The sequence below is a fragment of the Salminus brasiliensis genome, chromosome 7, assembly GCF_030463535.1.
Source record: "Salminus brasiliensis chromosome 7, fSalBra1.hap2, whole genome shotgun sequence".
NCBI lineage: Eukaryota > Metazoa > Chordata > Actinopteri > Characiformes > Bryconidae > Salminus > Salminus brasiliensis.
The window spans coordinates 24,297,378-24,585,735 of NC_132884.1; the positions used below are offsets into that span (position 1 = coordinate 24,297,378).

Consider the following 288,358-nt stretch of genomic DNA (forward strand, 5'->3'; position numbering starts at 1 on the left):
AAGTCATCTGCCCTGCTCATGCGCCCCTCCTCACCATAATTACTTCACGCAAATTACAACTTTATCAACTTTCCAAGGAGAAGCCAGTGAGAATCCATTGCTAAAGGTTCATGTCATGACCCTGTTTCTGAGAGCATCTTGCCTTTTACATGGAAGCTTAGCACCTGGTTTAAGACTGAGATGTGGAATGTGTTGAAAATCTTTGTGAATTTATTGCAATTGTCTTTAAAATTTAAAAAGAACCATCCACTAAAAGGTTCTCTAGGGCAGTGATTTCCAAAGCAGTCCTAAGGGACCCCAACCAGACAGCCCAAAATTTTGCTCCATCTCTATATGTTGCAATGAAGTTGATGTTGGAGAGAAGTAAAAATCTGAACTGTTGGACGGTCTCTAAGGATGAGGTTGGAGTGTCCATTTTAATGCCCATGGTGTTGGGTGTTTGATGTTTTTGGTTGGGTGTCCACATACTTTAGCCAGGCATAGCCAGGCAAAGCATACAATTGAAACTTAATTCCATCTAATAGCTTAAAAATGATCAAAACGATGAGTGGCAAACAGCTGGATTTTGAGCAGGGAAGAGGAGATGTGTCAGACCAGACCTTTAGTAAGTAAGCTAGCAGCAGTGACAGGCTGATGAGTTGGTGTGTTTTGAAACAGTAGACTGTCAGGCCACTGTGTGAGGTGGCTGTCAAAGGACCCGTGATTACATACCTGACCCCTTCATCCCTGCCCGTGTGTCGCCACAAACACTTCTGTCACTGCGCCTGCCATTTTGCTTTCCGATGTGCCAGCCAGGGCAAGCGCGGCCACATTTTAGTGTTGTTTATTGATTTCTGACCCCACGCTTAATAGTTTTCCCAGGCCCCCCAAATGGCTTTTGTAAGCAATAGGGTTTGTACATCTCACCGATCAATACCTTTTATATTTACAATAAAATTGAAACGGCTTCTTGCAAGGGGGCTGCTGGCCCGGCATTTGTCATCCTTCTGCTAGGGAAAACTATGTCATTATCTGAATTAAAACATTTATTTCTGATTAAGAGAGTGTCCTATCTCATTAATTTTTCCCTTTCCAATACGAGGGGAATGGAATCCTATTGATTTCTGCACTTTTTACACGTCTCCACTACTGGCAAGATAATTGAGAAGTTAGCCAGAATAAATGAAGTTTCTAGTCTAGCAGAGGCAGCCAATACCTTGGAAATGCGAGGTGTTTTTGTGGAGCAAGGTTTTTAATTTTGCGGTAGGCGAAGACAAGAGGACTGAACAAATTGGATTAAGGTTTGGGACATGGGGCTGGGGAATAGGGCCTGATCCCACCAGGTGACAGGAGTAATAAGACAAGCTTCAGCTTGTCCCCTGCTCCAAAAACCACTGCCACCAGAGGAAGTCTAGATTAAAGAGCCAAAAGCCTATTAATGCTAAGTTGCTCTCAATCCATCCCTACCACAAAGCTTATTGTTGAGGTTGAATTGAGAGGTGGTAATCAATGACTGAACTAGACCTTTCGACGTTGTGTGGCTATTGATTAAGCTTTACTAAATGAATGAGATTAGATTAAAGTCCTCTTAGTCTTCATTTTAGGTGAGTGAGTTATATCCTTGCCACATTTCCACTAAGAAGGTGGTTCCTTACCAGTTTAAGACAAAGTTGGTCATCGTAATCAATGTGCTTGTTTGCACATTGGCCAAATAACATGTTTTTCTTAAAGGGGTTTGCCTTACTGGTTCAAACAATGGTTTAAGCTTATTTGACAAGACCACTTTTTGCACTAAATATGTTCAGGTCCATAAGTATTTGGGCAGTGACACAAATGTGTGCACCACCAGCACAGTGGATTAAATTGGAAATGATTGCAAATGTGATTAAAATGTAGACTTTCAGCTTTAATTCTAGATTTTTTACAAATAAAGCATGAACATTTTAAATATCCCCTCATTGTCACAATCTCAAAAGTAATTGGACAAGTGACTAATCAGCAGTTCCTGTTACCCCTCATTATTCATGATATGATAAACTGACATAATTATTAATGTAAGGAATGGTTTTCATACTTTAATGCAAATATGTTGTAGTCAACAACTGCTTGAGGTCTGGAACCCATTGACATCACCGAAATACTGTGTTTCCACCATTGAGATGCTTTGCTTGCTTGTTTGTGGGTCTTCAGTGTTGTATTCAGTGAGTGAAAAACATGCTCAATTAAATGACTGACTGTGTCATTTCATTTTTCTGTCTTAAAATGGCTCTTGGGTTGCTTTCATTGTATGCATCTATTAGTTTTGTAGAATTTGACTGATTGTATAGACTGTATAGAAAGATTTATACACTCTATACACTTCAGAATGCATCATGCTACTCCTGATTGCACTCACATAATCAATAAACACCAGTGACCCAGTTCCATTGGCAGCCATACATGCCCTACACAGTGCCTCCTTCATGTTTGACAGATGATGTGGAATTGCTTTGGATCATGAGCCCATTTACATTGACATTAACAAAGGTATCTGTTAATTACCAAGCTTTCTGAGAGAGAAAGGAAATTTCACAAATGAAAAAATAATTCTGCTTTGAGTTCTACCAGGCTTTTTGGTGTTACTAAGATCACCAGTGCATTCCATATTTTTTCAATTGTACCAAATTAGTGATTTGTCCACTCATAAAGTTTCAGCTATCTCTCTGATTAGTTTGATTTGGTTTGTTTTGTTTTGTTCAGCCTAATTATGGCTTATTTCACTTGACATCTTTTTGGACTGCATATGGAGAGTCCCCATTAACAGTTACCAAATGCAAATTCAGACATTTTATGTTTTTATTTGGTAAAGAAATATTGAGGGAACAGGCCACACCTGACCATGTTCCAAGTTCTTTAAATGTGAAGAATTCACACAATGTCTATACAGCAATTGTCAGTTTCCAGAGGTGTAAATTCAATTGCTAAGAGACAGTAAGCTAATATGTCATGAAAATACCATTTTTTCAAGATCAGTCATAAGCTCACCAGAAACTCACAGGAGCCCATGTAAGACTGAAAGGGCCAGGCCAGGCTGGCAAAAGCATGTAGCTGGCTATGGCTTTGGGAGTGAGAGAAAATGTTGTCTGACTTTGAATGAGCATCGTCCATCTTGACTTCTCCCAGGCTGTCAGTGAACAGACGAGTGCATGGATCAGTAGATTACCCCCCCTCCCCTACCATTTCTCTCCCATTTCCCCCCTTCCTGTCCACTGACCGGCTCACTGGCTAGCTGACCAGACACCTCTGCTCCGGCCGAGTAGTTGATCGGCCAAGTAGCAGGGAACCTGCCAGCCACAGTAGCTGCCTCCGAAACAAGCCTGACAGCACATTAATTCAACCTGCGGAAATCACTGCAAATAGGCAGGAGACACTGTGTCCACTGAGAGCGAGAGAAATGAAGAGAGAGAGAGAGCGAGAGAGAAAGAGAGAGAGAGAGAGAGAGAGAGAGAGAGAGGGGGAGAGATAGAGGCAGAGCATGAGAGGAGCCTTTTAATGAGCTGCTATAAGTTACTCTGTCCGACTTGACCATTAGAAGACTGTAATGTGCAATTGGTTGAGAAAATGTGTTGCAACTGTGATAGGCATCCATGCCAAAGGTGGTTTAAATCACAAGGGGCACGCTGAGTGTTCTGCAGAGGTGAATTACACTCGCAGGATGTTTTATTGCCATATTTGAAGTTCTGGTGAGAGTTAGACTGATTGATTTGGTACTTGAAAAGTGGATTTGCATCTTTTTATCAGTACCATAAAAATACTTAAAGTTCAGTCTGATGAAACACGTCTTTGTGAGTGATCTGGAGTTGCATGGAACTGGAAAGTTATGTGTTCACTAACCACACTGTCATGAGGCAGTACGGATTGAGATGATGAATTAAAGAATGCATATGATGGCCCATACAATGCTACTGCAAAAGATACTACTACAAATGACATTTGCATATTGCAATGTAGTTGCTGGGGTATTCCATTGATTTTGCAAAAAAATTGCTTAATTAAATGGTTAAGATATAAATAAAATTCAGAGGGGTTTGGTGTGAAATGATCTGTTCTCAAAAAACAATTGTTGGAATTGTACAATACTATGTTCTATTAAGAAACTTAAGAAACTTCCCAGAAGGTTATTATGTTAAATTGTTTTGTTTATATATATATATATATATATATATATATATATATATATATATATATATATATATATATATATTTATTTATTTATTTATTTTATGACCACTATTCTACTAAAATTCTACAAGGATCTTGTTTTTTCCCAGATCTTGGTCATTTTCTAGATCGACACATTTTACTGAATCTGATTTCATCTAAGTGACTGTATTTTGTAGAAATGTAAAAATGGTAAATTCCTTTTTATTCAAATTAAAACATTTAAGTTGCTACTCACATTTCTTACAAATGGGTTCCTTTTGTGGTGCTTTTAAATGTAGCATGTTTCTCTAAAAAAAAATCTGTTTAGAAGATGACATGGAGTATTATAACAGGTTATTTTCACTTAAGCTGTAAGATAAACTCATCTCATTTGTTCATTTGTAGAAAAACAGAGCCGGAAAGGAGTGGGTAAGAACAGCTTCATTTGCAGTTGCATTTCCATGCACAGGGCAGCGTGAGGAGAGATCCACAAAAGGCTGGGAACATTCATCACAAACAAACTCCAACATCCATGAAAAATTACAGGATTACCAATGACCTTCCAACCAATCAGCCTCTGTAATTACACTCGTTTATTACGGCTAGCTCCGACAGAGCAATCCGGAGATGACCCTAAAGCAAACCAAAATGTTTATAAATAGTCGCCCAAGAGAGAAATACTAATACAAAAGTCATTTTAGCTAGCAGCACTGACTGGAGGCATATTTTAGGTGCATTATGAAAAGGTGCACGTGGCTAATAAACATGCTGCAGCTGTTAGAGCACACTGTGTGCTTTGCAGCTTGCAAATGTGCAGGGTTGTATTTTTTTTCTGGGATTCTTCATGAGCGTTTTTTCTCCTATCATGTAAAGATAACTTCATCTGAATGCAGTTTGATAATCCCCGCTATGATATTGCCCCTCTCGTGCGATAACCTCTGGAATAAGATCAGGCGTGGTCCAAACATTGTTGCTGTCTGCTCGGGTGTATTTGTATTTGCAGTGTAAATGAGTTTCTCTCCATCGTATTGCTCGGCTTTGGTGAGAGAACACACATCAGTTCCATTCCCACAGGCAGCCTAAAGCTCCTGACATCTCGGTGGTCAGTAAATGGCTTTTCTGCGGGTGGGGGAATAGGCTGTTGCGGCTGCAGTGTATGTGCCTGTGTGTGTGTGTACGTGCGTGTGTGTCTACTGGAGCCCCCACCAATGCCTTGTTGTGTTCTACCTGTCCACCATCGGCTGTCATTATTCCATGTTCATCGACAGAGAAGTTATAGTTGGCAAGAAACCTATCAGGTGGGCTGGACAGCAGATAATTGAGGTGATGATCGGAGCTGTTCAAAGACAATTGATAGTGATGGAGTCAGCCTGGGAGGCTTTGCTAGTTTCCCGGCCAGCCCAGCCCCTACTCAGTGCGGAGAGAAGCCGACAGAATGTGGAATAACATATACAGGGCTAACGTGTGACCGCTAAAGTCACCAGTAGATCCCTGGCTCTTGTACAGCTCTGCCAGCCTAAGTCCTCTATCAAGCACAAGGCTTATTACAAGCCACAGATTACATGCTGAATGGATGCAGCAGGAAGAGAAATGACCCCGACTCCATATTTCTGCTTGATCCATCTGTTTGACAAGTTGCCAAACTTACCAAATCCCCCTAAGCCGGTAAGGCAAAGCAAGTTCAAGAGTGATATTTCATAAGCGTGGGCTAAGGTGAGGTGAGAAATGGTGGAGGTTATTACTTTTTCCCCCCTCGAGAAGCCTTTACCTGGATTGAATGTGTCAAAATGAGATGTCTTGATAGCTCCTGTACACAACTCTATTTCTTTTTTTTTTGTTTCATCCAACATCTACATTTTACAATTCTTTTCTCAGCCCCAATAGATGTAATGAAATACAATATATCCTTTATATCTTGGCCTGTACATAAGTCATGTTGCCTCTTTTCTATTCTTTTCTTTTTTCTGGTCCTCAGTATGCATGTACTGTAGTGTGAATTCTCTACTGGAATCGATAAAGCTCTTTGAAGTGCTCACACTTACTGTATCAATAACTCAATAGTCAGGGAGGCAGCTGCCATGCCCATACTGTCTGACAAGACCAGGCTGGCAACACAGGAGAAGAAATGGGGAGGGGGCACCTGACAGCCCATCAGATCCTTCCATACCTCAGCACCTTGTCATTATGTAGACGATGGCAGGTGAAAGGCCTGGGCGGCTGACCTGGGAGGGCTTCGAGTTGGCACAGTCAGCAAAGTCCCAAGCTCATTGTCGTCCCACAACGGAGCAACCCCTTCAGCAGAAAAAAACTGCCAACGTCTTAAGAACCAACCTTAATCCTCAGTGTCCTGCGTCCCGAGCCCTCCATTGAGGCCCCCTGAGCCTTGGCTGGCTCCCCTCTCTGGCCCCTGCTATTGACCCAAACTGTCATCCCAGCCTGCCGATGACCTCTGCGCTGGGGCCGATCTATGGTGGATCATGAGTTCAAATGATTTTCTTCCCCTCTCCCGCCCCTGTTTTCCTAGTGAGCTGATTGCTAATGACAACATTAGAAAGAGCATAATGGGGATTCCACAAACAATTTGCACCTTGAATTTGCAAACCTAATATCTGCATGGCTGGGCGACATAAGTTGCGTTCTCCTAATGTATCATGTAATGGTTGCTGTAGAGCAATTATAATGTTGTAAATGAATTAGAGAGATTGTACTGCATCTTAATTTTTACCTTTTTGCAGAATTCTGGAAACACTCTGTTGAGAGACTTAAATAACTAGGCTGTCCAAGTGTACTGTAGCTCTTCAGACAACAAGACAGACAACACTATCCTGGATTAAGGTTATGGGATATAGACCGTGCATCAAATTATAGATCTGTAGACTGGGAGACATACATTTGATATTTCGAATATCGCACCATCAGTATATTCATTTTTAATAAAGCCACAGAAAACCTCTTACTGGGATTTCACCACATACTTACTTAAATTTCTATGGTTAAAGGAATTGCTAAACTCTAATACACATGATATGAGAGTGTACTGAAAATCAATGGCCCTCATTCAGCTTTCTAAGAATTTTCTTAAATTTGTTCTTGAGAAAAATCCTAACAGAAAGTCTGTGTCAGATGTTACAAATTGCTGACAGCTCTGCTCTTATAATGATGGATCCCACTTTCCCTTTTTCATAAAAACTGTGTGAGTTTCTTCTTCAGAGCGGATTGGTGAATGAGGGCCAATGACTTCAGTTTTGAGTAACGGTTGGGACCTCTTCTAACTGATATCCAACTTTCTTTGACTTCTAAAACGCTGTATTTAGTACTGAAAAGGGTTCTCTGACTCTTAACAAAAGTAACCTCCTTTGAGGTTTTTTACAGAAGGATAATGATTCTAAACACACCTCAAAATCCAGAGACTATCTAAAAAGGTGTAGGCTGAAGGTTTTACCATGGTCCCAAAAGCCTCCTAAACCTATACATTACAGAAACTCTGTGGACAAATCTCAAAAGAGCAGTGCGTGCAGGACAGCTCAAGAATCTCACAGAACTAGAAGCCTTCGGCAAGGTAGGATGGGCAGAAAATTCCTCAGACAAGAGTTGAAAGACTATTAGCTGCTACAAAATGTGTTTACAAGCTGTGATTCTTGCCAAAGGCAGTTACTAAGCACTGACCATGCAGGGTGCTTTTTCTGCTTCAGGCCCTTTCCTTTTTTGTTATACAGAAACTGTAAAAAAGGATCTTGCTTAAAATCCTGCTCAATGTTGTATTTGTAACTTTATGCCTTCTGAAAATTAGTTCGTCTTTTACTAGTTTAGCTATTCACAGTAACAGACATTTCAAAAAATTTCAGAATTCAGATTACTCTTATGGTCGTAGTTTATATAGAACCCATTGCATTTAATAAATAATCCACATTTTTAAGAGTGTATACTACTCAATGGTAGCTCACATTTCCAAACAACAATGGAAATTCTTAAACTGTTCCGCTAGCATGACAGTTATTTAAAAAGATTGGTTAAGCGCTAGCTCCCATCCTAAACCAGCAATGATTATTATACCTTATTGACATTATTCATTTTGAACTGTCTACAGCCAGGACTAATCAAGCAGAGTCTGCTATACCGTACAGGTGGACACTAGAAATAACTGCAGTTCAGTTAAGCAGTGTTATGTTATCTGTTAAATGCCCAGGTTTTACAGGTGAGTCCAGTCTTCTAAGATAACCTTTAGCCTGTACATTAAGAAAACAAAAATCTGTGGTTTGTTACTTAATTGGTTTCAAAGTGAATAATGAAAATCCCACCAATCCCGATACCTCACAACTTCTAATGAGAACTATGAGAACAGCTACTGTACAGAGATTCAGCGATATATTTGTATGGAAGCACATATGATTGAACCACTGTAACAGCTATATCAGTCAGCAGTGTGGCTACATAGCACTGCTGATGATCATGGTGGTGATAATGAAGACTCGAGGCACTTGGTTATTCATTCGAGCCGACGCGTGCTACAAGCCGTACCTAGAAATTGGTTCAGCTCTGAGCATGCGTCTCGTGAGCCGAGGCTCGGCGGCCCATTCTCCTCCTGCATTTAAATGGAAATTTGGGGGTTAACCCCCAACTCTGCTGCTCGCCCGCCTCGTTCTCAATTTAGCCCACGGCAAATCTTCCATTTATCAAAAGTTACAAACAGACTTTGCACTGTCATAACTCTTTGCCATGGCTTTCCTGTTGATTGATTCCTATACACACATACTGTCTGATTACCATAATGTGTTCTTGTGGCGAAAATTCCAGTCGGAGGTTTGGTGGGGGGTGGATGGGGTTGTAAAGCGAGATGCCGGGGGAAGTAAATAACAAATGGTGGTGGCTCCTCCTCATTGGGAGTGATTTCAATCTAATGTTCCATCATGGCAAACGGGTGAAGAGAGTCTTTGTGGTTTGGGCTATCAATTATGAGCCTATGTGAGGAGGCAGACACAATCATTTCACTGATTGTCACCAGGATCAAGCAGTGACACTGCCAAGTGATCTATCAGTCCATGTCCTGTGACACCGGGAAAGATGATGAGGGGCCTGCCGACTCATGCCAAGAACACACCCCCCCCCCCCACCCCCCCAGCAACACACCCACACACGCACCCCCTTATATCCTTTGGCGACTCTTTTACATGCTCCAGGGAACACATTTTAATCCACACTCTTAACCTTTCCTGTTCTACCATTTTTCTCAACCCCTATTGATTTATTCATCCTGACTGCCCCTAAACAGGTGCTTGTGTTATTGATTAAACTTACTTTGTCCAAGAAGTGTTCGCCACCTCTATTTGTTTTTGGACCGCACAGGGAGAGACACTCTTTGCGGATGCAATCTGATGCTATTAGTGTATCGCAAGTTAGTTTTAACAGACACAAATTCAATGAATTAGTCACAGAAAAGCTAAGAGTAGTTCAGGTATTAGACTATTGTTTAAGGACACAATTTTGTAGCATTAAATTTATTAACGGATTTCAGTCTGAATAATTAGAAGTTCATTTACAAACATTTTTGTAAATATAAAATTACCAATATTTCTGGAAACGTGTTTCTGTTGACTCCTATTTTATTAAACCAGTATAGGTCAAGTTTCAAATACTGACAGGAGTTATGCTATATATGTTATAGTTAGACTGACTGACTGCCTGAACTGAAAGCCACCTACAAAAGTTCAGATGGTAATGACTCAAATCTGAAGTATGGAGTCAAGTGACCGGTTTTAAAAGAAAAGCTAACTTTTAACTAGCTAACTTTAACTAACTAACTTTAGCTAACTAAGCTAACCTTTGCTTAGGTAGCTTGGCAATAGATCCACTGAGCAATTCTGACTACTAGCGCTACGCTACGACTACTAAGAGAGAGCGAAATCAAGCAACTGGTGTTGGAGTGACAGAAAGTCATATTGCTACAGGACCTGTAGCCGGCTAGTTTGGCTAAGCTTAGATAAGTTAGCTAGCAGACCACACACCACAGTACAGGCCATGTTCTAGCGAACTGAGGGTCAAACCACATATGTTTAGAGGATAAAGCCTCATACCTAAGAACACACAAGTCAAGTGAACGTTCAAAGGAGTAACATAACATATGTTCTGGTTATTGCTGATCCATGGCCCGTAAGGTCTAAGCAAAACATAATGGGATTAGAGGGTGCCTAATTTTTAGATAGGACTGATTGTAAGATATGTTTCCGTCTCTGTCTACAGCTGTTTTCAGGCACATTTAGCAGACTGGTTCATCCAGGTTTGCTTGTTTTCCCTATTTAGAATGACTCAATTTAGCAAGCTTTTCCCCACCTCTTTTTAGCATGTGACATTACCGATCTGTGAGCTCCCACAGCGCTCCTACCCAGTGACCCTTCCTAAGTGCATATGGGGGAATGAGGATGTTTGGCTGTGTACTAGAAAGACAGAACAGAACTTACGTCATAATGTTTAAATACTGCATTATACCTTATTACCATCATACAGCCCAACCCAACCCTATACACAGGTAAAATCTCATGTGACTTATAGCCATAACAGGTCCATTTATGTTTAGGGGTCACTACTGATTCTGTTCTCTCTGGAACTTAAAGATAGATTTTTGCTCTTAATAAAGCACTGTGCCAACAATCAGGGCTCATATCTATATTAAAAATTACGATTAAAGATTTTTAATTACTAAAAAAGTATTAAGCTATGTTTCATTGTTTCATTGGTTGCCAGTTCATGAGGTATTCTATCTTCTGCCTGCACTCATTGACCATTTTATTCTGTACACCTATATAGTTGACCTTTTTAATTTTACAATTACTGACTGTAGCCCATCTGTTGCTGCACAATTTATCACCTCAGTGACATAGTAGTGCCATGTTAGTGTATGTAGCCCTGGACAAACACAGTGTATGGTAATGGAACAAAGTGTGAGTGCAGGGCAATGGAAAAACAGCTCCACAATCTACAAGTACCACTGTCGCTCCAGAGCTGCCCTAATCGGACTGCGTGGGCAGTATAATCTATCTGGCCCTCATTGTGTGTCTGACTGGCCGAGGGTTCATTACCATGATCGGTGCTGTAGCTTGCCCTAATATTATCCCACCTCATCTGTAAACAGCGTCATCCATCATACACATGCCCCCTGCTTATCCAAACAGATAAGGAGTGTGTTCTAATAATTTGCTCATCTCGAAGAAAGGAGGCGATGAAGATAATCTTGCTTTGATGTACAATGGTGCCCCCCCTCCTCCTCCTCCTCTCTGCTCCGCTCTCAGAGGAGACAGTCATAATGATCTTGGTGTTAGTTTATTAATGAAACAGGCTGACGTGACACCAGGCAGCAGGGTTATGGATTATAATGTGATCAGCTCATTCATCTGTTGAGTTACAATAAACTAGGCAGGGTAAATATTGTAATTCAGATCAGTGGTAAGAAGCATGATGCTGCCTTACCTTCAGCTGGCTGTAATCGAAATCCTACTATTATGCAGATTGAAAAAACCTGAAAGAGATGATGAGCCTGGAAGATGTGCTTTCATTGGAAGGAGTGTCTGTGGTTGGGGGGTCTGTGCTTGCCTGAGCATGTATGTGCATATGAATGTGTGCTTGTGTGTGTTTCTCTGTGTGTGTGTGCGCTCGTATTTATGGTCAGTTCCTTAAAAGCAATAAATGAGAAAAAAAACTCAGAACAGTACATTTTTGTAATATTTTTATGCAGATCAGTGAAAATCCACTTTAAAAACAATTTTCTCAGGCTGATATTTTAATATAGCCTCCATTCACTGGATCATTTTCATGGGTTTTGGTGTAAGGTATTTTCCTGCCCCCCTATTTCTATAATCTCACTGTCTATTAGTTACACATGTAATGCACATGATCTCCATACATTGTAGATGTAAATGGCACATTGACTTATTTTTAAAGAACCATGTACAAGAGGTAAAAGATGTAAAAGATCTCAGTGCTGTCTCGCAAGAAAAAGAAAAAAGAAAGAAAAAAAGAATACAGGTCTACCAGCAGTGAGGAAAGGCCCCACTAGAAATGTGGGCAAAAGAAACTGATGGACAGAGACTGCTATTAGCCAGTTAGTTGATTAAATAAATGTTATGGTATGCATACTGTACATTTAATTACAGTACCTATATAATATAATATATTATATAGTAAATATTATTATATTAAATATAATAAATATATTTAAATATAATATTATAATAAATAAATATATTTAAATATAATATTATAATAAATATAATAATAATAATATATATATATAATATTTATTACAACGATAACCACAGCACTGGAATGGCTATCAGATTTTTGTTAGATTACTTCAATTCAGGCATTACTGCAGTCATTTTAACATTATAAATTGAATGACAGTTATTTGTCACAAAGCATTTATTAAATATCAAAAATCATTTTTAAATATTGTTTTAAACACATAGGTACTAAATAAATTTTGTTATAGCTAGCAAAAGCATAACGAGTGACATGGTTTGCCAAATGGAGCTAGCTAGTGCATTAACACATGTAGCATGCAAGCTATACACATGGGAACCCACACAAACATGGATCCAGTAATGTTACTCTTACACCACACTGATGTTGCCAGATAACAAAATTGATCTAAATTTCATGTACAATTTGTTTATTGTGGTAATGCTATGCACACAGGTATACTAGCTCTCCCAGTCCAGTGTAGCTAGCATTAGGTAGCAATGCAGTACCATAGAATGGCGGCAAGGAGAGCCTAGTTCAAATTCCTTATTACTCTATACTTGTATGAAATAAAAGATATAAAGCTTTTAACACCTCTTTTCACGCTTGGTTTCAGTCGCCACAGACTGACTGTTTATCAATTGAAAGATACAAGCTGAAAAAGGCTCGGCTAGTGATATTTGCAAGCTGAGGTTACTGACCACTAGCACATGTGTGTTTATCTAAAAGACTGGTCGCCTTACTCTGTGCACATTTCAGCCACACATCGTCTAACGTACTGTAGCTTTCTGTGTTTATTAACAGTTATGGAGGAAATAAAGACGTCCTTCTGTCTGTGTGACAATAAAAACTAGTATCTGAGTTGGAAACAATTAAAAATGCACCATTAGCAAAGATGGGTTATTGATCGAACTGCTGAAAGCAAATCCTGCTCAAAATGACTGTATTGTGATTTACAAGATGAAATATGTGGTCTAGAATTCGCCCGCCACTGAAGTTTGACCATGGTCATGATCATGCTTTACAGATCTATAATAACATGCTGAATTATACAGTAATTTGTTAGTCAGTTAGAATCACTTACTACCAGGCTTTGTCCCGATATTAAGGTTCAGGTCAAGAGTTCTGATCTTTAGAGACACCTTAAGGGAACTGTGTGTAATAATAAATGCGTATCTACCTTTTTGACATTAGTTCTATATCACGTAGCAGTACTGAGTATTTTAATGCGACTACTAAAGGCCTGCAGAGGCCTGTGTATGGAAAGGCTATCATTGAGCACTGAGGATCTTCTTTTAAGCTCCTACATGGTATCGTCTTTGTCCAATGAAAACATGGATCTCCAAAATGGCAACGTTACATGAGGAGGAAAAAACCTTCTTAACTTACTATGGAAGTCAATGTAAAATTACTTTAGAATATTTCTATTGGTCCATTTATTCAGAGTTCTCATTCCACTTTACACAGGGTACAGATCAGCTACAGGGTTTAAAATATGGTTTAAATTAAAAACTGGACAAAAATGTAGATACATGTTTTTCATTAGACAGTGACAAAATGCACTTAACAATAGTTCATGATTTAAATGTGTCCAGTGGTTGCAGACAAACATAACGTGTTTTTAAGAATTCCTTATGCATCACTTTTTATTTATTTGTGGCCACTTTCAGTCACTTTCAGTGAAGCCAGTTTTTCAGTGAGAAAAAAAAATTTGCAAGATTTCAAATGATCTGGAAAGAGTTCAGTGTTCACAAACAGTGAAATGGTCAGTAAGAGGTGTGTCTTTATTCAGAGATCCAAAATCTAAAATGTTTTCTTATCAGTCTATCTGATCTATGTGACACAAAATAAATCAACATTAGTCTTTGGTGTTGTCTTTAGTAGAGAATTGATGTGATCTTTGTCTTCACAGTTCTCCACTTGTCTTCTCCAAATGGCAAACAGTCACATTTGCAATGTAAATGGCTGCTCTCTGGGTATTGAATTGTTTCTGTTTCCATTCCAGTCAAGACATTAAGGTAACAGATACTGAAAACACAAGAGGTGCCAAGACACTACTGCCTAAACAGAAGCATACACATGGTCAGGAACAGAATATACTTATACATAATGCATAATTGCTACTATCAACAACTGTCAACTCTCGGACTCTGCGTAATGTGGCTAGCTTTGGAAGCTATTGGTTGTTGTTTGGAAGTATATCAAGCTTTACTTGATTACTTGATAGCTGAGTGATTCTATAATTCCGTACAATTTATATAGTATATAGAATAGTATTAGCTAATAGAATTAGTACATAATTAGCAAATATCCAAATAAAGTCAACTAGCAATCTTTCACAATCCCTTTCATAACAATATGGGTAACAGGGTTGTACTGTCAAAGTGACTGTCAGTCACTGTCACAACATCATTGAAAATAGAATGGAAAATAATTAAATCAATTACTAGAAATTTCTCTTCTTGTGATCTTCAGGAAATTCAGATGCTGCAATAAGCAATAATCATTTTCTTCAAATTCTTCAAAGGGGTGAATGTGTTCATGTAACAGTGTTGAGTTAATGCTGTGCTACTGAAATGTACATTTTCCATTATGTATGGAAAACAGCTCCTGGAAAGTATGTCATAAGCATGAGATGTTTAATGAATTTACACAATATAATATAATTTTAAAATATTTTGTTTTCCAATTTTCTACCCACTGTATCCCCTCCCACTAGTTAGGACCCCTTGTGTCACACATTCGGGGCTAGCATGTGCTGCCACTGCATCTTTTTAAACTGCTAACACACTGCCATTAAACAGCTGAACATGCTTGAACAACACTGACAGCTAATTCTGTTACGTCAGCTAACAGATGCCCATCCTGGCAAGCACTGCTTTGAATGATGGAGGAGGGGGAAGGCCATCCTGCCAACCCAGGAAGAGTGGGCCAGTTGTGCTCTCTGGGACTCTTTGCCACGGATGGCTGTGGCATCACTGTAGTATCGAACCAGTAATCACGTCATAATAGGGCCAGCGCTTGCACGGCCATGCCTTAATGACTAGGGTTAGAATGAGTTGTAATGAAGTGCTGTGAAGTTCCTTATTGATGTTTTAGGTATTCATCCGAAACATGAACAGACATTGCCGTAAAGGAAATGGTATATATGTTACAATAGCCTTCTGCCTTTACACACATATGTATTTGTACATGTAATATCAGTATGAGGCAAAAACACCCTAATGTTGGAGCCATAGGCCAGAGAAGTAATTGTGTGCCCATGACAATCATCACTTAAAGTCATACTAATAAGTTTACTAAAGCTGTTTTTACATATGGTTAATTAATGTTAATTAATAATTCTCCAAAGAATGTGAGATTCTATGTTATTGGTCGATTTAACAGCAATATGGTGGATGTTTGGGTATATGGATAATTTGCCAATGTTAATCTTTGTCAAAAAGACTTATTATAGGCCTTGTTACTAAATGTAACTCATAGGCAATGCATGCACTGTGCATGTGTTATAGATTTATAATATCTTATAATCTCCATCTTTGAACTATACATAATGAGCTCCCTGAACTTTTTTAGTCTCTTACTTGGGCACAAAATGAACAAATGAGGATTTCCAGCCACCGTTCCTCGAAAGGAGACCGATAATATGTTAAGTAAGACTTAATTATGGCCTGAAACATATCCATATTAATGTGGTCCTGTTAGCATGAGGAACTAATGAAAATTTCTTTTATAAATATGTATGCACCCAAGTCACAACATTATAGAGGAGGGGTGAAAAACAGGAGCCACAATGCTGAGCGATGAAGACGAAGCCCTGAAGAAAAGAATGTTCCCCCGCAGAAAATTGGTTTAATTAATAGCACATTTTACATAATGATTACAGTGTAATTGCGCCGACTAGCAGAGTGTCATTAAATATATCCTTGCTCCTTTACAACACCCTCTGGCAAAAAATAATGAGTTACATTGGAAATCACTATGCAACAGGTTCATAAATAACATTTAAGCCCATACAAGGCAAGTACTTATAAATAATAAATATTTGCCTTTTGTAATTGAACAAAAAATGACTGCCTCTTCTTTTCCTGGGCATGCCGCTTTGTCCTGTTATGGCCGGGGAAAGGAGAATTTTCTCATTTTTTCTCCCCTTGTAAGTGGTGAATAATTTATTTCGCGGCTAATAGTCAACACTGTCAATGCGGGGTGTTTAAAATATACCTGTGTCCAGATAAATGTCATGACGGCGGGGGAAGTGATTATTCCCTGCTTCCAGATATTTTGTTGGATGCAGGCCCTGTATACACTGCAATAAATCACCTTCTTCCAATTACCTGCCTCCATAAAACAAGCCCGTATTCAAATCAGGCCTAAACCTGAGCCCAGAGACCAAGCTCCATGCAGTTAAATCTGTCAGGGGAGGGGGTTATGGAGAGTGTGCTGCCTGCAGGGCTGTCTCGTGTCAGGATGGAGGATAAGAGTGGAGGGCAGGGGGTTTCAGAGCTGGCATGAGTTTGGGTGGGCATGTGGTAGTGTCTGAGGCCTGGGGGTATTTGGGATACGGCTTTTTGGGGGTTTTTAAAAACAAGATTAAAACCATAATTTGGTGAAAAATACTATTTTACTCAGTTTGCTCTTATACTAAATGTAGGTGATTGGCATTCAATTAAATGTTGGTTGATCTTAGACACCTTAGACAAAAGCTAACATGCTTCAGTAGCTGACACTTGCTTGTTTAGTTTTGTACTGGAGCTACAAGGCTAATGTGGCTAACAAACAATTGCATGCCTAAATCACTACACATGTGAGTCTGTTTGAACTGGTTTAAGGCAAGTATTGGATCAATTTGCTGTGAAGTTTGTATGAAGCTTATTGCTGAGGTATAAACAGGGTGGAAATGTACATCTTTCTCTGATTGACAAAAGACAACTGGGCAACTAACAGCACTGCAGATCCTCTGCCACAGCTATAACATGTCCCAATAAACCTTTTTAATAAACAGTGCTTGTGTTGAAGGTTTGACCCTGTGGGGTCAACTGAGTTCCTCTCAGACAGCTAAATTTGGTGGCTCACAGTTTTAGAAGAATAACAGATTCTAGGCATGTAAGACAGCATTAAGCAATAGTGCAAATGTCATTTGCACTAGAATAGACACCTCATTTGACATCTCAACTAAACACACAGTTTTCTTCATTTTCGTCATTTTCAAATTCAAAATATATATTGTGTGCAAAGTTTGTCTATGTCTATAGATCAGTAGTGCTCATAGTTGGAAAATGCAGGAACATCACCCCAGTGAAAAAAAGGTGGGTAAAATGTCTGCTTATCCCTATAGTTCCAGCGACCAGGGGTATAAGCTTCCAGTTCTACTACTGGAGCTTTATCAGCCTAGTAACTCCAGTGTAAAACTATTTATATATAAAATTGACAGTTGCCTGTAAATGTATTTTACATTGAAATCATATATTTTATTGTAAAACTCCTATTCAGTATTTTACAGTATATTTTACAGTATATTTTCAAAGTGTCTTACTAAGCATACTGAAGGTGATCATCTACCTCTGTAGTCATCTAAATCGATTCCTTGTTTGAGAGTCAAATTCTGCAAAATAGCCACACCTATTTATTCAATATCAGTGTCAACTTGAATTATAGCATGTTTAATTCTCTATTATATTTTACATAGTCTAAAATATCTAACTGTTCTTTAGACCATATCAAGTTTTATTTTGATGAACAAACCACTAAAAATTGGACAAAATCTCATTACATTATCTTATCCTACATTTTAAATGTTTTACACTTCTCTTTTAAAGTTACTGTTTTGGAGATGCAAGGTTTTGTTTCAACAGTGAGGATTTGCTCTTCAGAACAGCTCCATGGGTTCAGGAATGAGTTTATGGTAATTTGTGCATTTTGTGCAATCTGGTGCCATTTCGCCGTAAGATGAGTTCAGAAAAGACAAGGTACGTCTCCTTCTGTGCCATCTTCTCCACACACTCCCTCACCCTGCGTGCAACGTTATTGATGGATGTCTGGCACCCAGGCATCATCGTCACATATGCAAATCTGCTTTTGATCAGCTCTGCTGTGCAGCACTGGATGAAACTCAATGTTCTCAATGTTCTCTTGCTCAGGTCTGCAGGAGGAGCATATTACAAACCATCCGGCAGCCCACACTCACACAGACACACACTGCCGTTGCCAGATTGCATTTATGCAGAGTGCATCAATAACTGCAGATACTAAAAGGCCTTCTCAGGGATCAGAGTTGTCACAGGCTCGGGCAAACCATTCCATGCGGCGACCCTAATCTGAGAATACATCAGCAGCTGACACGTGCATTTCACACACACCTCCGTACCCATCCTGGCGGGCCGTAATCACCATGTGGGCGCTCAAGCCTTGCCCAAAATGTATAAATAATTTTCATTCAAACATATTAACAGTCAAAATACGGGAATTCATCATGGCGGCGGGGTGCGGGGGTTTCTTACCAAGCAATCAGGGCCGCCCGGCCATGCGCTCTTTGTCTTTCTCGGCAGAGGGGAGAGGCGCAGATCACTTGCGCACTCCTCTTTTGCATAATGGCCTTCTCTCTCTCTCTCTCTCTCTCTCTCTCTCTCCTGCAGCACAAACGGACAACGCTTTTAAACCTTCCCTAGCAATCCATTACATTTACCCAGCCAGGGCTCCTTGTTCTTTAATCTCATGCTTCCCTGGAAAAAAGGATCTGGATGGGGGTTTAAAGACCTTTTTATGAAGGCAAGCATGCAGGGCTCCATCTATCTTTGCCAAGAGGCTCCGACACATTTATGTTCCATGGACAGGTTATGTCCCGCCATCTTAAAGAGCAAAAACTTGCCATTTTTACCTCATTGGCACAGAGGTGACTGGGAGAGAGGGGCCATCTGCCAAGGCCACACAGTAAACGCAAGGCTGACCAACCACATGACCAATCCTAACTGCCCATAACTTAAGTCACCTTTCTGAAATACAATTGTGCTGAGCTTTCATCAGCACGCATGCCGTGTCACATTACAGTATCTAAATTCCATTTAAAAACACTGATGTCAGTAGAACGATGAAGCGAACTGTCCAGTATTAATAGCAGCACCGTTTCCGAGATTCCAGTACTTTGAGTCATTAAACACTTTCTCTAGCTTTGCTGTAGCATTTAGCCTCATTTCGCATTAGCGCATTATAGCAATAGATAAATAAAAGGCATCTCCTAGTAATCCAGCAATCCTAAGGCCAAAGGTGAAAGGAATGTAAAAGCTATTTGTATGGTGTGAATTAAACCTTTCTCTCTCTCTCCCCCTTTCTCGCGCACACTCTCTCTCTCCCTCTCCCACACTCTCCCTGTCTCAGCTTGGAAGCTACCCAAGCTTGACAGGACATGGACTGCAGTTTTATGTCACCTCGTTTATCTGCAGTTTATATTTTCTATGACCGCATTGTCTCTTTCAAGAACCTTCGGAAATACGCCGGCAGTAAAAACAGCCACCTCTTGTCCGGCGCGTACCCCAAACATGCTAATGTTTTTCTAACTGCTTAGGTCATGAGCTGATGGATATACCTGTTTTGGCTGCAGGTGCAAATCCGCACGTTCTGTTTTAATCCAAGCTATTTTCACTACCCAGCGATGTGTAAGTCACCATCATTTAAAAAACGGCTGTGCTGTAAAATATGAGTGATGATGGAATGTTGAGGATGAGTGACAAAAATGTTGCCAAGGATGCCTGCAGAGAAAGCAATAAAGGATACTGAGGCAAAGCGAGCTCACACTTCATAACGTTTCTTATTACAATGGGACGCATTTTGCTTTGCATGTTTTGACGACTTCTGTGCTAAAAGCAAAACTTTCATATTAGGTTTGGTCATTTGTAGAATAATAATGGCTCTTACTCCGCCTTGAGTTCATTTTGTTAATAATGGCTTGGCTTTTTTTGTATTTATGTGTGAAGTGGCCAGGTTACACATAATGCAATATGTACAGCTCAAATTATGTCCAATGAGCTCACAAAATTCTGCATAATCTAAAAATACAGTAAAAAGTCATGTCAATTTAATTGCAATATATATATTCATTTAAGCAAAAACTGAAATGTAAGAAAATTACAACATATAAACTGCAAATTGGATTTTGAAATACATATTTGAGCAGAATTTAAGAATTTATCACATCCTGCATGATTTATTACATTACTCAGCTTTGCATTGTGTAGAAAATGTTCAGTCTCTATATAGTATTACTACCTTTTCCACTTATAATAAGTCATATTATTGTAAAGTCACACGTTTATACTCTAACAATTGTATAATGTGTTTTACGGTGGATTAGCACACCTTTGATTACGAACGACATAATACATACCAAACACACAGTGCAGAATATTAAACACAGTATTCATCACAGTCTTATAATGCATATTTAGCTAAAGGCTAAATGTTAGAGCAAATGCACATAGAGATGCATTGGGAAAAATGGCTGACTCTAGGCCAACTGTGTGCATGCTGTGAAAGTGTTTATTAAATTGCAAATCAGGGCGAGAGCAAATTGAAAAACCCATGCTCTTGTCATATCAGTTCAGTCCCTCTTGCACTCATCTTTTTTTCCCTGCTGCCTCTCTCTCTCTCCCTCTGCTGCCCTTCCAGTGTGTGAGGGCGACTAGGAATTATAGCTCACTGAAGTGCAGTGGCAAAACCTGCGAGATTCATAGACAGTGCGAATGATAAAGTCCGGTGTGGGAGAAGTGCTACCAGTGCAATAACAGCCTCAGAGGGTCACAATAAAGTTTAGTTTAATGACAAGAACAAATAACTCCAACATTTGGCTGGGGTGCTGAACCCTGCACAGGGGGAGATCACATCTGATATATCAGCGGGCAACTAGCCGTGACTACTGGCCGATTGTGCTGGCCTGCGTTCGCCGAGGCCCCCGGTGATACATGTGGCCGCCGTGGCAGGTGTCCATTTTATAGAGTTATTCAGTGGACAAGGCTGAATGCTCGCTCGGGTGGCCAAACCCTGGATTATTGTTCCAGTGCAGCTGACGCATCCCAGCCTCCCCCCCCCCAACGAGCCTGCCCTGGCCAGAACCTCTGACTCTGATACAACCGCTGTTAGCATCCCTGTCGCTAAGAGTCTGCGCTGCAGCAATAACAAACCTGTCCTGGGCTCAGGCCTGGACACAATTCCAGTGTGCTGGAGCGAATCTGTTTCTAATCTCTGGCTTTGGAGTGGCTTTCGGATCTGTTGCTGTTTAAATTGAGACTAAGTGAAAATATGTTAACAAATACTGTACCAAAAAAATTAAACAGGGCATTTTTAAAAATTGTTTGCTAAATTTTACACATAGAAAAAACACAGTAGGTTAATTGGCTACACTAGATTGCCCCACAGGTTTAAGTGCATCAGTGACTGGGTGTGTATGGTAGTCCATGATAAACTGGCACCTGTTCAGGTTGTTTCTGCTTTGCACTCAATGATTCCTGGAAAGTCTCCTGAACCATCGCAACCCTGACAGAAAAGATGATATTTGTATATGATATTTATTATACTTAATTTAATATTCAACAAAACATGTCATTTGACACAGGGTTAATAACCTGTTTATCTTCAAAATTGTAACTAGGAAAATGTTTTTCACCTCCAATGGAAGTCAGTGTAAAGTAAGGGTTTTTGTCATATTTGCATCTTCCAATTTCTATTGGACTTTCTATATGTGTCCCATTCTAGAATTGCATGTACATTTCAAGTATGGATAGTATGGGTCTTGTTTAAACCATTTAAACCATTAACAGGTGATGGTAAAGAGTTTACATTTTCCACCATTAGGTGCCTAAACTCCATGTGCAAACCTGAAACTACATACCTGTCATATCTAAAAATGTATTTCCCCCGATGGTTAAGCAGCTGGATTTTGAGGATTTTGAGTAGGTGGCGCTCTCTCCCCTCTCTTGAAGCGATGCTGGCTGGCACAGGTGTCTGTTAGCTGGTTTGGCTGGGCTGGGGACTGGTGCAGCTGGCACTTTACTCCGAGCATGTTGACTGCCCGGCTATGCCACCTTGGCAGCCATTCAAAAAGCGGCTGGCCTCACGTGTATCAGAGGAGACAGAGGAAGGCCTTACCCTCCCAGTGTCTGGAGCACTGTTGGTAAGAATGGGTTGGCTAATTGGTAGTACCAAATTGGAAGAAAAATGGGGAAAAAAGATGTATTTTATGGATTTTCAACATATAACAACTTTGTTTACAAATTTAATGAGAGATTCACTGCAAGATAATAACAAAAGATTAGACAAATCATCAAGATACTGTTGGTAATTTTGTACAAATGAATACAGGCCATGTTTTTCATTAGAACTGTTTTCTACTGGTTTCTATGTAGTTTTATAACAGATATAAGTTGATCAGAAGATTTGGACATATATAAAATAAATTATAGTGTTTTTAATGACTACATATTTCATATTATACAGAGACATCTGTCACAGAAAAATTAGCAACCAAACCTTTATTTTAACCTGTCCTCTTCCAACCAACCTACCAATCAATAACTCCACTGACCAACACATTCTTCTTCCTTTTTATGACATTCTTTCTGCAAAGATAAATGGTTTTAAACCATCTGCATGGCTTCCTATGACCTATAAGCACAGTTATACATATATGCATGCATATTTATCACTAATATGACAGCACCTAAGTCCATGGCCTGCTGCATAGCTGTCAGATAAAGCTAACTAGGGCAGCTGCCTAGGGACCAGGCTGTTCAGTTCTTTGTACGGACCAGCAGGAGTGTCCATTCAGTAAGATATTGGAGGAGTAACACCGGCTAATTCTCCCACACTTGAGCGATAAAACCAAATTTGCTATCGTACCCATCCCTTACCGACTGGAGAGATGCAGCTGTAAGTGTAGCTGTGTTATGTTAACACAGCCAGTTATGCTATGCTAACACAGAGAGGTAACAGTGAATTCATAAATTTTATACAGTATGTTAAATGTTTCTTTAGCTAGATACTACACAGTAGGAAAGCATTGACCCTTATAGCCTCCATTATTTGTCGCCACATTTTGGGTTTACATGGGCTTTGAAGATCTGTTTAGTCACTCTATTGTCCAATATGGCCTGCATGCAAATCCCTTTCAGGGCTCATTGTCTGAAGAGAATAGGGAACACAAAAGAAAGACAAGTGTTGACAAATGATCCTCCCCCAAAGAAGGGTGTAATACATTGAATCCACGAGCACAATATGACCGGCAAAGTGGGTCAGCTTCCCATTAAGAACGAACAAAGATCCAACATTATTTAGTGCTGTCAGGACATTGTTAGCACTCTAGAAACCATTAGCATATATGGTCCTGCTCATGTTTTTTAAATGCGGCCACATGAAAAATGACCCTGATCCAATTCCGTTGCAACTTTTGCAAACTTAATCGAGCACCTTGCATGCTTTTGTGTTTTTGCCAACCGATATGCCGTAAAATGGGAGCAGTGAGGGCAGTTGATAACCTTGGCATGTAAGTGCAGATAAAATGTTTAGCTAATTCTTGACAAGTTGGGCTAATGTGGTGCCTCGGGGGACTGCTCCTCAGAGTCTGATTAGCGATCAGTGTTATAATTAAGAGTCGCTTTGACGCTGGCGGTGTTCCAAAAACCCCACTCGACATCTCCCCTCCCTCTGCAAGTGTCCTAGCTCACCCTCTCCTCCTTCCCCCATCTCTCCTCTCTAAGACCCTCGAGACCACTTCAGGAGGCTGTTTATGGCACTACCCCATTTTTGTTCACAACAAAAGCCAGCAGGGCCACCCAAGCCCGAGCCAGCTGTGACGAGAGCCTTGCCGTGGAGATCCGCACTCGTCTCTCCAGCGACGATAAAAAGCAACTCGAGTTTAAACAAAAAAAGTTACACCATATTTGCTCAGACTAACTATGATGAAAGGCAATGAAGACAAGGGCTTCTCATGTAGGTATCAATATAAATATTACTGGAAGGTCAATTAATATGTAAATTAACTCCTCCATTTAATTAGCTATTTAACTATTTTCTGAGGCATGGACATATTAAATCATGCTTAAAGACCCCTCTAACTAGCCTCTTGACAATAGTGCTAGGGAGTCACAGGATCATAAAGCACCGGCTTGACCTATAAAGAGCCCCGAGTCTGCTAATTCCATCTCGGGCTAATTTTATTACTTGCATAAAATAACCATAGTGCTGCTTTGTGGCTGTAAAGAGGATATGGGTGATAAAACTAGCTGGGGGAAGCATCTGAAAATCTCCCCTTTACTAGTGTCCTCATTTATTATTCTATTATTCTTTGCCAGGTACCAAGCCCATGTGAAAGACAAATGACCTTATTATATTAAATAATTTGTGAGGATATTAACAGTTAATCACACATAAACATCATTTAAAAGGTATTGATTTTGCCGAACTCTCAACAGCTTGTAAAATTTATGCCCAATAACAAGATGATAGATAATCAGCGAGACTGGGCCAGTCATGTAGGGGACAAGGTGAGAGGTAATACCTGAAGTGACCTCTGTTCGTGACCTTAAGCTCACATCTAGCCAACTGTAAACAAGTTCATGCTCATTGTTTAGGCCATGTTTCTTCCTTTTCCTCTTCCATACATTTGCCATTTTGATGTTGTTGGTGATTTAAATTGTATATTAATTTTATTGTAGTTATTTTTATGGGTAAATCAGTAAGGCATGAATTATCATGCGTACATGTGTGTGCATTGCCTAATCGCTATCTATTTAACACAAGACTTCCAAGGTATGTTAATTAATGTCACTCCTCTACTGTGTTCTCTTCACTGGCTTGCTGTAGCTGCCTGCATCAGATTTAAAACCCTGATGCTGGCCTACAAAGCCCAGAATGGACCAGTTCCTCCATCCTTGATGGCAATGGTCAAAAGCCAATCAGTACCAAGAGCACTTTGAGCTTCAAGTACGTTCGGCTTGACCTGCCATCCCTAAAAATCCATGAAAGACAAGCGTCCAGGCTTTTTTCTGTCCTGGCACCGAAGTGGTGGAAGAAACTTCCAATGGGTGTCCGCACAGCCTGGGTGTCCATATCGCTCACTGTCTTCATACCCAGACTAAAGACCCACCTCTTCCGAGAGTTACTTGGGCGTAGAGTACTATAGTCTCCATATTGACTTGTTTAGTAGTGTCTAAACTTAGAGCTAAAACATAGGTCTAAAACTGGTGCATATGTTAAAACAGTCATTCATAATTCACACAGTAGGATGTGGAGGATCAGAGGATGTAAGATGGAAATGGTTTCACTCAGACTCCCTGATAAATAGAAGGAACAGTGTGTGACCAAAATATCACATCAAAACTCACTACAGAGAAACCTGAACTTCTACTGTGTTCTAAAGTGTTGTTTTCTTAATAAATACATAAACAAATACTAATTATATAACATATAAACATGCTAATATGTAATATTAAGTAAGCTAAGGTGTACTATACACCATATTACATGCAATTATGTTAAATATTATTCTTGAATATTATTTTTAAAATAATAAATAGGCCATCAGGTAGGTTATGGGCACATTAAGTGTTTATTACAATTTAGGCTGCTCTAACTGTGTTTTTCTCAATAATATTCAACAGAATTATGCATGAATATAAAAAAAGAATGTCTATCATACAGGGCTTGTGACGTTGGGCCCCTCATATTGCCAGAAACACACTGTCCCGTATGACTTGAAGATCAGACACTTTCAGTGTGGTTGGTCTAGAAATCGAGAACTTATTAGAAGATCAGCAATATGTTTACATAATGTCTTTATTTCTCCCTAATGATTCACAAACATGCTTAATTAGTTTAGTCAGCAATTTATCTGCATTATCATATGAAATATTATGCTAATTAACAATAGCCGTATAGACATATTTTACTTTTTATTCCCAAAGCTTTAATGTTTGAAAACAACAACAACTTTACTTTACCAGGTCAGGACAGAATTACATATGTAATTGTTATAAATTAATTATTAAATTAAAATATTGAAAATACTTTGCATTGCATTCACCCATGCATTCACCCATGCATGTTCGTAAGGACAGAAAAGCAAGGCAGGAATGTGATTGTGTTTTTTTTAACATAATAAAAAACACTGTATTTAATTTACAGTGTTCAACAATAAATACATTCAATAATAATATTCTGCTTTGTTTAAGTCTTATCTATCTCCCTTCTATATCTTCCTTCTGTTTATGTATTAGTACATATATGGGAGGCAGCTTTGCCCTTGTTTCACTGTACTTGTACTATGCTGCTGTAATACCTGACTTCACCTCTGGGATTGATGGAGTTATCTATCTGTCTACCTGTCTGTCTGTCACTGCTTATCCATAAATGTGTTATCACCATTGTTATAAAACCAAAGACTGACTCAGAACTGACTCAGTCATTATTTCAGTGATATCACTGCTGTCCATTGAAAAACATGAACCTCCATTTTTGTCTGTTTTAGTTTCCTCCATGGTTTGAACTCTGCAGCTGCTCTGTACCCTGTGTAAATAGTTCTGGATGAATAGACCAATAGAAATGCTCTTGAAAAAACTCTTATTTTACATTGACTTCTATTCAAAGTTGACATGTTTGCCTGTTCCTGTAAAGTCACCATTTTGGGCATGTTGGGCATGTTTTTCATTGGAGAGCAATGATATAGACTTTAAACTGCAAATATTATTTTAAAGTGTTCTTATAGAACTTGCATTTGCTTCACAGCACTTATGGGCCTCCTCTGCCATTCCATTGACACTGCAGTGAATTATGGGACTTTTTATGGGACGTTTTTTTTTTGTGTTCAGTCAGTTTAGGAAAACGTTAAACATTGTGAGAAACACATGGGCACTCTTGAGACCCCAGTGGGCAGAGTCAGGATTATCACTGGCTTAGAGGTGCTTCAGCCTGAAATTTGCTTGGAAGAGGTACTCAGGTCAGGACGTGGCCTATAGAGAACAGCACGTGTCTGCTGTTGGGAAGTTTTTTCTCCACAGCAATACATTTGTGGCAGGTAGAGATAGCTGCAGAGAACAATGCCAGACATGCAGATCTATCTTATGTCCCTTTGGGGCCAGGACTGAATGTTGAAAATGAGACTTCAGGTATTAATCTCAAATTGGAGAAATGCTGGAGACAGGGCATGTGCTTTATTACCATAGTGACTTGATTACACCTTATTCAGTGTCAGTACCTCTAATATTATTCTCAGAAATATACAAGAGTCGAATTTAGGGGGGGGGGGTGTTGGGGACTTCTTGCAATGGGTATGGACTACATTCAGCAATGCATTTTAATAGGTATATCTTTTGAAATCTATTATTGTAAATTATATATATCACTATAAAGACTTTTTTTTTTAGTTTCACAAATGTCCACATAATAGAAAGGTTCTATACCAATCGGAAATAAATGCTTTAAGCCATTAAGGAACCTGTATATTTAAGATTATGGTCAGAAGAAAGGGCACATGTTTGTGTTCAAGGATTTTCAAAATGCTGGCTGGCAAAATCCTATTAGCTAATGCATGACAAGGTTTTTCATTGTTCAGAAAATATTATTTCACCTTATTTCTCCATAAAATTGAAATATGGTATATACACTACATGGACAAAAATATTGAGACACCTGCTCATTTAATGTTTCTTCCAAAATTGAGGGCATAAACAAAGAGCTTATCCTTCCTTTGTAGTAGTAACTGTAACTGTCTCTACTGTACAAGAAGAGCTTTTTACAATGTTGGGTCATTGCTGTGAGGATTTGATTGCAATCAGCGACAAGAGCGTCAGGGAGGTCACAATGTCGGATGATAACCAACCTACCTCATCCCAATCTCCCCAACTCACCCCAAAGGTATTTACACCCCTCTAGTCCATGTCTGGCATTAAGGATGCTGCCAGTATTTTCATGTATTTATCTCCAGAGAGTCCTATTCTACTGACAATACTTCTATACAGGCACTGAACAAGCTGGGTGTGTGCATTTGCACATCTTTGTCAGCAATGGGTGCAACATAAAGTAGATGAATACATTCATTAGAAGGGGTGTCCACAAACATTTGGTAATCACAGTTTATCACATATGCAGAACCAATAGGTGCTGTATATGGTCATCTCCCTGCTAAAGAGAGAAGCCCTCACTGCACTGTGTTTATCACACAATGCAAGTATAATTACACTCAAATTAAATGTAGGCTGCTTACAACACTGTTCAAGCCTACCCGGTACAACACACTCCCTCTTTACACAGACTGAAATATATGTGCAGCCAGGCCTTTACCTGAGACAAATGTGTGTGTGTGAATAGACCCACGCTTTAAAGCTGACACTGGCTTGGCTGATTGATTATGACAGCACTATCTTTTATTAGCCCTGTGGCTCTTATTAAAATTCTATCTTACAGGAGAAAAAGTTGAAACTTTGGCTGGATTAATACAGCAGATTTATTATTTTAGCCCACATAGATCTGGGTAATCAAGGGAGGCACTGTGTTTTTGACAGTTATGTTGAATAAGGTGCGGCTTTCCATTTAACTGTGCTGCCACCCTTTTCAGTAGCTAACTGGAAAGAGGTAAACTACGTTAGTCAATCAGAATCAGAGGCAGAATGGACTATTTGCTGTATATGTATGCATGGATTAGAAAGCAACCAATAAGCTTAGAGGTACCACATCATGGAAAATTTGCTCTTATTTTTTTTAAATATGTAAATATTGTTACAGTTTCAAAAAGCATCATTCATCCCCCCTCTGAAGTTGTCCATACAAAATGTATATAGGGATAAAAATTAAATGGAATATTACTCATTAAAATGTCTATTTACATTCTATTTACACTGATATAATAAGAAGAGTTTCAGTCTGCCCTGTGTTTAAGTGAGGGTCAAAACAAAGCAGCCAATCAGAACAAAGGTCATTAGATAATAATTTTATTAAATTAAAATTATATTAAATTATTCGTTCTTCTTCTTATTTGCTTCTTGATCAGTGGGTCCAGAGCCTACCTGGAATCATTTTGGCCAGAATACGCCCTGGACGAAGCAGAGGATATCTCAGGGTATCCACACACACACAAATTAACATAGCCTTGTGTGTCTTTGGGACAAACTTACACACTACCTGCTGGACCACCGTGCCACCCTTATATATCAGAAATATTAGATTAGAGGTGATAGATGGAGGTGAACAACATGACAATATTTTATCAGGATATAAATGTTGGTTTATACATTTGGGATACATTTTGTTATAGTGATAAACAATATGCTTATACTACTACCAGTCAAAAGTTTTAGAACACTACCCAAAATTTCTTATTTTTCCATCTTAGCAATGACTCATTGCCTCTCCACCTGTCAAGCCTGCAGAGACTTGGTCCAGTATTATACTTTGCTACAATGTCTTGTCATGTGAGCCGCCTATCACACAAGCTGTTGACTCGCAGAAATTCGTCTTCTGATGCTGTGGTGGATTTGAGTCTGTCAGACAATGGTCTGTCTGTATTTGAATCATCTGTATTTCCTTGTTAAGTTTCTTTTTGTAGGCATTATGCTAGCAATCTGAATGTCCAATGTTGTGTAAATACTGTGGCCAAGAGAGCAGTAACACTGCTTTTATACAGACAAAGGGTTTGAAATTTGTAAATAGACTGCATAAATTTTCGAAGCTCAAATTTCTCAAATCAAAGTCCTGTTTAATTGAATGGAGTGCAGCGAGTGTATGATTAAAGCATTGTACTAAGTATTAGGAAAACATTTTTTTAGCTCTTCCCTTGGCTTGTTTTCTTGTTTCATTGTCATAATTTATATTATGAATAATTGCTGAGTTGTGCAAGTGACTATTCTCTAGATGCAGGACCACTCTTACCCAGACTGTGCACTCTTGACCGCCCTCAATGCAACCCTGCTAACATGTGTGCAAAAGTAAAAATCGAGATGTTCTTTAGCTCCATATAAACATGCAACAATCCGAATAAAAAAATGATTTGGGAGGTAAATAATTGGAAATAGTTTTGGGAGGACGTGCAATGATTCCTAAATAAAAAAATAAAAAGCTGTGTATTATGGGATCATCATCTTAACTGCTAGAGTGTTACTCTAACAGTAAGAGTACTCTGAAGTGATAGTCCATCATCCTACGCTTTGTGCTTAAGACACCAAGCCTGATATATCCGCCATGTGAGGTTTGCTCAGATATATATATATATATATATATATATATATATATATATATATATATATATATATATATATATATATATATATATTAGAGTAATGCCGTTGGCAGATGCTGAAAAAAACAGAACTACTCATGTTTGAAATTAGCATTTATAAACCTGTGCTGCATACTACGCTAATGTGCATCACACTGTAGCCAATATTAGATATTGGTTTGTGTTTTTAAGTGCTTGAAGGGGAAAAATAGAAGTGCCAAAACGTCTGCATGCAGCATAATTGCAAAAATGAAGAAGTAATATTTACTTTTAGTCATGAAAACCTGTGGAGTGAATTAATGGAGACCCAATGGAAAAAGCAATTAGATTCCCCCTCTCAGCGCTAGCGAGCCAGGCTTCCCTGCGCACTGAACAGAAACTGTGCTAAATGAATATGGAATTCATAGGCTTTATTACAAGATGGCCATAAAGCGTGTTCCTAATGAATTCATTCCAATCACTGTCTACAGCAGAAGAATACGGCCTGCTTTTATTGCAACCTTCACAATCTGCATATTTAAGAAAATATTAGTGAGTAATCAAGCAATTAAATTTTGTGCATGATTGTATCGATTTTACAGACATGTGTAATTAATATCATATTTCCCTAAGCAGTTTTCTGATGTTTTACAACCATCACACAAGATTAAAATGTAAGACTGTTGATTACATGACACTGGGCCTTGTTCATCAACTGTAAGAAGAAACTTCTTCTTAAAACCCACTTTTTTTCACACCTTTTCTGACATTCGCCAATGTTTTCTTATTTGGGATTTGTTCAGTTTATCAGGACAGTGGGATCCTTGGGCATCATTAGACCCAATGTACTGGGGCACGTCTAAAATGTTGCTGTAACCAATAAAATTACGGTGGTAAAAAGTCAATTTTATCTTGAATTGCTGAGCAGAACTATCTAGCTATCTGTTTTGGTTAAGGCCATTTAATATATATAAAGGCCAACAATATATATTGGATCACTGAAGCAAAGGCATTAATTAACAAGCAAAGGCATCAGTTTACTTATGCTAGCTAAGTATAGCTAAGTAGCTAAGTAAAGGGGCATTGATAACACAAGCTTGCAAAATGAGTGTCATGATATATCCAACAGAACTAGATACAATTCTAGATACAGTTCACATATAGTTTTATGCTGCAAAGGAAATATTCAATGTGTGTGTGATAGCACAATTAGTACTATTATAATTATTATTATTAATAAGAGTAATAACTAGTAATATTATTAGTCAAGCAGAGGGGTACAGATGTGCCCCTCTAAATTATCCCTAATACCAAAAGTAGTATAGAAACACCCCTGGTGGGATCCATCATATAAGAATATGGCTGTGAACAATTCCGCACATTGTGAATCCAACATTAGGACTTTTCCTAAATTTCCAAAAACAAATTCAGGAAGATATTCATGAATAAGGTCAGTTGACCCAACATACTACAGAACACATGTCTAGCGCAATCAGATTTCAATTCATTTTATTCACATTTGCATAGGCAAAGAAAATCCTCTCCATTGATCTGGAATCAGGCTCGTTTTCTACAAGTACTCGCCCAATCGGATTCCGCTCGCGCTGTTTTCTGATGTCAGGGTCAGCCAGGCTGCTAAAACTGTCGCTGGCAATTTGATGGCAGCTCGGGCGGCTGGGGAGACACACACAGGCTCTTTCTCTGACTATCACCAGGGCACAGGAATCAATTCCCTCTGTTTACAGACCATTTCACAGCCCTTTACCTGCAACATCACTTGTGTCAGGCCCATAAATACCCCAGGATATATAATGGTTGGATTAGCATAATGGTTGGAGCCGCAGCCTTTTGCCAGCACAAAAGGAAATGTCAACACGTCCCCCTCTCCACGAAAGCAATTAGGGAGCCATTACACGGCCTCACTGGAAACATCATCAAGGTTAAAGACAACCCCAACACCCCTCTGACCGCTTTTTTATTCCAGCCTCTAACAGATGAGCCATGGAGGCTGAAGTGTTAGTAAACAGTAGGCAGGAGTGCCCTCTTTAAGCTCATCCCTAATCAGCTCAAGCACTCAGTGCAGGAGAAAACGAGTGGCGTTTGGGCACGTTTCCCTTCCTTTCTATTCTTCTGAGAACCCACAGCAAAATGCAACGAAACGAAAACATGCAGCACGTTCGAGTGCATAGATATGTAGCATGAATTTTTAGGTCTGCTTATGGTTAATTATTTTATGTACAATTTGTTGCTTAATTAATTGTTAGGGACACGCCACATGGCAATTGTGGGCCGACACCAATATCTTTTCATGTACATAACTGCTGATGCTGGTGCCAATTCATGAACATTTAAAAAATGCAAAAATGGAGACTACCTGGATTAGCATAATGCAACAACTGAAATCACAGTCAACTAAACACTGTTCATCTGGATTTCAATAAATGCATTATCAAATATCAGTTATCATTTGTAATACCAGCATCGGTCAAACAGAAATATCGGTCAAATCCATCTATCTGAAACCATGCATTTTCAAGCAATTATCTGCAGATACCAATTCGATTCCAATATTGTTGTGCATGCATAATAATTTTAGTTAATAGCATGAGAATATGTATCAGCTGAAGGAAAAGGTATAGCAAGAATTATATATATATATATATATATATATATATATATATATATATATATATATATATATATATATATATGAACTGCACACCAAGTATAAAGTACTGTTCAACGCCTACTGTACAAAAGAATCTGCAAAAATGATACAATAATGTTATTTATCTGGATGCAAATAACCTTTTCTGCACCTCTCGCCAAGGAAGCCTAGTATTTACAGTTATTATCCAACATCTGTCCTTTATGAAAGTAGATGCTGGTGGAACTTAACAAATGCATACAATGGCTGAGTTCACTGAGATTCACCAACCAAACCTGTGTTCTTCTAAAACAACATATTGTGACCAATGACTTCTGTATGTATGTTTATTTGTGTTTATGAAAATGTTATATCACAAGAAAAACACACTTACTGTGGAGATACATGGTTAAACTGATTTTCATGGCATGAGACTTGGAGTACAGTCTGTTTTGGTCTGATACTGAGTGATTATTCTATCCACAAATATGTTACTAAATTAGTTAATAATGTAAATGTATGCATGTATACATGCATGCATCAAACAGGCAGCTGAAATGCATGCATGACTAAATACATTTCAACTGTACTGAGCTTGTATTTATACGTTTGCTCATTTTAATTCTGCTTAATTCATTTGGATTAAAAACATATTTTATAACTGCCATACACTCTTTAAAAGGGTTCAGGTGCTCTTTAGCAAAGCCAATGGCTCTATATAAAGTGGCATTTAAATGTTTGACCAATCCTGGTCAAAATGTCTGTTCGACTGTGCGGGTGTCGCTGCACAGTAGAATTGTGCACCACCACTCTCAAATCTGCTAAATATTCCTGAATGTCTTTTGCAGATAAACAGGGATTTTCATTTGCCTAGCTCGCTATCCTATAGGACATCCTTGGCAGCTCCCTACGGAAGCCCATGACTGCTGATTGCTGAGACAAGGTATGGGGAGTCAGAGTATTTATAGCTTTGTTTTAAACATTTAGTGCTAATGTGATAGTTTACATTATAAAATCTTATAGAATATATGCAGTATTATAAAATACATGGTGCAGTGTGTCGATAAATACCACGTTCAAGGTTGCAGCTTTCACCAGCACAAAGCAGAAGAGCAAGCAAATATGAAAGTAAGAGTGCTAACTTTTCTTCTTTTTTTTACAGAACAGTTTACACATCCCACCAACGGAGAGGTAAGAACCAAAAGGCCTTGTAAGTATTGCCACAAAACTGCAAAGGCAAGCAAGGCCGAGGAACAATAGTTCATGACCACCTATCATTCGCTGTGTGGTCAGCTTTGACCATTGGACTTAACATTAGCAACATAAGGGTCACGGCCTTGAGAGGAAAAAAACACACCCTGTTACAACGACCTCAGTTAAAGCGAGAAAAGCCTCATGTGCTGTAGTGCAGATTCCATTTTTATTTTTATCTTAAGTTGCCTTTACTTTCTTCAGTATTCTCAGTACTCAATGTGTGGCATATTTCATAACATAAATGCGTTCATATGAAATCTATGTATGCATGTATTTTATCTAGAGCTACACAACAGCCAATGTGATTATTAGCATGTCTGTCCATATTGATAGTTTTACAGGAAGGTGTCTATATATATCTCGGTTGATGGGGAGTGATCGTTTCAATAATAATTTTAATGCAAAGATGGCTGCAGGTTTTTACTACACACCTGAACACTACACACACACACACATATAATGATAAGTCACCAAGCTGTGCAGTATTGATTGGGGTCCTAGAGACTTATCTAAAGAGGAGGCGGGGGAGAGTGATTGTGTTTTACAGAGAACATTATCAGTCCCTCAGTGGCATTAGAGTCCTGTCCCCATTCTTATATACATACACACACACACACACATACACACAAACCAAGCCTAGGACACTTGCTGAAGTGCAGTAGCCAATCTCAAAGTTAACTCATTATCTGACATTAACATAAATGCTCAAAAAAAAAAAACAACCGCAGTAATCTTCTGCCAAGCAGCATAGCTCATTAACAGCAGCCTACAGTTACCAAGCAATTTAACAGCCAAAGATTTTGCTTGCCACATTAAAGGGTCCACATAAAGGGAAAACACCTTTTTATCCTAAATGAAAGCTTTTGATGTAGCATGTTAGGATTGTTAAAGTATCAGCCTGTTATGAATTCACTGTTTTTGTGATGTCAGATAAATTACATAAAGCAAGCTCCATAAATTAGCTCCGCCCGTTCATGATAAAGGTATAAGGAGTGTTTCAGCCTAAAAAAAAAAAGTTTTTTTTATGCACACCATTCTTAAAGCGCAGTAACAAAACCAGGCTGCTTAGTTCTAAGGAAAATGATAATTGTGTAAATATGAATATGATATGGGTTTATGTACAAAAATTGGATATTCATGAAGAAAAAATTAAATAGAAGAAAAATGCAGGACATGGGCCTAGCAGTGCATAATTTAAGTGATGTGTGTGGGTCATATGTGTGTGTACGGTGGCTTAGTCAGATTTTAGAGCTTGATCTTTTTTGTTTTATGGTACATATTCTCTGATCTCCACTGCAAGAACTCTGCCTTGCTTAGGTGCGCATGTGCGAGTGTGTGTTTTTAATCTTGGTCACCTGTTCTACGTTTTTATCTGCACAGATGAAATAGGGTGGGATGACTTTGTCAGAAAAGCGCTCAGATCCTCGACTGAGCACGGGCAGCCGAAAGCAGCAGGGTGGATAAATCTGTCCATTAGAAGAATTTAAATAACTTTTGCAGTTTTATCGGGGTCTATTTGTTAGGCTGGAGATTTATGCCCAGCCTGCGAGGGGGCTCATGTTTCGGATGTGTCCCGTCTGGAGATTAAATCTGGATCAGCCTGAGGAGAGAAGACCTGCTTGACTGCCATAATCCACAATTGCAGATGGTCTTATCTGTTAAAAAATCGCCTGGAGTCAACGGCCATTCCCCCCCTTCTCTCTTTCTTCATGGCTACTCTTCTTTCCTCATCTATTTCTCTCTCTCTTTCTCTCTCCCACCTCTTTATCCTACTCTCTTTTTCCACATGTACTCTGGTAAGGCTGTGTGCTGTATGTACAAGCCCTCTATATAATCAGTGCTGATATTCTGCGTGAGCCCCTCCTATCAACCAGGTGCAATCTGAGGCGAGCGCCGGCCTAACAAGGAATTAAGCATTTCTTCATGTGGCTGCCGCCACTTTAATTGATTGATGCTAAAAGTTTAGCAAATAAAAAAGCGAGCGGACGATCAGAGGCAGGTCGGGGTGGGCCCTTGGAGGGGAGCGGGCTGGATTGAAAGTGGCAGCTCGTATTTTCGGCTTCAGCCGCCTCTGTCATCTTGGGGGCTGTATGCGTGTGTGTGTGTGTGCTCTTGCCTCTCTGCACGCGAGCTGAGCTGAAAGACACATGTACTGCGAATCAGGGAATCAATAGAACACTTAATGAACAATTAAGGGAACAGCTGTAGACCTGTCAAAGACCCATCTGTACGTGGCTGAGAGCAGGGAGAGGGGAAAAGGGAGAGAGGGAGAGAGCGAGAGATAGGGGTGAAAGCGAGAAGAGATTTCTGTGGTGTGGATGGAGTGCTAAACACCAAGTCCATCATTTACACCCCTAGCACACAGAAACACACACACAATCCACAGCAATGGCCCTATTTTGGGCCAAACAGCACCTAAACACAAGTTAGGCCACGTCCGCAGTAGTCATGCAAATTCAGCCACATACATTAGGCCACTTTATAAGTCTCCCTGCCTTAATCTACATTTAATGGTTTCATGATAGAAATATGGAAATAGCCCTTGCCATCCATCAGGTCTCACGTCACTCGAATGCATCGATAAATTTGCCAAAACTATGGCGTTTAATTAAAACGGCCGGCCAGAGCGAGGCAGTTTGTTTTTGGCGTGCAGCTGTGGCCATCGCCACTTATGGCTCAAATGAATACATAAGTACGGACATTAGTCCTCAGGCCACTAAATCACCGTCACCTCCGAGAGGGGGGCCGGACCACCACACCGCACGCGCACACCCTTTCTGCCACCATATTAAATGAATATCTTTTCCCCATTCCGCAGCCGTGACTCCTAACGTATTCATGACACATAGAGAGATATTCTCCAAAGCTGACACACACTTCAAATGATGGGCCAGAAGTCATCCGTCCTGTCCACTTGTCATGGAAACGTCGACCTTACATGTCAATCACATGGAAAAATAGTCAACAGCAGTACACATACGCACACACCCACACACACTCTCGCTGTTAGAATGATACAACCTTCGGCTGCCTCGTCAGACATTTTTTTATTATTTTTACATATGGATTACTGGACTATGACTGACGGATATTATGGTTAACTAAGCACAAGTATCCGTGTCGGGCGGGCTGGAGGGGGTTGGGGGGTGGATAGGCAGAGGCTTATAATTGACCTTGGACACCCTGAGTCGTGCTTTATTAAAACTTCATTTAAAGAAGACCAAACCTTGGCGAGGTAGGGAGTCACAGCCATAATGGATTAGATGGGAATCCATTATGCATCGCACACAAGAAAAAGTAGGGCTGAGGACCTGCTTAAAAATATATTTTTAGTACAGAAAATTAATGCGCTCACCCAGGCCACTGAATCATTTTAAATGGCCTTTTTTAGTATATAGGTATACGCGTTAAGAAGCCCTATATTTCAGCAGCACATAGACTAATGGCTCATTAATGGAGAAATGCTTTTTGGACCCTGTGCTGTATGAGACGGTGTGGTGTGAGATGCTATTTTGGTCACATTTGTAATGGAGAGGCCACATCTTCTTGTACAGTTATTGTGATACCTCAGAAGGTTAACAGACAGAAGACTGTAACTGTGGTGCAGATCAGTGGAACACAAATTTGCCTTTGGAGTGTGCATCATTCTTACAGGGTTAATTTACAGTATTTTCTATAACACAAACACAAAAATGGCAGTGGCAGAAGAACCTGTCATTGGAATTACAAGAAACACACTTTATAGCCACTGAACAACAAAACTACAGATTTCTACCTCCACATCCTTCCAGCCATGGCAGTGAACACACACACACACACTCACACACTAGTGATTTGGGATAGTGAGAACACAAGCTACTTGCACACAGGAAGCAATGGGGGTTAGGTTGCTTGCTGAAGGTGTTGCGACCCCTGTTTGTGCCTACTGCTGATTGCAGTGCAATCCTGACTATGGCCACCAGGGGCTCCATTATTAAAAAAAAAAGAAAAAAAAGAAGACTAGGGACGATTCTTGAGAAACTTGCCAAGCCGTCAGTACTACCAAGTACACCAGTCCGAACTCGCCGTACTATGTATTGAAAATGCCCCTAGGGCTCCTCTCCTTTGACAACCTGGAAAACCATCCTGTTCAGACCAACCCGGCACTCTCTGCTTCTGCTCTGTTAGTTTGCTATTTTTTATATGCTTTACCTAACTCATGCTCTTCTTAGGGAAAAGTAGCAGGTGAGGGCCTGTTTGTTTTGTACCCTTTGCTATCTTTTCTAAACAGGGAGTTGGGTTGCTTACCCTACAATTCCTCATTTGATTAACAATAAATTCATACTAGTTCATACAACTCGACTGTGTCCAGTATTTGGTCTGGCAGAGAGTCTGAGAGAGAGAGTCCATTTTCACTTTCTGTTGACCTGACCTTAGACTGGATCATAACAAAGGACACCTCATCTATCTAAGTTGAGGCAGAAGCGCTGTTACTTCACTCCCCCTGCTCCCCTATTTCCTGCCGACCCAGGAAATTGAACAGACCGTAGCTGCCCCTTTAAATTATAGCTATTACTTGATGTGGTCCACAATTACTTGTCATTACATTAATGTGCATTAAAGTTACAAACTTTTTTTTTCCTTCTCCTGAGAAGTTACCATCTAGCCGATTAGAACAGTCCAGCCCCACTGAAAAAGGCCTAAAAGCCAAAGAATTAATAATGATGTGCATAATTTATCACTGACATTTCCATTGTATTAAAAGGGGCTGATTGTAACATCAGGTGGGCTGATGTAACAATCACTGTTAATTCACTGTTGCAATTACAGACAAATCCCTATTAATTAGCTGCAGATTTACTGTGGCCCTCTTCATTATAAAGTCTGCAGCGCTGGAGCACACTGAGGCTCAAAGGTTCTCTGAGTGTTTCCAGATGAAACAACACTTGGCTGACTTTTTTCTTTACCTTCACAACTGTCCTAACACCCACCAAACCGTGTAGGCGGCAGAAGCGCACCTCGGTTCAGTTTTTATGCGTGTAAGGCAACACTGGCTGACATCAGGAGTATTTCAGAGACAGATGTGCCGAGAGGTGTCTCCTCATATTGGAATGAGTGTCGGGGTATTTGGAGTGTATTTGCGATGCCCCACACATCCACGCGTACACACCCTCCCTGAGCCTCCATCTCAGCACTGGAGCACACATAGCTGACTCGACAGGCCCAACAGCAAGCAATATCCCCTGCCTTCAAGCCCACGCTGGCGGCAGCTCAGGATGGATTTGGTTAGTAAAACGTGACAGGGGGGCTCGGCCATGCCTGAGAGGAGAGGGGAATGAGGAAGCCGCCGTTTGTTCGGCATAGCCCGGGAGACACGAGAAATCGCCAGCGAGATGTGCTGTCACCAGGAAAGGAAATGGAAACGGGCACACACATCTGTTATCCAAATGTTAACTTCGGGGCCCGCCATGTTGTCACAGTGACAAGGCAGGTGGGGAGTGGGGGGGGCATCAATAGTCGGGGGGGTGGAGGGGGGGTGGTGGATTGTTTTACGTGTACAAAGGCTTTTGTCCAGACTCAAAATGGGGTGATACCTCAAACTTACCTCCTTAAACTATAGTTAGGCGGTATGAATTATTTGGTAACTATTTTAAAGATATAAAAACATTATTATTATTAATTATTAATAATTAATATTATTATTATTATTATTATTAATAGTATTATTATTATTAACTATTATTGGAGTCACTTTTAGTAAACTAAACTAAAGATACAAATATAAAAAATTACAAACTAAAGTGCACTTGCTCCAGTGTAACAGTGAAAGAAAGAAGAAAAATAAAACAGACAAATACACACATTTGAATGTATTTCAAGGCTTAAATCAGGGCCCAGTTAAATCCGAAAAGGGGTGGTTTGGCTGCAGGGTTTCATTGCAGCCAAGCTTAAGCACACATGATGAATTGGTTGAAGACTAATTACACAAGTGGAATCAGGTGTGCTTTGGCTTGTTTGGAATAAAAACTTCCAGCCACAGCGGCCGTTTGCACATAACCCTGGACAGTCCCGGGTAAAAGGGTTACCCTAGATACCTAGAGGCTGCAAATACACATATTACAGCAATATTATGTGAAGTGGTGTTTATTGCTCCTTGGCTCTCCCTGCAGTCAGGAAGTGCAAATTGTGTTTTGAGGCATCACTAAAGGACTCACTCTTCACATGCATTTCTAAAAAACTCTTCTTATTACAAGTCAGTGGAAAATTGAAGTGATTTTGAAGGGGTTATTTTAAGCTACAGAATGTTGCTTTAATATGACGACTGAACATTTTATGATCTACACTGCACTCTGAGTAACTGAACGATGACGACAATTCCAGTTATTTCGGCTCTGTATTACAGCACATTGGGTTTGGAATAATTAACAAGCAAAACTTTAGCCTAATTAGGAGACCGTATTTACTGTTCTTTCTGTACACAATCGAAAATCAACTTCACTTAAATAATCAACATCAATTATAAATGAAAATGATCCTACCACTGCTACCTGTCTGATGACCATGTTGAAACCTGGGTGGACTCTTGGCTGTCTGCCACTATTAACTATCATTACTCTGACCATCACTGCCTTGACTATATTAAGTTATACTACACCGTGATTATTATATTATGATTATGATCAGAGCAGTTCAACAGTATAGATGGTTTGGTGACTTTTAGCAATAATTTATAAATAGTTCTGACCAGAGGAGGATGGGTCCCCCTTGTGAGTCTTGGTTCCTCCCAGGGTTTCTTCCTCCAGCTTTGAGGGAGTTTTTCCCCTGCGACTGTCGCCGTTGGCTTGCTCACTGGGGGTCTTTGATCCTTCATGTCTTACGTTATTTCTTTTTTTTCTGTCTTTTACTAATAACTGATTATGTAAAGCTGCTTTGCGACAACAACAGTTGTAAAAAGCGCTATACAAATAAATTTGACGTGACTTGACTAAATCGGACTCACTGACATCATCAAATGCTGTGTTTCTTTGTCTGTGATGCTCTGCTTGGCCAGATTTTCATTCTTGGTTCTTATATACGTTTTTTATACGTAACTGAAGAGCTTGCAACACAACCGCAAAGCATGGTAGATATACCCCTACATTCCAGCAGGCCAGGTTCTCTTTTAACAAAATGGACTTCTAATTTGTGCTCCAAACATACCTTTGCGGATTGTGGCTTCATCAGTCACCACCACTTGTTTCCAAAACTCATCTGGCTTCACCGTTGTTTCTGTAGCATAGTTCAAATGTTGAGTTATGTGACAAGGTCACAGGTCTTACTACTCCCGTTAAAATGATGCTTATCCAAGCAACCCTGCACATTGGCACGAGACACTATTACTCTTGAATCTAGACTGAAGTCATATTTGGATTTGCCTTACTTACCAGCAGATCAGCAGTTCTCTCAGAGTTTTCTGGGTCTTCCAAAAGATCTTGACCTCCACAGTTCCTCTGAACTGCCATTTCTTAGTAACAGTCCAAACTGCATAAACTGCAAGTTGGAAATGCTTGGCTGTCTTCTTATAGCTGTGTATTTGAGCAAACCACTGATGTCCGGCTGTATCCAGATACTTTACTGAAACATCTTACTGGACTTTGTCTGATCTGGGAACCATGTGGTACATTAATGTTAGCTCTATCAGTATATTTGCTGAGGCCATAACATACAGATAAAGCAGAATCTTGGAAAGCAAATAAGAAAGCTTGCTGCGGTAAAGTCTTTAGACACAGTCACAGACACACAAGCAAGTTTAGGGTCATGTGTATAGTAGGTTTAAAACTAAGTCTTTGTATCTGTTTAGAATATTAAAAAGTCCACTACTGTCGCTGCCTAACCACCAGAGCCTTCTCGCTTTTAAAAAATGTACGAAACAGTTGGTACATTAAACGCTTTGGCTATGACTCTGATTAATTTTACAAATGCAAATGGTACATCTGGAATAATCTGTTAGCCAACAGCACACAGCTAGCCAAGAAACATCTGAGCAGCCAACTGCCCAGTTACTCCTATTTGGGTCCAAAAACTGGGAGCACTTTGTATAAAAACAGCTGTAATTTCCACTTTACACAATAGATGTAACCTCTTGAATTAATGCCGACATTGTACAATTTAATTGTATCATTATGTTTTCAATCCATTATTCTGAAAAAGACAAAAACAACTAAACGGTCAACGTCCAATTACATCTATATAGTATAAAAGGCAAATCTGTCTTGTCTCCAGTTTCCCAGACTTGCTCATGACCACACCACACATACATACAACCTTAGTATTTACATTCTGCAGAGTTGTAGCCCTATAGCTCCATCACAGCAAGACGAGATTTCAAAGACATGTACCTGTTTGCAAATTCCCAGAATTCCATACAAGCTGAAGCGGAATAAATCAAACCGCAGAACACTTGGTGGCAAAAAGTACCTGCCATCTGGGCGTGCAGCACACACCGCACTCTTGAAGCGCTCCATACAGACACACAGAGAATTAGAAGTGCACGTTAATGGCTCATAATGCAGTTATAAACACAGGCTACTGAAGAAGCAGCCAAAAGCATAAAGAGGAATCACATCCTTCAGACAAATTGGCAGACTTTAACCTGGATTCTAGCAGACAGTCCAGGTGCTTTGACACTGACAAAGACCAGTCCAGGTAATCTACAGCAGGCCAAATTTAATTCCAATGGATATGTCCTGGATCATCCATCATGGCTAGCCTTCTCTTTCTCTCTCGCTCTCTCCACTGCATAGACCTTCAGCCCTCCATAGGGCAGTGCTAAGCACGAGATGTCCACCACTAATTAAGAGGCACTCTGCATAATAAATGCACTGGTCTCGGCTCAAGCGGGGCAGTTTCTGCAATGGGTGATGCAACAGGGTAGTAGATGTGAATTAAGGCACACTGTACATAGAAGATTTTGTTCTTTTCTCTATTTGTAGCATTACGGCATTCCCACAGTAAGGTGATTTCTGGTGTTGCTGTTTTTCAAAAAGAAAAAGAAGAAGAAAAAAAACAACAACAGACAAACACATCTAGGGTGAGTGTCTTGATGAATGGATCATTGATGAATGAAGGGGAAAAAAAGGAATTTCTCCTAATATGTCTTCAGTCCAGCCCAACTGCACGCCTGGTCCTTCTCTTTCATAGCCTACAGCCAAGTCAGATGTCACATCCTATCTCCTCAAAACGAGACCCGGCAGAAGAGAGAAACTTTATGCAGTACAAATTGCCAGCAGAATGATGCCTCTCATAGAATTCCCGCTTCTTTCATGTGTGGAATTTGCCAGGCAGCACAGATTAGATTTTTTCAGGAATCCGCAGGAATCAATGCCTCTATTGGCAGCTGTGTTAAAACAAGAGTGCTGAGGCTTGGTGTTGTGCTGCTGCCGCTGCTGGGATACAGCGTTTACCCCCCGGAGAGCATGACTCATTAATCAAATATTCATACAGGCAGCATCGTAAATACAGACAGAACACAAAGTCCCCACAAAGCCCTCATGCCCTGCAGCACAAACGGCCTTTCATGTAACACTCACAGAATGGTCGGCATCTTGCTGCATTCTTCAGCCCATAGCGGTCCTTTCCTCTCGCCTCTGTGCACCCCATCCTAAAAACAGCCCAGAATGAATTTACTGATCACGGACACGAGCGCTGAAAAACACTGGGAATCGATGGCCTCATTGTCCTCGGCCACTGCCGTCTTCACGACATGCGGCCACATAAACAGACAGCTGATTCTTCTGCTTCGGCCTTCAGAAGGAGCAGCCTGTTCCCCCCCAAACTGGGGCCATCATCGAAGGCCATGCCCTTTTTAATACAAGAATTTGTATTTAACATGGAAATAGCACAAGCATTGCTCAAACAGAACAGAAACAGAAGAATTAACCATGGCAACATTGAGTCCAGCACAAGGAAATTTTCTTTTCCTCTGAAGAGTGTACAATCACCAGTTGTCTCTCTCCTTTTAGTTTTTCCCCCTTCCTCTGCCTCTATGAGAGTGTGGGTGGGGGTGAACAAGTGCAGTTACTTTCATCTGCAGTTTTGCTCAACTCTCGAGAAAAGGCCAAGAAATAAATACGAAGGCCAGTCTAAGCCAAGCGTACTGAGAGAATTAAGAAGAAACTGTGTGTGAAAATGTGTGTAATCCAGTTAAAATCTTTCATTTATTGTACACAATTTCAGAGCCCAACATTCACACAAAAACACAACATTAATGACTATTGTGAGAACTTTGATTTTTGGCAAAACAAGAACACATTTTTATCTATTGGTAGTCTGCAATACTAGAAGAATACTCCTTAGCCCTCATTAAAAATGACAGAATGAGTTACAAAAGTAGTACCAACACAGTTACATAAACAAGAACTAGTGTTACAGCTAGTGTGCCATCAAATACCTGGGTGTTCACAAGTGGTTCCCAATCCTGATCCTAAAGCAGGACGCTCTGCCATGCATATTGTAGCGGTTTCTTGCTCGAACACACTACCTGCAACTCAGAAACACACTAAAATGTGCAAGGCAGAAGGTTATCCAGAACCAGGGCTGGAAACCACGGGTTTACACCAACGGGCAAGACAACTGCTGCTTACCAAAACTGCTATACTCCTCCTTCACCACAACAAGAATTTCACTTCATATGCAGACCACGTTCTTGAAATGATATGAACCAAGAGTCCCTTCAAGGACTAAAGTATAACAAAAGTAGAGAACTTGAGACGGCTTAATTAAAAAAAATGCCTATAGGCAAGATGAAATGGCTGGGGAGACTTCACTTACGATTTTATCAATCTTTCTGAATTGGCACTGATCTGTTATGATTTGTGACCTGCATAAAGCGCTACCATAACAATAAATTTCTCCCCTCTGTCATGACTGTCATGGTTTTAGCAGCACTTGTACATCCAATGAAAACTCTTCTGTATGTATACTCCAACTGGACTCGACTTAAAGCAGAAAACAATTACAACACACTTATGTCGCTGTAAATCTATTAGAACACAACAGTCTTATAACGACTCCCCATTTAATGTATATGTGTGTGTGTGTACACATGTATAAAAGTGCTACTTTTTCAGTGTGTCTTTACAGTACATTTACATTTTGGAAGCACTCAGAGTCTGTAAGCATTTTGCATTAGCATCATGTCCTGTCTGCTTCCAGGAGGCACTAGTCCATGTTTTTTTTAAAGACTGATTTCTTTAAAACCCTATAAACTACACTGTTTTCTACGTCTCTGCATTCCAGCACATAGTGCTGCATGCTACAAGTCTGCATGTTGACAAGCTGATCATTCTCAGCCAAACTTTAAACTGGAGTGTGGTGCATCCTTTCTGGAAAAAACAAATAAGAAGAAGAACTGTGAAGAAAATAGTTAATAAAGTACCAGATTTCCTACTAATAATTACGTTATTCAGCAAATAAATCAATGTTTTATACCAAGTATACTGGACCTATGTAACATGTCATCATTGAAAAGCCTCCTTATAATACCCTGAAAGTTCCCTCTTGGATGAGACAGGAAATGTATGTTCAGTGTGAGCATCTGTGCAAGACAGAATATGTGTTTTAAGACAGTGTTAAGTTGAGATCAGGGCCCATATTCACAGAACATGTCAGCCTTGGAGTGCTGTTTATGGATGGTGCTGCATCCTAGCTTTCTGCGACACTGATTAGAATAGACAAAAAGAAACATGAACCCAGAATCAGCAATACTTCTCTGACATTGGTTCGGTACAGGCCCAATGTACACAGTGCGTCCAGTAATAAGTGTGTAGTATTGCAACAATCATGGTGTTAGCAAGAAATACCACATCCAAAACAGCATTCCTTCTCTGTTTGAAAATACAGGCCCTAGGTTAGGGCTCCAGGCTCCTGCTGGTCCTAACTTACAGCAGCACAAAGTCCCCTGCACTAGCTCCAGCCTTTCGTTTGTCTGTGATGAAGGGCCACTCTTTCTTCTTCACAGGGACCGACAGTTCATAATCTCGCCCGTGTCCTTTCATGAAAGTAAATGCTGGGTACTTCTCCTTCGTCGACGGCTGCAGCACCTGTTCCATGTGAACACAGGGAAGCGATGGCATAAAGACTTGGGAAAACATGTTTTTATTTTCAGCTTTTCATGTGTAGACAATGAGACAGAGTTGACAAAGTCTCTGTGCTCCCTGTAGAGAGGGCCCGTGCATCCCGCAGGCAGCACACTGACTCGAGTGCGGTTTGTTTTACACAGCTAAATGCTGCCACCTGCTGGCAGGTTCTAAACCCACTGCAGTGAGGGTCAGGTTGGCTGTTTTTAGATGCAGGCTGTGCATGTGATGCACCTACACAGTAGGTTTAAAACATGAGATGTGGCTTCTGGTGCTACCTATACCTTAATGTAATGTAATCTAAGGTAATGGTAAGAGAAGCAGGCTTGGTACTGGAAGGTTGCTGGTTTTATTCCCAGAACCAGAACCCATGGCTGAGGTGCCCTTGAGGAAGGCACCTTGCCCCTAACTGCTTCCTCCAGGCGCTGTGGTGGCTGCCCACTGTTCCAGGTGTCACTACCCTAATCACTAGGGTAAGTGTTTGTGTTTACTGCAAGGGGTTAAATGCACTGTTGTGAAATGGTGGGAAAACTGTGCTTAATCTGAACCAAATATTTTAAACCTGACCAGGGATAGATTTTTGCTTTCAAGAAATTATAAACAAATGCTAATTTCCTGCTTACCTTTGACAGTTCGTTGCTTATCCTTTCATAGTCTTGAACACTTTTTGAGTAGAACCCAATAGTACAGCTGGGGTCCATTTTATTGAAAGGCATCTTCTTTGGTGAAGGGCAATGATAGGACTAAAACAACACAGTAAATAAAATCTGTTAGAGATCTCAACATCAACATTCCTTCTTTAAGTATAAATGAACAGCATTTAATAGATGGTTATATGTAGTAGTTAATATGCAAGTCCATATAAAAGAATTCTTATATGTCCCCGAGAACCAAACAAACCAAATAAGAGCCCTGAATTCGGCCAACCTACACGCATTTTCACAAACTTTCTTGTTTCACAACAAATGCTCCTTCTAGCTATTACCAGCTGTGACAGACAGGCCAAAGGGATAGATCGGTATTTCTGTCTGTCACACAGACTACTGCATCCTGCATAGTGTAAAAATAAGTTATGATGCCGAAATAAAACTTATTTAAAAAAAAAAAAAAAAAAAAAAAAAAAAAGATGACTCTGATATACTGCAACTGGATGCTGTAGCTGATATATATAACAGTACATATTTTAAACCGTGCTTCCCTTTTTGTAGGAGATACGTCTTAGGTGTCATCAGACAGAGAGGGGTAAATCGACCCTCTTGTGTTCGGTAATTGAGTGCAGAGGGCTGATTTAAGATTCATACCCTTAAGTACTAACAGAAACTATTAAATTCACATCACTAGGCAGCGGTCAGCTTTTTGTAATTCCACATTACCTGCAGAGGAAAATCGCTTGTGCTGACATCCACAAAAGACTGACAGTAATGAGGGTCCATGTAAATCAAGCTGTCATCTGCAAGGACAAAACAAAAGACAAGTTATTCAAAAAAACACCCCGATTATTATAATGCATATCCTTCCTCAATTTCTATGCAGAGCAGTTCAAAGTCATCCACAGCCTCTGTTAGTCTCCTAACAATTGCGAGTGCAAGTGTGCAGAATTCCCCCCCCCCTTTTTTCCCCTTCTTTTTTTTCCTTTTTGCTTAGTCCTTCCCGAACTGGAATGGATTAAACCCTGCATAATCAAATCTGGTTGTACAAGCACATTCTTTACACCGCAAAAGGGGACTGTCATTTAATTTTGGTGCGGGGAAATTACTTTTACAAACATGCAATTATATTCCGTCATTTGCATATGATGAATGCAAGCGGCAGGTCGGACCTGGCAGGGAGAATGTATTGCTTGTCGTTTAGACATCATCGCCAGCTGTATTTCAAATTGCTAAAATGTAAATGGGTAAATATTGACTACTAGCATGTACAACTGAAGGTTCCTACTGGCTGCTGAAGGTGATGGAGAGTGGGCTGCTTTGTATAGCGTAGACGTTTATGCATGCTACTTATGGAAATCTATTATAACTCCTACCCGGGATGCTCATACGTGATGAATGGGGCACCGTTTTGATGGGTCAGAGAAAATAAAATAAGCAGTGTTTCACCGATGGGGCTCGTGTCTCTGCAGAATGCATTAACTTACTTGTTCTCTTTTTGAACCCCTCAGAAAATTATGCAAAATGAGCTCGGGCATAAGAGACTCACCTTGAAATCCAACAAAGTAGTAGGCCTGTTTAGGTTTCCCTCCGATGATGCCGATACAGTACTCCAGACTTAAGATGCCCTGGGGGGAGTGAATTACACGGAAATTTAATAAACTCAAAAACTTGTTTTTGTTATTGTCCCTTCAAGGATACTTCTGTGGAAAATTAGTGTGCTTGATGTCACAAGAAAAAGTGGACATATAACTGGAGAACCAAACCCTCATCAGTCTTTTATTCTGATAGATCTGAAAAATAACAAGTGATTCGTTTTAAATGTTCTCTTTATAAATGCCTTTAAATCAGTGGTTTTATATTAGTAGCAACTCTAGATGCAGCATGCACAAGTAAGTAAGCAAAAGGACAGCAGTAAAAAAAGGTGATGTGTAGGTACTAAATAGATATAAAATAACATAACATAAAAATACTGATTCAAAAGTCTGGAGTCACAACAGGCTGTGTAAAAGCAATTCGGCTTTAAATGAAAATAAAATAAAACAAGTGCATATGATAAAGTTATGTTCCCTGACAAAAGGTTGTCACTTCCAATAGAAAAAAAAAGAAAAACAAAGTTAAAGCGGAGTTTAAAACGCTATTTTGTAAAAATAAAAAAAACAAACTTTTTTTCTGTTTAAATTATTTATTTTATTATATTTAAAAATGTGTAAATTGTAAAACAATTTAAACTACATAGTGTCTGTGTCATTGTGATTTCATCCATTTGGTCACAAGAAAAAATACTTTTCAGGCTATATATCAGAGGTTGTACAATACCACTCTTTCTTCTTTTCTATTGACAATACTAATTCGCTATGTATACTTAGAACCTACTAATGCTCAAAATGTGCTATTTTTAATAGTGTGCTATGTCTCTATTTTTATCCACTCCCAATCAATTATAACAGACATAAGAGTGTATAAATAACTCCACTGACAGTTTAATCTTCTCCTCCAAGCATGTTCTGTTTTCTAATGATGTTGCGGCACATCAAAAAGATGTGGTTAGCTGGACTCTGTGGATGCGCTTACTGCACCTGGTAGCATTGTGTGATAGGGGGAGTAGATAGTTAGTGGGCAGTAACTGACAATAAACAGCTAAAAGTAGGCTTTTATGCCATTTCCCAAACATTCAAAACCATCTACTATTCCACAAGAATAAATACACAGCTGACATCACCACCCTGTGTGAGTGTGTGGTATTTCATATCAGGTTAGATTTAATATGCAGATGGTCATCTGCATGCCACCAAAAGGGCGTTGGAGTAAGTGGAGGTTTACATGCTGGGATGCTTTGCAATCAAAGCCCACAACATCCCCTAAAATATTAGCTAGCTTTATGCAGACTTTAGCTAAAGCAGTAAAATACTGTATGTATAGAGATGTGAAACCTTTGTGGAATTACAATAAACAGCAAATAAATAAATACATTTATTTAAGAAATAAAAAGCACTTCTAATCGGTGGGGTACTATATATATATATATATATATATATATATATATATATATATATATATATATTTTTTTTTTTTTTTTTTTTTACATACAGTACGTATGTAGCAGTATGCAGTTTGGGACGCAGACGGAGACTAATGTTAACTGATGTTTCAGAGTGACAACTTGAGCAGTCAATGTTAACGTTAGCTAACCCAAACATTTCTAGTATGCTACCATAACAAAATGTCATACACAATCCATTTTCACTGCTATAATTAGTCGGCATTGCTATTTGTTGTGCTCTCATTACTGACACTCAAGTTCAAAGGTGGTGAAAGCTAACTTCACAAAACAGATATTCTGACGAGGTGAAATCGGAGGCCAGTGAAGCTGGTGATTGGAGGATATTTTTGAACAGGCACCTCAATACAAGCCTTAACAAAGACTAAAAGAAGACCCAGCACCCCCCCACACACAAACATAGCATAGCATGCAATGTTGTTTACGTCTGATTTTTGCTGAGAGATTAACTTGCCTTCTGTGTGAAGTTTTTCCCCCTGCAGTATTATTTTTGTGTGGGACAAATGCAGTTGTTTCCAATATTTGGAATCCATTCCACGTGGTTCATACGCTACACACCACAATGAGCAACTGCACATAGTTAACTGGCCTAACCTTGACAAAGTTGAAGTAGTCTGGGTTAATCTTCTCTCCACCCAGTCTGATGGGGATGAGGATGATGACAGCTCTGCTGTCAGCAACAGGCCCCTCAGGGCCCCCACACGTGTCCATCCGAGCTGAGTGGCTCTCAATAACATCAGCACTGTACACTACAGTTAATCAATAACACAGAGGTCATGGTAGGGTCAGTTGCCTGTCACTTACAGTTATTGGCTGTAAACATATAGTGATGTCTGATTGCTTTTCTTTTAGTCTGCTCTGCATTCAGCTTAAAAAGGAGCACTAGCCCCTCAATTCCAAACCAGCTTATCTTACAAATAGAGAGTTAATACATAACTGATTTGGTTATAAACACTGTGGTTTATGAGCCAATAATGAATGCAAAACACAGAACTATCTATTACAGTTTAAAGCTTCATAGCAGACAATTTGTCAGCAGATGACTGGTTAAGATGAGGCTAAATTATTGCAAAATAATTGTAGCAAATTCTTCACATCTTGCATTTTAATTTTAAATCTAGATCTCATACTTGTTTGCCATACCTGTACAGTCCTGTGCCACATAAACGCTTATGCCTCGCAGTCCTGGATCTGTTGCCTCCTCTACAGCTTTTCTAAACTCCCCACAATGAGGAAACAGAAAGAAGGTTAATAATTATTATTCACAGTACTTCAGAGATTTCACACTCTCACAATCAGTATTTTTTCTTCTGAATACCCAATACAACAGCATGTGTGCAGCTAAGATACAAATGATGTGGGCTTTTTAAGCAATCCTCTTTTAAAGCAGCATTATGGAGAATTGGTAGTTTTTGCTTCTGGGCTTCCCCTACAGTCAGGAAGTGGAATTCACACTTTAAACCACCCTTACATGCATTTCCTGATGAACCAAGAGATACAGAATCATCACTGAACGTGAAAGAAGCATGTGGACTGAGGCAGTAGAGCAATATTACAGAATTTGACATAAATATGACTATGCATCATTGCACAGTTTTCGCAAATGTTTTCCTTCTCACTTCTCCGGAAATTACATAGTGCAGTTAGCAGCATGCCATGCCCAGAGTAGCCACAATATAGATGCTATTCTCCCTTTTACAAGTCCATGGAGCGTCACAGTGATTTTGAAGCTGATATTCTAAGATAAAATGCTACATAATGTTGCTTTAAAGTATCAAAAGCGCTATAAGCACTATATCTGCTTCAAAATTACAGAGACATGAACAAAACATACCAACCTTACTATGTGTGCCACCACTGCAGGACCATACCAATCCCCCGCTCTTTTGCCCGAGGTCATGCCCAGATGGACCAGCCTGTGGACTCCCAGCTGAGCAGAGGGAGAGTCTCCAAACCAGGTAATGATGGTGCGATGGTACACCTCTTTCAGATGGGAATCAGCCTCTTCTGCACCACCCTGGCAGAGGGGCTCTGGAACCCTTGGTCTGTCTCCTTGGAATGAAGCTTCTAATGAGGCTACCAGTCTTCGTGCTGCACTGCTGGTCCGTGTCTCCGTGTCCAGAGGCTCCAAGCTCAGTGCCTCAGGCCATGCCCAATCTGGAAACACAAAGACAGTCAAGAAATGATTGACTGAAATGAAAGTTTATTTTTCTGCCTATGCCGTGTACCCCACTTCAAACTGGACCTTGCAACCTTACTGGCACACACAGCTCTATTTACAGCAGCACTCTAATAAATACAGATCATATGACTGAGGTATCCAGACACCACCAGAAACACTGACTGCCTGACTGAATTTTCGATAGAAAAAGCACTGCCAATATGATGGAACACTCTGCAGCAGACACATATGAGCGTGAGGTGACCGTGCCCAATGCCGACCATTTGCTAGAAGAGCTTAAAGACTGTGGCTGTGAAGGGGTGGAACTGCATCCTCTGAAGTGATGTAGATTCACTAAATACCTTTGGAATTAGCTGGGGTGTGCATTTTTGATCTGGAACAATCAGTATCTGGCCTCACTAATGTTCTTGAATGTTCTTCATTGAATCCATCAAATTCTCACAGCAGTGATCCAGCAACTAGTGTAAAGCCTTCCCAGAATAAGTGAGGCTGTTACAGCAGCAAAGGGAAAACAACATTCTTATTAATATCTTTGATTTTAGAAGAAATGCAAGATGAGCAGACATCTACAGCATTTTGGAAATGCAGGGCCATAAACATAAAATTAAAAAGTAATGGTGCAGAATGATCTCCCATCAATCCTCATTCTTTATTATTATTTTTTTTTATTCATATGTGTTGAATAAAGTTATGTCATTGAAAATACTAAACTCTTAGCTCAGATCAAGAGTTTGTCTCAATGCCAGTTGTGATGTTCCAATCCGAACAGCTCGAATGAGTTTTTGAATATGCACGTTAATCAGTTAATCTAAACTTCACCTTGAACCAACCCTAAATCCTAACCTTTAATCCTAATCCTAACCTAAACCTTAAATCTAACCCTAAACAGGTACGGTTAGGGATTGGGTTTGTTTGGGTGAATAGTTACATTCAACACACAATCATTTACATTCAACTTAAGAGAGCATTAAATAGATATTTAGTTGAATGTTATGAATGTCATGTGAGCATCTATGACACACATACAATGGACCATCCAAGTTAAGTGTTTTTTTTTTTTTTTGATGAGGGTGTGGTTTATGAATCGCTAATAGCTTGTGCAAATGAGAGAAATAAGAAATACTGTCGAATTTCAAATGCACACAGTAAACCAGCAGCAAAACTAGCATCCTTGTTACTAATCTTCTCCACACATTTCCAAACGCATGCTCTTGCTATAACATCCTCTGAACCTCCTCACTCAATGATGACCAATATGATGTTTTGTTTAAACCCTGAGATGTGCATATTTAGATATTCTTCTCTTTTTGGATCTTCGGATAACTCTTATTTTTCCTATGCCTCTCCTGAATATTATTATTATTTTATAACATACAGTTAGGAAGACTAATTTCTTGTATGTGCCCCATACACATACATTAATGTACAGTAGCTGATTTTGAATATCAGCAGAACAATATCTTAGGCATACAAAGAACCTAAACTGTATGTGATGGACATATTTATGTAAAAGGTATTTTTCTTCTAGGTAAATTATAAAATAAAAAAAATAAAAAAAATAAAAAAAAAAGAACAGGATGAACAGAGAGATCTGTACAGTTCGGCATTCCCCACCAAAACCTTTTTTTATCATGTCTACATTTATTAGGCAATCTTTACTTAGTTAATTAGCCAATTAAAATAGCCAAAAATGTCCATATGGTATTGAGGAGCAGTGGAAATGTCTTTCAGAAGTCCTCAAATAAAGTTGCCTTAAATCACACAGAGCTATTTTACAGACACATTTAAGTTTGACTTTTAATGAGAAGGGCTAACACTTAAAGAATAGTCCAATTACAGGATTCAGTGTGGCCAGTATTTCACTTTTACAGCATTTTACCCTTACAAACATAGTGAGTAGCTAAGGTGGCAGTGGTAGGAGTGGCAAGGGTCATAAAGGGTGCCAGACTAGGTTCCGAAACATTAAAGTAATGACCTTGCTAAGTGTCAGATCATGTAATTGATCAATAAATATCATTTACTGGCCATCAGTTACTTTATAGAGAAAGATTTTTGTAGTGACATATTTCAAATCAGTCATTGTCGCCAACTGATGCTTAAACGTTGTTTTCCAAATGGAGGTGATAAACTGAAATTTGAGAACACTTCTTCATTTTATTAAAGGTAGCAATTCTCCTGTCAAAGGAGTCCTCACTTATCATATGAAATTCAGTCTCAATTCCAGCTTTTTGGGCTCCACATAAATGGCTGAATCCAGTATAGTTCCACTGAGGGATTGAGGAGTGAATATGTAGATGGAGGGTGCTCAAAGACTGAGATGTCAACAGTCAATTTACCCTGTAACTGCAGTAGTCATCTGATTCAGTACCAGCAAATTGGTACCTTCAACTCACCCCAAAAACAAGCCTATTTTGGCATTGTGACTTTCCTGTAAGCCATGATATACTTGATAAAGCAATGACAATTACGCAACAGTTAAAACTTTGGTTTCTAAAACGGTCTTTGAGGAACCTTAGACTTTCCTTATTCTGCTTTCCTAAGCCATTAAACAATGATTTCCCCCTTGATTTGCCCTTGCTGCCTAGCTTTTGTTTCTGCAAGCTTCAAGGCTACAATATTAGAAAGAAATCAACATATTTATAATCACAGCTTGACCACTTAAAAAAACACTGCTGTCATTAAAGGAAAGATTTTATCACATTTATCAATTCATTTCTACACCGCTCAGCATTGACAACCACAGCAAGAGGAGTGGCCTGCATCACCACAACAATAACATAACCACTTGGAACTGACCTCTCCCCAAAAAATGCAGCAGTAGTGCCTGAGCCAGCATCATCTGCCCTGCCCGGAGAGTACAGCCCCATCCACAGTCTGAAGTGACAGTTGAACCTGGGAGGGAAGCAAACTCTTCCCGATATGTCAGCCACACTCGAGAAGCAAAGTCCTTTCGAAAGGCATCAACATTGCCCATGACAGCATCATGACTGAATTCATCAGTGGCACTGTTTTCTGTAGGGCTTTCTTCATCTGTTAACAAAAAAAGAACCCACTGTAGGAGAGCAAGATGCAGTAAGTGATCCAACATATTAGTATAATGTTGAGAGTGGTGTGTGTGTTTAAGTGGGTGTGTGTTGTTTCTCGTACCCTCTGTCTTAAAGTGGTAACATTTTCCCAGCAGGAAAACTGGAGAATTGCGGCTGAAGGAAGTCTTTGTTTTCAGAGCCCAGCCTACAACAAAACAATGACATTGTACTTTGTATTTTGAGAAAAACCTCACTATCATTTCACTAAACACTGAAACTGCTACTGCGTTATTCGCCTTTAGAGTTGACTAGTGTATTTATCAATCAATAAGTCTAAATAAAGGATTTAGGGCCACCTGGTCAGCTAGTAATATAACATTTAATCCAACTTACTGTACTTCATACTGTTCCATGCTGACATGAACCTTGACTTTAGCTTCTCCACCTCGTCGGCCCCTTTAGTCTCCATTTTATCAGCCATGGAGGAGTAGAACCCATCACAGCACACACGCAGGGAAGTATTTTGGAATACTGTAAAATCACATAACAGATCAGACTGTTATTAAGAGTTTTAAAACACCTGGAAAATGACCTCCATCCACTGTTGGCCCGGAGCCCTCTTGAAATCATTGGGCACAAGGCTGGAATACACTCCGGACAGGTCCATCGGCGGGTACCGCACACACACACACACACACACACACACACACACACACACACACACATACCAGGGGTAATTTAGCATATCCAATTCACCTACAGTGTGTTCTTGTCTGGTAGATGGAAGGAAACAGGAGTACCAGAGGAAACCCATGAAGGAACCAATGGAGAACACATCAATCAACCCACAGCCCCAGTCCCCTAAAACCATGCAGCATGCGCACACACACACACACACACACACACACACACACACACACACACACTCTAAACCAAAGGTAGGCAGTTTCAACAATGTTATGTTATGTTTAGTTTAAAGATTTGCATTGGCTAGATAGTATGGCATGGCACCTACTGTCAGTGTTAGCACTTCCTAACTGAGCTCCGATACTGAAACTACTACTATTACTATTAACATCCATAAAACGTCTCAAGTTTCAAAAGTGCCCATTATTTACTTAGCTAATATATATATATATATATATATATATATATATATATATATATATATATATATATATGTATATATATTCACTAAAACGATATTCCCTAGCTACAATGATAATCCCTGCAGCAGATCCCTAGATCCCTAGAAGTTCTCTAAGCCCCAATTCACATCAGATAGAAGCTTGGGTTTCCTTTAGTTCTTCAGAGGGCGAGAAGCTGCATACAGTTGTTCACACACCAACATGGTGGTCCCCAGGAATCCTTACATTCGCCACATATATCCCAGATTAATACTGAGAACAATAAACATATTTCATGATCAACAACAACAACAACAACAACAACAACTTGAAGTGAACGAATGCTCATAGCACCTTCTCGAAAAATCACGGCGAAACATCACCATGTTAGGATTACCGTAGACTTCAAATATACAACGAAAGAGCTCACTATTCAAAAGCGATCCAAATTTGTGACCAAACGTCTCAGAAAACGAGGTTAGATGAGTTAAACTGGCACATCGTTAAACTACAGTAATAGTGATAGCTAGCTAGGTTTTATGCTAGCTAGCCAGCTGCTAGCTGAAAGAACAGACTTCAGAACAAAACACAGAAATAGAGCAAAAAAAGAGCAGATCATGGAAAAACCTTTCAGATCAGCTGTGAAGCATATTTACATATACGCTAGTCTCTGCAAACCCGCGACTGTACCTGATGAGACACTTAGCTAGCTAACATAAATGAACTCACTCTGCCAGCATGTCACTTTTGTTTACATTTTGAGGAAGTAGCTGCCAGCGGACGAGTTCTCGCGAGGTTTCGCCACACTATGTGTACGGTCTCTGGGGCCATATTGGTTTGGGATGTGTTTGGGAAACGCCCACGTGCTAAAATATCCTCATCCTTATCCTACACTGCTAAGCATTTCTGAAGTATTCTGCACGTATTTGCGACATATTTTCTTGCCTGGGCATGTCTGTTCACCCAGGACTAACCTTTCTCTTTGTTAGGTGTTTATTATCCCGTAGATGCACAACATGCAGAAGGATCTTCTCTTGGTGCAGGTGTCAACATAAATACAAATATTTTACACTGGGATGTTTTAAATAAGATACTTCACAGATACAGTGTAGATATGTAGATGCATTTCTAAAAGTGCCGGTCCTGTGCTCTGTCACAGGTTTGAATAATTTGTCAAAAGGCAGAGAACCTAAAAACAGAAACCTTAGATTCATTTATATATTTATATATAAATTATTTTTATAGATAATTTTTCAATGCCTGTGAAATATGAAATTCTGTAGTGAATAATAATGAAAGGTCAGTAAGAGGATGTTTTTTTTATTCAGCAGTGACAAAAAGTGACAAAAACACAAATGTGAGACAGACAGCAGTGTTATAATTATGTTTCATGCATTAAATCACTGATTTGTTTGATTAAACATTGGGCTCAAGGTTTGTTTTACAGTTTTTGCTTTTAATGGTTTACACAGATAACACCTACATTCAATATGTTCAACAGTCCTAGAGTAAAATGGAGAAGCGAGCCAGTGATTAATCAGCTAAAACCAGTATGTATGATTATATAATAAAATCAATGTCAAGACAAGCATTACATAACCTTACATTTTTATTATTTATTACATATATAAAATACATTTGTTGTAATTAACGGTTCTTTAAATTTAAGAAACAGAACTTAACCATAACCATGTTTTGTGAGTTGTTTTATGATTGCATGAAGGTGATATAAAAAAAAAAAATAATAATAATAATAATAATAATAATAATATCCTCTTTAGCATTATTTTAAAATAAAAATGGATTTGGGGAACGGATACACTTCACACATCATCCAGCTCTATTGGTTTCCTGCTCCATTGTTGTGTGTGTTGTGCACAGGATATGAATCATGCCCCTCTATCACCCTAAACGCGCCCCCTGTGTCTGCAGTGTGACTGAAACACCGGGTAAAGCAAAAGCAGATGTGATGAACTGAAATGCTTACATTTAGTTTGGAGAACGATGTTAGGCCGAGTATTTGTATGTGTAATGCTCTAACAGTGAGGCTGAGCGGGTCTCCCCGGTGAGTGCAGGATTCGTGGTGCGTAGCCTCCCTGTGTTGTACGGTAATCTGTGGGCGCTGCTGTGTTCTCCGCCGCGGGGAGACTGGAGAGCCTGGCCTGGGAACTGGAGCACTCAGCGGCCACAGCCATGGCGGAGCGCCGCGCCTTCGCCCAGAAAATAAGCAGGTAAGGCTGTTTATCCCCGGTTTCGACATGTAGAAGTCTACTCGGACTCATTTCGTGCTCACTCTCTTTGGTTCGGTTACGCGCCGTGGGTTGCTGGTTTGGATAACCCATTCCCAAAGAAGGCCTAGAGAGAGGCAGGGATCCAGCCAGACACTGTTAGCGAGCTAGCTTAGCACTGTTGTAAAGCTTGCAATCAAAGATGCCTGAGTGACCCACCCTGCTCTCCAAGCCGCACTGAATGATGGCTTTGTGCCGTCGCACACATTGTAGCGGTCCTCGAAGTCAAATTCGCCCTCATTTCATACCACACTGAGCCAGTGTGGAGGATTAAATCCGTGGGCGCTGGGATTTCAGTGGAAATTCTAGGAATCGGAAGGAGGCAGCGATTGCTTGACATACTGACACATCGAGTTGTCTTCAGTCTCGGATCATTAGCTGGTCAGATTCACTGTTTGGTGGTCAGTGTTGATGGAGAACTAGGTTAGCTGTAGCGGCATTAAGGGGAATCTAATAAGGGGCTGAGGCTCTGGAGAGACTGAACCGAGCTGCTTGCCATAACGCTGCTTTATGTTCACGTAGGCATTGAATTGGGTCACTGGAGACAATCCAATATAAGGAGTTGAAGAATTAGCCCACTCATATTGCCACTGGGTTCATATATAGTTATGGGTATGGATATGTTTAAGCAGTCTGCCGTTATGACCGAAGTTTTATCTGAGAGCTGCAGGTCTAGAGCTGCTGGAACGACCTATCTCATACCTCCTGTTATCTTTCAGCATGAAGCATGAGATTTTAGAGGAAACACATGTGCTCACTTTTTTAAATAGCTTTTTCCACAGAGACTGTTGGCCAGGCCTTAGTTGGCTTTGCTGCAGAGATTTTTCTATGATCATTCGGGGTTTTTTTTGCCAATAACTCTGTGTAGCTGAGATCATTCTTCATAATGGTTCGGCTGTTAGGCCCTGCGTTAATCACAGCAGTTCTTTTGCACTGATTTGGAGCATTAGATTAAACCCCTGCTTCATGTTATCAACCAGAGCAGAGTAATGTGGTGTGGCAGTGGTTATACTTGCAGTCCTGTTCCTCACAGTCCGGCTGAGCTGAAGGGAGAACTCATGAAAACATCAGCTTCCCACAGATGCAGGCAATCTGTGTAAAGACAAGCTGTATATTGACGCTGTCCAATGAAAAAACATGTATCTCCAAAATGGCAGATTTACAGGAGAAGAAAAAAACCCTTCTGAACTTTCAGTGGAAGACTTTGATGTTGATGATGGAGCATTTCTGGGGGTCTTTTCATCCAGAAGTAATCACACAGTGTACAGAGCAGCTATTCTCAAGACGGAAATTCTTCAAATGATGAGGGAAAACTAAATATGGATAAAAATGAACATTTTTCATTGCTTCTTTTTTGCACTTGAGCTATCGGGCTAATATAAATCGCTGTTACCAAAACCCACCCAATTCCTTTACGTGTTATCTACGTTAAAACAGTGTAGCTCAGTACAAAACATAAGATGAAAACAACAACTACGTCCAACACCAGGCATATCTTGGCTGCTTGCATATATTTGGGTAAAGTGGAAGAGGTGTTAGAGCCGTGTTGTTGAGTTTAGTTATTGTATGAAATCCTTTTGTTGTGTAAATGTTTTTAAAAAGTCAAATAATATATATATATATATATATATATATATATATATATATATATATATATATATATATATATTTATTTATTTATTTTTTAAAGAATCTTTTACCATTACAAGGTCAGTTTACAAAGGCAGTATCACAATCACATCACAGCATAGATTGTAGAAAAAAGAAACAATTAGGAAGAGCATGGAAAGCTTTTGTAGGACGATTTCTAATTGACTGCTGAACATGCTTAAACGGGCATGACCCATAGTGTTTCATAGCTCCAGCTAGTTGACCATTCTTGCCTTTGACCTTAGGTTATGTCCACAAATCTGAAATATCCCTGCAAAAGTCGCTCATACTTCCCACACACTTGGTTTGTTTACCAGATGCTCCAGCAGCCATCTGCCTTGTTGTCTTTTCACTGATGTGTGGTAAGGTCCTTAGCGTAAATGACCTAGCACGGACATAGCAACTTGCTTGTGTTTTAACTACGGTCGGCTTTTTCCAAACATACACATGAAGCATTTCTTTTAAAGGTGTCATAAGCAAGAATTGTGCCTGTGTGTAGGCCTGCATCTCAGAAAAGCCACAGAGACAGCTTACCATATCACACAACATAGAATATTGTCCTGTAGGAGTTCATTGTCCATAGCAGATATATATGTAAGAGAACGCAGATGGGGGGCTTTCTAGTGGACTTTTCCTGTTTAGACGAGTGGAAACAGTACATGGTTATTGTTTGAGCTGGTAGATGCATGGGGGGGGGGGGAAATAACTAAACATAACTAAAACTAAAGTTCTGTATTTTTGAAAGCAAGGCCTTTTCATTCATTTCTATTTTAGTTTGAACTGCCTTTGTGATCCAGTGCACGATTTCTCGCATAGCTGGCCAGACAATGAAGTATGTATTAAAAGTTAAAGTCAGCGTCTCTGTAAACAACAGACAAGTCAGCTAATCACCCCTATTACGGAATTCCCAGTCTAAATAAAGGGCTATCCAGAAGCAACAAGGGAGCCGGGACTGTGTTGTAGGGTCTGTATATGTTGGCCTCCTCCGGTTGGGGAAAAGACTGCCATCATGTCTTGAGTTTTTTCTTCTGATTGAAAATATAGAAACTTATGAAACATTTCAGCTGTCCGTTCCCCTGACTTATCCAAGCATCCCTATGTTATTATAGTTTTTGGGATCGTCCGAGGCTGCTGTTGTATCTGTATTGTTTTTTTGTTGTTTTTTTTTTCCTCCTCTCTCAAGGAGGTTTTTCGTATTGCTGACCCAGGTGTTTTGCTGTAAGGTTCTGAGACATCCCAGGGCCTGGTGGGTCTAAACTGTGCCTGTGTTGTTCGAAGGGGGGATGGGTGAATATTTTAGTTGTTAAGATTAAAGAGAAGGGGTAAATAATGGCCCCAAGGCCTCAAAATGCTAATGTAATGAAGGTTATCTCTGTCCCTTTCAGAAGCGTATTAGATGGCCTTTGATGGCTTCAAACTGGTGCAGGCTGATATTGGTGAAATGAAGTATTACTGTTTTTCCAAATCTCTCCCAGTCTCTTAGTATCCGATGATATTCGAGTTTTGTTAACATTAAAGGAACCAATGAAAACTGCTACCCATTAAAGCAGTATGATCAGCTCAGACATTGGTTATAAGGCTTTGGCTTGCCATGTTTAGATAGGGCTAAGGATGTGGTCTTTACAAGTATGCAGATGCTTCATAATTACAAGGAGTGTACCAGTATGGATACTGGGGGTTTATGCTGATATTTGGTATATCATATGTGTAAATCTGCTGATAAATACACTTGGGGAGGAAAAAAAAGCTTCATTACGTTCAATGGAAGTCAACATAAATAGATGACTTTATTATTATAAGCCATCTGACCCATTCAAATGAGTAAAAGGTGGGTAAACGGGAGATACAAGATTAAAATGTAGAAGTTTTAGAGTAGTAGCCCAGCATCACCTAAACATTCTGCTTATGTGAAGTACAGTAAACACAATCAAATAGGTTTCTGTACCTTTGTTCATTTTTCTGATGCTGATCATTGTGCATCCATAACAATAAGCAGGAATTCATAAGTGAAACTGAAAAGTAACCAATAACTACAAAAACATTTCTTTTCTGGTTGTTATTTGTGTCTGTATTTATTTCTGAGTGTGGATTTAGTGTTTAGTGCACTGCTACCAAGCAGTATAACCTCTGTCATTTCCAGTGTTGATTAAACACATTCTATCAATATGAGTGATCATAAGAATTGACTGTGCTGAGCTTGGAGTAACAAGACTTAAGGGATGGTTATCTATCCAGTCTGCCTAACTTTTTGCACACGTTTTGACTGTTTTGGAGGCATGGCTCTGACATGACCTCTGTTTCTTTACTGTTTAGGACTGTAGCTGCTGAAGTGAGGAAGCAGATTGCTGGTCAGTATGGAGGTTCCCCTCAGCTTCTCAAAAATCTCAGTGTGGGCGGTCATGCAGCAAACAATTCGGTGAGTACAACACAACCACAAAGTGCATGAAAACTGTCTGCTTCCTAACAGTTTGTTCTGTGCATTCACCTTTGCACTTTTTGCAGAGATCCCTTCAGTGTCTTATTAAATGCTTTAATTAATTACATCAGGTGCTTAGTCATGTTAGTCATGCTTTATAGTTTATGATCTGGACACCTGTATTCTTTTAAAGCTGCCGTATTTTGATGCCCTAAGGTGATGAATTTATGACTTAGTCAGATTGTTGAATTTATGACTAAGTCGGACTGACTTGCCTTCTAGAACTGGTTTAGTTAGTAGTGTCATCATGTACGTGTTGCAGACATGGCTTCAAAAGCATGCTTTCTCAACCAGCCTATTACAGAGCATTTTGTAGGAGAGCAGATATTTGAAAGATCCTTCCAAACGGATATGAGCTATATCCTCCATAATGTGCTTTACCCTTTTGGAAGGGTAAAAATAATAAGCATTTATTATAGAATTATAATTATTGCTTTGAACAACAGAGGACAAAAAAGTAAAGATATATTAGTTGGACAAACGCTACAGGGAAGTTTGAATTTACCTGCAATATAAGTTGAGAATGATTATGTTCACCAGTGAATCCACTAACATCTTTCATCAGTTCTGTGAAAATTGAAAAACTGTATGTGTCCATGTCCCCTTGTCTCTAGGTCCCACTGACTGAGCCAGTGGAGCCAGTGGACTTTGAGGAGTATTTGATAACCCACCCACCCATCATAGAGTCAGGACCACTGAGAGACCTGATTGAGTTTCCTCCAGATGATATTGAAGTGCTTTACACGCCCAGAGAGTGCCGCACAATGGGCCAGGCAGTTCCAGATGAAGGGTACGTATGTGTGCTTGGGTTCTAATTACAAGTGATTATAGAGATCCATTCCACATACTTTTGTATACATATTCACTCCTGACATACTGTATACCTGGACAGAATGGGTGATATTGTCACTGTCTGAAATGTTTTAGTTTTCTGCATCAGCTGCCTTTTATGTTGTGTGAACAGTTTGTGATGAATGGACCAATAGAAAGGCTCCAAAAGTACTTATAAGCATAACATATATTTACGATAACTTGCAGTTAATGTTCTTTCATATGGAAATCTTACTACTTTGGAGATTTGGAAAGTTGGGAGGTTGGTACATTTCTCAAACCCTGTGGTCATTAATCCAAATGTTCACGTTCATTGGAAAGATAAGAGATCATGGGTGAAAACCAACTTGTCTCTGAAGGTCAGTAAAATATATTCTTATTTTTATATGCTGAATCAGAGGCTCAGGCATGACAAATTTTGATTAAGTTGATGGTCTGAGGGTGCATTGTCGGGTCTAAAAAGCTGAATTCCTACTTTATAATGTATGGGGGAAAAATTGAACTTATCCTCAATTCCTTAAGCAAACTAAACTAATACAAAATAACCTCTTTTGGTGATTTGGGTATATATATTTTTTGTGACCCATATAATATTGTGAAGAAGTTTTTTTTTTTTTTTAGTTTAAAGACCTTCCACATAATGCTATGATTAGGGTTTAAGGGAGAACTGTCAAATGGACACACAACCTTTTCATATTATATGTGAAGCTTCTTTAGACCCTTAAAAGGTTTTTCACTCCCTTTTTCAAACATGATTCTTTACAGAGCCAGAAGTGTTGTTTTCCCTCTGACATCATTACAAGAACCCTTTATGGCCCCTTTATTGTGATCGTGTAGACGATGAACATAACAGTGAGTTGTAGTTGTTCTCAGTGAAGTGAGGATGTCTATGGAAAATAAGACTTCTGGTTGCCTGGACAGTCACAGCCATTGCAGTTGACTCATCTCTTGCATTTGGGAGAATGGGCATGTAAATTTGAGCTAGTCTTTCTGTACTTTCAAGTGGAGTGGGATATGATTAGGTGAAACTTGCCACTTCCCTCATTCACGTGTGATATGGGCAACCAATCAGACTGGATTTACTTAATTCCACAGTGAAAATGTACCAGATCTTTGCGGAACCTGTGACTGCATGGGCTTGCTGAGACTAGCTGATGATTCTGTCCCTCTCAATTGCACTGGCCAACTTAAGAAATGTTGAGCTTTTGATTTTGTGAATGTGGCTGCGAGGAAAACTGTGGCCGTGAGGGACGGAACACCCATAATTACACCCCAAAGCTGTGCTATTTTGATTCAACAGTGAGACCTTTCAGCTTGAGCTGAAATATTTGGCGAACTGAGGATATTCTGTTATGTTATATGATCTGGATCTCTGTGGTTTTTCTATATTAGTATTTTGTAAGTTACGTGAATGGGCAATCTTATGCTGCCTAGCAGAATTTTTCTTTATTCTGTCGGTGTAAATGATGCTTAAATCTAGTACGTTTATTAGGTTTAGAGCCATGTCTCTTAGCAGAGCGTATTTTATTCTAACTTTATTTTTATTATTATTATTTTTTTTTTTTACAGCCATCCTTTATTCTAGTCTTTCCCACGCTATTCGCTATGCTGTTTATTGTATTGCTTGAAACTTCCTTTGCTTTATTTTTTGTATTTCTCAATAGAACTTGTTTGTTATCTTTAGTGAAGTTTGGGAACTCCCTTGTGTCCTGATTCTCTGTTTCCTCTCAGGCCCACTTTCACTATCCATAAGCTAGTTATGCTAAATTAAGTTAAAAAAAAATGACTGACTGATTTTAATAAATAAATAAGGCTCTTAATTTTATGTAATATGTTAGTCCACAACTTTGTGCTTGTAATGTTAGTATATTGGTGTTAGAATAAGAACTGTCTTGTTTATCAGTGCTGATGTCTTTGCACTGTGCGAGTTCAGTATACGTAAATATGCATATTCCTTCTATTTCTGTATCATGTTCTTTAGCTACCGTCGCCACAAGAGTTCCACTTTAGGATCTAAATTTAAAATCTAAGCCTAAAATGCACTGCAGTGACCTCATGCTTTGTAAGATCTTAATACAAAGACTATGTTCAGGATGCAGTTCAGTAAAGATCCTTTAATAATAGGGCACCTCATACAGCACTGCTTAGTAGTGCAATAGCCAAAACTGTTGCAAGCTGTTTGTGGTTGTGTTGTTGGGGTGGATTGACATTGTAGTCCTCCTACAAGCTCCTACAGCTTGTTGTTTTTTGTTTTTTTTTTTTAACCAGAAACCAACACACTCGCTATTTTAAAATAAAAAAGTATGACGTAGTGTGGAAATGTTATTAACTTCCTCATTCTCTCCTCAGTCCATACACTACAAATATGGTAACAAGCTGCAACCATGGCCTGTTTTGAGTTCATAGTTTTTGTGAAGTCATCAGAAAAAATGCTATATCCTATATCAACAAGTTTATAAACAGTTTCATCATGGCCAGGATCAGACGAGGTTATATATAGGTGTAGACAAAAGTATTGGGACACCTGCCTATTTATTGTTTCTTCCCGAAAAAGGGTATTAAAAAGAGTTTATCCTGCTTTTGTTTGAGTAACTGTCTCTACTGTCCAGGGGAGGCTTTTACTAGATTTTGGAGCATTGCTGTGAGAATTTGACTGCATTCAGTGACAAGAATGTTGATATGATGTCAGAATGTTGGTGATCTCATCCCCAACTTGTTGGATTAAGCACCATCATTTCAGTGAACATAGTTCCACTGTTCCACAGCTCAGTGCTGGGGGACTTTATGGCAAGGCAAATTGGTATAGGCATATACACACACAACAGTAAAAAGCCTGTGTTGGATAGAAAGGTCCTAAGCAGTCTAAATGTTTGTTTCAGATGATTGAAGGCAATATTTATGCATGTGACTAATTTTTATTTTAATGCTTTTCATTTGTTTTGCTTTTCAGAGACAGTGATGCACATGTCCGAGACTGTATCAGATCCTACACTGAGGATTGGGCAGTTGTCAACCGCAAGTAAGATTGCTTGGTTCTTTGCACTGTTGTATTGTGTTGATTTCAATGCTCACTTGGATCTGTTTTACTAAATGGATGCATTACAAAGCTCAGTATGAAGTGGTGCTTTGCCTATCATGTTCATGTCCAGCAGGATATCTTGAAAACTGAGCCATGTTTGTTTGTACTTCAGCATTTGCTGTTAAATCCAAACCTACTCTTCCTGTTCTCCCTTTATTTTCTCAGTCATCTGTGCTTTTCTCTGAACGATCATATTTCAGTTTTTCTAGTAAATGGATGAGTTAGTATGCCTTAGATGTGCTACTTAATTACACACCACCTGTACTTAATAATGGAGTGCCAGTGATCTGCTGTTGTTTCACCTAGAGTGTCCATGCAGACTCTCACATGCCTGTAGGTTGTGTTACTTTCTGGAACTTGTAGGAACAGTTGTTCTGCTCTTTAACATTTAACAGGGGTAGTGCTCTGACAGTAAACTTGCATTACACAGCTGAGCAGGGTGGTAGCAGAGTAGACAAGCACAAGCTGCGTCTCTTCGCACAGTTACATGGTTGTTTATGGTCTAATCACGAGGGTTTATGATCACAAAGCCTGCCATTGTGTTAGAGTAAAAGGTTTCACCCAGTCTGAACAGGGTGGTTATATGAAGAACATTGTTCTAGGCTGAACACTTAACATGAACTGCCTCTTTAAATCAAGTCTGGTTGACCAGCCAGTTAAGTTAATCAGCATTGCTTTGGCTGTGGGTATTTAAAGACAGAAATTTGGATTCAATTGTATGTAGCCTTAATGCCTCGAATACATATACAGTCATTTCCAGTTCTGGAGGGCCAGCGTCTAGCAAAGTTGGTTGAACTTTTTGAACTGACTCAGGTGTGTTGCAGCAGAGAAATCGCCAACCTGTTTGGATACTCAGGACCAGAACTGATGATGCCTGATGTGTAGGCTTGATCATTTTGTTGATTTTTCTAATACATGTTATTGCTGCTGGTACAGGTACCATAAACTGGGTACAGGCTTTAATCCCAACACCCTAGACAAGCAGAAGGAGAGGCAGAGAGGTTTACCCAAGCAGGTGTTCGAGTCAGATGAGCTACCGGATCCCAGCAGTTATCAGGACGATCAGGTAAGCCTGCATAGACGTTATATTCACAGCGGCGTCAGACGTGCCTCTGATCGGTCACAGAGATTAGGCCAACATTCATTACCTGTAGGGATGGTGCAGAGAAACTGTACTTCAGTAAAAGTATGAGTACAGTGTGGAAATCTTACTCATAAGTGGAAGTATGGAGCCAAACATATACTTCTTGTTCGCTTCCCTTGGTGTGGTGAGCAAAACCCATTACCTTGAGTGGGTTATTGCTTTTGAGAGTCTGATGCATTAATGTGTGTATGTGTAACCACACATATGTAAAATCTTTAGATGCCATAAATATATCTATTAATACATGTGTACATATGTACCCATAAATGTTTGATCATACCATAATTAAAATAAGACTAGGACTAATTTGACACCAATTCAAAATACTCCGTATATACACACATGGACATTTGGCAGGCAGGTTCACAGGTTCTCATATTTTTTAGGTGGTCTTGCAAACTACACTAACAGAATACACACACCAGGGTTCGTTATTAAATAAACCAAATCTGCCAAGTCTTCAACAACAAATTTGTGTATGCTCTAAGGCTTCAATGTAGTACTGAAAATGGGTTCTTTCACGTCATGATCAAGGGGCTTGTGCTATGCTGTAGATAACCAAATTTAGGTTCTTTATAGAAGTATACATTTTTCCCCCTACCAACCCAAAGAACCCTTCAACAAGGCAAAAACACCTATATAGTTTAAAACACCTATCATGTTTACTAAAGAACCCTTTTTAGTAAAAGCCCTTTTTAACTGTGTGGTTTTAGGCAGTTTTATCCACCACTGATGTGAATTTGGTTGTATGTATTAAATAAATAGGAATATCAAAAATCTAGACCTTTTGAGATTTAGAACAGAATAGAATAGAGTGTATTGTCCACATTGTGGAAGTTTGTCTTAGCTCACTTAAAACACTGACAATATATAAAGACATCACACCAACATTTTCATAAAGATATGTCATCACAAAAAAAAACAAAAACAAAATATCTTCATGATTTCTGCATTTGGTAAAAATTATCTCTTATTAATGTTTCTGGTTGCTCTTGACATCCTATACCATTTGCCTGATGGAAACTGATGTTCAGTGGGTGTAGTGTAACCTTCATGATCTTGTTTGTTTGGGTTTTTTTTGAGTATGCAGATACAGATATAATACTATACATATCTTCAATACATCTTTCACTTTTTCCTACCTATTTTCTACCCATTTTTACTGTTCTCATAAGCTTCCCTTTCCTCCTTGCAGCTCAAATACCCAAACCAGACTGCAATATCCTAACACAAACCAAACTAACCTCAAGCTCACATAGTATTTAATTAGACAAAGCCATTCTAGAGCTTTCTTATATTCAAACTACCTACAGTTTTCCTCAAAACCTAGGCAGCTGTATAAAAATTGTACCAAGATATGTAAAGAAGCTTAATAAGGATTTTTTTTATTCAGTTTTAATAAAAGGTGCAAAGTGCAAATAATACATAAGTATATTAAAGAAATGTGTGTTTTCCACACCTTCTTCCAGTGTATGTTTGTCTTTCAGGATGATCTGAAGCGCAGGTCCATGTCCATAGATGACACTCCACGGGGAAGCTGGGCTTGTAGTATATTTGACCTAAAGAACTCTCAGCCTGATGCTCTGCTTCCTCACCTGCTGGACCGAGTGCCTAATGAGGAGATTGATCGGCACAATGAGGATCAGCGCAAAGCAAATCGTCACCGTGAGCTCTTCGCCCTGCACCCTGTTCTGGATGAGGTGTGGCACTGTACCATTTTTCTGACCGTTGTACCTTTGCCATTGCCCTGTATGAGTATGAGTATGAGGTTGTGTTATTTTCATTAAAGAAAACAGCAGTGAAAATCTTTGACTAAGTCTTTGCTAGACTAATAAATGTATAGACTAGCCCTTTCACAATTTGTCTGATTAATCATCATGATTAATGATGAAGATAAAGTGGCACAGGTGCAAGCTAATTATTAGAAATTACAGTATTGATTGCCATGTGTTTAAATTTTTTTTTCTTATATTTGTGTTCTTAAGGAGGAGCCTATTGAACGTCATTGTGTGCCCGATGTCCCAAAAGAACACTTTGGCCAGAGGCTGCTCGTCAAGTGCTTGTCCCTGAAGTAAGTGAAGGACAGCGTTTTAAAAGCTTCCCCTTCCTTTACTCTCCACTAAAATCTAATAGGAACTGCTGCTTTCTGCTGACTCTCTGCTCTCTCTTCAAAGGTTTGAGATTGAAATCGAGCCAATATTCGCAAGTTTGGCCTTATACGATGTCAAGGAGAAGAAAAAGGTAAGCTGTTATGCCTACGTCTGTGCTTTGTTGGTTGAAAACTTGGGTGCTTCTGCAAAGTCATTAAAATTGACCTTAACCCAGGCTATTAAGTGCTATACTGTAAAGGTCAGTGGAAACATTACATGAATTCTAAGACTGTGGGTCAAGTTCATAGTTCATGTTTCATTTATCCCTGAATTTTAAACACAGTTTTCATACTACACTTTTTTTCTGTTGTTTCCATGCATTGCATGTTCTGTTGATGCAATGCTGTCTGTATGTAATTGGACAGTCTGTAAGTAATTGGACAGTGAGTTTTATATAAAACGACGACTACGATATTAACGTTCTTCTATATTGAGTATAGGAACTATAGGAATAACAGCCCTTAGGCTGCTTCTTTACCATTTGTCAGCCCTTTGCCATTTGTCAAGTCAAGTCACGCTTTTTCACTCCTGTTATCAAAGCCATGTATTGAGTGGAGAGGTGAAATACGGTTCCCCGGAATCATGGTGCTGCAGTAAACACTAAACTGCAGCACATAGGAGGGTAAAGTACTGACTGTACAAAAGTCAGTAAATACCCACAGTACATTTGTATAGTTGCACCATTCCAATAAAACATGAATACAGTAAATATGAGTAGAGAACAGTAGGAGAAATTAGATGCAGTAAGTAGAGATAGAAATAGGATCTAGAGAGAGACTTCAGTGCAATTTTAGCAAACTGTAATCTGCCCTGTCTGTTCCTGAGGCTTACCTTGTGCTAAACCCTCTCATTAACCCACTTCATCACTTGATGAGCAGTGTGGCTCCTTGCATTGTCTCGTTAGTGTATCAAATCTATAACCCTGGGTTGTCCACCTCACAATACCTTACCTTTCCCCAGTGCTGTGGTCCTCTTGCACCTCAAACAGAACTTGATAACTTTGGGCTACATGCACATTTGTTCAGTTGTCAAAATGTTCACTGACATACTGTAAAAACAAAAACAAACAAACGAACAAACAAAAAAGTAGGTTGTTGGTTTCCTCAGACCCTGCACGTATGTTCTATTTCAGCTGTACTTTTTGTGTAAAGTTTTGCAAAATAAATGGATAAATAAATCTGCTATCCTGCATTTTATACAGTAATTACAGACAGTAAACTGTATAGTTGCCCAGTACATACAAAACATACAAGGAGTAAGTATAATCAAAGTGCAGTTGGATAAATTAGATACAGTAAATGCACAAAAATAAGAGAACACAGTCCTGACAGGACTTCAGTGCAATTTTAGCAAACTGTAATCTGCCCTGTCTGTTCCTGAGGCTTACGTTGTGCTAAACCCTCTGATGGCACGCTGTTGTGTTCTTTTTCTTTTATGCTAATATTTGACATTTTGGATGATTAAAATATAAAGTAAGCTGTTTTACATGAAAGGTAAAGCTAAAATGCAAGACATGGATATGTACATATGTGCAGGGTCTGAGGTAACATACAATGATATGAACATTTTTACAGTTGTGCAAATGTGCATGTATAACAGTTTCATAGTAGGAGGTGATTAAGTCTTATTTGAAGTGTGAAGGGTCCGTTGCAATTGATGAGTGCCACAGAGACTGGGAAGGTAGTGTCTTGTGAGAGGGACACTACCAATAGACCATGATTTGCTAACAAGACAATGCAAGAAGTCCCACCGCTCATGAAGTTATGGAGTGGGTTAATGAGTTAAGAAGTTCAGTTCAGGTACAAAACAGTGTCCTGATTTAAACACCATTGAAAAGTTGAGACTGTGTAGGGAAATGTGTGGAGAAGAAAGTATTCAATCTCTATAGCAGGTCTCTGGACAGCAGTGAAAGACATTTACATAATTTTAAGACATCATACAAATCTGGCCCGAGGAGAACCTTCAGAACGTTGATGTATTCTTAGTTGGTCATACAGAAATCTTATATATGTTATATATAGACAAAAGTATTGAGACATGAATTGAGTTCATGCACCTAGCCATGGAGTCTGCCTTCATACTCATCAGTGAAAGAATAAGTGGTTATAAAGAGCTCAGTGAATTCCAGCATGGTACTGTAATAGTATCCTGTTTGTAAAATTTTCCCCCTTCTAGATATTCCACAACTGTGCTCATCCACTGTGAGTGGTAGTATTGAAAAGTGGAAGCGTTTAGAAACAACAGCAACTATGTAAAGTTACAGAGCAGAATTGCATAGTGCTGAGCTCAGAGCATAGTGCAGAAAAGTCAGGAATGCTGTCATAAAATCTCCTGTAAATTAGTGTGCAGTAGTCCCAATACTTTTGTCCTGTATTTGGGGGGGGAAAAAACCAAATCTATCTCATATATATATACATATTTGTTGGGCATAAGATAACTCCAAATATTCTAATATGCCACTTGCTTAAAATATACATATTGCCATATATGAGATTTCCATGTGAGGTTCAGTGCAAAATCTTCTGATTATAGACAGGTTGTGATTTGGTCAACATAAATCTTATATGTGTATATTTAATATAATTAGATTTGAAAATGTACATATTTATTTACTGCACCACCATGGATGTCTGTTTTAAAAATCCTTTACTAAAGCCTGACACTAGAGGGTAGCATCTGCCTTTCAAAGAAGACTTTTTTTTTTTTTTTCTTTCTCAGACTTCATTATTAATTCGTAACTTATCGCCCTCCTTTCTCTGTCTTCAGATATCAGAAAACTTTTTCTTTGACCTGAACTCGGAGCAGACGAAATCTATGCTGCGCCCTCACATCCAGACGGCTGCTATCTCTACCCTGGCCCGCTCCGCCATCTTCTCCATCACTTACCCCTCCCAGGATGTCTTCCTGGTTATCAAAGTCAGTGACTGCACCTACAGTCTGTGTAACACTTGGTGTCCTTTATTGTGATTAGAGAAGTGTAAACAGATCAATGGTGTTATTGTGTGTACAATATGAAAAATATGTCTAATGAGAAATCCTCTGCTCTGTGTAGCTTGAAAAGGTCTTACAGCAGGGAGACATTGGAGAATGTGCAGAACCTTACATGGTCTTCAAAGAGTCTGATGCCGCCAAAGTAAGTCTGTTTATTAGAAAAGCTGTTGACTCCCTATCTGTAGTGCAAAGGATTTTTTTGTAGTTAGTGAAGCTAAGGTGTTTATGAATGCGCTGTTTTTCTGTGTGGTGTAGAACAAGGAGAAGCTGGAGAAGTTGCGCAGTCAGTCGGAGCAGTTCTGCCAGCGGCTCGGACGTTACAGGATGCCTTTTGCCTGGACCGCTATCCACCTGATGAACATAGTGAACAGTGCTGGCAGTCTGGAGAGAGACACTGAGCTGGAAATGGGTTTGCCAGGTTGGTCTAGTTATTTATTTATTTATTTTAAATATTTTAAATATTATTTTGATTATATAATTCGCCATATCCTGAAAATTCTGTTGGTGTTTGGTAGGTGATACTGTAATCAGTATTGCCCACCCTTACTTAGTATATGCTTGGAGGATACTGGAATTGAAAGGTTGCTTTAATAATTTAGTTTTCTGTTTTAGAAATGCTCACATAAACATACGCTATCCAAATGTTTGTGGACATCCCTTCTAATAAATATATTCAGCTACTCGTAGTAGTAGTCCCTGTAAAGACTCTCTGAAGCAGATAAACGTGAACCTATCGGCGCCATGCCTAACGCCAGGCGTGGGCAACAGGAATATAAGGCCCACCAAGCATTAAGCCGTGAAGCAGTGGAATGATTGTGCTCAAATTAGTACCTTTGGGGTGAGTTGGGGATGACGTGAAGTGATCATCCGGCATCCTGACCTCACGAACACTCTTGTCACTGAATGCAATCAGATCCTCATAGCAATGCTTCAAAATCTAGTAGAAAGCCTCCCCTAAACAGTAGAGACCAGTTTTTCAACAAAAGCAGGATAAAAACTCTATTTTTATTATTTATTATAAACTTTTTTTTCCTTTTTTTAATTTTGGAGGAATAAATAAATGAGCAGTTGTCCTAATACTTTTATCCATATACTGTATATGGTGTGAAAATGGCATTGTCCTAGTGTTTGAATATGGTTGTTGGGCTCTTTTGTCCAATGTCTTGTATAAGCCCTGATATCTCAATAAGCCTTACATTCCCAGATTCAAAATGCTTAAACTTGCTGAATATCCAGAGGCTTAGGCTTAATCTTGTTCTAAGAAATTGATCCGTACATTATTACTTGTAGAAAGCCTGTGTAGGCTCTAGGACTTTTTTTCCAGGCTTGTGCTAAACCTGTTGGCAGCTATATAGTTTGTGTTTCTGTGAATTTTGATTTTATTTTACAAACCTCCATTCCCATTTTTAGTGTTATAATGCATCCTGGTGATGTGTAAATGGTCCCTATATGGACTTTACACACAGATTTCGTAACCTTGCCGTACTTTTAATCTGCAGTCAGACATTTTTCCGCTGTGTGTCCTTAAATATGAAGGTAGCAAAATACACCCTTAAAGGCTAAAAACATAAACATTGTTTAGTTTTAATAGTGCAGTTAGTTAACAGTGTGTGCTGATGGTGGTTTAATTTCTCCCTTATGTCTATGCAGAACGGAAGGGATCATGGTCCGAGAGGAGGAATTCCAGCATTGTGGGACGTCGCTCTTTGGAGAGGACCACAAGTGGAGATGAGTCCTGCAATCTGACTAGCTTTAGACCCGCTACCCTTACGGTCACCAATTTCTTCAAACAGGTCAGACTTTACCCCCACTTTGCCACCTCACTCCCAGCAGTGATGATGCTGACATGATAAAACAGAGACTGCTCGGAAGTGACTGTTTGGTTTAGAAAGTGGAACTGATTAGAAAATGAATACACATGTTAAGGGCATTACAGGATTGTGTGGTATTGACCAGATACAGATACAGGCTGTGTTTAGGTCAGTTATAGTTCTAATTGTGAGCAACACGTCGGTTATGATATGTAGTCCAAAAGGTGCTCCTTGCCACATTGCATTGCTTTAGTGGAGGCTTTAGAATGTTGAGAAAATGCTGTCAGATTGTCAATAAGTGCATGGTTAAGCCTGCTTGCCTTCAGTGTTTGCTTTGTTATTGAGTCTTATAATGACTGGTACGAAATTTCATAAAGTCATTTTTAAACATCCTAATCATATGTTCTGTTTCATGCTAGGAGGGTGATCGGTTAAGTGATGAGGATTTATACAAGTTTTTGGCTGATATGAGGAGGCCTTCTTCAGTGTTACGCAGACTCCGACCCATCACAGGTACAGATTTTTTTTTTTTTTTTTTTCCAGAAAAAAAATCACTTTTTTTTAGAATGCATTAAAAGTGTGGTTTCCCTTTTTATATGCTTGTGGCATTTGAGAAGGAAAAAAAAACTGCTTTCCAGTTAGTGTTACATTTTTGAACCTGTATGCCAGAGGGACGAATTTGATGAATACTGCAGATTTAGTCAAACGTCTGCTGAATGTCCCTTACGGTTCTGAGATATTTATAAGCTTCCACTGAGATTTGTGTTTGTTTATAATGACATCCTTAAAACTCTACAACCTCAAGATAAATCTGCTTAAGAGCCTTTTCTAAACCTATCAGATATCTGAATTAATAATGCATGTCTGCTATAGTTTTCATCCCAAGTCTGAATTGTTGTAACTAGGTTTGTGCTGAATCTTATCTCTGCAAATCCACTTAGCTCATCTAATCTCTCATTTGACCTCCTTATGTAATGTTTTCTGTTCAGAGTGTTTGCCTTCAAGAAATGTCTTCGTTTTCCTTTTCAGCAGCACCTTTCAAGATTTAGAAATCCAAGGCTTATTTTTTTTGGTTTGTTTTTAAGTCCTTAGTCCATTAGCTGAAATGCTTAAAAGTGCCTTAGCTCTTCTAGTGCCTGTAGGACGCTCCAGAATGAGACAGTACAGATCTATCACGCTGAGAAAAGGGGACAGCTTTTTATTGAGAATATTATTACTAATTTATTGTACCTAATGACACAGATGAATGTTTCTAAGCGATTTGGTTGTTGTGCATTGATTGAATTCCCCTAGGAGATACGAAGTATAACTAATGGAACAGTCTCAGGAACATATTCTGCAGCGTTGTTTACGTTTACCCTGATTAAAAAATGACTGTTGTGTACAGCTTTACGAAACAGGAAGAAGAATCTTTAGTGGAGATACGTTGTCAGGTTTTTTAAACAGTAAACAGTCACCATGATGTCATCTACATCTATCCCATATTAACTGTTCATAAAAGGGGCCATAAAATGTCTTTATTCATATTTGAAGTATTTGAACTCTGACATCTACATAAGAGGGATGTGACTTTGGATTGGGCCCAGGTGCAGTTCTACATGCCCATTTACAATTCTATGTTTTGGCTTCAGACTAAAATACGCTGTAAAGGACAGTTCTTTTGGCTGCTAAATGTCACTACACTTGTCAGTTGAAATAAAGCTCTATTGACATGTTTATGGTGGTTTTTGAAAATAATAATAATAAGTTCTTCACTGCTTTAGACAGCTAGGTGGAGCGGAAAGGTCGGATAAGACTTTGTTGACTTGGGAAGAAGTTGTTTATAATAAACCAGACAGACAGAGTGCAAAGAAGGATTTTATTGACAAGATATTTCCAGATCGCTATTTGGTCAAAGTCTCCTAGAGACTGATTTGTAAAACCAGATTATCTCTTAGTTCATTTTAGCTTAGTGCAGAGCCTTGTTAAAAACGTAATGGAGCAACAATAAGTTATCCATAAAACAGCAGTTAAAAGCATTAGTTAATGTGTCCGAATAGGATGATCTGTAAGACGCTTGTCTGTTTTGTGCCGTTTTTGCAGTTTTAATGCACACCCACTAGAAAAACCAATCAGAGCTCATTCAGGCTTGGCCAGGGCTCACTTGCAAAAGACATTTTTAATCTCAGGAAATAAATCACTACACTATAAAGCAATTATTACATGCAAGTAGTCGACAAACAGCAACAGCTATCAATTTAATATGTGTTGGATCAACTATTTGGATCAAAAATGGCAAGAATCATTAAAGGTGAGCGTGAAAAGCTGTCAGTAGTACAAACTTCAGGATTCTGCAGCAACAAAGAAAAAAACCCCAAAAAACTCTGATGCAGTCAAATACATAAGCAATTGATGGGTTCAGCCAAGATAACCTGCTGCCTGTTGCTGCACAAGCATGTCACCATTAGGATGCTTAAGTATTAGTATAATGACGGGTTGGTGGATGGGTTTGGATCTCAGGCGTATGTAATGTACCTGTAGCACAACAGTGCTATAGTATATTGTTACATTAGATGTGTGAATACTTGGACCAGCATCTTCTCACTAGAAGAAGAAATGACTGCTACTCTTTATGGTTTTCACTTTAATTGCCGTTAACAAATGAAATGGGTTAAGTGAAAATGAGGAATGAGTAACCCTGACAGTCACAAGCAGTATGTACTTATGCTTGCTTATTTTTGTTATTTACAGCTCAGTTGAAGATTGACATCTCTCCTGCGCCTGAGAATCCTCACTACTGTCTGACCCCAGAGCTGCTCCAGGTTAAGCCTTATCCAGACAGCCGTGTGCGGCCGACCAGAGAGATCTTGGAGTTCCCGGCCAGGGACATCTATGTGCCCAACACCACATACAGGTACTGTAGTTTCAACTAGCCTAGATGATCCAGTGCTAGTAGTCCTTAGTCCAGTAGTTTGCACTCCTTCCTATTCGTACGATGCACACAATTGTTATACTAATAATAACTACAAATTATAATAAACATAATATTAATAGTAACATTATAAAAAAACTTAATTGTACTCTGGAAGTCTTCAAAGGAAGTAAAACATTACAAATAAATGAATAATATATAACAGTATAATCCCAAAGAGCGACCCAGCAGTTTAGGCATATGCTGTCCTAAACGAATATGGTTTTAATATGTATATTTTTTTTAAATAACCCAGTCAAACATCTAGTCCTGATATTCTATAGAATATCTGGGCTAATAAAGATAATTCACCAATTGAGTGGAAAGTAATTCTAGGAGACTGTGATTCTGTGATAAGCCTTCCGTAGTGGCTGAAGTTGACTGGTTGGACACCATAATGCAGTAAGGTCTTTAAATGTCATGGTTGGAGTCTACATGGATTTGTCAAGAAGTAGAAAAAGAATATGCATATTGATTAACACGCAGCCAGTTAAAGCATAATCACAGTACTTACATGTTTAAAACCAAATATGCTGCTGCTTTTTTGGGATATACCTAGTAATGTTCGCCAACCGCATGGCCTTGCCACTGGTTCACATGTATGACCTGTATGACTGGTCCAAACAGCTATTTTAGTCAAGGCCTCCCAGACAAGGTCCTTTATCAGTTTATGTTGACATAACTCACTACAAAGGACATGTTTGCCTGTTGGTAGATAAAAAAAAGGTAGCCGTAGCTCCAAAAAAGTTCCAACGGTCCAACAGCTAGGTCAGTCATGTTGAGTGGGGGAATGTAGGGTATCTGCTTACTAAACATGTTTGTTTTTTTTAGGTACTACATATGCAAACTTGGCCTAAAAACATTTACTCTTTACTCAAGACTCTTTAATTTGGCGTCTTAAGACTTTGAGTGTACAGTTTTACCAGGGATGACTTGCATAGATGTTTGTTTACTATTATTTAGCAATATTGAATATTCCATCTATAGTAATACTGTAGAAATACTGAGCATTCAAATTAACCAGGTTGTAGAATGCGATAGGAGCTGTAAGCATTTCAGCAGAGGTGCTGAGTTCAAATAATGAATGGACATTAACCTCACAGCAAATACAGTAAGGTTTATGTATCAGTAGCTAAATTTGGTTATAAGAGAATTTGCTTGTATCTGTAGAACCTTCGCAATGCACAGCCGTACTGAAGACAGAATAGATGGTTGTTGAGTTTCAGTTTATTTTTTTGTTATAAAAATGGTGTGTTACACTATTTCTGAAGACATATTCGTAAACAAAATCCTGTACAGTTGGGTATGCACAGTTTGTAGCCAGGAGTCAATATGACTCAGTAATGTAATTGAGCAAACAGTTAGTACTATCATAGCGCGTTTCTTGACCAACGTAGCGGGAATATGAACACTGTTTAAATACGGTATTTAAGTTAAACTGCAATAAAAAAAAATGAACAAACAAGACACTGAGAACTCTTACACATGTATGCATTGCTCTATACTACTCTTAGTGGATATTTCAGTGGTGGACGATTATACATGTGGTTTCAAAATGTCTCAATTTCTATCAGCATGCAATTTTACTAGAAGTGCATTCAGCTATTTCTGTGTTCTCTATGAACAATTTTTCCAAATCATTCAGAAAGGACAAGTTCTATCAAAACTGCACATGCAACATCTCCTTTATATCTACAACTCTGTCAGACATCAATGACCTGGTGCCGTTGCATCATTTCTTTGATGACGAGTCTGCGCTTTTGGACTGAGTGTGAAGAGAATGGGGAAACATCTCTTGGCCAGAGTCACTGCTGTCTACCTTTCTCATTGATCGAGAGTTGCCCAATCAATGAGGTTCAGCGAGCACTGAATCTAGGACGATGGCCTTATGGAGATCTTTGTAAATTTGAGGGTGTAAGAGCTCCCCCTGCCGGGTTTCCAATAGATCCCTTTCCTGCGCAGACTGCGACTTCTCGAGCGCGCCCAGGTGTACCGCCCATTTAGATTGGTGTCACCACATGCGTTAAACCACCAGCCACCTGTAAATTGTCAAAAGATGGGAATTCTTAAAGATATCAATGTTTTTCGAGCTACAGTTGGTGTTTTCATACAGTATAAACCAGTGTTTTTACCTGTGTAGTTACGGGCACAGTTGGAATCCTCAAGGTTGTCGTTGTCCTTGTCTTTGGTAGAGAACATCATGCCAGTGTGGTTGCCCATGGCATCTGGCAGGTTCCCAGACAGAGGTGTCAGGTGGATCGTATAGTGAGATGCAGGGCCATCCAGAGTAAACATATACTCAATGTATCTTCTCTCCTCTTTCCAGTCCTCCAGCTGGATGTTTAGTATGTACTCTCCCTGTCTGACAATGGAGTGAATTTTTGCCAGGCCCAGCCAAAACTCCTCTGTAATACAAGAAACAAGTGTTTTGTCTTGCAGGTTTTGCTTGATACCTTATCTGAGGGTGAGAATAGCAATCTGTGGTGACACCTGAAAGTGTGTGTGTGTGTGTGTGTGTGTGTGTGTGTGTGTGTGTGTGTGTGTGTGTGTGTGTGTATGTATGTATGTATGTATGTATGTGTGTGTGTGGGTGTGTGTGTATGTATGTATGTATATGTGTATATGTATATATATATATATATATATATATATATATATATATATATATATATATATATATATATATATATATATAAAATTTTCTTTATTTTTATTTATTTTTTTTGCAAGGTTTGCTCTGGGTCAAATACTGTCAGTCAGCATTTGTGAAGGCTTATAGGAGCAAGCCATACAAACATGTTTTTTCACTAGAATGAAAGGTTCATGGCTGATCCTGATAGGCATTTTAAATCAGTTTGTCAGTCCACAGCGTTCCTCTCCACTTGGGACTGTCAGGAATTAGAATTTGGTCAGACAAATGACTTTTCAAATGACTTTTCCCTGTGGATTCTGACATGCTAAGCTCATGACATAATTTTGTCCTAGGCCTGATGCCAAGCATTTGTTGGCTGTAGCCTATTTCAATGCAGTTGGCCAGACACCAGCTTCAGCTAGTTTAATGTCGGCTACTGTACAATCACATGGTAGTGGTGTTCTGATTATCAGCAGGCCATAGATGCTCAGCTGTGTCTAGAGATGCATTCTTTTTCAGTACTTGTTCTTGTTGACTTTTAGAAATGACTACATATGTGTACACTTTGTAGACAAAAATATTGGGTTTTAAAATGACTTTATCCTGTTTTTGTTGGAGTAACTCTTTCCATTGTTTAGGGTGTTCAGATTTTTGAGAATTGCTGTGAGGATTTGATAAATTTTGGCATCAAGAGCATTAGTGAGGTCAGTCTCCATATCCTCCCAAAAGTATTGGATGGAACACCATCATTCCTGAGAACTCTGTATTACTGCTCCACATAGCTTTATAGCCCTCTAGCCCACACCTGGCATTAGGCATGGTGCAAATAGGTCCACGTTTATCTGCTCCATAGAGTCCTATTCTATTGGCAGTACTTCTCTACAGGGACTAGACGAGCTGTGTGTGTTCATTTAAAGGGGTGTCCACAAACATTTAAATCAGTCTTTTGGTTAATTTTATTATATTCTGTTAAATATACTTACTTTCCAAATTTCCAAATCCACGTTCATATTTGTCCCAGTTCTGGTCGAAATCTACAGACCCGTCCACTCTGCGTTGAATAACTGTGGCCACTCCATCTGCAAATTGAAGACATATTAATATCAACTGTTGTCCAAAATCCAAAACAAAAGTTATTCGAAGTAGAGCTGGGCAATATGACGGCAGTTTAACAGAATTGTGATAAATGACACGGTAAGGTTTTCCAAGCATATAATGGATATCCTCAGTGTGTAAGGAACACTAAGCAACTGCACATTGCATTACAGAAGGTGTAATTAGTCTGTTTAATTTAAAATGAAGTTCAGCAGATTTTTAATATAAATCACTGTACTGTCCCAATATGGGAGAGAATTTGAAGAGCAGTTTTTCAGAATCTGCCACCACCAATGCATTTTTATTTTGCATATCAGAGTATCTTGATAAACATTGTGTATTATAAAATTGCCTTTAAAAATATCACCCACTCCTAATTCAAAGCATAATCACCTGTTTTAAGGCTTACCCGAAAGGAGCAAAATGATTATTTGGACCTGATTTGGAGCTTCTATGCAAACAGTTTTACTGATTTTTCAGGGGGGATCAATGTTGAGTCAACATGGATGGGCTGTGTTTTGTTTCTTACCTGAGCTGATCTCGCAATACACATTGAATGGCTCTGATTGATTGGGTTTGATCGGGTAAACTCCACTATTCCTATGGCCTCTGTTGAACACTTCACTGCAGTCTGTGGGAATGTCTGCAAAAAGAAAACCCTGATCATAAGAAAACCTCTATAACTGTTGGTTTACTGTGTGATATATGTATGTGTATGTATGTATGTATGTATGTATGTGTGTGTGTGTGTGTGTGTGTGTATATATATATATATATATATATATATATATATATATATATATATATATAATGTGTGTGTGTGTGTATGTATAAATATATATATATATATATATATATATATATATATATATATATATGTGTATGTGTATGTATATGTCTTACTCTTACCAGTTGTGTCCATAGTTGAATTGGTGGAGTTGCTTGTTAAGTACTCTAGAAGGTCTGGTTCCTCTGGACTTAAATCTGCAGCTTTTTCAGCAGTTTCTTGGAAAGAGTCATAATTAAGCTGAAATTTAAATGTAGCAAGAAAATAACAGTAAAGACGATGGTTCCCACGAGAACACAGTGGTTAAGTTAACCTATCTATTTTGTATCTTATTAAGCAATATTAAGTGTGTACCTTCTCCTCTAAGTTCTTGATTTTGATTTTCTGAGAGTTGAGTTGCTCATGCTGTTCTCTCACTGACATTAGCAGGTCTTTGATGGTCTTCTCTTGAGAGTCAATGACGTCCTGCAACAAACCTCTCTTCAGTGCTTATGTGAGGGGGACGGTCTTCAGTTCATAACCTGTCTCAATTTACTCTAAATGCAGTCTTCAGTAATAGTCAGTAGCTCTCATTTGTTCACATTAGAGTATGGTAACACATATAAGTAGAGATGAGAATTGGATCTACAGTGATTTGATGAGGAAACACCAGCGTGATCTGAAGCAGGTCCACTTACCTTCAGGGCAGTGATCTCCTGGAGCTGCTCTAGGGGCATCATGCTCTCAGACAGGCCTTTCAGCTTCTCCTCCAGACTTCCTACTTTGCTCTGCAGGTGACTTCGCTCCTGCAGGATGTTGTTGATTTTGGAGTTGATCTCCAGTGACAAATTGCGAATCTCTTCGTTGTTGGATTTCAGGAAGGTAGTGGTTTTCTTCAGCTTCTCCTCCTCCTCCTTGATCTCGCTGGTCACGACTGAGAGCTGATAGAACGAGCGGTCAAAAATGTTCAGCTTCTGGAAGATGTCGTTGATTTGCGCCTTGGTCTTGTGCACAAACTCTCGCAGGCTCTGCCCCAGCTGGAGGAGGCCGTTAGCCAGCAGACGCACGTCGTCCAGCATTGCGAAGCGGGACCTGGCTTCTGTTGGTCGCGGGGTGATAGGAAGTGGTGCCTCTGTCACTGTACGTGGAGCTGCGTTGATGGTACACAGGCTCCCCAGGAAAATCAAGCAGGCAGCCTTCATTTTGACTTCTGACTGCTGTAGCTGCTTGTGTTTTAATTCCTGTACGGTCCTACTTGGTCTCTCACTCTTGCTTGCTTCCTTCCTTCCCTCCCTCTCCCTCTCTCTGCCTGTTGTGAGAACAACAGCAGGAGAGCTAGTCTGCCTTCAGTGTATATATACCTCTGCAAGGGAGGGGAGGGGGGATTCGTCGATCATTAAACTGGTTATGCTTGCTAACCTCCACCCGCTAAAAAAAAAAAAAAAAAAAAAATCTCTCGGGAGGCTCCATCAGAGCAAACAAATTACAGCAGCATGCACATCCACCCCCCACGTCGCCCACCATAACCTCCCACTGCACATCCATAATCCAGTCCGCCATCCCTGTGGCTCTGCTGCAGCTGATAAGCAGAAAGGAACAGTGCCACCGGAGTGCTAATGAATCATCGGCCCGATCGATCTCATCATCGCCACAGCCACATTCGACTGATGGGACCCTGGTGCTGAAGTGGGAATTAATAATAAAAGTGTGCAATTTATGTTCCTTGGTTTGATTTAATGGCTTGCTGAATCAGCGTCATATCACTCTCTGGTGCCACTGTGGAGGACTGAGAGTGTGAGGATTCTCGAAACTGTTCAACTTTGCAGCTGCCGGTGTTACATAGGAGGTTTAGGAAAAGTACTGTGTGTGCTAGATAGAGGAACTTCAACAAGTGGTAACAAGGGATCACAGCTAAAGACTAAAATGTGCTGGATTTTAAAACATATTTTATGTATATTATCATAGAATTCAAAGACACATGACTGTGTGTCTTTTTTGCTATGAATGAACATCTTGGTACATCCTATGAATCATTAGCTTGTATAACCACCTTTAGCAGCAATAACTTTAAGTAATGGTTTTCTGTGACTTTTATCAGTCTCTCAAATCATTCTGGAGGAATCGTGGCCATTCAATTATGCACAGCTCTCTTAAAAACTGATGGACTTTAAATTGTGTGGAAATATGCTGATTGATGGGCTGATGTATTTCCTCCTTTGTGTTAACATGCAGCTGAATGCTCAACTAATGGTCATTTGATCAGCAGCACCTGGCTGCTACTTACTCCCTTAATTCCTATGGAAGCAGTAAGGGTGTACTTAATTTTTCACACATTACTACTGCATTTTGGTCTAGTTTCTGTAATCTGTAATGTAGTGTTGTTCATCTTAATTGTGTTTAGCTTAATCTTAAGACCTACCAAGAACCAGATGATTTTTTGTTTGTTTGTTTTCAAATTGTTTCCTAATACATTAAAACCATATAATTTAAAGACATACTATTTCATACTAAGTACACTCTCACGTTCTTTCTCTTGGATGAAAAGGTCCTAATGGACAAACCTACTCACTTACTCACACATTCACTCACCTTTAGTAGCCTAACCATTCTCCACAAGATGGAGCTGTAGGTACTCTAATAGCTTCCAGTGTCCTTTCAGTTTTTCTCTTACTCTTTTTTTCCTCTTATTAATTTCTCTCTTTTTGTCTGCTGCATACTTGATAAACAGTCAGGAAAGCAAATGTGATATGTCAATGTATCAAAGTCTAGACTGTTGTGATTCATAACCAGAATGTAGAATGCTAAGTGGACAGTGGTCAGTGTCCTGAATGCAAATAGTGTTCTTATAAGCATGCTGGAAGGCTTCTAAACAAATCATTTCACCTCATATATTATTCAACAGGCTGACAGAATGAGACCGCACTGGTGCATGTTTACACAATGTATCTGGAACATCAGTACATGTGTATTTTCTCTTTGAAACCATGCATTCTCTGTGTGAGAGGATGCTATGGCCTGCATGTCATCTGTAGACCGAGCAAACAGAGCCTGTGTGTGCTGAGGGGCCTAACAGAATATCGGAGGCTTTAAGGTGATGGTGGTGGTGGTGGTTAGAGTTTTGTACAGTCTGGGATTGTATCTATAGGGCACCTAAAATCATGATCCTATTCATACAGCTCATACAGAGTTGTGTACCCACCGGCATTGTGGCTTGTGAAAAATTGATCGTCCACCAATCCCATTGTGACATGTGTAGGTCATAGGAAAGTGTACACCGAGCTCATGAACTGTGGACTGATTCCCCTTGGGGTTACATTCAGTCAATGACTTCCCTGGTCATTCACAGTGACTTACTATATATATAGCTTAGTGTTTCAGCTGCTGAGGTTGGATAAACTATGTCTTCCTATAGGGCTGTATCAGCACTCGTCCTGCTTACTTTAATTGAATACTGTATTTATACTTCATAAAGAATTACATGAACCTTTCTTCTACGTGGTCCTCCTGAATGACACCGGGGTGGCTGTAGCTGCAGTCTGGCTCGGATCCACATCTGTAGACAGGGCAAACACTGCCAGCCTCCCTGTGTGTATTTAGAGGCCTGGCAGGGTGTAACAGGATATGAATGAGGCTTTGGGGAGTTTGGACAGAAGAGTTTAACCCCTGAATCTGTATTTGAGTCCACTTCCGTTCCTCACTCTTAGAACTACCAAGGCAGCAAAATATATTGCTTGTTAACTGTTGTTGCAATATTGGCCTTTAATTCTGGTATCACACAGGCTTCAATATGTAATGAGCTCTATGACCAAATAAACAAACTAATTGTAAACCAAAAAAGTAAACAAAAGACCTCTTGACCAATCACATTTCCCAAAGAGTTCATGTGTGCCTGGAAAGGGTTAAATAATGCAGGCTAGTTTTTAACCCTTTTTTTTATTATTGTTATTTGTTATTTAATATGTTGCAAAGCATGTCTCGGTTACGATAGATATTATGCATATATCCAGTAGCCTTAATTACTGCATAACTCTGGACTTAGGCCTTAAGGCTAGCATTGAATCTATGGCGTTGTCTGAACGTAGACGCTGTAACCTGATGTGCACTTTCCTAGAAATGTAACAATGCATCTCGGCAATGCATACCGCAACAACTGTGATCCACGTCGTCACCACTTTTCAGTTTGGTCAGACGGACGTGGATTGTCCATACACTGATGTGAGATAAACAGTTGCACATGACCCACCAAATCATTAAATCTACCTGCTTTCCCTTTTCCCTGTCTCTCGGTGGCCGGACATGCACAGAAAATGTCCCTCTACCTCTGGCTGCACTTACTCCCCCTCTCTCTCATTCAGAAGTTGTAAGTTCATGTTACATGACCTTTTTTACATGATCTTTGAGAATTAAAAACCTGACTATTTCTGTTCCTGTGCCTTTAAGACTGATGTATGTAAATGAGCTCTGTTCTGATTACGTGCCCTGTATTGTGGTTCATTAAAAAACAAAAAGTAGTCCGGATTGAACATTCCTTATTGCTTTAGTGGGAATTAGCAGGCTAAACTGCTATAGACTGTATAACTGGATGTCTATCAATGAGCCATAACATTAAGACTACCTACCTAATATGCTGATGGTCATTTGTGTGCCACCCAAGCATCTCACTCTACAAGAACTGTGAAGGTAACAAAAACGTTATCAGCAGATCTTTGCTCTGCGAGCTACATTTTAGTGCAACATCTATTACTAAACAGTATGTGTTAAGATAAATAACTAGACCTTCAGGCTAAGGGTATGTATAGTTATGCATAGTGATGATTAATTCTAGATGTTGAAGCATGGCAGGAGTTTGTGTCTGATCAGGATGAGGAGCTGACCACTTGTGGAACACACTATAATGATGAAAATACTATGATTAATGATACATATGGAGTTATTTTAAGGCCGCTATTAGTGAACCATTATTAGCACAGGGATGCAGTTACAGATTAGCAGGGGCGTGAGATATGAAGGCAAATGGAAAAAGAAAAAGCGATTAAGAGAGACAGTAAGTGCATGAGAGAGGCGTGCTCTCTGGTCGGTGTGTGACCCTGCAGCTCCCTGGAGAATGAGCTCCACGTCATTGTGGTGTCCGCGGCATGTCACCCCAGCTATACACTCCTTCATGCTCTGCTTTTGAAGCCTATTACAGCTCTCTAAACCACTGGATTTATTTTAAGCCACTACTTTACTTTACTGGTAACTTCCTTCCAATTTTCCATTCCTGTTTTTAGCTTTTTACATGAGAATGAAAGTTTGATTTAATTATATCGTTTTAATTTGATCACAGCATTCACACTGAGTGACCTTGCGTTCACTTCTATTTTATTGCACATAAATGTCCAAGTTATCTGAACATACTGTGAAACTCCGGTTACAGGTTTCACATTGGTTGTTGGTATAGAGTAGTAAGTAACACCAGTGCTCCGCACACATCAGGCATTTGATTCCCCACCTGGATAGGAAGTCATAATTCATTTATAATGATCATTTTGCAACTGCTTAGGGTGCTTTTACACCTACCTAGTTTGGTGCTAAACAAGCAAGCGTTTTATTTAGTTCTGTGTGCTTTGTGCATATTATCTTGCAGGTACGGTCCAGCAGTTTTACACAATTGTCACATTATCCATCAGAATGTGGGGGGGGGGGGGTCTCTAATGTAATTGTAAGCATGGATTGATTGTTGGTGTCCGAGTGGCTGGTGTAAATGTTGCTAGAACTGCTGATCTCCCGAGATTTTCAGTAACACAGTTCTGCAGATGGGACCTCATTGTAGTCTAGCTAACGTGGCTAACCTGTCTGTACAATCTCAACTGTCATTAAGCTAAAGTCATCTCTAATTGGATTCACAGACATGACAATAAGCATTCATGCAAATGAAAACTCTCGTTCTGAAACTCATCATGTTCTGGGCCCTTTAAAACTTTATATAAAATAATAATTATTCAAGTGGGAGTATATCTATTGCTATAATTAATAAAACAAGGACAGCCAGTGTCACTACTGCAGAACTTACTACTGATCAACCTGCTGCTGAGGAAGTTATTGTTACAGCCAGGACCTGTTTTTCCAACCAGGTGTTTTATTTATCTGACAGCGGCACAGTAAACCATATCAGGCAAGTTTTCACACTCAAAATTCCCTCTCTTACCTATTTAATAACCCAGAGAGAAAGCATACCGGACTCATCTGGCCAGGTCAAGTCCCCTGATTTAATTCATGTGAGAGCAGATCTGGCATCCCCCATGACCTTCACAGGCTTGAGGGAAAAGAGTATTTATGGCTTTTTATTTACTGTAGTTGACGGCTCAAAGCACTTTCAGCACTAAGAGTCATAAAACACAAAGTGTTTGCTGTCAAATGGGCAAAAATGCTGTAAATTGGTTTAACTTTAATCAACTTGCTCTTGCAGTAAAATCTTTGCAGTAAAATGTGCGAGCAGAAATTTCAGTAAAAAACTTTCAGAAATGATTTACAGATTGCTGCCAGTACAACGCGCCTGCTTTGTGTGACATTGTTTGAATGTTTTCTTCTTTTTCTCACCATGTGGCGGTTAGGAACCTGCTGTATGTTAACCCGCAGAGCTTGAATTTTGCCAACCGCCAAGGCTCTGCCCGCAACATCACGGTGAAAGTGCAGTTTATGAATGGGGAGGACCCCAGCAATGCCATGCCTGTAAGTGATGACGTAGGCATGCATTAGTGTGCACATATTGTATTCACACACTGTACATTTTACAGTTTGGGTAGAGCCGACACTGGGGCTGCCCAATATTGTAAAAAATATGACCATGCAATTATGTACACCAAATATAAATATATACAAAGATTATTCAAAGACTCAGAGCTGCAGCAATTCAGATTGAATTAGGATGCTTACAATACACAGTACTTTTAAAAATTGCTTGTGTGTGTGTGTGTGTGTGTGTGTGTGTGTGTGTGTGTGTGTGTGTGTGTGTCAAATGGAATACTTACTGGCCTTTTCTTCCATGGGTTTCAGGTGATCTTTGGAAAATCCAGTTGTGCAGAGTTTTCTAAGGAGGCATACACTGCTGTGGTCTATCATAATCGGTGAGTTCAAGAAGGTACAGAACAGCAGAAGTATCATGTATCGCAATGTTTTTGTTTGTTTTTGTTTGACGAACTGTGTAAAGATGGGCATTTTAGTCAAATATTGATAATTGAATATTTGATAATTGATTTTTCACTGAAGTATTTGAATATTTTTCTAACATAGCACATTTTTCATATTCTTTTTTTATAAGAATTCAATATTAACTCTAACAATGTCAGTTACTCTAAAAAAACATTATGGTAGCCTTAAGTGTTTTGTTTTTCTGATAGCTAAACATAAAATGATCATTCACATTATTGTATCCTGTAGCCTTTTTTGGAGCTAGTGACTTTTTTATTGTAATGTTACGCTGCTTTACATAAACCGGACTGTCCTGTATCTTTGCATGTCAATTAAGAAATAATAACATGTCAACATATCTGCGCTAGCTGTGGGTATTTGATCTCATTTGCTTTCCACCACTTCAGCAGATCCATGTGACGTTTTGCAGTCCGCTGTTAGAGTTCAGACACTTAGTTCAGACGTCACGTTACTTAAGTAACGCTAGAAATGCTGAAATGCTTATTGCTCTGTATAATATGTATCGCACTTTCCACAGCAATCAAGGTCACACAGCAGCTTTACAGCAAACCAGAAACCAAAGCCTCTGCAAATGAGAGATGTGTACTACTGTGTTTAAAATGTCAGTCAATGTACGACATTGACTATAAAAAGTAACTTTGTGACTGTGTTAAATTTGTCAACCACTTTGCATAGAAATGCAAATGCAGATCAAAGTTTGGTTGTTGAATTTGAATTATATCTTAAATACAGTCATACATACACCATTTAATTAGTGTGTTTTAAATTTGTATATGTAAAAAGTTTGGTACATGCTGCCCACTTATCCACTTGTGAGCGTAGCTGACTACAGACAAACATTAGCTCTTATTTTTGTTCCTGAAGTTTAGACGTTACAGTTGCTAGCACAGCTACTTTTAACTAGTCTTGCTTTTTGCTTGTGTTCTGTGTCTTGCCAGATCCCCAGATTTTCATGACGAAATTAAAATTAAGCTTCCAGCTTCTCTGACTGACCATCACCACATACTCTTCACCTTCTACCACGTCAGCTGCCAACAGAAACAAAACACTCCTTTGGAAACGCCGGTCGGATACACGGTACACATGTCCAAAACACACCTGCCTCCTGTTTTACTCAGCAGTGGCACTTCTAGATAGTGTGAAACACACAGGCATATTCTTAAGTATTTGACATCTTGTTCTTCTCCTTGGCAGTGGATCCCTATGTTACAGAATGGACGTTTGAGAACGGGCCACTTCTGCTTACCCGTGTCTCTGGAAAAACCTCCCCAGTCTTACTCTGTTCTCTCTCCTGATGTAAGATCCTAAAAGATTTACATGAAAAATTGGTGTACACTAGGTCTGGGTGATGGCGATGTAATCAGAAATCAGTGATCATGAATAAGACCGTAAACATTTAAAGTTTTCATACTTTAAAATGTCCTGATTGTTCACACAGACATACATAATCCCATACATGTGTCACAGTTACAAAGAAGCTGTTAATATTATGTCAAATTCCTACATAATGTTGCGTTACGTGTTACATATTACCCTAAAATTCTGTTGATCTTCATTGAAACTCTATTTACTGAGTACAATATTATAAAAATGCAGTTCATTTTCTAATATTGACATTTTGTAGGTTCCTCTACCTGGTATGAAGTGGGTGGATAACCACAGAGGAGTATTCAATGTAGAGGTCGTCTCTGTATCCACAATCCATACCCAGGTGGCCTAACTCTAATATTGCGATTTTTAAAGCATTTTTGTTTCTTGCATGTCTCTATACATTTGACAGTGAAAATGGATATGCTTAATCTGATCTTCCTCCCATCTTTAGGACCAGTATTTAGATAAGTTCTTTGCGTTGGTGCACGCTTTGGATGAACACATGTTTCCGGTGAGGATCGGTGACATGCGGATCATGGAGAACAATCTGGAGGCAGAGCTGAAAGCAAGCATTGCAGCACTGAGCTCCTCTCAGCTGGAGCCGGTGGTGCGCTTCCTTCACCTGCTGCTGGACAAATTGGTACTGCTGGTGGTGCGGCCGCCCGTCATCGCAGGACAGATTGGTACCCATTCGCCCTACCCAATTTAACCTTGTTAATTACCACTTGATTAAAGCTTGGAATTTAAAGCTTGGCTTAGACCTGTATTTAATTAATACCTGGGGCCTTCAGTCATACCTTGTTCCTCACATCAGAATCTCCTGCTTCCTCTTCCTCTGATTATCTCTTTTACTGCAGTTAATCTTGGTCAGGCCTCTTTTGAGGCAATGGCCTCCATAGTGAACCGCCTGCATAAGTATCTAGACACCAGTCAAGACATGCACGGCCGCAACAGCCTCCTTTCATCATACATCCATTATGTCTTCCGTCTTCCCAACATGGACCCAAACTCACCTTCGCCAGGTAACCGTTTCTGGTCTGTTCTTTCACACTTAGTGACCCAGAAAATACAGGTGCTTCAGAGAGTTCTCTCTGCGATACCATAGTGTATATATATAGTGGGGGGAAAAAAGTATTTAGTCAGTCACCGATTGTGCAAGTTCTCCCACTTAAAAAGATGAGAGGCCTGTAATTGACATATTAGCATTAGTTTTGCAAAAAAATAAAAGAGAATGCATTAACCTTCTATGGTTTCTTCCATGTCAACAGGCCCTGGAGGCTTAGGTGGTTCGGTGCATTATGCCACTATGGCCCGTTCCGCTGTCAGACCCGCCAGCCTCAACCTCAACCGCTCCCGTAGCCTTAGCAACAGTAACCCAGACATCTCTGGCACGCCCACTTCACCGGACGATGAAGTGCGCTCCATTATAGGCAGTAAGGTAGGAACACTTACTTCTGGAACCGACATCATGAGAAGTTCCTCTTTGTGTTTGCCTAAAGCTGACCAATGCTGACCAATGCTCTACCTTGCATATTGTCACTGTCCGAGCAAAACCATGTATCTCCAAAATGGAAACATTTGCAGCAGATCTTATACAAAGTGATTTTTTGAAATGTTCTAACAATCCACAGGGCAGTTGGTTTGCTTTTTTTTTTAAATATATGTTCATTTATTAAAATAATCTTTAAAAAAATGCATGGTTTTACGTGACACCAATGAAATGCTGTCTAGTCAAATTTGTGTTATTCGTGTTATTCTGAGGAGCAATGTTTGCAAATTCGCCCCAGTATATAATCCATTTTTATAACACATGCAGCTTATACGCCTATCCACTTAGATTACCTAGGTTTTTCATTACCACTCTCGCATCGACTTGTCATCTAAGTTCGCGCTACAGAGATTTAGATGTTTCATTTGGTTGTAGCACCAGGAGCCATAGCTCAATCCAGCGGCGTTTTATGACTGCCCTAGCTGACTTTATTAATAAGCATACTTGAAAAGCTGTGACTCCTGTTAAATCCTGGGTGATAATGAATCACAGCTTGCAGTATCATTACTGAAGGCTCTCATATGACTGGATAACCTGCTGCTGTTTCTCAACAGTTACATTTGAACCCTATAGCTCATTGGTAGGGCAAACATCAGATGGAACATCTTATCTATATAACCCTTGTAACCTCAACCTATGAAAACAGTGACATCCACTGCAGTGCAGTACATCGGATGTGGAGATGGACTGTTTGCAGCACAGCGAGTCAAATGCAACATTTTCACATACAGCAGCTTGTTTGTAATCAGAACCTGTAATACTTAACAGTTACATTTATCTGTAACCAGCTAATGGCCACTTATTTAATTTAAATAGGCTTGCATTACTTGTAGGTAGGCATAATGCTTATGAATGGAGGCACATGATGCACTGAACGCTCATTTAATTTACTGTGAAGTCAAATTGATATTTATTTATTTATGTATTTATTTATACTTATTAACCCTGCATGTATGTAGTATTTTACTAAAGACAGTATGTCAGGAAGGTTGGACATTTTAAGACATACCTGTTATATATGAATAATGAATGAGTTTGAATGTGTTTTTAAGATATTCAAGATGGAACAGTGATTTGGCTCGTCCTTGACCAAACAATTAATGGCTATTTTTAACTTTGTTTGTTTTCTCTGACTTTTAACTTGTAACTTGTGATTTTGAATGCTCTCTTAGATTGAATATAATTGCTAATATCTAATGAATGCTTCCAGTATTGCCAAACTAAATCTAAATCTGTGACGCTGTTTAATATGTGAACTTTGATTTCTAACAATCTAACTTACCTGTTCTCTGAATAAGCTCCATGTTGGGTGTTTGATATGATGACTTGTTTTGTACTAAATTACTTTTATCCCCTTTTGCTTACCCGTGGCATTGATCTGTAACTTTTGACTTGTCGCTGTTCCCTTGCTTGCTTGCTCCTGCCCGTGACCTTGTGACCCTGTGACCCCGTGACCCCTTCGCTTCCCTCCCCCTTGGCTCGCAGGGCTTAGATCGCTCCAACTCCTGGGTTCACACCATGGGCTGCAAGAGCGCCCCCTGGGGGACCAGCCCTGGCTCAGCATCTGATGCTATGCAGGTCAATTAACAAAAAAAATCCACCCCCTTGGAAAGAAACAAAGCACCTCACTCACTTGCCCAGCACCACTAAAAACAACAGTACCCACAAACCCTGTTTTTGGATCCTGTGTCCTCATTCAACAACCCCTACTCCCCTTATTCACGGTTTTCATTAAGGTCTGTGACATGTTAAGCCAAGCTAGACCCTCAACCACTAGCCTGATAAAGATGGTGTTGAATCTCTGAGCGTTTAAATGGTGCACTCTATGAACTCAGTCTGGCATTTCCCCAGTTGGCTCATATGGGCTTTGATTAAACACCGGTCTTGGCCCTATCATTGGAAAAAGTAAGTTCTGTCTCCTATAGTTGGACTGGAAGAGAGCATAATTGGCCTCGCTCTCTGACTGTGGGGGAGATGTGGGTACCCCATCACTTGCAGTGTCAACCACTACAGGCGTCCATTAGCTGATGTAATGAAATCCGGGGTTAATGTTCTAAAGTGTGTTGAACTATTTAATCACATTGCATTAGCAGTAGTTTCAAAAGAGTCATAGGAATATTGTGTGTGTGTGTGTGTGTGTGTGTGTGTATATATGTGTGTGTGTATATATATATATATATATATATATATATATATATATATATATATATATATATATATATATATATATACAGTACCAGTCAAAAATGTGGACACACCAGGTTGAATGTTTGCTGATCATCATATAGGGTGACCATATTTTTGTTTTTAAAAAAGAGGACACTGAGAACACGTGGGTCTCCAGCAAAGTTAATATGTTGTGGTTGGGGGGGTTCAGGTAGGCCTAAGTTGTAAGTTGACATGAAAGGCGGTTATTTGGTTATATAGGCTATTTAGGATATGAATTGTTTTTTTTCTAAATTAAATAATTTACTATTAATGTACATTAACATGCTGTAGTTGCATAGCTTAAGAGGTATCGTCACCCTCACATATTCACATTACCACGCCCCTACAACTTAGGCCTTCTTGAAACCCGCCAGCCACGACATTCTAACTCAGTGTTCAGAAATATGATTATTCTAGCCTCTGGATTAAATGTTTTAAATGCACACATTTAAGTCCAAAAGTATGAATGGTGCTGTAATATATATTTCATATATATAAAAAAGAATAATTATTTTAAACGAGTGCTGTTAATAACTAAGATATAAACATATAAATATTAAATGTATTAATTATTGAATTAAATCACCAATACTTTGTCAATTAAGCACTGAAGCTCCATAGAATTTCAAATTGACCAAACAATTAAATTACTATTGTGCTTCCTTTTGCAAAGTTGACATTTTGGAGATTTTTGATCCTAAAACAGTGTCTTCTGAACTCTAGCCAGTCCACTGTGATAATGCCAGACTGAAATTCATTGAGCAAAACTGAATGAAAGCTTGCGATATTCAGACTGGCTTTTGCCATGCGACCCAACCACTACCAGCTGGACTGAAAATCTATGCTAATGCAATGTGTTTCCAACAGTTCTTGTCGTAAGCACTGTTCAGGGTGTTTTTTACCAGAGGAGGTTCTGCAATGTAATTTGTAATTGATTCGACCGCCTGATTCGTAAAGGCTATGTGCAATTTGCTCAGATTAACACAGATAGCCTCAATTGAAAGGTCGTAGCCCGGATGCTCCTGCCAGCATTATACAATAGTCGCCACACTCAGTACCCACATGGCCATGTCTGTTAGTAAGTGTTATTACGTTAGCATGAATTGGAAGGAGATTGCTATTCCTTAAGGGAGCTCTGGATTCAGGTAGTTACGGAAGGTAATTCACTCTGCAGGTAGGAATTTCATACTGTTAAAATTACAGTGGGACAGTGATAACTGCTAATTGCTGCTAAAATTAAGATAATAATAATAATAACAACAATAATAATATTTGAATCTCCGCAGTAATCACCCAAATGACAATACCTCTAACGCAAACTAGACCTTTGGGAAAAAGCTAGTGTACAGTAAAATCAGCCTAATAGTCCCTTCTTGGAGGTCTAATAGGAACATCCAGTTATTATGAAGTGCATCATACTCCTGCTCCTCCTCATGCTGAAAGAGACAAGAGACTGTCTTTGCCATTTTAAGACTAAACAAAGGGCTGCTAATTTTAGATAAACATAATCTGTATCCGTTTGTAATAACAGTGGTTGAGAGGTTAAATTATTCCCTGCCATCCATTCATGTGATTTCCATCCTTCTTTCATTTCTTCCTTGGCTAGACCCTCTTTATTTTTTCTCCTCGCCATCGTCTTCATCACATTGTGAGCACTGCATGGCCAACAAATGACCCACTTTCACTCACTCACTATAGCATGTGTCATGAAATGCTGCATGTAAATGTGTGTGAATGAGAGGGAGCGAGAGAGAGACAAAGACAGAGCTTTCTATGTCTGTGTATGTCTGTGTATACTGTATGTCTGGATTTGTGTTTTAGTTAGTTTAGTTCTGTGTTGCAGGTTTATGTATTTATTTTTATTCATGTTGTCACTGATGAAGCTACATGATAATGCTCAGCTAAAATTAGACACAGTTTATTTACTATGTAATGGGAAAGATATGTGTGACAATTACTATAATTAACATTAAATATAACTTTTAAATACATATACTTACTACATTAAGTGTATAAATGGCAACATTGTATTCCAGGTTCTGGGTAGCATCAAGTTTCAGTTTGCTTCGTGGTAACTATTTATGATAGTTTGTTTGACATGCATGTTTTTTTATATTTAATTTTATTTTTCTTTATATTTTTACTTCAGGAAAAAATAAGAACAATATTTAAAAAAAAAATTCTTAACATGACAATAGCCTCACACTTAGAATGTTAAAGGTCAGAGGGTCCGCCTCTGAAATGGTCAGTTTAAATAGTTGAATTACAGAATTAATGTCTAATTTAACTGGATATAAAAGTGGAGAATATTCGCAAAGTACTATTAGTGTCTATGTTAGGAAAAATTAAATTCTAGCTCTACAAAATGTTTGAACGCTTAATTAGTTTCTCTTTTTTATCCCTCTATTTTGCTCTCTGTCCACTGCACAGATTTAAGAGTATTGCAAAAATAAAATATAGATATTTTTCATTATCTAAGCTTTTTCTGTATTAAGCTGTGAAATGCAGCATAAAAGACTGTGTTGAGAAAATATATATTTTTAACTTTCTTAAGAGAATATTATATTTAATATTTAATTTTATAATATTTAAAATGTAACTGCATTTAAGAACATTCTTGTGAACGTTTTAAGTTCCTTCAAAGCTTTTGTGAACCTTGCCTGTGATCTTGAAGTATTAGTCACTCAGTAACTCTCATTAGCTTTTAATCAACAAACTCTAGAAGTCACTTGATGCTCCTGGGAACCTCCAGGAATTGTGCCTGTTATGAAATTATTCCGGTAGTGCCAATTTTTCAGACATGGATTAAGCCTACTCCTGGAATACATTGCCTTGGAATACATGATCCTGTCTTAGACCTAAACTCGGAAGTATCTGGTTTGTGTTGCGTTTGACTTCAGTAAGCTTGAGTATGCCTTAAAATGCAGTGTTGCCAAAATAAGGGTTTAAACTTCTTTTTCTTGATCATCAAAAATCAGAAATCAAATCTATTTTTTAATTTGATGATATAATATCAGTGGGATAACGATGTGAGACGGAGGGCGTCTGCATATGGTATCAGTGTTTGTGCTGTCTTTCTACTGTGTTTACGTTCTGTCCTTAGGATGTGTTTGTGTGTGTTTGTGTGTACGCGTGTGTAGCTGTGTCTATCTGAGTAGCAGATGGCACCACACACTCCTGTCCTTCACACTAATCTGTTGTCACCCTTCCATTCATCCCCACTCATAGGCCATGGAGCGCAGTGGCAATCGCATGTCATCGCACACTGAGAGCGCCAGTTTCTTGCAAACTTTAACAGGACGCTTGCCGACCAAAAAGGTAGAGACTCGACACCGGGGGGGAGGAGCCCACCCCCTCCTCGCTCCGCTCTGCACCTGTCTTGTCTGTGGATGTGTGCTTCTTGGTTTAATGGTGTTTGGTGTGGTGGTTGTGGTCTTGTTGATTGCTGAATATGTGTTCCGTCTTTGTCGTGAATGCAAGCCGATGATTTGTATGATGGAGGGACTACATTACGAACATTATGCTGTTTGGAGCACCCACTCGATCTAGCCGTGCCTGTTGGGGTATATTGATATTTGATGTTTGATCTATGTGCTGATGACCCCTCAACACCACCACTTCCCCCACCCTATTTAATCAATCCATTGCTCCACTCTTGCAGCAGCCAAAGGGATTGTATGTCAGAGGACTATCTCTTTTCCTGTAGTAGTGTTAAGATATAGTGTTGTATGTTTATTAAGTCTGCCCTTCTGAGCTGTATTTGTAGTAGATGATTGTTGATTTGGATATCTGATGGTCTGATGGTGTTCCTCAGCTCTTCCATGAGGAGCTGGCTCTGCAGTGGGTGGTGAGCAGTGGCAGTGTGAGGGAGGGTGCTCTTCAACAGGCCTGGTTTTTCTTTGAGCTCATGGTAAGTATGATATGGGCTAGTGTATCTCTAAATAAGCAGGTAGTCATTAAACTGGTCATCTAATGCAAATGTGAGCAGTCAGCCAAGATATGTTTGGTGCAAGTTTTGCATTAAAGCCATAAGGCTGATGTAGCTGAAAAGTCATAGAAGGTCACACCCCACAAATAATCATCAAGAAAATTCCCTATATCATCACATACTTGCCTCACACCTCATAGTAATGTAGGATAATGCCAAATAGATGTATATTGTATACTGTTCTATACAGTCTATAAAATAAACTTGAAGTTATAAAAGTATACCAAAATCAGGGTCATTAATATTCATAGCTGCTATTTTCATATGTGCTAAAGACTGTAAGTACCAAGTTTAAACTGTTTTAACCAGTAGGAGTGGCAATAGGCAATAAGCACTTTAGTTATTTGTGCTTACAGTTTTATGCTTTTTCTATGTTTGTAAAAATATGTTTACAAATCCTCTTCATGAAACAGACTTGAAGCACTTTGCTGCTGATTTTAGAGCATAATGTCTTTTAAATTATTAAATAATCAAGTGAATAAACAGTAATTGTGCATTGGAATGTGCATAAGTGTGGCTTTGTTAACTTCTTTTTACTAAAAGAATCAGGGTTGCCCAGACTTTGGCGTACCATTGCATAACCTTTCATTACTTGCACATTAGCCTCATAGCTCCTGTGCACAGCTAAAAAATCCAACATGTCTTTGTGGATTGATTACATTTGGAATAATTGTCTGTGTTTTTTGCCAGACTGTGTTCAACGAGACATTTCTGGTGACCAATTTTAATAAAAATATCATGCATTTTATAACACAAACTCACTCTATATCCTATATGTCCTAGACTATAGGACATATATAGGTAATGTGTTTTCTCAGGCTGTTGAATCTTGTTTAAGTCGTTTCACTCATTGTCACCCGGTGCATGATCTGTACTCTGTGCTGTCAGGTTAAAAGCATTATTCACCACCTGTACTTCACTGATCGCCTGGAGTCCCCCAGGAAGAACCGCTTCCCTGAGCGCTTCATGGATGACATTACCGCTCTGGTTAGCACCATTGCTGGTGACATTGTTTCACGCTTCCAGAAGGTAAGATATAGCTAAATAGCTTTAGCACTCGGATACAGTAGTCAGAAATCATATCATCTTCCCATGTAGTTACTGTTCATTTCTGGACCTAAAGCCCATCTGCTTTGCTATGTGAGCAAAGCTGATACAAATATACATTAAATAAATTTTAAACTTGAGTCCCATTTGACAATCCTGTATAGCGATTATTGTATTCTGTGTTAATTGACATGTAATGATTCTGTTTAGGATCTGGAGTTGGTGGAGAGGCTTAACGCAAGCTTGGCCTTCTTCCTTAATGACTTGCTGTCCGTCATGGACAGAGGCTTCGTTTTCAGTCTTGTCAAGACATACTGGAAACAGGTATGTGAAGGTTTGGGTAAAGAGCCAACAGAGATTTTTCCGTGGAGTGGTGGTGTGATGCAGTGCCTAATTGGCAGTGCTAGTACTTGAACAGATGAATTAGCGTATTTGGGCAGAAATTGTATATTGTGCTAATATGAATGTGATTGATGTTTTACTGAAAACAATTTAATGAGAACAAAAATAAAATGTTGAGCATCTTGAATGATAGAAATGAGAAAAAGAATAATTTCATGACTCATTTAAATCAATTGAATCATTTCAAACTGTATTTTGTACATCATTGCTGTCATGCAAAAGCTCCAAAATGCCAGCTTTACAGGAGAAAGGGGAGAACCTTAACTTTTAATAGAAGTCAGTGTGAAAAGATTTAATGTTGAACAACTGCCAGATGCAAATAATGTTGATAATTAAAGATATGAATGTATATACATTTATATACAATATATTTTGAAATAGTTCTTGTACAGTACTTATTAGTAGTAAAACAAAATGCTTAAGTACAATATTCAGTTACAGTTACTGAAGTGTTTTCCTCCCTTCCTACTACATGCAGGTGTCCACCAAGCTGTACGCTTTACAGAACCCAACTCTGGAGTCTCTAAGGCTGGACTTCCTGAGGATCGTCTGTAGCCATGAGCACTATGTCACCCTGAATCTGCCCTGCAGTCTGCTCACACCCCCTGCTTCCCCGTCTCCCTCTGTGTCATCTGCGACCTCTCAGGTACAGCAGTGGGGCACTAAGCCCTGGAGTTGGAGTGTAAATCTGTGGCTTCACTACAATTTGATTCAATTACAGTTCTGTAGTTTACAATCCTAGGTTTAAGTGATTATGTGTACTGACCAAAATAATAATGATTTTATAGGGGATTACTGACTTTTTAAGGATTTTATTCCATAAAACAGTATGCATGTCCAATACTATTAAGATTTGATGTATAAACTGAATAGAAATGTTTAGCTCATTATATAAAAAAACAAATAGAAAAGCCACTCAGTTAATAGGCTGCTGTTGTAATATCATGGCTGCAGTAGACTCAGTCCTGTGGAAAATAAGCTAATACAGTGTTTCTCTTGGGGAATGTCACACTCTAGTAATGAAAGCTGGGAAACTGATGTTTTTGAGAAGATATTTAGTTAGATATTTAGAGTGGACAACATTTTTATACCACAACAAAACCTACTAAATGTGACAAATCTGCTACGATTTGTATATTAAATGCCAGTACTTTGCTTGGTTTATCCAACATTTTAATAGTGTTGGATATGTACATCATTTAGAGGCTTAAATTGTCTCCAACACAATATGCAATTAAAATTTCACCTTCTCCCTTGTTCTTCAGAGCTCTGGGTTCTCCACCCATGTGCAGGACCAGAAGATTGCTAACATGTTTGAGTTATCAGTTCCATTCAGAGAGCAGCACTACCTGGCTGGTTTAGTTCTGACTGAACTTGCTGTCATTCTGGACCCGGAAGCCGATGGGTTAGTACACTGGTGTGTGTCGTGTCATCTCATCTCCATACTTCACACTGTGTCTTGTCTAATATCCATCCACATATTAGGCATGCCGGATAGATTTCTTCATTTCTGAAATGTAAAAATATGGACTTGGCACGTCGTGAGGGACATGTTAGATATATGCCGTATTGTAGGTGGTGGTTATCAGATGTTCACCAAGTTCTCCTTGTTTGTGTGTAGGATGTTCGGCCTGCACAAGAAGGTGATCAGTGTGGTCCATAACCTGCTATCCAGCCATGATTCTGACCCCCGGTATGCTGACCCTGAGGTCAAAGCCAGGGTAGCCATGCTCTATTTGCCTCTCATTGGGATCGTGATGGAAACTCTTCCCCAGCTCCATGACTTCACAGGTGTGTTTATAAAAACAACAAACAAACAAACAAAAAAAATGTTCAGATATCAAGTATGTGAATAAGTAGTATAGAATAGCTGCTTGGACATGTCACACGCCTATTTACCACCCTGTTATTTTACCCCAAAATGAAACACGCTAATTTTGGTTTCACATAGGGCTTTTGGAAAAAAAGATAAGCTCTGCTTTTATTGGCTGGATGATTTTATTTATTTTTTTTATTAGTAGTAAGTCAGATGTTCAAAAAATAAGTCCAACTTTACATGTTACTATAACTTTTCCTGAAAAAAACATGCTGAAGTTAAAGCAGATATGCTGCATTCATTCACAGCAAGAAATGCGTTGGATTCTTGTTGATGTGTTTTGACCCTCTTTCAGAATCACATAACCAGTGGGGCCGTCCTGGTGGGCCTGGAACAGACGAACAGGAGTCTGAAGGCAACAGCATGATCAGTCAGACTGTAGCCATGGCCATAGCAGGAACGTCTGTTCCACAGATGTCCCGGCCAAGCAGCTTCCTTCTCAATCCGCAGGTAGTATGACCTAGCCTGATGAAGGGGTGTGATGGAGGGTGTATTAGATAAAAATAAAGATTAATATGTCTCTATATTTCTCACGATGGATGCTTATGCTCTGTCAGAGGTAGGTAGGTTAGACAGATACTGATTAGACTAGCTCCAAGTAGCTCAGCAGACCAAGACGCTGACGCTACGACCCTAGGACCGTGAGTTACAATTCCGAGTCATACTGCTTTTACCATCAGCGGCCAGAGCCTGAGAGAGCACAAATGGCCATCCTCTGGGTAGGTAGATGGCGCTCTGTCCCCTCATCACTGTAATTGTGATGCTGGCCGGCACAGGCATCTATTGACTGCTCTATCCGGCGCATTCCGTATTAGCTGCCTAGTGATGCTGCATTGGCTGCAGTTTGAAAGAGGCAGTGCCTGACTTCACATGTATTGGAGAAGGCATGTGCTTGTCTTCAACCTCCTAGTGTCCTCACCCTCCTAGGGGCTTGTAAGTGAGTGAGTGGGTGGGTTAACTGGCTCAGCTAAATAGGGTAAATTGAAAAATTACAGCTAAATAGAAAATTAATAATAAAAAAAAAAAAGAAAAAAGGTTGAACGATATTGATATTGAGAGTGTTTGTGACCTCCTATCTACTTTTCTCCTAGGCCACCCGTCAGCATGGCACTTTCTCTCCTGAGTCCAGCCGCAGCCTGCTCATCTGTTTGCTGTGGGTTCTGAAGAACGCTGATGAGATGGTTCTGCAGAAGTGGTTCACTGACCTTTCTGTATCTCAGCTGAACCGCCTGCTGGACATGCTCTACCTCTGTGTGTCCTGCTTTGAGTACAAGGTAACACTACAGATTCTTGGTGGACTGAATCACAAACACCTTTTATCAGCATGGTTTACCTTAACAAACGTGTTACAGTGAACAAACCAAGCAATTCAATGAACCAGGTAAAGTAATGCTCGTGTGGCTTTTCTTTTTTTGTCCATCCATCTCATAAAAAAGACCCATTTTATGTTCATGCAGGGAAAGAAAGCATTTGAGCGCATGAATAGTTTAACCTTCAAGAAGTCTAAAGACATGAAAGCCAAGCTGGAGGAGGCCATCCTGGGAAGTATCGGAGCCAGGCAGGAGATGGTACGACGCAGCCGAGGACAACTGGGTAAGTGCGGAGGGGTCTAGCTTTCTCACTTTATTTTTGAGTGTTTCTTATCTGATATCTAGCCCTTAGAATAGACCTACTTTATTGATTTCCAAGGAAATTGCAGATATTAACATGTAAGTAGGAGGTTTCATGAAGTAGCTTTTCCGAAATCGTTTTTAAAATGTATTTCTCTTTTTTTTTTTCTTCCCCCCTTTAGAGCGCAGTCCATCAGGCAGTGCCTTTGGCAGTCAGGAGAACCTGCGCTGGAGGAAAGACATGACACACTGGCGTCAAAACAGTGAAAAGATGGACAAGTATGACTACTTATGCCATCCTTATGTGTCTTTGGTTGTTTCATATATAGTTTATTTTTGTTAATAGATCCTTTGTAAAAGGCCTGTAGAGTAAATGCACAGATTTAGAAGACATACAGCTACTTTGAATTATACATTAAATCCTGACTTCTCAGTTCACAGCAAAGGTTGAAGCTTAAGAATTGTGGGAATCATGGTCTGGCTTTTGGATTTAGCTTGTTTTGTGTAATGTGTCCATAGTTCCTTACACAATATTGTCTTATATATTCAATCCATCATTTAAGATTTTATGATCATGGTCATTCTGAGAAATATTCAATGTTGCTATTAGCCGGTCATTGTCAGTGGTATATATTGCAGTAGTATCTGCTGCAGAACTGTTTACTTTGACTTTGACTTGGTTGAACTAAGTCTTCTGCTTCATTGACACTTTAAATTCACACAATTTTACATTTAAACAGTAGATCTATTCAGTGTTTTGTATTGTTCTTTGCATAAATGCACTCCCAAGTATCAATCAGTTCTCTTATTTGAAACTTTACAGTCATCCCATTTTTCTTCAGTTTAGAGAACATGGCATATTACACTCAATGAAGCATGTGGTGTGGAATAACTCCTCCATTTGACCTTGTTCTTCTATGTACTGTGTGTTTAGGGGGCAGAAATCAGTCAGGTATTGTACATCTGTAGTGTGCCACGCTTTCAAACAACCCCCCCTCTTACTACCCCTCAAGTTTAAAGAATTCATCCTCCCCTCCCCTCCCCTGCTCCTCTTTACTGGTGTTTGGAGTGGTGTAGCTGAAGTTTGGCTGTGGTGTCTAATTAACTGATTATTAATAGCATTAATAACTTGAGCATTCTCAGGGTCTGGTGTGCTTTTGTCTACTTGGAAAAAGGGTGCTTGCTTGGGTGGTGTTATTTTGTCCCGTTCAACATTCTAACAAGCAAAACTAAGCACCTAGGCCTTTGTTTCTAGAGTCAGTCAAGTGATGTTTTAAAGTGAGTTGATTGTGCATAAATGTACTGATGAAACCTGATGAAGCCTCTTGCAGCTGAATCCTTATGGTGTTTGGGATTTACCAAATGTCTGCAAAACACCACACAAATACACGTAATAGATTCTTAGTGGGGGGAAAAAAATTGTAAGTGGCTTCAGCAGCGCAGCTGTATAGTTGACACCCAGTGACAAGGATTTGGGATTAAAGGAGAAGTTTATGAGCATCAAGTGTCACAAAATAAATCAGCTTATCCTCTTATGCCTGTCTAGATTCTCTCCCTGGCTCACTCCCCATGAGAATTCACATTGGAGTGAATTTGTGTTGGTTATAATAAACTGAATTGAAGGGGCGGTTCATCAGCGTAGTGTTTGTTAAATGCTATGTAATACTAATACAAATGTGCTTAGACGGGTAGCCTTACCATTTGCACCAGGTCGAAAGTATTAGGACACCTCCTCATTCATTGTTTAACCGGAAATTAAGGGTATTGGAACAACTCTCTCTGTTGTCCAGGGAAGGCTTTCTAATAGCGTTATCTAAAAATGTTGCTTTAGTAAGGCATGTATGTTACTTGCATGCCTGCTATGACCTAAAAGTTTTATTCTGTTTATTTATTTATTTATTTATTTTAAATAGAGACGTCTTAAAAATGACAAATGGTGCCGAGCAAACCCAGCTAGCTTGATTCTAACATAGCTAGCTACCAAAAACGAGCTACCTCATTTCTTTTTTTTTTATGTCTTAATATGATTTGCTTGAAGTAAAATTAGCTTGAAGACCATTTTAAATCTAAAAACCTGTTCAGTCATGTAGAATCTATAATCGATAGTGATTGATGACTGTGTGTTGGGCAGAACCTGTGTGTGATGTGAGCATAAATGTGTACCTTAGCCCTCAACCATCCTGTTCCCAAATGTACCAAACCAATACCCACACATTCAGTACTGCTCCTGGAGGCCTAATATCTGCTTACTGCACTCCTTGAGTCTCTTCCCCAAGAAGTCTGACCGTAGCTGTCTGTAAACTTATCAGCATGGCATGATTTTTGGACTTTTTAATAGTTTGAGTTTAAGATTCTGCTTAGAGACATGACCCAGCGTAGCATTCCTGATGTGTAACTATGTATTGCAGTCACTGTAGAGTACCTGCATCACTAACTTCTAGACAAAACCAGAGAAAGCCTGTATTCACAGTGTGCCTCCATGTGCATAGCTGTGCACCTTTCCTTTAAGCTTTGCTTCATTATGTAGTATTAGCCTACAGAATGTTTCCCAGTCTCCTGTAACCATGGCATTCCCATGTCTGCTTTTTTAACAACGGTTTCTCTGCTGGAGGTGTGTGGTTGGGTGCTGGCTCCCCCCTCTCTCTGTGCGCTGTTAATATGTGGGGTTCTGAAGCAGCTCTTGGGGTATTGAACTGTGTTTGTGTGTGTGGCCTGTTTTGAATGAGCGGTGTGCTGTGCAGGTTTAAGGGAACCCTACTGCGCAATGGGAGAAGCCAGGATCCTATATTAGTTAGGTTTGTAAGCTCATTAGATGAATTTATATATGCAGTTTCTCATAAACCCTGTGACCCCCTCAGGCCCACTGTACATCAGCTATATTAGAGGTATACATAAAGAATCTTTAGATTCTAGATACAATAATCAAATTAACTGAAAAAAATAATAATTGAAAGTGGCTCAGAATATTGCGAGACACTACTTATTTGTGCTTTTAAAACTACAAGTGATAGTTTGGTCAAAAAAAAAAATACACATTTATACAATTTCTACTTTACACCAACTAGAGTTGCGCAACCAAAACATGTGTTGTGTGTAAAAGTAAGCTGTAAAGCTAAAATAACAGCAGTTGCTTGGATTTTGCCTGTGCTGCTGCTCATTCTTACTGGAAAACTTAATGCAGTTCAAATGTGTGATGGTTTAGACAGGCCTTAACATTAGTCTTGTAGCTAATGCAGAGAAAAATGTAAGTACTGAACATGTTTTGGCTGATCATCAACTGTTTGTGGAGGAAATTGTATACATTTGTTCTCTGGCCACACTATAACTTTTATAAGTACAGTGGACTGTGTTCTGTTCGGACCTGTATACAGAGGGTGTGTCCGTCTGTGTACAGCGACTTGAATGTTCGTGCAGAAGGATGCTGTAGCATTCAAGGGACCCTTTCGCTTCTGAGTTGAACTCTCAGATTTAAGTGATTCTAAAAATGCTTTTTTCCCTTTGGCAGAACCAGGGCTGAGCTGGAGCACGAAGCCCTTATAGATGGCAACTTGGCAACAGAGGCGAATCTTATCATCTTAGACACTCTGGAAATCATAGTGCAGGTACACTATCCTAATTTCATTAAATACATTGTGACACTGGGTGGATGTAATGATTTTGAGGCCCTGTGCAAAAGGCAGGAAATTGCCTTATCCCCAGAATATGGATTTTTAAAAGAATATATTAATTCAGGTTCTCATTCACCTTATTTCACCACACCCACTTTCAAGAGTTTGTGTTAGAATTTCTGTATCTTATTCAAAGTGAACGTAGTCTGAAGGAGGCTACTGCAGTGGACACTGATCATAAAGTGGCTTGTCATGCTAACCCAACATTCCAGCAGGCTATTTAACTTATCTTTATTTAGAGCTAATTGACTGAGCTGTTAGAGCTAGATTTTGTACACAACACAGAAAGAGTGAGTGTTGCGGGGCACCATAACGAAAGAAGAGGACCTGCGTCTGTGGTTGAACACTCTACATTTAAAGCCTCCATCCGAACATCCATGTGTCTGCTCCCACCATTATATGGAGGGAAAACTAGCCATAACCAGGTAATTTTTCTGGGTAAGATTTTTTTTCCTCCATAAAATGGTAAGGGCAGACGTATAGAAGTTCAGGTGGATGTTTTACACTTAGTGCCTTCAGACAGTCCTCCTCTTTTGAAGGCGGTGGATAGTTATGTGGTGCCCCACAACACTCAAGCTAAATTCTCCTCTTTTTCCAATTATCATGACCCCCTCTAACTCGGCATACTACACCACTCATTGCATGCATATTAGCGCTGGGGTTGTAATCTGGATGAATGGATCCGCTGTTGTAAACATTTGTTTTAAATATTTGTCTTACATTTATGGGGCAACAGGCCTCAGGTACTTGTTCAGATGTTTTTCACATCACTGTTTTCGGCCTGAACTGACAGTGAGTCACAGTGGTTCTGGAGATCACTTGCATTCATCTTTCTTTTTATCTTCATGAATGAATAGTGGCTATTATCAGGAGTGTCGGGCACAAACAACAAAACAATTTCAGTGGCAAGTAACAGCTATATTAAAATGTTTATATTTCAAAACAAAATGAATGAATGAAAAAAATCAGGCTAGGTTGCTGAAATTGCTAGGAAAACTAAACATGGCGGTCTTTGATCAGTAGTAATGACTTAACTCTTGCATCCTATACAGACTGTGTCTGTGACTGAGTCGAAGGAGAGCATTCTGGGAGGGGTCCTCAAGGTCCTGCTTCACAGTATGGCATGCAACCAGAGTGCCCTCTATCTGCAGCACTGTTTCGCAACACAAAGAGCCCTTGTGTCAAAGGTGAGAACAGATCTGTAGGTCACATCACTGTCCAGGAGGAATGTTCAAATCGAAGATGCATTTTAATGCATACATAAAAAAAGCAAAATTATGATTTAACTACAGTTGATTTTCAGAATTTAAATAATAATATAACCAGTTATTTTATTACCCATTCATTTGAAACGTTGTTCAGGCATAAATTGCAAAAAAAAAAATTTTCATTGTCTATATTTTACTACTGTGAAAAACAGTCATTTTACTTTGTGTATTCATTGTATTGTTACGCAGTAACACACATGAGGGAGTTCTTATTGGTTGTCCTGTATTGTGCCAAAGCAGTCCAAGCTGAAACACTCATAAAGCCGTGGCTACACCAGGTTTTTGCCGGTGATTTCCCATGAGCAGTTAGCTATGCTGAATGATTTTGCATCAGTGACTTGCAATGCATTTTGAGTGTGAAATTTTCCACCACTTTCAGCATTGATGAAACTTGCATTCATGACCAATAGGGCACTTGCTCTTGCTGCGCTGACCTCTAAATGAGCAGCGCAGCTCTGCCAGGACACTGTATTATCATCTTTATTGTAGTTGGCCAGTATTTAATTGCCTAATTTATCTTCTCAGCTGAGGGGACCTACATTTTGCTAGGTTTTTAGTTTTTTAACTGCAAATGTGCTGATTTAACGGCCAGAACTGAACAGCTGTAAGCTTTGAGTTGCTCAAATGAATTAACAGAAAGTTGTTTGACACAAAATACATGCATGATGATGTTCCTTTGTATTTTGTGTGTGTGCTTTGCATGCAGTTTCCAGAGTTGCTGTTTGAGGAGGAGACTGAGCAGTGTGCTGATCTGTGTCTGCGTCTTTTGAGGAATTGCAGCAGTAGCATCAGCACCATCCGAGCACACGCTAGCGCCTCCCTTTACCTGCTAATGAGACAGAACTTTGAGATTGGAAATGTGAGTGTATTACGTCCTAACACCACTGACTTCCTACTGCAGTCCAGAGGACAGTTCAACAATGGCTTCAAGTTCAGAGTTTAAACTCCATATTAATTATTTGTAAGAAAAGGTTAAAGATTCCTGACTGGGGCTTGATGAACATTATGGGGCTTGATGAACATTACCTCTTTTTTTGAAGAGGACTAATTTGATATTTTTTTGTTTTGGTCCTGTAGAACTTTGCCCGAGTGAAGATGCAGGTGACCATGTCCCTGTCGTCTCTGGTGGGCACGTCTCAGAACTTTAACGAAGAGTTTCTGCGGCGATCACTCAAAACCATTCTCACTTATGCTGAGGAGGACCTGGAGCTCCGTGAGACCACCTTCCCTGAACAGGTCAGTCAGAAATTGCTGTTTCCCAGAATGTGATGGAACCTAGGATATTTAAGACACATATTTTGAGATCTTTTATCATTATTATTTTATTTTGTGTATTATTATTATTATTATTATCAATATTATTGCTTTGTTTTTGTGTTTCAGGTTCAGGACCTGGTGTTTAATCTACACATGATTTTGTCCGACACAGTAAAGATGAAGGAGCATCAAGAGGATCCAGAAATGCTTATTGATCTGATGTACAGGTGGAGATCACTGAAATATCTTGCTGCTTGCTTCTGGTTAAATTCAGCCTTCTGTTCTAGATTTGTTCCGTGTCATGATAAGACAAGTGTAAAACTGCGTATCTTTATAACAATCAGTCATCTTTTTTAACTTTAGAATTGCTAAGGGTTATCAGACATCTCCAGACCTGCGGCTGACGTGGCTGCAGAACATGGCAGGGAAGCACTCGGAGAGGAATAATCATGCAGAAGCAGCCCAGTGTCTGGTCCACAGTGCCGCCCTGGTGGCAGAGTACCTCAGTATGCTAGAGGACCGAAAATACCTGCCTGTGGGCTGTGTAACCTTCCAGGTACTTAATCCATCCCTAACAGTCACATCTACCAAGTAGTTTTCAACATTTTATGTTTTGTTTTTTTTGTTTTTTTATTGTTGGATTTCATTGTCTCTCTCTTTTGCCTCAGAATATCTCTTCCAACGTGCTGGAAGAGTCGGCGGTGTCTGACGATGTGGTCTCACCAGATGAAGAGGGCATATGTTCAGGGAAGTACTTCACCGAGGCTGGTCTGGTGGGTCTACTAGAGCAGGCTGCAGCCTCATTCTCCATGGTGAGAATTCTCCCTTCGCAGATAACATCACTCACTAAATAATAGGGATGTTGTTGTGATTCAACAGTGTGTGCAGTTAGTACCTGATCAGTTCATTTACAGATTTCATCTTTATTTATTCTTTAATGTTACCATATAAAGTATATAGCTCCACTTACATGTCCATTTAGTTCAATGTGACACAAAATATCAGCTCTTGTGTCTTAACATTTCCTGTGGTTTTACCTTGGAAAAACACCTTGGAATGTATAAGATAATACCTAGCTTCCTTTTTGGGTAAAAGTAAAAAAGTGCCATATTTAAGTACCTGATTATGTCATTTATACTAAGATCAAATCAGAGATTCATATAATTATGCTTACCCTTACAAAGTAACTGGAGACACTGTCTTCGTTGTGATATAGCGACAGGCTGTGTACACGAGGCCATTTTGGTATCCTTCAGAGATGCAGCTCTTGCCATTGATTTCAGTGCATTGACCCCCAACAACATGGACCCCAACTTATGGCAACGTATGGACATTGTGCTCCATTGTTTGTTTAAAAAGTTTGCAAGATAACTTTTGACATCACAACATCTGACATAATCATCCTTGAGTCATGTTAATGCTGAGCAAAGCGGAGATAAAACTAGCAGCTATCATCTTACATCAATGTATGTTATAGTTCAGCTTACAAGGACAGCACAAAGTGCGCTTTAGTCACCTTCTGTAAAGAAGAACCGTAGCCACCATCAGTTTTCGCTCACAAGCATTCGTGTGCATGGGTTTCTTGCTCACGTCAATCCCCCCCACACACCCCTACCACGAAACATCAATGCAGATATCAAAATGTCCTTGTGAAGGTGGCCATTGACCTTGCACTAGGGATCATATTGGGTAAGTGACCTTGTTTTCACTCTGGTTTGCTCTCGCTGTTGTTCTGTCTGCAGGCGGGCATGTACGAGGCAGTGAATGAAGTCTACAAAGTGCTCATTCCCATTCATGAGGCTAACCGGGATGCCAAGAAGCTAGCCACCATTCATGGTAAACTGCAAGAAGCCTTTGGCAAAATTGTGCATCAGGTAAATATGTTCAGACTCACTGTCTGAGGTTCTGTAGCAGTGCTAGCATACGTGCTGGTTTTTACCTCACTGAGCCGGGTCAGTTTACTCACTGGCTATTACAGTATAAGACAACAGGACTTTTTTTACTCCATGTTTTCATAGAAGCATGTGCTATTGTTTATCCTTCCTCTTTTACTCTTGTGCACACATACAGAGCCACCTGAACAGAGCAGCATGTGAAGATGTTTAACCTCCACGCTGTATTATTTGTAAAGGATTATTTGTGCTCTAAGCGTAGTACACACACAGGATTTATGGGGTAGCTTTTTACTTTCCCTGCAAAAAAACAATAATTAAAGGAATAAATCTGTTTTTTAATAATAAGATTTTTCAAAAAATATTATAGGATTATTTAACTTAATTCTAGATGTTTTACTCATTTAAAGTAATTCATAGAAATGATGCAGTATTTACCCAAAACAGTGATTAATAATCTGACAAGATAAATCACTAAATATACTTAAAACAGGGTTTCCATGCATCCTGAAAAATCTGGAAATTGTGACACTATTTCATGGAATTTTTTTAAAATGTTATAAAGGAATTAGTGAGATACTGGAAAAGCTATTGAGCTAATGAAATGTAATCTACTGATGCCCTTACAGTATTTAATTCTTTAAATGGATGGAGATCATTATTTGCCATTGAGGAATAGTACAGCTCTGAAACTAATGAGCCTCACATTGGATAAACACCAAAGGATTTACAGAGGGATGTGCTTGTATTACTAGGTGTAGAATACTATATCCAGTAACCTTGCGTGTAAAACCAGTTTATACTTAGAGTCTTTTATATGCTTATTATATGTACATATACATATGTCATGTATAAAGGTCCTGGAAAATGTTTTGAGTGGGAGCTCTGTAAAACAAGTCACACAATCAACCACTTTACTGAAGGGCTTGACCCGTACCTTTAACCTAAGCAAGTCTTTATGAAGGCTTATTCCAGCAGGTGCATGTTCTCAACGCCTGTTTAGCTTGGACGCTTAGAATAAGCCTTCATGTGTATGTAGGTTTGTCAGTTAAAGCAAATTTATATTTTTACAACAGTTTTGAAATGTGAGATATTAGATAAAATGACTAAATTAAAGATGATTTCTGATGATGTTTTGAAAGAACTGAGATGGGCTGTCAATGCCCCTCTTTTTATCCCCTCTTTTACGCCACCAGTTACAGAATACTTAACACACCCAACACAAACTTCCACACTGACTGTGTAAAGTGCTTTGCATGTCTTTATAACCTGTGGACCTGTACCCGAGGCACTATACCTACTTCCTATGGGAAGACAAACACCTAGTAGGCCCTGCATGGAGCACAGCTAGTCCAGGGTGGGGTGAATGATGTTCTGCATGGGGTGTTCTGAATAATTTCTCTGGAATCAAAATACTTGTGGCTTCCCATAGTGGTGGGCTATGAGGGAACCATGCTGAGCTTTGGACGTGTGTGACTGTGTGACCTGTATGTGGGTGTGTGTGTGTTGATTTGTCCTATATTCTTTGTCACACAGAGCACTGGCTGGGAGGTAGGTGGTGAACCTCATGGTTAAATGCTTGGCCCATATGTGCAAGCTGTGGGTCATTTATCCTGGCTCTCTCTGCTGTGAATTTGATCCATTAACCTTTTTTACGGACGTTGTTTGGCTCCGTCCATCCCTCCATCTCTCCGTCTGTGGGACTGCTGCCGATGGCGTGCAGGCAGCAACCTCCCCTGCTCTCAATCTCTTTTGTTTCATCATTCTTCCTTTCTCTCTCTCTCACTCCCTTTCTCTCCTGTACAGAAGCAGTGTTAACATTGCTGGTTTTGGCAGGCCATGCATGGGAGCCACTGTGTGACACTAATGACGAGTTGTCGAGGAATGCGTCACTTCATTTTCTCTCATCTTCCTCCGTCACTCCCATCCACTTCTCTCTTTCTTCCTCTCTCTCTCTCTCTCTCTCTCTCTCTCTCTCCCTCCATCAGCACGGGAATCAACGTGACTTCACCGCAGTCATCATAAAGCACAGGGTTCGATTTATGCCAAACAGTCTAAAGAATACCCACAGACAAGTGAACACTGAAGCAACATTATAACAAGTCTTCTTGAACTGTACATCGTTGTCAGTGTTGCCATTTTCTTCCGCTGTGGGAGGATGTCAGCGCAAAGGTTACTCAGGGTGGTAGGGGTGGGAGGTGGACCGGTATTAAAGTAAATACTAAAAGAACATTTGTCCTGTGGTTTGCATTTTACCATATTGTGGATACAGTGATGAGCCCAAAATTGCTAAACCAATTAAACTTGAGCTGCTTTGGTCAATATTCTAAACTCAAACAACTGGATCACAATTTAAATATCTACAACATATCCCCATATATATATATATATATATATATATATATATATATATATGGGAATCTTTAAGTACAGGGCATCTTTGTATACATGACCCAGGCGATGCAACTCTTGCATCCAAATGGCAATAAAATCGCCAGAGGACAGACAGGTATAGTGTTTGTCACATGTCATTGTCACATGTTTACACTTACAATAGTGTCCAGACAGTCAAACGGACACTGGCTCTGATTTTAGCTCAAAGTGAAGCAAATTGCCAGCAGCTGGAAACGGAAATATTCAGCGGAGAGTGTTAAATGTCTTCCGAATGATCTTGGACATCACAGTAATGTTCCACAGTTACACAGAGACAGTTACTCCAGCAAAAGCAGGATAGACCTAATACTAATAGTATCAGTCTTGTCCAGTTAGTACAAAAAAAAAAAAGATCCATCCCTCACTCCTACAAAATGGTAAAATGGGCTGTTAGGATGTTTCTGTTTACTGTTTACTGCAGAATTAAATCGACCCCTGAGTTCTGATGTGTGTTTGTGTGTGTATTTGTGTTAATAGCTCAATCTTTTACGGTTTACTGCATGATCAGGACCTCCCTTGACCGTATGGCACGACACTGTCCCGTCCCATAACTGCATGTAATCTGTCGGATGGCGAAGGCTGTACCTGACTCCATTCCCCTGCTCTCTCCACCCCCTCCCCCTTTTCTCCCTGCCTGCTCTTCACCTGTCAGCCTTACTTCCTCCTTGACAGCATGTGCCTGGTTTTTGGGCTTTTGTGTTCTCTCTTTCTTTGTTCAGTGAAAGTTGATTTGTTGTGTTGCGGTTTGTTTTTTCTGTTTGTGTTTTTTGTTTGTCGTTTCGGAGAGATTCCTGGTTCCCTGATTAAAATATATATTCTGTTCTCTCCTTTTTTTCATTCCCCTGGTTGCCGACCCCTCCTCTTCCCACTTTAATTATTGTGTCTTGTGGTAAGTTTCTAGTTTTAGGGTTTATTTCTGTTGCTCTAACAATGCATATACAGACTGTGATGAACCAGAGGGGGGCTGAGCCATCTCAGACAGCTGACAGTTCCACGTCTTTGTAGCCACTTTGAAAGATTGAAAGATTTAGAACCAGGTTTATGAGGACAGGCGATTAAGAAGTGGTACAAAGATGTGGAAATTGTCACCATATATGTGTCAACAGTAACCAACGACATGCTGGAGTTAATGCCGTGGGGGTGGGGGGGAAGATTGCCTGAGCCGAGGGAGTTGACCCCATAACTGGCCTGCTTTGGCTCAGCCTGGAGTTGCATTTGATTGGCACACGTCATGTCGCCCACTCCCAGTCCTCACTGCAAACTGCACACTGTCCCTCAGCCATGTTCCTGCGCTGTCCTCTACCAGCATCACTCTCCATGCTTACTGCCCCCCCCCATCCCCACCCCCAACTCTTACTTGGCCGGCCAGTATCTGAGACTGGCTAAACCGCTGTAGGCCGAACGTTTGATAGGCCGGCTTATCACACTTGGCTACAGACACTCTGCAGCTAATAGTTTCTGTGTCCGGGACTCATTTCTCTTTCTCTTTGTCTCTTTCCTGTTACTTTGAATCTGTTCACTCTGTGTTTTCACGTCTGTTTAAAGGACTCTGGCTCCTGTTGGTCTTGCTCCTCTCACGTCCGTCTCGGCTGATCAGTTTTCTTTTGAGAGAAAATATGCTTAGTTGGGAATGCCGTGGCATTTTGGCGTTTAGCCGCTTAGCTGATTTTGCGTAACTCTTTTAACTCATTATCCACTTATATTTCATGCTTTAGAATTAGAGGCATCCGACTGGGACATGGTAATATATACAGTGCTGTGCAAAAGTATTTGCCCTGATTTTCTCTCTGGTTGTATTTCGTTATGGTCAGTGTTTTTCGAAACAAAATGTAATATCAGAAAGATAAATCTGTCATTTTTTTGTTATGCAACATCCAAATTCAACAATTCACCTTTAAAATCAGTCATTTATTGCATACTATTTGACAGCCAAAAGTTATTAAAAAAAATTATACCAGAATTTGAGCCCACACCCATTACAGGCCCACCACAGCATCTCGGTCGGGTTCTCAAGTCCGAACTTTATCTAGGCAGCTCCAAAGCTTAAATGTTTCTTTTGAGCCATCCACATATCAGAGGATGACTGATATGCCCCATCTAGCCCATCTAGTTATGTCCCCTCCAACTCATCCCCTTCAGCATGCTGAAGGCTTGGTCTGAACTAGCAAACTTACATTTTAAACCCTTTAAAAAAAAAAAAGTGGTGCTAGGAAGGTGGACTTGGACTTGTTGTGTGTTCTCCATTACAACTTAGCCTTGTACAATATATTATGTTCAGTAGCTAGCCAAAAGTTTTTATAAAATGATTTCTGAATTTGAGCCCACACCCATTACAGGCCTTACCACAGCATCTTTGTTGGGTTCTCAAGTGGGAACTTTGTCTAGGCCGCTCCAAAGCCTAAATGTTTCTTTTGAGCCATCCAGATGAGGATTTGCTTCTCTGTTTTGGATCATTGTCTTGCTGCACAACCCAGTGCTGTTTCAGCTTCAGTTCATGGAAAGATGCACAAGCTACTTAGGAATGAGTACAGAACAGGCAACAAAACATCCCCATGCTATCCCAATGAGGGTAACGTTCTTGGTGTGAAGAGCAGAATTAGCTTTAATCTACACATGAAGCCTTCAAGGACACGAAGACATAAACCTTTACCAAACTCTTGTAGTGGTTTTGGAACGAACTTTGAGTTGACTGAAGTTTCAATTTAGCAGGGGATGAAATTATTCTGTTAATTTGTTGCTTAAGCAGTAACTTCTTACAAGGGCAACTGTTGAGTTTGATAACTTTCATGTTGCTGCATAAATAAGTGGAGGAATAATTACTAGAGTGTTTCCTGTTTGATAAGCTTCTCCACAAATCCATTAGTTTGAACATCCAAATCATTTGCTCTGACATATATTTAATAGTAGAGAAAATCAGAAGGGGGCAAATACCTTTTTTTCTGCACTGTTAGTTATATATAGTTTTAAATAACTTTTAAGAAACTTGAACTAAGTTTAAGTAACTTTTGATTTGAAGACGTTTGGTAATCAAGTGCTGAAGACATGGACAAAACCACACAGTTCACACAGTCTACTTTCTCCTCTGTGATGCCTCTGTCCTATAATACAGTATACTTAGGAATATACTGTATTGATTGATCTTCCATGTGTTGAATGTTTTGAACTGCATCCGTTTCTTCTCAGCTTACTACTGCCTCTCTGCAGTCCTAAATTTGCACTCGGCCTCAGTAAACGTTTACCTGTATTCATTTATCAGACTGTGTTTACATTGCTGCTACAATCTGATAATTTGGTGCCAAGTCAACATGAACTTTTGTCCTCTCGAACACGGTCAGAATATAGTTCACCTTACAGTATCATAGTGCTTCACTACTGTTATTAGTGAAATGTCTTTAAAGAGGGTGATCACTGTTGCTGTTTCTGTTGTAGCTGTGTAGATGTTGCTGCAAATGTCTGTGCTGATCCCTGACTGTTTGTTGCAGGATGGAAAGCGGATGTTTGGTACTTACTTCAGAGTTGGGTTTTATGGTTCTAAATTTGGGGACTTGGATGAGCAGGAGTTTGTGTACAAAGAGCCGGCCATCACCAAACTGGCTGAAATCTCACATCGGCTCGAGGTACATACTCATGGGAAGCAGTTGACTCTTTGGTTGACTCGTTGTTTTGTCTTTTATAAGGATTGAGTGATCTGTTAGACTGCACCACACACTGTATTTTATGGGCTTTTTTTTCAGGGTTTCTATGGGGAGAGATTTGGGGAGGATCAAGTTGAAGTCATTAAAGACTCCAATCCAGTGGACAAATGTAAACTGGATCCAAATAAGGTGGGTATTTAAATGCATATGTCAAAGGGACCTCTATGGTTGATGAAGCAGTAGAAAAAAAATAATATAAAAAAATTTAATAATACATACATATGTAGGGTTGTGAGAATTTCTTCAAAATATTTGTTGGTACAGGACTTACTGTGTTAAAGGATGACTTGTTTTTGTAAAATTCATGTAATGAAATAATGACAAAGAAAGAAAAACTAAAGGAAAATATAGAATCCAAGTCCAGGTGTTCACTATTTAAGTCAAAAATAACATACAATTCTGAGATAAGCAATATACAATATATATATATATTTAAATTTTTAAGCATAAAAGTTATTAATGCATATGTTGTATATTATGTTCATAGTTCAAAAACCAAGCAATTTCATTTGTAGACAGTCCCTCTTAATGGTTGCTGTCCCCAAGAGGTTTGAAAGGTATAATTTTCCACACAAAAAAAATGCTTATCCTAATATTTTGGAAAGTACAGCTAGCAGCGTCTCTAGCAGCATTTCTATAAATATCTCTCCGTCCACTACATTGTTTTTGTGCCTGACAAGTCTTCGCAACCCTCCTCCACCCCATCTCCTCTCTGTGTCATATCTGTCATTCCTGTGTCCACATATCTGAGGGGGACTGGCTTCCTACCTGCAAGCAGAAGCTGCATGAACACTAGCCCAAAGTTCTCTCCCCTCTAATACTGTCCCCTCCAAATCATCATGCTGAAGGCTAGGGAGGGGAATTTTTTATATATTTTTTTAGAATTTATTGTATGCTGATTTTGTTGTTTGTTCTCCATTAGTCCATAGCCTTGTACAGTATATTATGTTCAGTAGTGTCATCTAAATAGCCCTGGTATACTGCTGTTTCTGTGGCAGGCATTTATTCAGATCACGTATGTGGAACCGTACTTCGACACATACGAGATGAAAGACCGCATCACGTATTTCGACAAGAACTACAACCTGCGCCGCTTTGTTTACTGTACGCCGTTCACGCTGGACGGCCGAGCACACGGAGACCTGCACGAGCAGTACAAGCGCAAGACCATTCTCACCACCAGCAACGCCTTCCCCTACATCAAAACCCGCATCAACATCATCCACAAAGAGGAGGTAACCTGGGTGTAACAGTGTTTACAACCTGCTTAAAGGAAGAGGGTTTTTTTGTGTCAGTATTTGCATGGACAGTGTCTCTGTGCCAGTCAAGGTCAAATTCAGTCAGTCTGCCCTCTGCAGTTATTTGCACTGTGTTGATGCCAGTGCCAGTCTAACTGTTCCACACTGCTGTTAAGCAAACTGTCCACAAACAAAAACTCTCTCTGCCCTAAGATCATCTCCATGCCTATTGAGGTGGCCATTGAGGACATGCAGAAAAAGACCCAGGAACTGGCATTCGCCACACACCAGGACCCGGCTGATGCAAAGATGTTACAGATGGTTCTGCAGGGGTCTGTGGGCACTACAGTAAACCAGGTAATTAGCCAAGCATGGGCTTGCTCAGTCAGTAGCAGAAATTGCTTTCAGAGAAGATTATTTACAAAGCCCAGATACTTGGCATTTGTCGCTGGGTGTCACTCACTAGTGTGGCCTTGGTTCAGGTATGACTTTGCACCACGAGTGAGCTGTTTGTGAAATGTAGCTGAGACTATATTGACCTCCACAGGGTCCACTTGAGGTTGCCCAAGTGTTCCTGTCTGAGATTCCTAGTGATCCAAAACTCTACAGACACCATAACAAACTGAGACTCTGCTTTAAGGACTTTACAAAGAGGTAAGAATACAGTTCCAAACAATCCAGAACGTTCATTTAGTCTTTCCTGTATTTATGTGATCTAATTTAATCAAAAATAAAATGTCACCACTTCATTGTCAGGTGTGAAGACGCCCTACGCAAAAACAAAAGTTTGATAGGTCCAGACCAGAAGGAGTATCAGCGAGAGCTGGAGAGGAATTACCACAGGCTAAAGGAGGCCCTTCAACCCCTTATTAACCGAAAGATTCCCCAGCTCTACAAACCTGTACTACAGGTCAACTCTCACAGGTCAGAGATCGGTTCCAAACAGCAGCTGTGTGTAAACTTGTTCTCAAACAAGCCCTGAACCCTAGGCCTAATGATTCAGTTATTAATCCTAAAGTGAACACTGTTATACAGCCATTTAGCTTACCAGACTTTTAGGAGTCCCACAAGGTTATATATTAGGGCCTACATACAGTTGAAAGGGTTTAAGGAATTAAAATGGAAGGGAACTTGCTTAGCAAGACATGGAAGAGAGGGTGTCCTAAATGACAGAATTGTGTAGGAGAGGTTCCCTTTAGGAAATTCACCCTGTTTTCTGACCCATACGTTATGGCTGCCAGGTAATATAAGGTGCCAGTGGAAAATTGCAGAATGAGTAGTAGCTCTACTGTGCTGCATTGTTAGAGTTTGCATCATATCACATCAGCCATTTAGAAGGGGGATCTTGGTCATGTCAATTATGAATTTATCTTGTTTAGATACCAAAGATTTTAGGTAAAAAGTTACCAATAAAGCTTTCATTTCTAATCGTGCTTTTTGCCACTTTGACAAGCAGCAAACGGACAGCTTGACAAGGTAGAACTTATTTTTCCCCCCACATTAGCTGAAGATTAAACAAAGTACTTACTGCCTTATTTCTTTCTTTCCAGAGACTCCTTTAGCAGGATGAGCCTCCGCAAGCTTGACATGTGAAGACCAAGAAACATAGAACACCATGGTTTTATTTATTTGTTTGTAAATATAAAATTCTTCTTCCAAGAAAAAAAAAAAAAAAACTTTTTTTTTGGTGCCAAAAAGGAAAAGCTAAAGTGTAAAGTTGGTATGTCATTCCAATTTTGTATGCGTTTACAGACATGGCCTGTTAAAATCATTTGGATTGAAAGTGGATCTTGCAGCATGTGTCAACTGTATTAAATATCCTTTGTGCACTTTTTTTTTTATTATTATGGTGTCATTTTACCACACATGGTACGACTCTGAAAGTTTACTATTTAATCCGAATTGAAAAAAACAAGCAACAAAAAAATAGTACCACTATTTCTTTTTTGTTACATTTGTTTAAAGTTATTGAAATGTTTTAAACATTCTTGAATAATTTTATGTAGCTTTTGTTTACCTTAAATATTTTACTAAATAAATATTTTAATGCAAAGAGTGTGAATGTTTTTAACCAACAAAAACTAGTACATTTTTTTTTTTAATATGCTGGTGTTTAATAGGAGTACAAGGCGATCTACAAAACAGGGCAAAAATAGAAAAGGTGAATATTTACAGAGCTGTCCCTTTCCCCTTATATAATCTAATAGCCTTTATTCTAGTTATAGAGTACTCTTCCATAGCAAAAAATAAAGTCCATTTGTATTGCTTATAGGCAGGTGCAATGGCTTTAGCTTTTACACCAGTGACCACTGCAGAAAGCAGGGCCTTATTCCTTAGAGTTAGCTTACTATCAGGGTCTTGCTGTCGGCTCTTAAGTTAGTCTGCCTCATTTACTTTACTTTTACAGGCATGACTCAGAGCCTGCTTACTCCAACATTATCCTGATAAGTGCACTAGCTTTAAGGAATAAAGTCAGATTTTTTTTTCACAACATGGAAAGGATTGTAAGAACAGCTTCTTGCTCTGGAATGAGGTAATAACAGCAAACAACTTTAAAACTACAAAAATAAGTTTAGCTATATTCCTGCAGTTCTTCACAGACAATACATGCCAGCCCTGAACAGTTCAAGCTATACTCGCCGCTTGTGTGCAAATAGTCCAGTCTTAGCAACTGGCACAAGAAGTGAAAGAACTCCAAGCTGGCTGCGCTCCGTTCTGTTGTCTTAACTAAACGATACACTACTCACATGTACTGAAATTCAACAACCTGAAGCTGTACTTCAACAATAATAAAAAAAAAAAAAAAAAATGTACAAGAGTATCTTTAAAACATCCAAATATAAAAAACACTGAATGAGCCAACTTATTGACGCATAACAGGCCATCCAAGAAAAAGGCTTGCAGTACAGAAACAAAATAAGTGCACTGCAGTAAGTGCCAAGGTGCATTTGTGAGGGCTATCCCAAAAAAACAAAAACAGAAAAAAACCTGGTGGCTTGCCTTTATGTGGTGCAAGGGTGATGAACAGGGGGTTTGTGAGGATGTATTACATGTACAAATACCTCAAAATGAATTTCACCACCAGAGCATCAACATGTCTTTAGCACTGATGAGGAGCAGGAAACCAATGGGTGGTTTAAGGTGAATAATCGTAGCAGAGAATTAGGTTTAGTTTTGTCTGCAAATCATCAGTAAAGCTTCAGGAATTCATTTCTAATTAAAAAACAAACAACATCAAATCAGGTGTGATTCTGCTCAACAGAAACAAAAGCCTGCAGCCACATCAGTCCTCTGTGGATGAGACTGGGTATTCCTGCTTTCCATGAAAATGACCAGTGGCATTAATTAGTTTTATCAGTTTATTCCTCCTGAGACTTTTTTGTAAAAAAGCAGGTAAGGTGTGGAGGTGGAACAGGTCTCTGGAGAGCAGGCTCTGAGGAAGTCCTCTTCATCAAAGAGCCTCACCTCAGAGTCATCGAACAGCATCCACTTCCCCTCAAAGTCCTGAAGGTTCTGCAGAGCCAAGTCAGCGCTTACCTGACACTTCTTCTTTACAGCATCTTCGTCCTCTTTCTCCTTTTTCACCCCTCCATTCGGCACAGGAGCACTGGCAGAACAACCAGCCATGGTTACAGGTTTCTCTGAACTGGTTTGCTTGCTGCTGCCAAGTTCGTAGCTTGATATGCTCCTCTGGCCTCCCAAGAGACCAACCCCCTCTGATGGTCTCTTTCCACCTGCTTTGCTAGCAGTGGTAGTTATGCTACTTCCATTAGTCATATTTTTCACTTTTCCACTCAAACTGAACGACACCTCCCCATCATCGTAGTCTGGTGGAAGGGCTTCTTTCTTTGGAGGGTTCACCTCTCCATCATCCTCCTTCTCCCCCTCGTCCTGAGACTTGAGAACAGTGCGGTGGAGATCCATCATGCGGATGTAAGTGGTGTAATGGCCACTGCTAATGGTGATTCCGCTGTGCATGACCACAGCAAAGAGCTTGTAGTGGTGTCCCTGCTCAGGAGCAGAGGGTCGTGTGCACCACTCCTCCAGTGAAAGTTTGAGAGGGGTATGAAGAGGGGTGTTCACCTTGGACAGTCCAGCATATGGATCCAATCTGTCAACAAAAAAGACTGAGATTAATGGCAATCATGTATTTACCAAATAATTAATTGCACCCATAACCCTGTTTATTTCCTTAGTTAAACAGCATTGACATTTACTTTCAGTCAATTAGAATTATAATGGTGGAACATACTCCAAGCCACTGGCTGAGAAACACTTGAGGTGAATGGTCACAACTTCAGGGGTCTTATCAAACAGTAGACTCCTCTCCGCTTCTGTGTAGTGGTGGCATGTCTCACAGAAGTACTTGTCCTGCCCAACAATCCGCTCAACTGATGCAAACTGAGAGATGGCCCATTTGAGAGTCTTCTGTTCAGGTTTAGGATCTGGAGAAACTGAAGGGGGGGAAGGGGAAAAAAAAAAAAGCCATGAGATACAACTTAGTCTTTTGTGGGACCTAATTTGCAGATCATTTTCCACCCTCAACCCTACACACACGTTTATCTGAGTACAATCACAAGATCCACTCACTTTCTGAACTGGAATCTGAACAGTTGGTCTCTTCTTCCTGCACAGGGACACTTATGTCCTGGAAGTCCTCTCTCCTCTCTGTGTAGCATTCACATTCCAGGCAGCGTGTCCGCAGTACAAGCTGCCCCTGGAACAGCTGCTTCAGCACATCCAGACCCTGCACTTCTGTTCATGGTAAGCAAGAAATCAAATGTGATGCAACAATCTATAATCTACAACAAAAGCACAATTAGATGGAAACATTACAAAACGAACAAAACAGTGACTAAAACCTTAAAATAAGGCTGCCCAATCATGCTCCTGGAAGGTCACTATCCTGCAGAAATGAACTACACTATAACCATAACCTGCAACAGGTCCAGGAAGACTGGTGGATACTGGATAGCCATGCTTATGGTCTAGGTCAACCTACAGTGACCTACAGTCATAGTGCAATCTAAATCAGTATAATCTACATATGTATTGCACACCAAAACATTACAAGGGCAGTCTGGCAACTTTTGTAGGCTCAAGTGTGGAAGAATTACCTTCTCTTTTTGCTGCTGTCTGATCATGATTTTCCAAAGGCTTTTCTGTTTCATGAAAGGCCTTCTCTTGGTCATTTTGCCCCTGAGAATCATCACCAGTTTTCCCATGGTCTCCTCTGCTCTCTGCCTTCTCACCTACATGTGAACTGATTCGGCCCATGCTGCGGAATTTGGAGAAAATACTGGGCTGCTTTCCTGATTTCAACCAACTCAACTTTGCTCGCTTCTTCCTTTTATTCACCTCTTTTGGAATTCCTTCACTCTTTTCCTCTTCAGTATTGCTGCCGCCCTCCTTCTCTTGTTCTTTCCTTTCTCCCTCATTATCAGCCTCATCCTTCTGTTCACCTAGAGGGTTTCCTGTAACGTCACCAGACGACTTTCTTTTTGAGCGAGTGAAAGGTTTGTTTTCCTCTTCGTTTTTCTTGGCTTTGCTCTGAGATTTGGGCTTTTTCTTGGCATTGCCTGCTTCTGTGTCACTCTTTCTTTTGCCGCTCAGTTGGCCATCACTGCTTTCTTCTTCCTCTTGAGCAGTTGTGACATCATCTGTTTGGTCACTCTCTCCTGAAGTTCTGCTGGACTCATCTTGGCCACTTTTTAGTTCTTTTTTAATGGTGTCAGAAGCCTCCTGGATGTATGCAAGAATACACTGCAGTACCTCCTGGGCATCATGCTGTAGATAACCCTCATACATGGGATTCAGCAGCCTGCAGCATGTACACAAAGCAAAGATGTTTACAGGTCAGGAACATAGGGCAAGAATGCAAGGCATAGTTTTGGAACTGCACTTTTTAGTACACTTGCATGTAAAAAATCCAGCATTACAGTCTGTAGATAAACACAAGCGTGATATGAAAACTCAATTTTTTTTTTTAAATCTCTCAAACACTAAACTATTTGTGCTCTGTCTGTTACGTTAGGTTGTACCTTACTCTACCATGGTCAAGTCAAGTCACAAGTATGAGTCATGCTGGGGCAGACTAATAAATAAAACTTGACACTCATACATTAATAAACATTTTTCAGCACCAGAAAAAAAAAAGTCCCTTCACTTGTCTAAATTAGATTAGTCAAACCAGGCAACTGTAGGAAGGCATGTCCATTTACTTATTTTTTTTAAGTACAGATAGAAAGCATGGTTCCTGCTTGTAGTGAAAACAGTCATCCTCCACGGAATATCATTCATATGCAGGCTGTACCTGAGTGTGTTGAGAACTCTGCGTGGTGGTGTAGCCAACTCTCCTTCACTATATTTCTCTGGGTTAAACAGGAAGCTGGACTGCAGCTGCTCCACTGAGGAGATTAGGCTGTAGAAACTGTTCAGTAATTCCATGTGAACAGGTGTGGCATCATCCTGAGGTTCTCCCTGCAGACGAGGCAGAACAGATTATGATGAATGCTGTCGAGCTGAAATCCTTTTTTTAAAAATTAGCTTTTAAATTGACATATTTAAGAACCGCATTCCTGCTAAACCTTGTTGCATTGTACCTCTAGCTTGCACTTCATTTAACTAATTTTTTCATTGGTTAAAAATCTTGCTGCATTCCACATTGAGTTTTTGATTCTACTGCAAAATTAACATTCTAGAGATACAATACACCTCCAATATATTCTGCTATTACTTAAATACATTGAACAATATGCATAATAATAAGAATAATAATAATAACAATAATAATAATAAATAACGGCTTGCACTCTAAAGCTGGAGATGTAAACATACCTCTTCACTTTTAACACCATCTTCTTTCTGTTTGTCTGTCAACTTGGACAAATGATAGAGTGACTTTACAGCCTCTTTGAAACCAGGGCAGTAATACAGCACCTGCAATAAAAGACAGACGTTGGCAAATATATCATAAATAAATCACTATAAAAACATTTGGCTGAAAGGCTGAGTAAATCATTAGGGAAGAAAAATTCCAAAAGGGGTTCAACGCACCTGAAGGATGCTGTTCAGGTAGCAAGTATTTCCCAGATTGTTCAGACCCACAAAAGGGACAAGGCTCTCTCGTTTCCCACAAGGAAGAGATGAGGGACAAGGCACTGGCACCTCCTGGTCACAGCTTACAAAAAAAAGGCATTAACGTTACTGAAACTTGCGATTACACGACCCATTTAGAAGTCCTCATTAGACTTAAGTCCAGGTCCACACACCTTGTGGTTTCTTCTGGTTCTGTTGCGCTGGGTTCTTCGGCTGGAGTTTCCGAGAAGTCCAGCGCTCTCTTGGTTTCTCTCTTCTGAAAGAAGCGGAGGGAGAGGCGGCTCTTTTTGCTGGGGCTTCCCAGAGCGGCCACCACTCCGTCGCCCTGGAGGCCGGGCATTCTGCTCCGCCCACCGGGGAGAAAGTGCGAGCGAAATCAGGCTGAAAAATGACAAACCCTGCAGAAAAACAGAAAAGCACATTTAACTCACTAAGAAAAGAAACTACCTCCAAACTCTCGTTGATCAGAACTAGCTAGTGCTACTTCATCTGAACACAGAGAGCCCGTGGTTGCTAGACTAGCCGACTGATGCCTGACAACTGGCTAAGTTAGCTAGCGCTAGCTAACTAACACAGGCTAGCAACGTACTTAGCTATGTGTTGCTAGCTAGGACTTAACCATCAATTCAAACTCCCAAATTAATAAGTTCTCGTTCATATTGCAGTAAAACAAGGCAATGCCAGGGCAGTCGACTGGCTTCCGACGCCTTAAACACGCCGTTAAAAGAAAATAAAGCATAGCGCTACGTGCGACACACGCATATGTGGGACGATACTACGCTAATATTAGCCACATTGCTAGCTAGCTAGCCATAGAATTCAGCTAGCTAGCTACCATTACGAGCTGATCTTAAGGCACAGTAAATATAACCTGTCGTCTATGCCTAGTAAAACGTTCATGTGGCCTTCCCTCCATCGCTCGGTTTAAAAAGCATCGTCCATAATTAATGCAAAACCACAGCGCTGCTTAAGCTAAGCTAAGCTAGTTAAGCTCGCGCCACCAGCTGCACACGCTGCCCCTTAACTTTCGCTGCACTTTTAGCTTCAGTCTGCAGTTCAGCGTTTAAACAGCCTCAAATATACAAACCTGCACCGTCCACGCTTGGCTTAGCCACTCGCACGCATCTTCGGTTACATCTTGGTGCAGGATCTGCTCTAATTAAAGTGGATTATATCTAAAACACCGCAAGCGCGCGCAGGTCATTTCACACTGGTTCTCGCGGCAACGCAGAACTTTGGCGGGCGCTTTTTCCAAGAGCAACACACCCAACTTCTCTCTCCCCCTCCCCTTACCGCCTGCAGGTAGGGAAGCGCGGGTTGAACAGAAACCCTCGAGCATCAAATGCACAAACAGCAGCGTTTCACAAATCGATGCGTACGAAAAAAGCTGTGAAATGTGTTTTCTTTAAAACGTATAAAATGCAATCCTGGTAAGGTGTATTTTATTTCACAGGCAATACATGAGACGACCCACTCTATCACGTGTTTGTGGTGCTTCCCAGAGAGGCGCGTTTCGTCCAATCACGGGTCGCATAATATTTATTTATTTATTTTATTTTATTTTATTTTATTTTTTCATTTTTTGTTGTCCTCGTCGTTTTTTTCCTAAAGTCTCCAGTCACTCATAAAACCAGAGCTATTATAATAATCAAAAACATGAAGATGGTGTTCGGTCTGTCTGACGACAGCAGTGACATCAACATGCAACCAGAAACAGACAGAAGTGGCTGGCAAGAACAAGCAGCAGTCTTTAAAAGAGCATCATAGACTGAAATTATAACACTTATAAGCACTGTCAATCAATCAGTCAAACTTTACTTACATAGCACCTTTCAGACAAATAACATTGAAATTCAAGGTGCTTCACAGGGGGGATGCTAGGGGTTGCACAGCTGGCTCACATCACCCAGCCAGCACATGAAGCAGCACTATTTAGCATTTTACAGTGATGCAACCAGCACACAGACCGGCACATGATATTCAACCGGCACACCAAACGCCACATTCTGAAACACCCGGCACACAAACAGGCACACTAAAGTAGTCCAAACACCAATAAACACATCCTTAAGCATTTCACACACTAACCGGCATATCATAAAGCAGCCAGCACACCCACAGCATCTTATAGAAGCCAATCGCCACATCTTAAAATAGTCAGCACAACAATCCGCGCAACTTAAAGCAGCTGGCACACCAAATGGCACATTTTACAGCAGCTGGCACAGCATCTGGCAGATGGCACATCTGCCGACAAACCAATGGCACACCAGCCTGTACACCAACAACACATCTTAGAGCAGTCTGCACCCCAACAGCACATCAGCAGCCAGCACACCTAGCACATTCTAAAACACCCAGCACAGCAACTGGCACATCTTACAGCAGCTGGCACATCCTAAAACATTCAGCACACTAAATGGACTATCTTAAAGCAGCCAGCACACAGACTGGCACATCTTACAGCAGCTGGCACACCAACCAGCACATCATAAAGGAGCTGACACACTGACAAACACACCTTACAGCAGCCGGCACACAAACCAGCACATCTTAAAGTTGTGGTCGCACTAACTGCATACTAACCTGCACACCAGCCGGCACATCTTAAAACAGCTGCAGACCAACTGGCACATATTACAGCAGTCGTCACACAGACTGGCACATCCTGAAGCAGCTGGCGCATCAACCGGCACATCTTATATCAGCCGGCATATTAACTGGCACAATCTAAAGCTGGTATTTCAAGTAGTAGAAACAATGTCAAGGGAGCATTTCCCTTTAAGTTACTTGCGGAACAAAGAGAGATTTTGTGTCTATGATTGTTTTTATGATAGTTTTTTTCAGTTTCAAGTTATTATAATTAGAATTCTTCCTGTTCTGCCTCATCTCTCACAATTTGAGCTCAGAATTTTTGTTTTTATACTTTGATATTTACATCTAGATGTGTCAAACAGCTTGAAACACAGCACCTTGACTGACTGTTTAAAGAGTTAATGACATAAAAATGCACTAAACGCACTAAAAAGCACCATCTAGACCCTGTCACCCTGGACAGTTCGGGGACGCTTTTTGGCACACATGAGAACAATCCATTAACAGAGCTGATTCTGAGTTTACTTTAAATTGATCTTAATCTGCATTTTAAAGTGCAGGGAAGTGTTGCAAAATCAAAACCTTGTATCTCCATTTTACTGTCATTCAAAAAAAAATCTGGCAGTTGTTCTTTACATTGTTTGAGTTGCAACAATTTCATGATGAATAGATCAGTAGAAATGCCCGCAAATGTGCAACACATCCGCTCAACTTAAAGCACCCAGAACACCAAATGGCACATTTTACAGCAGCTGGCACAGCATCTGGCAGATAGCACATCTTATAGCAGCCGACAAATCAACTGCACACCAACCCTCCGCCCCAGCATTGAGTTGTGGAACTGTTGTTAGTATATTTTAATTTTTTTTTAAATATGTGCCAGCTGGTGGGATAGTTGATGTTCTAACTGCTTTAATATGTACTAGCTGGTGTGCCTGCTGCTTTAGGATGTGCTGGCTGGTGTGCCAGTTGATATGCTGGCTGCTTTAAGAGGTGGCAGGTGATGTGCCGGCTGCTTTAAGGTGTGCCAGATGGAGTGCCAGCTGCTTTGAAATATCCTGGTTGAAGTACCTGCTGCTTTATGGTGTGCCAGTTGTCATGCTGTCTGCTTTAGGATGTGCAAGGTGGTGTGCTGGTTGGTGTGCCTGCTGCTGAAGGATGTGCCGGCCATGTGTCAGATGCTGTAAGATGTGTTGGGTGTTTTAGGACGTACCGGTTGGTGTGATGGCTGCTTTAGGATGTGCCAGTGTTGTGCCATCTGATTACAGATGTCCCGATTTGTGTGTTGGTTGGTGTGCTGGCTGCTTTAGGATGTCCCAAATGGTGTGCCATCTGTGTTGAGATGTGCTGGTTGGTGTGTCGGCTGCTTTAGGATGTGCCGGCCAGATAATGTAGGATGTGCCTCTTTGTGAAGCTGACTTCAAAGATTATGCCAAATAGAAACCTGACCATACACAGGTATGCATGTAGCCAGGTTATCTGTGTTTAGTCTGTTTTCTGTTAACATTTCGGTTAACAGCACATTTACACATTCTGGCCATTTCTATTCACCTGCCACCCCTTGGGCCACCCCAGTGTTTGGGTTATAGCTCCCTGTCACCAGCTGACCTTTCGTCTCTCTTAACTGTACAGAGATTTTGGGGTTAGTCATATATTTCTCACAAAACAACAACAAACAAATTGCAAGTGTTTGAGCTCAATATTGCCAATATCCTGCAAAATGTGCCTAATCGTTTAAAACTGCACATTTTACAGGATTAATAATAAAAAGATATTATTCATTGATACTTTACTGTCATTGTAATGATTTCCAGTATGACCCCACAGTCAATATGCATTCCTATGACGGTTCCTTTCCCACCGCCTGCAATAAGAATAAGCACAAAAGCTCTGAAGCACATAAACAAGGAGTGAGTGTAGTACAGTCTGCCTCTAAGTTACGTAATACACGTTAACGTGAGCTCACGTTGGAAATACGAATAGAAGGCTTAGCTTGACCAGCAGGGGGACTCACAGAACAGCCACAGAGCTGGAAAAGGAGGCGCTTCTACTGATGTGAAAAAGAAACAGCTAGGAGACGAGAAGGAGGGAGAAGCCGAGAAAGGTGAAAAAATGATGAAAATGTGCAGTGATTTATCCCGACCAGCAACCAGAGTTGTTATGAATATTCGTCTAATGTGTGTGTGTGTGTGTGTTTTGTTCGCCATTGGCTGTGCATGTTGACCACCCTGTCATATTGGTGTGCAGAAGCATCCGTCCTGCAAAAAGAAGAGAGGCAGTTTGCAATCCGATAGCATTGGCTTTACCAGCCTGTGTGTGTGTGTGGGGGGGGGGGTGTCCACATCACATGTGGATGAGAAAGACGTGGCTTTAAAATAAATAAATAAATAAATAAATAAATAAACTGGCATATGGAGGGTTTTGCCATAAGCTTTCGTGCTGATTTTTGTCGTTTTAGTTTTTTTTTGTCTTTTATCGACATTTATAGAGACGTTTTGCGTGTCTGCAGTATTGAAATAACCTTAAGGTTGCAATATTTCTTCAGAAATTCAGAATTATAACGTTAAATCTTATCGCGACGTATAAGCACACTTCTCAGTGCAACTGTTAGTTAGACACAAGCAACCGTGTGGTCATACAATCGTTTTTTGTGCCTGATAAAACGCCATGTCTGTCACTATGTGAGTAAACGTACCGCTATAAGGGGCGAGGGTAGGTGTAGGTGTGTGCGCATGCGCCTGAGCTGAAATCTCCGCACTTATGTATGTTTGTGTGTGAACCCAGGACGATGGCTGGAGGAAGCACACACCCCTTCCCATTCCCCAGCTTCATTAAGCTCAGAGCTGAAGCCGTCTATATGCACGCTGGGAGGTAAAGCAGCGCGAGCTGCTCGGCGCAGAGCCCTTGGGATGGAGTGAGGAAATGCAGAGAAACAGACCAGCGCACCCCAAGAATGAGAGGCATGTCCTGGAATCTGTCAACCCCCACCGAGATGTGCTCTGCTTTTGCAGGCATGGCTAACGCTGTCCCATAGCAGCTTTCCTTAGCTGTGGAAAGAGCGTTCTTTCACTGCCCAGGTCACCTTTTCTCGATTCCTTTCTAAGGTGCACATGAAAGCAGAAAGCCACTATACCTTCATCCCTTCAGAATGTATAGGCGTTTATTCCATAGTACACATGCAGGCTGTTGTACATTGCAGCCCTCCAGAAATCCCTCTCTCAGTGTTTTTTAATCATCCCCAAGCATGCATTAGAAGAGGGTGGTGGTCTGTTGCTGAGTGTGTGTGAGTGTGCACGTGTGCATATGTATATGTAGCTGTCTCTCTGGCTGCCATTGGGTGAACTTCAGGGGAGGGGTGTGTTCAGTGTGCTCTGTTGCACAGTATAGCGCTTGTGTTATGGGAGCACTCTGCCATCCCCCTTCATGCTCCTCTGTAACAACTGTATTGCAGCTCCAGATGCTGTGTGCGGGAGGGCGAGAGAGGAGGGACGTGTGTGCTGCTGCTGCTGCTGCTGCTCCTGCTCCTGCTCCTGCTCCTGCTGCTGCTGCCGCCGTTTCTCTGGGCTGGGTTTTTTTAGGAGCCTGCCTCCAATCTGCAATGGACACTAACCGAAAGAGCCCCTCAGAGACCGAGCTAGCTGAGGTGAGATAATGCATTATGCATTCTTTCTGTGCAAGCTCCTTCCATGTGCAGCCTCTTCCTCTGTGAATGCTTTCTGATTCCCCCTGTCTCTCTCTTTTTTTTTTTTTTAGCAGCGTAATTATATGGGGATGGCTGTGCAGTAGCTATCAGGTTGTCATATTAAACTAGATATAGCCATACCGCCATCACTGAAACCCTTATCCTCTCCATTCCTCTGCTTCTGTTCAGTATTTTTCCTAATATCGCCTTTTACCTCCATATTTCATCTCACTTTGTGCCTGGCCGTACCATGTTTCAGCGGACCCCCCTCCCACCACCACCCCCCTGTGGGGCTGTGGTAATGTCCACCAGCTGGCTGTTCTCATATCGGGCTGGTGCATTTGATCAGGCTTTCGTGCAGCATTGAGTTCATTATGCCAAAATGTGTCCTACTCTCATTCTGACACTCTTCACTGCTGCTGTGGATCTGGACTGTTAAGGAGGGGAGGCGAGCTGGCTGAGATTACGCTGCTCTCCTGAGGCAGGAGGAAGCTGTAGAGGGGGGTTCCTGTGGGAGCCTCGTAGCTGGTTGCTTGGTGGCAAATGCAGCTCATCCAGAGCCAGTAGGTTTTCGTTCTTTGCTCTTGATCTTTAAACCTGAGGCTACAGTGAAGTGGGCTGGCTCCAAAGCAGTGACTTTGAGCTGGTGAGTAAAATTTAATTTAAGCTAATTTAGTGCTGTTTTCTCTATGAGCAGAATGTTATGCATTGAAGAGACTGAATGTACATGTATGCAGCCCATTATAGTGCATGGTCCTGTATGTGCACTCACACTACAAAATAAACAGCATAAACTAAGGGTTCATTCATAATAACTGCTCAATAAGCCAGACCTGAAAAAATGAATAACTGCCATAAACATGCTTAAATTATAAGCATGCAGTCTAAGGGCTAGATCCCTGAAGCTATCAATGCAGTGCTGTTCTCCAAGCAAATGTGTCAAATCTTCTGGTCCAGTAGAGGTAAAGGGGTGCATGGTTGTAAGGCATGTGATCTAAGGGGCCACCCAGGGGTTCTGATGTTATCCACATGATGACTTACCGCTCTGTGCAGTCTGATCAGGGCTTTCCAACATAGCTTTGTTATCCTGGACATACCAGGAATATTCTCCTTCCCTTTGAAAGAAAAAAGCTTAAATGCAAGTCTGCCGCTGATCTTCTGCTTAAGTCCTTCTGAAAAACAACCAACCACTTTTTAGATGTAGTTGTATAGTTGTTTAGGCTGTGTACTGAGAGACAACACCGGGGGTAACTTGTAACGTAGGGGGTAGTTTGGGGAGCTTGGGGTTGAGCCGCCTGCACTTACACGGAGTGTAAGCTAATATCTCCTGCACAGACGATTTAAACAACTTCATTTTTGCACCCCTAAGTCTCAGCTCACTTTCTTCCTCTCTGCACGAAAATATATGTATACAACAGCTGTACAACACATTGGTGATTTAGCAGCCTTGTGTGTACATTACATATTGCAGAAATATAATATTACCGATGATTATGTTTCTGTGCGTGTTTTAAAAAAGGTCACTTGATAAACACCCCTGATAACTACCTGTGCAGACTTGTTTACTGCTCATCCTTACTTGTTAGATCTCAGCATTTACATTCAGGGAGTACTCTGTCTGTGTGTGGGTAGTCTTATTCTTGTACGTCCCTTAATATTGTTTGCTTTGTGTATAAAGTCTGCTTCTGCATCTTTATTGCTATTGTCTGAGGTGAACAACCAAGCCTTCAGGGGGAAGATAAGTGGGCCGGCTGGTGCAAAACATAGGCCTAACAAGGTAGCCCTCATCTCTATTCTCCAAGATGATATTACAGTACTCCAACTCGTTTGTATCTTCTGGGAAGACTTTACTCTGGATGTCGGAATACTGCTGTGACAATTTGATTGCATTTAGCCACAAAACACTAGTACAGGTCAGGTACAGATTCTACAGATGCCTGTTCTGAAACACAAATAGCATGCAGACTTACCACAGACAGTAATATGGATGTGGTTGCTTGTCAGAAAAGGCAGACACATTTGTTGACTCAGAAACACTTGTAGCAGATGTTGGAACACCATATTATACTGGGGATCTGATTGTATTCAGCCACAAGAGCATTGATGAGGTCAGGTACTGACTTATTGACTCAGAAATGCTTATAACTGAAGCCCATGGGTTTCCCCTTCAGCTTCTGTCCAAAGTAATTAGTGAGCAAGATCGACACTTCGTGACCCTGAGTCTGTGGAGAAGCTGTGTGACGAATGCCGTTGACATTATTGTGGAAGTAGATATGCTTTTCCTGCTCTTTTGTAGAAAACCACTGCACATCTGTGAAAGGAAGGACCGGATGGGTCTGTGCTCCTGTAAGACATCATGTGGATCTCATTGTTATTGTTGCAGCAGTAACAGCATACCCTACATGTTCCTCTAGCAAACTGGATATCCTTGTGATGGGCCTTCAGTGGAAATACTGACATGATGGCGGAATTGTAGAGGACCATAGATTGGTGCAGTATGTTTTCATTTTTCTTCTCCATTTCTAATTGCATTGGAAATGTTAGGCCGTGAACAAAGGCCGTTTTATTTTCCCTTGTTTTGGAACAGAAAAGAAAGTCCTGACCCTAGTTCTGGTGGCACTGCCGTGGGCGGTTAGGCACTTACTCACTGAGGAGAGTCTCTGTCAGAGAAGGGAATGTGAGGTCTCTCTAGGGTCATGCAAGGGTCTGTGGGGGTGATCACTTGTCTTTTGTTTCCTGTTGAAGCACATTTCTCAGAATACAGTGATGGGAACAATAGATGATGTCATTTGGTCACTGCAGCCGCCCTTTTGATTTCTTTCTCATATGAGCAATAAGGAAAAAACAAGACAAGCCGAGGGAGCACATAGGATGGACTGTACTGAAGTCTAGCCAACCAGAAAACAAAGAAAGACTACACAAAAAACTGTCTTTCTGCTGGAAACTCCTCCTGTGGGTTAGTGAATACTATGTGACTGGTGTGAGCTAACAGGACGTTAGCACGGGCTCATAACACTTCTGTTGACAGGGATTGTCATGTCGAGTGTTTTGGTACGCAGGGACACGGAGCACTTTAGGGATTCCAACTGAGAATATACCAAGACCTTTTCATTAGAAGTTTGTTTAGTCTGGCTGTCATGAAATGCTGTTTATGATGCAGTTTAAGATTTAGATATTCCAGAAACTGTGATATCTGGCACTGGGAGACTAAACACCACAGCAGTGCAAGATAAGCATGTGTCTTATTTGCATACCATCTGGGAAAGCTATGGTTTTCAAATTTAAGATCCTGTATTTTGCACCAAATTTCCCCAAATTATGATGATTTATTTTATGGTGACCGCTGATTAGACATCTTAGAAAACAATGTCATTTGGCAGCCTCTTGGATGGCAGCGACCCAACTGGACATGTTTGATTCAAACAGATAAAATAGCCAATAGTTTTCTGACTGTATAATCCTGTAGAATATCCTTCAGAAAAACTGCAGGTAGAGAAAAACAGTTTCTAGGGGCCTGTCTAAGCCCCTATAAAATTAATTCTGAGAAACATTCTAACACACATAATTTTGGTACCTTTTTCAGACATTTATATAATGTGTAATACTTCTACATGAAATGTTTCAAGAAGTTAGGTTGAATATGATAGTAACGAAGCATGGCCAGGCATGGCTTGGGGCTATTAACAATATCAACACTCAGTATACTTAGTATAATTTACCATGATAACAATACCATGTAGTCATATCACCCATCCCTGCATCCAGCTTTGGGCTCCACCTCTTCTTCCAGCAGGCGTGCTTTGACGCCGTGTTTTGACACTGATTAAACCTGTAGAACATAAGGTGCTCACTTGTACTCTGCTCAGACAACCTCACCCTTGCATTTCTGATTAGTTTACTTACTGTCCTATAAAACTTTCATTGCTCTGTCTTCAGCAGAAACGGGGGATGCCATTGTACTTTGCAGTCTCTCTGGTACCTCTGCAGATGAGAGTAATTATTGCACATTGTCCACAAAGTATGCTTTGAACTGTAGTGCAGGACAAAATAAGAAACCATAAAAAATACACAGAAATTGGGCCAGGTGAAATAGATGCAGGGGTAACAAATGTGTTAGAGGTGAGCAGGAGGTTAGTGATTGTTTCAGTTTGCGAGAAATGAAGGAATGCAGCATATCAGTGGATCAGCTGCTATATCAGTATATCATACACTGTGTGTGTGTGTATGTGTGTGTGTGTGTAAGCATGAAAGCACTGATGCATGGCTTCTTGCAGACTGAGTGTGGGCACTTGCATTCAGGTTAAGCATTTGCACACATACCAACACATGTCCAAGAGGGTGTGCAGGCCAAGTGCTGTCTGTGTGTAGTTCAAAAAGGAAGGCCAGGGGTCTGTTGGTGCTTTTAGCCCTTGGTTCTGCTTCACTGTAAGTGTTTCTACTACACTGGAAAAAGCAATGCACTGAATTTGCTTGATTTTCCGCCTCTTCAGGGAAGTCCAGAATAACAGTTCCCATCCAATACATAGTTTATCTAATCAGTCATTTATGAAAGTAAATCAGGTGGGCTGCTGGTGGGATTGAACTAATCCATACAGTAACTGGAGTGATGCTGAAAATATGACAATATTTATTTTTGTCATGATAAATTACAATATGCCACCATATGCTTCTCTAAATATACTGTGGTTATCCCTAGTAGTAGACAGATCAACAAAATACTCTATTCTTCTTAAGTCTTACATTTTGATCATTGCTGTGAGGATTTGATTGCATTCAGTGACCGTGTTAATGTTAGAGAGTGTTAGGGATGAAGTGGGTCAATGACCATCCAACATCTTGACCTCACTAACTCATCAATCCCTTCCCAAAAGTACTAGATGGATGGTGCACCATCATTCCAAAGAACACAGTTGCACTGTGCTCCTCTAGCCCATTTCCGAGCATTGCTGTGAATATTTGATTGCATTCATTGATGAGAGTGTTAGTGAGGTCAAGATGTTGGATGATCACCACCCCACTTCATCCTCAGCTCATCCATAAAGTACTGGATGGACAGAGCACCATCGTTCCACTGTGCTCCTCTAGCCAATAGGTTTATGGTCACCTGCTTAAGATAGTCCTATTCTATTGGTAGTGCTTTTCTACAGGGACTAGACAAGTTGTGTATGTGCATTTGCACATCTGAGTCAGCAATTGGTAAAACATAAAGTAGCTAAATGCGTCCATTAGAAGGGGTGTCCACAAACATTTTTATCTTTGGCTAGGTAGGACAGTCTCCCTCATTAGACTAGTGATTCTAATCAGCATGGGTGTCTGTTAACCTAGCAAGTGGTGGTAATTAACCACAGCTACATTTCTAATGCATAATGGTGTTTTACAGGCAAAAAAGTCCATTGACTTTCCACTTGCAAGATTTTTGAATGATTCAAGTCAACTGAATGAGGCCCACACTGTATCTGTCTGTGTTCCAGTCTTGAGGAAGAGAAAGGCAGATGTGATGCAGGTGATGAAGACACTCTGCTGTTTGTTGTCCCTTGTGTCATCTCACATTTTTCTTGCGTAAGCAGTATTCCAGCCTCCCCACCGCAGCAGTGCTATAAAATGCAAAGTGGAGGGGAAAAGAGGAGAGCATACGGTATGTGTTTTTACACTCTTCTCCAGTATATGAAAAATGGGTTGGCCTTAAGAAGCAAAACCTCTGATCAGTGTAAATATTGCAGCTGGTATCCTATCTGGTTTAGCAGAAATACCAAAGTGAAAAGGTCAGGCACATGAGAGATGATAAGACTCTTCTCTGTTCTGTAAGGGTCTATACTAGACTGTTAATGGCCTTCAGGTTATCATACATATCATATATTTTTTACAATAGTTGATCCAAATAAAGCCATTAGAACCATCAACAGTTGTTTTAAACATTATACACTGTATGGACAAAAGTATGGGGACACATGCTTATAGTTTTTTTCCAAAATCAGGGGTGTTAAAAATACTCCTTTTTTCTTCATTTGCACTGTCTCCACTGTCCAGGGAAGGCTTTCTACTAGATTTTGGAACATTACTGTGAAGATTTGAGTGCATTCAGTGACAAGAGCATTAGTGAGGTCAGGATGTTGGATGATCAGCACCCCACCTCATCCACAATATTAGTTACTATAATTTCAGAGAACACAGTTCCACTGCTTCACAGCTCAATACCAATGGATGTATACCACCCTAGACCATGCCTGGCATTAGGTATGGTGCCAATAGGTTCATTTTTATCTGAAATTTTCTAGTGCAGTTCTGTTCTATTGGTAATTCTTTACAGATGTCCACAAACATTTGGACATAGTGTAGAGCATATTGTAGTACATTGATTTATTTTCTGCCTTTGCAACTTTGCTTAAGGATTGGACATGTATTTCAAAATATATGTAGCGTCACACAATAAACACATGCATAATACCAATTATGGTACATATATGTAATACCATGTATCTCCATTTTTGCACAATCCCATCATGAATTGACTAATTAAAGGAAAATCTTCACATTGGCTTTGATTATTATTTTTTTCTTTCTCCTGTGAAGTCATTGTGGAGATACAAGGTATTTGTGTGATGGCAATTTTGTATCATATATTGTAAAAAATGTGTGCATGTTGATATATGGCTGAAATATATACGTCCCATATTTGAAAATGTAAATAAGTTGGCAAATATTTGAATATCTGACACATATATGCAGGATATGTTTCATATATTCTAATGTATGTCATCAATTTGAAATCTATAACTAGAACACCCCATGAAAATCTTTTTTTAAACATATTATACAAATGATTTGTACAAAATATTTTTTTCATTTTATTTGTTTAGTTTTATTACCTCCATCTTTTAGTGTTGTTAAATAGGCAAAAAGTATATATGTTTAAATATGTTAAAAAATACACTGCTTTTCATGGGGTGTCCTAATGTTGCATATGCCTGTATATTGCTGTATATCAAGAGTAAACTGAACTGAATATAAAGAGCATTAACATTTGAAATCATACAGTACTGTTACTCTGTAAACGTGTTGTTGACATGTTGGCTGTGTTGTAAAGAACTGCTTCAGGTCAATTTGCTGTTTATATTGTAAGAATTTTACATCAGCCAGTATTTTGACTGAAAGGCTTAATACTGATGTTTATCAGGGCCACGCTTATTACTTATGCAGTCTGTCTCCAAGTAAGCCAGCTGTTTATTGGGGTCAGGGGTGTGGCATCTATAAAATAATCCATGTGATTTATTAATGCCATGTCTGAGGCTTCTGTATTAGTTTTTCCCTCTGTCTGACGATGTGCCACCCTCTTGTCTCTGTATATAGTATCTGCAATGCTTCATTGCCAATGCCACAATTCCTGCTATTGTCACTCTTTGTCCCCTCTTTGGCTGATTGCCACACTGGTATGTTGTCAGTCACGAGTCCGAGAGGTATAATGTTACAGCTTGGTCGCTCCACTGCACCTGACAGCTGTTTGGTGTTTTTGTTTTTCTCTCTGCAGCTCCTGCTGGGACTTACGGTTGATATGATATGAGTAGTTAGTGCAAGTATTTATCACTGCAAATGAAGCAGCAATGACCAAAAGTACCCTATCTTAAGATGGGTGTTTGTGGTGTGTTAATAATCTTAAGACGAGTATTAGTAGTGTGTGTGTGTGTGTGTGTGTGTGTGTGTGGGGGGGGGGGGGGGGGGGGGGGGTTAGTAATAGTAAGTCTGAACGCCTAGGCAAAAACGTAATATCATGATACTTAGACACAGTGTCACAATATCAAAATATAATATAATATAATATATAATATTTTGTTTGTGATTTGTGTCACATAAAAAATATATGATTATGAACACTAATCCAATCCAGTCAAGTAAACCATGACTAATTATGTCCTTTTAAAAATACATACAGCCAGTCAGTATTGTTTTGTGCTGATGATGCACTACAGGGACAAATGTATAGGCACACCTACAGTATTAGAGTAGCACTCATTGACCGACCCCGCTCTGTCACTTTCCCTTTCATGTTGCTTTTGTGCCTGAAGGCTTTTCCTTTTCAATAATATCACTCCGCCACCGTTGATGGTGGGCTATCCAAGAGGGAGGAACATTCACCAACTGATTTGTTGCAACAGTGGGATCCTATTACAGTACCACACTGGAAATCAGTGTGCTCTTTAGAACCACCCATTCTTTCACTAATGTTTATAAAGACAGACTGCATGGCTAAGTTCTTGATTTTATACACCTGTGGCAATGGAACTGAATGAAACACCTGAACTGGAAGATTAAAAGGGGTGTCCCAATAGCTCTGTCTATATAGAGTATTAACAGTATCCTCAGAAAATCATTTTGTATTATTATTTATTATAACAAAGATTAAATTATCACCCCCCACCCCAGATAATAGCCTACAGTTTGACCAAACTGTAAAATTCTAAATGTTTTAATTAGTGTTTGTTTAGTGTTTAAAGGCAACCTGAAACCCAAATTTTGTTTACCTTTAGTTAGTTTATGTTCATATTAAACATGATTCATCATATAATATCATTTAACCCCTTATGCTCCATGACATTTATTACACCCTAAGGATTACTAGTCAGTAAATACATGCAAAGCAGTTGTTCCTAAGTTATAAAAGTGGGGCCACACCCAAACTCCTCCTCTTCATTAATATATGCCCTATACAACCATTCCTGTCCCCTCACCTTCTCCTGAAGAAAAATTCGCACCCCATCTCCTCCTTCTTTTCCAAACTCATGCTCTGCCTTTATTCGACAAGGTGGGGTCTGGCCAACAGGTCTCACCAACTGAAACAGCCCAGAACTCCAGCCCAAGTTCCTCTCTCTTGTCCCAGCTCAACGAAGAGTGTGGTCCTCACTTCGCAAATTGCAGTTTAAAGGAATTGATTGAGCAAGCTTGGTAAAGCTTGTGTCTAACAATAAATGGAAGGTAGCAAATGCCATTTAGCATATTGTTATATTGTTGCTTGCGTAATACTGGTTGATGCACACTGTGTAATATGCACATTTTTTTTGCTGAACACTAATGTCATCAGTCTATTGGAGCAGACAAGCATGCCCATAGCATTTATTCCACACTAATGCTAATATGACGTTAAGTGTGCCATTGAAAGTACTCTTAAAATGCTAGAAAGGCAGCTGCCTTTTGGCCTCAGTGGATAACATTTCAGTTCTGCTTTGTGAACAACGACAAGCTTCTGGCTAGAAAGCGGCGCCAGAGGTGTGAGTGGTGTCAGGGTGGTAAACCCCATTCGTTTTTAGATAACATCCTAAAGTGCCCATGGCTGAGAGTTGCCCTCATGCTGCCTGGTTGCAGCAGGAGGGACCGGCGCTGCCACTGATTACAAACTAATCCCACAGGATAAGCCTGCCTGATTACACTCATGCAGATGGAGGCAACACTTTCGCAGCTGATCATGTTTTTGTCACATCTTTTCATTTTCTCGAGGCACTTTTGTGCGGAGAGGACAGAGATAATGTTTGTGAACATGGAGGAGGAGAAGAACTGGAGTAGAATAGAGAAGAAAGAAACTAAGCAGTTTTCCCGTTCATTCTCCGAAGGGACAGGAATGGTCAGAAAGATTAGTGAAGGCCCAGTTTCCATTCAGACTTGGCACTGATTGTATTCTTATCATACTTTTCGATACATCATCTGCAGCATCTCGGTGTGTATTAGTGGTCTCTTGGTATTCTCTGCTCCAGTAGTGTTCATTTCCTGTGGTCAGTTTTTCTGGCTCTGAGTGCAAACAGTAAGTAACCAGAGCTTGAAACTGTTTTGGGTTAAGAGTTCCAATCTTTTATTGCTTTACTTTCCCAGCCACTTTCTTACTCCACTGAGATTACTAATGTTTTCTATGATAAAATGTTAGGCCTCACCTGACCTTCCCCTTCTTGAAGAGGCTAGCAACAGCTTTAGGCTGTCAGAGCTTCAAAACGAATTTGTGGCAAAGGGAGAAAATGCAAGGGAAGCAGACTGAAGCATTAATAAGGAGATAAAGAAAAGTCTCAAGCCAAAATTGCACTTAAGAAAACAGCTGTGAGAGGACTAAGCCAGGAAACGTAAGTATAGTTCAGAGAGAGCCGATATATGCTTAAAAATGAATGTTTAAAAGCACCCCCACCACCTCCTCCTTCCTGAGAATGGAAGAATTGAGTACTGAGTGGTATCGATAAAAGTATGTGCTCGCTTGCTGTTGCTACTCTGCCCTAAAAGAATCTTGCGGACCTGACGAGCAATGTTCACATTCCCAGGCTGAAATGGAGCAGTTTGGATTTTTTGAATGCAAAACAGTTTTTTGCCACTTTCGGATGTGGTCCTTGATTGGGTACATATCCGTTGCGTCGGAGTGTGACCTTAATAAGTACAGTCAGGTCAATTCTTTATTGATTTGTTTGTAAAACTACAGATCAATGTTGTTGTGACACTAAAATTGGTGCAGTATGTTGTTAAAGATAGTATGTGGGTGTCTCCCAGCACTTTTTAATCTGTACTACCAGGACATTATCCTAGACCACACACTAGACATGTACAAAGCAGTGTTCGCAATAAATAGGTCACATTCAGCCTGTTCTTACATATCTTACATATTAATATTTTTGAATCAGTTCCAGCTATCAAACTTTAACTCTCTTTAAATCTCTACTTGGACATTGGACATTTCAGTGATCCACACACTGTGCTCAGGCATGTTTCAGTGAGAGGGTCGGTTTTTAATTACCACATGTCAAACTGTAGACTCATACAGAAAGGGTTAATGCTCAGGGCATTCGTTTAGCCTACAGTAATCTCCATCGGAGCCCTCAGAGAAATAAGTCCTGGCACTGTAGCGAGTGCAGCCTTCAGAGAATGTAGCATGACTCAAATACAAGTCAGTCACTTTCTTCTAGTGAATCAGATAACAAGATATGACAAGGTGATCTTCCTTCACACATGGTGTACACAACCAATTAGTCTCACTTCCCCTCACTTTCCTCAGGGAAACTGGAGCAAACCCAAACATCATTGCATAACTCGTAGCAGCAGTGCGTTACTCACAGTATCTGTTAAAGAAAGGTGCTAGTTAACCCCTTAACGGAGCAAGGCTTATTACACACTAAGACATATTATTCAGTAACTACAGGGACGTCTGTACAAACTGGTGGGGCTGTTCTTTGATAACTGCCGGCGGTCCATAGGCTGAGTTGAAGTACATGATGAGTACAGAAGCATGTTACTGTGAATATGAAACTGGGTTTTCTGATTATTACTATTATCCCTTTCTACATGTATTCTGAAGCTTTTCAACTTCTTAAGTCAGTTTGTTATATAGACACGGTGCATTTTGTCAAACAAAAATGTACTTTATTTTTTTACTTTTGAATCCAGCAGTTGTTTGTTATGTTGTGTCCAAATGTCATGATGAATGGACCAATAAAAAAGCTCCATTGATACTTTTTACATTGACTTTCATTAAATGTAAAGTTGTCATTTTGGAGATATGAGGTTTTTGTGTTGACAGCAACGATTTACTTGTTACTAAAGCTAGCAAGCTGTTGCTGCGGTTCCTGTCAAATAAAAGCGACTCTGCTTGCTGTCAAATGAAATTTATCTCCTGAAAATGAGTGCATGGCCTTGTTCATGTTGTTGGGTTGTCGAAGGCACAGCCTGTTCTTGGTCACCCTCTGACCAAAACGTCTGCCCCAAAACGTTTTCCCACTACACACTCAGCCCACAAAGCTCCAGAATCCTTGCCATCCTCTTATACTTTGTGTAAGGTCAGAGGAAAAGCCAAGATGGCCACCAACATTTCTGAAAATAGGTGACTATTGAAAGTCGCTATTTAAAGCAGCATGTAATTGCATAATCAATGGGAAGCAAGTGGGTTCCCATGGTTTAAACCTACTGGTTTAGAGAGTGCCAATTAGGAAACTGCTGACAGTGCTGGCACACAGAGAATGTGCGTCTGACAGGAAAAGAATAACGACGTGAATCTCACCCCTTAGTCTTCCCTTAGCCATGTAATTGCAATAGAAACCATAGCCTACTACACTATAGGTCCAAATGTTTGTAGACACACCTACAAAAGAATGTATTCAGCTTCTTTAAGTGGCACCCATTGCTGACACAGATGTGCAAATGCACACACACAGCTTGTCTAGTTCCTGTAGAAAAGTATTGCCAATAGAATAGGGCTCTCTGGAGCAGATAAACATGAATCTATTGGCACCATGCCTAATGCTAGGCGTGGGCTTGAGGGATATAACACCCCCCAGCACTGAGCTGTTATCACCAGCAATAACATAAGTAATTAAAAAAGTAATTATTAATTTTTATTATTACTATTTAAAGTAATTATTTTCCACTCACAGCTCAGTAGCTATGTTTCGTCCCCATGACGTCTCCATACTTGACTGATAATGATAATGAACTATTCCTTTGCTCTGACGTACAGAGCAGATTCAAGTCTTTCCATTTACGTCTTTCTCTACAAAAAGTGGCACCATTCCTTTAAAATCACTTTAATCTCCTCCTCAGTCCAACTACACCTCTCCACTTGGCTGTTTGTGTTTGTTGTTAGAGGCTGGTGAGGAAAAACCAATGACACCACATTTATGCCTTAATTGCCAAAACAGCATTTTCATTTTTTTCCCCATCTACAAACTTTAGATGCATTTGCATTAAAATTTTTTTTTTTAATTATAGGAATAAATGATTATTTAAAAAGTATATTTAATGGAAATGTAGCAGTTGATCAAATATAATACCAGACAAAAGGATACTTTTTATTATATATTTTATTTTGGGGGGTATTTTCAGTCAATACCACAGTCTACACAGGCAGAAGAGTTTTTTTATGACCTGTATTGAATGAAAGGTTACTGTTGTGTAATTGGTCTTATTTTGCAAGAAGAACAAACCTTAACATTTTGGCATTGCTTGTGGAACAAAAGTGCAGCAGTGCTGATACAGGACCTAAGTGGAATGTAGGTGCTGAGCATAACTTAATTAGTTTTGTGATCATACATGTAATTAAATAATGATGCAAATACAATGTGGAGTAAAATGGCCACAACTCAACTTTTCAGATGTTGCTGTTATTAGACTGGTATATGTGTTAATCTCTTTGAGTCAGTGTTTGTGTATTTGCTGTGAGCAGTGTAACACTGTGTGCCATTATGCCATATGCTCTTTGTGCCTCTTTGGTGTTTCCTGAATGTATGGAATGTATGTAGATGATTTCATGAATCTACTTAGACTCATGTCTCGTTATTATCCTCTTTCATAAGACACGGCTCAGTGACTGGAACAGATGAGGTTGTCTTTAGCGAGGTTAGCCTTGTCCTTCAGAGGGGTAATAATCAGATGCTACACACACACACACACACACACACACACACACACACAGAGCAGAAATGGAACAGGAGCCTTGCCCACAGTCCCTCAGAGACTGCTCCTGCCATGAGTGTGCGACCTTGGACTCTCTTTGCTTTTCTTGTATTTCTGAGTGAGATGAGGCTCAGCTTTACATTTCAGACCACCCCCCTTCTTAGTCTCTCTAAAGTGCCTGTTCATTCAGATTGTATTGTGTTAAAATCTCTGAATCTGTCCCATTGTGTGACATTGAGTTTGATAGGACTACAGTGCACCACATCATGGCTTATACGTAGTGCAGTGCTGTGTGCTTTTGTAATGCACTAGGGTTGTATTTAATCAAAAGCCAAATATTTTAATAAAAGTGTTTTTATTTTTACATACAAGGAATTCAAGGAGTCACCCTCTTCAGTATGTTCCAAAAGTCAACATCTACAGTGTTTTCCCAGTTATAGATTATCCAAAGTCCAAATCTCTGAATGCTCAGCCTCTTATCAAATTCCCAAATTCCTTAGGAATGCATACATGCCTGATAAAAGCCAGTGCCTCCACTTCAGACTACGTATAAACTGGTGCCAGGCGAAGAAAAGGATTACATTAAAGGAGCGAGACTGTTTTCCCCAGCTGCTATCTCTTAAACATTCTCCTGTCTGTGAGATCTGAAGGGTGGAGAGACTCACTGTTGGAGGCTTCCAGCTTTGGGAAAATGAGGATAGCCATAAAAAAACAGACAAAAAAAGGCAGATCAAAAGAACGGTGGGAGCGCAGGACTGTCTGTCTGCCAGAGAAATGGAGGCCCTGCAAGCAAAGGGGCAGCAAGAGAGTGAGAGCATTTCCTCTTTGAAAGATGTGTAAAATCACCCACTTTTACCTTCACAGTAACATAAAAGCCAATTCGATGAAATACACCAGTTTTGCTTTTACGATATAATAAAATGCATCATAATCGAGGCAGTATAGTTTGTTAACATTCGCTTATTAATCCCAAGGAACGTAACACGTCTTACAGCAACGTCTACAACATCTCAGTCGTCTTAAGTGTGTGCTATGTTCGTAGCATCTTTCTGTCCAAGGATATTTGGAAGCTAAACATGCCATCTTGTTGAATGTTTACTTGTTTAATTGAACGTTTTTCCTCTTAATATCTTAAGGGGTACTTAAGTTAGAACTTATACAAGCATTTCTTGAGCAGGACATTAGTTTCATGTACAAAGTTGTGATAGAAGGCATCCTAAAGAGTTTCAGGCAGATTTAACAGTTTTTTTCTGGCCTGTTTTACAGGCTTTTGGCAAATGCATTCAAGGTATGTATGAAGGCGCTAATGTGCCTTTTCATGCTATCAGCAAGTCATCCACTGCTTTCCCCAAGGAACGTGGCCAAGAATATGTGCTGCAGTCCTTATGAGGCATAGAATGCATACTATTTTAAGTCGGTCTTGCAAGTGTACTGTGTTTATTATAGGCAGCGTTGTATTATAAGACATGCTGAACTAAGCGCAAACAAGTAATAGATCCATTCATTACAACCAACTCTTTACTGAAATTTTGTTCCTGCAAGACTGTGTCTGAGGGAATACGAGTGATTACCAGTGTCACCCAGTCATGCAGTGAAGGTTTGCTGTGGCTTCAGTTCTGATGATGGAGATAAATGGTTAGTATTTACACGTTCACTGTTGTCAGGCACTTTAGCTGGTCCCCTATTGCACTGCTACAGACCTAACCTCAGCGGAAATCCAATTGGTGACTCACTCTCTCTCTCACACACACACTCACTTATCCAAGTTGTTAATTGACTGTTTTTTTTCTAAGTGCAGAATCTCATTCTGTATTCAGCTTTGCTAACAGTAAATTTCAGTTTGTTAATTAAAAGTGGTGGCTTGACAGAAGACACATCAAAGTGTCTTTGACTGTGTTCTGTGTGATAAGAATAAATCCCAAAGAAAGTCATATTTGGAAGTTGGTATGTGTTTTTAATGAGATCCTCTCTTCATTAGTATTCATTTTAAAATAGCAAATTACCTTGATTTTTATTATGATTATTATTATTTGTATATTATCTTAAATATTGTATTACATCTTTATACAGATAAATCAATAAACACTTGTTTTCAGTTTACGTGCATCTGCATTTATTTCATGTACCTCATAATTTGTCTGAAAAGCAACATTACACATTTTTCCTATCTGTAAGTATATTTGATTGCCCAAGATGGCCATGTTTAATGAAGTTGCAGTGCTAATAGAGGTAAAAGTAACAAATTTAAACCTGTTAAAATCACATACAACATTTTACCTTTGACTTAAGTCATGCTACAGAGGAAGGGGAATGTATCATTAGGTGCTGTTCAGATGATGCCTTCTGAAAGGAACCAGGATATGTTTCTTAAAGGGATGGGTTAAGGCATTTGAGTGACAAGTAGGCAAAGATGAGACAACATAAACAGAGTGCAAAAGACAAAAATGAACAAAAAAACATTAAAAAAAGACTGACATATAATAATTAATAGTATAAAATCATGGTATCACAGTGCCAAAAGTGCATTGTATTAACAATCAGCACCAATCAACAGCCTACTCCAGTATGTTCATGCCATGCACTACATTCCTCCTGCCTTCCAGCTCCAGTCTCATTAACTTCATGAACCCTAGGTTTATTATTCAGCTTTTAATCTTAATGCAGACATTCTTGTGAATTATTTGGTTTTAAAATATCTTGTGGAGTCTCACAGAGTTCTATTTTTAGGGCCAATGAAACTAGAGATAATTATGAAAATAATGCAGTTATGAAGGTGAAGAACTGCAGTTTGGGCTTCCATACAGGATCTGTTGGGTTAATAGATAATGCAACAACATAGATATGATAATCATTTTCTACACTCAAATATTGTTTAAAGTATTGTGACTATTGAATCATAAAATCAATTGATATAGCTGTTTTAGCAACCAAGCTGGACAACCGGTCTGGGCTACAGCAATAGCTTTGTCCTTTGGCAACAATCTTAAACACTACATTCACCTACTTGTGTAACGAGATCCCAATGTCCAAAGTCCCTTGCGATTAAAGCATCAGCCAAATGTCCTCAATGTAAATCAATCCAGTTTTCATTACATACCTTATAAATAGATATTCTTAAGGTTAAAGTTTAATTCATGTTTTGGTTGAATGTTGTGAGAAAATTGAGGAAATTTAGGAGGTTCTTCGAATTGAAAATGTGGAGGAACCTCTTAAGGTGCTTTGAGGAACCTTAAAGAAAAAGGTTTTTAAAAGAAAAAGGTTCCTCCCCAGTTTCAAACTGAAGAACCTGCAAATGTTCCTTAAGGATCTTATACTTTTAACAGTGTACTGTTATACTGCTTCGGGTGTTAAAACCCTTGTTTTTCCTCCATGTTGGAGGAATGACTAGAGAGAAGACTTCATATTGACCAGCCAGAATAATGAAAAGAAGCACGCTTGGGAAACTTGAGTTTCCATTAGTGTCGTCTGAACACCCTTTAGAAGTCTTGCCTAAAGACTCTTATTGAGCTGGTGTTCAGCATAGTTTGGAGACTACCCTTCTCAAACACACCCAGTAAACTTGGCAATTAAGAGATGAGATACACCAGGTTTTGGTTTTGTTTTTTTGTTTTTTTTGCAAACGAAGCTATGGGACATGAACATATTCCACAGCGTATTCTATAATTTATGTGTGAAGTTAATCATGTACATTTTGTTGTGAAGAGAAAAAAAAAACAGTGGACACAAGGAGTTACTGTTTGGCCAGCGACCCATGGGTGCGAGTGGGTAACTTGGAGTGGTGAACTATGTAGGAGGACTTGGGAATGCAGGGGAATGTGGCAGGAACATTACTGCATAAATTACCTGCCATTGTTTTGGTCTGAGCTTTAAGTAAAATATTTGCCTTGGCTTCAGAGACAGCCAGAAGTACTGTAATGGAAACATTCTTCTCTTTTCAACAGTTAACTCTGTGCTCAATACTGAACCCTAGCATGAGTAAACAGTCCTAATGAAAGCAAATGAGATTTGTCTGCTTATAAAAACAAAACTGAACAGATGAAGAATATTGTAATGTGTTTTGAAGCATGCATCATGTGTCCACCAGGCTCTGAGCAATGGTACCAAACTAAATTATGGCCAAGCTGCTTGAAACTACAGGAGGAAACGTTGGGCTAAAAGAGACCAGTTGGCCTCCTTGCAGGGCATGCAGGTCACATATAAAACATCCTAGTGTGTCTTTATCATAGTTGTCTGACAACAACGTCCACCACACACGTTTACCCCCTCCTGCTATATTCGGTATATCTTTCTTGATGTAGCACAGGTGCCACAGCATTACATGACTGAAAATCAATGGAGGACAGCCTGAAGGACAGTAACTGGCAGGCAGGCTTTTGCTTCACATCCAACATCTTGCTAGATTCTTCATTCACTTTTCATACGTGAAGCTCTTGTTTTCCCTACAGTTTGTTTACTTTATTTCTTCTGCACATTCTGTTTCTTTATGCCATCTAGCTTAAGGGTTATTTTCCTTCTGTGAGTCTTTTGGTCTGTTGGTCTGTCTGGCTTTTGATGCAGTTTTGCTAGTATTGACTCTTATTGTTTACCTGCCGTTATGGGTTCAGGCTGTATTTAGCATCGTTCCACGCAATCCATCATCCACTACATGATTTAATGCCTTGCATAAATAAATCAAAACTGAGACAACAACTTCAGCCTTACCCATGGGGCAATGCTTAAATAGCCAAGCTCTAAACACAATAATCTCTATTTGCATTTCAAACATACATTAACTGGGGAGAGCAGCGTTTAGTTGCTTTTTGCTAAAAAATAACCCCCCCCCATTAAACTAACAAACGGAATTCCCTTAAGGAAGACGAGTACATGGTGATTGTTTTCCTTTGTATTGTTTTGTTTTGTTTGGCTAAACGCTGTAATCCAGAACACAAGGAGGGCCACACTAAGCTCTGCGCCTCCCTACGCCATACGGCCCAGTTATGCAACATTAATCTCTGAATCATGTTATGCCAAGTACCGCCTCTCTTACATTGATTGAAATGTGCAGCTAATTGTTTGATGGAGTGAACTCATGGTATGCACTACAATAAAGCCCATTCATAACAAGCACATAACTTTCATAATTACCTGACAAGCATACAAAGAAAATATTACATGCCATTTGTTCATTATTTTGTACTCATCTACACCTGTCAGACAGTAGCATGCAAAGGTTTTGGCACCTCTGGTCAAAATATCTGTTATTTATTGGTATCTTTTACAGTAAATAGAACAAAAATGGAAAGAATAGGCACAAAGCAAACTTTTAGACCCCCTCTTTGGTCTGAACTAGTACATTTGCTAGTATAACAACCTGTAAATGCATTTTTATGTCAGCTAAGAGGGTTTAAATTCTTCCTTGCAAAAGGCTCAAACTCTTAGGCTGTCTTGCATGCACAATTATAGGGGGGGTCCACAGATATGCAATAAAGTTTGGGAGACTGTAAGTGCCATGCCAAAAGTCTGTGGATTCTGTGGTAGAAGCCATCATCTGTGTTGTTTTCATCCAGAACTTGCTGGTATTTCATTGAATCCATTCTTCCCTCAACCATTGAAATGTTCCCCGTGCCACTGGCTGCAACACAAACCCAAAGCATGATTGATCCATCCTGTGCTTAACAGTTGGAGAGGTGTTCTTTTCATGAAATTCTGCACTTTTTTCCCAAACATATATTTAGTCGGTGTCCCAGTGATGTGATGTGTGTCAGCAACCATATTTAGCCCAGGGATCATACCATTGACAGGTTGTGCAGACTGGGCAGACTTCCTGCCTAAAGCATGTTAAATATGCATGTTATGTTATAATATATGCAGATACACATTACTACTTTAATCATTTTACCAAAGCTCCTATCATTGTTTTCTATAAGAGGATGAGTAGAGGTAATCTGGCCTCCTCAGCAGTGCAGTGTAAGGCGAGTTCTGTTCTATTCAAAAGCTCCCTCCAATACACTGCAGATCTGCTCAATAAACACAGAGGAGAAAGATGGATAATTTTACCCCTCCTTCCTCCTACTAAATGGCCCTCTTTGATTTTGGGACTGATGACAGGGTGTTATACTGCAGTGCTGTGTCTATATTTGATTCGGTTTTCTGCATTTTCCAGCCTCTGCATGACAATGAAGAGATATTTAGAGGCCAGCTAGAGAAATCCTTTGTGGCTGTGGGGGAAAGGAAGTTTGCAGGGCAGGAATAAGGAATGATTTGAAGGATTTTCGTGTTCATGCTAAAAGCTTTAATGTGCATCTTTACATGAGATGTAGAGTTGTGTTAAAATGGCACGTCATTGTGTATTCTGCTTTACAAACTTGGATATAGATGGATATTCCTGTTAGACAATCCTAAGACTCTTGTGAAAACTAATGAAAAATGCTATTTGCTCTATGAACATGTAACAGTATTCAAATCAACCAGGGTAGAAATAGACTTGGAATAAAATCTGCTTACATTAACATTCATTAAGGTTCAACATTTCTTTTCCATCTCATGTGAAGTTCATTCTCCTTCTTCAGTTTCAGGGATATATAGCTTTTTCTCTTTTTTTTTCAACAGCAATTTTATTTCTTTTTTTTGAGTCAGCTTGCATCATACTAGCAATTTCATGACTTTAGCACTGGCTCTTTGCTTCTTGCTGATGATTGATCTGTTTGTGAATGAGTGAAATGTGTTTTTGCTCCCAGGTATTTCAGACCGAAGCCCTTAAACCTAGATTGGTTTCCATGTATCGTCTCTGGTGGCTTTGATTGGTTTACATGTTTTTGTGAGTAGTTTAATAGCACTAAACAACTCAAAGTATTGGCTGGGGTCTTTCTCTCTCTCTCTCTTTCTCTCTTACACTTTGGGTGTACATTTTTCCATTAGCCGCCCTTCTGCAGAGTGGCCCTGTTTGCCTGGTTCAGTTCAGAGGTGGCAGTTTAAACACAAACTCCCTGAGGGTCTTATCTGCCTTGCTCACACTGCACTCTTCCTCAGGAAGCCTGTTTAGACCTCCCTTTATCACACACTTTCCCCCCTGCACCCCTCCCTTTGTCCCCCCATGCCTCTATCACAACTGGACACTGAATGACTTTCTATGGACCTCTGATTCACCGTCTCACATGCATCCGACACAGTTTCCCCGCCTAACCTCAAACATAATTGATCAGCCAAGAAATATCTGGTACACATTTCCTGATTCACATATAATAGAGTCATTTAAAGGCACTGGATACGATTCAACTCTTACTGATATTTAGACTTAGCAGCAAAACAAGAAACACCCCACCCTTAAGTGCTCCTTCAGAAGCTCCACCTCTCAAATTCATGCACACACATTGCCAAGGTAGCCACACTGTACTTGCGGACCAAAACACACCGCCTACCAACCTCGTCCAACTTCGCTACAACAATATTAGCATACTAGATACTGGCCTCGTCCAACTGGCCTCGCCTCACCCTGTCCTGTACATGAGCATGAACGTACGCTGAGTCAGGAGCCAGGGCTGAGTACGAACACCAGACTTTCTCCTAGCACGCAAACAGACCAGAGGAAACATTCGCTGAATTACAAAAAAGTGTATTGAATTAAAATCATATACAGCATCTTCAACTGGCCAACAATAAACAACACATTCACTAAAAATGTTATCACATATTTTACATTTTACAAAGGGTTCCAGCAGCGACATAGAGGAACCATTGTTGATTCCATAAAGACATATTAAACAACATTAATAGTAACAATACTGTAAAGGTGCTACAAATGGTTCTTTGAGTGATGCCATAGAAGAACCACTTTTGGTTCCATAAAGAACCATGTTTGTCATAGAAGAAGAGAAGAACCTTTAAAAGACCAAAAAACATTGATGTAAAGGTTCTTTATCAATTTACAGACATGCAAACATAACACACACAAATGAAAACATGTATGTGAAGAACCGTTGAAAGGTGTGAGGTATATACATTCAGTTTTTTCACAGTCACTCATCTCTTACAAACATGGTTCTTTATGGAACCAACAATGGTTCTTCACTCATCACTCATAGAGCTCTTTATTTTTATTACCGTATTTAGCCTATGCTTCTATTTAATACCACTTTCCTTCTGATAGTAGGCAAATGTAAGATTAGGAGTCTTGTCCAAGCATTTGTTTGTGTTTGTGTGTTGGTCTTTCAGTAAATTACTGGAAATAAAAATGTTCAGAAGTAGTGGCTACACATGAATGAGCCACAAACATTGCTCTAAAATATCCATTATAATGACCATTATAACTGATTATGTATAATTACAACTGATTATAATGTATTATAAATTATTTTGTAGTAGTATTACCAATACAGGTTTTATTGTTTGTTATCTTACCGGTTGGAGCCACAATTGTGGATGGCATCAGTCCTCATTCCATCTATTAACAGTTTTTGTCTTCTTAAAAATGCTCAAAGGCGATTGTGTCTTTCTGTAGCTTACATTTCAATACCCGGCCTGTATGTCCCACTAAAGTAAGGCTGGGCGATATGGTAAAAATACTATATCATGATATGTAAAAAATCAGTAGTGACAGATACGACTATTCAGATTCTCTCCCGTACTGAATACAGTGATTTATATTCAATCTGGTGCACTTCATCTGATTATACCAGTCTAATTACACTGTTTGTCATAATACTTTAATCTGATCAGTGTTTAATAAGCACTAACAGTATCCTCAATATGCTTAGAAAAGCGTATAGTGTATCACGATAACACAATTTATCACAATACAATAGAATATCGTCATTTTGCCCAGCTCTCTTACTATACCCCAGCGATCTTACATGTTTTGTGCAATTAGAATGATTTACTCTCTACTCGGAGTGTTGTTTGTGTTGTTCAGTGTCTTATAATTACAGTTACTGTCTTGTTTGTTTCCTTAATGACTTTTTAATGTGTTTTTCAGCACTCTGGCCAGCATTGGTTGTTTTGAAATGTGCTTTATTGCTTTAATGAACTTGACATGACTTGACAGATCCAATCTCACTATTCATTGCTGATTTCATGCCTCCCTCCAGACAAACTACATACCACAAATCGCTTCACTTCTTCTTCCCTCTCTTAGCCTGCTCTGTTCATTTCCCATTTCTTGACACCACACTCCATTTACCCATAGTCATGCTACTTTAAACCTTCCTGGAGTTTCACTTGTCTGTGCAGAAGCACACTTCATTTCAACTTTGGGGAAATGTGGGAACAGTCGGAGTTGGTGTACAGGATTTCGGCCTCTGTTTATTTCACCCCTTAAGGCTTTTTTGAAGGAGCAGCCAGTGATGCTCGTTAATGACCAATGCCATGTAATGCAAAATCTAATTTACAACCCCCATCAAACAGCCCAGTTCACTCTGTGAGAATTAATGTCACTTCCTTTCTCGTCTTAGTCCAACCACATGACGCAGATGCCAGCACAGCAGAGCCCTTGGGCAGAGCAGAACCTGATACTGGATTGTGGTTAAAGTCAGTGGAGGGCATTCCCTACATACTCCTGTAGTTTTTATAACTGGTTGAGGTGATGCTTAGTGTATGATTAATGTATTTATATTGGAACTTAGGGACGTGGTTAGGTAAGATGATAGGAGACTGATGTGTCAGAAAGCTGTAATAGTTCCATAGATAAATAGATCACACAGCGCACACTTTCAGCTTATGCACACGAACCAACAGCCAGCAGTCTGATCTCTTAGAAAGCTTGTTGAAATTCTGCTGAACAAAAAAGATCGAAACAATCATGGCTTACGACAGCAAGGCACAGATTCTTGTGCTGGTTATGTGTGTGTTTAGTAACTTAAAAGTGAAAAACATGAAGAAAAAAGATACAATTCATCATAATTTTCATTCAGCTCGGGTCCCCATTTCTTGGTTCAGCTCTGTTCTCCAATCAGTTCAGTTCTTTGCTTAGCTCAGCTATCTGTTCGGCCCAATCTGTTCAGTTTAATTCGCCGCTCAGTTTAGCTCTCGTTGATTAACAGACTTTCTGATCAGAGAATCTGTGTTATCCTACTCTACAAATTTTAAAAATCATGAATAAGAAATAAATTTGAATACTTACAAGATCAAGTGGCCTCAACTGGACTGTAAGCGGATTGGAGGGGTAGAGATTGGCTAGATTATTTCATACCACAGGATAATCTGAGAGGACGACCCCTTCAAGTCAAAGTTCAGAATTCTGTCATTATGTTAACAAATTCCGCCATATTCAAGCTACAAAGTGGGAAACATTTCTCGTTTCTCTGTTGTGTTTGCATTTTCCTAGCAACAAAAGCTAATGTAGGCCTATCGACTTATTGTCCATATCAGCAAAGCCTGTTACTATTACTACTAAAATCTCAGTTAAGTATGGATGTAGTGCGTTCCTGCTGTTTATGGGGCGAGCAGCCATGTTGATTTGATGTCCTGACTTTCTGTTTAGAAATTTAAGTTAAGAGTTTACAGTTTATTTTCCTATTGCTCATCGAAAGTTGAAAATTATAAGGTTTAAGCTCTAGTCAAACTCATTAGCTTTAGCCTCAACTGAGGTAAAATGCAGGGCAGCCAATTACACTAGAGCACATTTACATACCTACATCTAAAAGGCACAAATAACCAGCCTCTTAAAAGGGGTTCTTTAAGGGTTCAGTAAAGGAAGTTATTCTGTATACATTAGAAACGTGAAACTCAAAGGACCATTTGATTGCTTACGTTGTTCTTTGCTTAGGAAATGGCTATTTTCTGTGACAATAAATGATTCTTTAATGAAAAGAGTAGAACCCTTTTTGCTAAACGTGTGCCAGAATGAATTGTGGCACATAAGCTCAGTCAAATACCATTCATGGAACATTTTAAGCTCTAGCATCTGGTAAGTAAGCACCTGGTGTGCCATAAGAAAGATGGACATATAATTGAGGATATGGGGCCTTTAAATACACGTATATTTTTATATGTTGTGATGCTGCTGTTGTCATGGAAACATGCAGACATACAATGGTAGTTTGTCCCCACCCATTGCATTTGTGACAAAATGTCTCCAATGTGAGACACTCTCCTACTGCTGAAACACGTACCTGCTCCACATGGAAATGCAGAAACCCAGAGAAAGAAAGGCATTCCAGAATCCTCCAAATCAGCCTTTTCTCATCTATATGTTAGCAAGATGCTTCTAAAGCCCTGAATGTGCGACACACTGCTTTGTGTTGTGTTTATTGAGGCGGTTTAGCCTCAGGGGAGCAAGAGCCATCTGAAATAATGCATATCCATTTTATTCTTAGCTTTATGACTTTGCGACTGCCAGGAAAACACTTCTTATCCATTCCAGTCCCTTTTGCTTTGCGTATCTTTTCGAGGTACAACTGTGGTACAACTGGCAAAGATCTCGTCATCATTTTGACTTTTGCCCTGATTAATATGAACAAGAGCGGGGGATGTGGTGTGTATTCCACTCTCAGCTGAGATGGCACATTAGTTACTAGAGGACATATCAGTGTAAACACATATGGATCATGCAGATCTGGTTTAGTGTACAAAGCACATATATCTAAAGATAGCAGCAGAAGTGAGGGCCATAAATGGAAATCTGTATTATGCGCAGGAAATGCACAGAAATTATATCTAGCGGTGATACTGGACCTGCAATGACACACAGGACCAGGTGTTTCATGTATGTGGAAGCGCAGCCTTTCCACTACGTGAAGCCGTGGGATTTTACAGCCGCTGTGGACACTTGTGTTTGACTCTGGGTTTTTATGTGACCTATTTTTCTGAACAATGCTGAGCTAGACTCCCCATGTGCTGTGCTCCTGCTCTCTCCCCTTCCCCTCTGACTCTTAGAAAAACAAGCAGACCTACTGCCTTTTTGCCTTTTTGCCTTTTTGTCTTTTTAGATAGTGTGTGTGTTCATGTGTGGAGCTCTGTGCCTTATGTAAAAGCCAGAGACAGTTCGGGGGTGGGGGGTGGGGGTGGGGGGTATTTATAGTTAGTGTTCTTCCAGTTCAGCCCAGCCAGACATGAGGAATGAAAATGGACTTTCATTATGCTCTTAAAAATAAAGGATCCTAAATGGTTCTTGGCTTGGTTGTATGGTTCTTGGAAAAAGAAACCATTTAACTGGCATAGAACACAACATACCTATTTACATATGTCTGTCTGTTCGGCCTACAGTACTTTAGCTCATTGAAGGAGTGTTTCAGGGGGAGCATTTGAGCTTTGGCTGCTTTCTGAGTGAGGCACAATGTATTTTGCAGCCAGTCAGAGCAGAGTGCACTTCCAGGTACAGTCTTATGCAAAGGTTTGGGCACCTTTGTGGTCAGTGGGACAGTTTAGGACATCCTATGTCTTTTAAAAGCTCAGATTTGTTTGAAAGCTCTCAGTCTTGATTAGCAAATCAAATGTTGGCTCCTCAAAAGAACAGTTTAAAGATCTGAAAATGAAAGCAATCAATGCCCAGAAGGCAGGGGAAGGTTATGAGAAGCATTTTCAGCTTGCAGTTTCTGCAGAGCAGGCATAAAGAAACTGTGGGAAAATTAAGGGGAACTGTGGAGGTCAAGATGAGATCTGGAAGACCACGAAATCTGCTAAAGAGCACTGCTCATAGTAAAAAGTGGATTATTAAAGGAAACCTTTCCTGCGACCTTAGCACAAAACCCAACGTTGGAAGTAAGCTGCCGAAAATCTAGGTAAGCCAAATGAGTTCATAACTGTAACAGTCCAAATTACAGTGTCCTGTCATATCAGCAAACTGAATGGTCTACTTCAGATGAGTGAGTTTGCTAAGATTCTAACGCTCCATGTGTTTATGCTTCATAGCCTCTCTTGACAATAATCAGGTCATCCTTATGCATATAGAAGCAAGCAAAGTTAGCTGCTGCACACTGACTGAACCTCTTTTTGTGTCTCTTTTTGAGATGTATGTGTAAGGTGCACACAACAATAGTTTACAATGACAATGCAGTAACATTGTAAGGGGATTTTATGCAAAAGCAATCCACAACCTACCTAATATGTCTTGTAATTTCAGAAAGTGTGGGCTGGGCATATAGCCCCTGTCTCCCTGATCTTGTGCCAGTGTACCTATCAGTCTTAAAAACACAACAAAAACATCCTGTAGAAGCTCTTAAATCAATCCATACATTGAAAGGTTCTTTAAGGAGCCAAAAATAGTTCTTCCATGACAAAAAGAACTGTTTTGCCACCAGTATTTTTTGTAAGAATGTCTGTAAAAAAACACAGTACAGGGAGAACCTAACCAGGAGCTGGCCAAATAATCAGTAATTCGTGTTTATAAATGCTAAAGTACAACCCTAAAAAATAAAGGTGCTTCAAATAGTTCTTTAGAACCTCTTTTGGTTCTATAGAGAAGAATATGTGTAAGAGAGATGTGGGAAGAATCATTTAAATTGGTAAAGAAATTTTACATCAAGTGAAGGTTTTTTTACCATCACACAGCTCTGTTACAAACGTACTTCCTTATGGGACCAAACACTGTTCTTCTGTGCCTGGAAACCCATTTCTGCTGCTTGGAGGGAAAGTGTTCATATAGTAAGCTCTTATAGTGAGTCAGCAAGTCCTTATAATAAAGTGACAGTTATAAGATACTACTATATATCATAATGAGATATGAGATATTATGAGATATTACATATGAGATATTATGAGATACTATCTCTATTATGAGATACTAAGTCATAATTATGTAATACTATGTCATATATATGAGATACTAAGTCATAATGAGATAGTAAGTCATAATAATGAGATCATGATGAGATACTAAGTCATAAGTATACAATAGTAAGTCATGATAATAAAATGATAATTGTGAGATGCTATTATATTGCATAATTATGAGATATTAATTATGAGATATAATGAGATGCTGTATTAATTATGAGACACTAAGTTATTATGGGACACTATGTCATTATGAGACTATTATTACTATGTCAAGTATTAGATGTCATAATAATAAGATACTGAGTCATAATTATACAGTAGTCATAATTGTGAGATACTAAGTCTTCATTATGGGACACTAGTCATATGCATGAGAAATTATGTCATAATTATGAGTGGTTAAGTCATAATAATTAGATACTATGTCATAATTCAGAATTATAACTAAATATGACTTTTTACCACAAGTGGTGCAAATGGCCTTCCATACTAAGCCCATTTTCTGAGGTGTTTTGTTGTGGTGTTGATGAGAATACATGGAGCTCTTGATGGCCAGTCTGCACTCACTGTCTATCCTTCACTCTCTTGCTCCTCTGACACCATGGCCCTGACACTGGCCTATGACTCACTCAGGGCTCCTGTAAAATATAACCATAGTGAGGCCATTTCAGTTCTAAGACTGGCAAATCTCTCAACCGCCTCTCCAAATTGAAAGGCCTCCTCAGGAAGTGGCCGCCTCAGCATGCTTCCCCTCCGATTGGGAAAGCAAAGTGCAGCTCCAGAGCACAGCACCTGTTAAAGTATACAGATATAAATATGGGGCTATAGCAGAGTGGGAATAAAGATTTACTAGGTTTAACCTTCAGTATTTCTGAGTTCTGAAATGCCGGATTAAAAGCTGGTAAATCTATACTTGATATTTGATATACTTGACAAATGAAATGATGTGATGTCAAATAATAGACAGATTGTTTAAAGGAGAAGTCCACCAGGTTTTAAATGGTGGAAAATTTCACACTTAATGATTTAATAATGCAGAAAGTTTGAAATTGTGTATAAACAATAACATATTAAATATGACCCATGAAATGTCACTTAAATTATGTTATATAATTATATACTGTACATTGTGTGGGGTATGTTTACAGATTGTGAATTATATGCTCAACTGTGTTTAACATGATGGCGATGTAGTTTAATAAAGCAGGCCGTAAATGGGTTGCTAGTTGCTCCCATACATACACACACATATACATGATGATGGAAGGCCAAATGCTATAAGCCTGTGGCTAAACAGTTAATGTTGAGTGGGAGATAAGAATGTGTGTGTGGAAAAAGGGACCTATCATAGCGCAGTCAATGATTGACCCCCACCCAACACTAATGATTACACTGTTGAGTAGTGGGAGTTCACTCAAAGTTCAGTCATATTTACAAGGACTAGAGGAGAAAGAGAGAGAGAGAGGCAGAGCGAGAGAGATAATCTTTTTTGGGTCATTGCATCTGAGACAGCTATGTAAGTGAGTTTAACTTTACATGTAAATGTGTGTGTGTGTGTGTGTGTGTGTGTGTGTGTGTGTGTGTGTGTGTGTGTGACTTGAAAAGTGAGGAGTTTGGGGTGATAATTTCAGAAGAGTCGAGTTTTCTTACTTTTCTTGCTGATTATGGTCCCACTCATTTTGGTTTTACTTTGTTCATTTGTCTTCTCAACCAGTTTCACCAGCTGTGGCTATCCTATGCTTGACTAGTATATGGCTCTCTGTCATTTTCTCTCTCTCTCCCGTCTGTCTCTCGCTTTCTCTCTCTCTCTCTCTCTCTCTCTCTCTCTCTCTCTCTCTCTCTTTCTGTCCCTCTAATACTGTCCCTATCTTTCTCTCCCTCTCCCTTACTCTCTCTTTTGCTCACTCCCCCCCTCTTGCTCTCTCTCCTTATCTCTGTCTCTCTCCCTCTTGTGCACACCCTGTCTTACTCTCTCTCTCTCTCTCTTTCTCTCTCTCTCTCTCTCTCTCTCTCTCTCTTTCTCTCTATTCCACTGTCTCCCCTCTCTATCTCTCTCATACTCTGGTTCTCTTGCTCTCTCTCCATCTCTCTTCCTATCTCTCCCTAACTCTTTCTCCTGCTCACTCTCCCCTTGTGTTGTCTCCCTTCCTGCTCACCTTTTCTTTCTCTCCCTATCTCACGCTCTTGCTCACTACTTCTCTCTCATCCCTCTCTCTCTTCATCTTTCACTCTTACTCTTGTTTTCTTGCTCTCTCTCCTTCTCTTTCTCTCTCTCCCTAACTGTCTCTTTAGCTCACCCTCCTTTTCTCTTTAATTCACTCTTTTCTTTCACTCGCTCTCCTTCTTCTGTCTTTCTCCTTTTCTTTCTCCATCTCATTCACCGTCTCTTTCTATCTTTCTCTCTCTCTCTTATTATTATGCTCTAGCTCATCTTCTCCACCCCCTCTTGCTCTTTCTTCATCTCTCTCTTCCTCGCTCGCTCTCCCCCACTCCCACTTTCTCTGTCTCTCTCCCTATTCCTCTTGCTCTGTCTTTCTCACTCTCTCTCTCTCTCTCTCTCTTAGGTCCTCTCTCTCTTTCTCGCTCCGTCTCTCACTCCCTCTCTCACTTTCTCTCCCTCTGTCTCTCACCCTCTCTCTCTCTCTCTCTCTCCTCCCTGTCTCTTCCTTGCCTCCACTATGACAGTCACACTCCACCATTTCATCACGATTTTTCCCCCTTTCCATTCCTGTACTGTCAGGTTTGAAGTCAGAAGGACGGAGGGAAGCAGCAGACGAAAGAGAGGATGAGAAGACAGCAGAAGAACGCTTGCTACCCACACCAGGTGAGCAAATTCCCATCCCTGCCTCACTCCCCTCTTGCTATCTTGCTCACTCCCTCGCTCTCCACATTTCTCTCTCACTCACACTCCCTCACATGGATAGCACGTTACATTACATCCCAGGTGTGAGCTCTGTGTGTGTGTGTGTGCGTGTGAAAGGCTCATGCTGCTGCTCCGCTGCTGCTCACTTGTTTTGCCTCTGCTTCCGCGGCTGCTGCAGTGCTGAAAATACGGACAGTCGCTTAAATACTGGCTAGATCAATTCTGTCTGGCAACCAGCCAGCTCATTTCCCCAGTGTATGTGTGTGTGTAGGCGTGAGGATATATGCAGCATGTATGCAGTCTAAGAAGTATGTGGCATCTACTGTGTGTAGGCAGTATACGGTATACGGTGTAGTGCAGTATTTGGTTTTAGCATGTATGTACTATAGCGCCCAGTGTGTGAATGTAAGGTAAGGTGCTGATTGATTCCTGGCTCTTTTCTCGGCTCTACAGCGCTGTAGCTTTATCACAGTGACGGAGAGCCACTGTAGGCTGCTGTTGTTACCATGCAGACTTTCATTCACTCTCATACTGAGGCACTTCCCCATCCTTACAGCCTTCTGTGCTTAACTGGAAAGAAAGCAGAACTTACTGCTAGCTGTGTATATGCACAGTAAAGCTGCACAATATGGACATTAAACTAGAATTGCAATTAGATATATTTATTTGTGATGCACCTTGCAATAGCCTTAGACTGATCATAACTATGAATGAATACCATGCTGATATTCAAACTACTGTTTTATCTTTCTTTTTTAAATAACTTTTTAAAATCTATTAAATCACTTGATCTGCATTTGGCCATTCAAACAATAAACTAAACTGATGTTGGGTTTAATAATTTCTTAGAAATTGATGTTTCTCAGCAGGTATATGAACTGATTCAGCTGTGCTGTGAGTGGATTTGAGTGTGCAACATTTTGAAGTAAAACTAATTCACCACTGGCTTCTGGCATCATCTATTTGCATATTGGGTGTGTCCCTGCTTCCTTCAACCACCATCAGTGTGTAGTCAGTTTTCCCAGGCTACCTTCTCCTGGGTGTACATTTATATTTTTTATAATGTTTGTCTGTCCTCAGTTTTGAAGGCTGTAAGAGCAGGTTACCATTTACTATTCTGCTTAGTGTGACACTATGCTGGCTAGGTCATGACAGTGGTCAATCTTGTATTACCTATAGATTATATCAGTTTTTTGGCTGGTGAGACTTGAATCTTTTACAGTGTATCTGTAACATACTGTAAACACAACAGTTCCTAAATATAACATTTATGGTTGCCAGAAAAGCATACTGTAATACCTTATACACTGTAACTGTATATTTTATGGCTAAATTCTGGCCTGTAAATTTTACAGATTTCTTTTTTACAGTGTATGGTTAATCCAAAAATATATAAAATCGAAAAGACTGTGCTTAATTATGATATATCCAAAAAAATCACCAGCCAATGAACTTTGCACATACATATAATGTGACTATAATGTAGATATGTTTTAGGCTGGTAAAAATGCTGGGATGCATGAAAAGATTAAATTTGTTCTCTCATAGAGAGTAAAACCAGCACGCTTGGTCAGAAAAACATGCTAGTTTTGCAATATTTTGGTTTCCAATATGGCCGGGCATTGGTCAAAATATTATATCACGATAATTAAAAACACAATATGTAAAAACACAATATTTAAAAACATCTTTTAAACCCGTACTGAATACAGTGATTTTTATTCAACATCTACTGCCCTTCATCTAATTAAACCAGTTAAATCACACTGTAAGTAATGAAACTTGCAGCTGATCAGTGTTTATTAAGCACTAATAGTATCCTTGATATGCTTACAAAGCATATTGTGTACCATGATAACAAAATGATAACAAAAACATTGTAATTAAAGTTTTACTTGATAGTGGCACCGTCCTCTCATAATGTGCTGACCTGGGTTGGCTTTTAGCCAAGGACTTTCCTTTCTGGTGTGTGTTTAGCTTTAGGTTAGTAGTTTTTTGAGGGAGTGGACATTGAAGAGAAGGGATGTTAAGAGCCGCTTGGTGAGTACACCACGGATACCTGCTAGCTTCCCCAGCTTTAGCTTCGCTGCATGCTGGGTTTGAGCTCCCCTTCTTCGGATACTGGCTTAGGAAAAGCCATGGTCATGAAGGTTGAAGGTGGATCACATAGCAACCTGTATTCCGTTAACTAGCAGCATCTGGCGGTGATATGCATGATCTCAGTTTATGGGTATCAATGGGTATCATATCACCCAAGTGATTTTTTTTTTCCATAAACGGAATTGCCATCATCTAGGTTTTTATCTTGTGCAATGTGTGCAATGTGTGTTTGTATGTAGTATGGGGGCATTGCCCATTTACAATTGAGTGTGGATCTCTGGATTAGTATGTAGGTGTTATCTCAGTGTGTGTGAGTGTTTGTGTGTCTCACCTCTACTGTTGTATCTTGTCAATCTCATGAGACGTGACAGTGCAGTAATTGATCCACACATGCACACACACACACACACACACAGTGCTTTGCTGTCAGTTACTAGCGCTAGCTTTCAGTTCCCCCTTTCTCCCCCCCGCCCCATCCCCTGACTGCTGTCACCCCTCCTGTCATCACTGAGCATCCCTCCATCACATCCTTTTAAGACTCCTCTCTTCCTCCCCCCCCCAGAGAAAACCTTGGAAATACCACCTTGGAAATATAGCTCAGACTTCACACGTTCTGCTAGCCTCCTGCTCTAATTAACCATTCCTCTATCTCTGTCTCTCTCCCCACATCTCTCTCCACCTCCCTGGAGAACTAATGGGAAGCTAAGGTTGTTTTTTTACTGCCAGTGCTAGAGTAGCATTAGCTACGGGGCTAGACTAAATAATTTATGGCTAGTCGCCTCTCTTGCCTAATGAAAGCTTGTGGACAGTCTTGTGCTGTAGGTTCTTCCCTTGCTTTTCTTCCTCTTCCTCTTACTTTCTATGTCCTTTTTTAGTGTAGCTGAATTGTGTGCATATAGAGATGTGATCAAGCACCCGTGTCTCTGTGTGGGCGGTTCACATGCAATGTACATTCACATGTATCTCACACATATGTGCTGTGTGTCAAAATGAATTTAATGTACAATGTCTCCCGGGTGGTCCAACCTCCCTGTCTACTCTCATGGTTTCCAGGACTCCTCTCATCACTGAAGAACAGATGTTGCATGTTCATCTCCCGCCTCCAGATGTCTGCGGCAATGTGCAGTAGTTAGATCCATCAGGGAGGACAAGACTGGTGAGCGGTCACTTCCTACCACACAGCCAGCTCCCTGTCTGTTTTTTTGTCATTATTAGATAGGATGAGTGCAGACTGAGAAAAAGAGGCAGGGGGGTGAGACAAAGAGATACAGAGATGAACCACACATAATATTTACTAATAATTTTGGAATGGAATTTGAACCTGTTTCAAGACCATTCATTTGCCCTGTCTTACTGACCATGTTCTCATATGTATGTATAATTCTATACACATGCCAAGTTATTAAGAAGACCTACCCTGGGCCATTATCAGGCACATCCAATAAACCTACAGATACAAACATTTAAATGTACCCTTATGATTGCCGACATGATTTCCATGGAAATGGTGCATATTTCTAATAGTTCTCTGCCCCGCCCATCAGTGAAAAGGAACCATAGGACCTCTGCTATCCAGATACATGTCCAAATGTTTGTGGACACCCCTTCTAACGAATGTATTCAGCTACTTAAGTCGCACCCATTGCAAATACAGATGTGCAAATGCACACACACAGCTTAACTAGTCCCTGTAGAGAGGCACTTCCAGTACAAATGGACTCTCTGGAGCTGATAAACATGAACCTATTGGCACCATTCCTAATGCCAGGTATGGGCTAGAGGGGTATAAAGCCCACCCAGTAAGTATACCCAGAATACCCAATGTTTAAAGCCCCTGCAACATTGCTGTGCTTGATGTAGTCATACCAGTGCCACACACACTATCATACTGCCAGTACCGTGTCATTGTCACTTCTGTGCTAATGGACAGAAGTTCTATGGTGCTCATTCATTGATAGATTCGTTGAGATCTCAGTGAGGCCCTTTTATTAGTTGATTGTGAGTTTGAGTCTTCATGATGCCATAGCCATCCATGACTGGGAGTCCAAGAGGGCACAAATGGCCTCACCCTCTTTAGTTGGGTAGGTTGTCCCTCTTTCTACCCCCATCTCACAATGTGATGCTAGACAGCACGGTTGTCAGTTAGCTAATGTTAACAGAATTGGCAGTTAGTGTTCTCTTTCAAGTGCCCTCACCTGTCCAATGATGTTGCGTCTGTGGCTATGTGAATGCAGTGGTGATTCTCAGGTCTCGGAGGTAGCACGGACTATGGCTTGTCATCCCAGCGTTGGTAGCATTGATAGAAAAAGACCTAGCTAGTGGATTTGGAATTGGAAATGAATTGAAAGGATAAAGCCCTAAAGTAGGTGGTTTAATAGTTATAACACTGTGTTTATTGTGTAATTCTATGGAGTGAAAGTTGTGCAAAAACTGAAATCTAGGTTTTAAATGAAATGTCTATGGAACATTGTTTACAGCATTCTTGTGAAGTGTGAAATATATCTGACATTTAGTTGCACAACAGCTGGGAGTATGAACATGTTTTTTTAATTGACATTCTCTGGGAATAACACCACCATTTATGTGTATTCAGAGCAGATATGTCAGTGTCAGGGTCACAGTAAGGTAAACACTGATAGCAGCAGGCATTTGGGAGTTGCCATTTCTGCTTCTGCCTGCAGCTCTGCATGGATCTGTTTCTTCCCTACGATTCAGCAGAACTGATCGGTGGTTACTGGTGCATCTGCTGAGCCTGTAGACCTGCCTGCAGGTGTGTAGGTGTTTATGTGTGTCTGTGTGTGTGAGAGACATCTATGCAGTCACAGGCAGGCAAATCAAATTCATCCTTCCCTCACTTCCTCTGTGCGCCCTGTTATTTGATTAGCTTAATTCAATTTCATCCGTGCTGAATTACAAAATAAACAGTGACGTTCAATTATAGCTCAAATTTAGGTGGTCCACGGAGATAAATGTCAGCCACTGCATAGTCCAGATTGCATGCACTGAGCATTTTATTGCAACTGATGAAGTAAAATAACTCGCTGTATGTGAGCTTGACAGGAGGTCATATGCTGGCCTCTTCATTAATGCATTTCCTTTCTAACTAAATACGCCCTGATCCTTTCTCTCTCGCCCCCTCTCTCTCTCTCTCACTCTCACTTAGTATCTAATTAAACAGACCGTGCTTTAGCGCTCCGTTCCATGCGGATAATTGTCTAGGGGGGCAACTTCACTTTAGTCAGCAATTACAAGCTGCATTCCAGCTTTGGCTAATTAAGACTCAAGGACAGGCAGTGTATTTGTGTGGCATTAAGCATTTGCAGGGCAGGGAACGCACCTGATCCCTTCCCATTCACCGCCTTGTTCCTATGCCCCCTGCCAGGAGTTAAGAAGCTGTACATTTTGTGAGCTTGCTGCAGTCTATCGGATTCGGAGGATTCAGACGTCAGTCAAGCTCGGATTCACACTGTTCCGGGGTCTGCCTCCAGCAGAGTGGCAAGAATGAGCAAAGACTCTTTATAGGCTAAGGAAGCTAATTAAAATAGGCAACTTTTTATAAATGTTGTTCTGAACGGACGTCTTGTTATGGTACTACAGTATTTCTGCAGCTATAATAGATGATACATAAGCAGAGAAAAGCTACTTAAAGGCTCATATTTACTTACATTTCCTCATTTTTTACAAAACATTTCCATATAGATTCATAAATGGCAACAAAAGAGGGGGGAGTCATTGGTTTCCCCTCCCCTCCCAAAACAAGGCAGAGCAATATCATGGTGGTGAAATTGTTAGAACAGTGTGAAAGCGTTCAAGATTAAATTTATACCAAAAGCAATGGAAAGCACTGTAAGATCTTAATTGTTGGACTACACTCAACTATCTTGCAGCAACAACAACATATATAAATATAATTTTAATATTTTTTCATGTAAGAATTGTGCTATTTAGAGTTTCTACTAATACTATGACTCTGTCCTGCTGTGTTTGGGCTCTCCACTGAACCATGACATGCTGCCTATTTAAAAAAAAAAAATAACTTTTGTGCAGTCTAAACCCCATCCCATAGTGACAAGAAGAGTTGGTTTGCTCAAAGGCAAAGGCAACTTTCTCAATAATGGCTTAAGAGAAGTAATTGTCTCAGTCTGAACACTGTACTGAATGGGCCATGAGTATTGCATCATTTGCAGAATTTAGCAGAGCCCATTCTATTTCATATTTGCATCAGTGACTCCAGGCTACTTTCTTGAGTCCCCATTGTCTTACACCTTTGAAGAGAACCGCTTTCGTGAAAATGCTCCAGCCTTCTTCAGTCCGAATTCCAAGCCTCTGGCCCAGATTGCAGGATCGAAATCAGTCCCATATGCCACATCTGGCTGAATCCCTCTCTCATGAGCACTGAAGGTAGTTAGGATTCAGAAACATGCCCTCAGGAGTTTCACCATGCTTACTCTGAAGCAACCGTTCTACAAGAGATCAGCTTTACTTGCTGAGGGTTCATGTTTCATGTTTCATTAGACAAAATAATTGCATCTTCAGGACCCTAATGGATTCTCTGTCTAACACCACATCCAACATTTATGATGAAAATGCCCTTTCCTCAGTTACACAGTTTTCATGAGCTGAGATGATTTGATAATTCAGCAGGAATCTCACAGAGAGCCATCTGTTGCTTGAGAAATGCAGCAGAGCTGAAAACTTTTCTTCTAAGTAGCAGACATTCTTGGTCCTTTGCTGTTCACTTTAACCACGGGCTATGGTTCTAAACATTTAGTTCTGCATCAGGTCTAATTTGCATGGAATGTGCATGTGTAATGTTGCCGTTTCCAGTGTTTAAAAGTAATGTCACTTTAGTCATTATGCAGTAATTTCTGGCAATGCAGGCAGAACCCCAGAGAATAATCTTGGGGGTATAAGCAATTTATATTAATCTTGGATAAATATCTGAAAACTGTTTTCCATTGCCTGCTTCAATGAAGCATAAACTGTGAGGTAGTTTCTTGCCATCCCCATCTGGAATAAATAACACTGAGTTGCACCCTAATGGTCTTTCTCTAGTAGATGTCCTTGAGAGAGCTTACTCTTGTAGTGTCTTTTATGGCTTTTGAGACGTAGCCCTAATTTTCAAGGACAGGATGTACTAAAAATCTGGATAAAGATTTGAAGCCATGTTTTATATATTAATATATATTTTTCTGTCTACAGGCTGCCAGAATTTAGAACACAGACAACTTTGAGTCCATGACACTGAGTATCACAAATGATGGACAAGAAAAGTGGTAAAAGATTTTTAAGATGTATATATGTAGTTTATTTAATTAATCTAATTCAGTAATCTTTTCAATAATTCAATAATAACATAGTTTTAAAGTAGTCTCATTTAATATCATACCAATCAAGTAAAACAATTGATTTCTATTCTGTTTTATTATTGTTTAATAAATAAGCCCTATGTCATATGCAGTTTGCATGTATCCAAATGACATGTTTTTTTAAAGAAATAAATGATCTGTTTGTGTTTCAGCAAATGGCTTTTCCTCCAAGGCTTCTGAAAGTGGAGGACAGCGGAAACAGCTGCCCTATTCTGTGGAGACACCTTATGGCTTCCACCTTGATCTGGACTTCCTCAAATATGTAGATGACATTGAGAAGGGCAACACCATCAAGAGGGTGCATATCCAGCGAAAGAACAGAGGTCCAAAATATAGCACACTGCCACGCAACTTCAGCCTTCCTGGACATGGTGCAAGACCTGCTGCCAAAGACACATGGGCCAACACCTCCACCCTGGGGTCCAAGCCCAAGTCCCGTGTTACTGAGGTCCAGCAACTTTTTGAGTTCAGAGCTAGTGATGGCAGTTCTAGTAGTAGCAGTGGAAGCTCTACTGCTGGTCATTCCAAAGTCCAAAGCACTGGCTACCTCTCATCCTCAAAACCTGCAGATGAGGTCCACACCCAGACTTCATACAAAGAGCAGCAACTGGGCCTTAATGTGAGGCCACACTTGTTTCGGGCATCCAGCATGCCTGTTAATGTCCCACACAGGAGACTCTCAGACTCTACTGATGAGCAGAGTCCTCAGTCCCAGAATGGCTCAACCGAGAGACTGTTTCGCCCTGTAGATAGCAGCGACAGGAGAGGAAGTGTTCCTCAGGACAGAGCCAGTCTGCATCAACAGATAACAGCAGCACTGAAAAGAGTGCGTGAACTGGAAGAGCAGGTGAGGACCATACCTGAACTGAAGGCTCAGATTTGTTCACTAAGAGAGGAGAGGGATCAACTGCTTCAGAGGATTCAGGAACAGACAGAGAGAGTAGTAGAATCGAGTGAAAAACCCCAACCTGAGGAAAGCACTGAGCATCCTGTAGCAACACAGCAGCAAGAAGCCCCATCCTTTTTAAAGGACACTGTAGTTGACCATAAAACTAAAACACCAGCAGCCGAGCCAACTGCAGAACCACAGGCAGACTGGCAAAACTTAGAGGCGCAAGACCTTGCAGAGCAGAAGGCTGCCAAAACGGTGTCAGGAGAAGAGCCCGTGTCAGCTGTGATCTCTGTCCCAGTGATCCTTATAGAAAAAGTTGAGAGCCCTACTGATTCAGAAGAATCAGAGAAGCAATTGGAAGAGTCAGAGCATGAGGCTGAAATACCAGAAAGGCTTTCAGACCAAGAACTAGAGAAACAAGGGCAAACACAAGAGATGTCTGCGGAAGATAAACAGTTGGAGCTATCAGAAGAACAAGAAAATAGATCTGAATACATGGCGTCCCAAATGAAAACGGAAAAAACTGAAGCCGCTGGAGGATCAGGTGACGAAGGAAAAAAATGGACCTCCACTAAAGATGAACAAGAGTCTCTCATTATCCAAGAATTACAAGTCAAAGTTAAGACTTTGGAGGAGAGATTAAGCCAGGCCAGCTGTGAGCTAAAAAAGACAGATTCCTTACTGGGAGAGCAGATAGAGGAGAATAGATTAAAAGACCTAACAATTCAAGAACTGAGTGGAAAAGTTATGGAGTCTATTGCAATCAGCATACAGCAAGAAAGAGCAGTTCCACCACCGCCTGAGCAACTTCCTGAACGCGTAGTTACTTGCGATGCATCTGTCAGTACAGACTGCAAGATTGTCTTAGAAAAGGCAGTGTTGACAGATGCTGAACTTCAACCTGATGATGGTCCCAAAGAAACAGACCTAATATGCTCTAGCACTCAAACAAATATAATCCAGACACGAGATATTGAGGTGCTAGCACACGTGATGACAGCTGAGAAGGTTGTCGGGGTGGAAGTTTCTACAAGTGACCAAGCAGTTGAGACAGATGTCCCAATTAGCCCTGGTGATGATGTGCAGGCAGATACATCTGAGGAAATAGCAGATGGGCATAGAGCTGATTTTAGACACAGCATAGACAAAGAGGATACAGTCGAGGAAGAAAATAGCGATAGTATGGTCATTGAGAGGGATGTGGCTGAAGAGTATGTTATAGTGGAAAAGACTGAAGGTGATCTAGTTGAGACTATAGCCGAGGAGACAGTAGTTGTCGGGTTGTCGACCATTGAGAATGAGTTTCCAGAGAGTAGAAATGTTGAAAAGGTGGTAATAGAAAGCTCAAAAGGAGATACAAGCCCAGGGGAATCTCATCAAGACCAAAAGCAAGAGCAAGAACAAGACCCTCAGCCTCAGATTCAGCCTCAGCGGCCCACCGAAGCTGCCACTTCCCCTGCAGCCATAGGCCAGGTTGTCAATCGCATCCAGGGGCTTCTTAATGAGCAGTGGGCCAGTCTGGGCAGCGGGAGCCAAGAGGGAAAAGGAGAAAGCTCACAGAAACCGCCTGTCTCAAAGATCAGCTCCATCCAAAGTCATCTCAGAGGCTCTCTCAGTGCTCTCTCAGCCTTTTATTCTCCTGTTCAAAAAGGCAGTGCTGCTAAACAATCAGGTAATCAGTCTAATTCAGTCATACACACCTAATAACCCTTTGTTTTTATCAATTGGTCTCTCATGAATCATCATTTGGCTAAAACACTTTCAACAAGGCAACTTGGTACATTATATCAGTAGGGAGTACCTTAATGATGAGCATCAGATATTTTGATTAAACCAAACTGTATGTTATATAAAATTTAACTATTGAATTGAAAACTGAACCTAAAATGCATATAAGGAAATTAACATCAAAGTACAAGGCAGACCGGTCACTTCATTAAAACCACCTTCTTGTTTCAATGCTCACTGTCCATTTGCTCAGCTCCACTTACCACTAAAGCAGCACTTTGTAGTTATATAATTATAGACTGTCTCTTTGCATACTTTTTTCATCACCCTGTTCTTCAGTGGTCATACAACAAACACTGACACACCACCACCTTGCCAGTATCACTGCAGTACTCGGAACGACCCACTACCCAAATAATTCCTGCTCTGTGGTGGTCCTGTGGGGTCCTGACCAATGACGAACAGGGTGAAATGAGGATAACAAAGGATAATAAAGTATACAGAGAAACAGGTGAACTACAGTCTGTAATTATAGCGCTACAAAGTGCTCCTATAGGTGTGTGGAGTGGAGCCTTGTAGAAAGAAGGAGGTGTAAGGTGGCAAACAACATCTGCAGTATGCTATATTAAAAATACACTTTCTGCAGAATGCACAGTTGTTTTATATTTTATGAAACGACAAAATGTCTTGATCCCAATCATGCTCCAGGAAAGGTTTATACAAGGTCAATCTTTCTGACAGATACACTACAGTCTTTCAGTGAAGCTGTCTACCTTAAACATTTGTTGTATGTGAGGGGGAGATCTGTTTGAAGCACTGTAGTCAAGGGGGCTGACAAACTGGCATTTAAATCTAAAGAAAGATTTCTAAAGTAATCTACTGTATTATACTGGCTTCATGCAAATATCAAATATCCGAGCTCTCATTAAACAACTGTCCTTTTGTTGTGCCATGGAAAGACCATGAGCTACTGCAACATTGTATTTTGGTAGAGGTTTGTATACCATATGGCAGATATGTTTGGGAGAACATGTTGACATTTTGCAAGGCATCTGGCTCAAATTACAGTGCTTACAAAATGCTGCGGTCTCATAAACATTGGCGTATGCTTACACATGTGCAGTCACAATCATTTGACGTTATCCTTCAAGCTTTCACAATTAATTTCTCCACAGTGAATAATGTACTCCATTTAATAGCATTATTTATGGTTGTATAAAAAGCATTCAGGTTTATGAATGTTTTAAGATTGTTGCTCAAATTGAACTATTGAACTCAGACAGACATAAGGAAGGTAGTAAGTGGTTTGCCAGCTTAGAATTGCTGTTCAAACTGTTTCTTGGGTGATGTTGAGTCATAATTTCACCCAGAGGCTGTAGGATGTCTTTGGGTCATGCATTCGCTAAAATCTGTTATTACAAAAACAATCAGTGAAACAAGTGAATACAAATTATGGAATTACAACCTTTTTTTTAACATAATAGTCATGACAATTCTTTTGGTGAACATTGTTGTTAAACAAGAGAACATGGACATTGTCAACATCCCACCCTCAACCGTACACACCTACTCCTTCTGCCCTCTACATCTATATGGATGGGAACAAAAATAAATAAGAAACCCCTTGGCAGAACTATAATATGTAATAAAGGATTCCACATAATTAAAAAACAAACAAACAGAAACTAAGAGAAAAATCAACATAAAATTGTTTCTGAAAATAAAACCAAAACAAAATTACTGTGCTCTTAAAACTGGCTGACACAAAACAAAAAATAAATAATAGTATATTTATTTATCATTTAAATGAATTCATATTCCATTCAATTAAATACATAAATTAATTAATTACATTAATACAAGCTAATAATATAATTGCCATAATAGAGAACAGTAATAAATCAACAAATCAACTACACAATAATTCAACAAAAAAGCAATCATGATGTTGCTGTAATGCAAAAACCTTGTATCTCCAAAAGCAACTTCACAGGAAAAGGGAAAACCTTTTCAACTAGAAGTCCAAGTAATTTTAGGCCATTTCTATTAGTCTATTCATCAAGACATTTTGAAAAAATGTAAATGACAGCTGGTAGTTTCATAATATGAAATATGAAATATGAAAGTCCTGACACCTGAAGAAAATGTCCAGTGGCAGCAAAGGCTGAACTGTTCTTCTTTTGAGAGCCTTTCCTACATAGTGATCTGTTGCTTTAGTAGATGCTGAGATACATAATGGATGAATGCTACTCCCTGGAACCTTACAAAGCATTACACTTTTATAAAGTGTCAGTCATTTATCCTTCTGACACAGCAGGTATTCACAAACGATTTTATAATACAGAAAGTTTAATATTTCTGAAGAAATCATTATAGTGATGGTAACAAAATGCAGTTTTTCTTCCTAAGTTTATATGTACAATGCGTGGTAGAAAAGGTGAACAGGTGCAGGGTTGGCTAAAAGCTCAATTTCTGATCACTCTTCCCCTCCTCAGGCCTCAAATCCATCATGAAGAAGAATGACTATCCTGACAAGCAGGGGAATGGAGGAGTCAAAAAAAACCTGAAATTTGTTGGCGTGAACGGAGGGTAAAATATTTTTTGTCAGCCATGCACTCTCTGCACCCTTTGCATTTGTATTTTCCTGTGGCAAAATGTTGAGCTTCACACACTTTGCATACGATCACCATCTTTAAAAGGATTGCAGATTATATTTTACTTTTTTACAAATAACTGTAATCACTTCAATGATGGTATTATAATGTAAAGTGTTGAATAATCCTGTCTGTGCTGCTTCCTCTGACAACACTTTTTATAATCTGTCATGGCATGGTCTTTGCCTCTGTGGTCTTTCCTCTTTGTCATTCTTATTTGGTTTGGCTGTTAGACTAAAATGCATTGTAATTTTAGTTTGCTCATGTGAAGTCATTTCAGTCAAAACAAAAATGACCAAAATTAAATGCATTTTAGCCAATGAAAATCAGCAGTTTCATTCATTACTCTAGGACTGTACATATTAGGCCACACTGCCTTTTAAAGTCAAATCAAGTCAGTGCGAAACTTCACATTTCTGGCACCACTGTTGTTCTCAGAAGACAGATGACTGTACTGTTATGCATAGACTGATAAACTACTCTTTGTTCGGTTATGACTCACTTTGGCATAAAAGACTGCTTAGTTAAAGACACCCCAAAAACAATACTTTGTAAGTAGATAGACGTGCTTAATAATTTACCCCTAGACATTTTCTTCAGTTATTCTTATTAATTCTACACTTATTCTTTAAGTATTACATAATAAGCATTGGTTACTGTTACTGAGAATTATTAGGCAAGTTTTAAGAAGTTTTGAAAATGAAAATTGGGAAACTGAAGTAAAGTGCCACATACAGGATTGTAAGCTTTAAAGGGGCACTCTTGGTGGGCTGTTGGACTGTTGAATGTTTTAAATTACATTTATTTTCTCACCACCTGGTTTATTACACTACACTAGTCAGGATTTCTTGATCATATTTAGGAGATTCCCAGTGGTTTATTAGTATAATGCATGCTGGCCATAGTGCACATAGTTGCAAAATGTTGTACACTTAATTTTCTAGACTAAACAAATTTATCAAATATTTTATGGTAATTCATAGTTCATGTACATTTTAGTTTTTTGTTGAATTTAACATACTAGAAAAAAAAATGTACATGACACATTTTAAGTATACTTTCCTATGTGTTTAATTAAGGAAATACACAGTAATTGTGAATTAAATTGTTCATAGAGAATTTATTAATTTTTTAGCATGTAATCATCCAAATGTATACATAAACGTTTATTATTTAACTGTGTTTTTTCGGTAAAATTAACTAATGGCAGTTAACTTCTGAGTACAATGATGGTGTCATTTATTGGTCCAATAGTCCTCTTCTTCAGAGCAAATAAAAACTTTAAATTAAAAACGTTAAATTGCTGACCACTTCATACAGACTTTATGTTGAGTTATGTAGAATGAACTGCTTGCTGTTTTTATCTCCATACGGCTTTGCCGTCACATTTTTGTCTTCAAGTGATTCATGAGAAACTATGCTGTTGTTGTAGATTACTGTCATTATTCATCAATGGAATTAACACTGCTCTCTGTGTCCCTCTACCTGGTCTGTCCGTCATCATAGTGCATAGGTAGAACCACAGGCTGTGAGGTGTTTGCTTTGTTCGCTGTTGGCATTTTAGCGTGATGTTGATGAGAAGTGAGTGGGAAGTGGCGAAACCTTGATGGGAACAAAGTCTTCTCTCTGTGCCGGAGCACGTGAGGAGTGATGGGTGCAGGCTGGTGGCGGCGGAGGTTCTGCCTCAGCTGTGTTTGCCCAGCCCTCAGCACTAGGATAATAACTCTGATAGAGCCGAGTAGACAGTTAGCCCTCCTGTCGGCTCTCTGATCTGAAATGAATCAGCTGAGCCCCATCTCCTTATCTGGCCCCACTCTGCATTAGTGGCCTGTTTTTACAGATTTACAAAAGAGTGAAAAATGTTTCCAGTTATAACCATTATAATTATGACTGTTGAGGAACAGATACCGCAAAAATGACAACAAAAAAACAGCAGGATATATAGCATTATATCAGCTCTGTCATAAAAAAGCCTTCTCTTCAATGGCAATATTACCAAAGAAGCAAAAAAAATGTCTTACACATTAATGTAAAAGATATCATTCCAGATCATTGGGAGTATTTTATTACATTCTATTAAATTCTACAACAACAGCCAGATTTAAATAATGTCAAAAGAGGTTGCAGGGTCTTGTCTGACAGTGAAAGTCTGTAAGTTGACTGATGTGCAATTTCACTTTACTATCATATACCATATACCTCATCTTTGGCATCTGTGTGGAATGGTTTTGCTTTGTTGGTTAATATAGCTGTGGGTTGAAACCTGCACAATGTGCAGTGACTTTTGCTAGAGTGGCGACAAATGTGACTGTTTTTGCCCATCCGGCATCAGTTATTATTATCCTAAGAGGAGCCTGACAGTGCTGTTGTTAAAAATGACAGCCAGTAATTTCAGAATTGGAGCACACAGCAAGGATCCAAGCAACCAAAATATCATACCCTAATCTAGTTCAGATAGGGTTAGGTGTGTTCCAGGTGGACTCCGGACTCTGAGGTTTTGTATATGTGTTGTTACTGGGACCCAGTTGGGTGTCCCCATGTGCAGTGTGCAACCCTGATGGTGCCCATGTTTAACTCAACGCGGCCCCATCACTGACATCCATCCATATGTGGGGCCCACAAAGAACCATCTGGTTCCCAGTTAGGCTAACCATACAGTAATCTGGGAATAAGCTTAGACATGTTCTTCAAAGTCTTTACAGTTGGAATGTAAGTGTAGCATTTATAAATGGCTCAGACTATTTTGCCTTATTTTGAGCATTATAAAAAAAAATATGAAAGCTGCTGTGTAATCATAAGCTCTAAAATGACTTCATCACTATATAATGGCATGTCTGTATTTCTTTTTTTAGGATTTAATGATCTGTAATGGCTCTAAATGTAGCTGAACATACTGAGTGCATAAATAATCAGTACTTCAACTGTGTCCTTGTTTAATTGTGGCAGTTGCATGCCTCTTGATAATAACACATTAATAAACGAGATGCAGCATTCAGGAAGGCTGCTCACATAGGGACTAACAGGACATCCAATCCACTTACACAGCTCACTTCATTTCCCCTTCCATAGCAGACTACTTGTATTTACTTTCCATTAACATTATAACATTATGCACATACATACACATACATCTCTATTAACTAGCATTAGAATTATGATCATGAACCAAAATGTAAACACACCAATTATGGTGTACATATGCTTGCCCTGCTCTCTATCTGGATGTTTTAATGGTTATTTCAGGGTCACACATGACTCACTTTACCAGTTTGTCTTTAAAGATTTAACTTCCATGACATAGACTGTCTGTGTTGTCTAGCTATGAGACCACCTCCAGTGAGGAGTCCAGTGGGGAGGAGAATGAGGACGAGGGGAAGGAGGAGGAGGAGGAGGAGGTGGATAGCTCCGAGCCGGAGGAGCAGGGAGAGGAGAAGGAGAGTGGAGCGGCCCAGGAGGAGGAGGCTGCTGCTGCTGGGGAGCAGACTGATGAAGCTCAGGCAGAGCAGTCTGAGTGCTCTGAGGAGCCTAAAGACTCCCAGGCCAGTATTGGTCCCCAGGAGGAGCAGCCCATCAGGTGAGACAGAGGGGCCAGGAGTGGAAAACAGTAAAAGGTCTAATTAATACAATGTATAGGACCAGTAAGAGGTCCAGTCAATCCAACTTATAGGTCCAGTAAGAGGTCCAATTTATCTAACTTAGAGGTCTAATAGGAAGTGCTGTTAGTCTAACTTGGAGGTCTAATAAGATGCCCAGTTGGTCCACCATAAAGCAATGCTAGAGTTAAAATGTAAATATAGACTAGCTTGCCTATGCTAGTGAACAACTTAACTCATCTTTTTCTGTCATTGAATTCTAGCTCATAGCACAATCAGGTTAAACTAAGTACAGTAAAAAAAAAAAAGTCAAATAGGGCTGTTTTTATTGATCCGCTCATCATTACAATTTCGTGCAAAATAAAGTCCAACTGCCAGAATCAAATTATGTACAAATTATGGAAGTCTTCTATTTTTGTAGCTTAATAATGTTAAATAAGGTGTGCTGGTGATCGAATTGAACAAATCCACACGCTGGTTGAGGGCATCCAGGAGAAATCTGAAACCAGAACTCTGTTCTTTAAACAAACTCACAAGATACAAGAACGTCCTTCAGAATAAAAAAATATTGTGTTTTGTTGCGTTTGTTTTTTCAAGCAAATAGGATTTAAATTATGTGAGTAAAAAATATTTGTTTATTTATTTATTTATTAGCTTCCATATAAGAACCCTGGAAAGCAGTAATCCTTTAGATTCCCTAGAGTCTATGTTAGCAGTCACACACGTTTATGAACATAGTTCTAGGCACACAACTTACTTAAAGCCTGCAAATAAAAACACACTGTTCCAGGAGACACCTTAATAATACCACTACATTTATTTTTTATGTTTTGCTTTTAATAAGAAATTTTGAATCTTGATAAATTCAATTTATATATACTTTGTGGACAAAAGTATTGGGAAACCTCTTAAAAATTAAATTCAGACAGTCTGTTCCATTGCTACAATTGTATAAAATCAACCACCTAGAGTGTACAAACATTTGTGAAAGAATGGGTCGTTCTGAAGAGCTCATTGAATTTCAGCATGGTACTGTAATACGATGCAATCGCTGCAGCAAGTTAGTTTTTGAAAAGTCTTCCCTACTATATATTCCACCATTAGTTCTGTGCTATTACTGGAAAGTGTAAGTGTTTAGGAACCACAACCAACTCAGCCACAAAGTGGCACACCATGTAAAGTGACAGAGCGCTGAGTACATAAAAGTCACCACTGTCCTGCTGACTCAGTACCTGCTAAGTTCCAAACCTGCTGTTAGATCATATCCCTATTAATGCCTATGAGTTTAGAATGGGATATTTGTAGGAATAAGGTCTTGGTGTCCTGATACTTTTGTCCATATAGTGTACATAAATCCATAACTAAGAAGACATTGATGTATTAGTCTGATGAATCAGGTGAGTGATAAAGCTGTGAGATCCAAGTGTGTCAGTATTTCTGATTGAAACCTGACAACAATCCATTTAACACTCTCTGTTTATCTTGGTGAAGTCATGTGTTGGAGCATATAGCATACAGTGCATGGGCTTGTGTTTTATCATCAGCCAGTATACCAAAAGCATACCGTGTTGAGTGATAGGTTTAATTAACCCAACCACTGAGAACAAGCTCAACTTGTCTGACCTTCATAGCATAAAACCATTTCGTGTTTCTGTGGGAGAGTAGATGATGGTATCAGTGTATGGTATTGTTAGCAAAATTGACAAAACACGGTACATTGCTCTGAATAGACGTGACACGAAGAGGACCTGTGCCAAACACAGCATGTTAAGTGAACAGCAGGGTAGGATGAAGAATTCCATGCGTCATTTAATATATTGGTAACAGGTTGTTTGAAGAGCAAATCCTTAGTTAGGTGCTCTCAATCAACATTACCAAGGTCTTAAAGCACACTGTTTGTTTATTTGTATGATGAAATGTCAATCAGGATTTCTGTAGGCTCAAGTCCACAGTGAATCTGTATTCAAGAGAATGAATGCTATCTAGCTGTGGATGCATGGCCTTGTGTTTTACCCTTAAGAGTTGGATACATTGGGTAATGTAAAAGTTGTACAATAGAATAAAATAAAATAGAAACTCTATATAACCCTGTATATCCCTGTAAACCAAGACCTGTTTATTGTCTTTGCCATTGGCTGAAAATATGAAAAAATTAGGTAATAAAATGAGAAAACAAATACACGACTGTACAGTTAAAGTACAAAAGTTAAGGTACCCCTGGTTTAATGATTTTCAAAGTAAAAGTACATGAACAAATCCTCTATAGTAAACAAACATATATATACAATAGAAAAATTTTGTACATTTTACATGTTGAAAATAAACAGTAATTGTGCATTAAAATGTGAATGTGGTCAAGTGGGGCTTCGAGTGGTCCGATGAATTGGACTGGACTGGAAAGCGCTGCCACTATGATCTGAGAATCACTGGTTCAAATTCCAGATCATGTTGCTTGGGTAGAAAACAAGGTAAATTAAAAAAAAAAGAGTGAATAAGCAGTTCAGTTTGTGAGTAATACAGTTTGAAAATCATTTGACCAGGGTTGTAAATGACCTGCCTGCAACTGTAGTTACGTACAGAACTTTGGGTTGTTGTTGTGCAAAGTCAGACATGTATTGTTTAATGTACTCTTTTAGTGAATTTGTTGATAAGAACTTCATGGCTGCTTGTCACTACCTTAAGGACCGAATGGCTGAAGTCTCTGCCCCAAACAAAGAGATGGTAAGAAATGCATTTATATAAATATATCATGTCATGTAGTTAAAAATGTTTATAGCTAGATAAATGCCATTATGTAGGGGAAACTGATATACTAAACCAAAATAATACTGAGACGTGAGTATGAGCCGTGGTGCTGTGGTCTCTCAATGACTTTTTGTTTGTTTGTTTGTTTTTACATCTGTTGTGTTTAGAGGCAAGTTCTGATGGTGCTTTATCAGGAGTGGTTTCGTGTGTCCAGTCAGAAAGACTCTCAGATAGAAACAGTCACCCTGTACCTGAGGGAGATTGGGAACCAAACCCCCACTCTACTGCGCTACATAGTTAACCTGGCCGATGGCAATGGCAACATGGCCCTACACTACAGTGTTTCCCACTCTAATTTTCCAGTGGTCAAGCTGCTGTTGGATACAGGTGAGCGAACTCAAATGTTTGTCTCAGTGGTTGACTTGTCGAACAGCTAGAGATTATTTGCCTGTCATCTGTCATCATTTGTTTATGGGTCCATACATTGAACATATTTCATATTACAGTAACATCAGAACATTGTTTGAGACTCATACAATTTATTAGTATTGCCCAATATATATACAACAAACAAACAAAACTTGAAAGAAAACATAAAATAAAGCTTTGTATGAATTTCTAAGGTCTGTGTGAGGTGGATCATCAGAACAAGGCAGGATACACTGCAATAATGCTGGCAGCCTTGACCGCAGCGGAAGGACCAGAGGACATGGAGGTGGCCCAGCAGCTACTGAGCCTGGGCAACATCAACGCTCGGGCCGGCCAGGTACACGCAGCACGACAACTTCCTTCACCACAAGAACACACAAAATTTAACTCCTTAACTTCAGAGTGGTCTTAATCTCTATTTTTAACAACATGCCTCTTTGTATCTCCTGTCATTCTTCCATTAAAATAGATTAAATTAAATAAATTATAAATTAAAATAGCTACCAGTAGTTTTCAGTACATACACATAGCTTTAATCCTGTCATTAAAAAATCCTCAGGGAACTGGAGTAGCCCACTCATCATACACTTTATTTGTTGGCCTGGAAGTTTGATAAATACTATAGTGGAATTATCATTTTTGGGACAGTATCATCCTGAGGATTCGAAATATAGATATTCTGGATGTCTTGAATACACAGCGTTCTCTGTAATTTTCAAATCTACAGCTCCTCTCACCATTCTGGACACGTCTAAATACTACGTATTTAAAAATGTCAGAAGTTGCATAAAACTCCCATATTAGAATCAGGATCTGCAACTACATTGGTAACATTTTTAAGTGCAAGATTTCATTTTATCTGGTGAATTTTAATGGAGCTTTACCTCTACAGTTCAACTTGAGAGAGCAGGGGTAAAATGTAGAAAATTCATTTCATTTTGCTTTGCAGTTTAACTCAAATATTGTAATTGCGTAATTAATAATATAATTATGTAATTAATCATGATTGCATTGAAATTATATTCTGCACACAAGGATCTTTTTTCAAAAAGGATCCTTTGTTTCAAAATCAGAAACTGACATAATCATTGCAATAATGTTGCTGTGCAAAAATTGTTGCTGTTTTTCAGAAGATGATTGTATATCAGCACAAATTTCTTGGCACTCTGTTAACACTGTGAATAAATCCACTCACTGTCAATGAAAGTTAGCCAAATCAAACACAAACAGATGCTGTAATTAGGCTTTGAGATGCTGGAGGATGAGTCAATAACATTGGTGACAGTTCAAGAAAGAAGTACAAAAACATATTTTTAAGCAGTAGTTTGTCTCAGTCGAGAAAAAAAAATACATTTAGTGAGACCAATGTGACAGACCAAGACAGAGTATGCATGCTATTAAGGCCAAAACAAGTCTGATTGTAACTACCATTGATTCTAAGGCAAGTCTGAGTCTGCATACAATGAAGTCAAAGACAAGTTTGAGTATGCATACTATTGATTCCAAGACAAGTCTGAGTATGCATGAGTATAAGACAAGTCTGAGTATGCATACCATTAAGTACCCTTGAATTTAAGACAAGACTGAGTATACAGCAATAGACAAGACAAGACAAGTCTCAGTATGCATGCTTTTGATCCTAAGACAACTCTGAGTATGCATACTATTGATCTAAGACGTGTCTGAGTATAACTAATATTGAATTCAAGACACGAATGAGACAAGTCCAGACCTAAGGGCTACAGTTCTACCCTGTACCAGTTCTGAAATGATCCTATACTACAGGACTCACAGCGCACAGCTGAGGCCTACCAGTGACAAGATAGCAGGAATTCTCTAGCAAATCCAAGCTCACAGTGGATGAATACATTGAGTGTCAGTTCTAGTTGTTATCTTGTTGAACCTCTCTACTCTCCATATATTTTGGCTCACCTGCAGTCTTTTCTCTTCCTGCAGTCAGGCCAGACGGCGCTGATGCTGGCAGTGAGTCATGGCCGTACAGCAATGGTGCATGTTCTTCTCGACTGTAAAGCCGATGTGAACATACAGGACCAAGATGGCTCCACTGCCCTGATGTGCGCCAGCGAGCACGGCCACACTGAGATAGCCAAACTTCTGCTGGACGTACCTGAGTGTGACACTAGCATCAAAGATAAGGTGAAGACACATGTGCTTAGCATATATATTCCAATCATATTTTCGAAATATGAAATAACTAGGCTGATTGTTCTAGTGCAGTCGGGTCCCCAGCTTTTATGCATCAGCTAGCAGATAGAGAGAGGCCATTTGTGCTCTCTCAGGCTCTGGCTGCTGATTTCAGGCAGCATGATCCAAGATTTAAACCACAGGTCATAGTGGCAACACCTTTGTCCACTGGACCACTCAAATCCCCTGTTATTGTGAATAGTTAAGTGAACTTATGATGGACTGATCTCAAAAAGGCAGAACATTAAAGATTAAATATTCCTTCGTTCAACATTTTAAGGAGGAGTAATATATTTTTGCACAGTTATGGAGTGAAAAAAGGTAAGGAGCACAATAGGACAAAAAAAACCTAAACAAATCACGTCACAAGGATTAGGTGTATCGTCCCTCACAGTAGTAAAAAAAGAACACCGATATTTACAAAACAGAAATATTGAATATTTACACTTTAACTTACACTGTACATATACTATACATATATTACACACACCCACACACACACTATACTCACACTATACATACTCTCTTTTTACAATATTGCACTGGTTTAAAACAATTTAAATGTATAGGTTTGATGTATAATCTGAAATGTTTACATTGATATTTACAAAAGATACTATCAGGACTAGAGGGAGCTCGCAACATAGCATCCATGCTTGGCACCAAGTTTTGACCCCAGAAGATATGAGCTCTTAGATAACCTTTACTAAGCTCTCAGATGTTTAGAACTTATTTAGAAGTCATGCTCTGTGTTTGTGCTGCAGCCAGATGTATGGGGAACATTTCACTGGTAGAGGGAAGAATGGATTCAGTTAAATTCCAGCAAATTCTGGAAGCAAACATCAAACTGTAAAAAGTTGAAGATAACATAGGGTGGGTTCTAAAGCAGGATAATGATCTTAACCATACCACAGATTCCACAAGGCACTTCCTCAGTAGGTGCAAGGTTTTGATTTGACCCTCACAGGCCAACTTATATATCATATCAAATAGGACTCAAAAAAGCAGTGCATGCCAGATGGCCCACGAATCTTCCTGAACCAAATGCCTTTTGCAAGACAGAGTAGACTAAAATGCAATTTGGCTACAGAAAGCATTACTGATCTTGCAGGGTGCCCAAACTTTAGCTTGAGGCTCTTTTGCTTTTGTTATATTGAAACTGTAAAAGATGAAAACAAAGAAGGTAAAGTCATAAAACACTAAAAAATTGTGTCATCTTTTAGTCGCGTAGCAGTTCAGATATTTTGACCAGGGCTGCCCAAACGTTTGCAAAACCCTGTATATTTAATGATTAAAAAAATGGTTCTTTCTATTTATTTTTATTGTGGAAGCCCCCAAATCTTACCCACCGTCTGTTCAAAAATACAACATTGCCATCATATGGACAAACCTGGTACTTACATTTATATAAAAATGGTTTCTCTACTCTAGGAGACTAGGGTGAAACACAGATTATTTATAGGGATTTCAGTATTGATTGTTTCAGTTATCAAATAATCTACTGATTATTATTATTTTGATTTAATTGAAAATCAAAATAATAATAATTGAAATAATAATTGAAAAACTATGTTTTAGCCTATACTTTTATGAAACTAAAAACTGTATTTTTTAGGCTATATTTTTTATGAAACATGTTTTTAGGAACAAAGGGAGTCTAGTAAATACTAAATAAAATAAATGAATAAATAAACTAAAAAGTAAAAAACTGTGTAAAACACAATGAAGTACCTGTATATAAATGGGCGTGTCAATTTCCTACTGTTGGAGAGATTAGCAGGAGAATCTCAAATATGCATCATCACACCATGTTAGGACATGTTAGCAAGCAAGCGTTCAAATGTACTTTCACAATGCATCACAAACCTATTTTAACCTAGCAGCTAATAGTGTGAGACATGAACTACATATTGGGTGTCTTTACAATTAGGCTGTTTTAGCTACATGCTGTAACCAACATAAAAAGTCATTACTATCTCAAACTGTCATTATTTTAAAACTTTCCATTTAAAGTGTCTTGTGTCTGGGGAAAGGTCATACAGCTGGTTTCTCCACTTAAAGAATTAGTTTCTCCTTTTTTGGCTTTGTTATAAAATGAATGTATTTGTTGAGGCGGAACATTAGCTTTGATTATTTAATTTCTATGACTAATAAGAAATTAGAAATTAAGAATAGTGCATGTGTGCATATGTTACGTATGTTGTTTTTGTAGGAAGGACACACTGCACTGTCCGTGGCTATCAAGGCCTCTAACTCTGAAATAGTCGACCTGCTGAAGGCCCATGCTCAAAAAGATGGAACCCTACACGCCACAGGTCTCCTCTGAGGCTGCAGAGATTACATTCTTCCTCTCTACGGGCAACGATACCTGCATTCACCCTTTGCCTCAACCAACCAAACTGGCCATCATGAGAAACGCAACTTCAGGAACAGAAAGTACCAGTTAGTTGCAGATATTCTTTCCAACACACATGTATGACTGAAATGGCCTATGAGGAGTGGACTTCAATCCATAAAGCTTCCCTGAACTTGCTAATGATGAATTTCTTCAGTTCCTCTGAAGCACAGCTACCTTCGAGCTCTTAACTTAATGTGTATCGAGCATGGTACATTGTTATATGTTTTGTCCTGTTTCAAACGTTATTATATTTTTGTCAAGTAGAGCATTATACATGAATGTTATTACAGAGTCTATCAGATACACACTATATTTATTTTATATTGCACTTTGTTGTACTGATTTTTTTATTCTCTTCTGTAATATATATATATATATATATATATATATATATATATATATATATATATATATATATATATATATATATATAAAGCCTGTGTAACTATAACCAGATGATCAGCATTATGTCTTCCAGTATGACTGCAGTCAGGTAAAGCTAAATTCCAATATTAAAAAAACAGAGCACGGTTTTAGTATGCGACTGATACAATGCCAGAGTAACTCTCCAACAGAAGATGTTGATGCAGCAGAGAAAAACAGAAAGGGTCATGGGACTCTAATGGACTCTTCCAGCCAAGTGCTTTAACGACCTGACTTTGCCCCAAAAGAATGATTTACTATTAAATGTAATTAAATCTTATGTGTCTCAAAACAATATGCTTACCCAATATATGGGCACACGTTGAAGAAAATTGTGCTTTGGTATTTAATAAACCAGCTTATATTATAATTATCCATGGGTCTAGCAAGATAATAAAGGTAATCAAAATTAAAAGAATACATTGGAAGCATTAAAACATTTGCTCTTGGTGTATTTTTTCGGGAGTTCAAGAGTTAAGCCAGGTTTGTTGAAACCGTGTGTCGTACTGTGATCTATGCAAGATAGCAAAGGGCTACATGTAACAGAATTACGTAATTAGGACACAAAAAGAAAAAAAAAGATAAAGAAAAAAAGAAAAGGTCATTTGATAACAGGTACATTTAGGGGTGTCAGAGGTGTCAAACATATAGAAGGGTATGGGTTCTAATCCGGCCAACCAAATAAATTCAGAATCCATGTTCTAAACCGCACTCACACTGGCCTATTCACCTTATTGTGCCACGCCCACTTTCACAATTTTGTGTCTTCCTATTTTGTGTAGTATTTTTGGTCATTTCGTATCATTTGGTTTATGGCTGTATCATATTCAAAGTGAATGCTATCTGAAGTAGGCTGCTGCTGTGGATCCTAATCCCTGATCCCTGACTCTGAAAGTAGCTGGCTATGCTACGAACCCAACATTCCAACGTTTTTAGAGCACAGCGAACATAACACAAAGGCCATCCCCTGCCCAATATTTGGCATGCCTAGATTGTATCCAGATTCAAGTCTACATATTTTTTTTTTTTGCGAAACAGGATCCAAACCACATTTTGAAATGTGATTGCAATCACATTTGTACAGGTGAGTCTCGGCTCTGAACGCGCTGAAGGCTTAAATTGATTTTAAATTCTCTTTTTTTTCAACAGACAATGACCACGTCAATCCAGAGTGACCTCCAGCTCTCTTGCCTCTGCATATGATCTCTTTTACAATAAAGGTTCTTTGTGGAACCAAAGGTGGTTCTACTATGGCACCCAAAGAACCCTTTGTAGCACCTTTATATTTAAAAGTGTGTATTAGACAGGATATTTTTGTTACACAAATATTTACAAATATTTCTGTTATAATAATTACATTTTACATCAGAATGTGCGCTGACATGTTGATGCTCATCTACGAATGCCTGGAATCAGTGCAAGTAAAGCCTTTCACTAAATGATGGCCTACACCCTGCGTTCCTTCTCCTCGCAGACATCATCTAAAGTGTGGATGTAGACAGCAAGAGTGCTTGATGGCTCTTGGATTAAAAGTGTGTGTTTGGGACACTCTTGTATGATATGCAGTTCTCATACTCATTATTGCTAATGTGCTAATGGACTTATCTGAAGTGGCACCACTCTGATTACAGGCATAAATCAGATTATAGGTGTGAAGCTACTGCAAGGAACAAATTCAGTTTCTTCTTCACCGTCTTGTAAACAAACCCCTCCACTCTAATTGATTGGTCATCCCATTAAGCTGTTTTTGGGCCTTGGAAAGCACAGCACACTTTGATAATTTCCAATGCACCTAATTCAATGGTATTAATTGCTAGGTATAATGGGTGTGTTTAAATAGGGAATTCTCAAAATGGAGCTCAAAATTGAAAAACCCTGCACCACAGTCTTGAAGTCTTGTGGGTTGCAAGTGTGGCATTGGGGACGGGTTGTAAGTAGTGCCCAAACCCTTTGATATTTAGTTCCAGCTTTGCATAACCCACTTTAAGAAGCACACATGCCTCATCATCCTGATTTATCTGTGGTCCTCAGGTGGATCTGAGAAACACACCTGACTTAGCTGAACATTAATTTGTACCTGCACGGTGAAAAACTCTATGTTCCATCACAAATCTAAAAAAATACATAATGTACAGTTTTTTCACAGAACATGTAACAGATTAAGTGTCATGTCTCAGCAGTGGCTATAGGCCGGGGATGGCAAAGTTGATTAAGGTCTCATTGACGTTGCTCACATAGATACAGTGTACAAGCAAACAAGATAAAGTCCTGAAATTTCGATTTTTGAGTCTGATACTGGGAAAAAAATATGTCTGATATGTAGTTCACTGTGGCTGAGCACAAGTAATCTTAAAGTAAAAGCACAGGCTTATGTTGTAACAAACAACTCTTAACAATAAGGACTCTTGTGCAGGGCCAAAGACAAGCAGGGTTATACAACAGAAACTGCAAGCATAAATGAGCTTTAATGAAACTGCATATTCCGGTGATACAGAAACTAAGATCATTCCATGATAGAAATGTTTTGGTTGGGAGCAAACCTATAAAAAGCGATTAAGATGAATGGTGAAATGGAATTGTAGGTGTCTGACTACTTAAAAAAACAAAACCCCTGCTACAGGAGACTCTTTGTTCATCGCTTTTTAAGCAGATTACATTTGCCTGGAGTTCTGGGGTAATTCTTACTTTCACTGAAACTCCTCGAGCTGATCATTTTAGTCCTGTCTGGATCCATATCCATGACTTTTCAAATCTTTTTACAGACGTCCCCCTGATTGACTAATCCAACAATAAAGGACTAAGGCACAAATGAGGTCCATTAACATAAACTACAGTGGTCTTGGTGCTGCATAGAGAATGTCAGCTTCATTTAACAAGTACAGTATGGTTTTATTGGTCTTGTTTGCTGATCCAGGCATACTGCAACAAACATGCTTTAGCCCTTTAACACTCAGAGGCTTATTGTGCACTATGGCATATTTAATGGGGCTGGAGATATTTTGACAGACATAAAACACCTACAACTAATGTAGAGAGTGATAATATAAAGTGCAGTTGCAATAAATGGGATCCTTGAATTGTAAGCAAGATTTTTTTTTAAATGCTATATGCAATGTTGAGAAACAATGTTGTGTAGTCATCACAATGTGATGTTACAAATGGTTCTTTGAGCAATGTCATAAAAGAACCGCTTTTGGTTCCATATAGAATCATGATTGTAAAACAAATTGTGAAGAGAGTGTAGGGAACAGTTTAATGGTTCAAAAGGTGCAAAGAACCTTTAGTTGAAGCTTTGTTTTGATTGTTTTAACCAATGTAAAGGTTACTCTCTTTTACAATCATGGACCTTTATGGATATAAATGTGGTTCTTCATTGGCATCTCTCAAAGAACCCCTGTAGCTCTTATTCTTAGGAAAGCAGAAAGCTATGTTAGTACATGACTATAGGAAAGGATAAATAAAACGTAACTTTTAGTGGAAGTCAAGAATAAGTTAAAAATATCCTTTTCTTTCATTTTCCTAACAGTACACACCTGCCTCTACCTTGTTTTTTGTCTCTTAAGCATGTACATATTTACATAGTATGCAGATACAATTTTTTCTTGGTAAGTCATTTTTCATTCCATCTTTCTTTTTGTACAAACTGTCATTGCACCATTGTTTCAAAAGTTGCTTTCATTCAAACCAGCATAGGAAATACTGATTACTTTCATTTAGCCAGCCATACAGGTAAATCTGAGAAACACCTGACTTGTGCCCTGTCAAAAAGACTGGGCGTTTTCACAGATTAGGCAGCTGATAAGTGTACATGAGGAAGTTCAGCAAAATATGCAGTAATGCTGCAGGTTCTGTGGCAAACTGATTGGTAGCTTTCTAGCCACTTACACAGCAAGAACTGGAGAAAGTGACCTCCTCGTCTAATTCTACAACCTGAAGCACTCAATGCAATCCCCTCAAAACGTCTTAAAGAAGTACTTCCAGTTCTAATCAAACCTCTTTTACCAGTAGTAAACTAATCCTTAGCCTGGGGCATGTACCCAAAGCTTTTAAACTGGCATTTAAAAAAATCTTTGCTCAAGAAACCAATTCTTGATCAAAGTGTACTGTCTAATTACAGACATATCTGATTTTATGTCTGATTTGGACATCTTCCACTTCAGGATTTTTATTCTTGTTGGTATTATTGCACTGCAATGGCTTCCAGTAAAATCCTGTACTGACTAGAAATACTTCTATTGGCGTGTAAAGCCTTACACTGTCTTGCTCCTATGTACCTGTATGACCTCATTTACTATTACTATTAAGATAAGATAAGATAAGATAAGATAGTCCTAATAAAGGACTATCTTATCTTATCTTATCTTATCTTATGAACCATCACATTTACTTAGATCATAGGGTGCTGGCTTCCTACTAGTTCCCAGAATTCAGAAGGCTTCAGCAGGGGAATAATCTTCCAGATAATGTTTAGGACTCAGACATAAAGTCTCCAAGACTAGGTGGAAACTCACTTTGTTAAGTCAGATAGTTAATGTTTCTCTTTAGATAAAGATCCACTTTTGTTTTCCCTGACGTACACACCTACCTTGTCCTGGTTTTGTTTGTCAAGCATATACAAGCTGTTTTGTTTCTTTTGTTTCTTTTGTTTTTTTTTTAATTTAAAGTGTCAAACCTGTCAAACCACCGTTGTCCCTGTTTCAAGAATCATGCCAATATACACACATTACTTTCATTTTTTCACCAATACACACCTTCCTCTTTCCTGTTCAAACATTGTTTATATAGTATACAACTGCGGTGCTGTCACGGTGGGTGATGCCTGGAGGCGGTTTTTAGTAAACATAAAACAAAACAGAAGAAGCTACAAAAAAATACAAACTGGGGATCCAACTAAAGTACTAAAACTAAAGTACTAAAACTAACAACAGAAACAGAACAAAACAAGCCAAGCTAAAACACCATAAACCAAGACAGGCCAGACAAAGGAAACCTCAAACACAGGGGTACTTAAACAAGAACTAACAAGGAATACCTGGGACAAACCAGGGAGCGTGGCTACAGAGGAGGCACAGGTGGGAAGACTAATGAACAGTGGGGGCTAGGACAGACAAGAAACAAACAGAGCCCTTGTGATGTAGGCGTGACAGAAGCCAACCCCCCCCCCCCCCCCCAAAAAAAAAAAAAAAAAAAATAATTATGTGCAACTTCCATGGCGCATAAATCCTAACCCCCCTGGAGCTGGCAAAAGAGGAAGGCCAGAAAAAAGTCTGTCTTATGTCACACTGGGTCCAGAGATTACCTGCTACGTCCATATTTGAGGTCTGGTCTTCTGTCACAAGGGGGAGTCCATGATGCTTTGTTATTTAAAACTCTAGACATTCATAGAAGAGCCCTTGAAGAGCTCTGTCTGCAGCAGATACTGTGGTGGTGGTCAGATCCTAGGTGTTGTTCATCTGTAGGCTTGCTGGAGGCTGGACCATGAGACTCTTGACAACAAATCTCTTGATGTAACAATGATGTAACAAAGATAGATACTAAATACTGTGTGTTTAAGTCCTGAGTTGTAAGAATGCTCAATGATGTTTCAGGAAGCTTAGCATGTAATGTCACAGAAATAATCTTCCAGAAACATTCTGAAAACTAGTGACATAATAAAGCTTTACATCACAATGTTAATTGAACATTTCTTACACAACACTCCCAGTTAGACAAAACATTATGAAAATATCTATACTAAAACTAAAATAGTTAAAATACATACAATAAAATATTGATATAAATGAAGCATAGTCACACTGACATCACACTAATAAGTAATATTTAATGAATGTGTTATGAAACACGTTTTAAATTAGGATATAAAGCATTTATTTAGACATAGAACATAATATTTTGTGGAATTTACAGTAATAATGAAAATTTAATGATAACATTGACTACATTTTGAAATGGCCTCCCAAATGTGTATAACCTGTATTCAGCTTTAAGAATAAATGTAAAAAACAAACAAACAAAAAACTAAAAAAAAAAAAAAAAAATTATGACTGGTTGCAGCAGGCAGTTTGAAAGAGGAAGGTGAGGAACTGGGGAGAGGTAGGTATGTCTGTGTGTACAAAAGTCTAAAATCACACACAGGAAAACTGTTTGCCTTCAGCAGGGGAAATGCAACATTTTCACTTGTTTCCCTTTTTATGCTACAACGCATGTGGTTAACAGGATGTTACTGCATTGTACAAGCCTGGAACAGTAAACAGTACCTGAAGGGTGGTTCCACATTTATAGTTCTAACTAGGCAGAATTTAGATCAACATTAGTCCATCAAGATGAAACTGCTCTTTGGCTTACATTTCTTTTGCCTCATCTGTTCAGGTAAATAGAAAATTTATGTATTAATATTATTATTATCTTTAGTATTAAAATAACATATTAATAATAATCTAATTATTTATGAGGCTTAAAAGGAATTTTATGTTTGTTTTTTGATGAACTGATTACAGAAAATCTCCATTTACTAGTCCAGTGTCTAGTAAAGTCATGACCAAGAAACTGACCAGCACTGAGCTAATTAGTAGTTACCATTTCTCTCTTATTTTAAAGGAGCAAATAGAAGTATTGCTCAGCTGGGCCAAAAACCAAAAATACTGTTGATTCTAATATTGTTCTAAAATTAATGTATTCATTCTTTTTGGCGGATCTGCTCTTTTCACAGTGTGCACACTGCAATGCCTCCAGTGTGTTAGTAATTTAGGTCAGTGTAGCACCACAAACTCAACCCAGTGTGGAACAGGCTCAATGTGTACTGCTTGGAGAATTAATTTAGCTAATTTAGGTAAGTCTTGGTAAGCATTAGATAAGCATGTTTTTCATTTTAAATAGACATTATCAGGTGTAAATGCATGCTACCAATAATTGTAGCTTAATACACAAAAACATATCGTAACACTTGTGCTATAATATTGACATAATTTTTTTAATGTCTGCCTAGGACTTGGGAACGGCACCTCAGTTGTACGTTCCTGCATCTCACAAACCCTCTGCACTCAGCTCAATGCAACTGCTTTAGGCACGGCTTACTCAGGCAATTTTGGAGCATCGAGTTTCTTTCATTTTTTCTCCTGCTGTAATTTCACTAATTGCAATAGCATCTACATCCCAGGTAAACAAGTTTTCATTTTTCCTCCTTCAAAGTAAAGTGATGCTTTTATAATGGACTCATTCTTCTTACAATGAAGAATGGGATGATTAAAAGTGAATCACATTGTGCTTCATAAGTACTATTCTACTGGGACCCATTTCTCCGTCTGTGGTAACTAGGTCCCTATATGTCATTGTTGGACTGCTTATTTGGCTGCTTTTGCAGTTTTACACAAATGAATTACTGAACTTAACCTTTCTAGACCCAAACCTTGTTAAGTGTTTTTTTCTGCTTGTAACTATTAGCATCCGCTATATTAGAAACTGTAAAATTTAATTATAACAGATGTATTGCTGAGACATGAGATAAAGAGATGAAGAAGTTGGAGAAAAAAGATGAACATTTGAGCCTCACAGTTTTGATGACCTATCAACATCCAGATAGATCAGTTTGCAGTTTGTCCAGTCTGGTGACAGTGTATATTTACAGCAGATGCTTCAGTGCATAAAGTATACTGTACATTCCTAAAAGTGCACTGTACATATAATGTAGAACCTGACATATAATGCAGAGGTTCTTTACACGCTTACAATTAATTGGGCACAATATATTACTTGATACAGAAGTATATTTTATATAGAGAGCTAAAAAGAAACATCAAAAAGAATGTTCTTAAGTATGATACCCAAATGTGACAACAAAGAAAAAGGGGTAGGTGGTGTAGAAGAGTGTGAGTAATACATTATATTTCTTAAGGGGAAACTTACATGCGGCTGTAATGATGTATCCATCATTTTGACATGGCAGAATTTCTAGATGGTTAGGAGTAAAAACATACAGTGTAGTTAGTTGTGAGCATGTGCTGTGAGTAATCAGTAGCTAGCATGTGTTTTAGCCAACAACCAGAGCACTTCTTCTGTTTCACAGAACCTGACACCACCCCGAATAGACTAAGATGTGCTGCCTGTGACAGTTACTTGGACACAACCTGCAGCAATACTGTGTCCTGTGTAGGAATTCAAGATCGCTGTATGAATTATACAGGTTAGTTCACATATTACGTTTGCAGCAACACTGACAGTACATACAGTTTCAAATTAACAGCATGTTTTCTGTTTTTCTCATGTGAGAGGAATATGTTTTTGCAAAATAATACCATACACGCAGCCAGAAACAAAATATTAATCTTTTACTTTGTAGTCATATCAGACTAATTATTCTTTTCATCTTAATTTAATATAATAAAATGTAGCTAGCAATCTAGCTGTACCTCACAATTTGAGAAAACTAGCATTAATGGTAAACATGAAGCCTAATATGATCAATCTTTTTTGTTTCTCTCTCAGTGGTAAACGCAACTATCAAAGGATGTGTGTCCAAAAGTATTTGTGAAGCTTATGCAGTTACAAATGCCACTTGTTCTTCAGGAAACACATACAATGGAAGTGAAGCCATGGTGGCCCTACTTGCTATCATCCTGCTTCGATAGAGATTCTCTCTTTCTGCTAATATGAGCATGTTATTATTATTATTATTTTTTTGTATTGTTTCTAGCATATTTGAAATGGTTGTTTCAGAATAATCAGATATGAACCTTGGAAGATGTATAGATCAACATATTTACAACAGTGACAGTCTGTTCTACTGTACTATTGTATTTTTTTGAGTAACTGTCTCTGTCCAGGGAACGTCTTCTAACAGATTTCCAAGCATTTCTGTGAGGATTTGATTGCATTCAGCAACAAGAGCGTTACTGAGGTCAAGATATTGGACGATCACCACCCCACCTCACCCCCAACTCCTCAACTAATTCCGAACATATTGGATGTAGCACCATCCATCATTCCAGAGACTACAGTTCCACTGTGCAGCAGCTCAATGCTGGGGAGCTTAAAATCCCATTAGGCCTGGTGCCAACAAGTTCATGTTTATTTGCTTCAGAAAGTTCTAGTCTATTGGTAATACTCACACAGTACATTTATTTAACACAATAAATTGTGTTAAATTGTTTTATAAAATTCACTATGGGTGTTAAAATTGTCTTGAGTTATACTCTTCAGTGTTTAGGTTAACATCTAGTTCATGTTTCTTTTTATCCTGTTGTGACTTGTTTCATATGTTCAATCATTAAAATGACCTGAAAGTACATCCACTTCTGCCTCTAAGCTCAGCAACCTTGACACTTGGAATAAGTATTTTGTTTCATAGCTAAAGTAGACAATTTGACCATGTTTTGAAATAAAAAAAAAAAAAAACTTTACAATTATCTTGCTGTGCCTTGAAATTTGCCATTTGAGTGCTTTTAGATAATACAGCAAAATCTTTTTTTTTCTTTCGCCATAGCCTATGTTGTGCAATTAATCCTATTCTATTGTTATTTTGTTATTCTGTTCTGAGTCATGTTTTGTAAACTACTTGCTTTCCAGATATGTAGGCTACCAAACAAACTACTCAAAGTAAAATAAACTTCTAAACTAACAAACAGAAATGGCTCACAAATTTAATTAATATCCTATTCCAACCAACAACGCGAACATAAAGCTTCCTTCAATTCTATAAATTGAATTAAAACATCATATAGCAAGTTTACCTTACCTGCTACTTTGGGTCAGAATGCTGCTACTGCCCTATGTGACTTTAATGGAGAATGCACAGGAGCTCTTGTTGGAACTGTGTAATACTGCGTAACTCGAGTCATATTTGTGAATTACTCCACCATGTCAGTTCATTTTAGAATTCAGTGCAGAATCGCTCAGCTTAATAAATGCATGTGTGCCACACTGTAAAAAAGGTTGCATGCATGTACATTTTACGGTGGAAAACTGTCAATCCATGATAGACAAAACGTCTGTTAATTCAGAAACAATTAAAAACAGTGAATACATATTTCTGTCAAAACACAAAATCTTTTTTTTTCTGGAAAAACACAGTATTACAATATTTTACAGTCTTGTACTCTTTATAAGATAAATAATTTCTGTAATACTGATAAAACAGCCAACACTGTTATCTCCCTTCCTATTGGCTTTAGGGATCATCTATTTGCATATTGGGTGTGTCCCTGCATCCTGCACTAATAATAAGTGTTTATTTATCTTATATGTATATGTTATATATATGCTTCAGTATTTCACAGTACATATTGGAGTTCATGTGTCCCTCAATGAAATGTAACTCCTTAACACCTGCTGCACTCATGCAGCCCCAGACCATGGCATTCCCACCACCATGCTTGACTGTAGGCATGACACTCTTATACAACTATCTTTGTACTCCTCACCTAATTGCCACCACACATGCTTGACACCATCTGAACCAAACAAATTAGGTTCCAGTAATCCATGTCCTTTGTTGACATGTCTTCAGCAAACTGTTTGCGGGCTTTCTTGTGTACAGACTTCAGAAGAGGCTTCCTTCTGGGGTGACAGCCATGCAGACCAATTTTATGTAGTGTGCGGCGTATGGTCTGAGCACTGACAGGCTGACCCCCCACCTCTTCAATCTCTGCAGCAATTCTGACAGCACTTCTGCACCTATCTTTCAAAGACGCGAGGTCTGTTCTGAGTGGACCCTGCTCTTTTAAAACGCTGGATGATCTTGACCACTGTGCTGCAGCTCAGTTTCAGGGTGTTGGCAAACTTCTTGTAGCCTTGGCCAGTGACCAGTATGAGAGAACACACCTGCTCCCTATACACACCTGAGACCTAGTAACACTAACGGGTAACATGACATTTTGGAGGGAAAATGACAAGCAGTGCTGAATTTGGACATTTAGGGGTGTAGTCTCTTAGGGGTGTATTCACTTTCGTTGCCGGTTTAGACATTAATGGCTGTATATTGAGTTATTTTGAGGGAAGAATACATTTACACTGTTATATAAGCTGCACACAGACTACTTTTCGTTGTGTCAAAGTGTCATTTTGTCAGTGTTGTCCCATGAAAAGATATTCTTCAATATCTGCAGAAATGTGAGGGGTGTACTCACTTTTGTGATACACTGTATGTTATATGTGAACATGTATTTTACTGTGTAATTCTGGCAACCACAGCCGCCAATATACTGCTTATATATATACTGCAATATATGCTTTGAAAAATCCCTCATGAACTGTAAAAAAATAATAATAATAAAATTTACAATAACAACATATACTTGTTTTCCTTTTGGTAATTGTGAATAACTTTTTTATTTATGATACATTACTGTGAAAAAAAAACCTCTTACCTAACCTAACTTTATTGTCTTTACTGTTTTGCACCATAAATTGTACAGACATTTTTTTACAGTGTATTTACTGCAGTGGAGTGAAAGTCAATTACACTCCCCACTTGAAGGGGGAGCCCAGGAGCAATAAATACTATTTTGTTTTACGTAATGCTGCTTTGACTCACTTAAGCACTTACACCTAGGCTTCAAATATAATATCCTAAAACCATGCTCTAGCAAACAGTTTATATGAGTCCTCAAAACATTGCCTATCAGAGCATCACTCACCAGCCCAGGAACCCCCTTATTTGACTTTTAACCTTTTCCTGGTGTCCCAAAAACAGCTACCCTGCCCAGACCTTCTCCAGGATTGCTATCTGCTACCCTGACCACCACTGACAGGGCTATACTTCTGGATATCTTTATTTCATTGTGCACTTGATCTTACATGTATTTTATGTGTAATATGTAATGTATATAACACGAATACCACTGAGACAGCTGGAAAGTTTCATGATTTTATTATTTTACATACCATTAATAACTGCTTTGATTTAATTTTTGTTGGATTATGATGAATTTTCTACATTAGTTGTATCTCATTGTTAAAACTATGTTTACACTTTTATGAGAGAGACAGAAAGAGAGAGAGATAGAGCGAGAAAGAGAGAGAGACTACTGGAGTAGTATGGTAGTCATTAGGACCATCAGGAAAAGTCCAAGGTCCAGTCTGAGCCAGGCATCACTCCCATTACACATGTTCCCTGTGCAGCAACTGATTTTTGCGAACTGGGTTGCATCACAGAAACTTTTAGACACACATCCCTTTACAATCCTGCTTGTGATTGGGCCAAAGATTGGCACAGCGCTGACTGAAAAACAGAAGAAGAAAATGTTTTATGTTAGTATGCTCACCTGAAATATTTATTACAAATGTAAATATTTATTACAAAGGAAGAATCCATACATTATGCACTGTACAGAGGAAAAACTGAGGTACAAAATGTCAAATCCTACAATTCTGTTTCAATAACTTAACTTCTGTAATTAGCTTAAATCAACAGCATAGGTTTTCATGCAGCTGGAGCAAACTCCTGGGAAGGAGGATTTTGACTTTCTGAATCTGAAATATGCATATGTTGCTATATTTATTATGAAACTAACCAGTGCCATTTGCACAGCGATTTTGATTTCCCACACATGACAAAGTAGTGTTGCAGACTGTGTCCGTCAGGCTGTTGCAGGTGGCACATTTAAGTCCATTTGGGATGGTATCAGGCTCTGTGAAGGGGAGATACACAGGCTAAATAGAAGCAGTGCTCAGTTTCTAAGCACAAAAATGTTTTGATTACTTTCATGTACTATCGGTCCATTCATCCAGAAATAATCACACAGTGTACAGAGCGGCTACAGGGTTCAAATTATTAGAAAAAAGGGCAAAAAGGGCAAGCAGCAATATATAATTTAGGTTTTTGAACATATCCTCCCTATGGATTTGTAGAACTGTTTGCTTTTTTCTTTTCAGACAGTTGCAAAAGTTTTTTATTTTACTATGTATTGTTATGTATATTCACATACCAACAGATAAGTATTTAAAAATCCGTACACATCGAAATGATTCAAATGTTACAAGATTTTTTCAAATAATAAATAATTACAGTAAACTTACCAGGAATGTTGTTGTTGTTGCAATTATCAGTTTCACAGCAGGAAAAAAAAGCAAAAAGATTTATCACTCCAAGTTCAGCTGAGAAAGTTACGCCTGATGCAGTTGCATTCAGCAGAGTACAGGCGTTTTTGTCCAGGCATGTACGGAAAACAGAGGTATTACCAGCTAATAAACCTTTAAACAGAAAATGGAAATGGCTGTGTTTAGTTACAGTCTGGTGATATGCAATAAAACTGATATATTGATATATCGTTTACATTCAGAATATACTTTCATACTTACTCGTATCAAGAGAAATTCTCGCAGCAGCACACGCACTACCTGTTTGACACTGGGCAGACGTTGTGACGCTACACTGACCCAAACCACGCTGACAATTTTGGCACTGCAGTGTATACACTGAGAGCACAAAAAAGAGCAAAGTTCAATGTATGGACATTGGTAATAGCATGTGGTACACATTGTATGTTGAAACATTTCCTCAGCTGCAAAGGCCAGCATACTAAAATGTTCATGATTTGATGATGTTCAAGTTTTATTTATTAAGGTCTAATGTAGCTGATAAAACTACATACAAATTCAGGTTTCAAGTAATGTTATTGGGATTGGAAATCTCTGTGATCACTATATGAAAAAACAGTCATGTTATAAAACAATAACCTCAATTAGACCTTTCCAAATACCGTCTACCAGTCTCTGAAATCAACTTTTCCCCCACTCTTTCATGCAGAATTCTTTCAGGTATTTAATGTTTCAAGTTTTTTAAAAGATTCACAGTTGGTATGAAATTCTTGTGCTGTGTATGGTTTGCACTTAACATGCCTTCTTATACAGTGCCCAAAAGTTGTTCTTAGAACTTTTTGAATATGCATCTACAACCTTCTTTCTGAAAGCCTCAGTAAGCTCTTTGGATCCTACCATGGTACTTGGTTAGACCCTTTACTCAAATACTTAAGTACATATTCGAATATGTTGGGTGTTTTTTATTGCTTTGTCTGAAATAGATCACTCATTTACTCATTTACTAATCACTACATATAACACTACATAGGTACGTAGTGAGAGACATGTTGCTTTTCATAAATTCAGTTGTGCTGCATAGCCACAGGGATGCTGTTCCTTTTAGTGTCCTCCGGAAACAACACTTCTGTTGTGTTCTGTTTCATTTTACTGAAAGTGTTTGAAAAATATAGAACAGGATGTTAATTGATGGTGTTTTGTAATTGTGCAGATCATTTTTTACTTTAAAGTGTGTTGGACCTTCTCAGCTACTGTAAATATGTAATGAGGTTGTCCTTATGTTTTTCTCATAAAGAAACTGCATTTGTATTAATGACATTTTACTGTTGAATTTGAGTCATTTCTTCAGTTTTATTTGTTTGGTTATATTACCTCCATCTCTGAATATCAAAGCTTTATAAAATTAAATTAAATTAAAAAAGACAAAAGTTGAGCTGCCCTCATTTTTTACATGATTGCAGACTTACATATCGTGATATATAAAATTCTTTAAATAGGTAAGAATATAATTATAATTTTACCTGAGCAGAAGAGAGAAGAGAAAAACAAGCCCAGTAGAAGCATCATCTTGACAGACAGATGTTGAGTGAAATCTTCCTCCTATGAACTGAAGGTTTGATGCACTTTTGCTATCATTTATAAACACTTATGAGGGAGGGGCTGGCTCTGATCTAGTAGAAGGAAAAGAAAAGTCTCCTCCTGTTTGCAATCTTTTTCAGTTTGAGTGTCAATTCTTGCCCATGATGTAAGCTTTCATTTGGACTAATGCCAAGCAGAAAGTAAGAGAGGGAAATACAATTAGTCTTCACACAGTCACATATGGTGTTCTTCCCGCTTGGTTGGATTAAAAACCTGCAGCCACACCTATCTTTAAGATTGAAAACCCCAGCCCCACAGATAGCAGAAGAGTAACACACATAATCAACAAGATACACTGAATAAAAAAAGCAAGGGCATCAAACAAATCAGATATATTTGTGTAGCGCTTCTTACAACCAGCATTGTCATTAAGCAGTTTGGCAGGAATTCAGTAATAGAACAAGAGATCATCAAAACACAAAACATAAAATACATGACGTCCCACGGTGAACAAGCCAAAGGCAGTAGTGGCAAGGAAAAACCCCTTCAAAGCTGGAGGAAGAAATTTTGAGAGGAGCCAAGACTCACAAAGGGGATCCCACCTTCTCTGGTCAGAACTACTTATAAATTATTTTATTTGTATTATATTCTTAGTGTATCATAAACAAAACTTGGCAAAAAAACATACTGTAATGTCTTATATATTGTAACTATACATTTTACAGTGAACTTCTAGCAACCACAGCAGCTTGTATTTGTCCAAAAATGTAATGGATTGTTTACAGCAGTAAGCTGATTAGGCCAAAGAAACTCAAAAGTTAATAGTTGAGATACACAGTTAAGTTGTGTAAGATCAACATTGTGCCATATTTTGAGTTATGGTGAAATGTTTCAATTGTGTGTATGTGTGTGTGTGTGTGTGTGTGTGTGTGTCTGTGTTTATTTTTTATTTTAATTTTTAGAATGGTTAAGTGTTGTAGGTTACAAGAGCAAGTTACCATGTTGTGTACTGCTGACTATATGTTGACAGAGTTCACTCTTACATTACCACTAGATTATACTCTCTGTGTTTTTGGTAAATTCATGTTAATAACTATCAGTTAAAGAATAAAAAAAATGAAAACATTGTTTAAAGTATATCACTTTATTATGAAACTGACCATTGGTAGCTTCACAGCGATCATGGTTTCCCACACAGGACACAGTAGTGTTGCATTTTGTGTCTGTCAGACTGTTGTAGGTGGCACATTCAGGTCATTTTGGGGTGTTGTCAGGCTCTGTGAAGGAGATGTACGCAAGCTAAACAGAAGCAGTGCTCAGGTTCTTAGCAAATGGAAATTTAAATAAAGTACCACCCCCTCAAATCCTCGGCTCACTTAGATTCTGTTGTTTTGTGTGTGTGTGTGTGTGTGTTTCTGTTTGAGTTTTGTGTGTGTGTGACAGAGGTTTGAGAAACACTGTATTACACTATATGGACTACAGGCCTGTAATACTATTACTGTGAATTCGGCCTTCTTCCTTGCTAAACTGAACCATTAGCTTATCTTTTAAGTGAAGTTACACATTTTTTATTCATACTGTTTCATTGTCATAACATTTCTACCATGCTACCCTGTGTATATAATATAATAAAAATAATATATAATGAAAGTATACTTACTAGGACTGTTAATTATCGCAATTATCGCTCTCACAACAAGAAAACAAGAAAAACAAGAAAAGCTAAAGAGCCTTGCTACATTAGCTGAGAAAGTCAGGCCTCCATCACCTGCATTCAACTGAGTACAGTCATCTTTTAAAATGCAACTGTGCAGAACTGAGGTAGTGCCCACAGACCCTTTAAGCACAAAATGGAAATTGTTGCACTTACATACAGTCTGGTAGCATTCATTAAAAGTGATTGTTTAGATTAAAAAAGACACTTCCTACTTCCTAGACACAATACTTATCTAAACCATCAACATTAGCTCCCAGAGCAGCACATGCTGTGCCTGTATTACTCTGGGCAGAGGTTGTGGTGCTGCACTGAAATGAACCACCTTAACACTATTTTAGTGATGTCAGCATTTGCTAGTTTCTTTAGTTCTGCAAATGAATCTTGAGGTGCGGTAAATGTATATCATGACTCCTGAAGATTTGCAGTGTGTTACAGTGGGTCAGAGTGTTGTATTGTTCCTGGTTTATGTGAAACTGTTAAGATTAATAGAAAACCTGTTTAATAATAATTGTTAAATAAACAATAAAAATGAACACAAGAAACCCTCAGCTATCAGGGACACAGGTAAAACATTTACATTTACATTTATGGCATTTAGCAGACACTCTTATCCAGAACGACTTACAAAGTGCTTTGCTATTTACCCAAGGAAAACCTTAGCTAGACTAATAAATCAAAGGATACCTCCAAGCTTAGACATTACTAAACACAAGACAATAAGGTGACCATAGTACTCTAATCGTCCAAGTACTCTCTGAAGAGGTGGGTCTTCAGTCTGCGTTTGAAGACAGCAAGCGACTTCCGCGGATTTTGAGGGATAGCGGGTCGAGCCGAGCCGTACTTGAAGCTCGAAGGACTCTAGGTGCGGAGGTGCTTTTGACCATTGCCATCAAGTACGGAGGGGCTGGTCCGTTCTTGGCTTTGTAGGCCAGCGTCAGGGTTTTGAGTCTGATTCGGGCAGCGGAGCAGTGGAGTGACATGGCTGAATTTAGGGACATTGAAGACGACCCGTGCCGCTGCATTCTGAATGAGTTGCAGGGGCCTGATGGTGCGCAGAGGAAGACCAGCCAGAAGAGAGTTGCAGTAGTCAAGTCTTGAAGTGACGAGAGACTGAACAAGCACCTGGGTGGCCTCTCTAGAGAGGAAGGGTCGAATTCTCCAGATGTTGTACAGGAGAAATCTGCAGGGCCGAGTTACGTTTACAACATGACTTGAGAATGATAACTGATCATCCATGACTACACCAAGGCTTCGAGCTTCTGTAGAAGGAGTGACCAGTGAGTTCTCAAAGGTGATGGCAAGATCGTTTTTTAGTCCAGCAGTTCCCGGGATGTACAGCAGCTCCGTCTTGCTGGGGTTGAGTTTGAGGTGGTGAGTCGCCATCCAAGAAGAGACGTCGGCGAAACATGCTGAGATGCGGGCAGAAACCTGTGTGTTAGACGGTGGGAAAGAGAGCATGAGTTGAGTGTCATCGGTGTAACAGTGGTTAGGGTCCTGTAGATTGTTCTGAGTGAGAAAGAGAGACAGTTGGTTGTAGACAGAATGTTCGAGAATCTTTGAGAGGAAAGAGAGAAGAGAGATAGGTCTGTAGTTGCCGATGTCCAAGTTGTCCAGAGTTGGCTTCTTTAGGATAGGCACAATTCTGGCAGACTTGAAGGCCGATGGTACATGACCTGACAACAAAGAGCTGTTGAAAGGAGATGAAAGGAAGGAGGTTTGGAGTGATTGTTTGGAACAGAGGGGATGGAACAGGGTCTAGTGGACAGATGGTAGGATTATTGGAGGTGAGAAGATGTAGGAGGTCATCTGTGGAAAGAGGAGAGAAGCAGGTCAGAGAAGAGGGAGGAGGAGGAGGGCAGGGCCTAGAGAGGGGGGAAAGATCGGCGGATCTTGTCAACCTTTTCTTCAAAGAAGGAGACAAAATCTTCTGCAGACAGGGTAGTGGGAGGTGGCGGAGTAGGAGGGTTCAGGAGAGAGGAGAAGATGATGAAGAGTTTGCATGGGTCAGATGCAGATGATTCCAATTCCCCCCTGTAGTAAAACAGGGTTTCACCCTACAAGACAGAACCCCATTGTTTCCAGTAGTAGACTGCCTAGCTCACAAACTCTTTGATAGATTGCCCAGGTGCGCCCTATCACAGGGTTTCAGAGGGGGGATCTAAGGTCAACCTACCACTGTCCCCCTTCTCATCTCATACTTCTCAGGCCTTCCCAGGCAGTACAATAGTTGCATAGTTCACAACATGGAAAACTTTGAGACAGCCCATGGTCTTAAAAATAATTAAGCTTTGTTGAACACAATAAAAAGTTTCATTTAAATGTGCTAATGATACAAAATCAGGTAAAAAAATTTATTAAGTCTAAAAACTAAACTTCTAGACTAGAAATCTTTTATATTCATGTAAAAACATATTATTATTCATGTGTAATGGGTAAATGGGTTTCCTAGAGTCTTATGTTCACAAAAGTAGTGTCATGTATGAATAAAATGTAATATAAACAACTAGATGATGTCAAATAGAGGTACTCAGAGTTTCAGACAAAACATAGACAGACACATGAATTACAGATAAGAGGCAGATGACAGACACAAAAATCAAGTTAGAACAAGTTAGACGTGGCAAGAGGCAGAGATGAGAAAATGCACATCTAACAGAAGGTGGCCTGGGAAAAAGGACTACATAGTGATGGCAATTGAAGGGGGAAAGACATGCCCAGTATGCAAACAGATGGTGCAAGGGGCCAATGGAAAAGGTGTTTTTTACTCATTAAGGTTGCACCCAAACAAAAGGCACACCCTGCATTTTAAATTGCAATGAGCTTTTTAAGTTAAGCTTTGTTGAACAAATCAAAAAGTTTAATATAATTAAGATGCTAAACATTGTATGTTTAAAGAACTACTTTAATCTTGAGTTAACTTATCCCAAAATCTAAGTTAAAGGTAAATAACCTTGCATTTTTAATTTTTAACTAAATAATCATTAGTTGATTATTATTTACCAAAAACACTAACACAATAATCTTCTGATAACGTAAAAACTAACACTGTAGTACTCAGCCAACGCAAAGTCAAACTCAAAGCAAACTCGGCAGGACAAAAACTGGCAAGTTGTTTCTACAACCAACAAAACTGAGAGCAGGTAGCGAAGGATTAGAAAAACTGCACACCTGAGGGAAGGTAGCACATCTAGTATGCAAATAAATGGCACCAGGAAAAGGAAACGTGTGAGTTTTACTCAGATTGTATTGCACACATAACCCCACTATATATTGTTGAACCAGCCCAGCTGATTCAGCTGTTGAAGAACATCAATATGAAAGAAACAAGCAAATCCAACCCCAGGATAATTGAATACTTTTTAAATGTGTGACATAGACTAAAAGCAACTGACTCAACTTGACTTGACTCAAGAACTAACAGGATTGCATTGCAATATACACATACCAAAATAGAACATCCCTAAGAGGATGTAGCCTGGGGGAAATGGCTACACGTAGATGGTGAGTAAGGGCGGAAAGACATGCCTGGTATGCAAATAGATGGTGCCAGGAGCCAATGAGAAAGGTGTGTTTTACTCATCAAGGTTGCACTGCCAAAACATAAGTCACTTCCTGCATTTTAAGTTTTTAAGTTCAGCTTTGTTGAACAAATTGTTGAACAAAAAGTTGAATTTACTTAAGATGCTAAACATTGTATATTTAAATAACTAAAAGTCATAATACTTTAATCTTTTGAGTTAACTTATCCCAAAATCTCAGCTGAAGGTGAATAACCTTGCATTGTTGTAGTGTCTTTTATTTCTTAGTTGACTATTATTTACCTGCCAAAAACACTAACACTAACACTATAATCTTCTAATAACATAGAAACAAACACTGTAGTACTCAGCCAGCTCAAACTCAATGGCAAACTCAGCAGGACAGAAACTGGAAAGTTGTTTCTACAACCAACCCCACTATAAATTGTAGAACCAGAACAGCTGATGCAATTTTTGAGCTTGTTGAGAAACAGCAATATGAGAGAAACAAGCAAATCCAACACCAGAGCAGTTTATTCTCTTTTAAAAGTGTGTATTTCAAGACATGGACTAATTGCAACTCAACTCAACTCGACTCACAACATGATTGCATTGAAACATACACATACCCAAGTAGTTTTAAAAGAATGTAACCTGGGGAAAATGGCTACACCATTCACTGCCCAGTCGGCAAATAGATGGTGCCAGGAGCCAATGAGAAAGGTGTGTTTTACTTATCAAGGTTTACCAAGCATAAGGCACACCCTGCATTTAAAATGAAAACTAGTAGCCTCAAAGTTTTTTAGTTGGGCTTTGTTAAACAAATTGAAAATCAGGACTGTTTCATCTGTGAACTGTTATTGGGAAACATAGTGTACATATGGGCAGTATGAGTACATTTTGTGGGAACCTACTTTTACAAAGTGATGCAATGATATTACAACCTTTGAATGCTTCCATGATATACTCTTACATATATAAAAAGTAGAAACGCTTCCTTTTTTGGACAGTTTTGTTTAGCATATTAGTTTTGTGTTCATTTGTGTTCTTAAAATGCATCCTATAATTATTTGCCTGGTAACAACATTTACTGGCCGTCTTTAGCATTTGTCTGTCCCTAATAATCATAATTTCACCATCATGATGTTCACTGGGCTAAGAAATAGCTTATAAATCTTATAAAAATGTTGGTTCAAAGATATTCAAAAAATGTGTTAGGTAAACTGCTGTTTCCAAACATCTACTGTAATTTGCTTGGAACACACCTGAAGCAGCGCATAAAGTGATATAAATACACTGTAATCCCAAAAGCTTTTACCTAAAATAAATGCACTATAGGCTGTTAATAAAACAATTTTCAAATATTATATTAACTATACTTATTAACTATATATTACATATACTAATTGGGTTTATTCAATTGCCACTGGCAAATGGATAGTGACTGACCCAGAAAATATGGTATTGAATATAATAATTTCTTCCATATTGATGTTTCCCAACTAGTCAAGTAAGTAAGTCAGCTGTGCTGCTTCAATAATATACACTGGGTTTGTGTGTGCAATACAAGCTATTTGAGTAAAACTCCCATTGGTTCCTGGCACCACCTATTTGCATACTGGGTGTGTCTTTCCCCCTTTACTCACCATCAGTGTGAAGCCATTCCTCATAGGTTATCTTTTCTTATGTATTTATTTACAAGTAACTTTGTATTGTAGCTGTATATTTTTAGTCTTGGAATTTGAAAGAAAAAAAAATGCTGTTGTTTTGTGTTTAAATAATTGGAAGTTCATGTTTGTAGAACTATTTTTTTAGATAAAAGAAAGAGATCTTTTAGACTGGACTTTGAAATATTTGGTATGCGAGACACTATGTAGCCTATTAATTATATTTACTGTTCTCCTACCTTCCAGCACTAAATCTAGAGTTGGATACTAGATTGACTGTTTCAATACAAACATATTCAGTGTATACTAGTAATGTAGTTGTGGTATGTAGTAAATGTTTTCTAATTATGCAAAATTTATGTAAAATATGGATTTGAGGACATATGCAGTATCTACCTGTCTACAAGTCTCCCTGTGTCTCCAAGTCTAGTGTGGCTTCAAGTATACATTATTCAATGTGAAAAATTAGAAAACAAATTGATGTGAAAACTGTATTTCACCTCTCTGAAAGTACCAAGTGTGTATGTTATTGAGCAGGAAAACATCATGTCAAATCAAGTCAAGTCAGATTTATTTGTATAGCGTTTTTTACAACTGTTGTCGTCACAAAGCAGCTTTACATAAATAGTAATTAATAAAAGACAGAGACAAAGAAGAAAGAAGAAAATAACGTAAGACATGAAGGATCAAAGACCCCCAGTTAGCAAGCCAACGGCGACAGTGGCAAGGAAAAACTCCTTCAGAGCTGGAGGAAGAAACCTTGGGAGGAACCAAGATTCACAAGGGGGATCCGACCAATCCTCCTCTGGTCAGAACTATTTAAACATTAATGATAAATATTACCAAACCAGATACAACAGATAGTTAATAGTGCTGATATAAATAGTGGTAGATAGTTACGAGTCCAAGTGGCAGATAGAAACTAGAAAATAGAGTCCATTTTCTTAGGTTTTAACATGGTCATTAAACAGGTAGCAGTGGTAGCTGGGTAAGCCGCTGGTCTGCTATGGATGGTGGTGGGTGGGGGGCCTGCTTATTGTATTGTGTATAGGTGGCAGCTGGTTTGACGCAGGTAGAGAAGACCTCAGCGGGCAATCTTCCAGCAGGTCGGGCTGGGTGGCCATTTACTCGGAGAAGGTAAAAAGAGAGAGTTATCATGTGAGTCCTAACCTGCAGATGGAAGCTGGTAATGGAAGTGTGGATTTAACACTGACGATTTTACTGTGCAGATATAGTTTAGCGAACCATAGAGATGGTTGTTAACAGTTGACATTGAGCTGTGAACTACAAAAAGTTATTACATAAATTAGCTGTGTATCTCAACTGTATTTCAAGTGTGTATTCCAACTATTCCTTTTTGAGTTGTTTTAACATGATCAGCTTAAGGTATCTCAAATTCTTGTAATATTTAAGTTCATTTAAGACTTTCATTAAGGTGTAAAGGTGTTACACACAATGCACACAGCATTGGAATTCTGTGGTGGTTTGTGTTCTAAGAGACTTTTTGATGTGAACAGCATCGAGCAACAATGGTCACTGAAAAACATTGGGTATGCAGGTGTGATGCTTTTCATACTTACATATACTTACAGTTTCACATAAACAAAGTTAGTTCACCAACATGGTATAACATGATCTTATGACCCAGGAGTGCTCCCTCGATGCTTTGGGGTGCCTTTTGGATTTGATTATTTTAATAAGAAAGGATATTTAGTAGTAGGTTTGTTAAGCTTTGGTATTTGTGTTGTTTTATGTACTTTAAGATGTTTTTTTGGAGAGTTTTCAGTAAATATTATTATGATGTCAGCTGAGCAGAGATGGAGCCTTATAGCCTCCTGCTTGTTACAATGCTGTCCCTTGTAAAAAAAATATAGAATCAGAATCAGAATCAGAATCGGACTTTATTGGCCAAGTATGCTTACACACACAAGGGATTTGTTTTTGGTTACAGTAGCTCACAGTGCACGATAACTGACATTACAGAAGTAACAAACACACCCAACCTTCACACAAACACACACACACACACACACACACACACACACACACACAGTGACATACACGCACAGACACACCTGTAAACTTAACATGTGCAGAGTTGTATATTTAAAGTAAAGTGCTAAGTGCAGCAGTAAAGAACAGTGCAGACTGGATTAAATAGATATAAATATGGAGAACAGAGGAGTCACTGGTTGAGACGGTAGTACAGATTGTTCTGAGACACTATCAGATAAATAAAGTGCAGTACAGAGAAAGGAGAGTGAGAGAACATCTGGATAGGATGTATGTATGTAGTAGACTGTATACAGAAAGTATTGTTGTAATGTTCAGCTGTTCATGAGTGTGATGGCGTGTGGGAAGAAGCTTCTCTGTAGCCTGGAGGTCTTGATCTTCAACTGGCTGAAACGCCGACCTGAGGGAAGATACTGGAACAGGTGATGTCCAGGGTGTGACGGATCACGGACGATGTTCTCTGCACGCTTCCTGGTTCTGGCCGTGTGCAGGTCCGGTAGGCAATATAAAAATATATTAGTATGCATATAATAGTGGAAACGAAGTTACATATACTAATGTACTTGTTTAAAATAGGTTAAATTCATTAATATAATTATCATGCTCTCATCAATTGCTTGCAGGTAAGCTTTGATCACATTTAAAAATCACCATCAATGTGTAGCCAGTCACAGGCTGCGTAGCTTTAATGTTGACAGTTATGACAGGAAGTAATCACTGTTTTTGCTGCCTAGTCTGGTTTCATGTTGTTTAAATGTTATGCCAGTCACAGGCTAACTTCCACAGGCTTTGGTATTTGTGTTGTTTTACAAACTCATTTTACAAAAATATTTTGGTGTAGTTGGTTGTGTGATTTTTGGGATTAATCACCATCATGCTGTCAGCTAAACTGAGATGTAGCTTCAGGACTATTTCATGGATGTATGGTTATTGAGGAATGTAGTGAGTATACAGACAGTTGCAATAATAATAATGATTGTCAAAAATGGTGCCTATCTTTACAAAATTAAGTTATATACAAAGTGATACAATGATATTGCAGCATAAGAGAGCTCCCATGATGCTTTGGGAGGTTTATGTAGTTAATAGGAAATTATTTTGTTTTGCTTTGTTTAGCATTAACATTTTATGCTAATCTGTGTTCTTGGAAGACATCCTTTACCTGGTAACAACATTTACTAGCTGTTCTTAGCAATTATATGTCCCAAATCACCAGATCACTGACATGATATTCACTAGGCTTCAGTCATTCACTTAAAACATAAAATTACACTATCCCAAAATAAAGTCTGTTGTAAATAAAACAAAAATGGATATTTTATTAATAAACTGTTGGGTGAACTTTTGGGATCATTTTACAGATGTTTGAGTTGAAGCTACTTATACTAACTAAGTTTATTCAGTTGCCAATGGCAGATGGATAGTGACTGACCCAGAAAATATGGTATTGAAAATAATCAATTCTCCCATATTGATGTTTCCTAACAAGGCCAGTAAGTCAGCTGTGCTGCTTTAATAATATACACTGGGTTTGTGTGTGCAATACAAGCTATTTGAGTAAAACACAACACTTTCCCACTGGCTCCTGGCACCATGTATTTGCATACTGGGTGTGCCTTTCCCTCTTTACTCACCATCAGTGTGAAGCCATTCCTCACAGGCTACCATTCCTCAAGTAAACTAAGGGGTATTGTGGTTGTGTGTTTATAATTTTTTTAAGTGTATTGTGTCATGTTATTTTGCTGATGTGGGTGGGGTAATGTTTGGTAGAGAACTGTTTATACATAAGTGCTAACTTTTGTTTTAACTGGCATTAAAGATTGGTTAAGTAGTGTCAATTTATCAGCATTTCACTGGCTCATCACTTTTCAGCTGCAACTCAAAATGTCAGTAGTTAATATTGTTTTTTTTGGATGGGGATTAAGTATAGTCCTTAAATAAACAGAATTCTGTCATTGTCAACACAACTGTACTATGTCGGTCTGTGAAGATAAAAACAAGCCCAGGAGAATCTTCTTCTTGATGGACAAATGTTGAGCAAAGTCTCTCTCATATGAACTGTAGGTATTTTTGATGTAACGTATCCCAAAATCTCAACTGAAGGTGAAGAACCCAGCATCTTTAAAAAGGGCATTTAATTCCTTAGTTGACTTTTACTTACCTGCCAAACCACTGACACAATAATCCTCTGTTAATGAAAGAGTGAACGCCTCAGCAGAAACTGGAACTACATACCTGAGAGAAGGTAGCCTGGCAAGAAAGACTACAATCTGCTGGTGAGTGAGGGGCAAATATGCAAAGTTTATGGTGCCAGTAGCCAATAGGAAACAGCTGACTATAGTTAAAGGACTTGTTGTGAAACATGAGAGAAATTAGTAAATCCAACATCAGAGCAGTTCATTATTTTTTAGGTGTGCTTTTTTTTAAGCACGGGTGTATTTGCCAACAGCAACCGACTAAACTCAATCATTAGAAATTGTTTCAACTCAAAGTTCTGGAAAATGATTGCATTGGGGAATCCAGTTTATTTATTTGGATAAGACCAACTTGTGGGAAAACAGTGTAAAGGTCCCAATTGAAACACCTCTGTTCACTCAGTCAATATAACACAAATGAATAAAACTTTACCTTTACTCAAAATGCTATTATATAAATTAGCTGTGTATCTCAGTGTGTATTCCAACTATTCTTTTTGAGATGGTTTAACATGATCATCTTAAGGTATCTCAAATTTATTTAAGTTAATTTAAGACTTTCATTAAGGTGTAAAGGTGTTACACACAGTGCACACAGTGAAGTGATGATATTCTGGCATAGGAGTGGTCCCATGATGCTTTGAGGTGGCTTTGGGTTTTGTATTATTAAATAAAAAAGGGCTTTTAGTAGTAGTTTTGTTAAGCATTGGAATTCTGATCTTGTGACCCAGGAGTGCTCCTTTGATGCTTTGGGGTGCCTTTTGGATTTTATTATTTTAATAAGAAAGGACATTTAGAAGTAAGTTTGTTAAGCTTTGGTATTTATGTACTTAGTGATTTTATTTATTTATTTTTTAGATAGTTTTCAGTAAATATTGTTATGATGTCAACTGAGCAGAGATGAAGCCTTACAGCCCCCTGCTTGTTGCAATGCTGTCCATAGTAAAAAAATAAGAAAATATTAACAGAGTTGACTAAGACTCAACCAGTTCACCTTAGTGGAGTATCGTCTCCATGCTGGTTTATATATATATTTTACACTTTCACACAAACAAGAAACATCGCTCTGACCCACTCTAACATTATTCATAGAAACCATGATCTTGTGCTCTCATGATGCTTTGGAGTGCCTTTTGGATTTTATTAGTGTGATAAGAAAGGACTTTTAGTTCACTCTATCACACATTTGAATGACTGTGGATGCCATTGGTTTCATGATCTTTTGTGATTTGTGTCTCAGGAACAGACTGAAGAATGAGGATATGGTGATGAACATTTTATGTTAAAGAGTAATGTAGTTTGACAGGTGAATGAGAAACTGGACAGTGAACATACTTCTGTTCAAGCTGGTTTTCACAAAGATACATTTACTCCAGGCTACTCCACCCATCTTTGATCATATCTTTCTTTCTGAAAAAACAAACAGTGGTACATTAGGTCAGTCCAATGTGCTGTAAAAAAAGACAGGGAATCACTCAGTAAATCAGATTGTATTTTAATGCACCCCCCCTCCCTTGTTTGGACTGTATTTGTGGGGTAACAGGACTGTCCATCGAAAAGCCATAAATAAAATAAAGAAGGAAAAGCATAAAAATAATCCCAAACAAAAATTCAAGACACAAAAAGTATTTAAATGCGCATTCATTAAAAAAACACAAATAATTCATTAATTAACCAATATATAAAGATGGGATTTCAGCAGGACAATGACCCCAAACATACTTCATAAGGCATCCAGATATGGAAGGAAACAAAGCGCTGGAGAGTGTAGTATATTCGTTGGCTTTGCAGATGTAGAAAAGAAAGGGGGCCCCGTTTCTTGACCAAATATACATAAATTGAACAGACATAAGATGCTGTTTAGATTTGGACATCCCGTTGGGCAGACGTGTCAGTGAGTTAAACGCTGTCCAGATGTGGCCATGGACCACGTATGTAATGGTGGAGCCAAATGACTGGTCCTTATGGATGAAATGCAAACATTCCATATATGGCAACATTCCAACAGAATGTGACGTGAAATAGGGTATAAAAACTCAAGGTATTCCTAAGTCGGAGAGAGACCGAAGGGCACCCAGAATTGGCAGACTCTCTCCACACTGTTCTTTCGATTGCAATAAAATATATTATTGTTACAACTAAAGACGGTGGCTACAGACTCTCCTTGTTGAATAACAAGTCCATCTCCAGAGGAAGACGAACCGAGACGACAAGAGTTAAGAGTAGAGTCCGGATCTAAATCCCATTAATTACATGTGAAGAGATCCTAAAATTACTGTTGGGAGAAGGCACTCCTCAAATATCAGAGACTTGGAGCCGTGTTCCAGAAGAAGTGTTCCAGAAGAGTGTTCCAGAATTTCAGTTGAGAGATGAAAGAAGCTTGTTAATGGTTGTAGGAAGTGATTAATTTCAGTTTTTTCAGTTTTTATCCAAGTTGTTGTCTTGCCCATTTTAGAAGTTTCGTGTGAAATCCTATCAATTGTGGCTTTTCCAATACACACCAAATAAAATAAACATGTGTAATTGCAATAATTTTCTGGGAGAAATACTTTTCTGGAAATATTTTAGGGGTGCCGACGCTTTCGGCCATGACTGTATGACTTCAGTGAGCGTATGCCACAACAAGCCAAACAATGAATTTCTAAAACCAACTAACCAAACTACCCTAACTTCCTGTTACCAAAACAAAAGAAAATATAGCAAAAGCAAAAAGGCACTCAGCCCCTACTTTTCCTAATCTTGCACTTACTGCAATGGTTACAATTGAGTTAAAGTGCTGCACTGCTTATTGTTTGTATGTAGGTATCGGCAGTGTATTGCACTCTTGTATTAACACTAATGAATAATAGTGTATGAGATTTAGGCTGAGCTCTGTGACTGCAGACACAAACAACTAACCGAAAGTGTGAAAGGCTGCAGTCAAACAGGTCTCATGAATGTAGCAGATGTGGCAAAACCACATATATAATTGTTTTTACCTTTCAGAAGAAGGAAACCTAGCAGTTAAAGGGCATCAATGGTTGATGACATATAAAAACAAACCACAAAACCTCAGAATGCATTTTTTCTCTCTTCCAAGACTGCATGCCCCAATTACGTGTCCATCAAATATGCTACACAATGCACAGTGATGGGGGTGGGGCAGCGTTACACTAATAAACTAAGTGTGTATATTAACAATTCAATTTTTGAGTAGTTTGGCTTAAGTTGTTAGGTTAGGTTATGTTAGGTTAACTTAATTTAATTTCATGAAGAAGTGCAGTTAGGGTTTACAGTAAGATCGCTCATGTGTCTATTACTGTATATCTGTAACAGTTAAAGCAACAGTAACAGTTAAAGCATCAGCTCAAACATCCATCAAAGGCGGTTGTTGAATGGACAATGTAGGCTATAATTAGGCTTTTAGGAAAATGTAGACACTGCTTAAAAATTAGGTCACAAAGTTTGACCACAACTGTACATAATGTCCCACATTTGTGTGACAGCCATGTCCCTTTAAGATATTAAATTGTGGTAGCAATAGGAATCCAGGGAGCAGATTTAGATGTCATTTTCCAATACAGTGCTCACATCTTTGGCAAGTTTAAGCTTCACTTGATGCAGAATGTCGTGACAGTCCCAGTGCTTCGTTTCCATTCTCACTCGGTACTGTCATGCATCAAGCACACTTTCCTTGGGCGTGGGCTTTTTTCACCTATGGTGTTTTACATTTCCTGGATATCTTTCTCAGGCTTTTCACATCAACTCTAAAGTAAAAATGTAGTCCAACTATAGAATACCAGACTGACAGCCGAGGCAAGAGCTGGATACTTTTCAAAACAAACATGTTTAATTTCAAAGAATGTTTAGCACTTTCATTTCTTAATCGGCTTTTATCAGCCCGAAGGGGGAATGACTACACAATGATGGTGATTGGGGCGGGTGGGGGTGGGGTGACATTTGCAAATTGATGGTACCAGGAAACATGTTAGGTTGACTCAGTTTACTTGTTTAATATAACACAATTCAATACATTTACCAACTTAAAATACGCCACAAAAGTGATCTTACAAAAATGAACTGAGTGTGTATATCAACTAATCATTTGTGAATTAGTTTGGCTTAATCAGCTAAAGTGAAGTTTCGGGGGGTGTGACACATCAATTAGGGTGAAACATGAAACAGTGTTTTTCTAACCTAAATAGATGAGCCATGCCTGCAACTAATTTCATTGGTCGCTGACAGTTTGGGGCTTGCGTGTGAATTTCTGGTCCTGGTGATGAAGTTAAGTGCAACCTTGCACTTAAGCGCACCTTTCCCATTGGCTCCTGACACTATCTGTCTTTTTCCTCTAATTCACCTCAGTTTGTTCTTCCAGGCAACATTCTCTATGTAACTATGTTTTATATAGTGGTTGGTTAAAGTATTAAAGGCTGCAAGAGCACATTACCATGTTTTCTGCTGCTGAGTGTAGTTTCATATTGGCTGAATGCTGAATGCAGTGATCCCTCATGCAATAATGTAGAGCTATGCCATCAGCAATTGTGAAGACAGTAGTTGTATGATATTAATAATAAACTGAATGAGTTTGTTTAGATAAACTCAAGAACAACAAATGTATATATATATCTGTGTGTGTGTGTGTGTGTGTGTGCGTGTCCAAAGAGTCTTTGTAATTGACTTTGTAATTTAATGTAATTGACTTTGTAATTTAATGACTACTTTGAGTTGGATTGGCCAAATTTAGTAAGCATTTGGTGGTGTTCCAAAAAAAAGCTTCATTTAAAAAGTTCCTTTAAAGAGGGTGTTTTTAGTGTATCACCCAATTTGCCAAACATTTAGATTACAGGTCTGTGGTAAAATTAGAGAGTTCACTACAGTACCCAGCCAGCATAGAGCAACACTTAACATTTGGGAAAACCATTACTTGATTTTACAGCTTACAACATCAGGACAAGAAAAGCAACCAACATACAAAATACTGAAGGTGGCAGGAGCCTATTGGAATGTAAGTTTCACCTCAGAGAGGTTGCATTGCACAAACATCAGGTAAACCGTACACTGTACTATATATTATTGGAACTGCACAGCTGATTCAGTTACATGTACTTTTTTTGTATGAGAAAGTTGAGAGGATAGAACGCGAAGCATCTTTATTTTAAAAGAATGTAAGTGACTTCAGCTGTGTGAATAAAATTTCTTCACAATGTCAAATTTTCAAATGTTCAACAGCAGCCGATTTGTTCACTAAAAAACAGAATAAAATGTGTTCAGTTCGAAATTGACTTCCTGACTGCTACTGTAAAAAAAAAAAACTGACATGAAGGTCACGTTTCAGTAAAAGTATTCTGTCTTTATCAATACAGGTGACATTATTTTGAACTGGAAATATGAACCTGAGATATTGTGTTTCCACTAGACGGTTCAAACACATCTGACAGATTCAGTTATGTTTGTTTTTGGCAAGTAGTGCTATGAAAAGGTATTTATAAACTATCCTCTGCATTCCTCTTTTTCTGCATATTTGTTGCATTCAATGGTTTAAAATTGTCATTGATTCCTTTATTTAAGATAAAAAATTACAATTTCAAGTTTAAGTTTCAGGTTTATTTGTCATTTGCACAACATGTCAGGACATTTATGCACTGAAATGCTTGTGGTGAGGCTCAGGTTGATGCTCTACAGGAGGACAAAAGTATATACATATTAAACATATATATATATATATATATATATATATATATATATATATATAATTATATTAAATACAAAATATACACAAAATACAGAATATACAAAGACAGGAGGGATCTGTAGAAATTCTTTGATATGTACATTTATGAGACAGGTATAGTCTGAGAGAGAGTGGAGCTAAATATAAATATGTATGTTTATGTCTATTCCTGTTGTATAAAGTGACTTAGTGATGTTGTCCATAGCACTGATATATATAGTATTAATAATACATAACATATATCACTTATGAGTCTGCCAGTGTGTTCAGAAGTTGACTTGATCTTGTTCTCTGGATTGATCAAGAATTGATTTCTCGATGTTGTGTTTCCTTGTGCTCTCCTTGTATTATATTACATTTTGAACCCATTTGAAACCATTGATTTACTGTTAGGGATGTGCTAAAATAGAAGTAATCAGGAGGGGGCAAATACTTTTTCACAACACAATATGTACTGCAGTACTTGCTTACCAAATGTTGACAAAGACTGAATTTGGACACCCTCATTAAGAGCTCTGGTCAAAAAGTATGTAAACACCTACATTCCAGAAACCACTAGATGGCGCTGTTTCATTGCTATATTGCTTTACACCCTCTTAGGCAGTCATGGTTCTCTTCAATGGTTCTCGAGCGAAGTCACTAATTCTATATAGATATAACACCAGTTCCTTGAGCAGGTCTATGGTATTATTTTTGTGCAATTATAATAATCCTAACATACTTTATTCTAGTGTATAGTATTGGTATGTGCTATATGGTCCTCATAGTCACTGGCACTGCCAAAATTCTGTCAAGCTACTGGCATTCTCCTTGTTTGAGATGTTTTTTGTGTCCCATAAAATTAAATCTACACCCTATTCATCCTTTAATGACTTGCAAGAAGCTTTTAAAAATGGTGGGGCTCCAGATGAAGGCAGTTATAGTAGCATTAAAGTAGGCATTTGAGTATCAATCTTGGACTTGTCATACTTCAGCTTTTTCCCTGTAGTGGTGGTGCTATCTTGAAGAGAATGCTCACGCTGTTCTACCGAATGTTTTGCCACATGAATGGTAGGTTAAGAAGCTCTGCAATATTTTTCATCCATTCAGGTTTTCCTCTGGACAGCCCAGGCTACACATGTAGGGTACAGAGAGAAATGTCCTGGTGTGTGATATCTATTGTACATGTTTACAATAAACTATGAGCTCTCTGATTTCTTTTACCACCCCCCTACATCCTCTTGGCCCCATTCTCTTGCTCTCTTTGTTACAGTCGTTCTCCATATATATTTCATGTCATACTCTGGAGGCTTTTACCATAAATTATACAGACACACTAAGCTTTCCATTTGCTAGACAGATGTTATTTTTCACTGAGGGAGAGAAAGGGGTCTGCTTCATAATTCAGAGGTAATGCTGTCCAGTCCTAAAAATAAATAAATAACACATAAACATACAAACAAACAAACTAAAAGCATCAGCATTCGCAAGATTGCATGGGGGCACCCAATAACCAACACCTTGCATACATTTATATATATATGAAAAGCCTTATGCACCGATTAGCCATAACATTAATACCACTGACAGGTGATGGAAGGAAAATTGACAAGCATAAGGATCTGAGCCACTTTGACAAGAGCAAGATTGTGATGGCTAGACGGCCGGGTCAGATCATCTGCAAAATATCACATCTTGTGGGGTATACCCGGTATGCAGGGTTCAGTACCTACCAGCAGTGGTCCAAGATGGGTCAACCGTGGCAACAGGGTCATGGGTGCCGAAAGACTCAATGATCTTACAACTTACAGGACTTAAAGAAGTGCTGTTGGAGTCCATGTCTGATTGGTGTAGACTTTAGAAGATGAATGTTTTGCCTAAAAAAAGCAGAACGCATGTGTAAATTAAAATAATTCTAAAGATATTTGAAAGATATTTAAAGAAGCAGAGGATATTGAGTAGCTACAAATGCAGTAATATAGTTTAAATGAAAAAATAATGTTTATATAATGATGCTGCCTAATACAAACCAACAGTGCAAGTAAACCTAGATAAAAAAAAGAGAAAAACATAAAATAAATCAAATAGTATCCATATCCACCTCAGTGTCTCACAGCACAGCAATTTGATATCGCACTCCTTGGACCTGACCCCTGCCTTGAACCCCTGTGGGAGGAAATTTCCACCCTCTGAGCTGAGGAATGAGAGAGATGGAGAGAAACCATCACAGTGTGGAGGAGCTGTGGATGCCCCTCGTTTTTCTATAGGAACCCCATAAAATGTGTATGAATACAACTATCTAGGAATGAAGAGACACACTCTCTTTCTCCATTCTGATAGTGTGGACATTTGGAGTGTGTGTGTATGTGTGTGAGTGAGTGTGTGTGTCACAGACTCTCTTTCCTCTGGGCTCGCTTTCATTTATTTATGGTTTAGATATCAGCATCCAGTCTTCTCACTATTTGACAGCTCACAGAGAAGGATTAATACACAAAGATGTACTGCACCAACCTGCATTTGTGTTTGTGTGTGTGTGTGTGTGTGTGTGTGTGAAAGAGTGCATTATTAGGTTAAGGGAAGCATAGCAAAGAGTTTTTAATCACTGAAAAACATGTATATAGTGGAAATTACTGACTGAACAGTAACTGGAATAAGATCCTTATTTACTAAACAGTATATAAGCTGTTTTTTTTGTGAAATTGTACTGATGTCCCCCCTCCTTCATCATTAATCAAGCAAATTAGTCCGTGTTTGCTGGATCTTCTCTCAACAAAATGTCCTTCAGTTCGGCCTTCAGCCAGATGGGAGCGCTGTACACAAACTAAACTGGCTGCCTCTGTTCAGCGATGAGCAGAAGCCTTTGGCCGGTGTAACTTGTTGAAGAACAATTCTGTGAGGTTCTCCTTAACTTGTGTCTGAGTGTTCATATCCCCCCTCTGATTGAGATGATAATATAATAAAATTAAGAATCTGAGGGTGTGATATTAATCAAGGCACATGTACACAAACTGTTTCCTTTCACATATAAAGCAACCAGATACTTTTAAACGGAAACACATGAGTAACTGCCATAATTTATGACCACGTTGGAAAAGCAGCTTTCGCTCTTCTACTTTTTCGAGACTGAACACTGGTGTTCTCTCTCTCTCTCAGATCTGCAGCCAGACTCTCTCAGGGCTCTCTCTGGGCAGCCGTTAGAAGGCCTTGCACTGAGGATAGCTTGAGGGGGAAAAGAGACCTACGGCTTCCGGCTGGACAAGGTCTGTAAAAATACACAGAATTAACATCTGATGAAGTCAGAGTAGATCAATCTAAAACAAGATTAAAAAGGTTAAAAAATGATTTGGTTATATGTAATGTATATATGTCTGCACAGAGGCTGTATTTAGGATGTGATGTGTGGTAACATGATTTTGGTCAGAAGACAAACCCTGGGAAAAAAACACCCCCTTTGTTTACTTCTGTTTTTCTGGCATCAGAGTAACAAACTGAAAAAGTAAGGAGTTTTATGGACGGACAGAGGGATGTAAAATTAGGTGAGTAAAATTTTTTATTCTTTAAAAAGCATAATATATAGCTCATATCTGGTATTCTTGATGAGAGAATTGCATTAAAAACAGGTGAGCGTGTAACTAGCCTGTAAATAGGCTGCCTTTTTTTTACATTCCGTACACGGATAGTCAGGGGTTAATTGAAAAATCAAGGCTTTCTCACTAAATATGAAATTGTGGTGGTGTTAGTGTGTGTTCCTTTTGTAAAGTCTGCCTTTCCCCAACATGATTTGAAGGCAGAGTTTAAGCAGCCTATGACAGAGGCTACGATACCCAGACACAACATCCAAAGAGAACATATACATTGTTTAAAAGGATTAAATTACTATAGAAAAATATAGAGCCTCATTAATATAACACTAATCAGCACCCCTGGTAATATCCTGTAACACACACATTGTAAGTGAAGCTTTACAATGAACAATAGGACAAATAATTCATGCTACTTTTGTTTCAAAATAGCTGAATGAATGAATTCTAATATTTGAAATGTGATCATTTTGCAAAGATTAGCTAATATATCTGTATTACTCTGAATCATCTGTAATTCTCTTTTAAACAATTACAGTCGTTTTACTGTAACCTGGCTTATAAGGAGGCAGTGTATTTTAAGAGAGAGTGAGCAAGACTTAAGAGGTCAGGAGGCCGGCATTTGGGGGAGGATGTGAAGCAAGAGATAAGGGTTTGGATATAAGAAGGGTCACAGGGTCAATAGAGTAGTAAGGAGGGACACGGGACTGTGAAACCGATATGAGCAAAAGAGGGATGAATGGTAAGCTATATATGAGGAGGATCGCAGAGAATGAGGGGAGGGGAGGTTGAGGATAAGTCATAATGAGTGTGGGCAGTAGAAATAATATGATGGACAGGCGGGTGGAGATATAAGTAGTAGGAGCAGGCGAACAGGACAAGAGAGAAGAGATTGTATATAGATATACAAGGCCTATATATATATATATATATATATATATATATATATATATATATATATATATATAGATAGATAGATAGATAGATAGATAGATATGGCAATGTATATAGATGTAAATGCAAAGGAAAAAAGAAACACTTTCATCAGATTAAGAAACAGACAGATTATGAGTAAGACTCACTCACTTTCTCTCTCTCTTTCTCTCTCTCTCTCTCTGTCTCTCTCTCTCTCTACCTCCTGTATGTCTGCTTAGTCAGCTCGTTATCCAATGGAGCCATAGACAGAATGGGTTTAAATCTCAGTATTGCCCCCCAGCTCTCTCCTTGACTCTCTCTCTTTCTCTCTCCCCCTCTCTCTCTTTCTCTCTCTCTCTCTCTTTCTCTCTCTTTCAGTTTATTTATCCTGCTTCTCTTTTGTTTTCTAAGCTATCTTGTCTCTCGCTTCTGTTTTTTGTAACTGCCAAGTCTTTGAATGCCCCTTCTCATCACCGACCTTGCCACACACACACACACACACACACACACCCTGTTTGCTTCCAAGGTTGTGTCTCTTTGTAGCCCCTCTCTTAAAAGTCTTTTTAGAGGCCCTGGGCTGAATTCGTTCACAGATCGTAGCGGGTGCTTATTGTAGGAGAATTTGAATAACAGTGCTGCTCCTTCGGTATTATTTTCTTCTGTCTTTTTTTTTTTTTTACCTCTATATGGGCTCATTAAATGCCCGCCAGCTTTCTTGTAACACATTGTAATATCTCAGAAACATTCCATAACTTTCCCAAAGAACAGTGTGATGATGCTGGGAAGATTGCAAATGAAATGAACTTTAAGCTGGAATGATCTACTCTCCACCACCATCATTACAAAAATATTACAGCTCCTAATTAGGATAACCTAGGGATTATAGCACTTATAGGACTAGATTATAGGACTTTAGCACTGTCCTTATACTCCTAAAATTCCTAAATTATTAAGGATTTGTTCTTGTTAAATCTTCTAATCTAAATCTTTGTGTTAGTCTCTAATTATTATCACCACAATCCTCTGCATGGAAAGATATTGACACCCAGCGCTGTGGAGATTGGCCTGGCTTAGATCCTGTCATTAATATTGGTTAGGCCTTGGATCAACTGTACGCTGCTATAGTTATGGCATTTATTGAAGAAATGGTGCATGGCAGTTTACTTCTACTTCTGACCTCTACATTTTCTACATGTCTTACGGCACCCTGTAAAATAGAGTAATGAGCTAAAAACAGTATGTCCACTCAAAGCGGAAGTAAAAAATATTAATTAACACATGACAATAGTGCATGTTAAGTTCTGGGATGTGTATATATATATATATATATATATATATATATATATATATATATATATGATTTCTTTATACTTATAGGTCTATCTTACTGTGTGATAAAATAAAGACACAATTGGCTAACTACAGAACTACAATGTTTAAATACAATTTTTATTGTATTTAAAACTGTAACCACGAGGATACAGAAACAATGTAAACTGTTTATTTCAAGCCCTAAACATGGCTATACAATAGTCCAAATATTATGATTGTAAAGTTATGAGTAAGTAGCTGACAAATAAATGTAAAAAATACAACATTTGCCTCTGAAATGCTGCAAAGTAATAAGGTATGATAAAGTAAAATAAAAGCTCAAATAAATAAAAAAAAGTGTACTTTAATACAATACATGACTAAATGTACCAAAATCAACACCCTACATCACATGTGAAACTAAGAATGTGCAAGAACACTCATCTACAATTGCATTGACCAATTGTTTTGTTTTTGACATTGAAACTCTCCCTGTAATTATAAAATTAAGCACAACCAATGACATAATATAGTCCCAATGTCCTCAAATGAGTACTTCATCTTTACAGATGTTGTAGCTTCTTATTACTGCTAAAATGTGTCATAAATGCATGGCATATGAAGCTAGAGATGTTACTGATGATATTTTTACCTGGCCCATGTTTCTGTCTGGACTGGCTGTTGAAACTTTTGACTGGGATTCCTGCCATCTTGTTTTCAATCAATTGAGTGTAATGTTGTCATGTGACCACTAGGTGGTACAGGCAGTGTCTCTATATGATTTTTAAGTTTTAAAAAATTAAGTATCTTGTTGTAGAGAAGCAGAAATGTAATGTCCCCATTTGAGGGCACAGGATCTCAAGAGGTTATATATCCAAATGTTCATGGACACTGGATGCATTCAGCTACTTTAACTTGCACCCATTAGTGACACAGATGTGCAAATTCACACACACAGCTTGTCTAGTCTTCTAATAGAATAAAACTCTCTGGAGCAGATAAATATGAGAACCATGCTTCATGCCAGGCGTGGGCTAGTGAGGTATAAAGTCCTCCAGCATTGAGCTGTGGAGCAGTGGAACTGTGTTCTCTGCAATAATGATGCTCCTTACAATATGTCTGGGATGAGCTGGAGAGTTGAGGATGAGGTGGTGTGGCGATCATCCAACATCCTGATCTCACTGATGCTCTTGTTGCTGAATGCAATCAAATCCTCTCACTAATGCTCCAGAATCTAGTGGAAAGACAGTAGAGACAGTTACATCAACAAAAGCAGAGTAAATTCTTGTTAATAACCTTGATTCCCAAAGAAACAATCAATTAGCAGGTGTCCCAATACTTTTGGCAATGTAGTGTACATCAGGTAGTAGCTCAGCAGTTGGTTGTCAGAGTCAATGTTTAGGCCAGTTAACTGGGTGCAGAGCATATTCTCAAGAAAAATGGAAAGGTAATGCTCCTGGTAAGCAGTGGTGTGTACCTCTTTATGTAGTCTATTCTAACTAGCTAATGTTTTCTTGGGTAAATAGCAAAGCACTTTGTAAGTCGCTCTGGATAAGAGCGTCTGCTAAATGCCATAAATGTAAATGTAAATGTAGTTATCTATAGTTACAAGCTAAGACAGGGTGGGGAAGTAGGAACCCACTCTACCTGTCTTTTCGCACATACACTCTGCTCCCAGTTGGTATATAAGGTTGTTATAGACATCGGAACCCAAGAGCCACTGTCGGATACTGTTGTGACACTCTCTCTCCGTATGCACATGGTTAATGAACTACAAGAAAACCTGTGATTCTAGCGACTGTGTATATTTTTAAAGAAACTTTTCTAACAATACCTCAAACCTTAAAAGCTTGGCTGTCTTATAATAGCCTTTGCCTACCTTGTGGACATCGATTAGTTTATTTTTAGATCTTTAAACAGCTGATTAGAAGAGCCTTTGTTTATTGGGTGATAAAGCAAGGTTTGAAGGTTTGAGTTTGAGCATGTCTAAAGCTTGGAAATTGTAATCATCTGACAGTTCCTAATTACAATTGGGGACATGCATTAGGCCTACTGATCAAGGTCTGAGGTTTAAAAAAAAAAAAAAATCAGAGCCTTTGCAACGCTTAGTTTAGAATTTACTGGAATAAGCATGCTGTACTCCTTCAGGAATTCAGTTGACACTTGACTATTTGATTCTTTCACCTCCTCCCTGGAGCCAAATAAAAAGAGGGGGAATCTAAAAACCACGTAACATAGAATACACTCTACAGACCCACTCAGGGGGGAGATTCAGACTGCTGCTGTGACCCGTGTTGTGTGAAGTGGGTAATGTGTGTTAGGAGCCCTGGAGGAAAAAGCCGCAGGCTGTTCAACACGCCTGGCAACCCGGCCCCCCTCCACAATCTCTCTTTATCCCTCCCTCTCTCTCTATCTCTCTCCCTCTCTCTCTCTTTCTCACACTCCATGGCTCACTGCAGCCCAGTAGTCCAGTGCTCTCCACACACGCACATGTTTAAATATTTCAGAGAGAGGGGGGGGGGGCGCCGGGACCCGCGACAACTTCATAAATACTCAATGACAAATGGGCTGCCTTGCCACCACCTGTCAAAGTTCGCAATGATTTATTGATTTCTTTATTTGTCACATAAAAAGAGGGAAAATCTCTCTCTCTCTCTCTCTCTACATCACCTCATTTACACAAAGCTGTGGTTAGCGGACTGCTGCTCCGTGACGTGAAAAAAAGACAGAGGCCTCTGTTCTGATCCATGCTTCCATGCAGGATGACAGCGAGACAGACTCCGATACACATGCTTCACTTCTGCTCCATCTTTATGAAATACAGGCACAGTCTGGCACACCAGGCCATACATCAGAGGGAGCTAAGACCTTGCCTCTCTCTCTGCCTCTCTATCCAGTGTTTTGCTTGGCAAATTCTGTCAAAGCGATTAAAATATTTGTGAGTAAATGATGCAAAAATGGTGATTCATTCACTCTAATATTCATTAGAGTTTTGTATCTTGTTAATAGAGGAGCTGTATTATTATTATATTATCATTCAATTATTTTCCCTTTAGATTAAATTTTCTTATATTTTTATTTCACCCTAAACAATACCTAAATATAGTCAGTGTCTTGGCGGTTGTACTGGCTACACGTTTCTGAGTTGCATACACTGTAAAAAAAAAAAATAAATTATAGTGATTACCTGGAATTTTTCCAGTCCCTATTACATAATACAGTAGTCTCTGTAGTTACCTTACAGCTGACAGAATCAATAGAGAAAAGTTACATATTGTTGACTTTCAGCTATTTATATAATTACAGCTATTTACAGCCACAGTATGATCACAGTATGATCACGCTATTAATTATGGACCTAAATGCTGGACCTAAAAATGATCTTGCCATCTTCTTTGAGAACTCACTGGTCACTCCTTCTACAGAAGCTCGAAGCCTTGGTGTAGTAATGGATGATCAGTTATCGTTCTCAAGTCATGTTGCAACATCCGGAGAATTCAACCCTTCCTCTCTAGAGAGGCCGCCCAGGTGCTCGTTCAGTCTCTCGTCACTTCCAGACTTGACTACTGCAACTCTCTTCTGGCTGGTCTCCCTCTGCGCACCATCAGGCCCCTGCAACTAATCCAGAATGCAGCGGCACGGGTCGTCTTCAACGTTCCTAAATTCAGCCACATTACTCCACTGCTGCGTTCACTGGCTTCCTGTAGCTGCCCGCATCAGATTCAAAACCCTGACTCTGGCTTACAAAGCCCAGAAAGGACCAGCCCCTCCATACTTGATGGCAATGGTCAAAAGCTGATCCACACCAAGAGCCCTTCAAGCTTCAAGTACGGCTCGGCTCGACCCGCCATCCCTCAAAATCCACGGAAGACAAGCGTCCAGGCTTTTTTTCTGTCCTGGCACCAAAGTGGTGGAATGAGCTTCCCCTGGGTGTCAAACACAGACTGAAGACCCACCTCTTCCGAGAATACTTGAGCGAATAGCAGAGTGGTCACCTTACTGACTTGTGTTTAGTAGTGTCTAAACTTAAAGGTACTCTTTAAATTATTAGTCTATTCAAACTAGCCGAGGTTAAAATCTACTTACTGAAACACAAAACACTGTTATGGTTGACAATAACAAAACCTCAAAAGGATTCAGCCAAGTCTTTAAGGTAAAGTAATATGTAATAAGTAATAAGTAAATATGCTAACATACTATATGAAGTGCTTTAAAAAAGCTAACACACTATTGGACCCTTTATAACAGCTTAATTTAACAGTAACTGTAACTCTGACATGGCTAAACTATCCATAATTATAGATATAATTATTATATACTATAATTATTAATCATTATTATATGCATCTACAATATTATTTATAAGTACTTTACCTTATTTAAGGTTATTGTTGAGATTACCTGGCCGAATGGGGAATTTAACCTCCAGTCTTCTGTGAGTGGTGCTATCCACTGTGCTCTCCGTTTGAGTGAGCTAAACAGAATGGAAACCAATTTCCACATTTCCGTGTGAACTAAAAATAGGAATCTAAATGTACAATTATAATTTTAATTGTCTATCATTTCAATATTGGGCCAATAATAATAATAATAATAATAATAATAATAATACATACATGCATACATATTTTTATTAATCAGGTAATTATGTATCAGCTTCCAATCTATCACATTCCAACATATCCCTCCTTTCAATATTTTCCTCAAATTCTCTCTATTCATCCTCACTCCCTGTTTCTGATCTATCTCTTTGTCTCTTGTGTCTTCTTGTCTCCCTTCTTGTCTCATACCAACAACCCCCCCACCCCTACCCCCCCATCGTCGCTCTCATGCTTTGCGGGTTGGCAGGCTGTCGATGAGAGTCATTGGTGGACGGCAGGCACAGTCAATGACCCTGACAGTGCGCAGTTATCGCCCTAATTAAGATGCCACACTTGAGTTAAACCGCTGCATTAGGATTTGATGGGGAATTGATCAGAGTGTCACAAGCAGCAAGAGGAAGAGAGAGATGGAGGGAGCAGGAGAGAACCACAGACGGAGGAGGGAGCTTTACTCGGGCGCACCACCTTCCCGTCGATGAAGTGCAGGGGTCAAAGGTTAAGACAATCTTTGATTCCAGTTGATCATCCCACTGTGTCTCTGCTTGATGGATTAATTATATTGAAGTGGTGGAATCTCAAGTGACCTGTCAAACACCAGGCAAGCGAGCTTGAGTGGAAGCCCATGCACGCACACGTGTATTGCATGTTTTGGTTCAAATTAATTACCGCGTTATTCAAGTGGTTTAATCTCAAGTGGACTGTCACAGTGTAGGCAAACATGCATTTAGAGGTTAAGAGTGTTTGTGGGCAGGTGTCATGATTCATTACTGTGTTATTGGAGCCATGAGGTTTCTGCCTGCTGTCAAATATCACACTGATCTGACTGTCAGGGTACAAAGGGACACTGCTGTAAGTGGTCTGGCATTTCTGTGTTTTTAATAACACAGGAAGAGTGATTAGCAAGAAATGCCTTTATGACTAGTATTGTAGCTTAGAAATAGAATTAATCTAATTAGAAATAATAGAAGTAATAATAATAATAATAATAATCATAATATACAGTATAATGATAATAATACAGTAAGATGCACTGCAATGTGAGCTCCTCCAAGTTGAGACCACTCCAGTCTTTGACGTTTCTCAAAGGTGCAACGAGTGATATTGGGTTCCAAAGGGCCAGTGTCCCTCCCACCCTGGCCATACCTAGTCTGAAAATATAACATTCAGTGGAAATATTTCCTATGAATAAAAATTACTTGTCATTTAGCACAAAGCTGCTCACCTAGCTTTTTCATTTGGGAGTAGGGTGTGGGGTGTGGAAATGGGGGGACAAGGCTGCTGAGCCCAAAACTGGCTCTGTTGGGCCTGGAAACAAACAGGGACTGGGACAACGAATTTGGTGTGAATAATTTGTTAACCATTTGCTTGTATTGATTAAGCTAAAAAAGGAGTGAGATAGAAACAGTGAAGTGAAATATAGTCAGTAAGTTAATGTTTCGCTATGGACTAAATCTACTTTCACATTACAAGCCTCATTAGTCAATCACAATCTTGATGGTTTATATTAATTCTGTCCCTGAAACGGCATACATACAGACATGGATATGTTTATGCACATCGTCTCCGTCACCACCAACACCAAAAACGTTCTTCTCCTCCATTACTGTTTTGTCATGCTGCCGGTGCTGGCTGGTAACAACAGCACTAAACGCATACGTGCAGGAAAAAAGACGCATAATATCCCAGCTGACTGTTCACACTCCTATCGCATGCCCACGAATAAGATAAGTATCCGATCTAGGACCACATATGAAGGTGACTCAAATCTGATCTGAAGAGGTCTGACATGTCGACATAGCCCTCAAAAATCACATTTTTAACTTCATTCATGGGCTTTTTGTCATCTGCTGAACTCTCTCTGCCTCTCATTTGATGGTCGCTTTTTTGAGTATTGGAGTTTAAAGCTGACGTTATTTGTTGACTCAAAGGAGAAAGTGAACGACTGAATCTAAGGCAAAGTTAAAGCAAGGCTCATATATAAGGTTAACCAAGAGAGCTATTGCTTATTCAAGTGAATGGGATGAGAAGTGCTACAGATTCTGCCTCCAAGGGGGAATGGGTCCCTCTCACTCTCTCACCAACAGGGCATAACGTGGTCCCTGAACAGAATTATACATAGTGGTGCTTGACTCGACTTAACCATTTAATGCAGACCAACTTAGCTTCTGGGTTCAGCAGCCAAAAATGTGTTCTGTACTGAAGAAACAGAAAATATTTGATGTTTGATATTTGATATTTGACTATGATTTACCATGTCTTACCATGTACCATACTTCTTATGTTTAATTGCTGTAATATGTTTATTTTTAGGCACACTTTGTAGGCCCCTCTCAAGGGCAGGCCTGGACCAACCAGCTTCTGCTCGCAGGTTACAAACTACACTTCCAACTTTTGTACTGCTGGGGAGTTGTATGCCTTAGTTATAATTATCCACTCGCCTTATCCATGCGTACCAGCGGAATCAAATTCAATTTATTTGTATAGCACTTTTTACAGCTGTTGTTGTCACAAAGCAGCTTTACACAATCAGTGTAAAGAAATCTGAAAAAAAACAAAAAAAAAACACCCACTAACACACCACCACCACATCAGTGTCACTGCAGTGCTGAAAAAATTCTTAATAGCCTAATAACATGTGATAGTCCTGTGGGGTCCTGGCCATTGACAAACAGGAGGCTAAGAAAGCGTGAAACAGAGAGAAACAGATGGTCTGTAATTATAGAAATATAGAGTTCTCCTATATGGTATGTGGAGCTGATACAATGGACAACAAGTGTAGAAACAATAAGATGGTTTTAATGAAGTGGCTGGTCAGTGCAATATAGTAGGACTGTCCTGTTAGCTTACTTTAGATTATGTTTTACTGTCTTTGTGTGAGTTTTTTATTGTGTGCGTGCAGGGGTGCACTGTCATTTTTGTACCTAAAGTAAGACAGGGGTTTTAGACCACTTGCAGTACGGCTCATCTCATAGTTTTATTGTTGTAAGTGCAAAGGGGCTTCTCCTTTTATATATAGACAAGGTCTATTTAATAATATAGCAGAAAACTACAGAACCTGATATTACCTTTCCCCTAAAACCCCAAAAATGATCAGATATAATGGCAGCTTCTGTGCCAGGTCTTGTGCTCATGTTTTGAAATCCAAATTATTTTCTAAATCAGAGTGTTATTCAAAGATATAACGTGCACCGATGCTCTCACACATTTAACACTGATACTCTCTCCGACACGCCTAACGTGTTCATATACCCTCACACAGAAAGCATATACATTGTTCATTCAAATGCAGCGGAGTGTATTAAAAGGCTGTGACTTGTGAGATATAGGTTTTCCATCTTACACGGACTGCGTGGTGCACAGAGGGTGTGGACCTATGCATTAGAATAAGGCAGATGATGCATATTTACATACCTGAATGAACATATCCAAACATAGCCTTCAAACAAGCACATTTCTAAGAGCACAGGCTTTAATAAGGAGGGCTGCAGTCACATCAAGCCACCACACATTGACCACCACAGTCTTCGCATAGTACTTACAATGCCTTGTGTGTATCCATAAGTGACTTAAAAAAAAAAGTCTGAAGCTGTCATTTCAGAACTACCACATAAATATTTCTTATGAATAAACCATTTTGAATTTCTTTGTTTTAAACATTAACATTTTATTATGCAGCAATACAAAAAAATCCCCTTTAATGTATAAATATCTATATCTAATATACACTATATGTCCAAATATTTGTGGACACTCTAATAAGTGCATTCAGCTCTTTGCTGAAGCACTAATGCATACACACGCACAGCTTGTCTGGTCCCTGTAGATAAGTACTGCCAAAAGAATATGACTCTTTGGAGCAGATAAAGATGAACCTATTGGCACAATGCCAGATGTGAGTTAGAGAGGTATAAAGCCCCCAGCATTGAGCAGTGGAGCAGTGAAACTGTGCTTTCTGGAATGATGATGTTCCATCCAGTACCTTTGGGATGAGTTGGGGAGTTGGGGATGCTAATGCTATTGTCACTGAATGCAATTAAATCCATACAGCAAATCTCTAAAATCCTCCACAACTTCCCTGGACAGTTACTTAAACTTAGACACTTAAAGTTAAATACAAAAAAAAAGTCAAATTCTCATTAAGGATTAATTCTCATTGGGAGTTATGATGGACAACTTATATGTCTGAAAAAATTAAGGTATGTTTTCATTCACAACAGCACACAGACTGAATTTCCTTCACATGTTTCCACATCACTCGGCTAGGGCACCATGGCTATGTTTCAATACCGTAAGAGTAGGAAGTTAGATTGCTAGAACTGCTTTGTGGTTTTTACATTTCTTCAAGAACTCAAATAAAAAAAATTGGAACCTTTTTCTTCTCACAGTTCTTAATATCGATATCAGGATTATCATAAACTGTATTCAGAGTCAGTGAGAGGTCAAATAGTCATGAAATAGGGTTATTTGAGGTTATGTATTTGCTCATGCTTAAATGCATGAAACTGCATTATATGGGGTCTCCAAATATAATGCATTTCCTACTTAATATCATGGTCTATTCACACCCATTTACACACACTTACTTCTCGTCTTTCTTTCTTTTTCATCACTCTGTCTATTTCCACACTCAGGCATCTCCACAGTCACTCATCTTTTTTCCTGAACTTTTCCTAAATTCCTAAAAATTCTGTTACTAAAAAGCCAAACAATGTCCTGTCTCTCTCTTGTGCTCTCTCTCTCTCTCTCTCTCTGTCTCTCGCTCTCTCACTCTCTGTGTGTCTCCGTCTCTCAGAGGGTCATTTGCCTTTTCAGATGAGATTATGAGCTATAATGGAGGGGGAGGTGGAGAGTGCTGAGACAGGGAGAAATGGCCTGCCGTGAAGATGGGAGATTTGATGGCTAGTCGATACAGCGGCCGGCTGAGAGAGCATGAGAAAAAAAACAGCCAAAGGAGGGACGACACATGGGAGGAAAGGGAAAAAGTAGAGATTCTGCATCTCAAGCATGGAAATGTAAGCAAGAGCTTCATTAAAGCTGCCAGATATGTTGCCTCAGTCCACACAAAACCATGTATCTTCATGGTAATGGTAGGTCTTCAGAAGGGAAAAGCATTCCTGTCTTTCATTACGAAGGTTAAGATAACATAAAAATAAGTGAATAAACAAATAAATTGGGCTTTTGACCGAAATAAAGTGAATATCTACTATGTAAATATTTATGTTTTTGTAAAAGTGCATTTAAAAATATATATATTAATAGCCATAAGTTGTAGAGCAAAGAGTATACCTTAGTCTTACCATGGATAAATAAGCATAAGAATGAATAAGCTTAATTATTCTTTTATAGTCTTTTATAGCATAACTATGTTTTAAGTATTGTAACAAGAACCAGTCAACCAGGGCTAGCATGGATGCCTAGGTGTTTCCTGGCTTTCACTTCATTACACATTGCTTTTTAGAAAAAGCCGTGGTCACAGGACCTAGTTTCCTACCTCCCAGTTTATAAAGTTTATCCATGGAAATTAAGCTGTAAAACAGTTCATTTTGAATTCACTGTGTTGTGTCACAAAAAAACAACTTTTGAGACATCAGTCTTAAAAGCACCGCAATAACAATAGCCTAATTTCTAAGAGATAAAAAAGGCAAGAAAATGTCATAAATAAAGACTGCACTGCTACACAACCTAAAAAAACCCTGAAAAAGTCCCTCCATCCATTCATCTTATCCACTTGTTCCTGGTCAGAAAAGCAGTGGGCCCAGAAACATTGGGCACAAGGCAAAATGTAGGAAATGGGCCTTAAAACTAGAACCGGAGTGACACTGACGTAATTGACATAATCATTGAAGGAAACACTGAGAACAGAGCCTGTGTCCCAAACCGCACACTGACACACTAAATAGTGTGTTACAATTAGTGCACCACCATTAGAAGTGTGTGTTTATTAATGTTGTAAGCAAATTATAGAAGTGTGTGATTCCAGATGCAGGCATGGACTTCTCCAAAGAGAGAGCTGTGGAAAAAAAACTCACCTACAGGCATCTAAAGTGTGAGAGTATTATGGACAGATACCTAACAAGATGGTGCCCTGTAGGCTTTGTAAAGTGTAGACGGTATATCTTTGTCAATTACCATCTTAATACAGCAGAATAGCAGCAAACACGTGACCGTGAAATTTTATTACCTGAAAGTACACCTCAATCTAAAGCTAAACTTACCATACTACACCTAAACGCATTTCTGAACTGAACGTAGGCTAAACATAACCGAACCCTAATTTAACCCCAACCCTAAACATAACCATAGCCAAATGTGAAATTCGGGAGTTCTTTTGAGGACATGACAGGCTGGGCTGTGTGTATTTGGCAAAACAGCGCCAGCTGTGTACAGGAGCACCTTGTGACTACCGTAACAGTGCAATAAAATCTCATTCAAGTTGTACATATATGACTTAAAAGCACCTCTAGAAATTGCACTACATTAATGAAGAAATACATTTGTCAGTGATGACCTTAACTATGTATGACCCAGTGATAAAAGCATTCCAAGTTATAACCGTGTTAAGTTTTAGATCCTAGCATTTAAGTAAAAATATTGATTCTTCATTTAAGGTAAAGAGTTGCTATGACATAAAACAGAGGTTACCTGAGGTGTGTTTTGTTGAAATATGCATTGAGGTGAATATTATGTGTTTTAGGGGCTGATTAAAGAAAGTATTAAATATTAAAAGAAATATATATTGGGCACACACAAAAAAAACTTTTTAGAATAATCTATAAATTGGTCATTAGATTAGATTTGAGTTTTCTCGTTAGATTAATTGATAAAAACAAACACCAGGTACAGCCCTACATAAAACTAAGGCTTAAGCTTATGCTTAAACTAAGGCATTTATGTCAGTAAGCAATTGCTATCATGGAGCTTCTTCTTAGTGCATGGCCATCCATGAATGAGCATAATAGTATGTCAGTCTAGTGATCACACCTTGTACAGTATGTGACACCCCACTGATTTCACTCCCATTCATAGTGGCTTTTGCTCAGGCTCCTTAAACGCCCTTTATGGGTGCTTTGGGAGACAATGGTGCGACGCCTACCTCACACACACTCCCCATGTCAGACGTAATAGAAAAGCTCATTGCCGTGGCAACATTTCCATGGTGATGGATTGGGAGGGAAGATGATGGGATAGGGATTAACCTTGGCTTTATGAGTGAGGGAGGGGCCTGATGGCTGACTTTGGGGAGGGAAGTGGAGGGAGCCCCGCCTTAATGCATCATAAACAGGGCAAATGATGCATATGCAAAGTTCCTCTAAACGAGGAGCCATCCGTTACTGGCTTAATGAGACTGTTTTAATCAAACAGAGGTCAGTGTCTTCAGAGACAATGACAAGAGCGAATGCATCTATCACTGATAAATGAGGACAGGTGGTCACCTACACTTAAACAAGACAGTGAGTCATCTTTCCCCAAGCGTTTCCTTCTGTTTTTCTCTCTCTGTCACACTCTGTGTCATACACACGTACACATGCTCTTTGTGCGCTAGTGTTCAGTCCCTTGAGTGTTCAGTGTTGATGGAGACAGCCATCCTTTCCTTACGACACATTCAATATTGTCTTGGATTGACACCTCCTAAAAGGGGGGCAGTTACGGGTCAGGGGCCAAAGACAGACAGCACTTATTTGTCCCAGTCATTCTCTCGTTCCCTCTATTTTTCACTCTTCCTCTCAGGTTTCTAGCATTTCCAGTGTGGAGAAGCTACTTTAAAAATATAGTAATCTCACATGTTTAAGTTTCGCTGTAGAAAAATGAAGCTAGTTACAAACTGTAGGAAAATGAAGCTAGTTACACAATGTGACTAAAGCTTATAGTGTAGCTTTAGTCATATTGTGTAACTAGCTTCATTTTCCTACAGCGAAACCTGAAGCTGTATATATACATAAATATATTACATCAATCTTTTTGTACTGCTTCCAGTTCAGCATCACTAGGTAGCCAACACGCTCTGGAGAAAGCGCCGGATCCCCAGTTCTGAAACATCAGCCAACAGATGCCTGTGTTCACCAGCATGACAATGGGAGTGATGAGGGGAGAGAGCACCATCTACCCACCCAAAGAAAGCACAGCCTATTGTGCTCTCTCGGCCTCTGGCTGCTGATGGCAAAGCAGCATGACTCAGGATTTTAACTTGTGATCCTCGAGCCATAGTCTCAGCGTCTTATTCTGTTGAGCTACTCTGAGCATCCCAAACCAAAATTGTGACTTTTTACAGGAGAAGAAAAAAAAAACCATTAAGCTTCAAAGAAAGTTAATGTACAAAATGTGTCAAAAATGCAGTTTTGAACCATTTCTGTTGGTCAATTCATTATAAAATCTTTTCAACTATTTTCAAATCACTGGTTTGGTTGTTACACATAAACAACAACAAATTATGTTTTTCTAATTAGGGCACAATGTTGTCACAATGTCCCTTCATACAATTATACAAATTATTTCACATAATTTTAGACCATTTCTTCTGGCTTATTAATTATGCAATCTTCTGAAAATGTAAAGGGCAGTTGCCATTTCCAAATGATATGTGGAGATCCAAGATTTGATATAATGATATAAACCATTTCGTTTATATCATTTATAGTTCACAAGGTCCAGTCCATTCACAACAACAATGGATATTTCACAGAAATGTTATAATAAAAACAATAAAATATTTTTGTAATTAAAGCAAAATAACAGCATTAAAATTATCCAGAATAACATTATTCTTTACTAATATAAAGAATTAAGATGCAAAACTAGTCCCTATACATTCTAACACATAAAACTTGTTTTGCATCTTAATTCTTTATATTAGTAAAGAATAATGTTTTTATTCAACCTGCAGTTTTTTTTAGACCTTTTTTATTGCCTCTTTGACTTATTGTGTAAGTCTTAGCTTCTGTCTAATGCCAACTCTCAGCCTCTCAGTTGGGAACATGATATGTGATGGGGGAACCTAAGTAGCAGGTGGACAATGGTAATGATTTATTTACAGAGAACTGTGATTATTCCTCTCTCTACTTGTTTATACACTGCTATAGCATCAAAATCAGTGACAGCTGTGAATAACATTGATTATCTCATTATATTGGCACCTGTCAAGGGGCGGTATATACATTTTTGGCAGCAAGTAAACAGTCAGTTTCTGAATTTGTTTAATGGAAAGCAAGAAAAGTGGTCCAGCGTAAGGATACAAGGGTCAGAATGCGATGGTTGATGACAGGGTCAGAGCATCTCCAAAACAGCTGGTGCCAGATACCACAAGACACCTTCAGAGATTTTATGGTCAGGGTTGTTTTAGTAGCAAAAATGTTTGGTATCTGAAGTCTCAGTTTTCTACTTTTAGTTTTAGGCTTAGACATGCAATGTGGTTTGCACTTATTGTATTTTTAGCTACATTAGCTTTATAGCTCAACTGGGAAACCCCCCCCCCCCCCAAAAAAAAACCCTAACATCAGACACTAAACATGGCACTGTTGTTATATTTCAGAAAAGTGCAGAAATTTGATTATTCATTGAACTGTCCCTTTAATGTGAAAGCAGACTCTGTGAGTCTTTGGCCCTTTGCTGTGCACAGTGAGCCATAATGCCTGCCATTACACTTGTTAATCCATTGCCTCACTTACATAAATTCATTCACACACACATACACGAGCCACAGACACCACTCTCACCCCTGTGATTGAATGTGGGTGAACTGAGGGTGTCCCCTGATTGCTTGTGAGTGATTCCCCCATCAGAGACAGACATGAAGCAGGCCGTTTCACTCTAATAGTGTGTGTGAGAGTGTGTGTTTGTCTCTCTGTCACCTCGGGGGCTGTAACATAAAGGGACATGTACGACTGACCCCCACCTCACTGCTAACAGAGTGTCTGGCACAGTAATGTGCCGTAAAGAGAGACAGACTATTAACCTCACTGCCCCTCACACACACACCAAGGAGCGTGTGTGTGACTACGGAGGATGTCGTAGTCTAACATGTCACCAGGTCAGTTTTATAGGCATGTCTGCAGACAGGGACTGAGAGACAATAGGCTCTGTTACGAGTGTCATACAGCCACTCACACACTCATAGCTCATATAAGAATGGCCTATAACCTACTTTACTTAGTGTGAGAGGAGTGCTTAGAGAAATAGTTCAGTCAAAGGGCTAATGTTGCTAGTCCAAGAGCTAAGTTAGAAACACTAGCATTACAAAATAAGGAATGAAAGTGAATAGGCACAATTAGCATCATTAAGAAACATTAAAACAGTGGTGAATTTACATAATTCTAATGTGTACATCAGTTACACATGGATTAAAATGTTTGATCAAAACAAGACAAAGCTAAATTTTCACTATGCACTTTTTTAGCAAGTTTGGCCAAACCCACTCCACTGGCATGGTTGAATATTGAGATGAAACATACAACATACAAACACTGTGGTGTCCTCCTTAAAAAGAAAATCCAGCATAATCAAAACAGAACTGTGAAACATGCCAATTCCAAAAATTAGTAAATGGAAAAAAACGATGAGCTGGCTCCCTGTCCAAGGGTGTTCCTGCCTTGTGCCCAATGATTCCAGGTAGGCTCCAGACCCACTTGAACCCTGACCAGGAATAAAAAGCTGGATGCATAAAGTGTTGGACCATTTTCAGTGATCAACACAAGTAGCAACTGGTGTTTTGATCATAAAAAAAGAATATGACAGCAGTGATATTGTGCAGGTGTCATGCAGGCCAATAAAGTCATTGTGAATTTGGGTTGTGTAATACACCAATTACATAAGGATCCAAATTCATGCAGAACTGATCAGCAAAACTTGAATATTCCATACTCCACAGTACCACCCATTTCAGCCACATCAGAGCCAGCCAGCTGTGCAGGAATACTCAGATGCTCAGATTTAGGTTTCCAAATGATCCCAGAGTGGTAGAGCAGCATAAGTTTCCCTGTGTGCATAATGCGAGGAGACGGCTTACCTCCATCAGCCTGTCAGCCCGTAGCTGCAGCAATGAGAGCTGATGGAAGGTGATTGGAGACGATGGCTGTCCCCTCTTAGTGTCACGACACATGACAGCCGTCCTCAGGCACAGGATGGAGTGGATGCAGAAGGGAGGGGTAGGATGGACAGAGGAAAGAGGACGGCTGAGTGGCCGTGGCAGACTGTCCCACAGGATCAGTCTCTTCGCGCTGACCCGCTGACCCTCAGGACAGATCAGCACCTGAACTTCAGGCTGAGGAGACACGCACACACACAGACAGCGAAATGGATGCAGACAAACAGATACACATGCAGGCGCAAACAAATGCAGACAGGTCTGTTTTTCTACCTTGTCAGGACGTAGGGTCATACATATGTGTTACATACAGTATGGATGTATACATGTGCACTATTTGAAAATAGCGCCCCTCTGTCCTGTTTTCTTTCTCTATCTTTCCTATGTATTGAGATGCCCCGTTCCAACTGTTCCATCCATCTGGTACCGCCAGACCTACCTTTCCTCTACACTGCTGTAATGCTGTCCTGCTCTGGGTCCTTACATCGATTTAGCCTCGCCTCACTGCATTGCTGTGCTTATGGCTGTTTACTAGACTTTTACATTCCACTCACATTTTCATCTTTTATGACTTTATGGCACATTTGCCACATTCTCTTAATCCAGTATTGTTTACATTTTTATTCCTGTTTTGTTTTTTCACTATCCGATATACATCAGAGGAGGATGGGTTCTCATTTTGAGTCTAGGTTACTCCTAAGGTTTTTTCTTGCCACTGTCACCTCTGACCTGCATCTCTGTAAAGCTACTTTGTGACAACATTCATTGTGAAAAACGCTATATAAATACATTTGAATTTAACTGAATTGTAAACACTTCAAACTTCACGATAAATGGAGCAAACGAAATGCTCCAAAATGACCTGAACTTAAAATCTTGTCATAGTGATGTCCATTAAAGTTAAGAACTTTTTTTTCTCTTTCTTTTAGAAATAAACCATTTTGGAGACAGGCGTGCTTGCTATTATAATAAAGATCTATATTTAATGAGGTGTTTACCACTAAACTAAACTGGGGTGTAATGCAATGCTGTTGCATGTATCTGTTTCTGCATGTGTCTAGAGTTTAAAAGATCTGTTTCTGGATTTGGATTTTTAAGCGGAAGTGGGCGTGGCCTTACCCTAATGTTAACATTTAATTTATTTAAAGTATTTTATTATGCCCATATGATTTAATAAGGACTAAGAATTGCACATACATGTAAAACATGCTCAATGAATGTCCATGTTCATATTTGGCGGCAGTAATATATGTACAGTATATTTAGCTGAAACACTGAATATTAAGCATATTTTTGTGAATCCATTTATATATCCGTTTTCATAGATTTTTTTAGCTTGGTATAGCTGTCAGAATAGTTCACTGAAATATTCTTTGTCAGATTTTATCAAACTGGATCCATGAGCTTAACCAGTAAACAACAAAAACAAAAACCAAGAAGTTTAAACTTTCAGTTTTAAAAAATGAAACAAACAAAAAAAAAACTTCCAAACAAACATACAAAAAAATTGTTGCATCTGACATATTAGGCTGTCATTTTCTGTTTTTTGTACATTTACCTACGAGTGTATGAAAAAGACACGTGCACGAAAAGAAGCAACAAATAGATACAAATATTAAACTGTTGCTTACTTTCTTTCTTTCTCTCTTATCCTTTTTCTCTCTCTTTTACACACACACACACACACACACTCTACACCCTCTGAGCAACACATCCCACTGAGGTGAGACAGTGACAGTAGTTGGCTGCCATTTCTGGAATGTAGGAAGCTGTGTTAGACTCACAACATTGTCAGCACTCATAAACCTCACCTTCAACTCAGAGATAAAGCAGAGAGAACAGAGGAGGCACAGAGAGATAAAATCACAGGGTAGAGGTAATGTCCTTCTTTCTTTTCCTTTCTTCATCTTTCTAACCAATGGGGGATCAAGCCATGAAATGCCTAAACAGACTGAATACTACATCTGCATCTAAACTAAGTCTAGTAACAAAATACATTCACAGTATAAAATAATATAAATAATATTAAAGTATAAAATAATGCAAAAAAAGAGAAGTTATTTTTCTCTGCTAAGGTAAACACTGCTTTTCAGCCATTGTTAAAACACAGTTCCCTATAAGGGTAAATGGGCACGCAAATCTGTGCAAAGGAAGATTTTTGCTCCCATTAAACAACTTACAGTATAAATGTTATTCAACATAAGTAATTAGAAAGCAACAAAGATACATAAGTCGTCAAAAAAATGTCTTGGTCAGTGACAATAGCACCCCCTTGTGGAAAACATTTAGTCTGCTAAACATGAGTGAAGAAGTAAGTTTGTGTGTAATAAAGAAATGTAATATTTTATATATATATATATATATATATATATATATATATATATATATATATATATATATATATATATATTTGTGTTACTATACATTTAACACAATATAGTACAAATGAGTAAAAAAAGATACAGAATAACAGCATTTCAGAAAACAAATATATTTCATAAGACCCTGTATAAAGTGCACAGTTTGGAGGTCTTCTATTTGTAACAGTGTCAAAATACTATAGTTAGACCTTACCTTGATTGCTCCAAACTCTAAACGGAGTGCACCTTTAAAACTCCCTCCACCCTCTCCCTTCCTGTCTCATTAGGGTCCAGGATTTACCCACCTCTCTTGCTCTGTTCATCCTTTCCTCCGCTCTCCTGGCCTCTCCATCGATCTCTGTCAGTATCCAATGTCAAAGACACATTCAGATGCTTTTCCTCTCTCGTTAATAATTCACACTGTCTGAATCATCAATAATAATTCTCACCAAGCAATCATTCAGCTTCACAACCACTCCGCCTGCATCACCCTCTTTCCCGCTCTCTTTAACTGACATGCCTCAGGCTGTAGTTTTCTCTGCTCTGTTTTATAACATATGGCCCTTTTCCCCACTTCTTTGCACTTCAGAGCAGTGTTTTTGTCACTCTGTCAATCCATTGGCCTGACAGTGTCCTTGTCTGCTCTCTGCAACTGTTCCCTGCGCTGATTTCATACTTGAATGTAGGCCAAGGTAGAGGGTATTGTTCACAAGGGTAAGGTAACGGACCCGTATGGCTGCACTTAGGGAGACGCACTTACAAATGGAAGGTGAATCTGTAGTCACCAAATACATATTTACAAAATAACATGGGTATTAATGGGGATAATCTACCTATTAATTGAAGACAGTCTTATTGCAAACATTCATATATCTAGTCCGTGTAGGCAACCCCTCTATGCTCATTCTTTTAGTATTATTATTACTGAATCTTTTAACATTGATCAACTGATATCTAGACATTTGATCTTGTGAATGCCTTAAATACTTTCAGGCCTTCTTTCTTAGACAAGCAAAAATATGTACATCTTGCATTTACCTTGATAAGAACTAACTACTTTTATTAATCTAAAAAAGTTAGTTAAATATATCGCCTACATTGAAGATGCCTTTGCTTGCCAATGCATAATTTTTTGGAATGATAAATAATTTAAGGCTTGTGCTTTTGTATCAAGGAGCCAAGAGATACAGTGGCACCATTGTGGCTTTGCTGGTCTTCAGTGTCTTGTCTGAGGCCTTGTACCTGTCCTTTCTGGCCTTATATTGTATCTCTTATCTCCATCTCTATGTTTGATATCCATCTTGTCATGCTCTATATTCAAATAAGTGGACCATCATGCAGCAGAAGAGACAAGCCAAGAGAGGGAATATCTAATGTGCACGTAAAAATCTCCAGCGGGGCCAGTGCCAAGTGGAAGTGGTTGAGTGATATTGGCAAAAAGGCTGGAGAGAAAAAAAAGAGAGCGTGTAAGATTTAGGCATTTTCCTTAATGCTATAAGAGGTTATTGATATTTTGATTTTTGCTGTGGGGCAGCCTGTGCTGAGGCAGCACCTTTGCAGCCGTCCGTTTATGGGTGAAAGACGTGCAACTCACTCCCTGAAACCCGTCCTGAGAGAATGCTGCAACAAAAAGGGGGGGCATGCATTACATCTATTTTATTTATTTATTTATTTAGATTCCTTTTTTACCTGCTCTTGTTCAAGTACCAGCTCTGTCTTCTATTTAAAGATGTACCTTTAATGACTGACAGACTGAGAAATGCATCAAATGCTTTTGACAAGTCAGAGCACTGGTTTTGCTGATATATTCTTAAAGAGGCACTCTGACCAAAATGAACAATTTAACCTTTCCTACATCATATTAGAAACTTGCCTACTCACATCTTACAGCAGTGCTGCAATAGTCTCCAGGGGGGATTTTCTGATTAAAAGACTAGAAATACCCACTTCTGATAACGTACCTTGTAGATGGGGGGACTTTTGAAACATTACAAGCACTATGGTGGATACCTAAGGGTGGGTTGTTTGGGATGTAATGCTGCGTTCTATTTGGACTGGGATTTCGGTAATTCCGAGTTCCAAGTAGGAAGCAAAAATCAACTGGAACGCCCCCACAGGTCAGAAAGCAGTAGTATAATATTAGCACTTCTATCTATTTGTATTTCATTAAATTACTTGTACACAACTAATGATTAGTGCTGCCCAACCGCTACCTGTGGACATGTGTCCATGGTGTTTGGCTGCTCAGAAAACAGCATTCAAATGCATTTTATCAACTGGCATCACTAATAATGCTGACCTGGCACATGTTAACAATAATAACCTGGGACATAAAAAGTGGTTGTGAAATCAGTTGCATCAAACCAGTTATGGGTAACTCTGAAGTCTTTGCTAACTGATTTTTGGCAATGGTTTGAAATAGTGTATTGTTTCCTGAATGTTTAACTCCTGGCTCCAACATCTGACTTCCAAGGTAAATGGAATGCAGCATAACTGCCTGGTTAATGTAATGTAAGTAAGCCAGAAGTAGTGACTAATATTTTTACTGTAAGGCCAAGAATCAAGGATATGTGTATTAGTCTCTATGCAGACCGATCAACCATAATATTAGCACAAACAACAGGTAAAGATTGTCTTCATCTACTGCATCTGTTAATGTGTGGAATCTATTAGGCAGCAGGTGAACAGTCCGTTCTTGAAGGTGATGTGTTATAAGCAGGAAAAATGTGCAGGCAGAAGGATCTGAGCCACTTTGACAAGGGCTAGCCAACTGTGATGGCTGGACAACTAGATCAGAGCATCTCCAAAACACCAGGCAGGTCTTGTGTGGTGTTCCTTGTTTTCAGTGGTCAGTACATACAAAAATTGGTCCAAGAAAGAACAACCAGTGAACTGTTGAGAGGGTCATGGGCACTGATGCGAACTTGCAGGACTTAAAGGATCTGCTGCTAATGTCTTGTTGCCAGATACCACAGAATGCCTTCAGAGGTCTGGTGGAGTCCATGCCTTGAATGGTCAGATCTGTTGTGGTGGCACAAGGAGGACCTACTTAATATTAGGCTAGTGTTATGACTGATTGGTGGAGATTTTTTTCAAAGAGAGGATGCTGATGAAACTCTCTGCTGCACTAGAGCATATTATCTAACCAAATAAGAAACATACCAAACGCTAGTTTAATAGCAGAATGCATCCTGAAGGTGCCTAAAAAGGGTCATTTGAAGCCTTCTATGAAGAGCTACTTGTAAACATAGCTATAAATAAGAAGACAAATCAGAGTAGTACAAATTACTGAACTCGTTTTCATGATTAAATAAGGCACAGCACTGAAGGCCATGCTGTCCCAGAGGACATGAAGCTAACTGATGACTCCTCCTCCTCCCCCACCCAGCCAGCATTGACTCAGGGCACTGTAAATAAATATTAGTCCCTCACTTCTCTCGTTAACCACCGGAAACCTGTAATCACCGCAGACCACAGAGCCTCAAACACACACACACACACACACACAAAAACACAAGTCTTCCCCAGGACACTCTTAATTTATGTTGTTCTCTAACGACCCCCACTGGGATGAAGCCCATTTAGCCTAGCAGCTTTAGTGAAGACCAACGCAGAATTCCAGCAGGACACATGATATTCCAGAGAGACCGTGAACGACCAAACCTGTTTGTGTGTGTTCCTAAACTGTTTAAGTTGTATCAGTGCTTTAGATCTTTGCACTTAATACATACATGCATCACTAGGAGGGCAGAATGCTATTTGTATACATGTATAATGATGCAGGTAAAATTAGACGGGAGTTTAGACTTTCGATGTTAGACTTACAAAGAAAACCTTGTAAAAAGGTACAGTGCTGTGAAAAAGGATTTGCCTGGTCCTTACTTCTTTAATTCGTCTTCTATACTTGGTGTCGGATAACTTTCAATATATTAAAGAATCATTTGAAAACTGTGTTTTATCCTAAATGAGGCAAATACAACCCAAGAGCCATGAAATACAATATTTCATTTATTAAAGGTTAGTCCTGTTTGAAAAAGTACTTCCCCCTTTGATTACACAATCTACTAAATAACCAAGGTTTGATTGCTGCCTCAACATCACCTTGAAAAAGGATTGCGAGCAATGTGACATAGAATAAAGCTCTCAACAAGAAGGACACTATGCCATCATCAAAAGAAATTCCAAAAATATAAATAAAGAAAACAGAAAAAACCTTGAAAAGGTAACAAAGCTATTTCTGAGGCTCTGGGATGGAGACCTATTGAACTTGGAACAGTGATGAATTTACCTAGAAGTGGCTGTTTTTCACGTTTGTTACATTTTGGGTCAGTAAAAATGGTGGTTTGAATCTACCTCTCCTAGGTAATGCAAGGCATGTGTTTTGGGTTGCGATGAAAAATGTTTGATTCAATAAGAGTCATCTTCTTTTCTTGAATCATTTTCACTAGTTTCCACAGTAGCGCAAATACTGTTTGACATATTAAGTCTGTAACTAAAGTGATTACAAGAATTTTAAATGTAACATGTTATAATACTTTGTTGCTGTAGATGTAGTATTGCTGTAATGCATTACTGTGTACAGTGTCAGCCCCAACACTGCAGTCAAGACAGGACTGACCAATAATGCTGAGGGCAACAGGAAGGCCATTAGGCCTGTAGGCCATGCTAGATTTTCTTTCTTTTTAAACAGTTGTCTCTTGTGACTCTTTGACTTGAACTGTAGACTCTTTCCACTTCTGGGAGGCTTTGAGAAAAACAAGGTTTAATGCATTATGTGTTGGTCTGCCAGACATAAAAAGTCCACTTTCAGGCCAACAAGAATTTCCGACTAAGAGTCTCCATTGATTGTACTTTTTTTTTCTTGTGTCACAAAGCAACAACCTTCTTAACCTGTTCCTTTTCGCGTCTTTAAACATCTTCACTTGCTCCAGCTCAGCTAGGCTAGCAGCTGGGCAGCGCGCGAATACACCAGCAGCACTGCAGAAGCTTGAAGCTCAGGGATATGTGACACCCAGGACATCCTCACCTGAGAGTGTGGGGGAGGCCACTGAGTGGAACTCATTCAGATTATCAACTGACTTACTGTGTGTGTGTGTGTGTGTGTGTGTGTGTGATGGGTTTGAAGGTAGAAGGTGTCACTTAAGGGTCAGTGCTTGCTTTCACTTCCTGTCTGTATTGATAGTCATTTCCTGCTGGTGTAGAAAGAAGCAGGCAGTAACAGGAGAGAGTGTATGTGTGTGTGTGTGTGTGTGTGTGTGTGTGTGCACTGCCACACACTCTGATTGTGTCTGCAGAAAAAAGACCCTCCAGATAAATTATGAATGAGGCTGATGGAGGGGATAGGAGAATGAACGAAGGAGGGAGGAGGCAAGAAGAGAGGGATGAGATGGGGTGACGTGATGGTGTTATCTCCAGTTAAACCAAAACAGTTCCAGAGCTGAAAGAGAGATAAGTACTCCACACACACACACACACACACACATACACACACACACACACACACACACACACGCAAACAACGCCAATCCAGTAGTTTGTGCCTGTGGAACTAGGATGGACCAGGATTATACACATGTAATCATCCATTTAGCTTAATGCAGGAAGCAATGTGGACAGAATTCCACAAAGGGTGATTCCAAAGTGTTCCCTAGAGTTTTTTAGTGCTTTTTCCTCTAAGGCCATGAAGCAATTCTCAATCAAATAAGATCAAATAAGACTAGTATGGATTTTCTAGTAAGGATTTGGATCAATAAACTCTAATATTCACATTTAAAGCATCAGATACCGCAGAAAAATATCAATTATGCACAGGCCCACATGTCAATTCAAAACACAACTCCTGATGCACAGATGGGCCTAAACACAGTCCGTCTACATAGAGCTTTGTATTTTTCCCGTCTGTTGACCAGTATTGCAACATTAAACTAAATACTAAATTAAAGCCTTTCCTTTATTTCATCCATAATTGATTGTATTCATGTGGGTGAGAAACCGTGGAGAGGAAAAAAGAGACAGAGTATGGGGTGGGGGTGGGGGTGGAGTGTTTCTTTGGCGGGAGCTAACAAGCCAACTAGCACAGCTCTTGCTGCATGACGGCTTTGTGACCGCAGGTTGAACGGAGACAGGCTCGCTTTCCTGCGCTTGATGTTGCTGCTTTTCTGTTTTAATGAGTGTCAGGGCTGTGCTTTTTCTTCACTGGCAGAGAAGGGGAGGCGGGAAATCAGAACAACAAAACAACAAGAAAGCAGAAAAAAAAGACCAAAAGAACAAGCGTTTTTGATAAAGTGCTTACCGAGCGATTAGCGGGAGTTCTGCCGAGGACGGGGGAGCTAGCCAGGGAAACGGCTAACATACAAAGCAACCAGCTGGCTGATTAAAGTGTTCAGATGTAAAGGGAAAGCAGTTATTAGAAATTAGTAATAGAAATATTTACTAGACGTGTTTGTACAAGGGATTTTAACATGTTTGATTAAATTAGTGACCTACAAAAGCTCTTCATTCAAGAGCATTGCTTGACCTATGTTTTTTTTGCCTCTTAATAATCACTTGATATAAGATAAGATAAGATAATCCTTTCTTAGTCCCACAGTGGGGAAATTCTCAGTGTCACAGCAGAAAGGGACAGCAAGACACTCCGTTACAAAAAAATGTAGATATCAATATAAATAAGAATTAAAAAAGCAATAGCAATATTATTTACAGGTTATTGCAAATACTATGCATGTACTTAACAACACTATTTTACACCACTGTTATAAAAACTGTTTAATGAAGGCCTCGTTCACATGTATCCAGATATTTATGAAAATCATGTTTGGCCTCCTGTCCACATGAAAAGGCAGTTTATGGTCACTGAAAACAGAGTTTTTTGAAATGATTGTTTTCAGTGTTGTTGTACTTTTTATAAAAATCCCAACCTCACAACGCATACATGTTTCTGGCTGAATTTCAAATACCTTCTTTATAGTTAATCACATAAGCCATAAAACTATGTCTACACACAGATTTCATTGAAAACATGTCTGTCCATTTCTGTCAGTTGTTATGATGAATAGACCAATAGAAATGCTCTAAATTACTTCAATTCATATTTTACATTTACTTCCATTCAAAGTAACATTTTTGCCTTCTCCTGTACAGTCACCATTTTGGAGATACATGTTTTTCACTGACAATATACTGTTTAACTATACAATGCTCTATTACATTTACATTTTGTGACTTGCATTGTACACGTCATAGGGAGATCCTTCTTTGTGGTGTTCTGATTCTCTTTGCGAGGTCCTATGTCAGTTTTTTTTTTATTTTAGAAAATGTGTGGATGGGGCCTAAATCTAAAAGCTGCACAATGTCACAAAATCTACCTCCACAAAACAAGCAGCAATGCAAACAGCCCTCGGTTATACACAGGTGAGAGTCAAAGGTCTCATCATTTTCTAGACTTGGTTTCTTAATTGTTTTGCCATGACTACCAAGCAAGTCTGACGCTGATGAGCAATTTATTGCTTGCATTTTTAAATCAGACTTGCACTGCATGTGATTAGCAGCATTAGTATTTATGTAAAACGCTAATTAATATGAATCATTTTCCTGCCAATATGTTTTCAAAGAGTGTGTCTTAGAATTGAACTATTTGAAACTATTTAAAAAAAAAAGAAACTCGAAAAAATCAATGTATCAATGTTTTAAAATATGGCTCTTCAGATGGTGTTCACCTATAAGAGCCACCTTCAAAGAGTCTTGTTTGCTTGTGAATGATACAACAGTTCTGTAAATCTGTTTATGAAGCAAGTTCAGGAAGTATTCCCGTTCAGTCTCTGGCTGTTTTGGGAACCTCTTTTCGAACTGAAGAGTGCAGGAACAAGTCCTAACAGCAGTGAAGGTCTTGTCTTGGAGAGAAGCAACTTTAAGCTAACAGGTTTAGAGTGACTAAGTGGCAGTCGTGTCAGGCTGCAGTTAGACTATGCTCTGGAGACAGGATGTGATGAAATGGACAGACTCTAGTTGAAAGACTCTGCACTGCTTGTCACAGCGCAAGGCACTTCACTCGAACAAGGGTCCTTAAAGACCATGGTGTCTTTTCATTACAAGCACTCTCTTGTCAAAGCTAAGACAATAACCCCATCTCTGAAGTGACTAAAACGAGATAAGAGGGAAGCAGTTGTCTACCTTTTACATGAAATGTAAAAATAATAGAGGGGGGAACAATGAAGGCTATTATCCCCACAAAACTGACTTTTATCCTCATTTTACTGTGAGACAGGAGATAAATAATGCCTGAAAAGCTGTCAGCACTGTTACAGTAACGAAATCTGTACCTTTAAGCATGTTCCACTCCCTGAATTCTTCATGAGAAGTGAAAAATAGTGCAAGGGAATGAAAGTCGGTGGACAAATATGACATCTGAAATGAGGACGACAGTGACGGCAGTAGGTCTGCTGGGCTTTGTCTTGATTTCCTCTTGAAAATATGAAAGATGAGTATGAGTAAGTTGAAGCGTAATCGCTCCTGAAAAGCTAACTCCAGCCTTTCCATTGCTGCCTGCTCTTCTTTCGTCTTCAGTTATTGCACCTGACGAGCAGGGCCGGTGTGCCTGACTGCTGGAGACGCTGGGTGGAGATACGTGGTGACTGGTAGCCTTATGGGTTCTCCCACCAACAAGAGCTCAAAGCACTGTGACAGCCTCTCAGCTGCCCCTGTCCGGCCTTGTCGTCTGGTTACCGTCTGCCTGTGTCACCGTTCCTCAATGCATGCACCTGCATAGCGATACTCTCATTCATTGATCATTTAAACAAGTGGAGGAATTCACATTTCTACCAAGAAACAAATGAGGTGGACAAAAAACAGAAATGTGAACATTTTAATTCATAAGATAAATTGACTTCATTATGTAACTAACTATGTAATTAATTATTTAGTAATGTTAATACATTTAAAACAGCAGTAATAACTCCAGACTTCTATGGGTGAAATATCCAACTGCTGATCTAGCCCATTAATTGGAACACTATGGGATTTTTTTCTATTGGAAAGCACAATCATGAGTACACACAAATTACACTGCATAATAGTGATGACTGCATGCTGTTCTGTTAGTTCAGAGCACAGCGCCGACATGCAAGCCAAGCAGCAGCACAACCTCTTGCACATACACAGGAATTTACTCTCGCTGGGCCTCAGAGGAGCCAGGCAGAAACTGTAAAATGTGCAATAAGTAACAGTACCTCCAGAAACAGTAGTGGTAGTGGGTAGAACATTATCAATGGGTTGCCTTCTTTGGTGATTAGCAAGCAAAAAAAGATTGCTAAACTGGGGCTTTTAGAGACTTAATGCACAACAATTTCAAATTTTAACTCAGTTTTGGGCGCAAAAGCACAGAGGTGAACCTTGTAGCTATGGTTTTGGGGTTTGGAAGTTTCTGGAATTTATTCTGCAAGCCAACCTTTAGCGAGGGTGTTCCTTATTAGGGAAGAATTGGCCTTTTTCTTCCACTGCAACACCTCATGATAAAGATGAGCAGGTAGTATTCTAATGTTCTCTACTTTATTGAATATTATATCGTATGCTGTCACTGGTGTTACAAAAAGCTCTTGCCTCCAAAACGGTAACCTTTTAGAAGAAGGAAAAAGGGTATGAATGGGGTTTGAATGTATGCTAATGCAATAAGATTTAATTGACAAGAACATTTCTGATGAATTATTCATCTTTAAATGTTTGTATGCTGAAATGTGTTGACTAGTTGAAAACTGGAAAAGTGACAAGGCTTTAATATGACAGTGACAATATGCAGTGACCATCAGGCTGAGTGAATATTAAAGCTACTGCTGTATTGGCAACCTTTACTTATCCAGGCTTATGTTGCTGACATAAGAGAATGCTGGCTGCCAACCAACAGAACAAAAATGTCACTTTTCTGCACATTGGAGAGCCTTTATTGAGGGACATTTTTATTTATCCACAGTGTATTTACATATTTCTGTGTATACAGCATGTATACTCATAGACATATATGAACATTTTATGAGAATTGTATTAACAAAGTATATTTCTCAGACACAAACTCCCACTTGTGAACCAAGAAAAAATTTACAGGTTTTACTAGCTATTAATGATGGTAAATGTAGAGGAACATTACGCCTTAAACCTTAAAAACCTTAAAACTTTAAACTTTAAAATAATTTTGCTGGCACACTGACTTGTAATAGGGAGAAAAGCTTCTCTGTCAGTTCAATTCAAGGTTTGGACTGTCGGCTACTGCACTATGTAACTTTGGTGGAGATGATAAGATGCATCTTGCAATAACTGCATAATTCTGCACCATATAAAATCCAGGATCAGTAAAAGTGCAGTGGAGTAAAAGTTAATTACATATCCCACCTATAGGGGGAGCCCAAAAAGACAAAATTCCACATAAGATGAAAACAATAATTTATATATATATATATATATATATATATATATATGTGTGTGTGTGTGTGTGTGTGTGTGTTCTCATCCCAAAGATATTGGATGGAGCTTAATTATTGCAAAGAATGTAGTTCAACTGCTCCATGGCTGGTGCTGACTGAGGTGGGGGTGTGTGGAGGATTAATATAGTCCTAGCATCCCATTCTTTTGGCAGTGCTTTTCTATGGAGATTGTACAAACTATATTTGCAGAAGTGAAAGCAATGGGTGCAATTGATAGTAGCTGAATTCAGAGTGTCTGGATACTTCTGGACAGGTTCATTCAATGCAGGGGATCTAGCAGTGAGGAAATAGAACCGTAAGAAGTGAATCAATGATTGGATGTAAAAAATCAATGTATTGATTTTATTTTGTCCATCATAAACACAGTAAGGTTAAACTCATAGGGCGGGGGGCACTTAAAATTACTGAAGATGAGCATCTGCACACACACACACACACACACACATACACACACATTACAAAACCCACTCAATTCCATGGACAAAGGTTCAAAACTGCATGTTTGTGTGCATTTACACACATGTTAATGCCTGTGTGTTTATATGTATGTGTGTGTGTGTGTGTGTGTGTGTTTGTGCGTGTGTGTGTACTCATGGTGCAGGGCGCGGTGGATGATTAGATTTCCATTAATGAGAGGGGATAATGACGGGGGTGGGGGCTTTAGTATGGAGGTGAATTAAAACAGCATTGACTATGTGGCAGCACACACTATAAATTCAGTGTGGTGTGGTCAGTCTGCCAAAGCTCCTATACGTCTTCTCCTCTGTGCCAGATTAGAATACCCCCCCCCCCACACACACACACACACACACACACACTCCACCTCCATCCCTCCGTCCCAGGCCTGCGGCCCACTGCGTATAATCAAATTAATTAACATTCCGCAGATCTTTAGCTCGTTAATCTATTTGTAGTGGTCAGCATAAATGCAGCACAGGCCTTTTGCAGGCCTCGTTGTTCTCCAGAAAGAAAAGAGACAAGGTGTGGATAGACCAGGCCTAAGGTCACTCATTCTCTTTTTACACACACACACACACACACACAATACACACTGTAGTGACTCAACAACCATCAGTGAGCATTACAAATATTACAGAACACACATTTGAGGTGAACAACCATCAAACATTTAGACTAAAATGACCATTTTGGCATTATTAATTAAATATTACATAATCTGTAATCATAAAACTGAAACAAAATTTATTTAAAATCAATCAAATCTAATTATAATGAATGAATATCATTTTCCATTCATAGACACAGATACTACAGATTCTACACTGCAAAGAACTGATGTAAATCCTGAAGCAGAAATCCTGCAGTAATCAATTGTCTTCCTTAAATACAGAAGCTTCAATACAGCTGTTAGAGTGTTGAGTTTACTCCAGTAACTTGTGGAGTCTTGAGCAGCCTGCCTCTGTATAAGTTCCTGCGACTTCCCAAAATTCTTAGTTTTGTTTTTATTTTGGTTTTGTTTTGTTTTGTCACCCCAAAGATACATTGTGTTTCAGCTGTATACAATGACATGAGCATCATCTTGTGTCACTTTTAAACACATGGGATTACTGCCAGCTTTGCAGTCTTAAATAGCAGCATATGTGCTAACTGCTACCATGTCTTGAGGATAAGTTAACAGCAATTAATGCCATAGTAATATTGTTGACTTTAAAAAGCTATAAATAGACGTTCATATTTTTTATGAATAAATACATACTTTTTGCTACTCTGCTGTAGATGTAAATGACTGATAAATCCATATACTCATCTTTACTGTACATTCAAGTATATAAAGTGGACTACTGTATTTTATAATCACAGCATTATTCTGCAACTAGGAATTACAGTAGTGTGCATAAAAAATGTGCAGTCAAGTTTATAAGTATGTGGACAGTGATACGATTTTTTGTCATTTTGCCCTAAGTACACAACCTCAATGGATTTGAAGTGAAGTAATCAAGGTGTAATTAAAAAGTAGACATTCAAGGAAATTAAGGAGATAAAACATCTAGATTTAAATCCAGTTGTTGAATTTGCATTTGGGAGCCGTTCATGGGAACCCTGTCTAAAGAGGTGTCGATGCAAGTGAAAGAGGGCTCATTAGGTTGAAAAAAGCAAAGCAAACCCTTCAGACAGAAGGAAGGTTAGGAGTAGCCAAATCAACAGTTTGGTACATTCTGAAAAGAAGGAAGCATTTGCTAGCTCAGCAACACCGCAAAGCCTGGAAGACAACAGAAGACAAGTAGATGATTGTGGAAGTCTTTTTTTACTAAAGAAACCCCCTTTTACTATCTCTATCACCAAAAGATCACTAGTTTGAATCTCGGTTGAGCTGCTAGCCATTGGCAGAGAGAGCAAAATTGGCCTTGCTCTCTCCAGGGTGGGTTGAGGACGCTTTCTCCCCACATCACTCAGTCCTCACCCTCCCAGTGTTAGTAGCACTGCATGTGATAGGGCAGGAATATGTATGGTTTAGATAATTGGCAATCCAAATAGGGGAGAAAATAAATAAAAGTTAGGGGGTTACAGTGATTACAAGAAGAGCAAAGCCACTGAATGTTCCTAGAGATACAGTTGGAAGCATAGTTCACAAGTTCAAAGTTTAAGAAACTGCAGTAACACCACCTGGACGTGACAGAAAGTGGAAGCCATCACCGGCTGCCTCCTGGTCCCTAAGGAGGCAGGTGGTCAAAAATCCTTGAGTGACTGCAAAAGAGCTTCAGCAAGATTTAGTGGCAGCAGGAACTGAGGTTTCAGTTTGTACAGTAAGGCACATACTAAGTGCTAAAGGTCCCAATGGCCCTACACTTCTACTGCCTCAGAAGCACAAAACCATGTAAAGAAGCCACCAGAGTTTGAGATTCTGTTCTGTGTAGCAATGAAACAAAACTTTTTGGGACCTATGGATCAGCGGTGTGGCTGGAGGAAGAAGGAGGATGGCAGTGGTTTGGTGGTGCTCTGGGGCTGCAGTGTGCAGGGTGTGGAAGGCAAGATGGGTTCAATCAAGTATCAGGAAATCCTAGGAGGAAATGTCATGCTTTCTGTGAGGAAGCTGAAGCATCACTGAACGTTTCACCAGGACAGTGAATCCAAGCATACCTCAAAGTCCACCAAGGCTTGGTTTCATAAATTCAGAAATATTCTGGATTGTTCGTCACAGTTGCTGAACTTGGACTGCATAGAAAGTCTTTGGTGGGATTTCAAGAAGGCAGTTGAAACTGCAAACCCAATGATATTAGTGAACTGGAGGCCACTGGTGTCTGGCTCTGAATCACGTTTGCAGCAGGTCATAACAGCAAAAGGCTACTCTACTGAGCACTAAAGGCGCTTGTCATGAAGGGGGTAAATAAATCTGAGACAGTAGCTATTAAAAGTGGCCTTCTGTGTTGATATTTGGAAAAAGCACTTGTTCTATTAGTTGTGTTGAGCCATTTAAATTGCTCTTGTTTCATTGGTTCATTGCAAATGGCTGAAAGTTTGTCCTTTTAATAATAAACCTAATAAAAATGATAACAAATGGAGATACAAGGTTGTTTTCTGACAGTGACAATAAATAAGTATGTTTCCACACTATGGAATTCAGTTTCATTCAACACACTGAAATCGGTACTTCATCACCCCAGACACAAAAGAACTCCCTCTCTCTCTCTCTCTGTCTCTCTTTCTCTTTCTCTCGACACACACACACAGATGTGCAGTTTATCATGAACCTCATCTGCTAATCTATTAAAATATGATCCTTCTCTCTCGCTCGACTTCACCTGTTAATGAATTCACCTCAAAAATGAGAGAGAAAAAAAGGTGTCAGCAGCTCATAGCAGGTTTTTTGCCCCTGCGGTGGTCCACTAGCCCCCTGTGTCCCAGGACAGGCGCGTGCAGGTGTATGTGTAAAAGTGAATGTGAATGTGTGTGTGCGTGCCCCCTGGTTGTATTCTGTACGATGAGGAGTAAAGCCCAGCATTGTTATTTTCTCACCTCTGTCTCAGTCAGTCTCCTGGGCCCACCGCTTCAGCAGAGCTGTGGCTTTCTTCATTAACGACGGAGAACTATAGGGAGAGCTAATTGCTTTGTTACCGCTGTGTCTTTCACTTCAACAAGGTATTTCTATTTCTTGTTTTCAGCGTGGTCTTGTACATCTGTTTTACATGCTCTTTTTAATTCTCATCAAGACTTCTTTCTGTTTCCTCCCCTTTTTTCCTCTCTTAATCAAAATCCCTGTAAGGACAAAGCCATGGCCGGCATGGCAGAGCGAGAGGGAAAGAAGTAGTGATAGAGAGAAAGAGGGAGGGAGGGAAGGAGGGAGAAGAAGAGAGACAGAAAAAGTGACAGAGTGAGACACACAGAGAGAGATATATAGTCCAGCTCTACTGAAGCTGTGAGGAAACTCATTTGTCCTTCTGAGAGAGTTTGAGCGTGTTGAGCTCTGATCCCTCTCTTTCTTTCTCTACCTCTCTCTCTAACAAGAGGAGATTTGTGCAGATTTCCTCTCCATTGCAGGAGGAATAGATCCCTTTCATCCCCCCCGTCTCTCCGTCTCTTTCCATTTATCTCTCTCCTCTCTTCCCAAGAGTAGCTCCAATCCCAAAGCTGGGCATGAGCACCAGGAGAGTGAAGCTTTCCATAAATCTCTCCATCCGAAAGACAGACAGGCACTCTCTCTCTCTCTCTCTCTGTCTCTCTCTCTCTCCCTCACACACACACACACACACACACACACACAAGCAGGTTTGTTTTTGGACAGTGTTATGCTACATATATGTGTGTATGTGTGTAATATCTTGTCAAAGTATTCATATAGTATAAACCAAATGTTTGTGGACACCTCTTATAATGAATACATTCAGCTACTTTAAGCTGAAGCCATTGCTGACATGCAAATGCCCGCACACACACAGCTTGTCTAGTCCCTGTATAGATGTATTGCCAATAGAATAGGAGCAGATCAACTTGAACCTCTTAGCACCATGCCTAATGCCAGGTGTGGGGTAATTCCGGAATTATGGTGCTCTATCCAATACTTTTGGGATGGGATGAGATGTTTGGGATCTGTTGGGGATGAGGTAAGGTGGTAACCATCCACTAATCCTGACACTAATGTTCTTGTTGCTAAATGCAATCAAATCCTCACAGCAATGCTCCACAAAAAGAATAGTCAGTTACTCCAACAAAAGTAGAATAAACAGATTTTTATGAATGAGCAGGTGTCCCAATACTTTTGTCCTTATACAATATATCCAAAATAGGAAAAACCTACATAGCTTTCAATGGAAGTTGGTGCAAAAAATACATACATAGCATAAATACATAGCATAACTATGTATTCTACTACATTACTATCTATGTTACTCCAATAAATGTCTTACTTTATAATTTGTCATTTACATGATTTTGCTGTCAAGGAAATTATGTGCAATCACTATGGAACTCATATTCAGCCCAAGAGGTCTTGCCAAAAGCTTTAACCCCCCCCCCCCCCCATCCCATATGTTTTTAATTTCCTAACATTTCCATACCTTCATTACACCATCCCAAAAAGCCTCTACCCCTCTATTCCTTCATCACACCATAACCAAACACACTCTTAAAACTGAAGGTGTTTCAAATGGTTCTTTGCTATAGACGATCCACCTTGGGTGATTTTAGACATATGTGAGTGTGAAGAACATTTTTTACATTTTTTATGGAATCAAAAGTGGGGTCTCACTCAAAGAATCTGAAGCACCTTTATTTTTAAGACCTCTATTTTTCCATCACTTCGTCACACCACCCCCAAATACCTCTATTCATCCATTCCTCTCTTCATCCCCCTATTTATCCATTGCTCTATTTCTTCATCCCTAAATTCTTCTATTCCTCCATTTCTCCAGTCCCATATTCATCCATAGCTCAGTTCTTCCTCCCCATTTACTTTTATTCCTCCACCCCAAACCACAAATTCATCCATTGCTCTGTTTCTTCCTATACTATGATTTCTCCATCACTTCATTGCACATCCCCAAATGCCTTTACTCCTCCATCTCTCCAGGTTCCTTTCCATAAACCTAAGTTCCTCTATTCCTCCATTCCTCCATCCTGCCATCCCCTCGTTCCTCCATTACTCCATCTTGCATGATCCCCATATTCCTCTATTCCTACATCCGTCCATCCCCACATTCCTCTGTTTGTCAATCCCTTCATCCTCCATCCCCCTATCCCCCTATTTCTTCATTCCTCCCCCAAACCACCATCTCTTCCTGTGCCTGTCCCAGCCATTTACGCTGTCTTATGATGTCGTCACGCCATGTTAATGTGGAGTGGCTCGCTGCCTCCCAACCACACTCGCACACACACCCCCAATCCTGAGTGACCTGCACTCACCGCCCCTCATACACACACTCGCACACACACACACATACTCACACAGTGGTCAGTGCAGAAGGAAGAGCTGCTGACGCAGGATCACCACGGTAACAAGCTTACCTGCGGATAATCTTCTCAAAGAAATTTCAAGGGAGAGGAAAAAGAGAGAGTGAGGGAGAGACAGAGTGCGAGAGAGAGAGAATGGAGAGGCAGTGGGAGAGGGTGAGGAGGAAGGAAAAGAAGAGAAACTTAGCGAACTTTTCTGAGTCACTGGCTTGCTGCGCCAAGCAGTTTCCATTCTGACGGCCAACTTGCCCTTGTGGTCAGGCACTTTCCACCGCCCTTAAAGCCGTGAGGAGCAAAGACTGGGAGAGAGGGAGGAAAATGGAGGAATGAAAAAATAGAAGTCTAAGTCAGAGGGTGAACAGAAGACTCTAAAATATCCCGGTTTCCTCTGATCCTCAGTGTGGCTATTGGATTGCAGATTTTCCTCTTCTAATCATGAGGGGCACAATAACATGGGAGGGGGAAATGGTAAACTGCCTGAAACGGTACCTGGAAACATCAATTTAACATTTGATTATATAGAGATATTTTGACGCTAAAAATAAGAATACTTCTAAAACTCAAACAACAGATCTGAATATCTGAATCTGAATCTTTTAAAGGTTCTAAAGAACCATTACTTGATGTAAAGGTTTGCCCATTTAAAGGTTCTTCACACATCGCTATTACAATTTTATTGTTGACCTCTATTACAAACTCTATTATGGAACCAAAACTGGTTCTACTATGGCATCACTCAAAGAACCATTTTTAGCACCTTTATTTTTAAGTGTATACTCTTAGTTTGAGCATGGAAAGATGGCATATGTTGTTAAAAAGGAATAAGCCAACATGATGACCAGAGAGGAATTGCCCTTTCCCAAGCATTGCACATTCGGACAATTTGGAACAGGAAAACAAAGGCAGTTTATGACAGAAACACTGTGAAAGCTTTGAAGAAAACTATCAATCAGTAACATGACCAACAACCTCCACTGTGCAGGAGTAAATACAGAGGCCATGCCACCACTCAGCAGTACAAATTCAAAAGGTCTGACTGTAATTTGCAAAAACATAGAGATGAGGCAGTTCTGGAAGAAGTTAATAAAATAATACCAAGAATAACTTCTACCAAAGTGATAGGAAGCCCAAAGTGTGGAGAAAGGTAAGATCTGCTCATGATCCAAAACATACATGTTTTTCGGTCAGCTGGAACTTCATCATGCAGCTAGACAACCCCCCAAAACACACAGCCAAAATGTCATGATGAGCTGACCACTAAAACGCTGCAGAGCTGCTTGTTAATACATATTTTTAGATTAACTCCCATTGTTCTTTGCTTCTACTGCAAAGTTACTATTTTGGAGAGACATAGTTGATGTTCCAAGCATACATAGATATACACACACACACACACTGGCGGGGCAAGGGGGGAATAACAGGTGTAAAGACCTGGGACACTATAGGGTCACAGTATCACCAAAACAGTGAGACTGGTGAGGGGGGTCCCAGTTAGCAGTGGTGAGTACCTACCGACAGTGGTCTGAGCTGACTAAAGAGCTCCTGAAGGTAAAGTCAGTTTGACACTCAGCAATAAAAATGATTAACTTCTAAGTCATAAACTCTTAATTTATAGATAAAAGTGAGAAAAAGTAGTTACCTTTGTAGGAGTAGTACAATTTGAGTTTAACAGTTTAACCTACTCTGTCTGATTATGAATAAAATCTTCAATAATAAAATCCAAACAGTAAGGAAGTGTCCTGGAACAGAAATGTGATGTGACTCTACTGTCATTTTAATGCAACAAAAAAAAAAAATGCAGAAAATTAAATATAGGTATTTAACATGTACGCATGCACATGTGCTGGCCCCCATCTACCCCCACACACACTCACACAAACCACACGCACTTTAATCAAGCCTCTTGATTGTCTCTCCTTCTCTACATCATTTCCATTAGTGCTCGTAGTTTAGTCAATAAATGCTGCATACTCAAGCCCATCATTCTGCTGGCGTGAGTGTATGTGTGTGTGAAAGAGACAGACGTGTAAGTGTGTACATCTCCAAACCTGGAGCCATCCGGGATGCAACCACAATAAAAAAAGAGACTCACTTTGTCATTCCTCATTGTGCTCTCTCTCTCTCTCTCTCTCTCTCTCTCTCTCTCTCTCTCATGCCAACATTTCAATAGCAATACGCTTCATCCCTGCTATGCCCCCTCCAGCAACCCCCCCCTTAACCCGCTGCTCCCATCAAAAGCTCACTAATTACTATCTTAGCTACTTAATTAATTAGCTGCTGCACTTAATTATGACAAACTGCATTATAGCAGTATGTATGTATGTGATGGGAACGAGGAGGGAGGAGTAACTTAGTGGGAGACAGCGTTCGGTAACAATTTGATTTAGAGCCGGAGGAGAGTTTATTGAGCCGAAAAAGACTCATGATGAAATTAACATTAATCAGGGCATGATAGGGGATATGAGTGAGAGGGGGAAATGGAAGCTGGGGGATGGATCCGATTAGGATCTGACTTTTTATTAAGGCCATTCAACTGCTGTGTGATGCATGCTATACCCAAGACATTTACTTATGTACATGGTGAATACAATACAGTTAGGCTAGTTGAAAGCTAAGTACAGATTTGGATTCACAGAGAAATTAATACACAAAAAATACTTACTTAATTCAAATGTGTACATAATTCCCACATGATTAAATAATATTACATGAACAAAAAAATAAATAAAAATACATACTGACAAAAACATGTTTTCTTTAAACAGTCTAAATGAATTGCTTCTTAAAAGTGCTGTTTATGATTTTGGAGAACAACTAATATTTGTTCTCAGCTATTGAAATTTGATCAGCAAAACAAACACACCCCTTCCTTAATTGCTCCTTAAAAAGCTCCGCCCCAGATCGCTTTGCCCATAAAGCCCTTCAAAAACATTTTGTACGATCAAATACCATGCTATAACATTTAGAGAGAATTTAATCAGCTTTAGCAATATTAGCATTTAATTTTAGTCATCATAATGACATTCAGTCAAATATGTCATAGTACATATTTACCAATCAATGTAATTGAACCCCTTGAACAGCCTATGGTCTGCCAGCAGGCTGAAAGGGTTACTTGAAATTTCTATTACCAAAGAAAAGCCCCATCTCTTTGTACAGAAGTCCCTATAGTTATTGAATAACACACCTTGGTGTGTAATAAGTGTGTAATATTGTTCTGTGGCCAGAATTAGTTCTCATTTATGTGAAAGATGAATATTCAATAATAGATAGTATTTTGGCTGCTGCTGTTGTGAACAAACACGGCAAAACCAGTTGGGTTTTGAGTCATTTACATTTCCACATGGGTAAGAAATGATATTTACTTATTTGTTTGAGGATTTGAAACTATTTAGTGCAACAAATATGCAAAAATCCAAACACTTTTATAGTTTTATTTATAAAGCAGGGCATTATAAATATGTAATAAACAGAACAGTATTATAGTAGTATTACACCACACCGCCCCAAGGGCAGAAAAGCAATTGTAATTAATTAATTACAGAGAGTGGCTGCCTCTGTAACAAACATTAAATAAATTATGGTATTTCATAAAATGGCAATTACCACGATAATTCCTTGTAATGTGTTTTACAAAGTGTTATTTTATCTCTCTCTCTTCTATCATTGCTATCAGGGAAGCCCATGTGAGTGAAAGAGTGAGGGTTGAGCATCATGCATGTCTGGAGGGCTGTGGGTTGAAGGTGCTTGTTGGGAGTGTGTATGTGAGTGCAAAACAGACATTTTGGAGCTCTCTCTATCTCTCTCTCTCTCTCTTGCTCTCCCACTCTGATCCCTCAGGCTCAGTCAGTGTAGATTTACTGGCTTGTGTCGGATGAACCCACAACGTTGTGACAATATTTAGTCTGATGCTGTCAGAGTGCGATAATGCAGCCGTAACATTGGAGGAACGTTACGGGGATGATTTTCCTGTCCTGGAGTTATACGGAGTTGAGCCGTTGGCCGAGACTGTCACTTCGTCTGTTTGCCACATCCGTGTGGGGATATAAACTGAAGAAAAATACGGGGGAACTTGGGTTTGATGGGGCATGTGGAAATACATCCAAGGTCAGCTCAGCACCATGTAAAAAAAAAATTATAATGATTCATTTTCTTTCAGTGATTCGTTTTCTTTCTTGAAACTGGAGTAGATTCCAGTCCCCCCACTCTCTACATACCCCGTTTACACCTGGTTACTTCATGTGCCTAGTATCTGGATTCAATCCTGATAAGATTTTAACCACATGCATTTAAACAGGGTGGTCAAATTAGTTAGATTGAAACCTATTCGCTCACTGCGCTACAATTACTACTGGTGTATTACTGTTTTAAATCTTCAAATCTTCTGTTCAAATCTTGGAGAGGCGGATGCGTTCACACTGCTGTAACATGTGACTCAAATGCATCTCAGACCACCTCCTGAGGTGGTTTAAGTGATCTTAGTTGTTCTACATGCCTCTTTAGAGTGTTGCATTTTTGCATGGCTTGGCCTCATCCAGATATATTCCTGATTCTCAAGATGGATTAGGTGACCAGGTATAAATGGAGTCATATAGGTTTCATTACAGTTACCGAATCATTCTTCAACAAGAGGTCTTAGGATTAATGCCATGTAATATAATAATGTAATATAAGTAAGTAAGTAATATAATAATGACGTGTTCATAAAAAGAATTTGTTCTTGTCATATATATATATATATATATATATATATATATATATATATATATATATATATATATATATAGTGTTTCATAATGTGTTAACTGTATGCACATATGTCTTTCCACAGGTTGGTGCCTTACAATCAATCAAAGGCACATTAATGAAATGTGTTAAATCAATACAAGACAGCAACTGTGTTAATGCAATATGTTTATTCCCTTTTTTTGACACACATGTCTAGTTAAGCACATTGCCTGATGTTTTTAACATTTGTTTGTAGTATGAATGGGTTAATTTATTAATTAAATGACTAGAATATTATGTCCTCATAATACACCATCTGGACAAAAGTATTGGTGCACCTGCTTACTCATTCTTTTTTTTCCAAATCAAGTATTAAAATGTTAAGCATCAAGGTATTAAAAAAGTGCTCTTGTTAAAGCTACTGTCTCTACTGTCTCTACTGGCTTTCTACAAGATTTCAGAGCATTGCTGTAAGCATTTGACTGAATTCAGCGGATGGAGCACCATCATTCCAAAGAACACAGTTCCACTGCTCCACTGCTCAATGCTGGGGCGCTTTAAACCCTCTAGCCCACACCTGGCATTAGGCATGGTTCCCATAGGTTCACATTTAAGTGCTCCAGAGAGTCCTATTCTATTGGCAGTATTTCTCTACAGGAACTAGACAAGCTGTGTGTGTGCAATTAAAAAGATATGACAGTCCCAGTATCTCAGTAATCATCCTTGACATTTTTTTTACTATCCTGCAAATGCTGTGTTCTAGCCTGCTGATTTTGCCCTGTATAAATATAAACACAGCAGTAAAACTTGTGCAACCACTTTCAGAGTAGAATAGCTATCGACTCTGACAAACAGGCACTGCAGCTCGGACTGAGAGAGAGAGAGAGAGAGAGAGAGGGAGAGCACTGGTCCGGCTTAATTAAAGCCGCACTGAAATGGCTGGAGTGTGTTAAGTGTTATCAAACGAGTGTGGAACAGAGACATTAAGCAGGCTGTCAGAGGGCAAGGCCACAGTGTCTCACACCCTGCATCTCCCTGCTGACCCTGTTTAGAGGGCCATGTCTTTAGCCGTCCACACCAGCAAACAGCTGCGAGCCTACTGGGCTTCACTGGTCCTTGATGGGTAAAGCCATTCAATGTTTGCTTAACTGGACTAAATCTTTATTAGAATGTATCTTACTTCAAATATATTCATTTTACTTCTAATTTTTCCATTATCAACTGAATTCATTTTAATATTTTTAACATTTTCTTTTATGTAGTGGATGCCGCCATTGGCTACTGTGGTGTAGCTTGAGTTTTTATTGTATTCAGGATCCTGTATAATGACTCCTCATAATAACATTGTAACAAAAACTCTGCAATTATTCCATTCTGTCATTCTGGATAGTGTTGCAGTCCTCTCGTTGTGTCCTTTTAGAAAGGTAAAAAGATTGTAGCACTTGCTTCCCTGGGATTTGGCTTTCTTGAGTCTTATGGGTAAAAAAAAACTGGTACTTTGCTTCCTGTTGTTAGCTGAAATAGTCCAGTTCGTTTTTGAGAGAGAAGACGGTGAAAAGAAGAGAGCATTAGCTTTTAGCCTAGAGTGGATTCCTGTTTACCCCCACCCCCCTTTCGCTTTGTCATGTGATATGAGGACCCAACTATGTTTGAGGTTGAAGCTATGTAAGTTCCATATACCAAACTTTTAACTATGCCAAGGTAAATGCAGATGTCTATTAATGACAGAGTTTTAAGTCTGGATTTGTTAAATGTACATGTAAATCATTTACTCTCACATATCTTGAAATGTCAAATGAATAGTAATTCATTTCCCTTTTCAGCAAAAAAAAAAACTCTCTTCAACATTAGTCATATTATGTGATTATAAATAATTTCTTTTTTTCCTCGTTTGTTTATTTCGACAGAGAACTGGACATATTTTACTTCTCCCTTTTTTCTTCCCCTTCCTAGATTAATTTTGCAGTCCATTCTGGTTTGGCTTCAGACGAAAAACAAAAGAAATATCAGCACAAACAGAAAATGTGATGAATCAGCAAATGTGAAAAAGCCATGGTTGTGCCCCTTCCCCCAATACACACACAAAGCTGAAATGTGTGCTATGACAGAAAGATGCCAATCTGCTTTCACCTTTACAGAGATTTACCAGGAGTTGCTCACATCACATTCTCTTCAAAACATGTGAAACCGAATCGAGCTGATATTACACTAATATCAAATACAGTCACTTTTCAATTTGAAATGAGTACCTCAATTCTATCTATGTTTGCTGTTTCCTCTCTGGCAGGGTACCTCGTCTCCTCTGAAGCACATGCAGCCAGCCTATACCGCTGTTAAGCCCAGTCTCTATAGCTTTTGAACTGCAGCCACACCCCAACATGCAGCATCATCTTGCAGCTCAGTGTGCTCAGAGGAGGATGCTAACTGTGTAGCAGATGGCCAGTTTGGCTGGCATGTTGCTAATATTGACGGAAAGAGAGAAAACTGGCCAGCCCTCATTTGTAGTAGTAAACCAGCTGTTTGAAGGGGGTGGGTCCCCACACTCACACAACACCTGAATTCACACCCATCCAGTGTCCTTTGTGAATAGTAAAGTAAACATTTCAGAATATATGTCAAACCATTACAGTACATAGACAGTATGTATAGTATGTGTGTAATGTGTGTATATTGTGTGCATAGCAAATGTATAGTGTAAGTATAGTTGCTCACTGGGGGTTTTAGGTTTTCATGTCTGCTTATGTTGTTGATTTCTTGTCTGTTTACGGATTACTGATTGTGTAAAGCTGCTGACAACGCCAGTTGTAAAAAGCACTATACAAATAAATTTGATTTGATAAAAGCTAGCATCAAAAAGCGTTAGTTTTTAGCCTAGTGTAGATTCCTGTTTGCACCCCCTGCCCCAGGTTCATGCTAGGGTACATGGAGGCACCACTATTGCTTATGACTGCTTACGCACATAATCTTACAGGATTTTTTTGTTATTTGTTACCTTTTAGACCGCAACAGAATTCTAGAAACCTTATGGATTCCAGCCCATTCTCACATTTACAGGCTTGTTGATCACTGAATTTCACGTTTTGAAAAATATATTTATGTTTCATTCATGCTTTAGGCCTCCCCTAAGGGACACTCTTTACACATGCTTTTCTGGAGCTACAGAACCGGCCCTGAAAGTGAAAGAAGCATATGTACTGGTGTGGTAGAGTAATATAACAGGATTTTAAGCGAATTTGACTCGGGTTGTCACAGAGTTCTTGCGCCACGCTGTCCTAATAGAGCAGTTACATAGTGCAGTTAACAGCGTGATGAGACGCTACTCTCCCTGTTGCTTCAAATTCACTCAACCTCATTTACATATCCCCGCCAATTTAGCCTGCCATAGTTAAGCCCTGCCTATTCATATTGCAGTTCTAAGGAGTGTTTCAGCTCTGAGTGCTTTTTGAATGAAACACAATACAGGATATCCAATCAGAACATAGCTCATCTTATATCAGTCATAAAGGCGCAGTCACAAAACTGCCTTTATCCCTTTATTATAAGGGATAAAGAGATGTTGGCCCTTTAAGGCCAATATACATTTAAGATATTTTCTGGAAATAGCCCTGAAACCTTACTTCTCTTTATAAGCAGAGCCTTAGGACTGTTGCATCCCCTGGTTACGCAGAGATGCAATTTTAAAGCTTGGGTAAAAGGTTTAACAGGGTTCTCTAGTACTGCTGTGGTACTTTCACCCTCTCATCCTAATTCTCTCTCTCTCTTGGGTGTAGCTGTTCTTCTTAAGGACATGTTCAGTCAGAGCAGTATTAATTGGGCCCTCTGGTATTTAACAGAGAAACAGGTACATCATTATACAGATGGGCAGGGCTCTCTCCCCTTGTTTTTTTTCCAAAATTACTCTCCTGGCTTGCTAGGAAAATGTCTGAAAACAAGGAATGAAGATTTCCACCCCTCACTTTTCCTCTCTTCCCAACATACACACACATATATATATATATACACATGTAGAGTGCCATGACAAAGTGCTTCAAGAGATCAAGATGTTTATCACTTTAGTTTATACTCCATGGTACACAAAGACAGACACTCACACACACACACACACATGCTCAGACACACATTGATTAGTACGTACAATGCTGGCGTTAGCATATCTGATCATCCTTAAAGCGCATGGGTACCCTCAGCCTCTATATATATGCAAATTCTCCTCATTCTCCTGGTCCGCCTGCAGCTGACAATCTATGAGCAGTATTGATCGACAAGTAGCTGTCTGTGTGTATGCATGTGCTTGCTCATGCTGGTGTGTGCGCATGTGTGAGTGTGTGCTTACAGACACAAATAAACCGTATTATTTTAATTAATGGAAAATGACCCAACTGGAGGGGATTTAAATAATGCTGACAAATGGATTTTGTCTGCACTGTAAAAACTGTCACTGCAAAAAAAACTGTAAATAATTGGCAGCAGGAATAAACTGTTCAATTAATGATATCCATCTACTGAAAAAAACAGTAAAATAATGTTTTAAATAAAGAATGTTTTACATTTTTCTTTTATAAAAAACTAATATGACTAAGTTTGTAGTTTTACAATAGACAGCTGTTAAATTACATTTTCCTTAATACTGGTGTGGCAATGGTAAAACATTGCCTTATTAAACTCTATATTAAAGTGTTTTTTTACTCACAGATGAAGAACACATTGGATCAATATTCCAAACAGGAGCTCTTTAAGTCAAGTGAAGAACTAAAGAAACCAATAACCAATGACTCCTAGAGTTAAGCCCACCCTCTATGTATCCTGAGATAATTTACTCTCACCACACATGTGTAACATGTAACATAATTCGGTCCAGGTTAGTCACTCTGGTTAGTCACTTCAGTCAAAGGCTGTATACGTAAATAAGGGCGGTGTTCTATCACTTACAAAAATGCATTAAAAAAGTTGCTTAACTTGCTCATAAACATATTAGGAATCATATACCTCAACAGTTGAACTGAACTGCAGTAGCTAGCTGGTTAGAGATTACCGAAATGGAGAAACATCACAACAAAGAAGACTGGAAGCTTTATTGAGGCTGGGAATGTAGCCCCAACCCAAGCTGCATACACACACACTACTGAAAAGAGAATATTATTTTATTCTTGATTAATAAGTTCTGATTATTCTAAAAATACATTTAAAAAAATTTTTTTGAGTGGCTGTTAGTTTCAGATATGGTGGTGTTACACACATTGATTATGTTTTGCATCTAAAGAAAAATGAAAAGTGTTTTTTAAACCTAAATAAATGAGCTGTTGGGGATACATATTTATTATTTGTTTGCATTCAAACCTCCGCAAATAAGGCATGTCCTGGCATGGCCATGCCCCACAACTAATTTCATAGGCCTCTTTCGGTTAAGGGCTTGAGAGTGTATTTCCAGTCTTGGCTAAGTTAAGTGCCTTATGTTTGGGTAGTGCAACCTTGATTAGTAAAACACATTTCCAATTGGCTCGTAGCACCATCTGTTTGCGTACTGGGCGGGTCCACACCCGCCCCACTCACCATCAATGTGTAGCCATTCCACCCAAGCTACCTTCACTTAATTCGGTTTTATAAAATAGTTAACTCTGCTGCTTAATGTTGGTTAATTTTTTGACTGACTGCAGAGTGAGTGATTCCCCCTGCAGTGATGTTGAGTATGTCAGTGCTAACTTCTGAAAATGGTAGTTGTTTATATTTGTTAACTGGATAATTGTTAACTATATTTGAATATGTGTGTAATCAGAAAGCCTAATGTATTTATTATATATATATATATATATATATATATATATATATATATATATATATATATATATATATATGTTTATTAATTTGTGGTCACTCTATTATAGTGCTTTAATGTAAAACTTTCATTTAATGTAATTTAATTGTTTAGGCGAACATGACTACTTGGGGTTGGACTAGCCAAATTTTGTTTTAGTGTTTTTCTGTCACAATGAATCTGTGGAGTTACAAAAGGATATTGTCATGTAAAAAAAACACAAGGTTCAGTTGTGGGAATTACAGTCTATGATTAAATCAATTTCATTTCATGTGCTTGACGTCCAAAATAAAACATGCACAAATAACCTATGATTTAAATACATTTGCTATTCCATGTTAAAGCTCAGAAATATTTTAACAGTTGGACAGAAAACAAAAACCTAAGAATGAATGCACAGACAGGTCACACAAGATTAAAGACAGTTCTGTAGGGTTCTGTTTGGTTTTGTTTTGTTCTGCCCACTCCTAGCTCATTGCATTTGGCAAACAAACTGGAAATATCCCACTGCTCTCCATGTTTAGTCCAGGCCTGCTACAGTGTGTGAGTTATTGAGAGTGTTTTTAAGACCTTCCATCCAATATTATGACCAGCCACCACTGGGTTGAATAAGATTTTTGTGAATCTTCCTCAACCCTGCAACATTTGCTGAGAAAGAACTCATTTGAGGGCAGAGAATAAGTAGGCTAATTGAACCTTCAAGTTCAAGGTTCACAACAAGTTATTGCCCATTTAGTTAAACATGGAAGCAGCCTAATTCTCAGAAAGGAGTGTTCTAAAGAAAGAAGAAGAAAGACTCATGAGTAAGCAGTGAAGGGAAAAAGCTCTCTTTTCCGATTCTCTCCTCACCTCTCCTCTCCTGTGAAGAGCCCCGCTGGATGGCGTGATTTATTATTTGTCCTTTTAATCTGCAGCGATAGGAGAAGAGAGAGGCTGTAGCCAGCTTGCCTCGGCTTGTTTAACAGTGACCTCCACATAGGGCGACAATAGTCCTGTTATTTTCCCCATGAACACGGCACAGCCCTCTAGAGGAGCTTCTGGACCATCATGCTTTCTCAGCACAAGAAATTCTCTAACACACAAGTCCAAGGAAACAAAAGAAATACATATGAACACAATACCACACACTTGCATACATGCATGCATGTGTGTTTTTATATAGTGTCAAGACATGGAGTCACAGACATATGCAAATGTTTGGAAACCCCTGGTTAAAAGGTATGTTTTGTTCCTCTACAGAGAACAGACATTTACACATGTTTATTTTCTATCACTATGACAGAATAAAAAAACACAAAATGTGGCATGTTCAAAGACTGTGGAAAATGATATTTGTAATGTTTTCTAAAATATCTAAATCAGCAGATGAATAGTAATTGAACTCTAAAAGACACCCTGAAAGATGTTTTAATATTTCAATGTTACTTGTACAGTGTAAAAATGTCCATAGCTTTCACTGTGAAAAACTGTCAAACCATGACAGTAAGACTTTAAACCTTAAAAAATGTTAACTACAGTAACAGTGAACTTCCATAAATACATATATCAGCCAAATATGTATTTTGCATTTTTTCTAAAAAAAAAAAAACAACAACATTATTTCAATGTTAATGTCTTGCACTCTGTTTTAATAGATATTGTGTAATATTTATAGAAAAGCCAACATTTTTAGCTGTTTTCTGTTTATTTGTTGTGACAAAAACATTCCACTGAAAATAAACGTAACTGTACTGATGTTGAGTTTAATCATTTCTCACAAGTTGATGAATCAGTATCTGAAACTGATTCAGCTGTGCTGGTTCAGTAATATACAGTGAGTTTGAGTGTGCAACATTTTAAAGTAAAACTCCTTTCCCATTGGCTTCTAGAATGATCTATTTGCATATTGGGTGTGTCCTCGTCCCCTTTACTCACCATCAATGTGTAGTCTTTCCTCTCAGGCTGCCATCCATTTGGCATGTGTTTGTATTTTATGTAGTGGTTTAAGGATAGTTCAAATTTTTTATTAATGTTAGTCAATAATATTAGTTAGTGAGGCTTAACCTTGTGTGTCTGTTTTGTCACAGTAATATATTCTACACAAAATGTTATTTTTTTATTATTGTTTATTTATTATAACAAACCATGTAATTGAACAGTGGTGTCCAAAATTGTACATGCTTCTGTACATGCAAAAGTATGTAGACACCAGCTTATCTGTCAGCAGTCCATACATGCTTGATAAATATCTTAGGGACTATGAAGACCATCTTAAGAAACAGTGTGCATATATTTGGAGTTGGGTCCTTACTTGCTGCAATAACTGCTTCTTCTCTTCTGGGAAAGTTTACAAGAATATGTAACATGGAAAGATGGATTTACTTCCATTCAGCCACAAGAGCTGAGAAAGACCAGGTACTGATGCTTGGCAATAAGACTTACAGTTGGCCATCCCAATTCATCCCAAAAGTGTTGGATGGAGGTTGAGGGGGTTGGAGGCTCTATGCAAACAACTCAAATTCATCCACAGTAAACTCAGAAAACCATTTAGTTATGGACCTCACTTTATGCAGGGGCACATGCTCACACTGAAACAGGAACCACCTTCACCAAACTGTACAAGTTGGAAGCACAGAATTCTCTAGAATGTCATGAATGTGTGTTACAGTATTAGTACTTCCCTTCACTGGAAGATGAGGCACCCAAACAATGAAGACCATGGTTCCTCCCACAGTTGGCAATATGTGTTAAGTAAAGTAGCATTTTCTGGCATCAACTATACACAGATTTGCCTGTCAAACAGTCAGAAAGTGAAGCATGATTCATCACTCCATCCCCACACCAGTGTCCAGTGGCAGTGTGTTTTACATCACAAATGATGTCAGGCATTGCAAATAGCGATCTTAGGATTGTATGTGGCTGCTTGGTCATGGCAACTTAATTAATGAAGCTCCCAACTAACAGCTCTTATGCTCATATACACACTCATGTCCAAATGTCCCTTCTAATGAATGCATTGTCTAGTCCCTGAAGGGGTGTATTGTTGATATAATAGAATTAATACCCTTGATTTCATAAGAAACAATGAATGAGCAGGTGTCCCAATACTTTTCTCCATAGTGTAGCTTCTAAATGTTGCTTGGAACTGAGTAGGGAGGGTTGCAACAGAAAGCATGTGATATTTATACACACTACACACTTTACAACTTAGCGGTCTAATTGCAGGTTAATTCAAATGCAATTGAATTTGAATAAACTGTTTTTTTATTTAAGCATTTATTTGATTATAATAAACCTAGTTTAATTGCTTGTTACAAGTTTTTTGTTTTCTCCTTTTTCAGTGCAGTCATGAACACAGTGTTTACAATTGACTGGGGCAGCTCTAGCAGGAACAAACTTTTTACAAATTCACTTTTTGGAAAAGTGCTATCCTGTAACAGTATTACTGAAAATCACTGAGCAGTGTGACTCACCCATTGTTCTGCCAATAGGCTTCTGAAGTCATATCATCATGTATATGGCATCATGCCCACATTAGGAACTCCAGTCTAAGCAGTTTTCCTCAATGACAAAAAAATGCTTACTCACACACTTTTGAACCTTTTGAACATTATAAATGTAAGTATATATAAGTAATAAGAATTATCTATGCCTTCTAAGACTTTTTGATCTCTTTTATCTTATAGGTTCCCCTGTTTCAGGAGAATCAGGACATTGCCCTGAAAAAAGATACTAAAGCAAACACATGCACATCCACCGATATTCCAACACAGACATATCATAACTTCTAATATCTGGTCTTTATTGGCATCTATCACTGTCACCTTACAGTGTAAACCGGTCGGTACATAAAAAAATGCTTTGAAAATGAGGCCCAAACAGGCTTTTCATGGTCAATGTCATGGGAAGTATTTACTGTGATTTTCACTGCGACTCCACAAATTATCCTCAGTCTACAGTATAAAGATGAGGCATTTAGGCAGGGTGTCTGTTGGTTCTGTACAGAGTCCTGCATCAGATACATTACAATTCCGCTAACTGGTAATTCCCTGTTTCACATATCCCACAGACTTCTATCTGCTCAATTATAAACAGGAGACTTATTCTACCAGCTGTACTAAAGCGTATTTCTATTGAAGTCTATTTCCAGGCTTCAGCTAGGCCAAAGCTGTGCCCATGACTAAAGAAAAATATGTGGAGAGTGGAGTGGAGAGAGGGTATTCCATATGGAATGACTTCCATAATTGCCCACCTGCCCCCGGCGATGGCGTTAGGGGGTATTTTCCCCCTGTGTGGGGGTCACTGAGAGGAGCGGGGGTAGAGATTGATTTCACACCGTGAACACTGACAGTAGGGGTCTAACTCTACCCCTCCTGGGACTGTCCCACTGCCCCACCTCTCCATCTCACTTGTGTTCCATCTTTCTCACTCTGCTATCTCTCTGTCCCTCCCTGTCTCTCTCTCTCTCTCTCTCTCTCTCTCTCTCTCTCTCTCTCTCTTTTAGTCTCTTTCATTCATACACATGCGTTACATTATACTGTGAGAAAAACTTGTTTGGAGAAACACATAGCCAAAAGAGTCTTGATAGAGTCTTTTTAGTAGCTGAGGTTAAGGCGTTAGTGTGATCATTAGGGTTAACCTTTGAAAATTATCACTGCGTGTCGTTCATTTATAGCTCACTTAGATACAAGTGAATTACAGCACTCTGCAAAGTAGAAAGTTAAAGCAAGACACTACATGCAGAAATGACTCTCATTCATAATTACATTTTTATTGGAATGACAATCATAAGAATGTCAAAAGTCAATGGGGGGCATGCTATTTATTATATTTTATAGTATACATATTTCTTGGATTTATTAATACAGAATTAACAACCACATTAATTTGCACTAGTGTAGAAAAATATTCTAAACTTTCCTAATATGTCACATACCTAAAATTCACTGTAATGACACATTTTTAAGCAAGAAGGTAAATCTAGTTAAAGTAGATCCAGTAAAACCATCTCAGTTCATTTAGCCCAGATTCTGTTCAAGACAAGCATACATATACCCAGTATATAACTTGTTTAGTGCGTAGTGTACAGTGTATACTTGTACAGTGTATATGCATGTGTGTGTGAGTGTGAGTGTGTACATGCACATGCACATGCACAAAAAGCTGGTATGTCCTGCCAGGGGGGCGGGTGAGGGACTATAAGGGGAGACTGACGGTTGTTTATGGCTAGCTTGTCACGTCTCTCTCTGGGACAATCAGGAAATTAAGTGTTGAGGAGCGGCGAGGGAGCCGAGGGGCCGTCAGATAACATTACTCACTCCCTGCATCACAATTAGTGCAAATGGTGCATTACAGGGAAATTATCATCAATATGATATTAGCAGATGCTCCCTAACCGAATCAAAGGGAAAACTGCTTATTCCTCTGTCTATCTGGATAACGAGAAGATCGAATGAAGAGCTGGAGCGGAGGAGAAGGTGGAGTGACACATTCGGAGCAAGTGACAGGGGTGCACAAACACAGAATTAGATTAATTCAGCGCATGAGAATGTTGAATCCATATTTGTGTTTTAATTACTTGAATAATTTACTTTGATAATTGGATCATGATTCATGCCATCACATGATAAACACATTTATTCCTACACTGACTCTACTAACAAGTAACTGTTGCCATGTGCAAACATATAATTTATACAAGTATTATTATAAATACTGGACTTCTACTCTTAATTACACTAAACTATATGTAGAGTTTCAGAGTGTTGATTTTCCCAAATCAATGTTAGCATTATCATAAAATAGCAGTTATATGAGATGAAAACTGAGTCACCTCAAAGACAATAGAAGTCTATTAGTCTGTTTCCCTTTAATTGCTTCAACTGCTTGTAGGCAGGAAAATAATGTTTAAACTGTGTTAAATTAAATCTCCCTCATGACAAAGCAAAGCACCATTATACAAAGCAAGGGGGCCATTCTGTTAATGGTTCCAGGCAAGAATTGGCCATCTCGGCCAATAACGCTCGCCGTATATCTCAGTTCATTTGCTTAGTGCCGAGTCAGCGAAATAAAGATGGCAAACAATAATGTATCTAAATATGGAGAAGTAATGAATGCGTGACAGAAGCAGTGCCATGTGTTTTGATTAAAGAGAAGTACAGACGGGGGGGGGGGGGGGGGGGGGGGAAGGGTGTTCCTCTGTGATGCTGAAGAAGACGCTGTGCGCCGTGTTTAATGAATGTTCCGTCAAATCATTTTTGTCTTGTTGGCACTGGCTGTTCGAGTCCACTCTGTCTTTGTCTGGTCACACTTTGGAAGTAGCTGGACATTTGATTCACTAATTCCACCATTGCTTTATGTTTCCTCGAGATGATTAGCTGAACTGCCACAGGAAATAAAATGTCACCGTTCTGATTGATGGCCGAGAGGGGGATTCCTGTGCCGTGGTTAGGGGCTTTTCTGCTTGAAGATGAGACATGTAGGGGTGATTGCAGGTGTCTTACATCAGGAATCTGTGGGGAAATAGTAACTGATGAGGCAGGTGACCTGCAAGCACACAGCGGATGTACACGCATGTGTGTGTAGACACAGTTTCTAGGTGTGATAGCTTCATAGGGAGATGCTGCAGAAATTGCCAGGACTGGTTCACAAAGAGAGAGGAATGAGAAAGAGAGAGAAAGAGAGAAAGAGAGAGAGAGAGAGAGAGAGAGAGAGAGACAGTGGAAGGGGACGATACAAATATAGTGAAAGAGAAGTAATAGCTTATGTGCTTCAGAAAGTCTAGTTACTACTTTAGATTGGGTATGTGTGCGCATGTCCCTATGTGTGTGAGTGTGTGTGTATGTGCATGTGTGAAGCAGGTTGAGGCCCGGCTGGCCAGCGGAGGCCTGTTCATTTCACAGCTGTAGTGGATTATGTGCAGGCAGAGCAGTGGGGGTAAGCCTGACCCTTTTATCTCATTCAAACATGCTGCTAATTCAGCAGCGCACGACTGGCACTGCGGCTAGCACGCTAATCAGCGCATCACTCTCCCCGCAGTGAATAAACCTCCATTCTAATCCCCAATCAACCACCCTGACACCCGTTTACACACCCCGACGCACAACCTTACACACACACACACATACATACACACTCACACTCAGAGAGAGAAAGTGAGAGAGAGAGAGCACAAACAGACACAGAGTAGAGGGACATTAAGTAGTCACTGTGAATGTACTCATGCAGCCTTTACATTTCAAATTAGTTGAGTCATCTTTATGTTGATGAGTAATTATGTCATGTTCAAATGTTTTTTTTTTAGAGCACTTGCACTAAATCTGCCTCCTATAATCCACACATTTACTGAATGTTCTGTGTGTGGGTTTGTTAGGCGTCACTGAGGAGCATTTAGTTCTATAGTCACGGCCTGTATTAGCCAATCGTATCCCAACAGCCACATATAGGAGAGAAAAAGAGAGGGTGGTAGATAAATTAGGCCGGTATTGTCATCAGGACTACATAAGCGTATGTTGTAGTTATTGTTGTAGTTGTTGTTGTTATTGTTTTGTGTGTGTGTGTGTGTGTTAGGTGTAAGCTTGTGCATGGTTACTTGGTACTGTATGAGGATAAGTGTGGTTAAGGCATGTGTGGTATGTGTGATGAGAGTGCAGTCAGTCTTAAATACCAGCATGCATGACTTGCGTAAGAGAGGTTATGTTTAGGAGATATTAGACATAAGAAATAATATGATATAAATATGTGTAACATAGGTAATGGTCATACATGACAAAAAAATTACTCACAACCAAACCCAGTTATGTGAATAAATCAGGACAGCCCATAAATTCACCTTATTTTGCCACACCCACTTTCAAGACTTGAAAGTTGAATTTCTGCTTTTTGTCATTTTGTATTGTTTTTTACAGTCATATCATATTCAAAATTAATGCAGTCTGAAGTAAGCTACTGCAGTGGACGCTGATCATAAAGTCTCTAGCTATGCTAACCCAACATTCCAACAGGCTATTTAACATTATTAAGAGCTAATAAGAGCACAGCTAACTTTCCACACAAAAAGATCAGAGTGCTGTGAGGCACCATACGCAAAGAAGAAGAGAACTTTTGCCTATGGTTGAATGTGCTAACTTTAAAAATGTCCACCAAAAGGCTGATAGTCTGCTCTTACCATTTTATTATGACCTCTCGTATCAGGCAAATCAGGTGTGTCACATCAGCTGCAGATTAGAACATGGTCAGAGAGGATTTTGGAGAAGTGTGTCTAATTTAAACCCCAGACTTTTAGATTGGTTTGAGCCTTAATTTTTAAAGTGAACGGTTTCACCATAGTGAGATCCAAAGAGCTCTGTGAGGCCATCAGAAAAGAAGTAAGGTAGACAGAGATGAGTCAACAGCAAAAGCAAAATATCTCAATTCGAAATCAGTTATTTCAAAAACTAATTTACAAATGAAACAACTGCCAGGTGAGGCTGTCCTAGCCTGTTCAGTCCAGGAGCAGAAGTCCCCAACAATTCCAAAATGTCATCATGGGACCTACAGGTAAGTCTTACCCCAGTTGGTTTCAAATTCAAGCATCTATCAGCAGAAGGAGACTGTACAAGTTTGCACAATGTTCATGAGAGGTGTGTAAAGAAGAAACTCTTGCAGTCAAAACAATGATCATCATTTGATGGGGTGTCCTAATTGTTTTGTGTGACTGTAAAAGTGTGCAATATCAATAATGTAGATATATTTCCCATGATAAAAAAAATGATTTACAACCAAACCCTATATTTCACAAATTGATACTTAATACAAAGAATTTACTCAAAGTAACAATTTCCTGTGGTGTATTGGTCAAGATCACACTGAGAGCAGTTGTTATTTTTAAGTGGATTTATTTACATAACAACGACAATATAAAATGCGTTCAATTAAAATCAATAAACTAAATCCACCACTCTCAAGCGAAGACAGCAGTGCTTATGATCACAGATCTGTGATTTAAAGTTTAGTCCAAGATAAACAAAATAGCAGAAGTTGCCATCATCTCACTGATGGCAGACTGAACGGTTACAGCATGTATTGGCTTCTGTTAGGCAGAGACACGGGTTTGTCAAGCATATAAAAAAGTGATGAGATATTGATATAGCTATCAAAGGTGCATTTCAAAACATGCCGTCTCATCAAATAGACAACTGTATTATTAAACATAGCCCTCTTTATTCAGACTGAATATAAAATTACAGGACATTGTCTCAGAGTAATCATTATCATATGCATCAGATCAATGAGAAGTAAATGTTTCATGCCATGTCCTCTCATAATCTTTTCAAGAAGAGGAGAGGAATGATGTACAGTAGCCATCACTGATCAGTAAATACACTTACTAACAATTGATTACTTCTGGCATTAAATAGTTATTTGACAAGAGCCGACAAATAGCACAAACCATCCGGATACTTGCCATAAGAGATTCCGATCAACGTTCATAAGGTTTTTAGAGATACAGATTTCTCAAACTATCTGGACAAAAGTATTGGGACACCTGCTCATTTATTGTTTCTTCTGAAATTAAGGATATTATAAAAAAAATGATCCTGCTTTTGTTGGAGCAACTGTCTCTACTGTCCAGGGAAGGATAATTAAGGATTCTGGATAATTACTATGAGGATTTGATTGTATTCAGCAAGAGCATTAGTGAGGTCAGGATGTTGAATGATCACCACCCCACCTTATCCCCAACAAGAGCATTAGTGAGGTCAGGATGTTGGATGATCACCACCCCACTTTATCCCCAACTCTCCAACTCATCCTAAAAGTACTGGGTGGATGGAGCACCATCATTCCAGAGAACATTCTACTGCAAAGCAAACCACCTCATTTGAGAATCATGATGGTCAGTTATGTATGCTTGTGTTTCATCAAGATCTCAAAGATCTGTACATAAACAACTAGAGGTTTATTTTACGACTCACACTACAACTCCCATCCACAGGTGGCACTGTTTTGCCAAATAAACACACCCTGTCTACCAAAGAACAAATATGAAAACATTGTCACTACAGCTACATTCATGCTGGTTGTCTTAGTTATGGAGCTTCCAAAAGAAGAATGGATGGACGCACATTCATGCAAAAATGACAAGGCTTAAGGTAAGGATTAGGTTAAATTTAGGTTAGCTTCAGGTAATAAAATTTCACTGGTTGCTTTGTACCATTCTTTGTTCAAATCATTTGATTTCTGCTTTGTTGGGTTGTGTCAGCTTTTATATTTACCACTCATTGTACAAATCCTGAAATGGATATGTACAAATTCCTCTTGAGAGCAGGCTGTGTGTTTACTTGTGAAGCAGCTCATAGACATGGTTTGAAAAATCACCTACACACTTCCTCTCATTCTGCAGAACTATAATTATACAAACACACATTGGCCTGGCATTTGATTGTGAAAGTGTCCATAGCAAACCAGTCACTCTCACTTTAATCTGATTGGAAGCAAGAAGATAAAATAGATATAATAATTTGATTTCCATTTCGATTATTGAACCACAAAAAGCAAAGAAGACAGCAAGAGAACACCACTTTCAGAGGAGACCACTCAAAATTTTGGTACATTATTATGAACATTAATATCTTCATTGTTTAAATACTGTGTCCAATTTGTTTCACCTTAATGGTAGCAGCAGGACCAATTCAGAAGCATCTGAACTTCTCAGATCCAACCAAATGCCTTAAAACACAATGTATGTACCTTTCAGCAAGATAATGACCCAACATACTGCTTTTGTTCCCAAATGTTCTCAAACTGTCAAGCACCACAAACCCCACTGAGCAGATAATTCCCTTACAACATTTCAGGCAACAACTTATTACAACCAGGGCCAAAAGGTTTAATGCATGTATACAAAGCATACCCAACAAAAACTGCCATGTTCCAGTTATTTATCAACTGCACTGTATGCGTGTACTAGAATAGTGTTTACAAAATTGAATAGGGTGCAAGTTGGTGCATTTACACCCTTTTACACAAACACACACACATCACATCCACATAGAGACATCCATACACACACCTTTAATGGCTGCATATGTTCCAATGGGACTGTCTCAGACCTAGGTTTTGGAGCCATTTCAATTAGTCTAAATCCCCTTACACACTCTACCCACCCTCAATGACACAAACACATTCAGAGCCATTCACAGATACACAGACACACACACACATACACCATCAGCCCCAGGGGTAATTACGGATACAACGCTGAAATCTGAGTATGTTACTCAGTTCCGTAACACACAATCCATAAGGGAACTGCGATTATTTTCCTATTGACCGTCCTGCCCACCTACACTCCGACTCCCCAACCTGTCACAATGAAGAATTCAGTCTCTCTGAACTCACAGGGGTATATATACATGTGAGTGTTTGTTTTCATACATTTTCAGGTCAAAACATATCCCTATTATACAGGACAACCAGAGAAAAACAGATGGAACCATCCTTGATGCAGGAAGCAAAAATAATCCTGACCTTGTAATCCTGAGCTTGTCACAAAAGCAACATGCTTCATTATTATTGTTGCTGACTGATGTTAAGGCTAGGGTTAAGTTTAAAGACTTTCAAAGTGGCTTTGTGGCCATGAAAAAAATAAAGAAAAAAAAGTATAATATATATATATATATATATAATTGATATGTATCACTCTAGACACTCTAAGTATAAATGTACGTGGAAGAAAATTGTACATGATAATTTTGAACTGCACCCTCAGACTTGGTTTAGGAAACTTCGTCATCTCAGAAACACAGGATCAAATAGATCTTAATAAATGTTATTTTTATTTAAATCTTATTTATAGTCAGGACCAAGACCAGGACACATTGAGTCGGATGCAAAAGCAAGACGTTTTGTAGTTGAGTCCGAAACAAGACTGAGATAATACCAAGACCAGACTGAGATTTTTTCATCATATTTAGTTTAGTTTGTAATTAGTTGTGCATTTATTATACATAATCTATATAAATAAATAATATTATATTTTATAATATATTTTGTAAAACAAATAATCTATACCCAAAATTATTATTAATTATGATATTTATTATAGTCTTAGTCTTACAAAATTAAGACAATGTAACTTTTGGAAGCAAAGTAGTCTTAGAAGTCTTTTCACCTCAAACACAGTGAGCTTGAGAAACGGTAGTCAGATCATACCAAATGTGAGAAATTAGAGTTCCAGCTTGAACCTGGCATATATCTACACTCTCATCGCAATGCATTCTGTGTACTATAGTCCTGCTTTGTTCTATATCTATGTTATGCTAAGTAATGCTAAACGATGTGTTGCAGTGCGTCCACTAGCCAGTTTACAATAGCTTTTATATAATAACAGTAAAAATCAGGTTTTTTTTATTACCATTAGCTTAGACAGACGAGCCTCGACAACAATTTCAGAGTCCACCTCACCCCAAGACATCCAAACGTCCAAATGAGGTCAGACTGAGACAGAGGCTGAGACTGCTTGAGTCCTACAATTTTGGCAGTTCATGGCTAGTCAGCTGTTGTGAGATAATGATTATATCCAAAACAATGGTGAAGATATGTTGCATTATCACCAAATTAGGACCCATTTAATAATAAAAAATATACATAACAATATTTTTGAATGCATTGCTTGGGAATTTATTTCCATCCCACAAAAAACAGATAACACCACCACCTGCCATTGCGTTACAACAACAGCATGTGGGAGACCAGGGTTTGATTCCCGGTCTGGGTGACTATGCTGCGCTACACCAATGAGAGTCCTTGGGCCAGACTCCTAACACTACATTAGCCCACCTGTGTAATACGAGTAACCTTGTAAGTCGCTCTGGATAAGAGCGTCTGCTAAATGCCATAAATGTAAATGTAAATGTAAGTGCTAATATAATATATAATATTGACTTTCTTATAGCCATATGGTTATTTTGTATGTGTACTTACATATTGTTGTTTTCTCACAGGTAAACAAAAGCAGAGCCTTTTGGATGTTTGTGAAAGCAGGGTGAATCAATGAAAATCAAGATATATAATAATAATAATTCTTATTATTATAATTTATTATATGTATTATTTTATCATATTTATTTAGAATATTATTTAGAATATTTAGGGTGGAATTCTCAACCTAAAAATGTATGTCATGGTATTATAATTAAATCTTTTTTTTTATTAAAGTGAAGTAAAAGCAAATTAACTCAAACACTTCAAATCAAATCACTTAAACACTTCAAATCAACATCTGTCCTGTTCCAATTTTATAGTTTGTAAATGTACCAGAAAGAAATTAGATCATTTCAATAAAAGATGCTCTAAAGCTTGACCAAAAGACCCTCTCTAGATGATCAGATGCTTTTCAGCATCCGGTGACCACTTCTCTACTATCTAGGATTCAGATAAGCCTTCTCATGTTTTCTTGGGCAACTCTACCCAGCTCACTCATGATTAATAAAGAGGCTCAAGCTGTAGCACCAGTGATTTTAAATATAAGCACTGGTCCTTATCCTTTTTTCAGTACCAGTGATGTCAGTTTTATTTTTAGTCACAATGAAATGAGCCAGAATGTATAGTGGTCCAGATTAGTGACCCAGCCAAATCCCAAATAAATCACCCAAGCCAGGTAACTTCTGTTTGCTCAGTAACTTGGCAGATGAATGCAGCTCGGTCAGCTTCATGGGGCCTCTAAAACCTTGCTTTGTTCAATAGTAAGCATGGGCAGGTAAATCACCAGCTTAATTTTGGTAAGAGGGACTCTCAGGAGTGAATGTTATTGCAAAGCTTTTATTAATCTTCTGAGGCCTGTTACTGTTACATTGCACATTACTATCAAATCAAACTGAAACGTATTATTATTATTATTATTATTATTATATATGAAATCCAAAATAATCACATGGAATTACATAATTACAAAATTTTATCTCATTGGTAATGACAGGACAGACAATTACAGGCACTGCTTAGATACATAATTTAATAGTATTGTCAAACTCTTATTATTTAACAATATAAAATAATGAAATGTAATTAAAAATACACATTTATTTAAGTAATAAATAAAACTCTACTTATAAATACAAATTTCATATTGATTATATAAATTACATCCATAATTCTAAATACACTTATCGGCATTTAGTCAGAAGTGTAATACTTAATCAAAATGCAAGCAATTCTAGCTGTTTATGTTGTAGTTTTTCAACATTGTAGGCATTATATATGTTTTTTGCATTTGTTTATAGACATATAATCATTTCTTCATTAATACAGTACACTTCACGTACACCTTTCATCTTTCAGTTTACTTACAATTGCCAATGATTGCATACATGCAATCATTTTTTAATGTATAAATGATGATCAAGGCAGTTCAGTTCTCTCTCTCTCTCTCATTCTCTCTCTCTCTCTCTCTCTCTCTCTCTCTCTCTTTCTCTGTGAGAGAGGATCTAGCAGAACTTCAGGGCAGAGCCCAACAGCAGATGAGACAGACTGAGAAGACTGAGCGCTAAAGCAGCCATGGAAATCTCCAGCAATCCCTCGCACTTGTCCTCTCTTCTCCCTCCCTTCTTCCACAGATCCCTATGAAATGGAATAATCTCTCTCCTCTCTTCCACAGTCGCTTCGTCTCTATCCTTCTTAGAGACGCTTTCTCTATCTCGTCGCTGCCACAAGATAGCCTGCACTGCCTGTACATTTAGAGTTCATACATGTGATATCAGTTAAAATTACAGTTAAAGTTAAATTTTGGAGTAATTGTTTTGCAGTGTTTACACAAATAACTAAAACATAGTGTTATGGTGTTTGGTATAAATCAACTGAATGGTGTACATTAATTGACTACATTAAAAAAAAAAAAAAAAAAAAAAAAAAAAAAAATATATATATATATATATATATATATATATATATATATATATATATATATAAATAAATAAATATATACATTAAAAGTACAGTAGCAATGTTTTATTATGACAGTATCTTTTTATTAAGATACTTCTATATATTTACTTTGTGCTGTAATGTGCATACTGTAGAACTGTGCAGACTGAGTAAACAAGGTGGGCAATAAGAGATAACTGGAGGAGAGGGATATATGAAAAAAATGAAGAACATGAAGAGTGGCAAAGAGATGAAAAAGACAGAAAATGGAGAAAAGAGCTTCAAAGAACTTCAGAATAGTAACTGATAGAAATAAATGGAGTAGGAGGAATGCAATGAAGGAAGAGACAGGAAAAAACTGAAATGGAGCAGGAAAAGTGGAAGAAGTGACTAGAGAAGGATGATAAATGGGTTGAAATAAAAGTATAGAAAGGAGAAAAGTCTAAAAACAAGAAAAAGTGGAGAAAGGAAGGAGAAAGTGACTAGAAAAGAGGAAAACAAGAAAACAGCTAGAGTGAAGAAAATGAATTTCCATGTATTTGAAAGGAAATGGAGAAAGTAAAAAAAGAAAAGCAGAAGCAGAGATGAAGTGGAGAAAGAACGAAGAAGAAAGGGACTGAAAAAGTGTAAGAAGGAAAAATGCAATGGAAAAGAAAAGAAGAAAAGGTGGAAAAACAAACGGAAAACAGAGGAGAAGATGACTGAGGGAGTGAAAAGTGAATGGAAAAAAGTATGGAAGGGAAAGGAAAAAAGACTGAAAAAAATGGAGAAAGGACAGAGACAAGAAAAAGAAAACAAGAAAAACAAAAAGACAAGGTGGAGAAAGAAAGGATGTAATGGAAAGGAAAAGGAGAAAGTGAAAAACAGAAAAAGACTGAAATAGAGATGAAAAAAGACAAAGAAGAGAGTGACTCAAGAAGAAAAAAGACAGAAATAAAGGGAAAGAAGAAAGACTGAAAAAGAAAACATGGAGAAAGAAGAAAAGTAATGAAAAGCAAATGACAGTATTGACCGGAAGAGAAAAAGAAATAAAGAGGAAAATAAAAGTGACTAGAAAAGTGTGAGAAATTGTCAGAATAAGTATGGAAAGGAGAAAGAAAGAAGAATAAAAGCAGAGAAAGTGTGAAAAGAATGAATGGAACAGAAAAGAAAGAAAATAAGACGGAGAGAAAGAAAGATGAAAGTGAAGAGAATCGAAAAGAGTGAGAGAATGGACGGGAAAACGTGTAAAAAGGAGAAATGCAATGGAAAGGGAAAGAAGAAAGAGTGAGAAACAGACTGAGTGGGGGGGAGGAAGAAAAAAGTGGAGAAAGATGGAATGGAAAGGAAAAGCAGACTGTGGATCAGAGAGGAGCAGCAGATGGACAGAAAACAGAGAGATGAAGTGGAGAAAGCAAGAAGAAGTAAGTGACTAGAGAAGAGTGAGAAACGGACGGGAGAATAGAGGGTGAGTGGAGAGAGGAGGAATGGAGAACAGAAGGGTGAGAGTTAAAGTTTGTGGTCAGCAGCACCACGGGCATCATAAATCAGATTTCCCACAATCCCTGTGGAGGAGCCCCGCGCTGGGCGCCGTGGACACGCTCAGTGGGGCGCGGCACATCGATTGGCGTCGCTGCAGCCATGATGAGTGCGCTGGGGTCCAGGGGCGAGGGTGTGTGTGTGTGTGTTTGTATTTGTGTGTGTGTGTGTTTGTATTTGTGTGTGTGTGTTTGTATGGGCTGGGGGAGGTGTGTGTTTTGTGTGCATGTGTGTGTGTGTGGTTTTTGGTGGGGTAGGGGGGGTTTACTCGCTCATGAAGAAGTCCACCTTACCTCAGCACCTGCCCCGAAAAACAGCGAGTTGGACCTGAGCGAATGTGCAGACTCTCGGCCTATTTCGCCCCGGATCAGCATTCACACACACACACTCACACACATACATACAGTATATTTAGGGAAAACAAACAATAGCATGCTCTTTCTCTTCTCTTTGTCTCTCTCTCTCTCTCTCCTACACACACACTTTTTATATTAACATATTCAACAGAAACCCAGCTGTTGTTGTCTGTACTGTGCAGATCATAAAATGGCATCATTATCATCATCACCATCAAAGTTTTTCAGTCTTTTACAAGCATATACACACCTGCGCTCCTGCACAAGTTGTTCTCCATACTGTGCAAACATCATCCTCACCAACAGTCATCAGAATCAACGCACTGTTCCTCCGTCTTCTTCAAACGTCCTCACACAAAAGCAGAATTAACAAATTGAAGCCATGGGGGGCTTTATGAAGGTGACTCAGTCTGTTGTGCAAGCCTTTCAAAGTTTGTAGAAACCTCACAGCAGCACAGAGCGTCCCACAAATATGCTGTCTTCACATGTTTCCAGTTGCCATGTAATTACTGATTCTGAGAGTTCATCTGTTTCAAGGTCAGAAATGCTGTTTTAAAGACATTTTAAGATCAGATGGATCACATGCTGGTGTAAGGCTCCAGTGTGGTTAATGTGAGATTCATGTTGACTGATAATGATCATTTTAATTTGGAGACATTTTTATACATGCATTGTATAAAACATTCGCCCTAGAGGCACCAGGCGTCAATTTGATATCAGAAAGACATTAGAAGTTTCATATTATATGAAAATCAAAGTTGCATAGCTGTCAAAAAAACAACATTTGGTTGACATCAAGCTCCAACATTACACAGACATTGAATTTATTTAATTTAATACCATAACTTAAAAGCAACAACATATCAACATCTAACAAAGTTAGAATTTTACATTGTGTGGACATTTGGTTTGGGTCAGCAAACATTGAGTTTTGGCCACCATACCTCACAACTTCACATGCCTGCATTTTTTCTTATTTTATGCCAGGGTGACATCTCGGAGATTTTTTTTGGACATTTTACTAGATTTTTGAGCGTTGCTGTGAGGATTTGATAAGGTTTTATTAAAAGGGTTGCCCACAATCATTTGGACATTATACTGTATCATCATCAATGACTGTAGAAAAACCATGGACCACAGAGCTCAGCTCTATTTGCTGCTTAGATGAACAGAAGGTACAATGATCCAGTTTGATCCCTGAGCAGTTGCTGCAAGAGAGTCAGCAGTACCGAAAATAACATTTTAAATAGTATTTGGACTCGATCCAGACCAGAAAATAATTTTGGTGAGAGCACTAGTCAAGGCCGAGTCCGGCACGTCTAACTGGCTGGGTAACAACTAATAAAATCACTTTGGCCATTTTACACTAACATTAGGCTTTCTGAAACAACTGCAAACAACTGTTAATGCAAGAGTGTCTGTTAATGCAACCAACAGCACAACATCAAATGGTAAATTACAGTATGATTAACTAGCTAGTTGCTTAAAAAGCTCTCAGCTGCTCAAAAGAAATACAAAAATATTCAGATCAGGATATTGAGCACTATTTTAGTACATTGCATAGTACTAAACAGTCTGAATGTCAACCTTCCTCAGAGAAGCTGCACACGAGTCTTTAAATTAAAATTCACAATGGATTATGGGTATTCTATGTCCGTTTAGTGTACATTGCACACTATATATGACGATGCACTGAGGGATTGTTACAGTGCACTGAAAATTAGAGAGAATTTTTTACCTTTTAGGTGTACCTAATAGGCCAGTGGTCTTTGCTGGAATGATTGCCTTTTATAATAATTTATTTATTTATAATGATATAATGAAAAAGATTTAAATAATTGCACAA

The 288,358-nt window shown here is 39.2% G+C and overlaps 6 protein-coding genes across 33 annotated transcripts; 2 read left to right on the top strand and 4 right to left on the bottom strand.

The window, feature by feature from the left end:
• Positions 1-44,679: 44,679 nt before the first annotated feature.
• On the bottom strand, positions 44,680-57,436 carry atg4c (autophagy related 4C, cysteine peptidase). Of its 3 annotated transcripts, none has more exons than XM_072684261.1 (11): positions 57,391-57,436; positions 55,928-56,065; positions 55,656-55,739; positions 55,305-55,538; positions 52,165-52,483; positions 51,470-51,540; positions 50,921-51,075; positions 48,815-48,893; positions 47,992-48,068; positions 47,242-47,361; positions 44,680-46,582 (listed from the first exon to the last, which is right to left on the bottom strand). In XM_072684261.1, exons 2-11 carry the CDS (start codon positions 56,013-56,015, stop codon positions 46,421-46,423), a joined length of 1,389 nt encoding a protein of 462 aa, XP_072540362.1. In that variant the 5' UTR covers positions 56,016-56,065; positions 57,391-57,436; the 3' UTR covers positions 44,680-46,420. The 3 variants fall into 3 exon arrangements, with proteins under 3 accessions (XP_072540362.1, XP_072540364.1, XP_072540363.1); XM_072684263.1 differs by lacking the exon at positions 57,391-57,436 and adding an exon at positions 57,016-57,356; XM_072684262.1 differs by lacking the exon at positions 57,391-57,436 and having other exon boundaries at positions 55,928-56,393.
• Positions 57,437-58,590: 1,154 nt separating this feature from the next.
• dock7 (dedicator of cytokinesis 7) lies at positions 58,591-121,270 on the top strand. Of its 20 annotated transcripts, none has more exons than XM_072684283.1 (52): positions 58,591-58,892; positions 62,913-63,015; positions 63,690-63,865; positions 66,857-66,925; positions 67,922-68,051; positions 69,617-69,829; positions 70,115-70,200; positions 70,304-70,370; positions 73,046-73,195; positions 73,332-73,412; positions 73,526-73,688; positions 74,921-75,063; positions 75,501-75,594; positions 77,812-77,974; positions 89,118-89,235; positions 89,560-89,630; positions 90,654-90,792; positions 90,910-91,011; positions 91,340-91,426; positions 91,538-91,769; positions 91,944-92,108; positions 92,355-92,524; positions 94,121-94,213; positions 98,072-98,161; positions 98,658-98,753; positions 99,720-99,860; positions 100,089-100,202; positions 100,759-100,926; positions 101,546-101,697; positions 101,902-102,071; positions 102,452-102,606; positions 103,248-103,430; positions 103,593-103,749; positions 103,949-104,045; positions 104,701-104,718; positions 106,508-106,561; positions 107,272-107,368; positions 108,487-108,621; positions 109,409-109,561; positions 109,780-109,938; positions 110,086-110,186; positions 110,323-110,515; positions 110,628-110,771; positions 111,702-111,833; positions 113,388-113,402; positions 117,776-117,901; positions 118,019-118,108; positions 118,978-119,214; positions 119,431-119,574; positions 119,765-119,871; positions 119,974-120,141; positions 120,768-121,270. In XM_072684283.1, exons 1-52 carry the CDS (start codon positions 58,855-58,857, stop codon positions 120,808-120,810), a joined length of 6,492 nt encoding a protein of 2,163 aa, XP_072540384.1. In that variant the 5' UTR covers positions 58,591-58,854; the 3' UTR covers positions 120,811-121,270. The 20 variants fall into 20 exon arrangements, with proteins under 20 accessions (XP_072540384.1, XP_072540370.1, XP_072540366.1 ...); XM_072684269.1 differs by lacking the exons at positions 104,701-104,718; positions 106,508-106,561 and adding exons at positions 108,292-108,339; positions 120,674-120,693; XM_072684265.1 differs by lacking the exons at positions 104,701-104,718; positions 106,508-106,561 and adding an exon at positions 108,292-108,339 and having other exon boundaries at positions 58,592-58,892.
• angptl3 (angiopoietin-like 3) lies at positions 79,241-83,836 on the bottom strand. The gene is made up of 7 exons (XM_072683016.1): positions 83,223-83,836; positions 82,900-83,010; positions 82,668-82,785; positions 82,288-82,401; positions 81,647-81,742; positions 80,164-80,436; positions 79,241-80,070 (listed from the first exon to the last, which is right to left on the bottom strand). Exons 1-7 carry the CDS (start codon positions 83,724-83,726, stop codon positions 79,904-79,906), a joined length of 1,383 nt encoding a protein of 460 aa, XP_072539117.1. The 5' UTR covers positions 83,727-83,836; the 3' UTR covers positions 79,241-79,903.
• Positions 121,208-127,633, bottom strand: usp1 (ubiquitin specific peptidase 1). Its single transcript, XM_072684287.1, has 9 exons — positions 127,403-127,633; positions 126,489-126,713; positions 126,274-126,397; positions 126,055-126,156; positions 125,531-125,697; positions 124,335-125,038; positions 123,808-123,972; positions 123,470-123,671; positions 121,208-123,328 (listed from the first exon to the last, which is right to left on the bottom strand). The coding sequence occupies exons 2-9, from the start codon at positions 126,653-126,655 to the stop codon at positions 122,572-122,574; spliced, it is 2,388 nt and encodes a 795-aa protein (XP_072540388.1). The 5' UTR covers positions 126,656-126,713; positions 127,403-127,633; the 3' UTR covers positions 121,208-122,571.
• Positions 127,634-132,344: 4,711 nt separating this feature from the next.
• On the top strand, positions 132,345-187,521 carry kank4 (KN motif and ankyrin repeat domains 4). 7 transcript variants are annotated; one of them, XM_072684291.1, is made up of 13 exons: positions 132,347-132,553; positions 162,426-162,509; positions 165,702-165,804; positions 167,330-167,418; positions 169,851-169,924; positions 170,170-172,581; positions 175,133-175,226; positions 178,611-178,865; positions 181,521-181,605; positions 181,797-182,016; positions 182,253-182,395; positions 184,015-184,215; positions 186,476-187,521. In XM_072684291.1, exons 5-13 carry the CDS (start codon positions 169,906-169,908, stop codon positions 186,587-186,589), a joined length of 3,543 nt encoding a protein of 1,180 aa, XP_072540392.1. In that variant the 5' UTR covers positions 132,347-132,553; positions 162,426-162,509; positions 165,702-165,804; positions 167,330-167,418; positions 169,851-169,905; the 3' UTR covers positions 186,590-187,521. The 7 variants fall into 7 exon arrangements, with proteins under 7 accessions (XP_072540395.1, XP_072540392.1, XP_072540389.1 ...); XM_072684288.1 differs by lacking the exon at positions 167,330-167,418; XM_072684289.1 differs by lacking the exons at positions 132,347-132,553; positions 167,330-167,418 and adding an exon at positions 132,991-133,238.
• Positions 187,522-199,101: 11,580 nt separating this feature from the next.
• LOC140559689 (uncharacterized) lies at positions 199,102-201,682 on the bottom strand. Its single transcript, XM_072683239.1, has 5 exons — positions 201,637-201,682; positions 200,378-200,494; positions 200,096-200,269; positions 199,591-199,707; positions 199,102-199,298 (listed from the first exon to the last, which is right to left on the bottom strand). The coding sequence occupies exons 1-5, from the start codon at positions 201,680-201,682 to the stop codon at positions 199,102-199,104; spliced, it is 651 nt and encodes a 216-aa protein (XP_072539340.1).
• Positions 201,683-288,358: the final 86,676 nt, after the last annotated feature.

Coding starts and splice junctions, on each gene's coding strand:
- atg4c (XM_072684261.1), bottom strand. CDS start 56,015: ATGGCTGATAAAATGGAGACTAAAGGGGCCGACGAGGTGGAGAAGCTA. Junction 55,740..55,927: donor ATGGAACAGTATGAAGTACA/GTAAGTTGGATT, acceptor GTTTTGTTGTAG/GCTGGGCTCTGAAAACAAAG. Junction 46,583..47,241: donor TAAGCAACGAACTGTCAAAG/GTAAGCAGGAAA, acceptor CACATGGAACAG/GTGCTGCAGCCGTCGACGAA.
- dock7 (XM_072684283.1), top strand. CDS start 58,855: ATGGCGGAGCGCCGCGCCTTCGCCCAGAAAATAAGCAG. Junction 98,162..98,657: donor GACGCTTGCCGACCAAAAAG/GTAGAGACTCGA, acceptor GGTGTTCCTCAG/CTCTTCCATGAGGAGCTGGC. Junction 100,927..101,545: donor TGTCATCTGCGACCTCTCAG/GTACAGCAGTGG, acceptor CTTGTTCTTCAG/AGCTCTGGGTTCTCCACCCA.
- angptl3 (XM_072683016.1), bottom strand. CDS start 83,726: ATGAAGGCTGCCTGCTTGATTTTCCTGGGGAGCCTGTGTACCATCAAC. Junction 82,402..82,667: donor TTCAACTATGGACACAACTG/GTAAGAGTAAGA, acceptor TTCTTTTTGCAG/ACATTCCCACAGACTGCAGT. Junction 80,071..80,163: donor CTGTGCCCGTAACTACACAG/GTAAAAACACTG, acceptor GACAATTTACAG/GTGGCTGGTGGTTTAACGCA.
- usp1 (XM_072684287.1), bottom strand. CDS start 126,655: ATGCCCGGCCTCCAGGGCGACGGAGTGGTGGCCGCTCTGGGAAGCCCC. Junction 126,157..126,273: donor ACCTGAACAGCATCCTTCAG/GTGCGTTGAACC, acceptor CTTTTATTGCAG/GTGCTGTATTACTGCCCTGG. Junction 125,698..126,054: donor ATGGTGTTAAAAGTGAAGAG/GTATGTTTACAT, acceptor CCTCGTCTGCAG/GGAGAACCTCAGGATGATGC.
- kank4 (XM_072684291.1), top strand. Junction 172,582..175,132: donor CAGTGCTGCTAAACAATCAG/GTAATCAGTCTA, acceptor TCCCCTCCTCAG/GCCTCAAATCCATCATGAAG. Junction 181,606..181,796: donor CTGCCCCAAACAAAGAGATG/GTAAGAAATGCA, acceptor TGTTGTGTTTAG/AGGCAAGTTCTGATGGTGCT.
- LOC140559689 (XM_072683239.1), bottom strand. CDS start 201,682: ATGATGCTTCTACTGGGCTTGTTTTTCTCTTCTCTCTTCTGCTCAG. Junction 200,495..201,636: donor CTCTTCTCTCTTCTGCTCAG/GTAAAATTATAA, acceptor TTGTGCTCTCAG/TGTATACACTGCAGTGCCAA. Junction 200,270..200,377: donor GAGAATTTCTCTTGATACGA/GTAAGTATGAAA, acceptor TTCTGTTTAAAG/GTTTATTAGCTGGTAATACC.